At 42.4% G+C, this 268,034-nt stretch overlaps 10 protein-coding genes and 2 long non-coding RNA genes across 27 annotated transcripts; 4 read left to right on the top strand and 8 right to left on the bottom strand.

Annotated features, from left to right (window-relative positions):
* Positions 1–380: 380 nt before the first annotated feature.
* vps26c (VPS26 endosomal protein sorting factor C) lies at positions 381–10,246 on the top strand. The gene is made up of 8 exons (XM_064351217.1): positions 381–544; positions 3,588–3,731; positions 3,940–4,089; positions 6,016–6,096; positions 6,302–6,376; positions 7,674–7,824; positions 8,398–8,550; positions 9,674–10,246. Exons 1-8 carry the CDS (start codon positions 488–490, stop codon positions 9,754–9,756), a joined length of 894 nt encoding a protein of 297 aa, XP_064207287.1. The 5' UTR covers positions 381–487; the 3' UTR covers positions 9,757–10,246.
* A 215-nt stretch (positions 10,247–10,461) lies between these two features.
* On the bottom strand, positions 10,462–45,005 carry ttc3 (tetratricopeptide repeat domain 3). Of its 4 annotated transcripts, none has more exons than XM_064351215.1 (46): positions 44,846–45,005; positions 43,630–43,707; positions 43,269–43,308; positions 42,806–42,962; positions 42,331–42,412; positions 42,166–42,219; positions 41,554–41,698; positions 36,650–36,735; positions 35,702–35,796; positions 35,019–35,081; positions 34,437–34,491; positions 34,176–34,338; positions 32,092–32,140; positions 31,872–31,971; positions 31,694–31,730; positions 30,921–30,981; positions 29,422–29,509; positions 28,461–28,610; positions 26,048–26,128; positions 25,763–25,872; positions 25,540–25,666; positions 25,190–25,312; positions 24,774–24,875; positions 24,546–24,638; positions 24,394–24,458; positions 23,034–23,176; positions 22,202–22,507; positions 20,935–21,207; positions 20,738–20,784; positions 20,349–20,405; positions 19,226–19,302; positions 18,971–19,126; positions 18,161–18,866; positions 18,005–18,073; positions 17,738–17,887; positions 17,462–17,601; positions 17,048–17,116; positions 16,736–16,832; positions 16,246–16,349; positions 15,695–15,779; positions 15,195–15,296; positions 14,215–14,555; positions 13,758–13,884; positions 12,251–12,427; positions 11,827–11,919; positions 10,462–11,239 (listed from the first exon to the last, which is right to left on the bottom strand). In XM_064351215.1, exons 2-46 carry the CDS (start codon positions 43,696–43,698, stop codon positions 11,108–11,110), a joined length of 5,646 nt encoding a protein of 1,881 aa, XP_064207285.1. In that variant the 5' UTR covers positions 43,699–43,707; positions 44,846–45,005; the 3' UTR covers positions 10,462–11,107. The 4 variants fall into 4 exon arrangements, with proteins under 4 accessions (XP_064207285.1, XP_064207286.1, XP_064207283.1 ...); XM_064351216.1 differs by lacking the exon at positions 44,846–45,005 and adding an exon at positions 44,598–44,835; XM_064351213.1 differs by lacking the exon at positions 44,846–45,005 and adding an exon at positions 44,294–44,445.
* Positions 45,006–46,393: 1,388 nt separating this feature from the next.
* Positions 46,394–48,619, top strand: pigp (phosphatidylinositol glycan anchor biosynthesis, class P). Of its 3 annotated transcripts, none has more exons than XM_064351221.1 (5): positions 46,394–46,591; positions 46,712–46,806; positions 47,465–47,537; positions 47,631–47,749; positions 48,461–48,619. In XM_064351221.1, the coding sequence occupies exons 2-5, from the start codon at positions 46,725–46,727 to the stop codon at positions 48,580–48,582; spliced, it is 396 nt and encodes a 131-aa protein (XP_064207291.1). In that variant the 5' UTR covers positions 46,394–46,591; positions 46,712–46,724; the 3' UTR covers positions 48,583–48,619. The 3 variants fall into 3 exon arrangements, with proteins under 3 accessions (XP_064207291.1, XP_064207290.1, XP_064207289.1); XM_064351220.1 differs by having other exon boundaries at positions 46,394–46,595; positions 46,715–46,806; XM_064351219.1 differs by having other exon boundaries at positions 46,397–46,591; positions 46,715–46,806.
* Positions 48,620–53,244: 4,625 nt separating this feature from the next.
* ripply3 (ripply transcriptional repressor 3) lies at positions 53,245–55,494 on the bottom strand. Its single transcript, XM_064349433.1, has 4 exons — positions 55,309–55,494; positions 55,159–55,222; positions 54,713–54,786; positions 53,245–53,778 (listed from the first exon to the last, which is right to left on the bottom strand). The coding sequence occupies exons 1-4, from the start codon at positions 55,410–55,412 to the stop codon at positions 53,508–53,510; spliced, it is 513 nt and encodes a 170-aa protein (XP_064205503.1). The 5' UTR covers positions 55,413–55,494; the 3' UTR covers positions 53,245–53,507.
* A 378-nt stretch (positions 55,495–55,872) lies between these two features.
* hlcs (holocarboxylase synthetase (biotin-(proprionyl-CoA-carboxylase (ATP-hydrolysing)) ligase)) lies at positions 55,873–92,633 on the top strand. 2 transcript variants are annotated; one of them, XM_064351211.1, is made up of 11 exons: positions 55,873–56,238; positions 56,697–56,840; positions 60,063–60,225; positions 60,740–61,773; positions 64,684–64,866; positions 72,891–73,162; positions 86,470–86,537; positions 87,072–87,232; positions 87,648–87,762; positions 87,935–88,148; positions 88,495–92,633. In XM_064351211.1, the coding sequence occupies exons 1-11, from the start codon at positions 56,005–56,007 to the stop codon at positions 88,664–88,666; spliced, it is 2,760 nt and encodes a 919-aa protein (XP_064207281.1). In that variant the 5' UTR covers positions 55,873–56,004; the 3' UTR covers positions 88,667–92,633. The 2 variants fall into 2 exon arrangements, with proteins under 2 accessions (XP_064207281.1, XP_064207280.1); XM_064351210.1 differs by having other exon boundaries at positions 55,873–56,262.
* Positions 92,634–92,828: 195 nt separating this feature from the next.
* sim2 (SIM bHLH transcription factor 2) lies at positions 92,829–114,920 on the bottom strand. Its single transcript, XM_064351212.1, has 11 exons — positions 113,488–114,920; positions 106,869–106,951; positions 106,260–106,349; positions 101,782–101,890; positions 100,742–100,827; positions 99,494–99,693; positions 98,707–98,813; positions 97,639–97,786; positions 96,790–96,955; positions 95,936–96,320; positions 92,829–94,946 (listed from the first exon to the last, which is right to left on the bottom strand). The coding sequence occupies exons 1-11, from the start codon at positions 113,660–113,662 to the stop codon at positions 94,210–94,212; spliced, it is 2,286 nt and encodes a 761-aa protein (XP_064207282.1). The 5' UTR covers positions 113,663–114,920; the 3' UTR covers positions 92,829–94,209.
* Positions 114,921–138,797: 23,877 nt separating this feature from the next.
* On the top strand, positions 138,798–178,206 carry LOC135263319 (uncharacterized). 3 transcript variants are annotated; one of them, XM_064351202.1, is made up of 22 exons: positions 138,798–139,111; positions 139,997–140,087; positions 149,047–149,609; positions 157,137–160,461; positions 160,546–160,593; positions 162,134–162,252; positions 164,395–164,542; positions 164,907–165,031; positions 166,873–166,999; positions 167,424–167,459; positions 167,575–167,696; positions 168,643–168,769; positions 170,593–170,738; positions 171,123–171,249; positions 171,673–171,705; positions 171,907–172,016; positions 172,182–172,308; positions 172,506–172,633; positions 172,942–173,065; positions 175,433–175,591; positions 176,074–176,233; positions 176,870–178,206. In XM_064351202.1, exons 1-22 carry the CDS (start codon positions 138,990–138,992, stop codon positions 176,956–176,958), a joined length of 6,156 nt encoding a protein of 2,051 aa, XP_064207272.1. In that variant the 5' UTR covers positions 138,798–138,989; the 3' UTR covers positions 176,959–178,206. The 3 variants fall into 3 exon arrangements, with proteins under 3 accessions (XP_064207272.1, XP_064207273.1, XP_064207274.1); XM_064351203.1 differs by lacking the exon at positions 149,047–149,609 and having other exon boundaries at positions 138,801–139,111; XM_064351204.1 differs by lacking the exons at positions 138,798–139,111; positions 149,047–149,609 and adding an exon at positions 139,163–139,312.
* Positions 178,207–179,094: 888 nt separating this feature from the next.
* riox2 (ribosomal oxygenase 2) lies at positions 179,095–186,291 on the bottom strand. 2 transcript variants are annotated; one of them, XM_064351205.1, is made up of 10 exons: positions 186,134–186,291; positions 184,162–184,593; positions 183,906–184,025; positions 183,141–183,269; positions 182,065–182,168; positions 181,499–181,601; positions 180,118–180,286; positions 179,838–179,926; positions 179,601–179,708; positions 179,095–179,326 (listed from the first exon to the last, which is right to left on the bottom strand). In XM_064351205.1, the coding sequence occupies exons 2-10, from the start codon at positions 184,585–184,587 to the stop codon at positions 179,168–179,170; spliced, it is 1,407 nt and encodes a 468-aa protein (XP_064207275.1). In that variant the 5' UTR covers positions 184,588–184,593; positions 186,134–186,291; the 3' UTR covers positions 179,095–179,167. The 2 variants fall into 2 exon arrangements, with proteins under 2 accessions (XP_064207275.1, XP_064207276.1); XM_064351206.1 differs by having other exon boundaries at positions 186,125–186,255.
* Positions 186,292–187,127: 836 nt separating this feature from the next.
* tiprl (TIP41, TOR signaling pathway regulator-like (S. cerevisiae)) lies at positions 187,128–192,712 on the bottom strand. Of its 2 annotated transcripts, none has more exons than XM_064351207.1 (8): positions 192,556–192,712; positions 190,289–190,416; positions 189,836–190,015; positions 189,494–189,593; positions 189,234–189,365; positions 188,641–188,736; positions 188,354–188,416; positions 187,128–187,869 (listed from the first exon to the last, which is right to left on the bottom strand). In XM_064351207.1, the coding sequence occupies exons 2-8, from the start codon at positions 190,390–190,392 to the stop codon at positions 187,738–187,740; spliced, it is 807 nt and encodes a 268-aa protein (XP_064207277.1). In that variant the 5' UTR covers positions 190,393–190,416; positions 192,556–192,712; the 3' UTR covers positions 187,128–187,737. The 2 variants fall into 2 exon arrangements, with proteins under 2 accessions (XP_064207277.1, XP_064207278.1); XM_064351208.1 differs by lacking the exon at positions 192,556–192,712 and adding an exon at positions 190,499–190,612.
* A 6,271-nt stretch (positions 192,713–198,983) lies between these two features.
* LOC135263317 (uncharacterized) lies at positions 198,984–205,981 on the bottom strand. The gene is made up of 5 exons (XR_010332440.1): positions 205,362–205,981; positions 204,201–204,524; positions 202,521–202,787; positions 201,890–201,979; positions 198,984–199,924 (listed from the first exon to the last, which is right to left on the bottom strand). It is a non-coding gene; the product is annotated as an uncharacterized LOC135263317 (long non-coding RNA).
* Positions 205,982–207,702: 1,721 nt separating this feature from the next.
* On the bottom strand, positions 207,703–209,646 carry LOC135263318 (uncharacterized). The gene is made up of 2 exons (XR_010332441.1): positions 208,485–209,646; positions 207,703–208,305 (listed from the first exon to the last, which is right to left on the bottom strand). It is a non-coding gene; the product is annotated as an uncharacterized LOC135263318 (long non-coding RNA).
* Positions 209,647–213,321: 3,675 nt separating this feature from the next.
* LOC135263316 (HMG box transcription factor BBX) lies at positions 213,322–253,806 on the bottom strand. 6 transcript variants are annotated; one of them, XM_064351200.1, is made up of 18 exons: positions 253,751–253,806; positions 251,209–251,293; positions 238,943–239,111; positions 236,686–236,943; positions 232,755–232,956; positions 232,577–232,644; positions 230,374–230,451; positions 230,190–230,270; positions 227,693–227,767; positions 227,412–227,492; positions 226,727–226,804; positions 225,197–226,097; positions 222,729–222,870; positions 222,033–222,181; positions 221,776–221,865; positions 221,126–221,317; positions 219,450–219,654; positions 213,322–218,388 (listed from the first exon to the last, which is right to left on the bottom strand). In XM_064351200.1, the coding sequence occupies exons 3-18, from the start codon at positions 239,099–239,101 to the stop codon at positions 218,301–218,303; spliced, it is 2,847 nt and encodes a 948-aa protein (XP_064207270.1). In that variant the 5' UTR covers positions 239,102–239,111; positions 251,209–251,293; positions 253,751–253,806; the 3' UTR covers positions 213,322–218,300. The 6 variants fall into 6 exon arrangements, with proteins under 6 accessions (XP_064207270.1, XP_064207266.1, XP_064207269.1 ...); XM_064351196.1 differs by lacking the exon at positions 253,751–253,806 and adding an exon at positions 253,409–253,550; XM_064351199.1 differs by lacking the exon at positions 253,751–253,806 and adding an exon at positions 252,711–253,340 and having other exon boundaries at positions 251,209–251,311.
* Positions 253,807–268,034: the final 14,228 nt, after the last annotated feature.

Genomic DNA, 268,034 nt, shown 5'->3' with positions numbered 1-268,034 from the left:
ACTGTCTAGTTTACGGCATTCTAATGACTGAGACGTCGAAAGCGTCGACGCTTAGTATTTCTGAAAACTTGCCAAAATTACATAACACCTTAAATGATAAGCAGCAACTCCGGGACAATGCAACCGAATGCATGCTGTAGAAGTTAATTAGCTACATGCTAGGTCGTTAACAAACTGAAGCCGAACAAGTTAAATGATGCTTTAAATGTAATACATAGTTTATATATAATATACAATAGTGAGACCAAGTTATGTTTTAATGAACATAACATAACGTCACACAAGTAAGGCCCGCATCATGACTGCTAATCATGACTGCTATTGCGTTGAAGTTGTTCTCTCTTTTTTGCCGTGGTCGCTAACTTGGTGTCACATGAATGGAATCATAACGTCACATGACATGAAGCAGGAAGAAATACTGTTAGCAAGGAAGGTGTAGAAGTCAACACCGTCTTAGTATTCAGCACTTTAATCCAATTTTAAGAAAATGAGTGCCAGTTTGGACATAAGACTTAAGCGAGCCAATAAAGTATATCATGAGGGGGTAAGACGCCCATATGTCTATTTTATTTCGGCTTTGTAGGTAGAAGGCTAACTAACGTTAGCTAGCAAGCCCTTGTGCCGCGTTATGTTCATGCATTTTCATTAGGTTAACGTTAACGTTAGCTGATTATTTCACATGTGCCGTTCATCTCACTGATTCAAATTCATGAATATAGCTTTTGCTATTAGATATACAATTCGGTTCTTAACATTGCAATGTTACTGCTGCCTTACACTAACTCTACGCTATAGCCTGTTCACTGAACTGTCTGACAGAAACTGGTTATTTGCACAACAGTTGACTTGGTTTCATCAACAGTTTTTAATCACTGATTTCGTTAAATCTGTTGCACAAACCATTGAAACAACCTGTCATTTGTAACGTACTAGACTGAACGTTTATGGTTCTGTTACTCGGTCATATCTTTTCGTGTGTGTAAGAAAAAGTGGGCAATGCGGCCCGTTTTGCGGTAACTAACATATGTATGTCTTGACAACTCCCATAAGATAGACCCTAATTAAATTTGTAATCTACGCATTTATTTTTATGTAACGTTACTTCGGAGAATATACATAATGCAAGATTATGTAAACTAGCCTGTCTGTTGCAGTGTCCATGAAGAGTGTCCAACAGTCATCTCTTTGCATTTTTCAACCAAGATTTTTATTGAGAAGGAGCACACGCACACACAATCTCTCTTTTTCTCTTTCTGTCACAGGCACACACACTTGCAAAATGTTTAGTGAATGACTCCAGTGTCTGTGTTGGGACTGAGGTCCCTCAGTACAGGAGTTGTAGGGAGCTTCAGCTATGCATACTACTATCACGGCACACTCACTCGCCGGATGGTTTCTTCACACTGTTGGTAGGGATGGGCTAGGCGTAATTCAGTGTCTTTGAGGCCTGAAGCATATTTGGACCCCTCAATAATTTAATTGCTAATAATGGGTTTTAAAATGCATCTTATGTTAAAAGGGGGGCCTAAAATGTTGACAGTGTATCTGGATTAAAAACAGTCTATTCTCTGTAATCATGACACGGACAGTGGTGAATGTAACATAAATCCTTCACCTTGCATACATGTTTCATAAACAATAACAGCAAGGTAAAAACAAGATAAAAATCTAGTACTGCTACTAATGGATTTAGTTCCAAAGCAGTGTGTAAGATGTGTTTAAGTTAGCACAGAAATTTTAAAAACATTCAAAATGGTCTTTTGTTTCCAATGCTGCTGGAACAAGACCCCGTGCTACGTGTGTGTGTGTGTCTTTTTTCTGTATGTTTGATGGAGGCCATGCTTGTCTCAAATTTTTCCAAAGAGGCCAGTTTTGGTACTCTACTGGTATTGGTAATCATCTCACACTAAAAGCTACTGTAGAGTGGCAGAAAAGAGGCAGTGGCCATAGAAAGTGAACGTCAGCCTGGCAATGCAAGGCTCCTGATCTAACAAAGCCCCTTTCAGTTCACTTTGGGTGTTGGGTGTCCCAGAAGCTTCACTCTCTGCCACATTTGAAGGACACTGGACAGAGCCCACGAGAGAAGGAGGCTTGTCTGTACTTGTGCTGTAGGCTCTTCCAAGTGCATTTGCGCCTTCTTATAAACATAGTAACCTTGATGTTTGTTTTAATTGAAAATGCTCATAAAAAACAAACAGAATATTTTGTCTTGAAATTCCAGAATTATTGGGCCTAACCTAGTTACTCGTAGTTTATACTGCCAGTGTTCTAGGTTATTAGTGTACCCCCTAGTGGATTTGTGGTCTTGGGAACTTGAGACAGACCTGGAAAGTCTTGCAAATTGCAAATTATCAACCGAGTATGAAAATCAGGATTAAAATGCACCTGATATTTGCTGGGGTTACTTGACCTGGATTTGATTAAATTTAGTATGAAAAAGAAAATGGAAGTGGAGTGGGAGGGCTGCTGGGTGACTCATCCTGTTAAGGCACTCTCTAGTGGAAGGGAAGTGGTCTGGTTTTAATTCCAGACCGTGCCAGTGCCGACTGTGGCAGCCCCTCAGTGCAACACACAGCTGGTGCTAATGGCACACGGGGAAAGGAAGGTTTCAGTCAGCCAGGATAACAGCATTTCATAGCTCACTAGTGACCCCCGCTGATTGATTGGGCGGCTGCAATCCCCCTTTTGAGCTTTACATAAAGTCTTCCTCCAATCCATGTCAGCATGTGCCTGAATCTGATGTCATAAGAAGGAGCAGCTGACATCACATGCTTCAGAGGAGAGTACATGCTTGTATGCTCTCTCTCTCAGATTAATAGTGGAGATTGCGGTAATGAGTGCTGGTTATGAGTATATTTGGATGTTCTAAATTTGGACGAAAAGAGGGGAAAAACATCTTTAAAAATGGAAGTGGGATTGCTGGGTTGGCAGTTCAGTGGTTAAGGAATTGGGTTTGCAATGCAAGGACTGAAAGTTTGATGCCCTGTTAGAGCACTGGTGTTGTATTTTTGAGCAGACAGTCAGAATTGCTTCAGTGAAAAAACACAGACCCCTACATTTTTTTAGAAATATAAATTTGGTGCTCAGCGTGGGGCTGTGCATGTTCAATTCCCACCCTAATTTTGCATAGCCGACTGTAACCAAAGCCACATTCAAGCGCAAACCCCACTGCTGATTCAGGAGTGCGTAGAGAGCTGCAGTTCTCTGACAAAACATGTGGTGTTGCCGATCTGCTGCTTTTCACACCACAGAGTACAGCTAAGCTTGCACAGAGAGGAGTCGGGGGAGGACTTTTCATATGCTATTTTAACATGCAGTACATGGGTGCCCAATCAACCAGCAGGAGTTGCTAGATAGTGATGAAACATGGACCCCCTAACTGACTGGACCCTCCAGTGCCTTGACTCAATGAGCTACTATGTAGTCTTAACAGACCCCTCGATTGAAAGAAAAACATAAACTTCAAAATTACATTAGGTCTCTAACAACCTTAATCATTTTGGACCACCATAGACTATCTTAGCACTAGCTCCAACAGCAGGCTACAACTAACCACCTTGTCCTTATCGTGCACTTTTATTTCACAGGAAGTGCTCGCAGGTGTTGTGGTGATTATCAGTAAGGAGGCAGTCCAACATCAGGGCATTTCTCTCACAATGGAGGGGATTGTCAACCTCCAGCTCAGCTCTAAGAGTGTGGGCGTATTTGAAGCATTCTACAACTCTGTCAAGGTGAGCAAGACATGGTACACCATAGCATGGATGTCACTGCGCGGAAACTATTACTGGATCTAACTTTATCTCTATTTCATTTTTGGATAATGAGTCAAATTCCCATGCAAGTGGTAAAAGTGATGATGAAATGTTCAAGTGTGCAGGGCTTGGGAACTTTTGAGATCTTCCTTCCTTTTGTTTAAAAGCCTTCTTATCCCTCTTGTAGCCCATCCAGCTAATCACCAGCAACATCGAGGTGGTGAAACCAGGGAAGGTTCCTGGGGGAAAGACCGAAATCCCCTTTGAGTTTCCACTCAATGTCAAGGGCAACAAAGTGCTGTATGAAACCTACCACGGCGTCTTTGTCAACATTCAGGTACAGGCCCGGCTACAGAGCCCAGGCAATCAAGGTGGTCTGTGACCTAGATTTCCCCCTCAAAACAAACACAGCCCAGTCCGGCCAGAAACCACACCTCCCACAGCACAGCCGCTCTGAAAGCACTGCCTATTAATCTCTGCCACCACCCCCAACCTGCACTACACCTGTAAAGCACAAACACCACAGCTCCCCACGTTTGTCCAAGTCCCCACCTCCCAGAGACACACCACACTTGTGAAATACAGTTTTTTCTATGTAAGAGAGGCACACTCTGTCTGCCTCAACTGACTCAGTGTCAGGATATTGTTAAAGTGTTGTTAAAAGGGGCTGTCCAATGGCTCATTGGGTTAAGGCTCCGTGGTGCATGGATGAGCCTCATGGCCTCAGATCAAATCTGGACCATGCCAGTGCTGGCTGTCCACCGCAGGGAATGCTCAGGGAATCGCATGGGACAGTTTAGTCGCATAGGGTTCTGCCTCCATTGCTATCAAACGACCCCTGCTGGTCAATCAGGCACCCACAGATTGCAGTCAAAGCTGCATATAAAACGTCTTCCACCTATTAACTATAGTCTGCGATGTATACAGAAGCAGCTGGTGACACCACATGTTTCGGAAGAGGACCATGGATTTCTACACTCTCCCAAATCTGAAGTGGTGTTTGCAGCATGACATGGCTGCGGTTGCAGACGATTGGACATTCCAGATTGGGGTGGAAATTGATATTTGCAGCCCCATGTTGGGTGACAAATTTATATTTTTAAAAAGTGTAAGTAAAAATGTGCTTTTGTTTGGGTTGCCATCTGCCCGCGAGGAAAAAACCCAGATCACCACACTTTTTTATATTGGCTGCTGAATGTCAGGAATGAGGAATAATTATATTTGAAAAGCAGAAATTAATAGACGTTTGGTGTTGTCATTTTACATTAAAAAAAAACATTAACTGGTGTAGTATATTCCTTTATGTGTAATAATCGGTTCTACATTTAAGCATCTTCCAGACACAAATGTAATGGCCAACAGAAATTGTGTTGGTTGACAGAAATTACTTATTAAGCTTCTCCAATATGAACCTTGCGAAACTGGTCAAGTTCGGTGAGCATGTACTGAATAATATGCAACTGAAACCTCACTAGTCAGCACGCCTTATTCTTTTTGGCCAGTTTCATTAGATAGTACACTGCGTTCTCTGCTTTCTTCACTACAATAGGCCTTCCCTCTCTGTAGCCTTCCTTGTTGCTGTATCCAATCACAACTCACAAGTTGTTGTTTTTTTGGCCTCCCTGTTGAACTCTTCAGGCCTGGCTGCAGATGTGGCATCGTAGAGTTTTTCAGAAATGTTACAAAACAGATCTTGTGACAGGAGAACAAGCCATTGCCCCCCCCACACACTACACACACCACACTCACACACACACACACAAACACATCGCCCCACTCTTGACTCAAATGCAGCATCAGAGCCCCACCCCTCCCTCCTCTGCCCTCCTTTTTGGAGATCTCGCCCACGTGGGTGGTCAGGAAGGCAAGTTCCTGGAATGCTTTGTCAGTAATTACGGCTGAATCTGACTGTTTACCACACATAGACTCCTGCCACTGCCAAGCCAAGGGACTTGGGCAGGAGGAGGAACTGACCACATCTGAAGGAGGTGACAGGATGGAGTGGTGTTGGGGTGCAATGTGAAGGCTGTGAAATATAAGGTGTGGGTTTCAGTCGAGAACTAGTAGCTAACCAGAGTTGGGGTCTGAGGGCTGGTACAGGGTATCTGCCCATGTGACTGACAGCAAGTTAAGGATTTAAGTGTCGTGCTGTCTTCACTGTGTGAAATTGTGTTTCCCCCCCCCCCCCAAAACATTCTCAACACCTACTCCAAAAGCATGAATAATGTTGATCTACAATATGTCAATGTCTTTGCTGTCTTAGTACACCCTGCGGTGCGATATGAAACGTTCCTTGCTGGCCAAAGACCTGAGCAAGACCTGCGAGTTCATGGTCCACTGTCAGGTGAGTGGAGTAGCATCAGCTGCTCTGCTGAAGTACGTCACACCACAGTATCAGTAGTCTAACATAAAAATACATTTCTGTTCTTTTTATGTGCCCCCTTGCTTATTTCGATGCCGTTCATTCGGTTGCCATAAATCAGCTCTGTTCATGTTCATCCCTTGGGATTTGTGATTGGCCCTTACCTCTCTTGCGTGCTCTCTCTCAGCCTCAGAAGGGGAAGCTGCTACCCAGTCCAGTGGACTTCACCATCACCCCAGAGACTATGCAGAACGTCAAAGAGGTAGGGACATCGAGGTCCCAGGTTTTACCCGATGACCTGGCCACCGTTGGGCCAATTTTTCACCCCACCTGAGACACAGGCAGAGACCCCTTCCCCCTACCTCCTAGCCTGCAGCAGAGTCGCCCTTCACATCCATGTCTCCATGTCTTATTATTAGTTATTAAGTTATGAAACACTCTATAGCCAAAATTGAAAGACTATTAAAAAATAAGGCTTAAGTAATTCAAATTAAAATGCATCTAATTTGACCTCACTTTCAGTGTTAGTTCTGAACAATCCCCATTCCCAATGCGCTTGTACTGTTCTTCTGTAGTAGGAGTTAAGGAGAGGGGCTGCTACAGAGACACACACACTGGAGGGAGAGAGCTACTGCACTAGTATCTAAACTCCAAAGTCAGTACTGTTTTTCTGTCCATTTTTAAGTATCAGTAATTTTGTCTCAAACCAGCTGTATCAAGTACATCATTTGTGGGAGGGAACATGTGACGGTGACAAGTGTATGTAGTTAGATTTCTTGACTAGCTAGCCAACAGTGACCTGCTGCTAGCAAGGAACCCAGCATTGTTTTTTTTGACTGTTAGCAATTGACTCAGAAGATTAAATATTTGAAGCTGGTAAAGATTTGACTGAGCTGCCGACTCCCAGAGCACCTGCAGTGTCTGGTGTGGGCTAAAACTAGTGTTGCTCAGACACTGTTATAAAATGTTGTTATAATGGAGAATTGTTTAGAACATCTAGGTTCGTGGTGTTTGTAAAATACAGTTTTGAAAGGAAATGATCGGCTATTTTATTTCCTGATCAATGATTTGTCTGTATTAAACAACACTAACCTAGATGTTCTAAATGGATAATCATTGAGAACATCTAGGTTAGTTTGGTTTGTAAAATACAGCGTTAAAAAGAAATATTATTCTCTATTATTTTACTTCCTGATTAAGGATATGTCTGTTAAATTGTAAGTTTGGTACTTTGAGAGCATAACAGTTTTAATGCTAATGTACATTAGACTAGCTTCACATCGTTTACAACTTCCTGTCTAAGTCACACCTACTTCTGGTTTATCCAGATACAGATAGGTAACAGATACAGATTGTGCAGTGTGCATAGTTCTGTGCAAGATACAAACATTCCATCGTGAGACACACTCCTTCCTGAGCGGTCAGGAAATTAGAAAATGTTGAGCTTCAGCAGTGGCAGAGATCATTTTCAGCGTGAAGCACTGAATTTAAATGAACAGAGCACTGGGGTACAAGTTTGTTGTCTCTGGCTTCAGCACTTGTTGGTCTTCTCCTTTCAGAGAGGCTCTCTTCCTAAATTCATGATCCGGGGCCGTCTGAATGCTACCAACTGTGTGATCACACAGCCGCTGACAGGGGAACTGGTGGTGGAGAGCTCAGAGGTGCCCATTAAGAGCATCGAGCTGCAGCTGGTCCGGGTAGAAACCTGCGGTGAGCGCCAGCCTCCTGCCTTTGTTAGCCAGTACCCTGTACCCGCAAGCTTGCGTTGTGCACATGACAGGTCATGAAGACCACTTACCAATACTCCGCCCACTGTATCAGAGTAGCCAATCGCTACTGCTAAAGTCGTTGCTTGAGATAAAACTAAGTAGTTTGAAAAATGTACCATGATTGATCTGGAAAAAGTGATTTAGTCCATTTTTCCTGTACACTATATATATGTAAAAATTATTTCCTTGCAGAATACAGTTTGTAAATGGAATATTGTATTAGCTTGGATTTATGCTTCAAGATACATATACTCATTGATAGTGCTGGATAATAATAGAGTTAATTGTTCATGGTCTCAAATACCTTTTTATCAGGAAATGCAAGAAAACAGTAATAGTTGTTGTGGTATTAGTAATGCAGCAAGATACCAAGCCCTCATAGTGCTCAATTTGTATTTGAAAGAGATGATAAAGAAACACTTTATGACTGCTCACTCTGGGTGGGTGACCGGAACACAACCGGAAGTGAAGTGTGCGGTAACTGATGGGAAACTTAACGCCTTCTTGACCATAGGATGTGCCGAGGGCTACGCCAGAGACGCCACGGAGATCCAGAACATCCAGATCGCAGAAGGGGACATTTGTCACGGCCTGCCCATCCCCATCTACATGGTGTTCCCCAGACTCTTCACCTGCCCCACACTCGAAACCACCAACTTCAAAGTTGGTGAGTTAAAATGACGTGTGCCTTGGAGTAAGGCACTACACTGTGTTGCATGGATGAGCCCCACAATCTTGCGTCAAATCCAGACCGTGCTACTGCCGACTGGCCAGTAGCTCCATAGGATGACGTGTTAAATGCTGATTGCATCAGGGTAGGGGAGGGTTCAGTCCGTTAGGGCAGTGGTTCCCAAACTCGGTCCTGGGGTTCCCCTATGTATGCTGGTTTTCTTTCGGACGACAATCACAATCCTGTAATTTTAACATGCTGCTAATTTTTCTTAATTCCATGTTCAGAGAGATTATTTACCCTCTTAAGCCATATTATGTCAGAAATAACTGCATGCCTTGAAGAATAAAATACCCATGTTGATATTGTGCTGAAGTGTGCTTACTGTACTACAGTGCAAGCAATTACATAAAGAGGAAACAATGGGCAAATCAATAGGCTCCTAATTAGGTTTCTGAACACAAGTTTATTTCATAATATTTCCTTAAACTTAAAGGCAATGCAGGTTTGACTCATTCTCATTTGCTTTGTCTTTGAATTCATCTTCCAGCTGGTTAGTTTTAGTGGCTAGGTGTCCAGTTTCACCAATTAGGAGTGAATTGATTAACCTCAGTCTTTTAATTGGAAGTTTTATCTCTTATTATACAATTGATTGCAATACAACACAATAAGCACAGTATTAACATGGGAATTTTTCATCATGGCATGCATAGCTATTTCTGACATAATGCGGTTTAAGAGGGTAAATTATCCATCTAATTGTGAAAAGCAGCTAATTAAGAAAAACTAACAGCTTGTTAAAATTCTGGGATTGCCACTGGTCGTTACAAAAACCAGCATACACAGGGGGGCCCCAGGACCGAGTTTGGGAACCCCTGATTTATGGGTCTGCATCTCATTGCTCTCTAGCAACCCCCGCTGGTTGATTGGGCGCCTGTGGACTACCGATTCCACTCGTGACAAGAAGCAGACTGGCAACATCGCGCGTTTCAGAGAACCGTGGATGCCAGTTCTGTATTGCCGGTGGATCGCAGAATATATCTGAAATCTAGTCCTTTTTTTGTTGCGCGCTGTCACTGTATATAAATAACAATTTTTTCCTCTTTCCGCTTTCTTTCAGAATTTGAAGTGAACGTGGTGATGGTTCTGCACGATGACCACCTGATCACTGAGAATTTCCCCCTGAAGCTGTGCCGGGTGTGAGGCCCCTCGACCATGACCACGCTTTCAGCATACCAACGCTGGATGCGATGGATATCAATTCAGACTTTTGATCAAAGTGCCGCAGTAAAAAAAAAAAAATTTTTTTTACTGAAGTTTTGTTCCAGATAAGTTTTTTTTTTTTTTTTACATCACGTGACTCTCTGTATAAATTGAACACTTGTGAGTACTCTGTATTGAACGGGATTAAAGGCGACTCAAAAAAGGCTGACAAATGTTCAAACACATTTGACACTGCGTTTCTGATGGTTAAGACAGAACTCCCCGTCCTGGAAACAGAGTGCCTCTGGATGGAGTGTGAAAGTTTCCCCCTTGCTTAGCCGCAGGGGGCTGCTTTTAGACTGTGCATCACGAGGAGGGAATCGCAGGAGACAACGTGCAAATGAGGGCCAGGAGCGTTGCCCAGTTTGTTTTGCTTTCCAGGGATTTCTGCAACCCTGTGAATAAATCAGCCGAGCCCGAACATGTCAAAGTGTTGATTGAATTGCAATTCACACCCATTTCGTGTGATTCCCAGTGTTAAAAATATCATTTGTATAAAAAGCCATATTCATTAGGGGCAAAGTTGCAACAAGACAAAATTTATCCCTACTGCTTTTACCGATTTCAACTCCAGAAACATTTGGAGCTAGCATGACAGTAGCATCTTGTATTGCTCCCACTTTTACACAAAACCAAATCCAAGTCAACAGTTTAAAAGATAATTTAATTTAAAACACCATTGCATATTAACAGATTAAAAGAGTTCTGAAATCACCAACGATAGATGTTGGTCCATTCAATTAAATACTGGTGCTAACAAGACCACTTCAACACCTAAGCAAACTTTATTTACTTAAGACAATACAAGCCAAAATATTGAAAAGGTGGCTGAACCAGTCTTAACATGCAATAACAAACATAATTGGTTTAAACTAAATTTCGCAATGCAACTTGTATGTCTTGGTACACTAATCTACATTCAGTTTTGAACATTTCTACGCACATTAAGTACAGCATTCAAACAATACGCAGAGCAGTGATGTAAGGTCTATAAAATAACGCATAATAGTGCTCAAATACTATGAACAACTGCCCACTAGTTACAAGGAAATCAAAATTAAAAAACTTTCTAAAGTTCACTTTAGAATAAAACAATGGCATATAGTGATATTAAATAAAATAAATACTGGGCATGATCAAAATTAAACAGGTGAATAAAGGAGACTGGCTAATTACTGATGGCTATAATGAATGTAACTTTCTGGAGAAGCAGGGTTTGACTGCAGCAGCACCCCACGCCTCACCCCCTATTGGCACAGCCCGTTCCCCGTTCCCGTACTGGAGGCGGGGCTCAGGAGGAGGGCGGGGCGGGGGTGTGGCCTCTTCGGATGCGGCCTGGCAGCAGAGGGAAGTCCTCCGGCAGGAGAGCGTGCTCCCTGCAGGTGGGGCAGGTGCTCTGCTCCCTCAGCCAGGACCTGATACACTGCACAGAGACAGGCGTACGGGGAGGAGAGGACCGTGAGGAAACTGCCTTTATACACCACAGATCGGAAGAGTTTGAGTGGCGAACACAAATGCTCATTTAAAACACTTTAGCCCTTTTGACACCAGTACAATTCCTGCAGATTACTGAGAAATGTATTTTCACCAAAATGAGCCAGTTATATTGATCAAATTCTTTTGATTCAGGAATGTGCAGCAGTGTTACTTCTTTCTATAAATATTTAACTTATGAACCATCAGAGTGGCTTTAACCTGTCCAGGCTATACTAGAAGCTAGTTACTAGACTGAACACAAACCAGCTGTTGGTGTTATGCTAACCTGCTTAAGGTAAGAGCTGCAAAGGCTCAAACCGCTGTGCATTAGTGTCATTATGGCTGGTGGAGCCATAAGGTGCTACCAGCGATTTGAACAAACTGTGCGGTTCTCCTCAACAGACCAGTGTTTTTATGATGAGCTCCTCCAGTCTGGGTGACAGACAGCACACAGTAGCCCCACTCATGTCATTCACACGGTCACGCCTCCCGTCGCTACCTTACAGCAGAGAGCATCCCAACGGCTTCCCTCACCTCTGTGTGGAAACTGTGCCGACACTCCAGCACACACAGCTCATCCCGAGTCATCTCTTCATGGCAGATGATACAAGGATCTTCCAAATTCAACTGTGTAGGCAAACGAAAAACTTTACTTTTAAGTCTCATCTTAAGATGTTCTTATTCTTTATTTCAATTGTATCACAGCAAAACCTTGCTCTACATAAGCCACTATGGATTAAATGCATTACTGTTTACTCAGTAAACCACACAAGTGCTGGGGTTCAGGTGCACTCGTAGTGGTGTATACACAGCTTAGTTTACCCGAAGATACAATCGTTAAAACATCAAAATGAAACATTTAAGGATAAACAGGGTTTCAGAGGTGTGGACAGCTCTTAGAATGGAAACTGAATTCCGGTGAGGGGGAAATATGGAGTGCCTGTGCAGGGACCCCCACCGCTTTGGACGTTCCCCATTTGGAGTTGTGGGTCCCCACGCTCTTCCAGACGTGCGAGGGAGGCGGGGTGCCGGAGGCGCGGGTGGCTGCGGGGGAGTCCGACCGCGGGGGCGGGGTCTGGCACACCTGAGCCCCGAAGGCCCCGGGGTCAGCCCTGTGGGCGGAGCTCATGTGCTCCTGAAAAGACAGGGATCACTTCATCCAGTTTCACTGACCCTGGATTCAAAAGCATAATCTGACTCGAGTACAATATGCACCAATGTATGGAACACATGACCTGAAACAGAACTGCATCCAATAAGAGGCCTGGCATAACCACTTAGCCTCTGCGACTCAAGCCTTAAAGGATATTTAGATTTAGACTTATTTATTTGCACTCATCATATAAAAATGACAAAATAGAACAAATACACTTACTTAAAACAGTACAAAGAGGGCTATTGTAAAAAGTGAGATGCTAAAATGAGAAACAATTTGTAGAGTATTGAGTGCAAGGATTACCCATTAAGCCAGCAATAGCTGGCTCATTTTCAATGGGGTCCGAGACTGGACTATTAAAATAACTAAATATGCAACAAATATACAAATCTTGATCTCTACATTTAAAAATATCTACAGTACAAAGACACGCACGTGTACGCACGCGCACACACACAGAGAATCAACAACAACAGTCAACAAGGATCACTGGGCAAGGAGAAAGCACTTTTCACGATATTTAAATACATTCAGAGAACTAGCTGTTTTGATTGAATCAGGAAGAGCATTCCAATCTCGGATTCCAGTAAAATAAAATGTGGTTGATGCCATGCCTTTAATCTTGGGAACAGCATAATTGAATAGACTATGCCTCGTGAAGTAACTATGAACAGAAGATAATCTAACAAAATTATTGGAGAGAGAAGGAGCATCTGTGCCTCGAGTGATTTTGAAAACATGATTTTGACTTAGGAATCTGACACGATCTTTAACTGACAGGTAACCTAGACTGGAAAGCTCCTCCCTACCAACGTGTGGGTGTGGATACTGCGTATCGCAACATTATTGCAATCAGTGTGATATGAAATCTGATTTCTTTTTTTTTGTTGCCATTTTTCTCCCATTTTCTCCCCAATTTATTTGTTATACCAATTCCCCGTGTGGACCAGCCACAGTCCTGGTCGATGCGCTATCCTCTGTCGGTCTGTGTAGACTAGCACATGCCTCCTCTGATACATGTGGAGTCACCAGCCGCTTCTTTTCACCTGACAGCGAGGAGTTTCACTGGGAGAGCGTCTCCCCCAGATCCCCTCCCTGCTGAACAGGCGTCCTGACAAACCAGTAGGAGTCGCTAATGCAGCGATCAGGACTCATACCCTCACCGGCTTCCCAACACTGCCAATTGTGTTTGTAGGAATGTCTGACCAAGCCGGAAGTACAGCTGCCCGGGATTGAACCCGGGTCTCTGCGGTGGTAGGCCAGTGCTTATACCTCTACACTACCCAGACCCTGAAATCTGATTTCTTACTCGGGCGCTGTCCTGATGGTCCAAGATGACCTGAGCCACTCTGTTGATAACTTCTTCATAGGACAGAGAGTTCAGATATCCTCCATTGGCGCAGCGCACCTCTTGGATAAATTTTGTCAGAGTAGGTCTGAAACATTCAGGTTTAAACAAAAAACAATACATGACATATTTGCAGATGGTACCTTTTAAATTGAACTATGCTGTGCTTTAAAAAAAAAAAAAAAAAGTCTGGATGAACAAAAGAGTGCATGCAGGGCCTGAAATTCACATCCGCCTGCCAGATGCAGGCAGTAGCTCATTTAGGCAGACTAACTTGCCAATCAAACACAAGAGTTCCAAACCTTTTGTTGCCATTTTTAAACAAAGTAAGATGTAGGTCAAGTTGCCCTGTGGTATCATTATTCAAACTTGTGCATGTTGATTAAACGCAGGCCTGCAGGTGCGGTCCATGTCATACCTGCTGTAGTGAGGGAACATGCAGCTGAGTCGGTCGATGATCTTCTCGAACACGTTGCTGTGCGGCTGGGCGGCTCGGGGGCCTTTGAACGGCGGGGGGGGCGCGGCCGGTCTGACCGCCGCCGCCGCGCCGTGGGCCTGCGGTGCCGGGGGGGAGACCTGCGCCCCTCGGTCCGGCTGCTGGCCGGGCTTCCCCAGGGAGGCCTCTGGCAGGACGGGGGGCGCTGGCGAGGGCCCCCTCAGCTGGTGCCTCGCGGGTGGAAAGTGCTGGTGGGCGAGGCCCGCTGGGTAGACCACCTGCACCACGGAGGGGTCGCTGATGATCGGCGCCATCGGCATGGCCTAAACACAGTTACAGAAAAGAAACAATTGCTGGGGGGGCGGGGACAGGATCTAATGCTTCCGAAATCACCTGCATGGCCCTGAAAACTCCCCCATTTCTGACCGGACGCCTGCACTGGCTACCCCATCTCTATGCTGGGGCACACTGCTAGGCAAGGGGGGTCCCTGTGGGAGTGTCCTGCATGTCTATGTGCTCTGAAGAAGATGTAGAGGCGAACGGGGAGTACTGGGGGAGGGGGGCGAATAGCTGGCAGGGGGGAGGGCGAATAACGGGCAGGGGAACACGTGGCCAGCTGTCCTGGGTTCGAACGGAGGCCCAGCTTCACTGCTGAGCACATCAGAAGAAAGGGGGTTGTGAAAAAAAACACTCCGTCTGTGCAATAACACGGCCAAAACGATCCTCAGTCGCCTCAGGAATACTAACTGCTCGCGCTTCCGAGTCGCGGCCCATTTTGATCCATTAAAGAGACCAATTCAGCGCTCGTTAAAACCTCAAGGTGCAGCCAGAGATCCCGAGAGTGCTTTTAATGCAGGCAGACAGGAGCACTCAAAGCAAAGGGAACCATATCAACTTCCTGATAATGTTAGAGGAAATGGGTGATTCACTTGACGGGAATGGCCAACAATGTGAAAGCTTACCGGCAGGGCTGGAGGAGGGGAGGCACTGGGAACGGTCACCCGTGGAAGAGCACACAGCCTGGACCCCTTCTTCAGCAGCTCCATCTGCTCCTTGTACTGGGCCTTAATCACAAGACATTTTATTTTTTTGGGGGGTAGACTACAATGGAGTCACCAACATGATCCGCAAAATCTATCGCAAAAACTGGACACACAGGGTTTATTACACGAGTCCTAACTCTTTACTGGTGGCGACTGCCATAGGACCTGCCTGTCTCACTACAGCCCAAAACTTTTTCCCCATAATTAAGAATTACCGCACAGCAACTTAAGTGCGTGCTTTTTATGGCCCAATACAAGCCACAAATTACTATATGATGAAGCAACACGTGTTGCTACAACTGGTAGCATGTGAGCACTTGTGTACCGTTCGAAGCAGCTCACAGGCAGCAGAACCCCTCGCCCAATTAAAGCAACCCATACACCCGTCAAAGTCAGTCAGTGCCATCGGCGGCGCCCACCTCGGCCTGGAGGACTTTTTCTTTGGCGTCCCGGACAAAAGCCTGCCAGTTCTCAGCGGCAGACTGAAATCCAGACGAGGGGAAACTGTGGAAGGACACACGGCAAGGTAAGCATCACCCAGAAAAACCCAAACCAATCACAAACGACCACGGAGCGGCAAGCACGCTTCCCAACCACACAAAAAAGCGGAACGGCCGTGGGTGCTCCGCATCGCAGCGCAAACTGACCCTGAGGGATGATTGTCTTTGGCTAACATACCCATCAGCATAACTGATTTCCCCTGAAACTGATCCATTTGCGATTGAAAACCTGCATGTGTACTGTGACTTAAACTGCTCATGCGCATTTCACATCATGTTCCAATGACGTCCAAACTGCAAAGATATAAATATGGACTGGTTTTTAATGAATCAAACAGAATTGAAAATGGCAATGCCAGAGATTGGTCTGTACAAATCTTCCTTAGGACTGGCATGATGCTTTCTCTTCCTGATGTGGAATATAAGGAAATAAATTTGTTGCATTAGAAGTGCTGAAGTGCTGTACCTACCTGGCCACCATGTCCTGTATCTTTGCCAGGATGACCTCCCCGTCCGACACACATTTGTTCAGGCCTCGCAGTCCCCTCTGACGCCGGTTCTCCAGGATGGATATCTGAGAACATGGGATTGGCGAGTGAGCCAATGTGGGAAATGGAGAAGCGGAGTCTGTGTGTGTGTGTGTGTTAGATTGTGTGTGTGTGTGTGTGTGCGTGTGTGCGTGTGTGCGTGCGCATGTAAGTGTGTGCGTATAAGTGCGTGATTGTGTGTGCGCGCATGAGTATGTGAGTGAGTGTGTGTATGTGTGTCTGTGTGAGTGAGTGTGCATGCAAGTGTAAGTGTGTGCGTATAAGTGCGTGATTGTGTGTGTGTGTGTGTGCGCGCATGAGTATGTGCGTGAGTGTATGTGTGTGAGTGTGCAAGTGTGTCTGTGTGAGTGAGTGAGTGAGTGTGCATGTGTGTGTGTGTGTGTGTGTGTGTGTGTGTGTGTGTGCGCCTCACCTCAGCGGCCTGTGATCTCCGGACAGCCTCAGCACGCAGGTCCCTGTACCTCTTTATCTCGCTCTCCAGGCTCATCTTCTCATCAGCCCACTGGTTGCTGTGGAGTTCACACGAGATTGTCTTTCCTGTGGCCCTGAGAGTGGCCTTGGATTCTCAAAGCACAACTGCATCACCCATTGAGAGGGAATCGCACAGAGCTCGTAAACACACATTCCCACACACCACAGGTGCGGGAGAAAGAAAAATAAAAACATTCCCATATATAGCTGTACAGCTGTTGCAGCACATTGTTGCAAACATCCAGATACTTGCCTTCTCTCCAAGAAGTCACTGAGACGCTTCTCATACTCCTTTTTCTTCTCCCTGACACTCCTGGAAATGCTGGTGGGAAAAAGTATCATCAATGACACAGCTTCTGCAGTTACTGCAGGTACCCAAATCAAGCTGAGGATTCTGATCACATTTTGCTACAACAGTGCAGCAAGCTACACTACACCAGTTGCCATTTCCAGTCTGTTCTCAGAAGAACAAGAGATTAAAATGCCACTTGTGCATGGCAGTTTGAGCAGTTACGTGTCTTACAAGCAAGTTATTACAATAAGTAATATACAATAAGCAGCCAACATGCACCTACACCAGCCTGCCTCCAAGACCTGCACCGCCTCAAACTGCCACACAGTGAGTGTTCCATTCCTATCCCTATTATAACAGTAATAGAACACTCACGTCTCATGAGATTCAGACAACTCCTTCATTTCTGATTTCAAGGCCTTTAGAGTTTCTTGGTTTTCCTTTTTTTCCTGTTGATCTTTCTTCACCTCGTCCTCCAACTTCTGCTGGAACAGCTCCAGTTCTTTATTAGTGATCTGGATGGACACACACACACAAACAAACACACACACACAATCAGCACAGAGGCAGACAAGCTCCTAGCACAACCTCCTACACTGCCCACATTCCAAATTCCAAGGCTCCTTGAAACAGGGACTGCTTGTACACTACCTCTGTGTTGACACGAATTGACTCCAGCTCAGCTTCAAGGGCAGAAATCTCTTCTTTCCTTCTTTGCTCTTCTTCCTTATAATCTTCCATCATTTGTTGTATTTGTTTTTCAAACTCCACATTATCCTTTTCTTTTTTAATCATGTCCCCCTAGTGTACAAAAACAAGGAAACGTCTGGTGAGGCATTTCTTAATCAAGTTTTTCATTGACTACACAAAATTAATAAGTAGCCTACAGTACCAAAGGCTCTGGCATTCAATACTCACTTTATTTGTTTCGAATGGTTTATAAGGTTCGGTGTTAACAGCAACGTCATCTCTGTGATCAGGACGTGCCTACAGGAAGCAGAGGAAAAAGACATGGGGTTACAGAAGGCTTTTCTTCTCGAGACATTTAAAACCACCAACAACAAAAACCCATACCTGGGTATCAACCATCTTATCTGCAGTCACCCTGGCGTGCAGGCCAAACCCCGGCGGTGGCAGGGATTCAGTGACACTGCTAAACGGAGCAGCATCCTCCATTTCAATAGCGGACTCGGCCCCATCGTTTTCAGATGAGAAAATGTCCAAGTACTGCTCTGGGAAAACTGTTCCTTCACCACTGTATGGCTCACTCGAATCAGGAGCAAAGTCCACGATTGGAGCGCCAAATATTGAAGGGTCGAGACACGTGGAATACAAGTCCGGAAAACAGGCTGGAAACACAGGGTCGGGTGCAAGGCCGAAATGGTCTTGCTGGGTTTCGTCCATTGTCACATCCATACCGAGCGGTATTGTACATTCAAAAGCAGCGCTGGCGTCACCGTTACCCTGGACGGGATTCTGAGAGAGAGGCTGAAACTCTTTGGCAGAGGGGTTGAGGGAGGTTCTCCTGGTGGGGGAGGCATCCCCCGAGCAGATGAAGAGGTGGTCGAAGTGTTCCGTCACGTCCTGCAGTGAGACAGCGGGCTTCACGAGCCCGATCAGGCCTCCGGTCATCACGAAGCGCTCCAGGAGGAAGGGCTGCAGTCCCCCGGCCTCCTGGATCTTCAGCTGGGCCTCGGCGGGGAAGTTCTCCAGCTCTCCCACCAGCAGCTGGTCGTGGGCCTCCATGGGCCCATGCGCCTCCAGGATCTGCTCAAAGTAGCTGCGGGCGCACAGGGATGGGACAGTCAGGCCTCCACACAGACCAATCAAAAACCCAGCCCTGATAACCAGGTTACTGCCATCCAGAAATTAACACATGCTTACTCATATAAACTCTCTTTTATCGAATCTGGATTGTTGTCCAAAATTCTCCTGTGAAGGCTGCCAGGAACAATGTTGCTGTATCGCCCTTCGAATTCGGCGACCTGATTTCGAAGGCGTTCGGGAACAATAAAGGGACCACTGATGTCAAACAGGTTTCTGTCAAGGGAAACACAGCAAGTTCAGAACCGTTTCCGCCATCTTACAGCATTAAAATCACACAAACAACATGGGGAAAAAGGCTGATCGATGACTTACAGTGAATCTTCATCTGATAACACATCATCTTCCTCTCTTAAAGCCCCACCCCTCGTTCCCAGGACAATAACAGACTGCTAGGCAAAGTGGGGGAAAAAACAAATAAATAAAATAAAATAAAAACTTTAAAAAACTTAAAATAAAACATTACATTACATTACATTTTTCTGAGAGCCAATTTCCAAATTTTACTGTCAGAATATTTATTTTCTCTCACTTCGGAATGCCAATGGCATTCCCAGGCCTATCACAGCATCGCACAACATCAGTTCAGGCCTATCACAGCATCGCACAACATCAGTTCAGGCCTATCACAGCATCGCACACCATCGATTCAGGCCTATCACAGCATCGCACACCATCAGTTCAGGCCTATCACAGCATCGCACACCATCAGATTCAAGGACATAAACACAAATACACCATCACTTTCAGCCTTATAACATACATCGAGCAACATCCATTTCTGTCAGAATATCATTTTCATCTCACACCATGCATTCCAGGCCTATCACAGCATTGCACAACATCAGTTCAGGCCTATCACAGCATCGCACAACATCGGTTCAGGCCTATCACAGCATCGCACAACATCAGTTCAGGCCTATCACAGCATCGCACAACATCAGTTCAGGCCTATCACAGCATCGCACACCATCGATTCAGGCCTATCACAGCATCGCACACCATCAGTTCAGGCCTATCACAGCATCGCACACCATCAGTTCAGGCCTATCACAGCATCGCACAACATCAGTTCAGGCCTATCACAGCATCGCACAACATCAGTTCAGGTCAGCACAAACAAGCGCATGCTCTCCAGCTTTTCTACCCACTGAGCTGCGCAGTCATCGCATCTGTGGGGTTCACGTCATGCGCAGTTGGCTGAGACTGCAGGCATCCAGTTGAGCAGTCACCACCCTTGCACGATAGGACAGCGGTAACAGCCAACCGAGGCCCTCCCTGCCTGGGCAATGCCAATTATAACCTGCAGGGCTAGCAGCCACAGTGCATGACCAATCAGGAGACTAAGGCCCAGTGCTTCAGCAGAATGGAGCACGCTGGTAGCCTGACAGACATGTTACAGACATTATATAGGTTTACATGATCGTGTCTTTCTTACCTTTGGCTCTTTTTGTTTCTTTTTTCGACTTTTGTTTTTACTCCTAACAGCAGAATTCTGGAAAAAAAATTATTTAAAATAATTATATAAATAAACATTTTTCCTTTCTGGAATTTTCTATACCAATTTGTATTGTCACAGTGAAACTTCTAATAAGTAATGCTTTTCAGGGTTACATCTGTGATATGCAATGCCTTCCAGGTTTCAAACTTGTGATAAGTAATGGCTTTCAGGGTTCAGCTTGTGATAAGTACCACTTTTCAGGGTTAATGTTGTATGTCAAAAGTTAATAGAAGATTAAAACCCAAGGTTATTTTTTTCATGCTCAAGTAACAAGACTAAATCGATTCCAAAACCAGTACAGAAGTGGGCAATAAGTGGGTACTTACAATCTGATTTTCATGCTCAGTCTTCTTAATCACTAAACAAATACCATCTGGGGAGGGAAATAAAACACATTATTAAAGTATTTTTTAAAAATAATTTTAAAGGAAAGTGACTTTGGGTATGTGATTACGAGTGTAAGGAAGTCATTCTTAACTGGCCCAAATGACAAAAGGACAAAAAAACCAACACCACCACGTACCCATTATCTCAAAATACTCATTCAAAGCGTGCTGAAAAGATGGGTAAAGCTCTCGATGCTCCTCCAGGGTCCAGATGAAAAGGCGCATCTCGCGAGGAGGGGCCTGTTTTAAGTAATCCGTTACAGTGATGCCCTCGCTGAAGATCTCCGGCACGGTCCCAAACTTCTCGATGAAGGCGTCCTGCATGGGCCCGAAGGCCAGCAGCGGGGCCAGGTCCAGCTCTTCCAGGTGGTTAGCGTAGCGCTCGATAAACGTCTCGGCCGCTCGCAGACCTGCCAGGAACACATGGAAGCCCAAGAGCCCCAATTAGCTATGCTTTATAAATAATGCCTATTATTATTATTTCCTTTTTTTGTTTTTGTTTTAAAGGAGAACAGTATTTTCACAAGGGGGGGGGGGGGAAGCAGAAAGGGTTAGAGTTAGAAATTGGCTAATAGTACAAAGAAGCCCGTGTGAGGAATTTATGTATGAGTTGAGTTGGCTGCTCTACAAACTGCACCAGTAATCCCGTCCTAGAAATATTACAGTTGGCAGTACCCCTATGTAGGCATGCAAATTCCCAGAAAATACTTCAAATATTCATGTTCAAGTACTAACAGTACTGCTATACTCCTTTATATACAGTACAGTAATAATACACATACATATTGTACATATCCTGACTTTCATTTATGAATGTACACACATATAATCATTATTTTATTCCACTGCATTTTCTGTGTTCTTTCAGTGGTTTCATGGCATGGCTTACTCCCTCTCTCCGCCCCCCCCCCCCTTTCTGTTCCTCTTCAAAGTCCTCTGCATAACAACTGTTGTTTATACCTCTCCCTGTATTCTACCGAATTTGAGAGAGACAATGTAAAGTGCAAAGCTCGGGAGATAATGCTGCTGCGGGCCAACTAACGATATGAGGAACCTGGCACTGTTAGAATACTGCAATTATATGAATGAACCGATGATGTTGTGCATATCTTCCCAGTAATGATAGATCTAGAAAAATCTTAACCAACAATAATTTTGATTGTTGTTGCCCCTCACCAGTAACTGCTTAAATTTAAAATATTGAATGTATATTCAAGGTATGCAAGAGGCACCTCACTCAAAGTATGAAATGAACCTAAAGTAGTGAAGAATGAAACCTCATAATTCATCATTGACCTGATGGTTGTGAAGCAAAGCAAGGTTCCCCTTAGACCTCCCTCAGCGTTTATATCAATAGAAGAGTATGACGCAAGCGTGCCCCACGGATTAGAAACAAAAGCGCACCTGCACTGTCCTGTCTATGAGCCCAGCTGTGCAGTTTTGGGCTGATGTCCAGGGAGCTCAGATACTGTACGAAAATTCTTGCCCACACTCGGTTTTTCTGCTCCAGCAGCAAGTCCGCCAAGTCTCCCATACTTCCCGGCTCCTTCAGACACTGCACAGAATCTGCTTTTCCCTTCTGCCGTTCCCTCCAAGGATGGATGCATTTCATGAAATCAGAAATATCATGGGTATCCTCTTTAAGAAGTTCCTTGTTCTCAAATATTTGATGCAGAACTCGGTCCCCATAAATCAGCCAGGATTGGGAAGCTGAAAAGGTAAGGGGGAGGTAAATAAATGAATCCGAAATCAAATGTAAATATCAGATTTAAAAAAATACATTAAAAAAAACATTTTTTTTGTTTATGTTAAATGCTAGTGCTTGTCATCATTTTCAAAGCAACCACCAATTCATATGGTAGGTGCCACTGAATGAGCATCACAAATCAGAGGGAGAAAAAAAGAACAATCCTACCTTCATGTTTATGATCCTTTTACAACTATTTATCCACCATCTTTAAATCACCCTCCCCCACCCCTCCAGATTTAGAATGCCCAACCTTCAAGCTGTGAAATTAGTTACTACTGGCAAAATACCATAAGTGAAACCCTTCCCCTCCCCCTGGTCCGCACTAAAGCCAAGCAGCACTATGGGTCATCCAGCCAGGTGCCACTCACACAGAACCAGATCAAGACCAAGATGTATACTGCCACACTAAGAATGAGTGTCTCTTCTGGATATGCCACCCAAGAGAATTTCACATTCCCAAAAAAGAATTACTCAAAGCATTCCTACCATTTTCTTGAAGTTCTACTCCTGACGTGGAACTCTTTTCCAAGGCTACCAATTCAGATTTCTCTTGCCTTGTTTGAGATTTCATTTGCCTGTGTTGTTTTCTTCTTATCTTTCGATCTTCCTTAGATTTCAACTTCTTGAGACTAAAGTTGGAGGGGAAAAGAAAAAAAGAAAAAAGAAACTAACTTTGTGCACTTTACTCATCGGATCAACACGATCCACGCCATATTTCGTGAATTTGTGAAACTAAATTTTGTTGAAGGCAATTAGTTGGCATCACTGTAGAAGAAGAAACAAGACCAGGTCAAAACCTAGTAGGCTATATGGCTGGACCGGCCGACCAATGGTGTAACTTCATCACAGACACTCGCGTTAGCAGAGCTTGCCCCGCTGTTGCGGTCCAGGTAAGAAAAAAAGTTCAGCGCAAATACTTCCAATATAATAAATAGTCTACATAAATAAATTGATCAGCCGTCCAATCTATACACTCGAGTAAAGCAGATCGAGGAATTCTTGCCAACTTAATTCGTAAACTCGTATATTGTGGACTAACTTCGGGTTAACGTGCACAGCTAAATCATGACTAATACAAAGCAAACAGCGATGCTTGTAACTATTAGGTTAATGTCTGCTAAATTAAACTGGGCTAATCTCAACAGTAAATTAGACCTCTTGCCCTCTTAACGATAGCGTCAGACAACGAACTACACCACCTAGCCAACTAGTTAGATTGACACTTTAGAAAACACAAAATTCGAGTTCGAAATATTTCGCAAAAATTAAACGTTACTTTGGGACCTATACTAACGTTAAGTTTATGTAACCCTGGCTTCACACCCATCAGTAGCAGTCGGAGCAGAGTTTGTTAGCAAGCCACGAAAATGAATCAGTCACAAGGGGAAAACAGATAAATAAACGTTAGCGGGACAAAAAGTCTGTAAATTACCCACCCTTTTACCTGAAATCTAACGATGTGTGATCTCGATAAAGGCTAACGTTAGCGATAACATGTTTGTCGTTAAATTCGGTTTGCTGGCTAACTTGCCGTTTATTTCTCACAAAAAAAAGAAATGCTGTTTATGGGGGTAGTACCAAACGACTTACGTTGAGCTTCTTTCATGCGTTTCTCGATTCAATTTAAACTACTAGTTTATTCCTCCCGTCATAATCAGTTTAAATGGTAGCTAAAACGAAACCAGGTTAAAACCTAGTATATGGCTGGACCGAACCGGCCGACGTCACGTACATGCGCGGTGTGACTTAATCACTCAGTCAGTCAGTCAGTCACAGACATTCACGTTTGTAGGGCTGGCCCCCCTGTTGTGGTCCAACCAAAAATGCCGGAGGAAACATTTCTTACCTTGTACATATCTGTTTGACTCTGGGCTTCGCAGTTACTGTGTTTTTTTTAATAGAAGACTCAAACTGGATGGCAAAAAAGGGGAGAGAAGTTATTTTCAATCCTAAAGATGTGTGACAAACATATATGTGATTATAAAAAGTAAACCTCACCTCACACTTGATCAGTCCAGTTGAACCAAAGATTACTATATGGCAAATTTTACCACCGCAATCTGGAGTAAAACACATTTCTTGTAGAAAATCCTGAGCATTAACAAAGAAACAAAGGAAGATCCATTAGGATCAGATATCATCAAAAATAGCATCAAATATAAGTTTAAATATTTTCTGCCAAACATGATTTCCACTTCCAGCGTTGTGGGTCAGGAGAGTACCTACCTTATCATTCTTATCACTAAACACAGCTGCTTTCATTTTCTTCCAGCAGCTGATGTGAAACTCCACATTACATCTTTGACAACAAATCATTCTGATGAATCCCTGAAAAAGATCAGTGACAACACATCAGCTAACCCATTCACTTTAGTGATGGGAGTATGGGGTACTCATACTGCCCAGAAAATTTCCCCAATAAAAGGTTTGCATTTGGATTTTGAGCCATAACAGTGTCATAAGTTCAGAGTATTGGACACAGTAGAAATCTTACACAAGTGGAATAATACATTTGTGAAATGACACAGTTGTGCACAACTCTATGCATTAACTTTGTTATAAAGTACTGAATATTTTGTATTCACACATTTTGAATGGGTTCTCCGCAATTCAAGAAAAAACAAAGAATCATTCACAGATACCTTAAAATCTGGGTCTGTGAAGTAGATTTGAGTTTTTGAATGTCCCTGGCAATTTTCATGGTGGCAAACGGCATCTGGCTTGGGTGGAAACTTGCACATCTCTACAAATTTCTCCAGAAGATCCTTGAGGGAAAAAAATAAATAAAAATAACCATGAGAAAAATGAACCAGCATCCCCAGAATCAGGTTCAGGATACAACAATCTTCATAGGAGCGGATGGGGGAGTGCATTTTTAAATCAACCTCAGAGAAAGACACTTATTTTACTGTAAGTACAATGTACAGTGGAATGCAAAAAATGCAGTTTATAATAGAATCAAAGTTCCATGTCATTAATTCGTAGTTTATACCTTAAAATATTCAGTCCGAGTTTCTTCAACAATAACTGTTGTTGTGGGCCATGTCAATTTCCCTGGTGTGATTTGAAGGTTAATCATCTTAAGAGAATTAGCGAACTCTTCGAGGGCTGCTGAAAACCTGGTGAAGCAGAAATTAAAGCAATAAGAACCATGCCGTGAAATCCATTTAGTGTCAGTTCATAATTTTGTCTTCTAAAAACCAGGATGGCCATACCTGTTCTCCTTTAGGCACACCTTGCCAATTCCAAAGAAAACCAAACACTGAAAGCTCCTGTCAGCTATTTCCTGAATCTTGTCAAATTCCTCCTTAGCCTGAATCAGTTCCTGGGCAGGAATACAGTACAATGATGAATTCAGAAACGGGTCTTCAGTTTCAGACACTCAAATACTTTTACACAACCTTGTTCCACATATTGCACAGTTTAAAGATATGAATTATCATGCTCCTTCAAAATTACAAGTTTTTCAAGCTCTACTCCAAATACTAAAGTGAATTTACCTCAGGTTGCCCGGTTTCCAAAAGAGCAATGGCATGTCCATATTTCAGAACAACAACATCAAGTTCAGAGATGCCCAGCTCCTAAGAAATAGCAATAAAATCTTTTCAGCAAAGTAACAAATTGAATGAATGACAAGTACTTACAAGTCAAAAGTTATAAAGTCAGCTAATGTTGGAATAAAAACATGGGAAGTTCTTCCATGTTTTGTAACGATGTTTAACGTCATCAACCAATCTGCAAGTTGTTTCAAAAAAACGAGCTAGTCGTTATTGTGGCTTGTTCGAAGTGAAGTTAGGTTGCCGTTTCAGATCCATTCCGCAAAGCTTATTATTTTAATTATGTAATAACAAAATACTGTAGAATACTACCTCCGGTTTCTCGATTTTTGCTCGTTCTACAGTAAATTCGGTAAACTCATGTCGGTCTGCACCTGACGCTTTAGCTACGCCACAGCGGGTTGGTTAAACTAGGAACCGCGTTTTACGTAGTCCAAAAAAGAAAAAGAAAAGAAAAGGGAAATTGCGAGAAATGTGTGTATAGTCAACAGAAGACGCAAATCCTAAAAAAAGCAAGTATTAACTGCATATCTTAGTTTCACTCTTCATTTCGACGAGTCTACTTAACGCTTAGAACTCAAACTATCCTTACTAGAAAAGAAAAGAAATGAACAAAAAAGTAGTCAAACTTGTTCGCAGTGAAGTGGTACTAATTCTGTAATCTCTCTTGCTGTGTGTGTCCGTGCGCGTGTTCTTTATTAAAAAACTGAAAGCTACATGCCAGTATGCCAGAGATCTTAAGTGCAACATGTAACATGCCAACAAAACAGATCAAATTCAACAGCCTACAGCAGCCATGTTTCTGTGCAGAAACTTGTCATCGAGTGTTATACAGGAGTGTTGAAAGAACAGATCAATGAGAAAAGCACGTCAGCATGATAACAAGACCAGGTTAAAACCTAGTACATGGCTGGACCTAACATACGTGATCCGGCCGACCAATGGTGTAACTTCATCACTCAGTCAGTCAGTCAGTCAGTCAGTCACAGACATTTGCGTTTGTAGGGATGGCCCCGCTGTTGCGGTCCAGCCAAAAATCGCATAGAGAAGATGTCTATGATTGTCTATGATGCTGGCAGAAAATTCAATACAATTAAGTTGGAGGAGATGCATACATTTAACAAGCTTAACTATTCTTTAGATCTCTTAAGCACCCAATATGAAGGATATACAATTGAACAGAAAATAAGTTCCATGTCACCAGCATAAGTTAGTATCAATATGTGGAAGTATACTTCTCCTATATGCTTTTAATGTTCATATATCCTTTTAAATTTCTTCTTATTAAAGATTGTATTGATCAAGAATATAGTTAAATGTATGTGATTATGTGAAGGTTGATGAAGAATAGCAGGTGTTCTGCGTTGTGTCTAAGAATTTGTAAATAAGGAAAGACTGTGGCCACTTTGTGCACTGATGCATACGATCTAGAGAATGTTTGGACCCCAAATGCAGGAGAAAAAATTATAAACATTTACTTATTGGAATTCTGTAAATAACTTATGTTGGGGACCAGTCTCATGCAGAAGACCTTTGAGTTGCAAAAGAAGAGAAAGGACACACCGACACAGAAATAACTGTTTTGTTATATCTAGTTACTGTATAGATTATATTCTATCAAAAAGAATAAATGAAAATCAAATTAATGACAGCAACAGTAATCATATAGACATATTCTGTTGGTATGTTTATATATGAGTTAAATATTTTATTTGGATCACAGTATGTATTAAATGCATTTAAAGTGCATGTACTTTGAAACCGGAAGATTAATCAATTGTTAATCGTGAGAGCAAATACTTGTTATTCAAGTCATGCGCACACATACCTTTGAAAGTATGTGGTAGAATATCTGTCATTTAGTGAAATTAGAAATTATATACTAGTTATTGTTAAACTAGCTGATGAAACATAAGTGTAACCTAGGCTGGGATTGGTTGTTTTAGAGGGAAAATACGTCATGGTAGGAGGAGATCTGATCGTACAAAAAGGATGTAGAATGTAATTCGGGGAGCTCTCTGTGTGTCTTTATGATACTGGAAACCTCCCGTAGGCCTACGTACAATAAAAGTTTATTAAAAGAAATTATAGTTTCTAGTCTATCTTCTTACATTGCCGATTCACCCCCAAACCTAAGAGGTGATTTTCCTCCACAAATACCATATTGTACGTTAGAACAACTACAGTTGTTATTCTGGGGAGTTATTCTGGCAACAATTATAGGGCACTCAATTACCACTGGTTCTCTGCTCTCCAATTTCACCCCTGATTTACTGGTACCACAGTAGCAGAGGTCGAGTAAATGTGGGCTAAATTCATTCATAACAGTTACACAAGCAGAAAGAGGAAAATGTACCTTTGGCGTAGTGGAATCAAGCAGGCAAAGCGCTTGAGAGAAGGCCTGTTCAGCATTGCGACAGCGCTGGTCATACAGGGCGGTATGGGCATCCTCTACAGCACATTTCAGCTTGGTCTTCAGATCACCACCATCTGTGCTGACCACCATCTGAAATGCCATAAACCAATATTAAAAATAATAATACAGTCAATTAAATGAAGGTTAATGCATTCCAACAAAACCTTTCATTCTCATTTAATTTTTATTCTGAGGCTTGGTTTTCATTCTGAAAATCATTTAGTTTTTTTTCTGGCAAGTGTCAATCTATCCAATTTCTGGGTTCACATTCCAAATTTGCTGGCTTAAAAGATATACCTGTGCAAAATATGCAATGAGTTTTTTGGAAACTTAATTAGGGGAAAGAACATTTTGTAGTTTTTCAGAACTGTTATTATTATTCTAATGAATAAATAGAAGTAAAATAAGCCAACATACAGTAAATACAAGGAGAAAACATTATTTTACCATAAATAAACCATCATGTTCCATAAAATACAATTTTTCTGTAAGTATTTGCTAACAAAGCATACTGAAATGAAGAAAAATAGTAATAATAGTGTCTGAATGACTGCAAACTAGTGAGGAAGGAAAACATTTCCTTCCTCCTGAGTTACACAGAAATGAAACTGATGCTGTAGTTTTTGTTTTGTTTTCTGGGGAGAAAGGTAAACATTTACTGTAATTAGTCCGTATATGTACTTAAAAGCTCTCTAAGCATAACAGTGATCAATTAAGTGATACACTTAACAAATAAGGACATTTTTTCCAGTAGTTTTGAGAAAAAAGTGCAACATAAACAGCAAATGAAGTGAATACTTTCCAGATTATTCCCTACTTTTTAATAAGTTATTTGATTTGTTTCAAGCAGACAGGTTTTGCACTACGATACATTTTTAAAAAGTCAACAAAAAAGCCCAACCTTTGGCGGCGGTGGATGCTTAGCCGTCGGCCTAGATTTTTCAGGCGTGCTCGCCTCCGTTTTGCGGGTCTTCTTCACCGGCATTTCACTACAAGTGCAAAAACAAGCCCTTAAAACCTCTCTGTTCGGGTTTCAATACTCTTGTATAATAAAATGCAGGTCTAAAGGGAAGGCCTTGGAGAACACTTCCTTAACAGAATTATTTTGCACATTCTATTTTTAAATACAACCAATTGTTACAGTATTAATACTGGTCCAAACATTCTGCAAAACACTTGTTGAAACAAACAAAAAAAATCTTATCTAGTATCAAAACTGAACAAGATTCCCACAAAACCAAGCTGTTTTGATTCACGCAGAATGACCCTACACGTAATGCAGTGCCGAAGTATATGCAGTTTACTGGAACAGTAGAACACTTCAGTAAGTACTGACTCAGACTGGTTGGTGGTTACTGCCACAGCATGCATGTTTTCTATTAGTAAATATCTGGAGGCAGGTTGAAAACTGAATAAAATCAAAATGAAAAGCTCTATACTGATGTTATCAGCAATACATATAAATAACCACCAAGCTTGCTGCACCAGTTACTGTTTCTGCAATTATTTACAGACACTCAAAACACACACACACACACACACAGTGCCTCAGTTTGTTCATCATCATTTAAAATGGACAACTCACACAAAGGAGATGAAATCAAATCACAAGCCTGGAATCAAATCACAAGCCCTTTACCGTTTTCTCTTCCTCTTCTTAGATTCCGCTTGTTACTTACTCTTCCTTCCTGACGTCAAACCACAAAATATAAACTATCCTCTTTGATTTAGTTTTTCAAAATTGCGAAGAGTTAATAATTTCTCTGGAACAAAAATGAAATCGCCTATGTTTTAATTTTAAAAATATCCATAAATGAAAAACACCACAAGAGAAAAACAAATATAGCCGTCTCAAAAGATTAAGAAGTACACATTTGCAAACAACTGGCTAGACACTGGACATTCTCTGATTTCATGCTAACTTTTTTTAAACTTTCCAAAGAAAACTCATACAGCATATCATGAGTCACCTATTTAACTTGCAGCTAAAAAGTATGTAAGCCAGTATTCCTCTCTACCATAATTTGTTTGCTAAGTAGAAGCCATTACAAAATGAAAACAAACATTATTATATATATTACTCCAATTACTCCAGAGCACGGCAAGTTTGAAGATCACAGAAAATCAATGTCAGGAAACACTGCCCAACTTCAAGGTCCATGTAACATTAATGTAAAGAATACACAAGCTCCCTTTTTCATAGACACGGTAAGTTTCTTTTTCTTCTCTTGTGTAAAGATACTCAGGGGGTGTGTACAGCTGAGGAACTGCTAGTGTAATGACGTTCCATTCCACCTCGGTAACTTCCTGGGTGAGGTTTTAAATCAGGCAAAAAAAAAAACAAAAACAATCAGAAAACCTAAGGTCTAGAAGGATATGCATAATAAGAAAACAAGTTACCTGTTTATTTCTTTGACCTCTTCAGAATTTCCCTCTGTCTGTATTCCTCCTTCAACTGAGACTGTGTGATAGACAATAAATGTCAGCTTTAGAATAAACACAGAAAGAGCGTCTGGTTACGTACAGCGTGTGATGTCAAGATTTCCAAAGAGTACTCTTTGAGGCTTTAGAAAGCACCTCTGCTTTGCAGCATGTAAATACACCTGACATGTGATTCATTGTCAAATCACGTGCATAGCCACACCCTACCTACTAGTCAAATAGTCTGGGATCCTTTTGCAAGGTTGAAAAGCAGTGTGATGACATATAGACAGCTTGAGAACAAGTTCTGCCAGTAACAATCCTGGAAAATCACACTCGCGCACACCATAATACTGAACACCACTCAAGAGCAAAGCATCCACCTGCAATTTTATTTAAAAACCCTAGTAGGAATTATAATGTTCATTATGAAGCAATAGATATTTGATAATAACAATGACCTGTAATGGTCTCAAGAACAAAAAACATTTTTTAGCTACACAGCTTTTGTACAAAGCCGTTCACAGAAGCTGGGTTGATTTTATTGTCAGCAGCCACACACTTATCTTCTGTGTATTTATATTGTCAATCATTAGCTTTAAATAAATCTTGTTCTCCAACAAGCACATTGGATCAGTCTGGAACATGAAAACTCACCGTTCCCCTGCTTTAGCTGAAGTGTTCCAGTTCTACAGTTTCAGTTTCAATTATACATTTAACCGCAAAGCACAAACATGAAAAACAAACCTCACCTGGACAACTTCCAGAGCCACTCCTATCTTCTGGTTCCTGATTGGGGGGAAGGGAAACATTTGAATGGGCGTACTTAGCATCAGATAATATTTCTACATGAAAACAATTGCAGTGGTGCGGTAGAAGGAAATATGTACATGTACATACACAACACATATTCATGAAGTCCCATCTTACCTTCCTTTCTGGGGCAGAGCTGTCCCTAGAATGCACTGTCCTGCTAGTGGGGTCTGTAGTGAGTGGACTCTCCGCACCCGTTCTGGGAACAGAATCCACCCTAAAGAAAACATTGATGTGTCAATGACATATTCTTCTGTAGAATCTTACCTTACTTTCAGAAATAAACACTATTTCTTTATTTAAACAGACCCATGTTATAAGAGCAGAGTATCCATACCTTTTACTCAAGTCTTTCTTTGCACCACTTTTTTTCCGCCTTGCAGCACCTATGAAAAACACTTGATGAGACCAAACTTGTGAAAAAGCAAAAACCTTTTTTTAAACCACAAAACTGCACCATGAAGCGCTTTTCCACTGTAGGGCCGAACGGTTACCAGGGCCGCTCTGTGCCGTTCCACGCTGCTCAGGACTCGTGGGAACGGTTACCGTTTCTGTTTCCATCTGTCGGGCTGCTAAAACCAGGACAAGGAAGTATCTAAGAAAAACTAGTGACGACAGCAAGTGATGCTGTCGTCACTAGTTGGATCAGCGACGAGGTGGATCAGCGGCAGCGTCCCGTTGTGTATGTAATAAATATGCGCCAGTTGTTGCCGTCGCTCCCCATTCCGTTTTGTTTTTGTTATGTTATGTTTCGTTGACTGACGATATGGACGAGGATTCTGTGTATTTTGGTCTGTTTTTGGTTTTTCTTTTTAGCGTATCCTCTACTGACCATCACTGTTGCATGCATCACAAAAACTATTACACTACTAACTAACGCTTACATTACAGTGTGAAATATCCACATTATATAATACCACTAACCTATTTAAAGACACTCAATTGCAAAAATAACGTGTATAACCGAAATATTTTGAGCAGTAATACTTACATAGCAATGATGAAATTTTATTTGTGTTCAGTAGATGGAGACAGAGACAGTAAACCAACGATACAGTTCAATCCGCTTCTGTTTTGCTCCAGAAAACGATGTCAGATAGGTCTATCAGAAAATATATGGCTTAGCTATGCCCAGAAGTCCTCAATAATAATAGTATTTTCCAAGAAATTACGAAAAATCGTTAACATTTCGTTAGGTGCAGTGTCTTTTACTGCTACCACAGAGTGAATGCGTAAGTGAATGCGATAAGAAAATTTTCGCTGTTATGCTGACCTATAAAACGCTATTCCAAAATTAGACATGTTATACATTGTTAGAAAGCTTATACTCTCACCTACTGAATAAATGAATTGTCAAACAAGCCAGACTGTACTAAAAAGGGCGACAATGCTGTAAACAACACGTGTGGTATTACGCACAGATATTTTGGAAGGTACCCAGGCATCACAAATGTGCGTATATTTCACAAACGGATTGTCCAAGACAATATATGACCACTCAGTCACAAAAGGGACATCTCTACACGTAAAACCAATGGTAAGGTTATGTATTTATTCAATATTCAGTCCCAGATATTGACTGTAGAATGACATGCTATCATTTTTTAAAACTTTGTCTCGTTTATTTCGTTATTCAGTGAGCAGCATTTTCACTGCTGTATTGGAATATCTTAGGGCTATTGTCGGGTTTATCTTGTTGCTATGACAGAATACGACTATTGAGTGGCATTTTTATTTATATTAGCTTCTGTACCGACCTAGCTTACGGAAGCGGATGTGAAGAGACCGTATGCGGAGTCACAAAACTGAAACCAATCAGTGAATACCTACGCCATTAATCCCACTCAAACGGTTCTTCTGCACTGAGCACGGTTGTCTAACCGTGCCAAAAATATTGTGCTGGGCACAGTTTGTGAGCGTTCCGCGCCAAACTGTTTCCAGGTGGAAACACCATTGGAACCGTTCCTCTCAGTGCTCAGAACCGTTCGGCCCTACGGTGGAAAAGGGGCTATGGCCAGAAGGGAAAAATAAATCAGGCAGAATGATTAGATACTCCAGCCGCTGTGAAAGAATGCATTTATGTCCGCCATACTTTCGTATTCTTACACTTTATTCAGACGGGGGAAAGCACAGATTGTTGCGACAGAGACGGAATAAAAATACAGAAGTGTCACAGCCAGCCACACAGGAGGATCCATACATGGGTTTGAATACAGGACTTAGAAAAAAAATACTGGCAGTTTGTAACTAGATGTGGCAACACCTACTCCTCCCTTTATAATCATAAGGACATCATATGACGGCAGCTCATCTCTGTCCGCCATTTGGTATGCAGACAGACTGCTGGTGTCGCCAGTTTGTGATCTCATCAAAAGCCCGATGCAGGCGTTCCACGGAGGGGTAGGGCAGGGCACTGCATACCTCTGCTCTCTTCAATGTCCTTCAGGAACCGGTCCCTCTGCTGCTGCAGGACCCGGATGCCTTCCGAGTCACCGCAGCACAGCCCCTGGGCTCTCTCGTTGGCCTCCAGGGCCGGCCTGTGCTCGCCCAGAGCGAAGAGGGCATCGCAGAAGTGATAGTGACCCTGGAGGACAGGAGCGCAGTCACAAAGGCAATGCTGAACACCAAACCCCCCTTCCAGCCAGCAGTATTTGCTGAGCACACACAGGTGAAGATGTTTACCTTTGCCCAGTCCGGTTTTATTATTGTGGCACGTTTTCCATCACCGATGGCTTTCCTAAAAAAGTAAAGAGAGAAATCTTCTTTCAGATCTCATTCATACCACCAAATATCCAGGACTCACAGATTGTTGAAGAATAATTCAATCAAGGTTGAGAAGCTTTAATACATGATATCATGGAGTGAAATACAGCATCTGTGGTTCTGTGTAGTTCTCTGAAAATCGGCGTTTTACTCAGCAAGTTTCATACCTTCTTGACAGACAAAGAAGTTTTTGCAAAGAGATGAGGAACAAAAATGAATCTTTCTCTAAGGGAACTAATTAAAAATGGGAGGTTACGTATCTGGCAACGTGCCCGGACTATGTGTTGGGCTGCCCGGAAAATACGAAAAGGCACTAAACATAAAGATATACACTGATATAAACCATCTTTGTAATTTCCCACTAAAGAAAGGACAGTCTGTTAAATTAATCCACACAGATATAAAGAATGTTAATCATCAGAGAACAAAATATACAGATGCTTACGTGAGGCAATTTCAATAATTTAGATTTCTTTCTTTTTTTTTTTTTTAAGTACTTACTGGTATTTTTCACTGTTAATGAAGCAAAGAGCTCTATTTCCATAGAGAAGGTGGTTGTCTGGGCTGGGGGAAAGAACAACATGTAAAGTGCTCATGTAAAGCCAAATATAAAATTGAATACAACTTCAGACTAAACCAAACTTGCTATTTCTTCTAATGGAAGACGGTAAATGTAATGATTCAATTTAATAGAATATCACATGGTGCAGTAAAATATTGGAAAACATTTTAACCCCCTCCTAATTCAGTCAAATTCCCTTCTTTGATCAGTACCTCTACCCCGGCTGGACCAATATGGTAACCTTATCTACCTCCTAATCCAGTGAAATTCTCACCCTTTAGAAATGCAGTATGTGTGCAATGTGACATCCTCAACACTCTATCTCAGAGCAATTTCCTCTACAACTTGTTTCTTTAACCCCAGGTCTAACCCCCCCCCCCTGATCATTTGACCATTTGGTCCACTGTTTACTTCAAGGGACAGGGTAAAAGTATTAACATTCTCCCTCAGTTGTTGGTTTTTCTGTTGACGTGCACTTGGGGAACAGAACCACTAATTCATTTACTATATTAAATAACAGGTTTTACAACAAAGACATACCTGCATTTATTTTTCTACTTTAAAAAAGTATGGAGGAATAAACTGAGCTCTTTTACAGATTCCAGAATGATATATAACTCACTGGTATTGGATTGCTTTGGTGTAGTATTTTACAGCAGCGTTGAATTTTTTTCTCCGAAACAAATCATTTCCCTTAGTTTTCATTTCTTCACTTTTCTAAAAAAAAAAAAAAAAAAAAGAAGAAAAAAGAAAGAAAAAATATATAATACTGCCCTTCCAAATGAGAAATGCTCCATTTCGGGCAGTCCTTAGTGAGTGAGCAGATATTCAGCAATGCAAAATTGATTTCAGAGCAGAACTATAGGGTGAACATACTGTATCAACACATTTTTGTTAGTATGTGAGGACATATACAGTGCAACGGATGCATTTGTTACCTGAAAAACCCTGTAAAAACACCAGTTACAGGACACTCCAATATGTACCATTATAATTACACTATCCCAAGCAATGAAAGTGCACATTTTAGTGAGCACTACATCTTGTTACCAGTTACAAACAGGTTGACCTCAGGTGCTAGGCTAAATTGATCTCAGACTATCCAGCAACCAACATAGCAAGCTAGCTACTTCAACTGAGTCATGGACAGAGACTTCAGGAATACAAGAACTCTGTGGCCTCGTTACTGTTAGTTTCGGACTTGTTACAGTTAATTATTCAGCAGACAACAAACCATAAGAGTTAGAGAAATAGTTTCTTGCCTTAGACCACAGGCAGCAGGCAAAAGTAACATTAAAAAAAAGAGTAACATTCATTTTCTATCGGGGAAGGAAAATATAATCAATATGCTGCTTTTACAGTTTTCCCAAATTTTTAGCCAGGCTCCAGTTGTACCTTTAACCATTTCAGCAGTAATTTCAAGTAATTTAACAGCTTTTTTCACTTCTTTATAGGAAAGCACATTTTGAGAAATAACCAAAGAACATGACCTCAGCAGTCCAACAGTGTTATTTCAATGTGAGAAATGTCCATGTTAAGAGCACAGGTCAGACAGGAACAGAATCCTTACCTTTACACAACACTTGCAGTTTGCAGTGGTCAACCGGTTAATAGTGTCATCTTTATCGTATGCCATGGCATTTACATAATGGGCATCTGGGGGTTTAAAAATAACAGAAGAGCTGGATTCACATGTCCAACAGGCATGGCAGGGACATTTGCTGTGTCTAAATCAAGTATTAACTCCTTCCACAAAAACGTATGCAGATGCAAGAATGTTCACAGCTAAACTGCCAGTCCAGTCTATTAGATGATACACTTTTAAGTTTCACAGCTATTCTACGCAGCAGTCAGATATTCAGCCCTTGTCTTCATCAAGTCCTCTTTAACATATGATAAGAAACGACCAAAATCTAATAAGTTCATCCTTGAGTCCAAATGGAGATTTGTGCCACATTTGAAGAAATTCCCTCAAAGCGTTCCTGAGATATCGCGTTCACGAGAATCAGGACGGGACGGATGGACGGACGGACAGACAACCCGAAAATATAATGCTTCCGGCCACGGCTATGCCGTCGCAGAGGCATAAAAATAGGCTAATGGTTGTCTGCACCAACATTGAATTTAATTCTTTTATTTTTTATTATATTTCTGTTTAAATTAAGTATCGGTTTATGATATCATGATCATCTTTACATATCCTTCCTTAGTTCCTTCTGCTCCTCCCACTTTCAATTGCTTGTCTGAAGCAAAGTGTCATAAGACTTGGGAGTCTCCAACAGCAGAATTAATCTCCTTAGTCTCTAGCCTTCACATAAACAGAAAATATTACTCCTAATTAACCAAATAACCTGGATACAATCTACAAGATTTTTTCAGTATTCAAAAGGGACATACAAATGAACCCTTCCAAGGCTCCAGAGTGTGACCAAATGCGACCAAAAATCTGTCAAGTGCGACTAATCATTTTCATTGGTCGCACTGGTGTGCCTGACATTTAGCAGGTCTGTCTCTGTGTGTATGTGTGTGAAGTTATTTTTTTTCCCACCCGATGGATGAGAGTAGTCATACGTCACTTCCCTGTCGTCCAAATGACCACGCCTCCTTTTGGGTGAAAACGAGCGCTGTAAGTGCCAGTACTAGTGATGGGCAAAGCAGTTCTTTCCAGTGTACTGAATCATTAGAATCAGTTCATTAAAAAGATTCAATCAAAAGATTTGTTCAAAAGATTTGTTCGCTGAATCGTTCAGTGCCTGACCGGACCTCCGACTGCGTAGTCCCATTCACTGAACTGAAACACGGCCGAACGTTCAGTTCAGCTAGTGAACTGAGAACGATCGTTCGTGAAGGATAAACCAGTGAGCCAAGAATTTAGTTGGATAAAGATACCGTTTGCAAACTGAAAGCTGCTATAACAAAGTCCTAACCTATTATGTACAGCACGTACATTTTTGCTACACCTAATTATCAAATTAAATATTTGGTACTACTTCCTACTTCGAGACTTCAAGACATGTGGGAGAGCGAGTGGGGCGGGCTTGAGTGACTCAGCGACTGTCTATCACTTAGGGCTCACGTTCACTGTGTACGTTCTGTGAATGAATCACTGAACATGCACCGTTCAGTGTATCCCTGCGAACGAATCACGATCGCGCTCAACTGAACTGACTGAGAAATGAACAGATCATTTCAAAAAGTGATTCAGTTCAGTTCGTTCACCCAAAAGATACGTTCTTTTGAATTAATTGTTCGCGAATGACAACACTAGCCGGTGCCAAATTGGGAAAAAAACTAGTGGCACCATGCCTAAAAGCTGCTGCGTCGTATTTTGTACATCAAACAATAAAAAAAAACCCGTTTAAGATTTTCTTTACTTCCCCAAAGAGTGAAGGACAGTAAAAGAAGCGATCTGCGGCTTCAGGCCATCCGCACAGAGGATGAAAATGGTAAACTGTGGGCCCCGGCCATTAACGCATCAAAGTTAAATAAGCTGGCTAACAAATGTTAGCTAGCTGGTTAAGAGCGAATGGTCCCCATGGTTGGCTAATTTACAGTAAACTGGGTTAAACTATATTATGCATTCAGTGAATTAACGTTATCATTCGTTTGTTTGTTTTGTTACACGAATCGGTTAATTTCACTGATCATCAAAGAAGTCGCACGGAATTGATGTAGTGTAACATAGCTAACTATTAGTCAGGCAATCCAAATGTGAGCCAGTACAGGCTAACTACTGTGATTTGCTACCGTTAATGAATTTGATAGCTTGCTGTCTAGCTTGTAAAATCTGATTTATTCTTGTTATTTATAAGTAGGAACAAATCTAGCTCGCCAACTAGAAATATATGAACATACAGCAATGGAAGTGAATGAGTGTACGTCTGTGCCAAACACTTCATCACAGATTAGTTAATGATGTTAAAGTCAACAGTTATGTTAAAAGTCAAAGTAGTGAATGTTGATGCTGCATTGAAAGGGCAGTACATAGAACATACTGAAAAGCCAAGGAAATCCCAATTTAATGTCAGCCTGAAACAAAAGGGTTAAGTTAGCTAACAGCTAGCTCGCTGTTTCTTTAATTTTTTCTATATAATGACGCCGATCGTTGATCGGCAACGACATAACATAATTGTTTGCCTGATTGGCCATAGGATTTAAGCTCCTAATAGGTAAAAAGCAATACGGTATTCTTATTTTATGCTATTAAATTGGCAAAGACCTCGGAATTTCCATTTACCGCCAGTCAAATTAGAGGGGCCGCTTTCACGCAAAAAGGGGCGGGGGCACTGACGCAAGGGTAAAGTACCCAGATAGGCTGTCATCTCTCATCTATTCTGCGAAGACCCGCCCCTACTCTGCCTCTGATTGGCTCTGACCCTGATATTCTTCTTCGCTGAATGCGGGTGGGGGAAAAAAATAAGGCATGTGTGTATTAGTGATGCGCGGATCGCGGTTATATCCATGGCCACCGCGATTAATCCGCGGATCGGGCGGGCCGAGTTATAAAAATTAACATTCTGATTAATAGCGGATGGGTTGCGGGTGGGTGAAATAATACATCATTAATGAGGAAAATATTAATTACATTCTCTAAAATGTGAACATATTTTAAGCTTCATTTTTCGTCAGGCACGAATTAGCAGACTAGACTCTCATTGCGCCAACTGCGGCATCCAAGCAGCAATTGAGGCAAAAAAGATCCAAGAGAAAATTAAAAAAGGAGAATTTAAAAGAAAAAAGAAGGGCAGAAAAGTTCTGTGTGGGAGCGATTTAGTAACCATTTAGTAAATACTTAACCATGACGAGTCAAGTGCTGGGCATGTCATATGCAACAGCTGCGAAATAATGAGAAATAACGGTAATGTGTGATCGGGTGCGGGTCTCTAAATCGGAGAAAATAATTCGTTCGGGTGGGTGGCGGGTGGATGATTTATGTGTACATGTGGATTCGGATGACGTCAGAGCCGATCTGCACATCACTAGTGTGTACGTGTGAAACCGCGCCCTGTACTCCTCCGGGAGCAGCGCACACTTTTGTTTGAGTTATTTGAGTTTGATTTATTTATTTGAGTTTGTCAAGCACTTTAAACATCAGCACTTTTTAAGTTTATTTTTGAAACAATTGAGGTTATTGCGATTGCTTGTTTGTGCTGTGATTTAAATAAAGAAAAAACATTTATCTGCACCTTTATTCCTGTTTACAATCATTTACATAATGTGTTAAGAAATGACCAATGTGTATGGGAACTGACAAAACTGACAAAAAAGGTAACACTTAAAATGTATTATTGCGGCACCAAAAGGCGCGGTGAAAAGTTTTGGGTGCACCTAAATTATGTGCTGGTGCACCTAAATGAAAAAGTTAGGCGCACCAGTGCAACCAATGTAAACAGTTAGTCTGGAGCCCTGCCTTCCATTCATCTGCATATGCACCACTGTCGGACCAAAAAAGACTATAGAGGGTATGCACATGACGTCACAGTAAGTGGTAGTCACTGCGGTTACACCCACTGAGTGGCAGAAAGACTACTGAGTTGCAGCATTCGCGTTCAGCTTGACTGCCGCGAAAACACAAAAAACACATCTAAAATGGGAAAGAGCTGTTGTGCGATTGACTGTACAAATAGATTCAACAAAAAATCGGAGCTATCTTTTTACAGACTGCCGAAAGCTAAAGAAAAGAGAAGCAAATGGATCGCTGCAATTTGCAGAAACAACTGGAATCCAGGCACCGAAACGTGGATTTGTGGTTGTCATTTTGTGTCAGGTATGTTGAATTTTTGGGTAAAATCATACCTTAAGTTATGTACTGTATTGACTACTCATCAATTAAATATTTAGCATCTTTCATTTATATTCTGTGTAACTGTAAAGTTTTTGTCAGCATTTATTTAAAAAAACATCCATGATGATGAGCCTTGTGTTCTACAAACAAAGGGGGGATGGTTAGATAATTTATATGCTTGGCTAGCTAACACTAAGGTATGATTTTATCCAAAAATCCAACATACCTGACACAAAATAACAACCACAAATCCACGTTTCAGTGCCTGGATTCCAGTTGTTTCTGCGAATTGCAGCAATCCATTTGCTTCTCTTTTCTTTAGCTTTCGGTAGTCTGTAAAAAGATAGCTCCGATTTCTTGTTGAATGTCCATGGACCACTGGTCCTTTGGTAAGTTGTAAGGATCACTGTTGAGTCCAACTGCCTTTAATTTAAGCAGATAATCGTTTGTTTTACTCCCGGTTTTGCAGTTTCCTCTACTAAAGGCAGCCATGTCGCAGCATGTTTTGCCACTCAGTCCGACTGAGGGGGCGTATTCCAGTGGGAAAGTGACGTCAATGCATAGCCTCTATTGCGGATCCAAAAAGACTACCTAATTTGTCACTGGCATTAGTGTTGAAGAGTGGGAGAGGCACATCAGATAAGGAATAGGAGGAAACTAGTCTCTCATTATGACTTAACTGTACTCACATTCAGTGAACAAATATGAGAGGGTAAGAAAGCGCATCCGCGGGCTTCCCAGCCGCTGGACCTGCAGGAGGATCCCAGGCTCCCCTGTCCTTTCCAGCCAGTGTAAAGCTCTCTCCATACAGTCTGCCTGGTGACCAGATGGACCCTGGGAAAGCAGACAAAATGGATGATACACAACTAGACTCAATGGTCGCTTAAAAAACTGCCAGAATGTTACTGTTCAGGAAAACTCCCATCATCTGCAGCACTGAAATAACATTACAGATGAAATAATGGGCTCATCCATTTTTAAAGCCATTTAACAACCAAATGGGAAATAGGTTACATAAGCATCAAGACATCAGCTCAAACTTGAATCCAACTGATGAACTAAGAACCAGTATTTTCTTAAAAAAAAAAAAAAATGATGCAATATTATATCCCTTTCTTATTTCATGTCAAGAGCATTTTTCCATACTTCAAATTATAAATAACACAGTTTTGGAAAGAGGAACTTCACGTCTCTAAAAACAGGTTCATCCAGGCAACAGAATGACTGAAACTGGAGGTGGCACAGACAGTAGTGAAGTACACATTGAACATTTGGGACACTATGAAAATATAAAGGCTTACCATGTCAAACCGGGCACCCAGAGTAACCATACACTTTGTTAAGTCATCAGATAACTGTGGAGAAGAAATGAATCATTATGGAACGATCAGCATAAACAAAACCAGAAATCAGTGTCACCCATGCAAAACATTTTATAACCATAAATGGGGGTGAGGGGAACTTACACATCCTTTCTCCAAAGCTCTGAGAAGAGATTCCAAGATTTCTAGTTTAAAGAGTCTCTTCAAACTCAAGTCACTGGTCAAACTGGAGGAAAAAAATCAAGAGACAAAAAAAAAAAAAAAACTGAGGTGCACCAAAGCATCAGATTCATCACATCAAAGTGCATGATCCCACCATGGGTGATGTAGGTTTATGGTTTTCACTGCATTAACTCCTGCCAACGATATGCCACACACAATCAACTACGAAAGATGAGCTTCTTTTCTCATCATTGCAAGCAATCATGTAACACTGTATTCTCCACTGTGCAAAGCAATCACTAAAACATGGGCAAGTGCACTAAAGAAGTGCACTTCGTATAGCTGCAGCACTTCTTCTATGTGTACTACTGGCAGGACATTAACTCAAGAGACACAATATCCAAAGGAGTTCAACACAGTAGGGAATCCCTGTTCCCAATGCAAAAGAATAACTTACTGGGAATCCAGGAACCCCACTTGTATAGCCCAGTGTGTGACGCTGGTTTTCTCCTGTTGCCGAAGCAGAATGCTCCACCAGAACACACCCATGTGCATCAAATGGCCCGCTTTCTTTTTCAATGACACTGGGATCTGCATCCATCGCTCGAAAATGTCTTCAAATTCAGACACATACAAAAAATGAAAACAAAGGGTGAACTGTTTGCACATCACCTTGATGTCTTTAGACTTTCTTTACAGCACGCTGCAAGGTTTCAAATTATGGCAGCTATAGTATGCAATTTTTTTACCATGGTTTCAACCAATCATCAGCAGGACAACACACATACGATCTGACTTGTGAGTAATAATAATACCTTAATTTAGACCACTAAATTTTTCACTTTTACTTTTTACTGTAAAAAATGTATTGATATTTCAATTAGCTTAATTGCATTGTTTAATCATGAATTTCAACTTACCAAAAGAACTTACTGGAGCTGCTATTTGTTTTTCATAGGCCTGAGGGGAAAATGACCAGTAATTATTTTCCATTATTGCCGTTCTACAGTTGGGGATAAAACTCCAATGGTCTCAGTCTAATGGAATACCGACAGTGAAATGACTGAAATGAAGTGAATTTAAGATTACAAAAACACATGAATACAGCACTGAGGATTCTAATTTGACACATTACGCTTCCCTGCCATAACTCTTTAATGTAGGGGTGGACATAGGCCAACCTGTTAAAGAATTTCATGCAAGATTTCAACTTTTGCTTGTAGCGCAATTATTTGTTTTATCTTAAATTTTGATGTCAGGATAAACCACTCCAACACTCACCCTATTTGCCCTGTGTGGGGCCTCCTCCGGAACTTCATCGATGTCCGAGTCTCCGTCCGAATCTGACATTTTTAGAAGCTGATCAAAGTAAAAAAGGATTGAAATGTAGCGTCAATGTACGAGACGGCTACAACATATTTAAAGTCGCAAAAGAAGCAATGGTGGTGTGAAAACATTTGAGGCGTGTCCTGGATTCAAAACACACCTCCCCTTTCAAGCTTGCAATCAAACGTTACAGTACGGTTCAGTGATTCACTAGAGACCGCGCCTGAGGTCGGGACTACACCAAACCAACCAGATGTCACAAGCCACATGCTACAAGGGCGGATTTCATGATACCTGCCAAGTTACAACAATACCACATTTTGTACCTAAATTACTGAGACAATCGGAGACACTGAGATTGTCCACTCATCCATTATGTCCAACGATTATTGCGTGGTACGGTGGTTGAGTAAACCATAGTTGTAGCCAATTACTGACCGACTGTCAACGGTGAGAGACGTTTAAAAACTCCTACTAGTGGTATTTGGGACAACGCCATTCAAAAATGTCTCGTTTACTCGTGAATGTTGGCTTGTGACGACGCATGTGAAGAAAAGGCTAATAGCACAACTAAGTAAGGGCCGCAAAAATCAGTAGTAACATTAAATAACCATTTTACCATAGTAGCAAAACAGAACAACTTGTGCGCCAAAAAACGTCTAAGTGGTGACGGTAGCTAAACTAAATATTATAGCCTTGGGTCAAGCCAAAGTATCAAACTAGCTACCTAGCACACTGAACACAAAAAAGATCTCTTTTTCCAGTTTCATCATTTGCCATGCAAATTTACGTTGCAAATCCCACGTAGCTATAACGCTAGCAAACACGCTAGGCCAACACGCCAGATGATGAAACGGCTGTCAGCTAAGTAATTAGCTAAGTTTTTCAATTAACTAGTTAACTAGATGCAACAATGTACCTACCTTGTAATAACAGCTATCGTAGCTAGCTGAACAGCGAGCTACTGTTGACTAGCGATACCTTGATCTAACGTTACTGAATCGGACAGTAGGCTCGCAAATGCTATCTGGCTCAGTACCGTCGTCATTTGCAATGGCTTGCGGCCAAAGACTCCACCTATTTAAACAGCTAGTTCACTTCAAAATATGAAAAATTCAGGAACACTAAGTCATGTTCAGTCGTAGGTTTCTACATCTTATCCCGGTCTCACCTTTCAGGACTGGCTCGCTGGGTCAGGATGTCCTATCTGGCCAGCTTTGCATACTCAGTAGCTTGCCACTAGACAATAGCCACCCAGACTCGCTAGCAACAATAATGTATGCCACGTGACAAGAAACGAAAAATCTTATCCGGAAATCATAAATAGAACTGGCGGACAAAATAATAAACGTGCTAGTTTTGCCAAATCAGCGCTGTCGTCGAGATGTATTCCACTAGAGCTGCAAAATAAAGGAAGAGAAACGTTAGCTGTTTATGTAAAAGCTTAAAATATGGGTGATTTAATTTAGTTTATTCTGAAAACCACGAGAAGCAGCACTGGCTATGCTTTGCATTTATTCTTATTTAGCTCTGTCCACCGGGAACGTGGTAGTGCAGTAGTGACCAGTTACTGAAATGAACGTAGTGTAGACATGCATATGTACACGACAGGAAATCACGCCCTCAGTTAACCTAAGATAGACTGTAAAAAACAAATATGTTGTTAAAAATTAGGTTGTAAGCCTGTACTGCTATTTGTTCTGTCAGTGGAACACATTGGGGCTCTGCATTAAAATGAATAAGTCAAATAAGACTTTTGAAGGCAAAATACAACTTCCCCGATGGCTTGATTATCGATCATACGTTTAATATGAAAGCAGATTGTGAAAATGTGTTTTAGGCAAATATACACAATAAATAATTGCATATCTCTTCTGAAAGTAGGCTACAGTAAGGTCCATAAATATTTGGACATTGACAAAGTTATTGTTATTTTAGCTGTCTACCCCAGCATATTGGAGTTGAAATTAAATAATGAATATGACCTCAAAGTGCAGTCCTTCAGCTTTAATTTGAAGGTATTTACATGTGGACTTGCAAAAAAATATGCTTGTGACAGAAGAATTTTCAAAAGGTATATTTGATCAGGAACTATGGCTAAACTATAATGAATGGTCCTGAAAATTGTACAAATTTCTGGGTATTTGGATGGAAGGAATGTCATTTATCAGTTGTATTGACACCAAATGGCAGATGCACGAACATGCAACTGCAATGTCTGAGGGAGATCTTTTGCAGCATGTCCCATGGGAGGCAAACATGAGGGTATACCAAAAGACCACCAATGATTTGCTCACGGCAATACGAAGATGTCTTCTCTGTGATGGTTCATTGTGGGAATAAAGACAACGACCTAGTGAAAGCAAAGTCATGGTTAGCTGTCTGAACATGGTATAGGCTACAGGCCAGAGCTACAGATAGGTAGTTGGTTACTAGCCAGCTATTTAAAAAACAGTGCTATCATCAAGATGAGTGCCACGAGACCTACAAAATAAAGGACGGGAATTGCTAGTTTTTCTGTGTAAATGGGTGAATTCATTTAGTCAAAATATCTAAAAAATAAAAAAAAACCAACCAGAACCTGCATTTAGGAACCGAGTCAATATCACATGCCTGGAACCCCACTTACCGAAGGACCAAATATTATCGACTTCTCCACTTCCTATTAAATGAATGGACACTCCAACCCAATAGGTGGCGGTAAGCGCATTCGCATTGGGGTGCACCTACCATAGAACTGAAACGTTACCGAACGAGACAGTGAACTGCCCTGATGGTTGCTGTACGGTGGCACCTCTTTCAGTAGTTAGCTATTTCCACAAGTTCGTACGCATCTGAATACTCCCATAGAGCATCCACGGTACGATTTACCAATAATATAATTGTCCCCTCGGTGTTGGCACAGTTCAACGGATTGGTAGGTAAATTATCTATCGAAAAGTTGATCTAGTTATCCCATCTAGGGTGGACAAATTAACCGTGCATATTATCTTCGGATTGATAGAGACATCTCATTAAACGCTTTTTCTCTCTCGAGTAGATCAAGGATTATGATGGAAAACTCCCCTTCCCCGCTACCCGAGAGAGCCATTTACGGATTTGTCCTCTTCCTCGGTTCTCAGTTTGGTTTTTGTGAGTCAATTTATCTGTATATATTTCAGGTGATCATTTTGGGAAATGAGACAGGATTTTCATTAGGTAGTTAGCATAAAAGCGTTCGTTTATAGTTGTGTTCAGCTAGTCGAAAACTTGTAGTATTTGCCTACTTTGATACATAGTTTTCAACGTTTTCTTAACGTCGTTAGTAAGAACTTGCTTATTTATTTTACTCGTACAGGAAAATTTAAGTTGAATATTATGTAACATATTGATCCACATTGTAACCAGGGCAGTTTACCCTGCAAACAACATATCATAGGTGTCTCTCAAATTGGCTTTTAAAAACCATGCATGCGCAGATGCATAGTATTGGTTTCCAGAGTTTACACGAAGCGTACACACTCGACATAGTTCGCCTGGCGTGTGTTCAGGATAATCGTTTTAAAAGATTATTATATACTTCGATACCGGAAACTCGATATCAGACGAGCAAAGTTCATTTGCACACCTTCATGTATCGCTATAGATCAAGTTAAAGTAATATGAAGTCGATCATTATGATGTGTAAATAATGTGATGTGTAGTTGTATCACTGCCAGCAACAAACTTAGAACATGTTGCATTTGGCGTTCCAGTCGCCAAGTACATTTAGGTAAGAAATACCTGAATGTTTTCATTTTTGTGTTCTTAGTCTTGTATTTAGTGTGGGCATATGTTCCAGAATCTTGGCTGCATTCAATTGGGCTGACCTACTGGCCTCAAAAGTAAGTGCACGAGACCAGATTATTCTTAATTATGCTGTGTGAGTGCAATGAATGGTGGGGGTTTATTGGCTGATTTCATGTTATTTGTTTTAGGTACTGGGCACTTGCTGTGCCGATCTATCTCCTGGTAGCCATAACCATGTGCTTCATCCTTCTATTCGGTGTGAATATGATGAACACCGCTCCCCTCTGCTCTGTGGACACAGTTACAGGTGGGAGGCTCACTGTTGCTTAGAGAACCCCAGACAGACCACTTAGACATGGTCTGAATGACCAGTGTGTGCTGGTTTTGCCTGTCCTGCTCAGTGAACTCAAATGAAATATAGGCAATGAGGTTCTGTTAAGTACAGTAGGCTTGTCTCACTCTTATTTTTCAAGATTACTGTGGTAGGCAAGTGGCTGTCCACTAGTCTACTGATCTGCTCTGTGGGAAAGGTCTCTGAAGAAACCACTGGAGGTGTGTTGTGTGTGCACTTACTGTAACAGCACATGAAGTCTGGGCTAAACCTGTTCCATTACTCAGTCCATTGACTATTTTGTCACTGTAGGGAATTGAGCCACTGGCTGTGAATGGGTGATGAGCTGGCTGCCCTATTGACTGCCACACAGCATTTATTCATTTTTGGTTGCTATTGGTTTTCTTATTAATTTTATGGGTGCTTTCTCACCAAGTGAATTTGAAATGATTTGTGTCCTAGTACACATTTTTAATATGGCTTGTCCAATTCAATTTTCAATCTTGCTGTGTTTGCTTGTCATTCACCTGCTAATGTATGTTTTGTGGAATACAGGTATGATTAGATGACTCGGAAACACTGCAACTACATCACTGTCAGAGATCCAACAAACTAGGTTTAACCATACCCTAAGTTTTTATATTCAGACATCTTATGTCACTTAAGTGCTGTCTGGTGTTTTTGCAGATGGTTATGCCCGAAGCCAGCAGGCGGAAAACTCTCAAAAGGAGGCGATACCCAGGTTAAAAGACATCTCCATTAGTGAAGTGAACAGAATTTTTTATCTCTCACCTCAAGAATATCATTAAACAAAAAAGTTAATGCAGTGGACTTTTCTCAACCCAATATTGAATGCCAAATCATGATTGTCGGCCTCTGCTGCTGTCTTCTTTGCCAGTTAGGGCAGCTAGTGGATCTTCTGAAATGTGTGTAGCCAGTCAATCACTTCCTTTTGCTCTACAATCCATAACTTGCCAAGACTTACAAGCAAAACTTGTGCTGGTGGATCCTAGGCACCCATTTGACCAGAGGAGCTACTGTTGAGCGATTATCCTGGGAATTTCCTACCAACTGAGATTCTGGGTGACAATATGGCATTTATACAAGTAGCTGCACTGGCATGATGAGTGGAAAGAAAGAAAGGAAGGAAAGAAAGGAGAAACGGGGGGGGGGGATCCTTGATGGTTCTGATTTTAAAAAATGTTTCTACCCCATTTTCCTCATCAATGTGTGATGCCCACTCATATTTCAGCTCTTATAGCCACAACCTCTCCTGTTCTGTTGATTCAGGAGACCGCAGATAAGCATGTGCTTAAGTCAAGCTTGCACTCACATGAGTCAGAGGAAAACTCTTAATGTACAGCTGGGTACTCGATCAACAAGTGTTGCATGTTAGCGATGAGACTCTGTCATCTCAGCCAACTGAAACCCATCCATGCTTGGGTGACACTAGCCAGTCCAGACCATGGGGTCGACTGATGCCTTAGAACAGGATGCCACCCAGCAGTCCTGAATGCGCATATTCCATAAATATTGCTATGAAATATGAATATTAGTGAGAAACCAGAGAACAAGTTAACACCGGTGTTATGTTAAGAGTATGGTCCTGAACAAATGAAGAACTGAACCTAAAATGTTGGTGTTGTTTGATTAGTCATTATCGTAATATATTTTCAATTGTGATAAATGTGTAACCCAATAAATTGTGTCATGTAAAATGCTTATTGTTTGAATGAATTGATCTTATTTACAACAGTTTAATGTCGTAGAGTACAGCTGTATTTAAAATATTATAAAAATTTTAAACCATTGTCTCTTGCCTGAATGTTGGAAGAAACTTAGTATTAATCCTAATGGTATTTCACATTCTGGACATAATTCTTATTGAACCTTAGTCCCCCGTGCTCCTCTCCTGGTCTCCCTGCATTTTTATTCAAATAAAAATGAAAATGGAGTGCAGTATGTAAATAAGCCTTATGGTTGTCCACAGTCATACTAGTTCCACACCATGGTGCTCCCCATTATTATGTCATGTGATCTTGTTCGCACAGGTGAAACAAATTTACCCCATGTCTGGTCATTTATATGGTAAAATTTTGACTGGAAATTATTAGTTAAAAATGAAAGGATAACCTTGGATTTATTTCTAAAATCAATCATCGTTTTTCCTGGGAACTTATATTATCCATTGGAACTGTGGGTATATATATTTATGCCCTGAATAAAACTAAAATGTTAATTTACCAGTCTCATAGATGGCTTAGTGTACAGCCTGCTTAAAAATTGTTCCGTTTGGAAAATATTTCACCCAAATATTAAAAAATATATGGGCAGCCAAGAAGAACTATTTTCCAAAAGAGTTAATGATTAATAGAATGTCAACGGTCTTCTCTTACCTCATTTTTCTTCTCCACACTCACAATTTCTCGCTCTCCCCATTACACCGACGAACTTGGAACTTGGAAAATGGACCAAAAGTTAATTTCTAGCATTTACTTTGCATTCTGAGAATTCCTAAGCATCCATATTAATTTAGGTAATTTTGCTGTTTGCCTGGTTTGACATACGTTGATTCAGAAAAGCCTGTGCATTCAATATGTGTGGTGTGAGAGGTAGGGTGGGTGGAGTTGGTGACCTTGTGTTAGCTTGCAGCCATACCTGGCATCTCTCCACACTAAGGGAGTTTACTGAGGTTTTAGATGCAGCTTTTCCATCACTTACCTGTCACAGGACAAAGATTTGACTTGCAGATGAACTCCTTGCTCCAGCTCATCATAAACTCATCAGCTTCTGATGATTATCATTATTAATAGCTTTTGCTGTCCGTGGTTGGCTCTGTGTATGACAAGAATGATAGACGTAAATAGATATTTGCATCTCAACTCTTGACCCTGTTGTATATGACACTTTTCATTCCTGCTTACCACTTGGATAATTGGCTGAATGCTTAAACTATTAAATCAATACTCAAATTTGATTTCCATGGGGGAAAAAGTTTATTTGGTGCTCTAGCATTTAATATTAATTATTCTTCCAATAAAGTTTTATGTGATTCTCAATTGTATTTTACCAGCCATTACATGAAGCTGTAAATACAGTGGTCCATATTGAAGTTCCTTTGTCTGTATTTGTTGGTGAGGTGCCTTTGTGGAAAGGGTCAGAGCAGTTCATGACCTCTCGGACTGCTCAGACCATAAGTGAAATGCGCGATCCCTTATCTCTGAATCTGCCGGATTTTCACCAGGGCTCTTCAATCAGTCTGACTGTCGTCGCCAAAGCCCTGTCCAATTGCCACCCCAACCCCCAGCCTCTCCACTCCAACATGCTTAACCCAGCCCTCGCTCCAGACAGATCAGGGGTCGTCTCTGGCCACTGCAGGAGATAAGGCATCAAAACCAAACAGGGCTTGGCTCATGTGACCTGGCAGTGTTAACCCTTTGTGTGCCAATGTGTCCCCTGACCTGTGTGTAAACTGGGCCAGCTCCAATGATGAACCCCCCGCCATCTCCAGTGGGGGTTGACCTCACTGTAGGCTGTGAGCTAAACTTGCCCCAAGGCTCACCTCAAGTCTAGGCTTTGATCACTGACCTCTGTCATCACATAGATCAGTGACCAGTGTCCAATCCATCTTTGTATTATTTTCAACACCATCATGCATATTCTTTAAAAGCACAGCTGACAATATGACTACAGCATTGCGCCCAGTTTTACAGACCAGGTGCAATCAAACTCTTAATTTGTTATCTGTTACATTACATATAAAGATACATAGAAGAAAAGAAAATACTATAATATCAAGCCTGTGAAATTCAGCTGAGATTCTAAATGAGCTTATTGACCTGAGCAACAAAAAAAAACCTCTTTTATTGCCCAACAGCAGGATTGGGTATTGGTCATTTGGTCATATGTCATTTGGAGTTTGGCATGTATAATTAACATGTCATTTTACATTTAAACCAATTGGCAGTGCGACTATTTACTGGGCTGTCAGTCAGAAGTGAGCTTGTAGTGAGTATCTATTCATTAGGTGGCACACTTCCTGCTGTCCTATTTAGAAATTATATACACTCAGTGGCCACTTTAGTAGATACACCTGCATGTTAATGCAAATAGCCTGCTCCGCCAAACAGGGAACCATGTGCCTGCAACTCCATATATAAAGCACTTAGACATGATGAAGAGGTTTAGTTGTTGTCCAGCCAAACATTCAAATGGGTGATCTAAGTGTGATCCAAGCGACTTTGGAGAATGGGCAGGCTAGTTCACGCTAACAGAAAGTCCAGAAAATGTTCAAATAACAACTATTTATAGAAGGTCGTCTGAAGCATTGAACCTTGAAACAGATGAGCTACAGAGGCAGAAGACCATTTTCAAAAAGGGTTCCACTGCTAGAAATGTTCCTCTTTTAAAAAAATATGAAAAAGCATAAGCATCAGAATAGTGTCGCTTTCTGAAAGCTTTAAAATGCAAGAAAAAGGGCTATTTCAGTCTTGAAATGTGCCAAATGTGAACAAATACTCTTATTACTCTATTATAAATAGATGTTTTTATCTTTTTGGTAATCCTTTATCGAATCTTGTGGTTATAACAGAGCAGAAAAGATATCCACATCTACACTGCACATTTTCTTATGAAAGGCCATATTAATTGTATCCAACACTAATTTTAGACTTGGATTTTGAGAAATTATTTAATTTCAGGTCTCTCTTGAAGGTATCACATGCACTTGGGTCCCAACTTCATATGCAACTGAAGGTTATGGTGCCATGATACAGACTGTCTAACTTTATTTATGAATGGGTCATCCATCAATGGAGGTCAAAAGGTACTCTATTAGTGTCTAGGAAAATTGGGGTTTTCCTGAAACTGAAGGACAGGTAAGAAGAAACCTGGGAGAGGATGCAGCAATGCTTCTCAGTTTTCCTCTTTCCAATCCCATTTCCTGTTTCACGTAGACTGGAAATGGATCACTGAGTCTGGGTTTCTCCATAACCAAAGCCTGCATTGTTCAGAGCAGTGCTGGAACAGGCAGGGAAGGCTTTGACCCAGGAATCCTAAGTTCAGAGGGTCAGGCCCTCCTACCATCAGCTGTATGGGCACTGGCTGACCAGCAGTCTCTCCCAGCTCCCTATCTGCCAAAATTTACCATCTCAACTTACAGACCTTGGTGATTTATCACCTAATAGGAACTCTGTTAATATGTGTTTGAATTAGTTCTCCTGAGTTCAAACCACTTTTTGACCATCATAGTTTTTGTGGCCACAAAAAAAACAGAAGTATGGAAACCCCTGGAACAGAACCAAAAAAATCTAACAACAGATTTCTTATAGGGTAAAATATATAAATACAATACAGATGCATTTTATTGGGTGTGATATTTGACTAGTCAGCGTGTTTTCTATGTGCCACTCAACATTGTGTAAGGCAGTCCCTAGATGAAATTACAATAAAAGAAAAAATAAGTAAACATATATTGGAAAACACTTTATTCTTTAAAAATATGGAAAACACACCACTAAATCTAACAGCAAGTACACATTCACATTTCATATATGAGGAATGTATTTCAATGTGACGCATAGTCAGCATGTTTTGAAATGTCTAAATATCTACTATCTACTTAAAATATTAAATCTTAACCATTTAGAAAATAATAATCCCACTGTGCTTTTGGTGACACTGTACATAAAAATGCACTTGGATATATAAACATCTATTTTCCCAGGAAAAAATACTAAAATGAAAAGACTGAGCAGAGGTCACAGCTGTCTCTCAAGCGTTCAGCACTGCATGAACACACTTGAAAAGTTTTCTCCACATGGACCGCAGGAAGTCGTGTTTCCTCCATATCACATTCCTCTGCCTCTTTCTCCCCCTCCTCCTCCTCTTCAGAGCTAGAGTCATCGTTGTAGAAGTGGAGGGTAGCCTGAATAGGGAAACTGGCAAGAACCTTTTGTCCCAGATGAGACAGGTACTCCTGCGTCCTGGATTTTGGCATGCAGAGCCTAGAAGACATAAATGATGGCATTACTGCAGCATCAGAAGACATTGATTGGCAGTCTCACTCTAAGAAGTAGAAAAATCAGTGTGTTAAATGTAGAGATATCCCTAAAAAACAAAATGTATAAGTACATTGTCAAAATTATTATGTTTTATAACTCATTAAATAATACCCGATGAGAAAATACCACAAGAAACAACTCAAATACAGTATTTGGACACTGGCACAATTTTTGTGCTGACTCTGTACTCCAGCACATTGGATTGGAAATACAACAATGAATGTTAGGTTGTCCAGACTGTCAGCTTTAATTTGAAGATATTTACATCCATACTGTGTGATCCCTGCAGGAATTGCTATTTATGCCGTCTAAAAGATGGCACCTCCTGCAGCACAGTCTCCCAATCACTGCAGACCATTGGTTTTATTATTTCCTTAGAAATAATTATTTAGAGAGAATACTGCCTCCTACTGGCTCACAAAAAACTATTTTGACTATTTCCCCCCAATTGTTGTCAAAAGTATTACTAAGCCACATTTATGTCCATCAATTTCACAACTGAATGATAAATGTTATGACTACTTGCTTGAAACAAATGTCTTGTTAAACTCAAGTTTGTCTTGACAAGCTGCAGCCTTGTTAACTTTTAACCTGCAAGATCTCTCCTCTAATGATAGCCACGAGACCACATGTTTAGCTTCTTTAATAAGCGAATTGTGTATGTGAGAGCAATTGTACCCTCCCTGTCACTCACGCATGCATACACACACCCAGACACACACAATAAAAATTCAGAAATTAAATAAGTTTTTGTACTCCAAAACATGTTGTAATTATCGAAATAAGTGTGCATAATTTTCTTACCCTTCTGCTACACCATATCAATGACAAAGACTAAAGATGTTTCAATTCAATTGTAAAATAATTCATTACAAACCTGACAGGATGTTGAAATCCCAGGGCACCTTTAGGCATCTGTGTATTGAATGATTCCATCCCACCTGCTTCAGACTAGAAACAAGAAGAATACATGTGTAAATAACCGAATTCATGTAAGCTAACAAAGTTTTTAGCTGAGTTTATATATATATATATATATATATATATAACACCCACTCAGTCATTTATAAAGTCTCATATATGTGAACTTTTATTATATTATATTAATTTATATATAGACACATCTAATAACTAACAATACATTAAAGTTTAAAAGTTGAGAGACCGAAACATTTAGCCAGACAAGACGCCGCTAACACCACTTTCACTTTTGAGCTAATCGTGAAAAATTTGCAACCGTTATTAATGTCAGTTTTATATTTTATGATATGTTCAGCCATGAACTGCACTGGACATTTTTTCTTGAACAGTACTTAAATTTACTTTTTCTTGCCGTTTTCCAGCTTCTCTGTGCCTCAGAACCCATGGCCTCCACATGACAGGATATCTGAAACGTGGAAACGGACAGCAGGTAATCAGTCGTAGTAGCAGGCTATTATTTCTGCTATTTTAAATAATGAGATGTGACCCTACCTTTCTGTTTCGCCAAGGTTGACGGGGCTTCCTGTAGTTCGGAAACTTTGATTAGACTGAGCTTTGTGTGCTGCAGGTTTCATATCCACATTTAGTGGGAGCATCCCGACTCTTGGACCTGCTTTCGCAGAGCGAATTCCTGAAGTGAAGAGGTGACTAGCACTCAGGGAGGTACGGTGTGTCAAGGTGGGTGTATGGGGGTATTGTCGCGGGGGGGGGGGGGGGGGGGGGGGGGGGGTGCACTTTGTCTTTAGCACTCAAGAGTCTGTTTCTGAAAAGCAACTTCACTCTTCAGATTAGGGTTTGCTTTGATTATTTCGTATAAATATAGCCTAAATTGAAATCTAAAGTGTGAGTGTATTTAGACATGCCCATGAAATTGAGGAAAGCCTACATATGCCTCACTATATAATACGTTTCTTTTGTCCGCTTTTTGTAGTGTAGTGTTGTGCATTCAATATTATAAAACTACAGATTGCCATTGGGTGGAAATTTTCTGTGTGTCTCTGGTGGCAAATGAAGAAATTGCAAGGGCGGTAATTTCCCCTGAAAACCAAGCCCACTGGTAGGATGACTGTTCAGGCGATGGGCGGAGTAGGTCGGGCAACAGGGAAGCAACAGCGAGAACTACTCAGAATGTCTACCTGAGGTCTGAGGCCAGATGGGCTCCAGGACGGCTTTTCCGATGAGACAAAAATGCTCATTACGCTGTGCTACGTCTATCTGTGGGTGCGCTTTCAGAAGTGCTACACATTGGTTATCCGGAGTACCGTGCACAAGCTGTGCGGAACGAGAAGTAGTTTTACCTTTTGCGCTGTGCGATCAGCGACTACACAGAGCGGGCAAGACACCACCAGTGATCAAAGTTTCATTCAACAGCAGCGTTCTTCCTTGCCCGAAGATACCGTTTTTCTCAAGTTAGGCAACAAGGTCATTTACATTACCGAGCCGCAGGTGATTAGCTGACGTGCTAACTGGCTAGCTGTTGTATAGTTTGCTTCTATAGCTAGCCATGTCTTGTTCAGGCCTTGTCAGTCGGTGTGGGACAATATGAATGGTCAGGTTAGGCTGCATTGTTTCCCCCTATCGTTTCAGTTCTGGGTAATTGAATTAGATGTATGCGTGTAACTAGTTATGATGACTAACGTTACAGATCTGTGGCGATTGTGATTGACATAAAAAACGCTTGAGCATGTGGCTTTGGGGGGCATTTAAGGTAACACGAACACTAGTATGGGATGTTAAGTAGCTCGCTAAACTAATGAATAAACTGGTTATGCTAACGATTGCTGCCTGTTAGCTGTGCTGGGATATTTGCCTTGCAAAAGGGTAGTGACATTAATGTTCGCAAACTAAAACAAGTGCTAAGACTGTTTTGCTGTTTCTAGGCTTGCGATGACATTAGTAAGTGGACATTGCTGTTGGGATCATCTTTGGCTTATGGTCCAAGGACAGAAAACATTGCTTTCATCATAGAGGCAGCATCTGGACAAAGAATTGACATTGCTACACCTACCTCATCAAACAAGAAGGTATGGTTTGCTGATATTATTTTTCTGTCTTTTGTACCTCTCCTAGAGGTGGTAGGAAACCTGTGTTTGGTTGGATTGCTTAAAGTAATAATCTCGAAGATTTTCATTAAAATAAATGTCTGTTTAGTCACTATCTATCGCCGAATTAGGTAACACAATGGTGATTGAGACTATTATTATATTAATTTATATTATTATTAATATAATAATTTATGATTAAATTTATGATGGGGCGACATAGCTCAGGAGGTAAGACCAATTGTCTGGCAGTCGGAGGGTTGCCGGTTCAAGCCCGCCCTGGGCATGTCGAAGTGTCCTTGAGCAAGACACCTAACCCCTAACCCCTAACTGCTCTAGCGAATGAGAGGCATCAATTGTAAAGCGCTTTGGATAAAAGCGCTATATAAATGCAGTCCATTTACCATTTAGAACTGGGTGTCTGTGGCGACATTCCCGGGGAAAAAACAAGCGGCGCATAGTTAGTGACACGTTTTCCATCACCCATCAGTGGTTGGTCCGCCAGAGAGGGAAGACGGAGCTAACGCAACAGCCTCGCTCTTCAACTCACTTGCGCGTGAGCCGTGTACTGTTTCTTCCGGTGTCTGCTAGCGTTACAATAGGGAAGGGGGGCATTATGGAACCCTAAAAAGTTTTTGTGTAACATGAGAGGTCATATTATTTGTTGATGTAGATTTCGTATTACATTTGATGACAATGTAACATTACTAAATTACATAGCCTAGCTATTTGCACAGCTAACCCTAGCTACCGGACCATGTCAAGCGTTCTAACTGCACTTGGCGATTTGACAAGGTGGGTCTTTTGAGACCTCAGGCAACGGCTTCAGACGCTCTGCAACTAACCAGTTCACACCGCTGCAATTTTCTCTGCAACATCCTAAAACCGTTTCGTCTCGTTGCGAATCATTGATCTGAATTGGCCTTAATGTTACCGTTATTTACATTGCCATCAAGTTCATCAATATATTATAATGATCGGAATAAAGCCGTCTTTACACAGAGCATTATCCAGGGGTATGGAGCAGAGCCAGGTCTGATTTCAGTGTAAAGATGTCAAACCGGAGAAAACGAAATAAAAGAATACAGCAGTATGGATTAGCGTTATTATTTTATTACGCTTCCTCATATGATACTTCAGCCTTGCCCTTTTTTGATGAAATCTCCTTTGTTTTTGTTTTATTATTCTTGTTCTGATTGCTAATTTAACACCCAGCTCCGCTTTATTTTCGAACAGTTTGCTAGCAAAACCAGAAACACCAGCGGTAACATTTTGCAAGGCTGTTGTTTCAAAAATATCACACAACAATCATTCACGAGAAAGACTGTTTAGTGTGCACGAGATACATAATTATACGAGCCGCAGCGAATCCCGCAAATTCTTCTCTGCAGTGTAAAGATGTTCATACCGGGCAAAAGGTGGATAAAGAACGTCTGTGGAAATTGATCATCACTAATTCTACCCCAGGTCTGCTACAGCATTTTAACCCGGCTCGGCAGTGTAAAGGCAGCTTAAGTTAGTCTAATGTTAGACAATGAATGAGTGTGTGTATTTTTTTTACAGTCTCTGGTTGGATCTCTGGGAAGTGAGGTCCAAAAACACATCTGCAATTACTGCTTTTCGCCATTGGTACCGCCAAAGAGAACGAAACTGAAATCTTCGAGATTGTAAATTTAAGACTAAATTTAGAAACTTCACAATGTGTCAAATAATAGTTATACACTTATTTAATATTGCACATGTCATAAATTAGTATTATACATATATATATATATATATATATATCTCAATTTCAGTGTTCACAGAAATAGGTTTGGATCATTCCATGCCATCTGAACAAGGAATAGAATAATTCTCCAAGGTGTTTTCAGTTACTGCGATCTTAGAAATTCAATTTTGTATTTTTAAGAAAATACCCCTTTTGACTAGTGACATTGTCACTTTATAGTGAAAAAATGACTTTGTGCCCTGAGCTCAGATTAGATGCTACAGTCAGGTCTAGTACCTCTCTTGACTCTTAATAACTAGGCCTGTTGAGAAAAGAAACCCTGAAGGAACACCATAGCCTTCCGTGGGGGTGGGAATGGGGGGGTTTGTCTTTGGCTATGGAGAACTTATTCCCTTGAAGAGCTGTCACCTCAGGCAGAAAATCTTATGTCTTCCAGCTGTTTTCACTGAGTCACGCATGAAGAGGAAGCATGCGTTGTCCTGTAACCCTGAATGCTTTGAATGGCAGTGGTTGATCTCTGTATTCTGACAAACTCCTATGGTTTCAGTAGGACGTCATGTATGGTCTCATCTCTCCTCTCCCACCTACTGCCAGTTTTCACTGAGAACATGATGTCAGCCACAGAGTGGCTAGTGGCCATCATTACAACACTTGTATAGAAATGTAGTTCTTCCAGCCAGTGGTGTTGTTGATGCCCAGTGCGGTCGACCGTTGGGGGGGGGGGTGTTCTGGCAGATGTGGGCGCGTGTGGGTTCTACGAATTGCCTGTTATGAATTTAAACGACAAAGCGCTTCTCCTCACATAAATACCGCTAATTAAATCAACCGGCAGAAAACTGCATCGGAGAAATTAGCTGTTTCAACTCGTGGCTACACAGAACACTGCACAAAAAATTTATTGCCAGTCATTTCAGTGTCACCCCCCTCTGATGGTGTCACCCGGTGCGGTCCGCACCCCCCGCACCCCCCTGACGCCTCTGCTTCCAGCTTTACCTTGACATTGGATGTTTCTCATTAGATGATAATTAGATAAATCTCTGTTTTTATACAAATAAAGGCAGGTAAAATTGAAAGGCTTTAAAAACTGTTCTATAGAAATACCAAGTCTATAAAAACTGTAATGTAGTGAAATTAAACCAACTACAGCCTTGTCATTCTCTTCCTACTGGTAAGGTTCCACTGTGAACTCCACTTTAGAAATCTGCATTAGAAAAGCTGTTTCGATCATGTATTTGATCGCAGGAAAAATTAAGCAGCTCTCATTTCGATATAACTCTGAACTTTTTTGGTTGTATAGTTGTATAGTAATAAAGCAAACAACAGTGTTGACGTGGTAAATACACCTCCTCGTAGTAAGTGCCGATATTTGTTTTCCTTTTATTCCTTTTTCTAATTGTGATAGTATTACCCTTGGCAAGGACTGTATCTCTGGTAGTGTGAAGATCCATTAATCATTCCTTTGTTTTGTTGTCCAGGTGCTTAAGTGGTCAGACTACTGTTTACCTCTGGCCTGCAGCCCTGGTCAGCCGTATAAGGCGGTGGCAGAGGCCAGCGTGGAGAACTTCAGCCGGCTGGGCGTGGCCTTCATGGAAGACCGGCTGTGGATGGACCATGGCCTCATACCTGAAAAGATAGTTTGTGAGTCGAATGCCGGTCACATAAAGCCTGCCTGTGAGGCTTCATTCACTGCACCCCGTATTTGTGCCATTGTGATTCTGTGCAGGGACTGGCTGCTCGGGTGTAGATCGGCTCGTTGTGCAAACGCGGGCATTTGTGCGGAAGAGCGATGGCTGCAGTACAATAGGGGTTGCATGAGTGATTATCTTTCCTATTATCTCCATTGCAGATTTTTTGCCTCATGGCCTAACTGCTGACTGTTCATGATGTGTCACTGCAACACTGCAGATGAGGCATGTTTAGTGCAATGCAGGGCTCCGAATGATCCGTGGCCGATCCATAGAGAAATTATAGCTCATAGCTATTATAGTTCATAGCTACTGTAAAAATAATCCTGCCAGCTAGATCAATATTCTCACATTTCTGTGTGATGTGACTTCTGAAAAGAAGAATGGAACTCAAAGCCCGGTTTTGTCTGTAGCATTGTGAATGTTTTTGACTTTGACTATTTCTTCCCCTGTTTGTGTCTTGTTAGCTGTCCTCCTCAGGGACTCTGCACTTCAGGAACTCATTGAGAAGAAACGGCTGGAGATCCGTAACCACACGGAGCGCATCTCAGAACTGCCGGCAGAAATCGTGCTATCGGAACCTTCGCCGTGCGAGGAGGAGAAAGGCGGGGCGGGGGGAGGGGTCACGCCACAAGTGGCTCAGGAGAGAAGTCTGCGGCCCACGGAGGGCCAGCGGGGACTGGAGGAGAGACGCGTTTCGGAGGGCGGGCGTAGCGCGGGGACAGAGCAGGAGGAGGACGGGGACTGCGACTCCGCCAGGGGCAGCCACATGGAGGGCCACCCCCACCACCTCCACCTGTCCAGCTGCCACGAGTGCCAGGAGCTGGAGAACAGCACCATCCTGTCGGTGAAGTTCGCCTCGGCCGAGAACATCCCCGATCTGCCCGACGACTACGGCGGGGACGAGGGGGAGGGGAAGGGGGAGGGCGAGAGCGAGAGCGAGGGCGAAGGCTTCGCTGGCCAGGCCAGGAGGGTCAACCCCAGCGGCAAGCCGCCCAACGTGGTGGTGTACGCGGGCGGCTGCCAGGTGCGGTTCGAGCAGGTGCGCTCAGTGCTGGCCGAGTGCGTGGACACGGACAGCTACGCCATCTACCCCCTGCGGCCCCAGCAGGCCCTGAGCGAGCCCTGGCTTGACAGCGCCCTCCTGCTGGTGCTGGCGTCCGACGAGGCCCTCACCCCGCAGCTCCACGAGCGCTTCCTGGCCTACCTGGAGCGGGGTGGGAAGGTCCTGGGCCTCGGCTCCACGTTCTGCCCCGGCCCGCTGTCCGTGGTCCGCCGGGAGGGCCAGAGGAACCGGGTGCACCGGCTGAGCTTCACCAAGGCCGACTCCAGCGAGCTGGAGCTCAGCGTCGTGGCCAGCGGGAGGGCCTTTGAGCGGGAGGCAGCCCACGACTCCGCGGGACAGGTGGAGCTTTGGGGCGAGCTGCGCGGGGACGTCCGGGACATGGCCATCGTCAGGGTGACGCACGGAGAGGAGGGAGGGGAGGCCATACTCTGCCAGGTACCCGCTGGGGAGGCGTCCTGTCTGTCTACCCCCAAACCATCTGAGGGACTGTTCACACCACAGCACTAGGATGTCATTTTGAATAAGAGTCAACAGATTCACCAATTCATTATAACAAAAGATTATATATAACAATATTCTATGAATGTGAATAGTTTCTGTTCAGCCATTCTGACATTGCTGCAGAAGGGGCAATGTTCATTGGCCAGAATAGGTAAAGATTGCAAAAGAATTGCTGATACATTTTTGTATGCCCTGTTCTAAGCTTAGTAACAAATGGAAGAATGTTCCAGCCTTCCTAAAAATGGAAGGCTTGCACTGATGGATACTATTATAAGAAAAAGAAAAATATTGGCCTTATTTCATTTGTCATCTTTGCTCCAAAGCTGGGTAAACTGAAAAACACTGTTGTGTTTTTCAGTTTCTACTGTCCAGATTAGTGCATTGCCTTACTCACTGGCCTACCAAAACGCTTATATAACCCTCATTGTGCTCAGCAAAGTGGCAAAACTTGTTAAGCAAGAAAAAAAAAACAGATCACATATCCCACTGTGCAATGTATAATACAGTCCTCTGGATTAACTCTGCAATACCATTTACCTATTGTTTAAATCCACACAGCTCCTTTCTCTATTATACCTGTGACTTGTTAAACCTTTGTGCCATGGGTAGCAGTTCCCCTTTTTTTCTGATTGTAGTTAGCTCTGTTTCACCTTTGCACTGGCTCTCAGTGGGTGATAGGGCCTTTGTGTGTGTGTGTCTGTGTTGTGTGGGTGTCTGTGTATCGGTGCACTGGAACACCCACAGCTATTGTTGTTATATAGGTATTGCTATATAGAATTATGAAGGCCAAGCGGGGCTCCCACTAAGCAAAACATTTTTGTCTCGAAAATTAGGGGCTTTGGTGGTCTGATACTTCCCACCTATAACCATGAAAGCAATGTTATCTGTTTGGTGTATGTCTATCAACCTGAGGTTTAAACTCCATCTAAGCACACTTGAGTTGACCTGTAGACACAAGTGAAAGTCCTGCAGATACCTGCCAGTTTTTTCTTTTATTATTTGTCCAGTTTGGATTGTCCTATCATATTATCTTATTGCTGAAATCTCTGATATTGATTGTGGAGGGGGCAGACAGGCGTGCTCTCCTCTAACACTCCCGGGATCAGCTGTTGATTCTCATCCCAGTACATTTCCCACGTTGGGCTCCACACAGATACGAGTCTGAGATGCTTCAAGTTGGGGGTTGCTGGGGAGACTTTGTCATCCTTAGCTGCCCATCCCTGGGGATGCTAGCACCAAATGGGCACCACTCTGGATGGCCAGTGACCACTTGCACTAATTGAGTGACTGGCATTGGCTAATTCAGCTATAACAATGGCAGTTAATGGTCCTGTACAGTAAAACATGCATTTTCCCATACATTGATAGATACACATATTCATTAAAAGTGACAGAAGCAGGGTCATCAGAGGCTCATGCCACTGCTCCTCTTTCAGCATCCTCTCACTGGTGCCTTGCCTTTAATGGCTCTGCAGGTGCCTTCCATAGTTTATTCTGAACTTGTATTTCACTCCGTGGATCATTCTTGCAGAGTTCTTGGCCAGTAACTTTCAGTCTGTCTGTAATCAACACACGTACACTGTAAAAAAAAATGAAATAAAGAAAAAAATTTTGAAAAGAGAATGTTGCCAGTGAAAGACCATATAATGACGGGCAAAGACTGAAGAAATCAAAAAAACTTAAAGGGGAATTGCACTTTATAACACTTCTGCTTCTCATGACTGATATTGTCCTTCTAATGAATGTGTCGCCCTTCATTTTTTGATTAGTTATTTCATTTTAAATGTCTAACGTTAGAAATAAAGACCTATTTTTCTACATAGTGGACCGGTTTCCATTTTTTTCTTCTTCTTCGATTTCGTTTTGCGGCAAAATCGAGAAGAAGCGAAGCAAAACATTCCGTTAACTTCGCGTTGAAATCGAACAAACGTCTGCTAGCTTTTGTTTGATGCGATATCGGTGTAATAATGAGGTGCATTGTACCCGGTTGTTATAATGCCCCTGTTAAACTTGACTTGAAAGCACATTTTCATAGTTTTCCACGTGATGCAACTTTGTGCCAGACATGGCTGGATGTAATCAGACACCCCAACATAACAGCCGAAGAAGTTCGCAAACGAGGACTAAGGGTATGCAGCGACCACTTTGAAGGCACCAAATACCAAGGTGACCGTCTGAAGCTTAGAGCTGTACCCACCGTTTTCCCATCGTTGGTCGAACCGCTCGAGGTAGGTACTATTCGGGCTGGCTAATGCTATTGCATCTGTCTGTGATACATAGGATGTCTACCACCAGTTGCCTTTTGTCCTGGGAATAGCCTGTGGTTCCTCAATCTCGGCCCGCTCCTCACTCACTCTCGCTCTCGCACAATCAGCCTGTAAATTAGCCAGCTCTACTTCTGTGTATTCCAGCTCGAATCGATAGGGCACAACAATCCAATGATCAAAAACAAAATCTCCTTCGTCCTCAAACATTTTCGGTTTCGGTAGCTAGTAGTCATACAACACTATTTCTACGACCAACCTAATGTTATTGTCTGCAGGTACTCCCACATCAGAAGTCACGCAATGATATGCATCCTCGAGTTCGACACTAAACTGCCTGGGTCTACTTCCTGCATTTGTAAAGGAAAACAACAAAACAGCGTAAAATATTAACATAATGAAATAACTAATTGAAAAATGAAGGGCGACACATTCATTAGAAGGACAATATCAGTCATGAGAAGCAGAAGTGTTATAAAGTGCAATTCCCCTTTAAACCGAATAGAACTATGGTCTCTGTAATGTGATGCTAGTGTGCTCCCTGCCGCTGGATCCACCGACTCCCTTCTGTCTCTGACAGGTCCGACTGGAGATTACGCCTGACTCCCAGGAAGTGGAGACCCCACAGGATTTTGACGAGCTCAAAATGAGCAACGCCCGGCGCTACGAGGTTCTGACCGAAGTGCTGAGCTACCTGGGACTGAGCTGTGAGCTGAGCCAGGCCCCTCCTCCAAGCCCTGTCTACCTCCTCTCCACCTCTCAGGTAAAGCTCTGCCTCCTGAACTCTGACCCCATCCACCAGCTAATCATTTTAGACAAATAAGAATTTTGTTTTTTTCTGGAGATGAGTTCAGCACTCTTTGCAGCTTGTTACTCCAGTTTATTTAGCAGACTTTATGATCATCAATAAGTCAGTGTACATTCATAAAATGGATTACCAGTATAACTGTATTCGATGAGTGTCACAGCGATTGTTGACATATGTTTCTTAATATTACAAATTTTTTCATTCTGTTGTTTTATTTTTGATTGTCCCGGACATGTTTGTGTGCGATGAAGGATATTTTAGATACTTAAAGAAGTGACCTCACTCTGACCTGCCAGCTTTACCATGGCAGATATAGAGTATTTTAAGGTTTGTGGTGTAAAGCAAATATATACACTTCACTAATTGCAAAGCAGCTTTTACAGCAATGTTATGTTTCCGGAGGCTGCACATGTAAACAGATTGATTTTATAGAATTTTTTCACTATAACTATGAACACAAGTCTCAGTGTTTTTATTGTGCTGGTTCTTATTAACTTGAGTGCAGTAGTCTCAGGTTGCATGTGCCAGCAGAAATCGTTCCAACCAAAAAGATATTAAACTTACGTTCATGTGGAATAATTGTGTAGTACATGCAATGCCGTCCTCTACAGGCGTAATATTACTGTACAACTGCTTTGAAGGTATTTTCATTGTATTTTCTTTCTTTAGACCACAAACTCTGAACTGAATGCCTTTGTGAAGCCACCATTAAACTGAAAATATCTCATATGTACTTTTTTAACCACAAAACTGACCCAGTCAAAAACATACACAGGAACTGTCTGACCCCAAAAACATTCACAAAAGGGGCGACATAGCTCAGGAGGTAAACCGATTGTCTGGCAGTCGGAGGGTTGCCGGTTCAAACCCCGCCCTGGGCATGTCGAAGTGTCCTTGAGCAAGACACCTAACCCCTAACTGCTCTGGCGAATGAGAGGCATCAATTGTAAAGCGCTTTGGATAAAAGCGCTATATAAATGCAGTCCATTTACCATCCATTTACCATTTACCAAAAGCTGAAATTTTATAAAGAATGCCAGAAAGAGAACTGTACCTTTATAGCTCACTCTATAGGTTTGACTGGTCATAATAAAACACTGACAGTGGTTTGCAGGCTTATCAAGTTTAGGAATGCCTTGGATTGAAGTATCCAGACAACGTAGAGGCTTTGTCTCCTTTGGTTTATTCTTGACTCTGAAGGTGATTTTTCTCACAATCTGGTGTTGGAAAACAACCTTTGATTTTAGACATTCTCCAATTTTCCTCTTTTTTTCATGACGAGTTAAACAAACAAAAAAAGAATTGTACATTCTTAAGTTGGTTTTGTCTGCTGAAGCATTCTGAAGAATGGGAATCAAAACCATCTTCCACCGACGCTGTTTGTCTTTGCATCAAATTCTGGTCCGTTGTATGCCGATGGGCCCTCTGGACGTATAATCCCTGTAAGCTGTTGCATATTGGACATACATTTGCATACATTAAGAATCCAAAATGCTTTCCATATGTCCGACCTGTCTCGGCCAGTTCTCTGCTTTGGTTCCATAATAAACATTTACACGGGCAATTATGAGCCATGTGGTGGAAGATGGCAGTCAGCAAAGGGTTAAGGGAAGGGCTTGTGAAGCGGGCTTTATTGCAGCCAGACGTTTTTGGCCCAGAGATGTCAACCACTCCTCGAACCTCTGGGTTTTGATTCCCCCTCATTGTTTCTGTGAGGTCCTCTGGCCCATTGATATTCACATTGGCCTCTTCCACTGGTGACTAGGGCTGTCACTATCACCGTATAGCCATCATACTGTTGACTGATAGTAGTAAAGATGGTTTTAAATGTCTTGCCGTTAGAATGCCACGTAAAAATGGCTCCACAATGACAGGGTAGGAGTGTCACCTCCTGTTTCCATGTGTAATTGCATGGAAAGTGATTATAGGGAAGCTGTGGTTTGAATAGCCTGCTACAATAAATGCTTAGTAATCCCCCCTCCCCACAGTAATACCATTCACAGCGATGATATAACTTATCATCGGTGACAGCTCTACAGGTGAGATTCTACCTGGATAAGTGGACATGTGGACAATGTGCACCCTGCATTAATCAGTGTGGGAGATGCATCACCAGGAAGCTATCTGCTAAATTTCACTAGAATGTCAGTGGATCTCTACTGGGCTTCTGATATGTACAGATTTCTGAAAAAAGAAATGCTGGGCCACGTTACAATGAATTAAACCCAGATACCCATATTTCATTAGACTTGAATAAATGGTCATTAGATTGGAATAATTTTATATAAAATTATTTCAATGGACATTTGGCTGCAGTCATCAGAACTTAAGAGAGCCCTCAAAAATTAAGATACTTATGTCTTTAGGTGCAAAAATGGATATGTATTCTTGGACTCCCTTACTTTTGCCTGAAATAAGTTATTTATCAAGTACTACAAATATGTACTCTGCCTGCATTAAATCTAAATAGCCACTAGGTGGCAGCCAACTCCCACCGTATATTAAAATTGATTTTGCACTGTATTTTTAAGGGAAAGAATTAATCACCCATTTAAAGTTAGTAGATATAAGGACCATACTAGGTTCAACATTATACCTTTAAGAAATAAGTAATTTCTACAGATGTTTACACTTATGCTAATTTTTTTGGCTTGAGTTCTGATCTTACTTGATTACAAGCAACAGTGGGTGAAACACCCTGAAGTTGACTGCCTTTTTCTACTTTCACACAGTGCTGTTTCAGTCATCTAACTGAAGGGTGTACTACAGACCTTTCGTATCTGCACAAGGCACTTTTACCCATTTTTAGATCATTTCCCATGTGTCACTTGAACGGCTCTGACAACTTAAGTTACTCATTTGTACACCCACTTGGCCCTGCTGGCCTTTTGGGCAGGCACAATGCGCAGTGTTTCCGAAAACTAAAAACTGTAGTATAATTTTTATTTTTTTTTAATTCATGGGGTTTGTTTTGAGTTCAGTTTGACCTCTGACCCCTGCCCTCAGCCACTTTTGTTACAACAAACACGCGGATGATGAAAGCGGCTGCCTGTGGGATTGCTTCCAGATTGGGGGTGAAAATTGCAGGGGGAGGCAAATAGTGAGAGGTCTGTGCACCTTGCCGGCACTGGAAAGAGGAACGCCTGTCCCAGCGGAGGACCGTGGGTTTCCCCCTCTCTGGCCAATCGCACGCTCTCTCGCCCGGCACGTTGAAGCACCCAAATGCCATGTCCCCCCTCCCCCCACCCCCTCCACGAAGGCTTTCAGAGCTTACTTTTCCCTCCACGTTCTGTCGTTTAGACCAGTGGGCAGGGCACAAACTGATCCGCATACTCAGTCCCAGAGGAAATCCTGCTCCTTTTTTTATTTCTTAAAAACCGAACAAAGGAGGAGGCTGTATCAAGTGAGCTACGATGGCCTATTTTTGATTCGAGAATGGACCTCCTCAGTATGTGCAGACTGCTGTTAAAAAAGAATGTAAGAAGTAGAACTTGCATCTCGTGAGCGATGGCCTATTTCTGATTTCAGGGGACATTTTAAAATTGCCTTGACCTTTGTGGACTCCTACTAAAAAAGGAAAATGGGGGGAAAAGGAGGGAACTGTATGAAATGAGTGATGACCTGGTTTTAATGTTTGATACACTGAGGATATCCTCAGGGCAAAAGCACCCAAAAACTTGGCTAGCGGTTTCTGTGGTTTCTGCAGTATGCGTAGAGTACTTGGTGTGTCTCCTACAGTTCTGGTCACCCGCAAAAGGTCTAAAGTTCCACACACACTAAAATAATACTGTGGCAAACACGCCTGCCACAGGCCACCGAAGTGGCTTTCCTTGGGGCCCTCCAGCACAGAGACACAGGGAGAAGATGTTCAAAACAGTCCACATTTATTCCACGAGGGTTTGGCAAGATGTTACAGCCAAGTGAGCAGATCTCAAACACTGTCATGACAGAGAAGCTCCTGATGTGGGTGGGGATGGCAGATTTAACCTGTGCGCAGTGATTACCTCACTACGCACAGGTGCAGCCACTCCTGTTCCTGGGTCCAATTAGCCTGGCCAATTATCTAATTATTAACCAATTATCCAATTGGCCAGGTCTAATTAGCTTGACCCAGGGCAGGTGTGGCTGCTTAAACCAGCCATCCCCACACCACATACCCCCAACGCCAAACTGAGGCCAGGGAGAATCCCTGGCCGAAGCCTACTCCCCCCACCCCCACCCCCACACTCCCAACAAAGCCAAAGACAAACAAAAACAAAACACTCCAAACACGCTAAAAAATTAAAAAAAAAAAGTCAGGGTGGGTGGCCCCGGAACAGTCCAGTACATGCGGTGACCCTCCTTCGGACGACAAGGCAGCCCTTCTTCCTCCTCCCTCCTGGAGCACGGGAAGTCCTGGGCTGCTCTGCTGGCTGGTGGGGGCGTCACCGGCTTGGGCTGTTCCAGGGGCTGTGGTGGGGTGGCTGGGCTGGTGGGCTGGTGGACTGGCCTTGTGGTGCTGGGGACCAGGAACCCTCGTGGCTGTGGTGGCCGCCAGTCGGCTCTGCTGGCGGGCGGCTGCAGGCTTATCCCCTCATGGGCTCCGGGCAAACCAACCAGGCCAAAACAAAGAGCTAAAAACAACCAAACGGACGAGAAAGGAAGCAAAACGGCGCGGCCACCGCTCGTGCGCCGCCCGTGGCTGACCCGCCTTCCCGGCCAAGTCCAGCTCACGGCGCGACCACCTCTCGTGCACCGCCCGTCGCTGACCTGCCTCCTCGGCCAGGTGCAGCTCCTCAGCGTCCCAGCTGAGGATTGCCTCCTTCCCCTCCCTGGTCATCTTCCGCTCCCCATTTTTGGCCCGGAGGATCCGCCCGAAGCCCTATCGGGAACACCTCAGCCGCCCCTCGTCCAGTGTGCTTCCTGGCTGGCCCTCCTGTGCCTCTTTGCTGTGCCGGAGGAGCCCCACGTTGGGCGCCACTGTGGCAAACACGCCTGCCACAGGCCACCGAAGTGGCTTTCCTTGGGGCCCTCCAGCACAGAGACACAGGGAGAAGATGTTCAAAACAGTCCACATTTATTCCACGAGGGTTTGGCAAGATGTTACAGCCAAGTGAGCAGATCTCAAACACTGTCATGACAGAGAAGCTCCTGATGTGGGTGGGGATGGCAGATTTAACCTGTGCGCAGTGATTACCTCACTACGCACAGGTGCAGCCACTCCTGTTCCTGGGTCCAATTAGCCTGGCCAATTATCTAATTATTAACCAATTATCCAATTGGCCAGGTCTAATTAGCTTGACCCAGGGCAGGTGTGGCTGCTTAAACCAGCCATCCCCACACCACAAATACAAATGCCCAAAATAGTGTTTGGTTTGTTTGGATTGCTACTAAACAGCAAAAATAAAAAAGTGGAAACTATATCAACTGCGAAAAGGCCACATTTTGATTTTGCCAGTCTGGTAACCCTCAGAATTGTAAATATACTTTGAAAAGGGCTTGCTTGAAGATGTGCTTTGTGTGTTTAGCTAAGCTCTTTCTGCACCATTTTCAAGTGCCAACTCGCTGAAAATGTAAAAATGAGGCCTACTACTTCAAATACAACACTATCATAACTGTGACACTGGTTAAGTCTTTATGAGGGAAACTCCCAGATAACAGGCCCAAGATTCCTGGATGGACTACAAAATGTTTATTAAGTAATACCCAGTGGAGTTTTTAATCAATACCTTTGTAGGACTGAGTCTCAGATAGCGTTATTATTGTGCTGCAGTCGCAGTAGAAGAGCCCCAACATGCCCTTCAGAGCAGACGCGGAGCTGTGTGCTGCAGCCCATTGTCCTTGCCTTGAGAAGCCCATTCGGCCACCCCCCGCCCCCCCCTCGCAGATGAAAGGGACAGAGGGGGGACAGGGCGCTTGTTAACAGTGGCTGAATTAGTCTCCTGGGACCGCCCTCCCACCATCCTTTTGTAATTTGCACAAAGCAGATAATTGAAGCTTGCGGATAAGCGATTCTAATTGATTAACCATCACTGTATTCCCTAAATATGGATTTCACCTAATTAGGCTATCACCCCTGTCCTTTCACCACCACCCCCCCACCCACAGTGCTAATCACGCAGTTTGGGACACCAGATGGTGACTGAAAGGGTTCCCCACTCCCCCCCCCCCCCCTTACACCTCATTTGTTTGATGAAAGAATTGGACAGTCTGCCTCCCTTCCACGTGCCCCTCCCAAAACGAGGAAAATCATGTCCGAACGTCCTCTTTCAGAGGTACACCTTAACCAGGTCTGCAGCCACCAACACAAATGCGTTTCATTCTGGGTAGAGCACTCTGTATTTCCCTAATTTCCCATCATGTTTCACTGGCTTTTGCCGCCTCTTTTTCATTGAGTCTGTCACTCCATTTGTGCCTTCATTAAAACACATGGATTTTTTTTTTAAAGCTCTGCCTCATGCCTTCTTCAGTCCAGTGCTTTGGTTGTGTAGCCCGTTTGCTTTCCCTTACACGACTTGCCATGCATTTGAAAGAGAGCCCCCTCCCCCCCTCCTTTTCCCAGCTCAGGTAAAAGGGAGCTTTTCCTGGGGCGGAGGCTGTGATGGACTCTCTGTGGTCCTAATGACATTACTCATTTTAAAGGATCTCCCGTGGGCGATTTCTCCCCAGTGTTAAGGTTAAACAAAGTGCTGCTCTGCGGGTCTGATGAGCGTCTAGATTGGCGCATGCTGCTGGAGGGATACCGTGGGGCCAGCTAAACAAACACGCGTAACTCACTGTGTTTGCTCACTGCTCTGACTGTTTCAGAGGTTTTGAGGAAAGAAACCTGGGGACCGAGTACAAACTCTTGCAGAACCCCGAGAATCCAAACTGTGGACGCATGTTTACTCAAGCGTAGCATCATCCATACCTGTCTCTTCTCTTTTTGCAAATAAGTTCAGGTGATGTTTGTCACTGACACGGCCAAAATAGTAGTACTAGTATTTGAGATTACTGTGATGCGAGTCTGTGAGATTTACTTCAAATTTTGAGAAATTAATAAATGATGAATGCTATATATATATATATATATATATATACCCATTTTTATAGATTCATATATTTAAATTAAAATAGTTCACCTCTTCATTAAATAATTTCCTTTATTTCCTTAAAATTGTCTGTAGGATTGATAATCTGTTTAAAATTATATGTGTGTACTGTTTTGTGAAGAAAGGGTTTCATTCAATTTTAATTTTTTATTACCACATTACCACAATACCACATATTATTTGGTTCTGGTACTTTATAACTAAAAGTTATAAAGGATTTCTAAATGTAAAAAGGACTTGAGTCTCATAATTATTTTTAAATATTTGTAAGAATTGTCTTGTAAAGCCTGTCCACACACACACATAAATAAATCAACAAATAAATAAAGCAATCTTTATTGGTCTATTTTAAATAAAAACATTTGAAAAATAAGTTTTCCTTAATAACTGTTCATTCAAGCCTGAGTTGTTTAATTGTAGTGTGTCATAATGAAGTAATTTTCTAAATTTGACTTAAAACATTGAGTAATGTTTTTTTTTAACTGAAAAAAGTTTAAACTGTAATAAACCCGAAGAAAACAAAACTTTAATTTATGTCCTTTAATTTGATTGGCATAAAGCATACCATTAATTTTTTTCTGTTCTCATTATTACTGTTCTGTTCAGAAGTATTAAAATTCCCTTATTAAAGTGTGCATGCTTTAAATTGTCGCTTGTCTTATAATTGAACAATTGCTTGCACTTTATATCATTAACTGCTGTAAAGTAAATATTTGGCCAATGGAAATCGTGGATCAAGCTGCGCGGCTCTCCCAAATGACATCAGAGTTGTCAGATGTGTCACTTAAATTGTCATTATGCTTGGCTAAGAAAAGAAAATGGCTGGCGCTGAATGTGAAGTCTGAATGCTGTAATGACAGTGTGGTGGGGTGGGGTGGAGGACATAATGATGAAGCGTTATTTTCCCAGGAATGCCGGGGCCAGCTGCTGGACTGGCTGCAGAGGCAGGTGGATGGAGAGGGGCTGCTCAAGTCCCCCAAAGTGAAGCTGAAAGTGGTTTCGTGTGCGGAGCCCCAGCCGGTCCTACCGGAGGGGGTGCTTGCCCTGGTCACCGAGCCCCCAGAGGTCGTCTCCCAGCAGTTCAGCCTGGAGACGTACCGCCTCAACCTGCGCACTCGAACCCTGGGCCGGAGCCTGCTGTACGCCGAGGTCACCCCCACCACCATGGACCTGCTGGAGGGGTAATGTATAGCTGCAGGCCATGGGGGCAGGGCGGGGTGGGGGTTTGGGGTGGAGGGGTGTTCAAACGATGCCGGGTTGCGCTGTGTTTGCTGCTGTGAGAGATTGACAGGCAGTATTTTCGTGTAACAACTAAAGTTCCTGGGCTGCGATAGGCTTAACTGTTAGTCACTAAGTACAAAGTGATCAGTTTTATCACTACGTAATTGAAAAGACCATGCAGTCAGAGAGAGGGAGACTGAGCGTGTGTGTTTGAGAGTGAGAGAGATAGATAGAGAGTGTTTGTGAGAGAGAGAGAGAGAGAGAGCGCTCCACCATGCAGTTGGGGGGCAGGCTAGTGGGCTGGAACTAATTTAATGCCTGAATGACCTCACAGCAGTAGAAGCAGGCTGCACCTAATAGAGGTCTTTGTCTACATCTCCACATCTTACTGGGAACTTGCCAGTCAACAGACAGGATCCCAGGAACAGGTGGAAGCTATTAGACCTGTCATAAAGTTTGAAAAATGGATTCTAGACCTGTGCTGAAGTGATTGGAACTGACAGTGTTGTCATTAAGGTTGTAAGGTAACGAAAAGGGGGGGGGGGGGGGGGGGATATGGGGGCAGACGGAGGGGGAAAAAGGCAAAAAGTTTGATTTCACATCCCCTTGATTGTTGGTTTAATTTCCAGATGTCCCACTCTATGGTCTGATTAAATGTTATTATTCTTGACGTAAGTGTCTTTCATTTTTGAGCTTCATGTGTTTCCAAGATGACACATAAGGGTCATGTAATTTATTTTTTTATATATTTGTATATTTAATATTATATGGTGAAGGTTCTTCTTTGTTATCCTCCTCATATCAGTGAGTTCTCTCATGCTCTAATAAGCTTCACCTTCTGGGATGCTTTGTCCAGGGGATTGACAAGTACAAATGACTGGTCTTGGATTGCGGTTTGCTGCTAATGTTGCCAGTACCATCTGGTTGGCACTATTCTGAGTTCACTGAGGATGGTTTTTGGATCATGGCTGAGGTGGGGAGGTTGGGGCGGGGGGGGCACCTTCCCATCTTCCCTTTAACTCGATAATGGTAATCCGTGCTGTCATTGTGCAGGTGGTCACAGGAGAACCGTATCCGGTCGCGTAAGAGGGTCACGTATATGGTTTTACACTGTTTTCTTTGGGGTATTACCAGTAAACCCTTCCCCCTTCTGCTTCAGTGACCGTTTCCTTTATTATGAACTGTTTATTTAATACAAGAGGGAGTATTTCCAATGCATAAAGAGGGGAAGGGACTCTCTAGCCAAGCGTAAGTGTAGAAATAATAACACTTTCTAGCCTTAAGTGCAGTTATTTTTTCTTCACTAAACCTGAAACAGGAAGTGGAAATAGACTGCATAATTCATGGATATAATTGATCTGGCAATGAACAGCAATTAGTTGTACATTCCAATGTAAATCTTTTTTTTTTTTGTATGAGAAACTACAGTGATAACATGCTAAGGAATTCAAATTTTATATAGTTGGTTATAATATTCCATTAACAGAGTGAGCCTTTGTGTTAAAGTAGGAATTCTCAGAACAAAGAGACTAATGTGATTTAAGACATAGCTATACTGCACAGAATATGAAAGAGGAAAATATACATAGTTGTACTTTAAATAAAAAAAATTAGTCCATGGTTTTTCACTTTTTCACTGGCAACAGATGCAAAATGTGATACTATAAAATGTTTTGTTGTTACAAAATCGTAAATATTGAATTAGTGTTTTTTTTAAGCAACAGCGCTTCTCTATGGAGAAGTGAAAATAGGCTTTTCCTTGTCCCGATGTATACCAGGGTGAGAAATAAAAATGAAATGGGGGTTGGGGGGGGGGGGGGGGGGGGTCGAGGGACTGTCCCGTATCAATTGTTGTATTTAAGGGGGTGATTTTCATTGTTCTGCGTATCAGAACTCTTAAAGCTGACCATAATTACAATTCAGTAAATTTTGAAATCAAAATTTACTGGAGGAGGGGTAAACTGCTATATAAGCTATATGCTGGGGAGCTGATGAAGACTTGTAGGCTAATAGCCTACTGACAGCAGCGCTGGCCGGGTGGGAGCCGTCTGTTTGTCCAGAGTATTAGGCTTTTGTTTGGCCAGGAGCAGCTAATAATAGGGAGCCGAGACAGAAGGATCGTGTTCTCACAAGGTCACAACCGAGCTGGAATCTCAATGCCCCGGCAGTTCGCTCGGCTGGTCTGCCAGCCTGACCGCGGACCCTCGCTCCCAATTTTCCCAAATCAGCTGCAGTAATATAGACATTGAGATTCTGCGTCGAGGCAGCGGCGGCAGGTAGTCGTTTGACCTGCAAGACTGCACACTTATTTTAGCATTTCCACAGCATTTCTATTTCACAAAATTGTGCATTTTAATTAGATCTGTCACATTCAGCTGAAAGGAAGCTCCCCGTGCAGTCACTGGCATGTCCGACCCAACGTGATCATGGGTTATTTGCGTTAATTATCTGCTCCAGTGAATATTTACGCTGGCTCGTGCGAAGCATACCTATTCTGAACAACATCGGCGGGTTCGATCAGACAGTGGTTTTAAACGCTCTGTTTTGTTAAGGACAATTGGCTCCCAGAGTGGTGGCTAAGTGTGTGGAAGTGTTTATGTGTTAAGCACATGTGAGCAGGCAGGATAAGACCCACGGTGTTCCTACGCGATGCGGCTACGCCGGTAGCCGTTTTAATGATGCTTTTCCTGTTCAAGAAAATCCGATCCTTTGCGCCTGGAGCACTTTGCTTCTTTTTGTCAGTGTTCCTCCCTGTCTCTCGTGCAGTTGTCAAGTTAGTATACGTAGCGCCCCACGGGTCTACTTTCTGATTTTATTCGGTGGAGGGTGATGTAGAGTCTGAAAAGGGAACTTTTGCTGGACCTCCGTAAAAGCGGATTTATAACCAAACGACACCCAGTCTAAGACAGATGCTGCTTGTGTAAACCCTACATCTACATTTTATATTTATTTTAAAAGGAACATATTGCCAAGGGGTTGCAGCTGCCCAGTCCACCAAGTGTACATTTAGGCTACTGTAAGACTTCCCTATTAAAAACGCCGCATCGGCAGTTTTGTTATGTAACCCAGGAGAAATAGTTTTGCGGGCCAGAAACATACACAGGGCCTTATTTGAAAAAAGGGGAGCACAGCGCCCCGCTCTTGCGAGGGGGAAGGGGTGCTCCCGGTCAAAATGCAGTGGTTGTCTGGCGAAAGAGCTGGCAATCAGTGTTTGTTTTGACAGGGAATCCACAATCAAAACTGACACAGTATGGAATTAGGTCCTGTTTCCTGTGAAAAATACCGACCCTGTAAAAAGAAAAGCATTGCAATAACTGCTGCAGGTTTGTACACAAAATAAAATTGGGCCAATTGACCTTGCATGCTCCACCTGCAATTATGTCAAATTGTAAGCAGATGCTCAAAGTCTCATTTCATATTCTCCCCGACATCTGGCATGGCATGCTAAAGTTAAAAGTTAACCTCTCCAGTGAGTGCCTACGTACGAGCTGAAACCGGGCTGGTAGGAAAGTGGTGGCAAGATGGGGTGGGGGGAGCATATAATGTAAAATATTAAAGGGAATCCAAGGTGTTGCAGGAAGGCCGCCCTTTGTTCATTTTGCGGGCGATAACACAGACAGACATAAGAAGTGGGAGAAAAACAGTGTGCATTAAATGAGTCTACAAGCAGTATCTGTGGATGACTGCCGAGAAGTGGAAAGCAGAAACATGCGGTACATGCGTGGGTGGGGGTGGGGGGGCACTTCGCTGCACCAGGAGCTGTGATGTATGCCAGGCCTGCACTGCCACAAAGAGACGTCAGTAAGGCTGTCGCCGCTCGGGGGGAGGCGTGTTCCTGGTGACGGGCGTTTCTCGCGCTTCTTGGCTGAGGAAACGCGCCGGCCTCGGGTTCTGCAGCGCTGTGGAAAATGGGAATTACGCCCTCGCAGTGCAGGGTTGCAGGGGAACAGCTCTCATTGATCAGTGCAAGGAGTGCTATTTGAAATGGATAATTTGGCAGCGCTCTTCAGGAAACAGGATTAGCTCAATTAATCACATTTGCAGATTAGTTTTTTTTTACTTCTATTGATTATGACGTCTTTTTTATTTATTTATTTTTTTGCCCCTGGCCAATCGATACAAATATGCTTATGCTAATAACCACAAATCCTGTTTTTAAAATGAGCATTGATGTGAGGAATAATCTCTAAAAGCTCTTAATTTCTGATATATTTGTCTTTTATATTGGTGGGTGATTGCACTTGAGAGGTGGTGACTGCTGAAATCACAATATGTCAAATAATGCAAGTTGTGTGCTAAAATTAAAGCTTTGATTTTATGGCACGCAGTACTGGGTTCTTTTCATTTTAGCCTTAATAAATGGAATATCAGCTGTAAATGAAGAATTACAGAAATGGAACGACCAAAGGGTTAGGCCAAGCTGGCATTAATGTACTGCCAACACTGCCCTCAATATTGCCTGTAGCATTTAGAGCACCATACTTAGTGCTTACAAAAAGCAGACTGATTTTAGTTTCACCAACACCAGGCCAATTCCTCTGAGAAGTTTGCTGTTATAACATCTTTGTCTGGTGTGTTTGATATGAAATAACAGAGGAATCCTTTTGTGTGTTCGTATTTGTGTGTGCTTGTGCTTGTGTGTGTAAGTGCGGTTTGTGTGGTGTGAGTATTTTTTTTGTGTTTGTGTGTGTGCGCCTGTGTTTGTGTGGTGTGTGTGTTTTTTGTGTTTGTGTGTGTGTGTGTGCGCACGCGCTTGTGCTTGTGTGTGTGTATGTGGTTTGTGTGTGTGTGTGTGTGTGTGTGTGGGGGTGGGTATATTGGCACTGAAGCTAGAGACTGGGGTTCCTTTGGACACAAATCCTCTTTTTGTCAGCCGTACTCTGTGGAAGTCCCAAACAAGGTGCCCGGTGGACTAATCCAGAACTGAGAAATTTTCACAGTCTGGGCGTGTCTGTTACCACTTCTCTCCCACTTGTCGTATGGATGACTTGGGTGGTGATCATTTATCCCAATCCCTGACCCAAGGCCCTGGGTAAATGACCCTTGGGGGGTGGTTCAGCTGGTCCCCAACAAAAGCTTTTGAGAGCTGGCTGGCTCGCCAGAGGCAAACAAAGGGGGTGTCCTGACTTAAAAGCTTCGATTCTCCGCTGGGATGATGTGGCGACCCTCTCTCATCTCCAGACGTGCTACTTTGTACGTCTTTGTTCTCTACTTGTTCTAATTACCGGGGCGCGATGCTCCCTGGGCGCAGTTAGCGGTGATGGAGCAGTCGATGGGGTGACCGCAGCACCGTTTGCCCGTCTGTGCCCCCGAATGCGCGCGCGGGTGCTGCTCATTCGGCGGGGGGGGCGTGCGCTCCCCGCGCGTTTACGCGATCGCCTCTGAGGCGCATCACTGAGCCTCTCGCTTTTACTGTAGCGCCAAGTGTGGGCACAGCGCGGTTGATGTGTCTCCTCTCCGCCGAGACGTGTGGCGTAGTCTGTAGTGCGGCCTGCTCTCAAGCCATATACGAGTCCCTGCCCCCTCCCCCACCCACGTGGATGGGCTTCTATCCCTGGCTGTGGCACTCTCTGAGTTGTGCTCCCTTTTCTGTTTATTACCCTCTCTGCTTTTTACCTGCTGAATGAAGCAACACAAATAAATAAATAAAACAAAAGGAGGGCAGACTGTTTTAAAGAAATTTTTTTTATTAAAGACATTTCCTCCCTCACTACCATCACATCGTCAGTTACAGTATGAGATGCCTGTGAAGGGAGAGTAGCTGTGGAGGAGGTTTGTGAAGGCCATGTGTGCATTTTTTCTGTTCTGTTGAGGTACAGATGAAATTGGAGGGCCCACTTAGAAATGTGCAGATGGTGTGTATTGAGGTGCGGTATGTATTCTGGCCAGAGGGACTGCAAGCTGTGCTTATACACTTATCTACTCTTTACTGATCTTGTCTGGTGTATTGCAACCAATGAAATACTCTCAAAAAGTGCAAACCCCGCCTTCTGGTCATATTGGCAGGCTCAGTTACACCAGGAAAGATCAATAGAGCACAGAAAAGTATTTGAATCCAAAACAAATACGTATTTGACCCAGGTCTGAACCTGAGCGATGGAAAGTGGTGATGGTGATTGAAGAAAAGATTCATTTAATTGCAGGAGAGATCTCTAAGAGGGTTTTATTTTGAGCGGGAAGAAAAAATTTATATCTGATGTGCATTCAAAAAGACCAATTAGCAATCTATCCTAGTGCAGTTAGATGTAGTGACAGCGCACCAGCCAACCCCACTGCATGAGATCTTTATCCTCTGTCTCCATTATGGCAGTTATTCACATTTACTTATCACTAAATTTAATGTGCACAATGAGGCAAGCATGTTGGCAAATAGTACAAAAGATAACTTTTCTATGTGATGTGAATGTAAACAGAATTTTATTTATCAAGCTATCAATAACTTTCTTCACATATCAGATGCATGTCGGATCTTCATGAAAAATAGAGAAACGTTTATGGACAATAAGCAGATGAAAGTTTGTCATTGAATTGTCAGTGAATATTTGTGAACATCATCTTGTTCAGTGCATGTTCAAACAATGTATTGTACTGTAATTTGTAATCATCTCCTGTTTTTTGAAGGTCAACAACTATGTTATAATATTTTTTAGATTAAAAAAAAATTGGTTGTATTTGTAATGAACGCAATTTAAAAAATTTTTCCAAAGTGGAGCAGAGAAAGCTGAGAATAGCTGAGAGAAAGGATGACGACTAGGATCGAACCCACACCCACTTTGGGGGGACTTGCATACTGCTCAAGAGTCAGCTGGCCACATTTTGTCGAGCGCACAATTATTCATTAATTTATTTGCAGACACTCTTATCTGTAGTGACTTATGCAGTAATAGTTTTGACATGTTATCCATGTGACCAATAACCATTTGTACTTCAGAATACTTATTGAAGCATCTCAGTTTTGGTGCTTTGCTAAAGCGTACAATGACAGCCAGACCTGCAGTTTTCTGGTTTCTGGTTGCCAAGCTGCAGACCAATGCTTCACATTTATGTTTGTAAGGTCCTACAGACAGCACTAGTGAAGGGATTTGGCAGCATCTTCTTTATGTTTATTCTTTTTTCTTTTTTGGGTCCAGTTTTCATCCAGAGATTGTGAGGTGTATGACGGTTCATTTTGAGGTTGGAGTATCGCATCTGAGCTGCTGGGCTCGTCTCTGAGAGCAGCTGAAGGGATTAGCACACCTCTTTTTCTCCCCGCTGACTGAAGCCTTGCACTCCGCGCCCGGGGAGGGGGGTCGGCGGGCGGGTGGAACGGTCCTGTTTGATAAGTTGCACTTGCGGTGAAAGTAGCCATTGTTGGGATCTAATTGCTAATTGTGTGCCTTTTTTCTTCCCTCCTCTATTTCTTTTGTGGCCGTTATTGAGAATTTTTTTAATGGAGTTTTGGTTTCTCGGCCACAGCCGACCTCAATGCTTCTCAGTGGATGTGCTTTCAAAATGAGATTAACTTCTAGAGGAATGCATTAGCATCCAGCTTTGCTGCCCGCGCTGGCTGAGCTAGCTTATTATAGATTGCTCTTCACTTGAGCCCACCACCACCACCACCCCCCCCATCTCTCTCTTTTATTGACAGTCTCTCATTGAGCGTATAAGAGCATTACTGTGTTTAGGATTGAGATGTTTTGTATGATCCCAGGCTGATCTCATATTTGCGTTTCAGAAATTAATTTGACGCTGCTTTGCATGCTAATCTGCCAGGGATTGATTTCAGCGGGGACACAAGAGGCAGAAAGGGACTGCAAAAGAGATATTTTTCTGGGTAAAAAAATAACCTAGAATGGCTCTTTGTGGGCCCCAGACAATCCCCTTTTTTCACTCTGACCCTGGCTCCCACCACAGATTATTCCACCAGGAGCTGACATTTCCCTGTCTCACCCTGTCCAGAAACGCTGGTATTTCATATGCATCTATTACAGAACTTAAAACACATCTTTCAAATATGTTTAACTAAGCAGATATTCTTTTGGTGAATTTATTTTACCCTTTAAAAATATGTTAAACATAATTATAGGTTTGCCACGATATTAGGAATTCCCCCTAGATGGGAGAAACTAGTAACACTAGGCTATCTTGCTACCTAGTGTTACTAGTTTACAAATCTTTTATTTGGCTACCTTTCTGTCCAAACAATCTGTCCTTAGTTTGGCAAACAAATGAGGTCAAACTTTGCTCCCGAGAGGCAAAATTTAATTAATCTGTCATGGAAAACCTGTCGGATAGGACTTCACTTTTTGAAATGTTCTGTATCCCATCTGGTTACGACCACCCCGATGCTACCACGGTAGAGTCAAAGATGCTAAGAAATGTAGGGCCCCAATACCAGCAGCCTGAGACACACTCCAGAAAAAAAGTAATATGATGCAAATGTAGAAAACAGAGTCTGTCACAGGAGAAGGGTGTTGGACCCACAGGTTCACGTGAATGACTCCACATAGCGCTGCCCCAGATTCTGCAGAGAGCAGTTCACGAGTGGTAATGACAATACAATTTTGGTGGTGTTGACAAGAGTTTTGGCTGAACCATTTGAAGACCAGTAACCTTACCTAACCACTAACTCTCCCTCCCCTCCATTTTGTTTATGAATGGAAAATGATCTCTTGTGCTTTAATGTAGTAGGATTCTTTTGAGACTGATTTGGTTGTGAAATCTTGAAAGAAGCAGACTGGATTGACGTGTATGCTTTTTAATTTTAAAATGTGTGTTATTCCTGAAACCATCCTACTTTATCAGCCAATCAGAAATTAATATTTAATCTGATACCTGTATATACATTGACATCCGTGCAGAAGTATAGTTAAACCTTTATAAATGAGTACCCTTCAGCTTTATGTTTTGTATTTGAGTTGAGATTTTTATTTTATGTTAGAATACTTGCAGTAGTTTTTGAAGACCATTCCTGGGGCCTCTGCTCTTGTCACATCTTGGGGGAAAAAATCCAATTCATCAGTAGTTGGTGAATTTGCTTGTATTTCGTGGTATAGAATGTATCGTTATTACTTAATTTACACCTTGCTCAATTGCTGAATTACTTTCTAGCTATTTTTATTATTTGTGTAAAACCTCTCACATACACATGCATGCACTCTCCTTCTCTCTCTCTCTCTCACACACACACACACACACACACTCTCTCTCTCTCTCACACACACACACACACACAGCTGTATCATACGCTCCCTTAGGTGCGCCCAATTTAGTCGCTGCACAAGTACACTAGCGGTTTGACTAAGAGGTCATGACTGGCCTTCCTTGCCTTGTTAGGCGCTGATGTTCTTATTAAAAGTTCATTTATTTGGTTGGAGGACTCCAGAGAGCCAGCTGGGCCCCCTGTCTGCGCTCGTCAGGGCTTGATTTGCAACGGAGCTGCCATCGTCACGAACAAGTGCACAGGGTTCTCCGGTGGTCCTGCCAAACAGTGAAAGCTCTCAATTAGGCGGCGCGCTCAATCGGTCTGCTTAACCTGCCTCTGCGCCGGCGAGGTCATGTTCCTGCAGGCTCCACAGCCCGCCTGCCGACAGCCACGGGAGCCAGCCAGCGGCAGCCCTGCCGCCCTCACTGCGCCCATTGTTACAGCAGCCCACGAAAAGGAGGGGGACTGCGTGTGTGTGAGTGTGTGTGTGTCTGTGTGTCTGTGAGAGAGAGAGAGTGTGTGTGTGTGTGTGTGTGTCTGTGAGAGAGAGTGTGCGCGTGTGTGTGTGTCTGTGAGAGAGCGTGTGTGTGTGTGTGTGTGTGTGTGTGTGTGTGAGAGAGAGAGAGCATGTGTGGTTGTATGTGTGATTTTAAGAGCTTTGTACAAGCTTATGTACATAGATGCTCTTTTTCCCTCTCCATTTGTGTATTTTCTATAAGTGGATAAAGTGTACTTGGATCATTGACGTAAGGAAAAAAAAATAATAATTTGTGTATAATTTCATTAATATACAGTGTATGTACATGTGCATATGCATTATATATTGCATGTTGAATTGCAGCTCTTGATTTCTAACCACTAACCAGGCATTTTTTTTACAAATAAAACTGAAAAAATGGGCATACTTTATCTTAAGTGCCTTTTTTTGGATGCCAGGTTACAACAGATCTCATTGTAATTTCTTTGGGCTCTGTGAGGGAGAATGGTTTGAGACTGTTGCCAGAAATGAGCTGCGGTTTTGAGTTCCTGAAAGTTTTTGACGTTGTGACCTCCCAGGTTTTCTGTTTTTGTTGGTTTTTCCTCCCTTAGTCGGTGGTGGCAGCAGCTTGGCCACTGGACCTTTGTGTCCAACAGAATTATTACGTTTTTCTGTAAATCAGCATATATCCATTTTACTGCCCTCCTTCGCTTCCTTTTTCATTCTGACAGATTCCTTGTCATGTTTAGCTTGATAAAGGAATTTTCTGGTAATAATTGTGTTGTAAAATGATTTGAACGTTTCCAGTGGTTGCAACCTTTTATTGTACTACTTTGTGTTGAGTTACCTTGTTCAGACTCGAGAAGGCACAGTAAACTTTACCAGAGCGTGTGGATTTTTGGAAGAATGTATCACACTCAATTGGCATATTCTTATTTCCAGACGTCCAACTAGTCACGTTACTAGTTTTTTAAGCAACAAAACTCAGGTTTGAGCCTTGTCCCAGCATTGTAGAAAATGTAGTATACTAAAAAGGTAAAATAAGCAGAGCCATCGGGATGGTGAAGCTGGCTGTAGGTCCACAAACCGTGTCCGTTTCATTTTCACGGTCATCATATCTTGGTGACCACCTCATTGTCATGTAGAAAAGTACATCCTTTCCCGCCATCACAGTTTTAAAATTGAAGTTTCCTCAGAGGACAACCCCCGAGCTGTCTTTTAATAAGCAGGGTCACAAAACAGGCATTTGGAAACGGTTTTTGTGGCGGGTGAATTCGAAGGATTAATCATGAACTGTTTAATCTGCCTCCCTGACACAGTTCCTTTGCATTATAAAAGCGCGCATTCCCCTGTTTCTTTGAGCCGTGCCAGCTTTTGGAATCTTTGTTAACTTCCAACTAAATGGAGGTCTTGGCGCCTAATCTGTTGGGTAAATTCATCTCCTCTGTAAATGACAGATTGCTCAAAGATTTCGCCTCAGATTACCGTCAGTGTATCTCATCCGACGGTTGGGGAAGTTGGAAGAAGGGGGGAAAAAGGGAATACGTTCTGTTTGGCTGGGGAGCCATTCTTAAGGCTGTCATACATACTTGGGACTGAGCTGGCCCTTAACAGAAGAGATAAATGGAGCTGGAGAAAGTAATTATACTACCCTGTTTAAAGCACTCCCTCCCCCCCCCCCCCCATAGCAAAATGGTTATCTGTGTGCAAACTGAAACACATCCTGCTCTGTCAAGAGTAGACCTGTGAAAGAAAAATCCACATTTTATTTAATTAAGGTGTTTTCAGGATCGAGTATCTCTTCTTTCCCTTCATGGCTCAGTAATTTTGTTTTCTTTTTTTAGGTAATCTCTCTGAGATAATCTTGGTAACCTGCAGTTGAGAGGAAGCTGCATTACTTGTGATCTGTAGCCAGCTCCCTTGGCACCTGTTGGCACTCTGCCTCCACGCCTCACGAATATTCTGAAATGTTCTGGACATTTGCAGGAGAGCCCTACGCCCTGCCCCTCACCATTTTCAGATGAGGGTCGGGTGATTGTGAAGCTTTAATGTGATGACCTGATATTTATTGTAATTTTTAAAAGCAGTGAACTACAGTGAGTAAAGTGACTTGCCCATATGTTGTGTTTTTTCTTCGGTCTTCTGATCATAGTTTTTTTAATTACTATGTATCACTATGTGATACTGGCCCGTTTTCAGCAATGTTATTTTTGCATTTATAAAATTCTGAGAAATGCATCTGAATAGCTTATTTAAAAAAAGAAAAAGGATGGTCTTGCGAGTTGGTCTTGTTTGAATTGAGTGGTTTTTTTTGAGGAAAGTTAAGTTCTAGGGTTAAAATTTCAGTGGTAGTTAATGTTTAACTTGGTATTTGATGTATGTAGAGTGCCCAAAGGTCTGTGCTGAAGGAAATAGCCTGCAGCCTTAATTTAAACAAATATTAACTTGGAAAAATCTTAGGTGTGCACAACATAACATTTTTTAAAAGAAAACATTGTCAATGTTTTTGCGAATGATTGGTCAATCACTTTTACTTGAAGTACCTTATTACTTTTCTTCACTTATGTGAACACTACACCCCATATCCGTCTGCAGGAGAAAATGGCCATGTGATTTTCGAGGAACCCTGGGCGGTAACGAGATGAAAACAATCTTGGGCACTATTGGGTCACGCTCCTTTTAGATGTTTAAAGATGCCATTGGTTGGGAATTATGAAAGCTTCCTGAGTTTCCCCTGGCTACTGAATTGTTTGTCACTTCCTGTGAGCTTTGAGCATGACAGCCTTCTCCAGTCTTTAGATTCACATTATGGGCATGTAGCTGACTATACGTCTCTGTAAGTATAAGTGTCTATAAGTCTCCACAATCTGTGACATGGCAAGTTGGTACTAGAGTCCAAATATTACTGGGCAGATAGTTCCTGATATCCTTTCAATGGTTACTTCATGAAACGACCTAAACTTTACGCCCTGGGAAAAGTTCAGAAGTGAAAGGTAGCCGGCGTTCTCTTGGTTAGAGGGGGAAGTCCATTTTGGTTCAGGTCGTTTCTTCTTGGGCTAACTTCTTCATGTTGGTCTGTGATTGGCACGCCTGTGTCACCGTGATCTAGGGATCTCCCCAGCCTGGTGGCTACTCTCATGTGGTGAAGCAGGAGGTCAAGTGGACACTTGTTTTCTTAAGCTGGAATTTTATTTGACGGCTGCAGTGGGATGTGAACCCAGCGAGGGGAAGGTCACGGGTTCAATTACAGTCCGGGGGGCAGGGAATACTCCAGTGGCCTTAGCTGGGATCACGAAAGTGCATTACAGCTTTCCGCTGCTCTGCAAACCTGTTCCTGGGGTAATGGTTTCTCTATGAGGAGCTAATAACTGATAGAACTTCCACTTTCACACACCCACAGGCCAGATGACAAGTGTAATAGAGGAGGCAGATGTTCTATTTCAGTATTTATTGCACAGGAATCATCAATAGATTCCTCATTACTGTTTTTCATTTTTGAATTTTCCCTTACAATTGAATATAATTAGTCGTTGGAGCGAAGAGTGTTTTCCTTTTTTGACGGCGATTGCTATTCTGGCTTCTTTCTCCCCCTCCCCAACCTGCAGGTTGATGCTCCAGTTGCCACAGGAAGTGGGGTTAATAGCTGTGGCGGCCCGGCAGACTCGGGGCAAAGGTCAGTGCTTTTCCGTCACAGCCACCAATCGGCACCGCTTTTCCCCACCTCTCTCCGTTTGTTTAACATTCACCCTCTGGGCTGTGAAGACCGCGGGAGGCGGTCGCTGTCCGAGCGGGAGCCGTTATCCGAGAGACGCGTCCGGTCGTGGTTTCTTTTCACTGCGGTTCAGATGAGCTTTGCAGTGCTTGTGCAGTGACTGTAAGTGTGCCATTAATGACACTGTTGTGTAATTATACCTGAATGAACCTCTTCACTGTGGCACACATGCTGTTCAGAGCTAGTCTTTTACAATACAGTAGTCCGAACACAACATCACATTAAGAGAATCTTACTGAAGGCAGCACTGGCTCACTTCCAGCAATATTACAGTACGCTTAGCCTGCATTTCCATGCCAATTCTAATGTGGGTGTTTGATGTAGATACTGAGGTACCTTGCTCATTTTACCTTACTTCTACATAACACTCTGGTGTAAGCATGGTAGACACTGGAGGAGTGGGTTGATGAAGCTCTCTGATTGGCTGTGTCGCAGGTCGCGGGGGCAACGCCTGGCTCAGCCCGCTGGGGTGTGCCATGTTCACCCTGCACGTGCAGGTGCCGGTCAGCTCCCGCCTGGGCCAGCGAATCCCCTTCCTGCAGCACCTGGCTGCGCTGGCAGTGGTGGAGGCGGTGAGAACCCTGCCTGGATACGAGGTAACCCCCGATGGCTGTCCTCACCCCATCACTGGGCTGCTTGTCCTTAGTTACTGTTACTGCCCAATCAAACGGTACTGTGATGGGCTGATAGGGTGGCAACGTGTCAGCATCCAGCCAGGACACTGCCAGGTAGCACACGCTCAATGAAGCAGTAGTATTTGATGATACAACACTGAAGAGATTGATTTGTGATAATTACAGAGGAACTGTGCCCTTCAGGGATATGGGAGATTTATTCTTGAACTAAATAGATTTACACTATGTGTGGCAAATCAGACCAAATCAGTTGATGGGAGTATGCAGTAATATACAGCAAAACAGTACATTCTCAGTTACGGTTTTACATCAAAATACCAGTTGTACAAGATGTGAAATTAAGGTAATTATGTTTTTTGTCTGTTTTTTTTGACAGGACATTGATTTGAGACTAAAGTGGCCCAATGACATTTACTACTGTGACCTCATGAAACTGGGCGGAGTTTTGGTGAACTCAACACTTATGGGACCAACATTCCATTTGCTTATTGGTAAGGCCTCCATTCTGTCTGCGGTAATTGCTTTTTACTTTTATGGGGGTTGAGTTCTTGTGCAGTCAGTGGGAAGGTTGCAGAAAAATCCAAATCTTTAGCTTCTTAACTGGAAAATTTTGTGTGCGGATTCTTTATGAATGAAGGTACTGATTGGAACTTTTTCTCTCAGGTTGTGGATTTAATGTGAGCAACAGCAACCCCACCATCTGCATCAACGACCTGGTGGTGCAGCACAACCGTGAGCGGGGGACGGCCCTGGAGCCTCTGAGCACGGATCAGCTGATCGCTCGCACCGTCACCACCCTGGAGCAGCTCATCTCCGCCTTCCAGGAACAGGGCCCGCAGGCCGTCCTGCCCCTCTACTATAAGAGATGGGTGCACAGGTAACTCGCCTGTTCACTGTGCTGTAATGCACACCGGCCTGTTTCAAGTCAGACCTTGTGTTTGCGTGGGAATGACTGTGGCTTTGTGTATGATGGAGGGTTTGTTGTTTGTGAGATTGCTTATTTGAGGAATATTTGTCATTAATTTTGTCCTTAGTGTTTGCTTTACCCCTCCAATTTAGCTTGCCCAGCAGTCGCTGCAATGAGCTTACTGAACTGCGTTTGAGAAGCGATGCAGAGACGACGCTTGTGTTGACTGAGTTGAACACTGGCATTGATTGAATGGCGGCTGTCGTGTGGCTTTGCGTGTGGCGACCTCTGACCCGCGCGTTTCGTCCATTCTCAGCGGCACGCAGGTGCGCCTCTGGAGCGAGGACGGCCCGAGAGCCGCCGTGGTGGGGCTGGACGACAACGGCTTCCTGCAGGTGCGGTCTCCGGAGCAGGGCGTGGTCTCGGTGCAGCCTGATGGAAACTCCTTCGACATGTTGAGGAACCTGATCGTAAGCAAGCACAGCTAGGCCTCAGTGGAGCCTTGGAGCAACCACCTGTCCAGCCTCTAAAGTGTTAGCCTGGCACCAAACCATTGGCTTACACCACAAGACATTACTGACCAAGATTACTTTTTTTTCTTAATGGCAAAATGGCCAAAATTATTTTCTCTCATGTATGAAGATTTGAGATTGGAACCTGGGGGAACCAAAGGACAAGGAATAAATCATTTCAAATAAAGATATAGGATAATAGTTATATTATATCAAGGAATTGAGTGACTATTTTTATAGAAAAAAAAGGGAGGTGACTTGTGTGTATTGGGAAGTCACTAACAAAGGGTAAATTTATTCATCTTAATATTATAGTTTTTTATTTGTTGGAAGTTGTTAAAATTCCTATTTGAACAGCCGTACCATGGATTTGGGTTGAGTATATTTAATTGTTTGATGTAAAAAAGATCAATAGTCAGATTAATTTCAATATAAGCACTTAAAGAAGAATGTAGAATTAGCATATTTAATTGTTTGAGGCAAAACAAAATATTAATTTGTCAAATTAAGTATAAACGCTTACATAAAATTTATAATGTAATTTGTGTGTGAGTTCAGTGACTTGTTAAGAACTGTAAGTCTTCCTTTTTTGTACCAACAGTGTATTAAGTATTCCTGTACATGGGGCTGATTTTCATTTGCTTAAATCTTGATGCTTTAAATTCTAGACATCGCAACCCACAGCTGTATTTCTTTTTAACATGGATCGGGTAGGCCTCATCGATCTGGTATGTGATAGACATTGAACATTTCAACGTCTTCTGGTCTTCAGGTGTACAGAAGCGAATTGCTTAACAGTGCTCGGGTGGTGTTGACGTGATAGGTCACCCAGTTTAATGCAGAAGTATCATTTTAGATGCAAACACATTGTAATAGACTTCCAAAAAAGCTGGCTCCTATCCAGAAGGCAGGAACGTGCAAATAGATTTATGTTAAACATTTAGTTTCACGGCTCTGAATAACCAAAGGCCTGTACCCTGTTTTAAGTGTTGTGCACTTATATGATCCAAAATGATTTTGAAACACAAGAACCTTTTTCTGTTCTTAGGGGCTGTATGTTGGACTTTTTCTTATTGATGAGATTTAACTATCCGTTATAAATATTTTAAATGCGCATGCTGGACTTATACCTGGTCTTTCACTAATTGCGTTGTTTTAGCTATTGCAATTGGTAGTTATAATGGAACAATGATCAGACGACCTCTCGCGTTTGTATTTTGAAGTGATTGGCATATTTTGTTGTTAAGTGAAATTGCTCTTGAACATCACTTGACTAAACTCCTGTGTTGAATAACACAACAGAGAAATTGACTGTTTGATGTGATAATTTGTATGTGTTTTCATACTTACTATTAACTGGATTACCCTTGATTCTTCACCCGTTTCAATCAGTCCTTCATATATGCAGTTGCATAGAATAGAAGTGAATTTACGGAGAGCAGGTTGTGCTAACCATTGTGGTTGTGGTAACCATTACGGGGAAAAGATTTGGGTTTTCCTTAGGGTCTGAGTTTGTGTATCTGTAAAATGTATCATTGACAACAAGCTGATGAGTGTTTTAGCTTTAGTTAGTTTGTTTTAGTTAAGTAGTTTGCAATACAGTACTAAGTATGGACCCTCCACTATTAAAAGTCCCTGTTCAGTCTCTTTCTTTTTGCAGTTATAGTGTTTCTGAAGCCACAAGTTGAAGATGTATCTTTGGTTTTTTTTCTAAATTTCTAAGCAGGAGGATAATAAAATTGACTTTTGATGTAAAGTAAGTCATCTCTAAACTCAAGAGCTTGTGGTCTGACAACGGCATGTCCGTTCTGGCACCGCAAGTTCACTCCTGACTGGCAGCCCACAAAGAGGACACACTGCTAATTGATTAAAATATAAACCACTGTGCTCCTTATGTAAGCAGCATTGCTCTCCAAAAGACCAATTCCAAATCCTCCTGTTGTGGGAGGTAACTTAAATCTCAACTGAATGGAATAGGCTTAATATCACAGTACTTGTTTTCATTGGCTCTTTGTGTATGACTGGTCTTTTAAGAATAGGTCCGGGGTTCGGTTTTACACCAGAGAAGAGCAGGCCCCTCTCCCTTCCTCTCCGTGGTCTGTCCTTCTCTGCGGGCTGTAGGGGATATTGCCTGTGGGAGAATGGCTAACGAGAAACACGTTGTTGATGGGGCACGACCGCTCACCCGTGTGGATCGGGGAGGAAGCGGACCGCCGCGGCTCTGTTGCGCCAGTCCCCGCCCCCCCTCTTCCGGTCGCAGGTAATGAGGTGCCGGAGAAGCCCCGGCTGCAGGTGGACCCCAGACGAGTGTGGGGTGAGGCAGCGGGCCGCGGAAAGGCTGTGTTCCCGTGCGGCGAGTAGGGAGGCCAGGGGAGGAGTGCTGCGTTTGCCTCATCGCTGTTCTTTTAAAAGACACTTCATTTGTCTTCGGCACCTCAAGCCCATTGGCTCATCTCTGCTGGATGAAGTGAAAGTATGCAAGCTGGCCCTCATTTAAGATTAATACCCCAACTGGATCTTTAATTCAATTTCGTCTATGGTTCATTTCTCAAAACCTGCGACTGAGAATTTGTAATGGTTGCTGTCGATGATTAAGGAAGGAATAATTTACCCGTGGCTGGTTTTCTCATTGCGCCCGCGAATTGCGTAACCCAGACAGTAGGAGCTACTAGAGTCTTCACCTTCAGTTAGGCAGTGACATGTGAGTGAAGCTGTCTGTTCTGGCCACACCCCCGTCTGTCCTTCCCTCTGAGTACCAGCCTTCTCTGAAGTGGAAGTTAAATCCAAATCCTGTACCCTCGGGCCTGAAGCAGTTTTGAAAGTTCATTAAGCAAATAGCTCACCTTTGGATCCATAAAGGTGGCCATCTCAATATCCTATTAAACAATTTGGCTGGAAGGTGTCCAGGGTCAAAAGAAATCTATGCTCTTCAATATTGGCTGCATAATACCATATCTCAATCTGGCATCCCTAGAGACTGAAAAAGTGCAGGAGTGCAAAGTTAGAACCCTTTGGCTCACCTTCAGGATAATATCTTTCCATTTTTAAAACTCCCTGTGCGGTTCACTTTCTTTTTAGTTCAGCGTACTTTATTGTAGCTTCAGCATGCGACGTATATTTACACAGAACCCTGAGAAATTAAACAAGTGCTGGGAAAAGAAGTAATTTTGCCAAGAAAATAAAAAATCATAATAAATGAATGACAGATTCTTGAAGACAGAGGCACGAACACTGAATGGCACCCCATTGTACGATATAGACATTCTTTTTATGTTTTACACTTTGCTGCTTTGTGCATAAGCAATTCATAACACATTGCAGACACTGAAACATTCATAAACGTTTATGCCAGCAGACATAGGCTGTCATTGTGTATGCTTGTGCACATCAGCTTGAATATCATAAGTGACACCATGACATTTTTATTTGGCATGTAATAGTACTACAAATTAAAATATTGGTGGCGGTGGAGTTCACTGGTTTTATATGTTATGGCTTTAAATATGCTATGTAGTGATTATGAAGACTTTATGTAGGCCTTGCTGTCTATCTGTTCATAGAATTTGGCTCAGGCCCAATCGCCCTCTGTTGATGTGCTGGTTCTGTTCAACTGACGCCTACAGTGCTGTACCTGTGTCTATGCTGATTATCGGAGTGCCTCACTGAAGGCCCCTGATGGTCGTTTGTCTGTTTTTAAACCCTTGGCTGACTGTCTTGGCTGACTGGGGCTGTGTTCATCAGTACACCATGCACTTGCATTGATTTCCATTGTGGGAGAACCAAGTGGAGTGTTAGTACTGTCCCTGTGGAAATGCCCCAAAACTGAAATTGGGGTTGTCCATGTGAACTGGCTGATAGAGTCCAGGATACTTCTTGTGATCTATGTGAGCTAATGAAAGACAGGGGCCAGTTTTGCATTGCACAACATGAACCCATAAACCTGCATGAGTGTGTGTGCATCTGTGTGTTTTTGTGTTTGTGTGTCACAGGCCTGAAACCAAGACTGTGATGCAATCCTGGCTAGTTCACATACATAAACCAGAATGCAATATTTTTCAGAGAAAAGTGGTCAGTGGTATTGAGAAGGACATATAGTATGTGTAGTCTAAATAAAGAAAATCTGCAATAATGAAAGGGCTTAAATGAAATTTTGCACTTTAATTGAGACTGAAAGCAAACTACCATTTTCCATTGTTATTCTTTTTCAATGTGGTTTTCCTTTATGCACATTATGACCCTTGTCATAAATAAGCCAAGCTGCTATGTATTGTACAATAATAAATACATACATTACTTGTTTTTCATCGTTACCATAGGGCAAATTCAAACAAATGATAGTCATTTATTATCACTATCAAAAAAGTGTTGGGTATTTTAATAGAAAGGCAGTAGAATCGCGACAGAATGATATTCCTTCACATGAACACGCATCTCAGTTTTCCATTTTATGCTTATTACATTTGAACAAAAAATTTATCAAAGGAATATGAGCATGTTTTGGCAGTAACATACCATGTACTGCCAAGTGTTAAGATTGCTTTCAAGGAAAATTGAAAATTCAGTGATATTGAAAAAACAATTAAATTTGATGTGATCTTTCTCCAGACACTGAAAATGTGGTCCACAGGTTTATTCGCCCTGTGTTTGAACTGTACAGCACTTACAGCACAATAACTTCAGTAAATAAAGGTGAAGCTGTGGGTTGGACTTGTGCAAAAGCTTTAAAAAAATCTGCTGTTTCACAAAATAAAAATCATGAATAGTGGTCCAAACACAATGTTGAGCATTTATTTATCTGCAATTTTTAGGTTTTATGTGTTTTTGTTGCAAGCAACTGACAAGTATAAAATCAGTGGGGTCAAACTTGATTCCACGCATGTATGCCAGCTGAAAAAGATAATCAGCTGTATACATTTACACCTGTGCATTTTCTATAGAACACGGGTATTTATGAGTTATGAGTTACAGCCTTTAATTTACCAAAAATGGTGAAGGATTGAGCTGATGAAGAAATAAGCAACATAAGGACAACACTAGCATACACATAGCACCCTGGGAAAAATGTTCAATTTTTTCTGTCAACATTTTCAGGCCAGATTGAAGATACATTGATCTCTCATTAGAATGTTTTTTCATAAGTATTGACATTCTAAGAAAAATAACTGTTAGAACTAGTGTTTGGCAATACATTAAATATGCTAATTGTTAAAAGAGCCTGCAAAAAATATGTATAAAATTCTCAGGCAATAAACCTGAAGTTACTGTTTATTCCCTTTTTGAGGAGTCTTGATGTTTGGTGAACCAAATACATTGTGTATAAAAGATCAACCAACAACTAGTGTTGACAGGTGTATGTGTGTGTGTGTGAGGGCTGGTCTTATAAAATGTCTCATGTTACATACATCTTTAGTAGTAATGGCTTCTGGCATTGTACTTATTTCACAATGATAAAGTCCCAGGGCACGGTGGAGGGGCGGAGCCAGGCAAGTTCTGCTCACCCTCTCAGGACCTGTACTGTGTCACCTCTCATTGGTTATGATGACGGACGTGCCAATGTAGTGCGGGATTTCTCTGTGCATCTCTGGCGAGGAACTGGAGGCGGGGCTTTGGTTCTTGTAGAGGTAAGAGTTCACCTCCCCCCCTCTGTAGCTGTAGCTGTCTGTCAGGTGTCCCGCCAGTGTGTAGGGTGGGGCCTGGAAGGACCCGTGCTTGGCCAGGACGTGGTGAAAGTTCAGGGACACGTAGGGCGCCTGTCCCATTAACACCCTCTGCTCTTCCTCGCCGCCATGCTCCAGGGTCCGGAGCCCGCCTCCAGCCCCGCCCCCACGCTCCCCGTTACTGTCTGCCTGCTCCAGGCCGGGGTGCTCCGCCAGGTGGTGCGTGTACGAGGACTCCATCATGCAGAGCCTCCGCCTCTGCTCCAGCACCACCTGCATGGGCAGGTGCTGGCCGAGGCCGTGGAGGGGTCGTGGGTGGTCACAGCTAGCTTTGCTCAGGGCGGGGCTTCCCAGGGACCCTAGCAGGGGCTTTTCCCTGCAGCCCAGGGAGTCTTTGGGGTCTCGGATGAACTGCATCTTGCTGTCTTCCTTAGCGGCCTGTTGAGGAGCCTGCAGGCCGCCCTCTGTCTTGGTCTGGCCCACTGTGTTATGTTCGTAAGGCTCTTCCTTCAACCTGCTGTTAGGTCTGGGGGTTGAGCAGCTGGAAAATCCGTCATGCGCCAAATCGCCACTTGCGTACCTTCTGCTCGCTGCGGGTCCTGCAATCGGAAATGAAACGCTACGTTAAAAAGGGGCAAGCGTTCGGCTGGTGACGTCAGGTGGGGAAAAAATGGACTGAGCGATTCAGCAGATACCCCTCTTTTCCCCTCACAAGCAACTCGTGTACATAACCATAGAGAAAATGCACCTTTCACCAAGGGACTGTTGATGGAATTGAATAGAATAGCTATCCAACAATAAGGATAATTTCTTACCCATACCTACAGTATAAGCCTTTTCTCTTCTTCAGCCCATCACTTGTCATCACCCATCCCTCATTCTAAACCCACTGTCATTCTCTAAAGGCAGTGTGCTGGTATACACTAGGCTTTAACATCACATGTTATGTTTTGATGTACACTTTTTTTAGGCCCTCATTCAGTTGAATTTATTTGTAGGCCATATGTAAGGAAACAATGTTGAACACTGGCCTAAAAGAGTTTCACAGCATTTTTAGACTCACCCTGAGCAGTGACTCATAGCACAATTCTAAGAGATACTTAATACAAGCTTAATAAGCATGACTAACTGTTGACCTTATCTGCACAGGATAAGCATGATACACTTAACTCCTTGACTGTCTGGCTTGACATGGACACACGGTAGTGGTGAGAACAGCACACCAAGGCCATACAGAGTTATGTGTCATTGTTCACTGGGTAGTCATATGGCATACTATAGCATGTTTGAGCTTAGAGCTTTAGTTATTTTTAAAAACATTGGGTTAGGTAAAAGACTACACACCGGAAGAGTGCTGGGCACAACTTAACATATCAATGTTAAGATCAAATTTCACATTTCATTTTTTTCCCCACAAGTCAACTTGCCTCCTCTAAGACAGAGAGGGGGACACAGTTTCTGTCATAGAAAGTAATGGCATTTCAAACACACCCATGATTTCAAAAGGAACGACAATGTATGCTCCAAATTTTTATGTTCACCCCGGACGAGCCCCACCCAGTAGGGCGCAGGCGCTGCAGCGTGGTACCTGAGAACGTGGCGGTGCAGGGCAGAGGGGAGGTGCTCTGGGCGTGGCCGTGCAGGGCCTTGGCGGGGCGGGCGGAGCAGGGGCTGGCGCAGCTCCAGCGGCCTTCGCCCCGGGCCTGCAGGGAGCTGAGCAGCTGGCGCGCGGCCTGGCACGGCGAGCCCTGGGGCGGCCGGAGCTTCCTGCCCGCCAGCGTGGGGGGGTCGGCGGGGAAGTGCCCGTATGGGAAGGGGAAGGACAGCCCGTAAGGAACCTCGCACAGGACCTCGCCCCCCTCGGGCACACCGCTTGCCTCCTGGCAGGGAGTCAGACCGAACGGTGGGCTCTCTTTCCAGGTCCCTGCCTGCGAGGCGCAGTCCATTTTGTCTGGATTAAAGGTGCTGTTTGGCTGGAGGAACAGTGGAACAGAGAGGGGAGAACAGAACAGGTAATTATTTACGCGGACTAGCATATTGTTAAGGTAAGCAGTGGTTTAATCAGGGGCCTTAAACTCCAGACCTGGAGGACCACAATCTGCTGGTTTTTGTGATTTCCTTTCAATTTCCAGCCAATTAAGGCCTTGGAAACAAGGTGTGCAGACTCTTTGGCCAATCAATGACTTAAAATAAACACTGCAGCAACACAAAAATGAGCAGACACAGTAGCTCCAGGATTTCAGTGTGAGATCCTTGGGTAAAATAGTCCCAAAATCATCACACAAAACACAAAACAAGAATTATTTTTGTATCTTGCACTGGTGTCTCCAACAATGAAAACATGCCCAGCATGCTACATTTTGTCAGGGGAACTGACAGTGTAACATTTTGTTTAGAGTTTGTTTTCCTGATTACAGTCTGTGCCTGAATATGAGGTCTTACCTGGGGGTAAGGGGCCATTTTGGGTTTGGTTTTGATCTTGACTGCTTTGGGTTTGAGTTGTTTGCGGGAGTCCTGAGAGGAAGTGAGTGTGGTCTTGAAGGCGAGGCCAGGCTTGGCAGTTCTGGTCTGGTCTTGAGAGAGCTGCAGGTCTTTGTACTCAATCTCCCTGTGGGAACACAGAACAGCTTGTTTTAGCATCACAGCCAGGGTCCTCTGACAGTACCGGGACGCCCAATGGCTGGCAGCACACAGCGCAGCTTGTTTTAGCATTACACACTACAGAAAGCATGTGAGAGCTAGAGCAGTCACTGCACACAGCCCAGATTGTTGCATTACATACCATAGAAAGCACAAGAGACCTTGAGCTCCTACAAGCAGTAAGTATACTGCAAAGTTGAGTAGAGTGACCATGACACCACAACATGGGTGATTATCAGTATTGCACACCATAAAACTTGTAGACCTTGTAATTGCAACAAGCCCACAGCATGGCCTGAAACATCACAGAAAACATGCAAGACAACAAGATTCTGGTTTCAGTGGAACAAAAACACAGCTTGTATCAGAGCTGCTAGTTGCACTGAACCCACAGCATAACTTGTACCAGCATTGCACACCATACAATCAGTGAGACCTAGATTTGCACATTTGTAGTTAGTATGCGGCACAACGTATATCAGCATTCCAGCATTCTCTGCACTGAGAATGGCGCATTACCCACCATAGAAATTATGAGAGCAGTGCAGATGCGGCCAGCAGATTGATTGTGGCAGGGGAAGAGGCTTTGAACAGGATTTGGGGGTGCACGCATGCATGCTAGGGATCACATCAGAGGGGGCTGGCACTCACGTCAGGACATAGTTGACGCTGACGATGCAGTGGGGGCGCGAGGAGCGGCTGTTGTGCACGATGGTGGCGTAGCTCTGCACCCACACCCAGCCCCCGTGCTTGGACAGCAGCCGGTAGTACTTTGTGGTGACCTGGCCTTTCACAAGCACTGCAAGAACAGAGCAGGAGAGAACCTGTTCACACCCGTCTCCAACAGCGCATAGCCGTCCCTACAACCTCACCTCAGAAAGCTGAGCTAAAGAATAAGAATGCTGTTCTGCCACTTAAAAAAAATATATTGTTACTGATATTAAGAAGAGACAGTCCATCCTGATTTTGTATTATTCAGACAGGTAGAAAGCTGAGATGGACAGATAGAGTGAAGGGATGACAGCAGAGAAGGCGCCATAGCAGGGATCAAACCCCCACCCACGCAGGGGAACATGGCTGCCATACAGACTGCGCCTTGTGCTTTGTTGGTGTAACCTTTTAAAATGGTGTTCATTTCTGTGTCACAAAGGAAATAGTCAGTGTCCAGGTTTACTGAGGTAGCTTGTCATTTAAGTACCAGAGAATTTTTTTTTTCAATAAATCAACAGAACTTCACTGACACTAAATTCAATAAAGGCTTTTGGTGCAACCAAAGTATATTTGTAATTCAAATAACCAAGCTTATTGAGAACTGCCGTGCCTACAGGCACCACAGTGCATGTTATCTTGGGAATATATTAAATAATAAAAAGGAGTGCTTTGAATTGACTGATTAGTATGGAACCCTTTGCTTTCATTTTAAGCATGACCCCAGTCCTGACCCACAGCATCTCAGAAACTGAGGGTGTTTAGCATAAATCTCATACTGTGATTGCAACTCATAATTTATGGAGCCATCCCAGGCTTTCTGCAGACAAAAACAAGGGACAGTGCACATTTAACTGGTCATCTCTATAAGCGTTAAACATCAATGCTTGCATTTTACAACAACAATAAAGGAAACTTCTTCAAACTTCATTTTGGTTTCCATAGTAGAGAAACATTGGTCATTGTAGTGAACTGATTCTGGTGACCCCTGGGGATTCTGGGAAGACTCACACAGGTGATGGGCATATCTTAGGTGGAACACATCACAGCCGTGGACATGATGATACAGGGTCTTCTCTATTAGATCCTGTGGCTCGTAACCTGTCAGCTCAGCCACCCTGTGACACACAAGGGGAGGAGAGTAGGAAGAACTGGGGCATGGCATGTGAAAACACATCTTACGCAACATTATCAATCCACCCAGTCCCAAAGTGACACATATATATTTAATATTATATATATTATAATTAATATTATAATTACTGTCTGTAAAGGTTAAATAAGTATTTTGCACTAATTACCCTAGTAATGAAGCATTCCATATCATTGATAAACATCTGGATGGGTGTCCCTTTTACTTACAAATAAAATGATTTGCAATTTTTTTCTCCTTACTTTGAATACCTAATTGCAGGCCTATCCCTTCACTTCAATGTATTCCATCAACCAAAGGAGATGTATGTAAGCATTTTCCCAATAAGACAGGGAATGCCCATTCTGATTCTCACCCTCCCTCTCTGGGCGACATTATTGGGGGGGGGGGAAGCATGCACCCAGTCCATATTATTTTGTTCCTTTTCTTGATCTTGCTGTCACAACAATATATGGCAAACAGTCTGCTAATGAGGACATACTTCCTGAAGCTAAGCTGGGTCTGAGGCCATCCCCCAAGACTACATTTGGGTCCACGCCTAATCTGTGCAGTTCACAGCATATGGAGCTAGTACACACTCACAATGGACAAATTTAGTAGACCCAAGCTTTGGAGGGGGTAATGTCACAATATGGGTGAGCTTACCGAGAGTCAAGGAAGATGAGCTTAAGGTCTAGGCTGGCGCGGAACATGAACATGTTGCTGTGCAGCTTGATCTCGGTGATGCCACTAGGGGGCAGTGAATGGCCCACTGCCACCAGCCCTACGATCTGGTAGCAGGAGTCATACAAAGCCATGTCCATGACGTACTGCCGGATCTTCAGGTACCCGCTGCAGTGGATAACCTGAGGACCAATACGAAGTTGGTTAAAGGTTGGACATATGTCATTTTAGATAGGGTGGCATAACTGGACCATCAATAGCTGCTGACAGACTAGTGTTAACCAACAGTGTGTCTAAGATCACCCACCACATTCACCAATAATCAACACTGGACCAACAGTTTGACATTTATATGGTACTACTTGGGTTGTCTTATCGTGGTCTTGTAGATGCATTCAGAGATGTACGTAAGCCTGTGAACATCTGGGACAGAAGGTGACCTCATGCTATAAAACTTCAGTAAGAGTGTGATTAATTCCCTTGGTTTGAGACCTCTGGTCTCTGGCCCACAGATTTAATTGTGTAGCTAGTTGGACACTGTGACCAGTAAGGGCTGTGATTTGAAATCATCAGTGGGCCTCTCCCTATTACTCATTGTTGGTACAGTTGCACACTGCTATACATAGTTTAGGCCAACTGCATTTTGCATATTGGGTCATTGGGTATCTTTCACATCAGTGTTGACCCAGCATACCTATCACGTGCAGCCCAGGACAGAGTGGACTCCGCCTTCTCTGTCCTTTGAGCCCAAGACTGATGTGTGTTTCAGCGTTAATGGGAACCTGTCTCGCGGTATTTATCTTTCTCACTTCCTGTTTACTTGGCATTCAGTAACACTGCTGAGCAAGGAATGATTTATCCTCTACTTAGCATAATGGGTTGCTTATTGCTTATGCCTGGAAAGAGTGTGAGGTTTTCACACGGCCTTACAATGGTTACTCCTTGTGCTTCCATTGTCTAACAACCAAAAGGTGAACACATTTGATAAAGGTGGCCTTCTTTTCCATTTCAGACATTTTAGTGCCTCTGTTTTTTATTCCATTACTCTCCTTACGTATACATACAGTATTGCATAGCATGAACAAATATAGTGTTACAAACAGATTTTAAAAAACACATTTAAAATGGCACAGTGAATAAATTAATTTAGTTACGGATCCAAGGCCTCTTCACCCGATTGGATACGGCGCGTGTGACCAAACTCCTCCCCCCCACCCCGCTCCCTCTCACCTTGTAGCCCCCGCATGTGAGTCCGGCGTTCCGCTTGGCCAGCACGCACTTCATCCTCAGGAAGAAGGACCGCTCCATCTCGTACTCTGCGGCGGCCCAGAGGCACGTGCGGGAACGCGGGAAAGCAGCGGTAATAACGTTAGAAATGTGAGCGTCAACAAAGCGTAAGCCGCGGCGCCCTCGCGGCACTGAGATGACACCGGGCCGCGTTAATGCGGTTTGCTCAGGGGCATCGGCGTTTCCATGGAGCAGCCCGGCCCGAGCGCTCAGCGTGTAGATTTCAGAGTAATCCAGTCGGGGTGCTGTGTCTTATTAAATTCCACAGGAGGATAGCACTTGAGCTCGTGAGAGCTGTTGACAGGTAATGCCACACACTGTGCCTTCAAAAACAATAATGACAATGCGCCTACCTTTGGATATGAAGAAAAGAAACTTCGCTTTTTTTCCTCATGCTCCTGTGCTACATTATTCTATTTCATGTATTGAGCAGAATGAATTTTTGAACAAAGGACATCTTTTGTGTGCCTAACACCGCCCATTTCCTCTCCTCCCGTCCCTCCCCATCATTTCCTGATATGTTCAGCTGCACTCACCTAAATTCCTTTTTTCCAACAAAGAGAACCAAAATATCTTCAGCTCTGAGGTACTGCATTGGTTTTGTGCATAATTACAATGGGTCAGCAGTGTGGCACATCATACCTATTAAATCTACTGGTCACGCTTAACTGTTGGACCAGCCGCTAAGCCCAAACTGCTTCAGCAGGGCTCCAGTCATTAAAATGGGTAATGTGTGAAATTTGAGCTATTTAACTAACCCAGAAATAAAATACTTCAATAGAAAATTCAAAGCAGAAAAGGGCAACAAGCCACCTGCTGATAGGCCAGAAGAAGAGGGTGAGTAATGAGAAAACGTAGTTAAAATCTATTTTAAAGATACACATTTATTAATACTCCTAATTAGAAAATGGCTCCTTGATTGTACTCAGGGATTAAGCATATGTGATTTAAAATGGGCAGTGCTGATTGGCTGCTGGCTGTACCTTGCAGGAAGTGGGGATGGAGGGGCTGATGGGCCGTCAGCACTGCTGTCATCTCGTCATGGTCTGATGGGTGGATATACTCAAAGATGCTGTTCCCAGTCAGTTCCACCTGACACAAGTACAGATACGGGCATTGAAGTGCAAGTTGTACAAATGTAATAAGTCTGATATAGTATGAAGTCTAGAAGGGAATATCTTTTTTCATTAAATGTGTGATGAAGTATGATCAAGAGACATATGCAGAGAAGAGATCCAGGACCAGTTGAATGTAGTTCCATTTTAATCATTCAGATGCCATGTTTTGTTCCATAGTTTCTTTTTTCATTCACCAAACCAGGTGGCCTGAGCTCTAGAACTGAGAAGATTAGTGTGAGAGGAGCTTAAACAAAAACATTCTTATATTCTGATGGTCATTTAAGCCCTGCATTGTCAGGAAAAGGCAGACTTTTTGTGACTTTTTGTGATATTGTGTAATTTCTTAGGTTGACATCACTTTGGAGAAAGTCTATTGTGCAGGGACGATGCATGTGTGTGTGCGCGTGTGAGTGTGCGCGCAAGCCTGCCTGTGTATGAGTATGTGCACGTTCATGCCTATGTGTGGGAACAAATCTCCCACCGACTGCTGAAATCGATCTCTGCAGCTCATTCAACAGGGAAGTTGCGTTTTTACAGCAGATGCAAAGGAGCCTGGTGTCGGGGAACAGAGAGGTTACATTTTTGTATTTTTTTTTTAAGGGGGAGGAATTTGCATGTGAAAACAAAACAATGCTTCTCCCTCTGGCCGGTTACACTTTGATCTATTTTTCCTTCCAAATTTGTGAGTCGGATCAGACACCAATGTGGGTCGCTGCTCCTCACTTCAAGTACAAATTGGTTTCTTCACAGCGTCAGTCCTGTGGATTAATCCCAGCTTTGTAGTTAAAGGGCATTGTGGTGACGGGAACTGCTGCGCTTTGGGGGTATGTAAAGTGCCTCAGAATCACTGCTGGGTAATGCACTGGGGAGAATAGCATGCGTGCGATCTGCTTGATGGCTATAGTCACATGAGCAGCGGCTAAAAGCAATGCAGACCATCCCTAACAGATGTACTCTTACTTTCACCTGTGAGGTCACTCTATTTTGTTAACCTCCCTCCCAACGAACTTTGTGTGTTGTGACAGGAAATCTTCCAAAAGTGAGGAATGCTCACTTTGTCGAAAAATTGAAAGGTATTTTGTAAAACATGCCATGAGTTTGAGATGCTGTTCACACCCATGTCTTTTCTCACATGTAAAATGGTACTGAGCTGAGCAGGGCCTAAGCACACAGTAAACCACAGAGTTGCATTTGAATGTCTCGGCTGACACAGGTGTTCCTGTCACGAGTGCATTGCCAAGGCTGGGGTATTTGCATACGGTTACACGTGCACCGTCCCGGTGGCAGATGCTGTTTTGAGGACGTGCCTCTCACGGGGGAAAATGAGAGGCAATCCCTCTTGCTGCCTGACGACACCTTTAAGCACCTCATTGAGAGCCGTCTGTGAGCCACACCTGTCAGTTTGAGTCTACCGGAGTTTGCTCAGGTGACACATTAAAGGGGTCTGGAGCTCCACTCATCAAGGCCACTGTTCCCCTTTTCTCTCTGAATACATCATCTTTACGTCCACATGTCTGGCTCGCTTTCTTTGTGGCGTGAGAAAATAGGACTAATGCCAGCCAGTCTGTAATCGGTTTGTGCACCTTTGTGCGCCAGTATTCTCAATTCATTTGCAAACTGCCAAATGTGCTGTGGTGGGTAAGCATGGACATAAATAACATTTGTTTGAATTTGATGCTCAAAGTCACCTGGTAAACAGAGGCGTTGATATATGATAAAGCATGCGTCAAAGAATACAGTCAAACAGCTCAGGGAAGTGTCCTTCCTCTGGCTGTTTGCTCTTCACCTTCTCTCATGTTCCCTGCTGTTCACGGCCATCTTTGAATGATTATTTGTTTATGTGATCGCATCAGGTGGAAACAGTGCTACACTGACAGAGCCTGCACATGGCTCTTCAGCCCTATAGCTCTTTTTGGCAGGCTGAACGCTGCGGCTGCTCTAGTGAAGGTTTGTGTTAGCCAATCAGCAGATGTGCTCGGAGCTGGATCTGTCCATTCCTTTCATCAGGTTACAGACAACACAGGAGGTCATATCAATCACCACCACTGCGCCAGGCTGGGTAAAGGCACTAGGGCATCCAGCAGAGAAATGGGAATTTGAAAGACAGCAAGTTCATAGAGGAAAATGAACATGTCCATGTCTCTCAGGGTTGCCATACCAGTATTACATCTATGTGCACATTCCCCTTTGGTATCCCTTGTAACATTATCAAAGGCTTCTCCCATATGATATATGAAGGTTTCAGAATTATATGGGTTACCATTGTCAGAAATATTTTTCTGCAGCATATGATTAGTCATATATGCAGTAATCAGAATTTGGGACCTGGAATTTTCTAACAAGGTAATAAAATTAAAATTAATGCTCTAAACAGAAAGATCTTAAATCTTATTAAAAAAACATTCAGGTTATTTATTTTTTAACAGTAAAAATATATTATTAATTACCACTAACTAATAAAATTCCTTTGCACAGGGGGTCATCCATCCACTTCCAACTATCCTTATACATCAAGAAAAATGGATATAAGACAATGGCCGAGGAGCCCAAGGCATTCGCCTGAGGTACAAAATTGAACCAAAAGAAATATTTCATAAGATACAAAACTGGTTATGTTGCCTTAAGTAGCCCATAAATACAGTATATTCCCCCATTGAAAACTCTGGATTCAAATTAAATCAATTAAATCAAGACAGAGCTAGTGGACTGACAAGCTCCTTAAATGCTTTTTTGTGAACAGATGCTCCTGAAAATCATCAAAAAATGTCATCAATTATTAGGATCACAATGATCTCTTTCTGAAAGCAAAAGAACAAGCAGGGGTGCCACAAAAGATTTTGGGTCCCATAAAAAGATCTCACATTGCACCCCACCACCCCAGACAACCGCATTCCTGCACAATTACAGCACCATTTTGAGGGCCCCTGTCACTCAGGGCCCTTGGAACCATCCCAACTCAACAGACACCCTCCACCCCCATACAGCGCCACTGGGAGCAAGCATTTGTGAATTTGGAGACATTCCAATAGACTTTCCCAGAGAGATTCTCCTTTCTGTTCACGTTTGCAAACAAAATGTGGTCAATGACCCCAAAGAGAAATGTTACAATTGAACGAAGATACAGTACACCTCCCTCCAGAGGACAGACAGTTAATCTCTTAACCCCGCTGTTCTCCGACGGTGCCTGCACACACCTCCATTCTAACCACTGACAATACAGAAACAACAAAGAGAGTTATTTTCTGTATGAGTCTCTTTCTTTCAGGAACAGGGCAGAATTCATGCAACTGATACCTCTGGCTTAGCTAAATCCCCAGTCAGTGTAGGTGGCACCCTGCCAGTAAGAGGTGGCACCTGGGGCTGGCACTAACACAAGTAAGACAGCTTTCAGTCTGTTGCCTTCTGTACCAATACACTGGTGGAGCAATCCCTTCTACCTGTAGCACAAGACCATGGCCAGGGAATATGCAATATCCACCTGCTTGAGTACATTTTTACGTCATAGATCATAACTTTCTGAAATGAAAACGTGTGAGCTTTTTGGGGTGCCAGCAAATTGGTGAAGTGCGCTGTGCCAGCCATTGAAAGTTGCAAGCCACCTTCATTGAAACGCATGAGATTTTTGGAGCTGGGTGTGCAAGTGTGAGATTGCTCGTCAACACTTGTCTCAAGCCACGTCCTCTGGCAGCTGCTCTGGGCAGCATTGTACATGTTGTCTATCGTGATGTCAGTTCACAGCGTGAGACAGTAGGGGTTTCCGATTTTTGCAAACAGCAGAAGCTTCCGGCAGGAACACAAAAGGTAGCCGATAACGTCAAAGCTGTGAAATCGGTTCCATTGCCAACACCTTTCTCTTGCCCCCAGCTTATCTGTGTCAGTAAACCTCTGGACAACCTTTACTTTGCATTGTCTACTCTGTTTTACATGTTGAATAAATGTTTAAATTTGGATAGCTGGTCCAGGTGTTCCTAACATGACCTTGGTTTGAGCGAGGACTCCAAATACTACAGAAGCACATACAGGAGAACAAAGACCCCCCAAGACACACAAATCCTACCGGACTGTTCCTCCGAGTCTACAGACTAGCGACCCCAGGCTTTATTTACATCTGTTAGGCCTTCATAAATGTACATGTTTTGACTGTGGTATATTTTATTTTATGACTGCACTGTTTACTATGGGATTGTACATTGTTTAGAAAACAACTGTTTCTGTTTATTTAGACTTTAGTACATATCTTTCAGTACATATGGTAGTTGATGTAAGCCGGTTATGATAAGGGCATTTGCTAAACAAAATTAAAAATAAAATAAATTTAACAGGCAAAATTTCGGCACACTCACCTGTGATAACCCCAGGTGAACGGAGGCTGTCTCTGAGATGTACATGATTTTTCCATCCGAGGCAACAACAAACACAAAGCCGTCCAGAGTCTTAAACACGCACAAACACACACATGCACGCACACACACACACACACACACACCATGATTATTAAAGAACCTGGATGCAGCCCATTTCTCCAAAACAAACAGTGAATGGAAAATGAACTGTAAGTTCAGAGACACAGGGCTATTTGCTGCTGCTCTACGTTTTGCTCATAATGTGTTTTTATATTCACTTAGCATTACAAGTCATTGCATTGTTTATCTGCAACACACAGTGTGCTATCAACTGAAAGAATAATAAAATTAAAATAAATCTGTTCATACATATAACCTCTTGTACAAAACCGAAAACTGAAATAATCCCAGAAAGTGAACTATCTTTTATTATGAGGAAAAATGTTGGTTGAATCCAAGCTGTTAGGCTGGAAGAGGTAAAATGTACATAAAACAGTCCTGTACTTATATTTAAATAATGTTTATATTATGTCACACCCTTGGATGTGTTTAAATATCTATGCACTGGAATGAATGTCCTGATCTGCAGTGACCAGGTTGTGTGCTCACCTGAAGCAGGTGGGATCCTAGTTCCTTGGCCATGTTGTCCAGCGGGCTGATTCGTGAGGGATGCCCCCATGCCTCTCCCAGCCCTGTGAACAGTACAAAGAGGAAGACCTTGAGCCCTTTCTCCACGCCCATGGGGGACAAGAAGTGAAGACTGAAGTCTGATGCAGGCCTCGCCAAACCCCTGAGGTGCTCCTATTGAGTCACTATGTTCAGTCACATACATCTGGTCTGATCAGCTACACAGTCTTCCTGATTTCTTATCCATGCTATTGAGAATTCTGGACAGCCACTGCCACAGCGGGCCCTGCCACTGGTCCTGATTTTACTGGCTACACTCACCTTGAAAGCCCATTTCTACTGGATTGGTCTTTGTGGGGGGAAATTAAGAAAATGTAGAGAACATTTGGAAATAATTGCCTGCTCACAATTCATTTGCATAGCAGATGTCGAACTTCCCTGCTCAGTTATTTTTCTGAGAAAAATTTTGTTTTTTTTCCACTCCCCACCTGGCTTCCTCTTCTGTGACTGGCCCTGCCCTGCGCAGAATACACCTAATTCATTGATGGGATTTCACGCCTTGCCAACAAAATCATTTCAGCATCTTTGGCACTGGCACAGTTCATCTGTAAAGGCACACACAGCACTGTTGACACAATGCCTTCAGCTCCATTTTATCCAGTGGCTTGGAGCCAGCTTCAACAGCTGAAGTGAGTGCTTTAATGGTACCCATGTTGTTTTAGGGGTAGTCACTCAGGCTTTTTGGAGCTAGCTTCTTTGGCCAACACAGAGAGCCAGCCATGTATGTTCACATACACACAGGACATCCCTAACTTATTCCTGTCCCAAAGTGAACTGAAGTGAAGTGAAGTGAAATATAAAATAAAAATGTTTGTTCGTACATGTATGTGTATATGCATGTGTGTTTGTGTGTGCATGCATATGTGTGTGTGTGTGTGTGTGTGTGTGTATGAGCATGCTGCATTTGTGTTGTGACAGTTATCATTATCTGATCTAGACTGGTAAGTTTAAGTGAGTCTGGAAGGTATATTATACAGGTACATATTCTGAAATTCAGATGGCTATGAAACAGTAATGAAAATGTATTTTAGCCAAATTTTGGCAGAAAATGACTGGGATTAAAGCACAATTATGTGTTTAATTATGATAAAAATGTGCACAAAAATGTTTCATATGGAGGTATAATGAAGGCTTTCATTACTGCTCACCAAAATCTGGTATTAGGGCCAATAAATTATTCCACAACAGCAATTGTTATTTAATTAAATACATTTTCTTACTTTTTTATCATCATTATTTGCTCGTTTTAATAAGTCCTAAATTCTTAATGTTGTGTGACTAATGGGTAAAATTAACACTAGCCTGGGTCTGGGCCATAGACATCAGAAATTGAAGACCGAGAGAATGTTTTATATAGTATTTTCCTTTCAGTCTTGTAGCACAGACTTAAAATGATCAATCTGTTCCTGCTTCATGACTTATAAGAAAAGCATTCCTCCAATTAATCAGGCATGCTTTCACTGGTTCTCATCAACCTCCAACCTGAGTCATTTACTTCTCTCTGCACCCTCTGAAAATGCCCCCTGTTGCAGTGAACAACAGATAAGTAGGTGTACAGGGTCCCCCTTTTCAGGCGGTTAGCACTGGACCAGGGATGATCATCTCCAGCCTTTGGGGACTTGTTTCCTGAAGGTTTAATAATATAGGAGCCACTGCACTAGCAGATGGCCACAACATGGTAGAGTTACACTTCCTGTTGTGCAACAGGATTGTTCCTACAGGCAACTCCATATATGACTTAAACTGAAGTGAACGACTTCATTTCTACACTTTTCTTGAATGTGGGGTCCCAGTACAGGAGAAAAGAAATATATAATTTTTAAGATTACTCTACAGCCATTTTGTGCACAAGACAAATAATGACAATGTTGTCAAAGTAAAATGAAGAGGCTATTTTCAAAGATAAATCACAAACAAATGAAAAAGTCCAAGAAGGAATAAAACCATGTTTTGCTCATGAAAAATGTAAAAATTGTTTTTAAAACTACAGGCAAAGACACTTTCAGTCAGTCTGTACACCTCTTAATACACAATATTGTTGTGAAAGGAGCAAACCAATTTCAGCTCCTCAAACTTATCACTTTACACTTTGATTGAAGCACCCCCTTCATGGTCACAACTGTCACAGACCGTTTCTCTCTACAATCATGAAGTGGCCTTTAAATTATTTTTCATTGGAGTGATTTGTCTCATCAATGTAGAATTTAATGCGAGGCTCCCTCTATGTCTGCTGTTTCTTAGACTCAGACGCCACGTGGGTATACATTTGCTAAGCCAGAAAATAGTCAGATATTTGGCATGATGTTCAGGTCTGTATAAATCACTGTGATTACACTATTCACTGTCATAATAGCGGAAAAATCTGTTCTTCACTTATTTAATACCCAACGCGTGCCGCCAGATTTCGAGAACGTATCGTCCTGTATAATACTGCCTTAAATTACGAAGCAGCTACAGATGGCAAATGAAAACAAAAACAAAACCGTTCGTTTTAAGTAATCCTTACCTCTTATAAGCAATATGAAAACGCCTTAGTTTTCAACAATCTGTTGAGTTATAGCCAAGTATTCTTTGTGATTTTTAATATAGCATATTTTGGTATTTTATCCTTGCTTTCATTTAGGCTAAGCACACTCAATGCCTATCGTCTAGGATTAGGGTACGCACTTGAAAAATATTATTAATTTGTTAAGATTTTTGAAATTTAAATATTGAGGAGGAGTAATACGGTGGCAATGCTTTCAAGTAAAAATATTTTTAAAAATAATCGAGATATTGTAAGTATGTCTCATAACGTAAATTGTTTAGGCCTGCATCACACTTGGCCAGCATGATCGTGTTACAAACCATATAAGACCACTAATATTTCAGTTTTCTGCTATATCTCTTCAGCTTGTTGTTGGATGCTGTAAGCTATATGGAGCTATATGGTGCAGTGATTGATGCTTGATTATTCAAGGTTATATATATTTTTATCTGTAGTCTATTTCGCTATTGTTGTATATATCAGCAAAACAAATAGGCTAAATAAATAATGATAATTTGAAAAAAATTAATGAATAATAATAATAATAATAACAACAACAACAACAACAACAACAACAATAATAATAATAATAATAATAATAATAATAATAATAATGATAATAATAATAATAATAATACAATTCCCCGAAAAATAAAACGTCAGAAAATCAACTTGCTAACCGCATAGATGTGGACCTGTTTCATGCCCAGTAAAATGACCGGTGTTAATTCAACTCTGACGGTGCTAATTCAACTCTACCTGTTAAGAGTTGAATTAACATTGTTAGATTTGAATTAGCACAGGACATTTAAATGTGTAAATACCGCATGGATAAATGCCCCTGGGATCAAGCCTGCCATACGGATTTAATTATCGTAATTTAAAAAGTGTCATAACCTGCATCCTAATACGTGGAGCCTATAATTTATCATATAGACGGGTCAATGACAAGTTTTGTCAATGGGACCGACTCAGAAGTAGCACAAATAGGCCGAAAGCGTCTCTGTCCCATCTTCAGTTTACAAAACTTCAGTAGACTTACAAGTTAATGTTTTATCATGACGTTACTTTGTGGGGGAAGTACTACCCGATGTAGGCTATGCCTTATGGGCATGCTCTAAACAAGTGCGAGGACGACGGGACACGTTTTGCGCATTTAATACAGGCCTATTCATTAAACCATCACATTTTACGCCCTGATGGACAGACGAATTTCCGGAACACGAGGAATTTAACATAGGCTATTTATGTATGAAATGCAAAGGCTCATTTTACCATATTTGCCGTAGTAGATGGTGTGCAGTGGACTTAATTTAAGTCGACACGTAGGCCTGTTGAAATCGGACTACCTGTAAATATATTGCATTGGTCTGTAGCCTATTATTTTAAAAATAACGGATATTCAAAATATCACGCCAGTGTGTTGGAAGCAGACGAAAAGCTACAAGCAATGGTTTTTAAACGGAAATTTGTAGGCTAATCATACTATAATAGACTACCACACCATTCCATGCCCTTCGATGGAATGGTGTGGTAGATTTATTCGGATAATAGATACTGATCATCCTGACGCTCTCCGTATGAAATAGCCTATGCCTCGGCTAGTTTATTATGCCAAAATAGTTACACCTATCCGTCCATAAACAAAAGAGGAATCTGAAACTTTTTGACAAATGACAAATTTGTTGTAATGTTGGTAGCTTAATTATTTGTCTTCAGAGCAATTAATTATTCTGAATTAGGCTAGTGCAGGTTTGGTGTTTGTGATAAGCCGGTTGAGCAAGGAGAAAACATTGCGATTATAAATTAGACATTTTGAGGAGACGCTGAAATCGCGTCTTTCTCCACCATAAAACAGCGCAGATACAGATTTAGCGGACAGCATGTTCCTCATCAAGTAAGGTATTTCCAATTGCGTAGCCTCCATGATGTAAAGGCAGCGCCATGCTTTCATGATAACTGTTTGTGACATTCAAACAACTTTCACTTGCAGGCACTTGATCGAACGATGGGCAATCAAACATTTTTTGTAACAGAATATTAATGGAAGAACAGGAAAAGGTCACAGAAATGAAGTGTGATGTGCATTATTCGTGCGATTTGTAATGTATGAGGCAATAGACTGAACATGCTCCGCAGAATATACAGCTTTGGGAAATGGCTGTCTGCTGTAACAGGTTACAGGCTACTTTTACCACTCCAGACTGCACTACTGGTTGTCTGTTCTACTCCTTCTTGTTGTTCTTCTTCTTATTATTATTATTAATTTGTCAAAACGGGAACGATTTTGTCTAGATAGTTGTGTATTGTTTGTGTTTGTTAATGAAGTCAACAATAGGCCTATATCATGGGCAGTTGCACAAAATGGCCTTCGACATAGGAAATTAAACTTCACGACAACTCTTCAGCTACAACTAATATTGTATTGAAGCATAGTGGCTTACGTGGGTAGACCCTATGCCTGACCTCCGCTTCCACAAAGTGTCAGTTCAAATTAGCCTAATAGCCACGATTTGATTTTAAAAATCACATTGATTGCTGAAGAATTTGGGGATCAAAATTGAATTTAATTATATAATAGTCTGGATATTTCACTTCTTAATGTGAATCCCATTTGACACTGATGATCATTGTTCAAACATTTGTGGATATGTAGGTGCTGTACTTCTAAAAGGAAACGGAAGGCTATGTAGCCTAAGGAGCTAGATGATAACACGTCTTAGAGAACTGCCAGCATAACAGAAATATCCTTTCAATGCTGGTCTAGCCTTGAGCTGTTCCTATCTTTATGAACTGAATCTAATTTTACATCCAGCATGATAGCTATTACTTTTATTGCCTTTAAATGTTGCACGTTTATTTCATTTGTACTAGCTAATTATAATTTGTCTTTTAGTTAAAATACCTAATGCCTGAAAACTTAAATAAAAAGTTATTTGTGGGAGTCCTCTTACACATTATAAATGTAAAATTCAAATGGCACTTAATTATTTTGATTCATAGCCTAATGTTAGTTTACCCGATAAAATATTAGTAGCCTGGATACTATGTATGATTGTTTACTTCTTAAAATACACGGTGATATACAATAATAAGAATAAAAACATCGCCGAACACACGTTTTTCTCATGTGAATTCATCAATACAATAAAAATATGCAATTAATACATTTACTAAATCTCGCCCTTAATGTACTATAATTGAGTTTATTTCTAAAGTAGACAACACTTTTGACTATATATTGAGATAAATTAGAGAACCTGATAATTTTTCGGTCTCTATTTTGTCACTCTTGTGTCTACATTCTAAAGTCAACTAAACTAACTGAACATATTTTTATTTTATTTAGAGAAAGTAAAAAGTGTTTCGTTTTAAAAAAAAATATTATTTACAAAAATTAAGTCTTCAGTAGGGTGTATACCGTTCAGAATCAAAGGTAACGCAGGAAAAAGTGGAAGTGTAGGCTAGCCTACATGACATTATGAATAATGACAATTTTGGAAGAGGAAGGGAAATGTTTTCTTGGAACTTCATATAGTCAAATGTTCGATTTACTGTGGATAACTGATTTATAACAATGAATAACTGCAGTTGTATAATAAATAATAATTTTACATAATAATGTTCATTTCAATGTTCACATAAATGATTAAAAATGAGAGGGAAGCGCCTAGCTCGTGAAGGTGCAAAATTAGTAACTGTATTCGAGGAAAATAAATGCCTCAGAGAAACATATTCTTAAAAATGTTAAAAATATGCATGTAATATTGTACTCAGTAATTTTTGTGATCGCCCACAAATGTTCCATATGTATATAGTGAGGACATGTCTACTTCCAGTGACATAATTATAAAATTTTCATTATATTTATTTTTCCCCTCGGGCGGTGGAGTTTCTGTAAGTTAGCGACAATTGAACTTTTAAGAAGAAATTATAAGAACAACAACTCTCTAATGAAAATGCATGACAGCCTGTTCATAATTGTTGCATTCCATGCAATTGTAAATTACTCACCCTCGGGAAACACGGCCCTCATCTTCAGGTAACTGGTTGTTAGACGAATGATTGAAGCCTTGTCCAGCTGCGAGGTGATGGCTGAGGGCAATGGCAATAATTTCGCCAGTTCATAAAATTCTCCATTTTCCTTTTCCCGTCTCGTCTTCGCCGCATTCTTTGACTTTTCCTTCATCTCTGACTGATGCGAAATAATACCACTTGCATAACAAAGCGCCTTCTTTCTCGGCTCCAGAAACACCGATTTTTATATCACCTTATCTTTGAATTAGAAGACTAGAATATTCATCTGAGCGGGACATAGGTAATATTTTGTATATGTCAGTTGTAATTTTTGTACTCATTGAATGCTCACGGTCGTATGTGATTATTCGCATTACTGATCCTCTGAGTAGCCTACCCGATCCTTTGCCGCTGGGAACATATACGCCACTTCTAGGACATTGTAAGACCATTGTATTTTATTAAAAACCAGCGGGTCTTTAAGGGCAGAACCTGTTTAGCATAAAGTGATTATTTTGCAAACACGGGAATTTACTCTTCGAAAGTTAACTTTTCTTTTCTGCTATTATGTTCCACTCAACCATTCGAGAAAGACAATCGGAATTTACAGCGCGTGCGGGTTTCCATGTTGCATTGAAGTCAATTCATTATGATAGCGACCAGCTTTGGTCACCGCAGCCGATGGAGTATCTGTCAAGTCACCACAACAATGCTCGCCCAGTGTTTTATTTCGAACACGGAATTAGATCAAACAGTCTTAACAAAGGGTATACCCTATCTCCCTTATCTCGACTTCGGCATGTAGCCCATTCCAACAGTATTAAAAATGAAAGTGCATTTTTAAAATTCCGTCATTTAGGCTACCCTACAGGAAAACTGGATCGTATAAACTCAAGATGCAGGTTCCAGTGCATTAAGATTCTTGGTGCTCATACCCACTGAAGTATCCAATGCAAATATTGTCCTTTTGGCGTTAGCACATACACATTCCTCCGTGTATTGAAACTGTTGCGACTTTCGAAAGCGCCCATGATGTAGAAAATTCTGCTCTGATTTTCCAGATTTTTATGATTTCATAAATCTGCCAAGTTTCGCTAAATACCTTTATTCAACGCTGAAATAAAAAAAAAAATCCCCGATGATATAGCCTTAATAGATGAATAGTGAATATGTGCCCTTCAAGTACAAAAAAGCTCCTTGGTTTCACACACCCAACAGAAATTCATTCCAGAGTCTTGATCTCCTCACTTAAGCAGCATATTCACATGGCCATACATCTCTGGCCTGTTGTTATAGCCTTGAAGGCATGGAGTTCCTCCACTGTCAGTAACTGCACTCTCTTCGTTCAGCAACAGACCTTCAAGCCTGCATTGTTCGAGTCTGTAATCCTAAAAAATGGAATGATATTCTACACACCACCCGCTAATTCCTTTCGCAGAAGCGAAGGCGTACTGAGAGAAGGGAGGCGGCGCACTAGCGAGAAGGCTTGCTTCCAAACAGTTACGTCACAGTGTCGCTGCCGCTGTGGGTGAAGTAAGGTATGGCAGAGCAATCCATCTCCAAGGGTTTATCAATTTTACGCCTTTCAAGAATAGCTTGCATTTGCCTATCTGCTATTGCGCTTGTGTCAATGTAAAAAAATGCAAATGCAAATGCATGATATATATATATATATATATATATATATATATATATATATATATATATATATATGATAAACATTTGCCTATGTACTGCAGCGTTGAAAATATTTGTCTCTGAACAGTTTTGAACTGATGTGGATATGTGCAGCCTGATGAAAACTTCGGATAGTCTGGCATAGTCTATATTTTCCTTTCACATTACACGTTTTAATTCTGCTCAAGTATCACAAATCTCAAGTGTCACACATTTGCATTCATCTCTAATGTATCTTTCTCATATTTCCTACACACACATAACAGCAGTCAGGAAGCTGCAGTGGGCTATCTATTCTTAACAATTTTAGCATAATAATTGAACTAAAATTAACTAATCAGGAGAGATAAACGGGACACGTGCTTTGGTTGACGCTCCTCTTGTTTTGGTCTTACATAGCCTAATTAATCTGAATGGTCAATATTCACATTGATATTATGTAGCCCAAAATGCTCTTTACTTCTTTAATTGACAGTCATGTATACAATGTATCTGTATAGAGAGCCTGATCGAAATGTTTAAAATTGTATCGATGTCATACATCATTGGCCGTTTAGATGCAGTTCTAACTTTACTCTCATACATTAATCTACATCAGGAAATTAAGATATTGCTAGACATCACAGGATTGTACACGCATATGAATTCCGTGATTAATCTTTTGTTAATTCCTATAATTATGGTGATCACAGGAAATGTTTTCCGATGACTACATGGCCATATTACAGGGCAATAAAAACTGTCTCCAAATGAATAAAGACATCTTATATTTTCTTTCTTAATAAATATCTTCACTGCAAGTCAACCCGCGATGGGGTGTCATTTCAATTTATAAATGGAAATATGTATGAAGACATTGAACCTAATGATGACAGAACCTAATCATCAATCTAATCGATCTCATCGACGGATTACCAGGACATCTTTAAAAAACTAAAATGACGTTTAATTTCTACGCATAAATAATACATTAAATATATATATGTTATTTATTAATTCCAGCGGATGTATATGTGTGCATGCGAGTGCCTGTGTTAATATTAATATATAAGCTACATCAGTTAAATGCCAAAACCTCCTTAAGTATATATACAATAGATTATTTGTGTGTATTTAAACATTTACATCTCGACTTCCTTTTTTACGGCCATAAGTGGTATCCTATATTGCAATTTCTGAATAAATATTGTACAAAATTGCATTTAATTTTAATGGGTGAAATGTGTGTGCCATCATTTTTCGGGAAGAGCTATCAGAGACGAGCGGTACTCACTCCCTGGACTAGCTATTGGGCGCAGCATATAGCAATTTCTTTTCAGTTCAATCTGATTGAAATATGAAAAAACACGTTACAAGAAAAAATAAAAATAGGCTAAAATAAAAAATGTTATCAATAATAGGCCTACATTTAAATCCTAAATTACAATCATTTTGGCGAACGGTGAAAAGCTTTGTAACAGCCTAAATGTAATCACATTAACGAGATTAAATTAATTAAGAATAGAACGGACGCATTGTGCCCACAATGCCTTAATGGAAACCATAGGCACAGCAGTGCTTTAGCTGGGATTCTCTGTTAATCCGTATGGGCAACATGTAGGTCTATTAATAGCGTTGGTTAACGTTTGTGTGGTGAACAACATCTAAGGCTCTTTGAATTAGATATCAATACTGAATTAATTAATAATTGTTCTTTTATCAGGGAAGAGATATAAATAAAAATGTAATTCAAATGTTGTGAAAAATGATCTTGGCCTGTTCTCTTTAACCTTTTTTGTACCTTTAGAAACTTTATATATTATTATTTCTAAATTGCAAAATAGTAAGACATTTCACTCGTTAGAAGAACAGAAATAAATGATTGATGTCGATTCTTCTCATTTCTAATTTTCACAGTGCAGTAAACGCATATTATCTTCACATATTTAATATTAAGCTGCAAATAAGCGAAATTTTATGATTTTTATTGTAATCTACAGCGCATAGGCCACGGTCAACACAATTCGTTTTAATTGGTTGTTCTACGTTTTAATTAACAATGTCCCGGTGAACATAGTGACTTTTAAGTAAAAATGATAAAGTCACTCGGTTACATCTCTGGGCTCTATTGTAGTTTTAAAAAATAAATCATTCTTATAAAGATCCTCTGTGAAACACCTTTTTACAAATGCCCGGAAAATTAGTTTGCAAAGCGGTAGGTACTGAGACTTTCATATTTAAATTTAAAATCACGTGTATGGTTGTATCTGTTAAAAACATCATTTGTCCAATAGAAACCCTGTGTGAATCACCTATTTACAAAAGTCCAGAAAATGGCTCCTTGGCATTGATACGGAAAGGACAGTGCTGTCAGCAAGCACTAAGGCCATGGCTTCTCCTCACGCAATTATCTGAGGTCTTGGGAGGGAGATGGAGAATAGAGATAGCACAAAGTGAGCAGTAGGCCTACTCAGTCTCGCAGAGAGAATAGATGGGCACATACAGACGAACAAACGGAGAGAGAGAGAGAGAGAGAGAGAGAGAGAGAGAGAGAGATTAATTACTCTCGAAGCAGAGAGGTGTGACATGGATGCGGTTTAGCTTCTTGGCTTCTTACAATGATGAAAAATAGCCTACTCAGCATATCTAGGTCAATACTTCGACACGTACACAGTAAAAAGTTCATAGCTAAATCAACGGAGAGTAGTCTACATGTCATCCCTAGGCTACCGGACTGAAAATATCTGAATTTACTTAACATTGTATCCTACTTATAATATTGCAGAAAACCCAGTCCACTTATTAAAGTTGGAGGATGAAAAATACTTGAATGTTAGAAATACTTTAAAATTATTTATTAGATTTATTAGAGTTTTTGTCGTTCGTAGCTTGTCATACACCAATGGCAATAGTGTAGATAAAGCTTTGTTTATGTAGCCTACGATAAATCAGAATAGCAAAATTAGCTTTAGCCTACAGTGGGAGTATCCAAACACTGTAACATAACTGAAACTTTGGTTCAATTTAGCATCTTATATTCAACATGTGGCACGTAAAAATACCTGAGAGGGATCGTTGCTTTGGAGAAAATTCTTAGCGTCTGTTGCGAGGTGAAGGGCAGCCTTTTAAAGACCGTAATCAGTTCATTTATTTATGTTTTAACGCTGGCTGTGATATTCAAGATATCGCTTTCGATGAAGCTGTCACCGTTGATGGATTAACACAGTGAAACCCCGATATGGAAAAATCCTGCGACTGACTCCTGCTCTTCCCTCGCCAAAGCCTGTGGTTTCCAAACACTCGGCCTACATTTCCCCACCCATTTCATTCAACCCTAATAAATTACTTGTTTTTTTTCTGGGACTGCATTGATTTCTTCCAATGGGTAATGCAAACTGGAACTATATCTGAGAATGCCAGCGTTAATCTTGACATTAACAACTGTAGCGCTCTTCTGGCCTATAAACACCAGAGCATAGAATTAACATCATAAGGACGGATCTGCTGTTTGGAAAACTGATAAAGAGGCTTGGAAATGTTTAAGGAATAGCTACAATGTGTTGTTTTCTTTTCTGTTAAATGTGAATACAGTTTCCTTTAAGGCCGCAAACAAAACTCGTATTTCACGAAATACTCAAATATATCTTGTAAATTGAACCAGTGTAGTCTATGACTACTATGCGGTTAGTTAGGAGTAACATTTGCTTTAGTTTAGACAGTCTCGTGTAGGCTACTCACCTTGAAAGCTTAATTCTTGTCTTATCGTTAACGATAATGTTATGGACTGAGGACATGTTCCTGTTTAATGACAACTGTGCTTTTCCGCTGGCTTGTGTGTGTGTGTGTGTGTGTGTGTGTGTGAGAGAGAGAGAGAGAGAGAGAGAGAGAGAGCAGACTTTGCGAATGGGTTAACCCCTTATTAACCTCTGTTAGCGGAATTTACACACTAATTAAACTTTCACACTTCCAGGTGTTCGTCTCACCAGGGTCACTGCCCCAGTGTTGCTGTCCCTCAGGGTCCCAGTGCAGGAGAGATAACGCCGACATCACATAGTGCTTAATTGTGCTAATACCTTACTGTAAAACCATAAAAATCTGGGTCCACAAACGTAACAGCTGCAATACATTTGACGAACAAACCCACATGCATTCAAATCCATACATGCTGTAAGCTATACTTATTTTTTGCTCTTTTGTTTCATATCATAAAATTTGTAACCAGGCAAAATTTTGAGGGAAAAGGGATATTCTTAATTAAAGGCTTCCATGTGGAAATATTCATTTGATTTATTTTCTTCTGGAGATGGAATGTTTTTGTGTTTGGCATAAGCTGGTTTGGGAGAGAATGGCAGGAAAATAGCTGGTCACAGGAAATGAAAATAAACTACAAAAGTTCTTAGGAAAGAGAACAGAAACTGGTTTTGAATTAGATGTTTAATAGCTTTGAGTTACATTTCAATGGCTTTGACTTTATACATTTTAATGCTGTATTTGTTTGGTACTAATTAGTACTTAGATTGTACTGATGTAGATACTTCCATTCACAACACCTGAAGAGCCAACTCAGATAAGACACAAATAACATTTATAAAATGTATACATACTATAAAAGTACATTAACAGATTGTGCACACAGACTGTGTTAAATGGTAAACAATCATATTTTAATATGAACTATAAAAAGATAAATATGTGTATAAACTCTACTGTACACTTGGTCCCAGTCTAAGTTAAACTATGTTAGTGCCAACACAGATAATTTTGCTATGTACCTGTAATACTATTAATATAAGTTGATATCAAGCGCAGTCACTTTTCACTAGCCACACATAAATCAGCAACCACTCAGCAACAAGTAGAAAACAAAGGAGGCAAACATGTGCATGCCCAGTTGAATCAGTACCTCTCCAAAGTCACAGCACAATTTGTTTGAAAAACGAAAATATACAAGATGTCGGAGGGAGAGATGATTAATGATTCTTGACTGGGTTTAATGCCCAAATTAACATCTGGATATCAGTCCCCTCCCATCATCATTTCCTTTCCTGTTATGCCTATCTTGCAATAACTTTGCATTTGCACTCGGTCCATGTGACCCATGTGATATAATTACATTCCACATCGTATTGTGGTTCCTGAAGTGAATTGTTTTCAAATTGGCTGAGCTATGATCTGGGGACTCCAGACATACTTACGGCAATTCACAGCTCTTTGCTTAACTGTCAAGCCACATATGGAGTATAGTCCTACTGAATGGTACATTATCTCTGGTGATTTATTATTAAATTGCTGTACGTCTGACATGTTACACTTTCCTCTCTATGAAAATAAGACAAAATTTCCCAGAGCAATGGAAACTATGCTTTTCTTCTTTTAAACTGAAATCATATGTCTGACACTCAACAGGGATATTTTTTGTGTGAGAGATATCTAGTTTTATCCAGCAGGAAGATCTGCATCTATAGTAACTCTATATAGTAACCTTCATAATCTGCAATACAGAGGTGGAAACATTGCATTTGGCCTTGGCGAAGATCTGCTCAACATTCTACAATGAAGCAAAACTAAAAGCCAAATAGACACATTTGTGAGACAGTTGCCGTTGCAGACCATACAGATTCTCAGGATACTTGAATAATCCTTTGTTACAAAAATCTGAAAGACAAACTGACAGAGCAATTATCCTCCATGTTGGTCTTGAAAGTTGCTATTCAAAATCATTCATGCTGTAATGGAGCAGTAGATGTCTGAAGGCCAACCTGTTCAGTGACAGGAGAAACAGGGAGTTCTGCTTACATTCTGTTCTGTGTGCTCTGCTACAGTGGGTTTTACTCCTGGCCAAGCAGTCATACATGCCAGTCAACCAAGTTGACCTATCTTTTTCCCCATCGCCCCTTGGAGGGTTAGAAAAGACCAAGAGGGTGCAGAGCATTTTTGGGTCGCTTTGCCAACCAAAATAATAAAGTACTGCCTCTCAGTTATGGATATTCTTCTAATTCTAAAAGCAGATGTGTCCATATCCATTTCCCCCTGCTGTTCTTGCATGTGATCTGGTGAACAGTCCTTCATAGGCATTAATAATATACTCTTTGTTTTAATGCTCCTGAATTTTGCCATTACAAACATATTAAGCTCTAGCTGCCTGATGAAGTCAGATTTCCTGGATAAATACATACACTACATGTTGATTAATTCCAAGAAAGTCACACAACCTGAAATCGAGAGTGGACTTGGCTCTCCATTACTTGTGTTTTTAAATGATTGCATTTACAAGCTCAGCTAAAACATTGTGGAGATTCCAGGACTCTTTTAACACTCTCACCATTTTTTGGACTCTGATTCAGTTAATGTTACAGTTGACAGAAAACAATCAATTCTAAATTGGTTTTTTTAAATAAAGGTGTTTTTTTTTTACATGGTAGATGACCATAATTTTCAAACATATTTATTTTCCACATTTATGCTGTTACATCACAGATGATTAGTCATTAGTTCCTGTTTACTTCTTTCAGCTGTAATCAACAGCTGTAAAAGATACGGATCATGGATGAGAGATGCTAATTCTCTTGTTCTACAGGATTTAGAAACCAGTTGAGGAATATAACTTTATTTTGGATCAAGCTGAAATGTCAGCCCTGTTTTTGCCTCATTCAACATGACAACAAGTATTTTCCCGGAGTGGATATGTGCATTAATATGAAGGTAAAATATGGAGTAACTGCTTTCAACCTTTAAGCTTTAAAAAATTTGCATACTGATGTGATAATAAAATATGGACTACTACTGCATTACAAGTGGAAGGAACTTCACTAATGTCTCAGTAAAGAGGACCAGCCATCAAGCTAACCTGGAGGGAACAGGAAAATACCCAGTGACTAAGTTCGACTTTTGGAAGGAAAACGTAATATTCACCCACAGATGACGCCACTCCCCGCTACATGCATATCAACAAATTCACAGACATCCGCTGTAGGTAGTTTCACTCTTATTCAAGGTTTTCCTGCTCTTTTAACAAGGGCACAACCTCTATATAGCTCTTTTTTGACAGGGATTCTTTTTAAGAGTATTAATGTCATTTTTTTTCTTTTAGGTTGATCCCCTCTCGTATGGACCATTCATCAGTAGCACGTTATGACCAGGAGGTCTGGGGGTTGTTATCAGCATGTGCCAAATTTCCCAGCAGAAGCAGAGCTGCGCAGTCTGAATATCTGCGGGGCCAAACTCAGCGGCCTAAGCCTCAGGTTCCTCTCCCACTGCCTGCAGGAGCAGTCCCAATTACACAGCACCGGAGAGGGAGAAAAGGGAGAATCGCTCAACCACGTACCTTCCAGGGAGGATGAAGAAATTATTAGTAGACATTATTACTTTCAAGAGCAACGCAACACCTTCAGTAAATCTGAAAGGATTTACCTTTTAAAGGAGCCATTTCCTTGGTTTGGGTACCAGCTGGAACCCACCAAGTCTGCAGTGAATGGCAATGCTGTAACACTCTGCATGTAGTTTTCCCATTGTCACGTGCACTACTGTCTTTGAGCAGGTAATTTAGATTGTGTTTGAGGAGTGAAGCTCTGGAATAACAGAGGGGCTGTTCCCTTCCACTGTGTTTCCTCTAGGCACCGGTACAGCTTTTACAATCACTCCATATGGGATGGTACCGCTGCGTTAACAGGATCATTTAGAAACCTCCCCTGGGTCTAGTGAAAGGCAGAGAAATGTGTGGTCCCCACAAACACACACACACACACAGTCTATCCTAGACCTAGACTGTGTCCCTCTGTGTGTGTGTGTGTGTGTGTGTGTTTGCATGCGTGTGTGCGTATATATTTGCTGGGGGAGCAACTAAGCCATAACTTTTAATAATTTAATGAAGCCTGCCTTACATTCACACTGTCCCTGAACCTTCTTAAGGTGAAATCACAACACTCGTGCTTGCTTGGATACTACAGGAAATCATAAATTCCCATTGGACCACAGGCTTCTGGGAATTTTAGTCATCACATGGTATACAGCAGGCCATAAAAACATGTAAAATAAGCTCTTTGTACACATACATACATGGTATATTTTAGACAACAATAAAATATCTAGTCGCCTAACACTGTTGGAAAAAATCTTTTTTCCATATCTCTGAATTTAATATCAAAATACCAAAAATATAAGAATTTATACATTTTTTCATTTGACTTCAAAATAATTAAGTTGGAAGCTCCTTTCAACAAATTTAATGCTGGTCTTATTGTGTAGGCATCCAATCATTCTGAAATAACTTTGAAAAAATCCTTCTAATGGACAATAATGCAGTGATAAAATGGTCATTTAGTTGCTCTTCATGCATCTTGAATTATTAACTTGCATAAATGTGGAGAATTCAGACTAAATTCCCTTCCCAAATTATACAGGCAAAACTGGTTAATTTCCTGTCAACACATCGTTTTAAAATACATTTCCTTAAAACACACTCATACTGAGTATAGTATTTGTATTTTAACACACACACACACACACCCCCACACACACACACACACATACACACACACACACACCATTAATGCCTTTGGAAAAGAGCTAAATCCTACTGATGGGGCAGCTGTAGCCCAAGCTTTGGAGAGAGGTTCTTGTATGAAAGAGCTTGCAGCTTATATAAAAGAACACAGCAGCTAATCTGTCCTGTAAACACAGTTATTGGAGAACTATAATCACTTTTCTGTCAGTGAATGGATCAATTTACCACAGCACTGCAAAGATATTTTTTCACCATTGTTGTTTGGCTTACAAATGGACTTTTGTCTCATTTTCTGGATATTAGTTTAAAGCCTTGGGAAGCTGATGCACCCCTGACTTTAAATATTTTCCCATATGGATTCATCCAGGCATGATCTCTTAATGAATTCACATTTGCTTTCCACGTACAAGTGCTGGAATGCATTCATTTTAGCCAACTTGGGGGTCAGGTATTTCAGTGTGGCTTGGAGATTGTGTTAGTCCTTGCGTTTTTATCTAATCAACAGACAGTGCTTTTGCACACCTGTATAGACACACTGTGTTTGGCACCCGGTTCACAGAGAGGGCAACTCACCATGGCATTGTTATATCACTTCCCTGTTCCCACTGGGTCTGCTCTTAACTAAGAGCAGATTATACATAATCACAAACTTAACGGCAATTCTCCAATGCAACAAAATCAACATTAAAGTTAAAATTTATAAGCCTTAACACAAATATTTTTGTGCAGTCATAACCATTACATAATCATGCTTGAAGGGCCAGCAGACACTACCTTTATAGCCTTGTCATCTCAGACATCTGGTGTTAAGCAGGGTTGGGTTTGGTTTGTATCTAGATAGGGATCTAGAAAAACTTTGCTGCTGTTGGAAGGGGTGTGGGTGGACCAGTGGGAGACACTCTTCCCTCTGGATTTAATTTTAAAAATCTAATGCAACGGCACAGTCAAGGGAGGGACTGTTGTAGAGAGCTGTCATCCTTCGGATGAGTCATTAAACCGAGGTCCTGGCTCACTGTGGTCATTACAGGCATACTATGCAGGATTTTCACCTTGAAAATATTCTAAAACAACCATGCTCAGTCATTACTATGATGCACCAGCCATCTGCGTCTGTGTGTAGTTCTGCCCATTCCTTGCTTGTCTGGCTGTATTTGCTATTCTAAAAAGTATTTGAGGTGTTTCTGGGCATCACATGGACCTTTTTTCTATGATGCCTGCATCTGAACAGAATTTGTCAAGAAGAAGAAGAAGAAGAAGAGGAAACATGTATGGGTTGGCTACAGTGAGTGGTGCATTTTCAGCTCGGTTAGTGCTACAGGGTCACCTACAGTGGGCTCTAGAATTATTGGCACCCTTAATAAACATGAAGAAAAAAGGCTGCATATAATAAATGACACAGATAATAATCTATATGTTATGTTCAAACATATGGGAAAACTATATACCTTTATTTCAATACATTTAGTCTCATGCTTCAATGTTTTTTATTAAGTAATCACATTTTTTCTGAAAACCATAGGTGCCATAATTATTGGCACCCCTAACAATTATTGGAAGTAAAATCAAACAAAATGAAATTGGCAATACAATTTTACTTAATTTAGTTCATCTCAGTCTAAAGGAACTATATTGTGTCATTCCATCACTTCCAGTTTCACTAGAGAATAAAAAAGAGGTAACAAGCATACAAAATCCCTTTGTCATCCATCAGCACGGGAAAATCCAAATAACTGTTAATTCAGAAGAGACCGATGGTAATTTACCATCACAAGTCTGGTAATGGGTACAAAAAAAGACAAAAACGGTTAAACATACCACTTAGCACTGTAAGGGCTATAATAAAAAGGTGTAAAACATATGGAATGGTTGCAGATTTGCCAGGAAGAGGAAGCAAGTGCATGTTGTCCCCACGGATGGTGAGGAAGATGGTGAGGGAGGCCATTAATAACCCAAGGATCACTGTTTAAGAATTGCAGAGATAGGTTTGTTTCTTGCTGTCAACAAGTCTAAAAAACATAAAATGGCAACTCCATACCAACTAACTCTTTGGAAGGGTGGCATGAAGACAGCCCTTACTGAGCACAATAAACAAAACCAAGAATCTGGAGCTTACCAAACCTCATTGGAATTATGACTGGAAGAGAGTGCTATTGTCAGGTGAGACCAAAATTGAACGTTTTGGCCATACACACCATCGACATGTTTGGCGGCAAAAGAGGAATGCATACAGGAGAAGCACCTCATACCTACTGTCAAATATGGAGATGGGTTATTGATATTTTGGAGATGTTTTGCTGGCAGTGGTCCTGGGCCACTATTTTAGATCAATGGCATGAATTCAACAAAGTACCAGGAAATTCTGGCAGAAAATTTGGTTGTCTCTGCTAAGAAGCTAGGACTTGGTCATAGGTAGATTGTCCAGCAGGACAATGACTTCAAGCATACATCAAAATCTAAACAGAAATGCTTAAGTGAAATCAACATCCATGTTTTCCAATGGCCATCTCAGTCTCCAGACTTAAATTCTATCAAAAACCTGCAGTCTGAACTGAAGAAGGGGGGTCCATAAGCACAAACCCAAAGATATCAATGATTCTAAAAAGTTCTGCATGGAGCAATGGTCAGAAATCCCTCCAAATGTGTTCTCTGACCTTATCACAAATTAGAGGAAAAGACTCATGGCTGTCATTTTTGCCAGGGGTGTTTTCACAAAGTATAAAACCAGCGGTGCCAATAATTGTGGAACCTGCTTTTTGGGGGAATTTTTTTATTTATTTAAAACATTTAAGAATTTGGTTGATTCCAGTGAATCCTTATTCAAGCACACTAGTTTACACATGTTGGAAAATAAAGCTTATGTCAATAATTATTATTTTTTACTTTAGCATTTTTTTGTGCATATTTATCAAAGGTGCCAATAATTCTGGAGCCCACTGTAGGTGGCTAACCTAACACTGCCCAAGTGGCTGTTCAGCATGCAGGTTAGGTAGCTGCCATTCTTAGCTAACTAAATTTGGTTATATTTTCCAATGTTAGCTGGCTGGCCACGATGGCCCGAAATATTTTCAGTGGGACCAACATCAAGTAAGTAAAGTAACAACTTCAGGCTGAAGAATAACATTCTAATCTTCTTTTCTTGCCTCCTATGCCCTAACTAGCTATTGTTAGGTAGGTAATAGGGTAGTCCAGAAGTCAGAGAATCCTACTATCCTGTGTAAGTTATGTATTGTTTTCCAGATCTGGCTGCAGTTCAAATACTACGGACTAGTATCCTAGGTTGGAGAGATACATTGCATTTTTCCCTAAATTCATATTTTAGTGGGGTTGGCTGGTAGGCTGCAGTCTGGAGCCTTCCAGGCTCTTTGAGGCAACTTCCCCGATCTGCTGAAGGAGGAAGGCAGCCTCCCATCGAGCTACAAGGTGGGAGAGGCATACAACTTTGCTCCAATAGACACACAAAGATAGACTATTTAAAAATGCAAAAATAATGCAAAAATCAACAATAACAAATAAAAGCGACAATGAATTCATGCATTTGTGAATATGCATGCTTATGTTACTGAATTTTGTCATGCTTCCAGGCAGACTAGAGCAGACTGAAACCTTCTGGTGCTGTGCAGTGGCTAGCATAGGGCTGTTCCATCACCACTAAGCTACCCTGTTTAGGCACAGTATAGAAAATAGAACCAGCATACAACAAGGAAAGACTCAAAACGATTTTGAGATAAACTAATCAAGAGAAAAAAACACTGTCCAGGGTGTCACAGTCAAGTGCAGGTGCCTCAAATGAGAAGATTAATAATTTGTGCAGTTGTATTAGATCATTTTTTATACATAATATCTGCCCATCAAAAGTGCAAAGATCTGTCTTTGACTTGCTTACGTAGAAGTATTTACTAACGGATGTGGGCTGGGCTTTAGGCGGAATCAAACAAAACTTTTCACCTTTGGGTGGCAGTGCATGGCATTTTATTTGTTTTGCATACAATGCGATGCCACTTCTTAGATCTTTTTCCTTTATTAAGGGCTTTAGGAATATTAGCCCCCGAGTGGGCAAAAGATCCATCAATACAAACTATCTGCATCTGTCCGTGTGCCAATATCACTTTACCATTTTGATAGGTATGCCCACAGGTTGAAGACTGATTTCAAAAATTCAGTTTCCCGGATATTTCGCTCATTTGTCCTTCGCCAGCGCCCGAATTCTGCTACGGTGGCTTTGATTTTACTGAACTTACTGAATCAATGTTTTATCTCAGACCTCGCCAGAACTTCAGCTAAATACTAAATAAAAAGAAATAAGCCTTCGAACAGTACTTTAAAATATAGAATAATAGGCTCTTGAATATGTTGGCAGAAATAGCCTGTGCAGTGCAGTAAGTAACATGATACATGGAGTATTCATGCTGAAGAAAACGTTCAGTCTATTAGGCTACATTACGAGAAATTTAAGCAAGAGGTTGTCAGAGTACAAGAAAATGTAAACGGCCGACTTCAAGGATGTAGGGCCTACGCGTGGTTGCACGACGCCAATAATAATTAATTACTCATAATCCTTACCTCAGCCCCTGTGTGTCACGTACAAACACGTACAAACTAGGCCTATTAGTAATTTGTGCTTTTACAATTGTGTAACAATATAATACTACTACTACTACTACTACTACTACTACTACTACATAATTAATAATAATAATAATAATAATAATTGTTATTATTACTATTTTTAATTTTTAAACACAGTATAATGGATTAAACTATTTCAGTTTAATTGATCACAAATAGCATATGTAATGTCATAAAGGCACCTATTAAGGAACTGTACTATATGCACATGTTTTACATGTCATATTTGTTGATTGTATTGACTAATTGTTTTAATCTTTTAAAACAGTTGTCTTATTCGGATTTGTTCAATTTATTCCATTGGAACATAAGTTCCCTTTATTGCGTTTGTGTTTAGCAGGCATCTAATGGCATTTAATAAAATAGGCTGAGTGATGCATTAAGACATCATATATATTTATCGAAAAGTAGAATTAAATTGTTACTTATGAACTATTCTATTCTATGCCATTCTATATACTTAATTTAAAGGTTTCTCGTAGCAACTACTGTTGTGATGATACGGATGCTTCCTATAATAATAATAATAATAATAATAATAATAATAATAATAATAATATTAGTTGGTTCTTTAGTTTGGCTAGATCAACGCATCCATGCACTGTACACTCTGGGTAAATCTCTTTTCCCATTTTAATAGCCATGAAAATTAATTATAAACAAATAAATAAATATAAGCGCGAGTGGGTGATGAAAGCTTCGTATACCGAAGCTTTCATCATATACGAGATACCGACCGAAAACCTTCATAATTGTGGCTTAATTCTACACCTTCTGCGACTATACAAAAATACTAATGTCATTGATAATTGATTAACACTCTGACAACTGGTATTTGATACACAGGTTATTATCGACGTAATCAAAATCTTATTATAATCAGTATAATTTGTCTAATGCATAGCAAGTTATTTTAATTCGTAACAGACTTAAATTAAGTGCCGTAAGAAAATGGCTAATTTTGATGACAATACAGTAATCCTTTTGCGAGCATCTATGGGAATGGACAGTGCCTTCTCGCTGCAGTTTACGATACGATTTTGTTCTGAAGTTGCAACTCGATGCACTTAATACCCTTCGATCTAGTGCCCTCTTGTGGCTGTAAAATAACAGTTACTGTACCTTTTCAGTTTTGACATTTTGTATCGTGGTATCTACAGGCGAAGTAATAGTTTGACAGATTGCAATATGATTTCCTTACATCTCAAGTTGATTATATTGTCTGCATTTTCAGGTTCTGGCTGAAAAGTCCAGCTGCTATGTCTTATTGCATTAGGTGCTGCTTTACTCTTGGCAGGGCTGCGCAGTCCTAATGGTTTTGTCGTTCTGGCAGCCACCATGTTGCTTTTTCAATCCCCAAGATTCCACGGCACATGGCCGCGCCATGTAAAGTAGGCAAAACATTGCTCAGCAAAGTGGTTAATCACCTGCAAATGTATTGCCTCGTCTGTGACGTATTTATCCATCTATTAATTCTAATGACTCACTAATGGACCCCGTCATTTATTCCGCAATGGAAGAGTGGTAGGACTCCCACTAGCTGTTTATGCAGTCGTATAAGTGTTCTCAGTTTGTTTTAAAACAGCGCCAATTTGGTAGTTTAGGGTCATTTGGTGAGCCCTAAGTGCTTCACTTAAATGTTGCAAAGTGAACAATCGTAACTGATAGCAGCATGTTTAGAGGGTTTTAAATGGTTCCTAAAATTGCACCTGCGAGTTAAGCTATTTGCCTTTTGGAGAAGGGGCAAAAATACAGATGACTCATTTAATTATATGGCAAGTTAGGCATTTTAAGGCACCTGCAGAGCCTTAATTCGACACTTGCTGTAGAGTAAATGTGTTGGGTTACGTGCGCGTAGGCTCCTGCGTCCGGGCCTTTGCTTTCAGGTGCAGCGTCCTTTGCATGCATCCCACGTTTCCTCAACAGGGGTAGGCAGGAGGAATAGTAGACACATCACCAGCACATATCTGGTGCATCATTCTGCATTCTCTGGGCTGCATCACACCTAAGGAAGTCTCCGGCCTTCTGGTCGGGAGCCTGCTCTGGCACTGCTTAAAGTGGCAGCTCTTGCGGGAGACCCAATCACACTCGCATGTGGAACATATTTACAGCTGGGGTCCCATGGAAATTGTGTGCCTGTGACCCAGACCCAGCATAAACCAGAGCTCTCCATTTAATTAGCCTTACTTAACCCTACAGAGTGGTGCTGTGCTTTCACAAACGAGCGTGTGTGAAAGGTGTAGGACCAGGTAGAAAACAGGAGCCTGATGGACTCAGGTCTGCAGGAGAGAAGGAAACTGCAACAGGGCCTGAATAAATCTCAGTATTTTGTCTTATTTTTCTTGTACTTGAATTAGTAACAGAAGGGGGGAGGTAAGCAGGAAAAGGGAAAAATCCAGAACTTCGGAAATTTAAGAATGTTTTCATTAGCTGTGCCACACACACAGTCTGATTACTCAGGAGAAACAATATCTCATTGTCAGTGGAATAATATTTTACAAGTGCTCCACTCTCCCCAGAAAGTAGAAGTTTTACTTCTGATGAGATGCAGGCCTGAGGATCAATACTACCCAGGATGGAAGATTTGCTCTGGAAAATGTAGTTCTGCATCTATAATATTCCACCCTTCCTTTCATCCTACAGCCTGGAACCCCCAGGGACTAATAGTTCTTAGTCGGTTAGGTGGCCCCAAGACCCCCGCTCTCAGCCTGATGGCAGACATATGGCTTCCGGCTCCGTGTGCGTTGTACAATACATGTCACTACTGGGCAACGGCCCGTTTGTTATCCTTTCTACAAACACAAGCACACAAGGCATGTACACATACCCACAGGTGCAAGTTTGTACATACATTGTACACAATACTAAAACATGCTAGTGTGGATACACAGATGCCCGTATCTCTCTGTAAAAAACAACCGACTGTTTCTGCCTTGTTTGCACAGCCTTCAGTAGGAGGACAGAAACCCAGGCGGTGTGCACAGGGAGATGGGTTACAGTGTGAGGCCTCTTTCTGCTGTTCTGCCGATCCCCGTTTCCCTCTTTCCCTCCCACGCGTCATTATGACCCAACTGTTAGACTAATTACCGCTGTTATTTTTCCCTGGAGGGGTAGGACGCGCAATTAATGAGAGGTCTGTATGTGACAGGGCTGTTTTTGTAGTGCCCTGCAGTAAATGGATAGACAGAGTGATCCCAACTGCTCCCTCTGTCTGGCAGGCTCTGGGCCTCATCTGCAACTGAAAGATGCTCTGAGCTGCAGTGCTGCAGAGGCTGCTACAGCTGTTAAAATTTTAAAAGCTCGTTACAAGATCTACAGTCACCAAATTATTAGTTCTCTCTGAAACAGCACTCAGGAATTCAGCCTATACTGAATCCAGATTGCTCATTTTTAAATTATTGTGATACTTCCATAGTGTTTTAAAAAAAAAAGATTTTCATTGCATTACAAACTAGGTTCAATTTCTCTCAATGTTCTTTGAGTGCTGAAGCAGAAATTACATTTCAAAGAAAAGCCAACAAACTCAAAAATGGTGGTTTAGTTTGTTATGCTACTTCCATAGTGTTCATTTGTGGACTTTGTGTGCTCTTTAACTAAAACAAGGATACCATGCTTATTGTAATTAATACATTTTGTTTCTGAATAAAAAATAATAGACCTCTTTGTTTTTTTACTAATCCTGAACAGGATTGGGGGATTCAATTAAAAAGTAAAACAACTTTGTGAAAATATCACTCTATGAACACTAACCCCTTTTCCCCCCACCCCAAATTACACCTGCCATTCTGACATTCATGGTCTGTTCCCTCAGAGTTGTTTCTTGTCAAGTGAGTGCAATTCTACTCCCTCCAGAGATGGCCTGTGCCTTTTCATGAGGTGAGGAATGGGAGATGAGACATGCGCTCTGCTCTAACATTCAATCTGCTGTTTGCACGGGACCCCAAACGCAAAGACCAGATGGACAATTTGCATTAAAACAGACAGACCCCCAACAGGTAAGAATAACAATAACAAGTCAGCTGCTGGTCCGCCAGTCTTATTGGCTGGGGAGGCCCTATCTAACTGAACTCTGTGGGACACTTACAATAAACACACTGTGCAGACCATTCCTTACAGCCGTGCACAAGCCTTGCTATTAAGATTTATTATGGTTAAAATAAACAGGTAATTAAATGACAAGAATTCTGTTTCCTATCGTCTTATGAGAAGGGATGTAGCTGTCAGGCCCTTTTTCTGGTTCATATTAATAAATGTGGATCCAATTAAATCCTTATAAGTTCCAAGATTGCATTCGTTTTTTGGTTCGGATCTACACCCGTGTTTTATCTCACAAAATGTCAGCAAAATTACCCAGTTATTATCTGCACTTAATCTCAGCAGCACTTATTATATTGCACTAAATCCAGTTAGTTTACCTTTCAAAGCATGTATGGTAGAAAATTTAAAGAGGAACAGCCTTCCAAATTAAATTTCTTCAGAATAATCAGCGTGACCAAACAGGTTCAAAGATATATATAACCACACATGCATGCACATATGCACGCATGCACACACACATACACACACACGTATGCATGCACACACACACAAACAAACATTCAATGCTAATATTTTCTAGAGGAAAAGGGGAAGTTTGGTGAACATGCTTTGGGTCTCATATCTCTGAGATTCTTGCATACAAACAATGGAGCTTAGATGGCCTCTCTATGTAGCACAAAAAGTGTCCTAAAGGTTTGTGGTTTCATTTCAGTCAGAATGGTTAGCCTATCCTCACATTGCCAAATGCTTAGCCTTAAAGATATGATTAATTAACATGCCCCTTGGTGTTAGTGCACAGTGGCTTTAATGACTGGGCCCTTGACAGCTCAAGAAAGAATGAGTCAAACACGCCCTCTCGTGGCTAAATATGCAACAGTCATCCTCAGGTCAGTACTCAATTCCAGTCCATATAGACTTAAAAAAAGGGAAAAAAAGCAGACTAGGTAATACTTCTTGCAGATTAGGAGACCCTTTATAATGATCTATGTACAAAACAAGGCTCACTGCATATGACTACAGAGCAAAGAACATAATTTAAAAGGAAAAGCCATGCTGACTTTGATTTTTTCATACTATGGGCTATTTGAAATGTGTCATGCTGATGTCAAGTATTATCAGTCATGGTCAATGTGTTGATAATTGAACTGAATAATGAAAATTTTACACAAAGTTTAAAGTTTAAACATTTGTCTGATATAGGCCCTATGTAAATAATTCTACAATTGCCCCAGGTTTGCAGACCATATGTATTTTCAACTGATAGTACTGTATAACTTGTTAAAGAATAGATATATATCTATATATGGTTTGTCAACATTTTTATAGGAGCACTACATTTTCACTCAGAAAGACAATTTAAAGTTTTGTGTACGGTGGAGTACTTTGGAGTGACATTACCATGGGTCTTCCTATTTCATTGTCTCTGGTACTTCAGTTAAACTCTGTCACACATTTTACACCGGTATTTTACTGAGAGCCTCCACTTATGCAAAATTTACAGCAGAGCCATTGATATGTATAGTACATGGCTTGACTGATTTGGTGAGTGCGGTGGATAGATAATCCCTCCACATGACATCAAACTTCACCTCTGTGCATTTTAACTGGACCAAGGCCTCCACCATTCTAACCTATTTAATGATATTGGGTAATTTGAGAGTGCAATTTGAATCCCTGAGGAAATGTCAGTGTTAAAACAAAATTTCCCAGATGGACAACAGGTGGCGCTGCTCCCCAACATATTCAATAAGAAAACTAAGGAAATACTTTTTTTTAGTCACTTAATTTTCTGGCATAAACTATTTTAAAAGCCTGCATTGAAAATGGGACCTCTCTAGCTTAACACTACTTACAGTAATAGTATTTAAAAACAAAAATGCTATTACAGGGGTAACAGGAAGTTTACAATATTGAGTCTAAAAAACATTAAATGCTCCTATCTTTCACTACACTACAAACTATGCACTACAGACAACGGCTGAGCAACAGGAATGCTGTCTCTCATGGCATTCAGTTTTTTATAACTGAGTGCTGGAATTCTGAGTGTCAGAATTCCAGCAGTCCTGGAATGCCACAGTTTCTTCTGGTTTTCAGTGTGTTTCAGCAGCAGTGACTCAATTAAATAGTTTATTGGTTAAATAATACTCATACTTTGTTCCCGATGCCTTAATTTGCTGCCAAAAATATCTGCAGACACAGTGGCCCTCCAGGACTGTGTGTGTTTGACACAGCTGTTTTCATAGAAAGTAAAAAAAAAAACATGGTAAACGTGAGAATGTGAGCAGGTGCAATGAAATGGAGCAGGTCCCACAGGCAGATCTGGGGCATTACTTTAAAGCAAAGTACAGGGCTGGTGTGTTTTGCACTGCAGGTCTCAAAATCCTGGCAGCTCAATTTGTACAAGCATATGGTAGCGTAAAATCCACCATAGAATAGCCCAATCTGGAAGTGATAAAAGGAGACGCAGGCCTTTCGGCATCTGGCAAGAATCACAGCAGTCGTATTCATCCAATGCAGAACTTACAACTCTGCAATTTTCTTAAAATACATGTTCATACTTCAAATTATCAAATTTTACTGCTGACCCTTACATGGTTTGGGGATGTGATCATACACCAGATCCGGTCTGTTCCTCTGGATGCGCGCGCTGAGATCATTTTAGAAGTAGGGCGTCCAAAGAAAAAAGAAAAATAGAGAAAAATAGACGCTTGTAAAAAAATACTGTTTCGTACTGCCACAATATGTACTGGATATGTCTAGATATGGATATGTAAGTATCTCTACTACTCCAACGTACTAAGTAGAGCAGAACTTTAGATACTAATATAAACTATTTCAATGTTTCACAAGAGATGGAGACCTGTTCTACCTGCTTTACATCAGTGCTGTACTGGGAGAAAGTGTGGGGTGAAATGTCAAGGGGCTATTTTGCTCGTTCCAAAAACACCAAAAGCAACACCCATTTTCCCATTGATACACACCTGTCTTAGATGACCTTAGCTGTGTCTTAGTTTTCATACTCCGCTTCTCGTCCCTTTGCAGCACAAAGAACATTATTATAGACCACAGGTCTCTGGCTGAAGTGCTAGAGGGAACAAACTGTTTTTATATGACCACAGCAAGGCCAGTTTCATTATAGTGATACTCTGAAATCAGGCAGAAATGCATTCTGCTCCTCTGCCATTGAGAGATGTGATAATTCAAGATTCACTTTCTAAACAAATAAGGTGCTCAGCCTCGGCTCTCTCACACTTGTTTCCAGTGCCTACTTTGTGCAGGGCCCTGCTAAACACAGCTTGTTTCTGTCTAACAATTTCTCTAATTGCCGTCTTCCTCTGTTCAAACAAAGCTGGCACTGTGGACACTGTGAGCTCCTGTCTTTATCTAATGCTGCCCTTTTCATTATTTTCCCCTCCACTTTATTTCTGTGGATGCTACTGATGTCTTTGATTCAACAGGTAACATTTCCCTCGTTGATATAATTTCTTCCTGGCTTGTCTTTATCTCCAACTTCCCTAAGGCGACGGGGAGTCCATTTTCTTCCCGTTAAAAAAGTCTTAAGATAAACAACACTGCACTCACACTTGAATGTAATGTAAGCAACATCTATGTGTACAACAGAAACATTAGTGTTGATTCACTAGTGTCAAATCAAGATTTCTTGATTTCATGATTTCCTTTTTGATTATATTGGTTACAATATATAGATTATTTGAAGCCGGTTTCATGTATGTTGTTATTTATTTGTTTATCAGGTGTATGGTGAGGTAATATTTGCTTAGTAATGTTTCACATAGAGTGCAGTCCATGTATTTAGACCAAGTATTTGACCAAATATTTGGACAGTAACACAAGTTTTGTTGTTTTTGGCTATGCTCCTGTACATTAGATTTGAAATGAAACAATGAATATGAGGCTAAAGTGCGGACTGTCAGCTTCAATTTGAAAAATCGTGTAGTATTATGTTTGTAATACTTGCCCCTGTTCACTTTTTTAAAAAATCCACTACATGGTCAGAACTAAATCAGTTTGTAAATCATACCCAAAAACATTTCCAGACACTGGGTATCTTACTCTGCCAGGCCTGTACTGCAGCCATCTTCAGTTCCTGTTTGTTTCAGGGGCTTCCTGCCTTCAGTGTTTCACTTGCCTTCAAAAATGAAACGCAAGTTCAGTTTGATTCAGGTTAGATGACTGACTTGGCCAGTCAAGAACATTCAACTTGTTTAGCCCTGAAAATCTCCTTGGTTGCTTTAGCAGTATGTTTCAGGTCACTGTCCTGCTGTAAGTGCTGTCCAATCAGTTATGAGACATTTGGTTAGATCTGAGCAGATGTTACCATACACTTCAGAATTTTGGCTATTTCAGCCACTCCCGTTGCTAACAAGTGCATATAATCAAGCATACAGTCATGCAATCTCCATTGACAAACATTGGCAATAGAATGGGTCGTACTGAAAAGCTCGGTGACTTTCAATGTGGCACTGTCATAGCACTTTCCTGTTTCAGCATGACAATGCACAAAGCAAGATCTATAAAGAAATGGTTTGCTGTGTTTGTTGAGGAAGAACTTGACTGGCTTGCACATGGCCCTGACCTCTATCCCATCAAACACCTTTGGGATCAAGTGGAACATCGCCCAACATCAGTGCCCAACCTCACTGACGCTTGTTGCTAAATGGACATAAATCCCTGCAGCCATGACCCAAAATTTGCTGGAAAGCCTTCCCAGAAGAGTAGAGTCTATTACAGTAGCAAAGGGGGGTCCAACTCCATTTTAATGCCCATGGTTTCGGAATGAGATGTTCAACAAGTACATATGGGTGTGATTACCAGGTGTCCACATACTCTTGGAAATGTAGTGTATACTGCAAAGCTATGGAACTATATAGTGGCCTACAGTGGCTTCCTGCTACCCAAGGAGATATAAAGAGGGAGCACACCTCTGAGTTATATACACACATTTCAAATATTGTGCACAGTCACCATCATGGTGAAAGCATAGACATGCATATTTAAGTAGACAGGCAGGCATGCCTTCAGCTAACCTCAGCCTGTGAAGTCCCAAAAAAGCAGTCCAGACTGACTAACAGACTAACCAAAAATATAAAGGAACTAGAACAATTCTGCATGGAGAAATGGTTGAGGATCCCTCCGAGAAGTTCCATAACCTCATATGACACTACAAAAGGCAACTGCTTAGTGTTATAATGGCCAAGGGAGGAACCACAAAGCACTGATAACAGGGGTGTGCGTGTTTGAGTCTTCATTTTTCTCAGTATTCAGTATTTGTAAACTTTATTTTATAAAGTTTTTTGTTTATCTTTATCAAGGGTGTGAATAAAAAGGAGCCAACTATATACAGTATTCCTGTTTATAAATATTCACAATGTGAAGTAGGGACATTTAAATTGGTTTGCCTGTGTATGCAACTAATCTAATCACTAATCTAATCTGTGTGCAAGTGGCAACATTGTATTGGTACTGAAATTTAATTTATTTACCATCCTGCACCCTTCATGCTTAAAATGCTTTAGCAATGCAAATTTCAGGCTTGTCATGCCAATAAAGTTATCTGAATTACTTTGAGTAATTTATTTAGCCTACCTGTGACCACAGTAGGCTCCAATATTTAACTATAATGTGCTCTACTTCCACTGTTACACAATACTCAGTTACAGAACACCACAAGCTCATTTGGATACAAGACTTAATGCGATGCCATTGTTCTTTCCATGAGGACATACATTGGTATAAGCAGCATTTGAGTGCTATTAAAACTTCAGTTTGACCCGTCGGCTGCGGAGGAAACGGACAATGCCAATGCTAATTATCACCCACTCCGCAGCAGTTAATCGCAGATTTAGCTCTGAATTATTTAGTCTGCGTCGTGGCAGATACTAACAGGACGTGCCCTCGCTTGTTTTTCATTTCAGTTGCACGCTATCTGGCATAGATATATGATCCATCGGTACGAGTGTATTAAAAAACGTATGCAATCGCTGGCCACTCCCGCTTCTCTTTCCGTGCCTTCAATGGGACGAACACCCCCCACTGCCCACCCGTGCAACCCTGTGCTGCCTCTGGGTAGGCAGGGTGACTTATAATAACGTCATAGGGAATAATGTGTCATTTGTACTACCTTGGAAATATTAGTCTGAGTCCAGAATACAGTACCTCCCCCTCATTCAGTGTATAGCCAAATCTCATCTTATTTCTAGTAGCCTTTTGTTTGTGTCTATTGCTGAACTAGGACAAGAACAACTAGCTGCTACAAAATATGGAAATAGGGTACTATGGCTATATATAGCCTTACTGCTATCGCCTTGTGCTGTCAGCTCGCACAAATAGTTTTTTTTCCCTTCTTGACATTCTAAGCAACATGTATGCTTTAGCTACAAATGTTAAATTCAGAGGCAATGGAAAACAGAAAATGAGTTTTCTTAAATCAGCCTTGTTACTCATGGTAACATCAGCCATTCAGCAAGTTTACTGACTCCGCCTCTCCTTCCTTCAACTGGCCCAGGCGTTGTAATGAAGGGGAAGTGCTAGAGTGGAGGCATTTTCCTGGTCTGTAAATACGAAAAATGAAGTAAGTGACAGCACTTTAAGGAAATTATCTTTAATCGACACTGAGCCATTGGATTACAGATGTTAACTTTACTCTAGTGTCGACATGTCCAGTACTAAAAGACAAAGTTCATGGCAGGAAGACATCGCTAGAAACTTTTCGAGACTGTTTTTAAGAAGCAAATCCCAGGAGCCTCAGAAAACCGGGAACGATGGAAGCGATATCAGGTAGGAAGCGTGACACATGCGTGCAACAAACAACGCGGCAGTTTTGCCCGTTCTGCGTTCTAGTGTCGCTTACAATGTTCACCGCGAGGTTACGAAAAATCGATTCGACCCGTTACTAATTAAGTGTATCTGTGAAGGTTTCCTACTTTTCCACGACGGAGTTGTGTAAAGAGAATGTAAAGTTCCATTAGCATTTGATTGGTAGGTGTTTCTGTCATAGCTTACTTTTTGGAAAAAGAAAGTCCATAGCCTGTGTGTTGCGGTCTTGTCAGGCTTGAGTCGGCTTGTTACGGTGCATCCGACTCCATCTGCTGAATTCGATTGATGGCATTGTTCAGGTTTTGAAATCTTCAAACTTTGTATTGTTCCCTAAAGACAGGATTGTACAGCGTAACCGAATTTATAGACTAGCCTACATAGCATGACCCCTAATGATAAGCTGATCCAGAAAGATGAATAGCTTGTTCCAAATAATGTCGTAGTTGGGGTAGCCTCATCATCGTTTGGTTCCAGTGATGCTTATAATTATGAGTTTACTTTAGAAGGCCCTAGGAACTGTGTGGTTACACCCATGTCTTTTCCCGTAGCCTGGAGTATGTTCATGTATGTCTAACAGTGGAACAACAATGCGTCACTCACAATAGTCGGGCGGGTCATTATGTTAATAGGCTACTATCCATGTTGTGGGTACAGGTAAGTCTTCTGACTGTACGAAGCCACCCTTAGCGCCCCCCCCCCCCCTTTTTTTTTGGCGACGCGAATGAACTTGACACCATAGAAACCGTTTTGAGAGACCGATACTTAAGCTGTGCAGGTGTACTGTTTCCTAATCTTGGTTTTGCTGGGCCATTCATTTGTTTGTATTTGCGATGCATTTGTTTTCAGCTCAAATGTCGAAGACGAGGAGTCCAGCAGCCCAAGTAGTGAACTTCGAGAGCAGGACCCTCAGGAGAAAGTTGTCCTGGAGTTATCAAAGGTATGGTGGACTCTAGGACTAAAGAGTATTACTCTGAAAACAAGGACTGCCAATGTCCATTAAAGAAAAAAAGAAATGGAAGGTACACACTCACACAGACAAACCTAGAATTCCACTCCAAATGCATGATGACTTGAGGAACAAAATTTCCTGTATTGAAACCTGGCTTATGATGAAAATTTTCAGCCACAGCATGTGTGCTCAGATTTGTATGAATCGTGCATTACTGTACATGGTGCCTGTGGCTGAAATCTGTGGCCATGTTTGTGGCTTTGCCTCTAGTCTTGTATGAGTTACATTAATGCTGGATGAACTCTAAACATCAGCATGGCCATTTTAAGAGATGCTCATTTGTTTATTTTATTCTCTGTGAACTTCTGACCAATGCAATATTGAACGTGGAAAATTTCATTTTCATATTTAAAAATCTTGCTATCAAGACTGAGAAAAAACTTAATTTGATTACACAATCCCATACCCCTTGACATTGGTAATGTTTTCAAGCAAACCATTTCAAGAAAGATCTTGAGAATGCAAACCTGTTTACACATTTTTAATTTAGGAAAAACACACCCGAGTACCATTATGGATTAGATATGACTGTAGGCAGATAACATCAAATCTATTAGCCATAATTCGGTCTCCGGGTCTGTTATCTCATTTGAATGCACAAATAAATCTTTATTTAAAAAAAAGAAAAAATCTGATTGATGTTCATGGAATCAAAGGGGTCCCCTTATGATGTCAAGCTGTCTTATGCAGATGTTCAGTGTGTGATTTTAAATACTGACCATTGGCCAAATCTTTTTTTCCAGTCCAAACAAACAGTCCAGAAACAGTGCAAATAGTTCTCAGTTAAACTCAGCCATGCTTACTGCCTGCATACCTCACTACTAATATTCACATGACTTTTTTTTTTTTTTTACAGTTAATCCTAACATACCAAAACATATCAAAATCTTGTGTGATCACATTATCCCCAGCGGTGTGAGCTTCTGCCCACAGAGATATGTAAAGCATAAGATGGTCTTTGCCAGTTCCCATTTTCCAGATGCTGGGCCAGTTGCAGTGATGATGCCATTCTGATTTTAACCGTCATGCTTTTTGTGTTCTTGCTCAGTTTATGATTCCCTTGTGTGGGAGGGACTCCATACAGTAGGTCCTGCCTTCACCCATTCAATGCCTGTCTGCCACTGTGCTCCTAACATGTGTGTGTGTGTGTGTGTGTGTCTGCACGCGTGTGCATGTGCAAGGATACATGTTTGTATGTGTGTATGCGTTTGTGGTAATGCATACTTACATGTTTAAGTGTGTACGTGCCAGCACCTCTTGTTTTTGTTGGCATGAGGCTGAGACTAGGTGAAGCAGAGCTATATCAGGAGCACTTAAAATCCCCAAGTGCACTGATCACCCTCGGTTAGTGCTACCACTCTGTTAAGAACTGTAGCAGTGGAGAGGCTGCAGTGAGAATAGTGCTCTCCGCTGCTGTGTGCGGAATGGAAAGGCCAGATTTAGGGTGGTGTTGCAGTGCTTTGGCCCTGCACTGGCTTCCTTCCTCCTGAGCTGAATCGCTGGGCTTTTAGCAGTCATTACAGTGCTGCTGGGAAAGCACTCCGGAGCAGACCGGTAAATGTGGTAGGAAATATGGTGTCCTCCACTTCCCCTTACGACTTACACCATGATCGAGCTGTTAAGGCATGTCGTGTGAAATGTGTTTTACCAAGCGACTGTAAGAGGAGTTTGGGTGTTGCGGCTTTTTTGATGGAAAGGACAGTGAAGTGGTTTTTGCTAGTATTTCAGGTTGAACACTTTCTTTCAATGTGTAAAAGTATAGCATATGATATGATATTGCTAATTAGGCTTGGGCTGGTTTTCTGGTTTCATAGTGTACAGCAGTTTTGAAAATGCATTTTTTTGAGACCATTGAAATTTCCCTTTTGATGGTATTGTGTGCGTGCACATACACGTGTGTGCGTACATGCAGTATATACAAACGTACGTACAAAACTCGGTACAAGGTTTTGGTGACATAGTTTCAGTTTGGTTCTGTATGTTTTTGATAAAGCAGGGAAAAAAGTACCATTGCCAATGCTGTATATTTTTCAATTATTATCAAAATGTATCAAATCACTATCAAAATCTTGAGAACAAGCAGGTTTCACAGGTTTTCTTTCCAAAAGAAAAGTACTGCTTTGTTATTTTTAAATAGAAAATACTGGGCTTACCCACAACATAAAATTTATCTTAAACTCAATCTGCATTAGACTATGTAAACAAGACAAAAAATAGTACATTGGAAAAAAGAAATTTCCACTTCAAGCTTAAATGCACTGTTTTACTTGAATGAACCGACAGTTGCAACTGAAATTTTTCTCTCAACGGGTAAAGCACCCCTTTTTAATTTTATCCTTGTGCTTGTGTGCTTGTAATGGACACATCAGGTTGATGTTGACATAAAGAGACCATCATGGTTGATGTGTTCTCAGTAGCATACAGCACTCTTGCAAAGCAGTGGTTTCACACAGACGTTTCACCAACCACCTTTTTCCTCACCAACCATTGGTAAAACAAAAAATTCATAATGCTACCAAACAGCACACATAAACAATATCAGAGGATCCTCTGTTTTTCTTGTGCACTTGCACCCACCCCCCAGTTTTCATGATCTGAATAACCCCCTGGCCTCACCGTCTCAATCACTCCCTCCCCCTCCCCCTAGGCTGCAATCTAATATCCCTCGATCCGCAATCGCATTCTCAACCCCAGAACCCCCCCCCCCACCCCCTGTCCAATCTAAGTATGTATATATGTGTGTATGCATTTTACTTAAAGGACTACTCACGAAGCTGTACCTATAATTTACTTGTAAAAGGGCATATTTAGCATAGACACGACTTGGCATTCCTATACTGTATGTCTCTGCCCCATATTTATAATAACGAAAAAATGTTAGACTTTTTTGACCTGCAGTAATTTCACTATAACACTTTTTAAAGCAGCACAATACTATGATGATTTTAGTGATCAAAATATTATATCTGTCGACCAATCAGTCGTTATGTGTAAACCCACACTGTGTAGTCAAGTTTAAGGGGAGATGTGGCTCCCCAAATCAGTGGTATGGATCTCACCATCTGGAGACATATTGGCACATGGTGATCTGTGAACATCATAAGCACAAAGCCAGAAGTTAGAAGTTTAAAACTTTTGAAACCAAATTTAACTGAAAATTACTGGCACCTGACAGTTTAGTCTGTTCATTTTGTAATTATCAATGTTTGTAATAGAAGTTTACAACATTTCAGGCCCTTTTTACCAACAGGGCATGAAAAATATCAAGTGTTACTGTGAATTGATAATAATTATCAAAATTAAATTAAGTGAAGCAGTAGGTTTCAGTGCACTGGCATGAAATTTGGTGAAACTTTCAAGGTGAAATTGAAATTGGTTGTCTTTTCATTTCTTAGACCTATGCAAGTCATCTGTCCTTGAATAAATTTCCTCATTCTAGCCATTTTCTTCAGTGCAAATGACTTCAGTAATTCAGTGCAAATGACTTTAATGGAAGTGTTCAAAGAACAAACCAGTGAAAGTTTTCTGCATAAAAACACTCCAGAAGTAGATGCCATGCAGTGGTTTTTGAAAAACCCCTATCTGCTGCAAAATCTAGTAAGCAAATTGTAAAAATGTTCCCTGTGATTTGAGAATCATTTTGTCAGGTTTCAGGACGTCACAGTGTTGAATATTATTATATTTTGAAAGAAATCCAACACACACAAAAAAAACTGCATGATTCAGTAGGCAGCTATAATATTCAGTTTTTTGGTAAAGAAATTGACTGTGAGCAAGTCCCGTAGCCCTCACAGTCCTTCCAGGTGGTGCATATGAACAAACTGGAAGAACAATGAAGACTTTACTGATAAGCCTGGAGAAAGCCAATAGGATGCCTATTGAAATTTGGAAATGGGAAATTCCTTTCATGAACACTTACACAGTTGGTGACTCAAGTCTGTTTCATTAACTATGAAGTGAAACCAAACTGAAATCAGTTGCATCCGTATTTGGGGAAATAAATAGCAAGCACTGAGTTTATGTTGGCTGCATCTTAGTCATTCATTGTCTTATCTTTATACATTTATTTTCTGAAAACACAAATTTCTGTTCTTCTGGACTTGTGAAGTAATCTCCTTGATAGCTTTTGAAAATAAGATGAAGTGGCAATAAATCTATCATGAGGCGTTGTTTGTGTGCGCCCAGACTTGCATACACTGTTTTTGCTGTGGGCATTCTGTCAGCTTGTTGGGTCATGTGATCACAGTATCACCGAGAGGAACTTTCAGTAGATGTACTGACATTTTCCACTGTGTCTTATGAAATAAGGGTAATGGGTATCTTTCAGGTCCAGAGTATGATTATCAGTCTGCTGGCTTGGCAAAGTGGCTTAAACTAATGTACTAAGTAAATGGTCCAGTAAACATGAAATCAAATAGAGGAAGTATTTTACTCGAGTGCATTATCTCTACACATACATGAACATCTGGCAGAAAAAAACCCTTTCTTGCATTTTGAACCATGGCTTTTAAAAACATGCTTATATTTAGGGCCATCAGTTTGTCTCCCCCATGTGACCTGCAGGGATTTTAACTTGTATTTCAATGTTTATCCTCCAGGAGACCCCATAGGCACTCAAACAGCACAGTCCAGCCACTATTTGTACAACTGAGTTTCTAATTGGGACATTTATAAGGACAATTAGTTGATCTAATATGTGGAGAGTAAGGACGGAAAGTGGGTGAAAGTTTAAATGCTAAAAAATGTCAGCCAGTCCTCACTCCTGGGCCCTGTTTCATGTGAGTGACTAACTCGGTTAATCCGATTGTTTTGTTGACATTTTGGGATAAACTCAGGATCTTCAGTTTCACGAAGCCAGTTCGCAATTTAGCCAGAGTTGTTACCGGGGCAACAGAGTCGTAGACCGCAGGTTTAAGCCAGTTAGATGGATAACATAAACGTAGCCTATAAGCCACTCTGAAATCACAGCAGAAATGAACGCACCATTTGTAAGAGGTTCATTATTATAAGAAGAGCATTTAAAGGGAACGTGTTTTTAGACACCAGCAAGAGGCTTAAGATTTTCAAGGCACTTGGACAATTATCGTTATGAGCACTGCTGATTTAGTTGTGAGGGAATTATTTACCTCCAGCAATTAATAGGAGTGCCAACTTGGAAGGAAGCGTGCCCTGACAATGATACAGATGATCACACGTGCACATTTTTAGATGCTGCTGGCGATGCTGAAATTGTAATAAACTTTATTAGTTCATTTGTTTCATACATAAAATGCAACACAAGGTGCTTCACATGTGAGGACACGGCGTGGATAACACAACAGGATAACCTGGCAATCCTGTTTTTGTTGCTGACTTGGTGGTTTGCATCTTGCTGTGTAGCCTCTGTAGCTCTGTTTGTGAAGTCTTCTGTGGACAGTAGCCACTGACACATCCACGCCTGCCTCCTGAAGAGTGCTTCTGATCTGTTGGGACAGGTGTTTAGGGGGTTTTCTTCATTATGGTGAGAATTCTTCAACTGGCCTACTAGGCCCTTTGTGGTTCCTGAGCTCACCAGTGCTCTCTTCTTCTTAACCATGTCCCAAACAGTTTCTTTTGGTAATGTTTGGCCTGTCTCTGACTGTTTTTCTCTTAATTCTCAACCTCATAAAGGCTTCCTTAACTTTTATTAGCACCACTCCCTGGTCCTCATCTTGACACACATTAATAACAAACTCCAAAGGCAATTGGAAGCCTAGAATCAAAACTAGATACTGAAGGCTTTCTCATGCCTGCACAATTGAACTCCTGACTAATTAAAAATGAAGCCATTTGTCCCAAATCTAAAATTTGTGGAGTACAGAGCCAAGTCGAGAAAAAATCTGACTTTGTCCAAAACAACTGTACATGTGGAAAAAACCTATGGATACCTCAGTTTTTTTAGATTGGACACATCACTAAATATTGGATTTGTTTTCATATGGGACTTGTACATCAGTTGGAAATGATTTGTAAATGAATAGATGTTGTCTGGTTTATTGTGTCTCTAGTAAATAGCAGATTTGACTGAAAAATGACCGGTAGTCTGCAGTGAAGCTATGCTAAAGGCTCTTATATTATTGATATGACAATATTCTAGTTTTTCATTTTCGAAATGTAGTTTTTTTTTTTGTGCCATTTTCCCCCATTTTATCCCAAATTTAGTCGTTATACAAATTCCCAGTGTGAATCACGATCCTGGTCGATGCGCTATCCTCTGTTGGTCTGGGGAGGGTGTAGACTAGCACATGCCTCCTCCGATACATGTGGAGTCGCCAGCCGCTTCTTTTCACCTGACAGCGAGGAGTTTCACTGGGAGAGCGTAACGCATGCAGAGGTTCACGCTATCTCCCCCAGATCCCCTCCCTGCTGAACAGGCGCCCCGACCAACCAGTAGGAGTCGCTAATGCAGCGATCAGGACTCATACCCTCACCAGCTTGTCTTCGTAGGAACGTCTGACCAAGCCGGAAGTACCGCTGCCGGGGATTGAACCCGGGTCTCTGCGGTGGTAGGGGGAGTGCTTATACCTCTACACTACCCAGACGGCCCAAAATGTAGTTTTTATTTATTTATTAATTTGCAAGTGAGTGGAATACATTGTGCTATTGCACTGTTTTGCTGCTTTGTCCTTTCTGTCTATTGGTGTGTGTGCACTGGGAATTTTACCCAGTTTGTTAAAATAAAAAAATTAGAACACACACACTTACATACAAATACTTCAGGAGACTGGAACAGGGGCAGTTACAGTACATGCATGCTGATTTTAGGGGGGTGGAGTAAAAACTGAATTAAGGGGTCTGCTTCAGATTATGTCGGTGGGCCTCCACTAAACTGGGCCCATTGTGTCTGGAGAACAGCCCTCTAATAGGTGCCCTAATTCTGGTCAGACAGTAATCTTTAAATCGTGTCTGATCTCAAAATGGCATGTGTCTGCCTTTGTGGGTATTGTATACGACCAGTAGTTAAAACAATTACACACTTCCCACTGCTTCTGGAATTCTTTTAAATTCTTGCAACGTAATGAAGCTCTCAAAGTGTTTTTCAAAATTATTTTTTTAAGAAGGTGCTTCTAGGATCAAGTTCTTCTAGGACCAAGAGTACTAGAAACTATGGCAGCCTCCTCAGTGAACTGGGCCATTTTAGCAGCTTTCTTACCTAAGTCAGTTCTTACCCTGGAATGAAAGCAAGGTTTGAGAGCACACATTATTATTACCAGGACTTTAAGATTTAGTGGAAAAAGGCTTGATGATAGAGTACTAAATACAGATTTGTATATAGTTTTTGTGTCTATGTGTGCGTGTGTATGTATGTATGTATGTATGTATGTACACTACATGGCCAAAAGTATGTGGACATCCCTTTGAATTAGTTAGTTCGGCTACTTTGACCACACCCATTGCTAACAGGTGCATAAAATCAAGCATACAGCCACCCAATCTCCATAGGCAAACATTGCCAGTGGAATGGGTCGACTGAGCTCCGTGACTTTCAACGTGGCACTGTCATGGGATGCCACCTTTCCAACAAGTCAGTTTGTCAATCTTAAGGCTACAGCATACACTGACATTCTAGAGAATTGTCTGCTTCCAATTTTGTGGCAACAGTTTGGGGAAGGACCTTTCCTGTATTAGTATGACCGTGCCCCCGTGCACAACGTGAGGTGCATAAAGAAATGGTTTGCCGAGTGTGGTGTGGAAGAACTTGACTGACCTGAACAAAGCCCTGACCTCAACCCCATTGAACACCTTTGGGATGAATTGGAATGCCGACTGCCAGGCCTTATGCCCAACATCAGTGCTGGACCTCATTAATGCTCTTGTGGCTGAATGGAAACGAATCCCTACAGCCATGTTCCATATTCTAGTGGATAGCCTCCCTAGAAGAGTTGAGGCTGTTATAGCAGCAAAGAGGGACCAACTCCATATTAATGCCCATGGATTTGGAATGGGATGTTCAACAAGCACATATGGGTGTGATTTTCGGGTGTCCACATACTTTTGGCCAATTAGTGTATATATATATATATATGTATATGTAATTATTCAAAATATAAAGTTGAACATTGCACAGAAGGCTTTTCTCTCTACCTGAGATCATGCTAAGATCCCTTGACCCAAATCAGAGCCAGCATTTAATATTAATGAATGGACTGTTTTAAAGCGCGATGCAGCAACAAAAAAAATGAAGCTGTTGAAATTGGGTTTATTAGGAGAGTAGTGTGTTTTCCTCTCTCGGTGAGCTGTGTGACTCCTGTGAGAGTGGGTAATCTGTGCATTTTAAGCTGCCTGCGACTGGTTTGTCCTCAGAAGTAGGTGAGCAGGGGACTGAGGCCCCCTCCACCAGCCTTGTCGTGTGTGTGAGACGGCCCGGAGGGGAGGCCGCCCATCTGCATGGGAGTGAAACGGTTAACAAAAGAAAGGGGCGGGCTTAGGAAGGGGGGGGGGGGGGGGGTGTGGAGTGAAGGGGGAGGGGGAACGGGTGCTCTCAGCTTCTCAGCCACATTTGCATCAGATAGCTGCCACTTCTGTAAGGCAAGCCGGCTGGTGAGAGAGAGCAAGTTTAGCAACCCTTCCCACCTCATTCCTTTATTTCCCTCCGTCTGCTTCTTTTCTTCCTCCGCGGTGGCAGCTCAAGAGGTTGAGAAAGTTGACACGCTCTCCTCTGTCCCCCTCTTCCTTCTGTCTGTTGCACCCTCTTTCCCTTACTCTGTTTCTCTTTCTCCCTCTGTCTGTTTCTCTCTCTCCCTCTGTCTGTTTCACTCTCTCCCTCTGCCTCTGTTTCTTGTTCTCCCTCCGTCTCTGTTTCTCTCTCCCCCTCTGTCTCTGTTTCTCTCTCTCCCTCTGTCTCTGTTTCTCTCTCTCCCTCTCTCAGGCAGTGTTCCACGGCTCTGAAGGAGAGAGACAAGAGGGAGCGGAAGTGGGAGAGGAGGAGAAAAAAGAGGAGGAGGGGGGAGAGGGCAGCGGCGTGCTGGACGATGCGGGAGGGTCTCCTTCGCGGCTGGCCCCCGCCTCGCCCCCCCGCTCCCCGGCCGCCTCGGGGCCCAGCACGCCCACGGCCCCTTTAGATGCCTTCTTCAGGAAGCTGGGGAGCCTGTTCCACTTGTCCTCCAGGACGGAGGCGGGGACAGCCGTAGAGGAGGAGGCGCCGGCGGACGCGGACGCCCCGGGAATGGCACGGGCTCCGGGGGGGAGTGGGGACGCCGCCGAGCCTTCTGGGAGCCCGGCGGGAGGGTCCGACACCGACACGGACCGCCCGCTTCAGGAGGGGTGGGAGACGGGCAGGGGGAGGGGCGGCGGGGAGGGGGAGTCTGGAGAGCAGAACCGCACACCGCCGCCGCTCTCCTCGGCCGATCCAGAGTCGCCGGCGCTCACAGGGACACCGGAGCAGCCCCCCGAGGAGTGCGCACAGACAGACCTCCCAGCACCGCAGCACCTGTGAGTTCCCTGCTCTTCCCCTTACCTGTGCCCAGTGTGTGTGTGTGTGCGTGCGTGTGTGGGTGTGCGTGTGAGTGTGTGTGCGTGTGTTCGTGTTTGTGTCCTGAGAGGGGCATACATGCGGTCATAAATATGTTTCTGATATATCTGACATTATCTCTCACACCTAATCCTACAAGCTGAACGTCAGAGCATCATGTCTGCTGGCAGTAATTCTGGGTCTTGCTTTTCCACTTATATGTTCTGCAGTCTTTTTTGTTTTTGAAATTATGGCTCTTCACCACATATTTTTCATTATCAAGTCTGTTGTGATGTCAGTTGGCTTTTGTGCTTATGACAGTGTGAAACAAGCATAATGGGTAATGGGCAGGAAATAAAAATGCATGAAACTATGTCAGTGTTTTAGTCTTAACTCGGGGCATAAACTTCAAAGGGAACACGGGGGACCGGCTGCTAATTGGCATCTTGTGAGGAGACTAGCACAAATGCAGCTGAAGTGAGTTGAAGTACCCCTGGGGGTTGGCAAGGGATAGGGTGTGGGGTGGATAGACTGTTCCTCTGCAGAATTCCACTGTGGGACAGTTTAGCCCCCACAGGCTAAATCCTGTGACGCAAGTTCCCTGGATGAGATTTGACCACTTAAAAAGAAAAGCTCTCTGTCAGAAATCAATGGTCCTTTTTTTGACGATGACGATGCTTTCCTAATTCTGGTAAATATTGTTGAGTGGGATATCAGTGCTGGGCTTGTCCAAAACCGGAGGAAAAAAAACGAGGCCGTTCCCATGGTTCTGGATTCACCCTGGAGGATGTGGGTGAGGCATTGGAATGTAGGATGAAATGAAACGGATTGGATTACCAAGACCGCATTACATAAACAAAAATGCAGTTTAAACATACAAACAGGAACCCATAGAGACTCCTGTCACCTGACCTGACCCAGCAGATGAGCAACCCTTTGTTTACTTTTACTTCCTTTGATGCCCCTCCCAACCGTATTATCATTATCCAAGTCATCGGAGTCACAGGAGCCAAAGGTATGTAAGGTTGGCATTTTGTTCTATTCACTTTAGCCTTTGGTGTCATGAGTTCTGGCAGAGAACACAGATAAGAAACATTTCCCCATCGTTTTAAAACGTTTTATCACAGCGTTTCTATCCGAGGCCCAAGGAGCACAGAGAATCAGTGATGAAATTTCCTCGCTGTCGTCCCGCTGTTCCGTCATCTACCACCCCTGGCCTCATTAGTGCTCTTCACATCAGCTAATGTCAGCGGCTTAAACTCAATCATACAGGACTGGTGGTCGGCTTGTCTTAGTATTACTACCACATCTGCTAATAAGAGTGCGAGGGCAATCGCTATTGAGAGCAACCGCTATGAAACAACAGCTGTAATTGTATCATTATTTTGCCAGTTTGGGAACGTCAAACTCGGAACATCCGATAGTTATGCGAAGCAGAATCACTTTGCCTGTGAAAGAATATATAGTTCATAAGAGGAAGATTATGTGGTTTATTGAAATGACAATCGGTTGCCGGCTTTTGCATGAGTAGAACTGATTATCTTTTTAGGAGAAAACAAAGGATAAACAGAGATGATAATGTTAGTGGGTAATTTCATCCCCGGGGTCCTGGTGAGAAATTCTGAGGTATAGTCCATTAGGAACAGGCCTATAAGACTAGGCTATATAAATAGAAGCAAGCACATGGTTGGTTAAGTAATTTCAGCCAGCCTGTAAAATTTGAGTGATTGGTTGTGATTCTTCATGATCTAGAGCTGTGTCCCCTGGTTGTACTGGTAGTATCTTAAGCAGCTGTTGGAACATGACCCCTAACAAAATAAACAGAGAGGTGTTGGACAGTGAAGCTTGGCCATTTGTATTTCCATGTGATGTAAACATTGTTTTAGAAACACTGGTTTCAGAATTTGCTCTTCAGAAATTAAAGAAATGTAGAGCTGGTCTAAAAATCAGCTGAAGAACCTTTGCATTTCCAGGACTTATACAAATATGCCCAAATACAAGCAGGAACCTGCAGTCAAGCTTGTATTTTAAAGGATATGTTTGGATGGACCTCTGTTTTAGCTAGAAAAAAGTGTGTTACATCTGTTGTAGTGTTACATTTGTTGCTGTCCACAGGATGTGAACACATTTTGTGTTGTGTTGATTTTTGTCCTCCTCATGTGACCTCCCCCCCCTCCCCTTTTCCATGGTTTCACTTCCTGTCCTGCCTGGGGCTGTTTGATTGGTGTGTGCTGCCAGCCAGCAGCTGCCAATCTCAGCGGACAGGAGATGGTGCAGGAATGATCGGATCAGAATAGAAACGGTGTGTTCACAGTTACTGCGGTGGGTGAAAATCACTGAAAAATGCGGTCTTGATAGAGGGCAAACCCACAAAAGCAACACCAGGCAAAACTTTGGGGCCATTTCATGTTCCTAGAGAGCTTGGAACTGCTATCATTGGGTTGTCTTCTGCTTCAGTCCTCTGGGGCTTTCCTGAGCTCCTGCATCCTTTAGAACATGGTGATGTGGGGGTGTTAAAGCAATAATCACCATACTAGTGTGACATGCCTGTGTCACAGTGGCCTTCCCGTTGTAGACATTAGGCCAGTCCTCCTTGATCCATGTCACGAGCCCAGCGTGAGACCAAGATATTTGTGCCCCTTGTGTGAGCACTACTTATCTGGGCGAGTCTGAGGCCCTGCTGGTGATAGCTCTTGTCACTTCATCTCTCATCTCTGCTGGAGTCCAGCCCATGTTGAGGCAAGTCTGTGGGGGAGGAAAAGTTGGGACAAGATTGCTGGGTAACTTAGGTTTCACACGTGGAACACAAAATGTTGCCATATCAACTTTTCCACCAATGCTAGTGACTTCTCTTGTTCACACAACCAATTACTATCCATTATTTTAACGGGTTGATGTCCCAGTCCCAGCAAGGTTTGGTTTTGTTTATTTTGGCGTACTAGCTGGAGACGCTTGCTAACGAAGAAAAAAAAAGTGAATCCCAGTGGCTAAAAAGTTAAACCCAGTAGCTTCTGCTACATTTTAATATACAGTATTGACAGGGATGTGGGGTGGTGACAGCATGCACTGTGTAGCCAATGGGCAGTAGCAAAACAACATAGCTGGATGGGTATCTTGATCCAATAGTATTATGGTTTTGTTTTCACTAACATTGAATCACAACATTTTTTTCATGTTACAAGATCTTGAGCTTATAAGTTGCCATTGCAATTTTTGCAGAATGGAATCCTAATTTACATGTGAAACCTTTGTAACAAGGGGTAAGGCATACCTCTGTGAAAAGGGGTTGAGACAGCATCTTTAAGGCCTGTCATGTGTGCGTAACAAATTTAAGGCTATTGGTTTCTTAATGCATCACTTAGGTGTGAAAATAATTAGTTTGCCCATTGGTCAAATTCTGTCTAATTTCACTAAGCCAGATACACAGCGCAGAATCATGTTATTCTGGGCAGCTGTTTATTAAAAAAAAAAATCAGGACAGCCAAAATCCAAAATATTGAGGAACTGTAGCCGAATACTCTTTTTCTGTATATGTGAGTTTGTACAATGCTACTGGGTCATTTTAAAACTTCCTGCAGCCTGCACTTAGTATAGGGAACTGGAACAAGTTGGTTCAGTAGTGTTCCATTTCAAAGGCCCTAGTTTCTTTTTTTAATTGCTGGGGGAAAATAATGTTTTAACAGTATCACATTGGTATTCAGGTGGAACTGCATTTAGAAGCTCTAGTTCTTTTTTCCAAATCATTTATTTGAGTATCTCAAGTGTAACTCATTACCTATCATGAGGAATGTGCTGTACAGAACTGTACTGTCCAGAATTTGTGCAATTCATTTGTCCGTCCATCTCTCTGAGAGAAGGCCAGACTTGCACTGCAGTGGATTCGCTCATGTTTCACACTGTATCCCTACTCATAATAAATAGAAGCAGATATAAACCCTGATCATTTTTAAGCCTTCTTTGTCTTTTGTCTCTGCAAGTTTTGGTTGAACTAGAAACAGAACAATAAAACGAAGGTCTGAGATTCACTGAATCTTAGCTTTGTCCTTGAGAAGAACCATTTGCCTGATATTTCCTCAGTCATGTTAACTGGCTTGAGGGAGAACTGAATAGCTGCAGTCTGAATTCAGCTGAATTTGTCATCAATTATTGAATGGAGGTGTAGTGAATAGACTAACGAAAATAGACCTCAAACGATGTGAATTTGTGACGAGAAGGTTAGAGGCTTGTGCCGAGCAGCACTGACAGAGGAGCGCGCTGCCGTAGTCCCACAGGAGCCGCCTTTCCTGTGATGTGGAATGGCAGGGTACGGCACAGCCGCCTGACAGGTGAGAAAGCGAAGGATCTGTCAGCAAAGGTGAAACCACTTTTCACGCTGGGAGAAATGGGCCAAAATAACGATTCTATTCATAGTGCAGCAATTAACTACAGGAGAGTGGAGTGGCTGCTTGGAGATTGACAAATGGGAAAGGGGGGGGGGGTGCTGAGACCCAAATTAATTGAACTTGGATGGAAGTTGGATGCAGGACAGATGAGATGGCGGGGAGGAGACGGGGTGGGAGGGAGGGGGGTGGCGGTGTGTTTGACTGTGACAGCGTCTTATGCTGAATAAAATCTGATCTGAAAACAAGACAGGCGTGATGAGGGGCTGGCCTCTGCTTCATGTTACCGTGGGCCTCGCTGCTGTTAAAAATACCGAAACACCGGTGGGTACTGACAACGCACCATGAGCTAGAAATAGAATGAGAGTCAGAAGGGGGAGAGAGAGAAGAGAGAGAGAGAGTTTTCACCTACTCTGTGGAAACAGCTTGTTGGGTCTGTATTGCAGTTCTCTAGGCAGGTATGTATATCATTAGTGGCTCAAAGTATCAGTGTCTAACTTGGAGTGTTACATTTGGGTAAGTTGTCTGTAGTGGAATGAGCAATTAAATATTGGGGTGGTTAGGGAATCCTGTTTGTATTGTATGTGTATTGAATAGAACAAGTTGGGCCAAAGAAGCTTTACAGATATTTTAGCTGATAAACCTTTGGATGTCTCATCTTAAAAATAGGAAAGTGCTCAAACCAAGTACTGCTGGTTTCAGAAAACTAAAAAATAAATGGACATACTGTACAGTAGATTGTCCACTTGCTTTTTAAGCCACTCTGGCTGCGTGTCTGCTAAATGAACGTAATGGAATAGGCATGCCTACAGGTGAGGCACAGAGCTGTGAACTCTGCGTGCACTGCATTCTGTAGCCGGGCAGATGAGTGCACACAGGAAGTGTGCGACGGGGATAATTGTACTGTGTGGGAGGGGTCTGGTTCCCTGACAGCAGGCCTCTCTGTCAGCCAGCCAGACTGGCGGTTGTGTAATTGTGGGTGGGGACGGAGCGGAGCGAGATTTGGAGGCAGGCTGAGGAGCACGCGCCGCCGGGGCGCGGCCAGGCGCCCCTGCGCCACAATCCGCCCATTCACGGCCCCTCTCTCCAGCCGGCCCAGGAAGCTGTGACTCACTCGGACGGACCGCGGCCGAGACGGGGGAAGTGTGCGCGGCGAGTCCTCTCCTCCTGCGCTGGCAGGAACAGCGCTGCTGCTGCTGCTGCTCTGAGTGATTTCAGCAGCGTGCGAGAGCCGGGCCAGGCGTTGAGCGCTGTCTGCAGACTGCAGACCCAAAACACATTTAAAACGCAGTGCGAAGATGGCTTAAGGTACGGGAATGAGTCTGAAAGGGCCAGTTAGCCATTAGCTCCATGTACACACAAACAGCATTGTTTCATAACATTAGCACTGTGGCCCTCTAATCAGGACCAGGCCTGTTGTCTTTACTGTCCCCAGGGGGTCTCCCTGTAAATGGGCCTCTGTGCAACGGCAGACTCTGCTCTATTGTCTGTGAGCATTGTGTTACATGCTTGGTTTCCCGCAGCTAGCTGTGCGTTAAAACTTTCCCGTCTTCTGTTACAAGCACCGGGCCTGTCTATGTAGTTATGGAGGTTATCGTTATACCCCCACATACACCTACAACAGGCACCATAAAATGCACGCAGACATCAGGGAGCTGTCACAAGGCAACACTGGGGAGCCAAGGATTCTTACAGACTGACAGTCATCCTTTTTGATGCCACCTACTCAGCCTGAATTAACTTCCCGCTTGTTATTCAGGTTTATTTTTAGTGCCGCCTTGATATGTATTCATCCATGGTCCTCCCACCCCGAATCAAAGTCGATTGACTTTACCTTTATCATTGCGTTTTTTATTTTTATCAGCCCGCTGTTTGGTTCAGGAAAGCATCAGTGCTGTATTTGCTCTTTTTTTATTTTAGCGACGTGCAGGACGTTTCAATTATTTAAATGTTATCGGAAGTGTGCTATTGCTGGAAAATGCTACAGCTTGCTTGTTGTACTGTGAGTAATGTTATGGGCTTTGTGAGTATTCATTACATAAAAATTTAAAGCCACTCCAGAGGTAGATGAATACATGCAAGTAAAACTCCATTCATCTAATCTTTATTTCCTTTTGTCGCGGGCAATGTCACTCAAAACTGCCCATTGTAGAATTGTTTTGTGTACTTATGGATTAAATTATTGAGCTTTTGCTGTTATTTGGACCATTTACAGAAGGATTGTCTAAATTATCTGTTGAACCATATAACAATTAGTCATATAAAATCAAACCCTCTGTGTGTTACTTCCAGGTAACCAGATGCTGTCCATCCATACATGACCTTGAATTTTGACACAACCTACTGATCTGGTCTTTGCATTTCTGCAATTCTTTTAAAGGATTATTGCATTCCAGGAGAAAAAGAAAAACCTGCCCTGTGTTGTCATGCTTTCAGAATCAGTTTTTCGCACATATTTGACTGGAAGCTGGCAGCCTGCTGCCACTGGTTAAAGCAAAGGACTTTGCACCAGCTAAAAAAAAGAGTTCAAGCTCTAAATCTGCAGGGGTGCGTCTGGCGTATGGGTAATTAAATTGGATGTAATTACTCCTCAGTCAATGCGCACTGCCAGGAATGGAGCACTGAGGTCTGTTTGAAAGAACCCTAAGCACTGTCGTGCTCAGTAGGTAGTACTGGACCTAATTGCTGTATTTTCAGAAAATGGGCTTGTTTTTCTGAAGCTTTGTATGAGCTGTACTTTCCAGAAGGTAATGCCTGCTTGGATCTCTGCATACCACAAGACTTTTCATTTTAGTAGAGGATTAGAACTTACAGAGGGTAGAGGGGACTGGTGGGGACAAAGTTGTTTTTAAAATGATCTTTTCCTCCTTCAGTGAGATGTAATGGGCCCATACAGGATGTTTGCTAGGTCTGTATGGTCCACAGGAGCAGGGGATTCTTTGTTTAGCAGTTGTTAATAAATATTTGATGAATATGATCCTGAACAATATGCACTGTACAAGAAGCTGCTGCTCACACACCGCTTGTTTGGCATTCTCGAGAACATCCTTTAAAGGGTCTCTCAGGGGATGGTGAGTGTTTTGTGGACCATCTGTGGTTAATTCTGTTTTTTTGTGTGTCCTTGGACAGAGTCCTGTACGACAAGGCTGGTGAGGACCACAATGTAGCCGATCAGGAACACGGGGCGGATACAGATCTGACCCTGGAGGAAGCTGCGGATGAACAGCGGCGCCGCCTGGCCCTGTCCCGTCCCCCAATCGTCACCTATGGGACATACCGAGGCTCCAGGGAGATCAGAAGGATGAGGAGGAGGAACGAGGTGCAGGTGGGCTCTCCCATTTCGGAGGGGGAGGAGCTTCAGCACAGCTTCGACAGCGCCGCTAGGCTCTCGCCCCCGGGAGAAGACGCTCGGGGAGCAGCCGTTTTGGAATGCGCTGGCTCTGAAGGAGAACAGCCTGGGACCTTGGCGGGGGATGCTGTCGCCGTGACTCCTGCCAGACCGGGGCCTGGCGGCGTTCCAGTAATGATGCCGTCGGAGGACGACGAGAGCCAAAGTGCCTTACTCCCAGAGCGGGAGACAGACCTGGCTCGCGCACCAGCCCAGGCCACAGATTCTTGTCCTGGGGGTGTTTCGGGAGTGCTCTCCATGTCTGCTGCTGAGAGGGACTCCTCTGATAAGCGAACCAGTCCTGCAGAGGAGGGCGGTAAAGCGGAGCGCTTGGAGGAGCAAGCGTCACTGGAGACAGCTGAAGCCATCGCCAGGGAGATGAAACTGGCGACTGAGCGGGCAGAAACCCTATCTACGCGAGAGGGCTCGACGGGGTCACCTTCAAAGGCCAGTGATTCTGCCGCTCCGTCTCATACCCATGGCAGCCAGTGCAACCTGAATCTTATTTCACCGTCAGATACACAGGAGGATGAGGGCAGTGAAGTCCCTGTGCCAGCAGACCAGGGGTTGGATGCTCCAGAATCTTCCCTAACTGCTGGTAAAAGCAGGCTTTTTGCTCCCGAGACTGGTTTGATTGAGGAAGGGGAACCGGATGAGATGGCCTTGTGGTACGAGTCCAGGCAGATGGTCGATAACATTCTGAGAAATGCCCTCACGGCTCTCCAGAACATCGAAAGATGGGAACAGGAAAACAGGGACAAGGAGGCAGTTAGCCCCATTCCACTGGATGAACAAGACGAGGGCTCGCCTAAAACAGGGAAGCAACAGGAGGGAAGTTTGAGTGAACCTGCAGATGTCGGCCACTTGCCTGTCTTAGTGGAGCGGAATATGAATCCAAATGAAGCCCCGCTGGACAAGAGCAGGTCCACCCTGTCCTCGGGATCTGTCTCAGTCATTGGTTTAGACATGGACATCAGAAATAACTCCAGGCCTAACTCAGACTTGGGTTCTATGGGTGTTTCAAACAGCATTTCAGACCAGAGGCATGGAGAACATCGCCCTATAGATGGATTACAGGCCTCGCGTCCACCAGACCTCTGTGAATTTCATTCAGGTGACCACAATGGCTGTCACAGTGAGGCAGCTGATACACAGTCAAATTATAACGTCAAGCCCGTCTTAATTATGAGGGAAGGTGACAAGGACATTAACGACCACAATAGCAATATCTCCCTAAATGAAAATAGTAAATCAGTTAGTTTGTGTGGAGGAAATCTGGAGGCAAATAATAAAGAGTTAGTTCAGGCATCAATCTATGTGTCAAAAATGCAAGAGTCTGTTTCAGGAAACACTAAGAGTGATAATTTACCGACAGCCAAAGCGTCAGTTGACAACAGTTTTATAGAGGCAATATCTACAGAAACCAGTGGAGAAGCAATAAATAAAGCTCTCCATTTAGCCAAAGACAGAACTGAAAGCAATAGCAGCATTCACAATTTAACCAGTAGTTATGAGGAAATTGTGCCAACTCAAAAACAGGTGAAAGTATGTGGTGACCTTGACATGTTAAATGTTAACCTTGAGAAATCTGTTCAACTCAACGGTGCAAAAGATGAAAGCTGTCTCTCCATGCAGCTTGCAAGAAATACAGAGGACATCATGACCTTTCAAAAGGAAGGACAAAGTGAAGACTCTGTTCAATCTTGTGAACTGGCTACACAGAAATTTAAGAACATCGATGAGCTTCATATCCCGTCAACTGGATTGAAACCTTCTCAAAGCACGAAGGAAGCACCAATCAGAAACCCACCCGCAAAGGGTGAGAAATTAACTGATCTTACAAACAAAAGCAGCGTCCTGCAGAACGAGATCCGCCAGATGGACCATAATGGAACAAAGTATTTGCAGGAATCGCGTGACGAGGAGGACCAAAACTTTGCTCTGGTGGAGAGTTATTTAGTCACTGTCGTCGAGGACAGGTCAGAACTGGGTGACGAAGAGGACACCTCGAATGTCGATCCGGCAAGCGACGGCGCTGATGGTAAACAGGAAGCCCCAGAGGACCCTGCGAGGCGAGAGAGCCCCTCGAACCGTGCTGCGTGTGCGGATGACGAGGACCTACAGCAGTGGACTGCGGCGAAAGCCTATCGATGCCACGTCATTTCAGATGACGGCCAAGGCTCTGATGTGCAGGGAGAACTTGCAGGGTCGAGCATTTGTGATGTGAGCGGTAGGGCGTCCGGCTTGTTCGCCACAGGCAGGAAGGCGCATCTGGAACTTCCGTTCAACGCTAACTGGGGCGAGCTGTCGGGCCCCCACCTCCACAGGTTCCACGAGCTGGACTTCCACGAGTGTGAGGGTGGGTTCGCCATCATTAACGAGGAGGAGGAGGGCGATGCTGTGTTCGTGAACGACACTGGGGCGATGCTCAGCCCCTCGACGAGGCGGGGCAAGATCTACCCTTTCTCCCTTTCCCCTATTTTCGAGGAGGAGAGCGGCAGGGAGGACACGTGCTCGGAGGACCTCCCGGATCTGCCGGTGACGCAGGAGGACCTGAGGAGCGTGGAGCAGCAGGCCTCCTCTATCCTCTCCCTCCTGCAGTCCGTCAGTGAGCGCCTACAGTCAAGCGTCTTCAATGACCCTTACCCGGACTCCTCCGACGAGCTTTCTCCCACACTCCGCCCACCCCCATGGGGGTGCCTCTCGGACCACGTGGATGAGGACGTGTGTTCAACCAACAACGCCCTAAACGCACTGTCTCACACAGGACCTGACAAGTGGGAGGGGTCCCCGGACCGCCAGTACGTTAACAACGACGCGGGGTCCTCCAGCCAGGTGGATCGGCACTCTGGGGAAGTGCAGGTGGCTGTTCCAGCACCTCCCCAGAGAGAAAGCCTGATATCTGCTCCGCCGTATGATTCCACAGCTGTCTCGAAGTCTCCGTTCTATGAGTATTTGAAGAATGCAAGGTGTCAGGTGACGAAACCTGACGTTGACAATAATCAGCCTCATTCTAAAAACAAACTGTGCCAAGGTGACAGAGTCTCATCAGCTCCAGTGAACCCGGTAAGACATAGTATAGCTGTGGAATTACTTACAGAACAGTTTGACTGAATACTGCAGTTCTGACACATTACCATTTTTTTGCAGATATTTATTGATAGAAGCTTTAAAAAAGTCATCTCAAGGCCTACAAAGGTAAGATTGTGTTTAATGGTATTTTCTTTGTAACTATTGTTGCACATATTGATACAACATTAGTTCCAGATTTATCATCAATATTATTGTCATTTACAAGTTGAGTATGTCACCAGATAGGATTGTGTTCCTGAACTGGACATGCAGTCTCTTCTTTTTGTAATGATACCTTGGGCTCATAAAATCTAGGGCAACTCTTCTCAGAGTTTAATCTCTGCAAAAGCCTTCCGTAGATGTAAATTAGATTTTCATTGCATGAAGGCCTTGTAATCATGACGGTGTCCTGTCTCCTTTAGAGGATTGCGGTTTCTGAATTGGTACATGTCAGGACACATTAATTCTCCATTTCTCAGATGAAATGAAAAGTTTGGACCACTGTTGTTTCCCTGTCCCTGAAACTGAGGGTCAAATAAGGACCCGGGAACACGCAACACACTTGCTTTAACATTCCAATCGTAAATTCGCAGCACTGCAAAGCAAATGTGAGTGCAAACAAATGACTCCTATTTTGCATAAATAACTAGGCTTGGTTCTATGTACAATGCATTAAAGGAACAAACATAAAACCTATGCATGTTCAAAACAATCTAGGCTGGTCAATGAACAAAGAGCTGGCTTCTTGCGCTTTGCATGTATTCTGTTTCTCCACAATACCGCAAATGTCCTCCACATGAAACAACACTGCCTTTGCGATAGCAAACGGAAACCACCCTCCAGTCCCTCTGCCCCTGGACATACTCGCAAAGTATCCGGTTTCGACCTCCAACAAAAACAAGCGCAAAACTAGTTTGAAGAGGACCTTGTTTTGTTGAGGATTTGCGGGGAAAATGGCCCAGTTTAATAAGAGAAGAAACAGGGCTTAGTAATGACAGTTTGGGGGCTACTCTGTGGCTGGAACTGTGATTTTGAGCTCCGCTCCCCAGTCCCTCTTTTTCTCTGCTCACAGGTAAAGACTGGAGTGGAGACGACGGTGGGTTGCAGATCACTGTTGGTTCTGCCCACGTCTTGTGCCATGTTGAAGCCTTGCCTTGCAGCTTTCCTGCGCTTTCATCCCGCCATCTCCCTCCCTCCCTCCCTCCCTTCTTCCCTGCCCCAACAACACCCTGTTCCTGCGCTCATCACTCGTTGTCCTTATAAGCTCTATAAATGTACCGCAGCTGGAAAGCGGCCCTTTCTTGTTCTTTATTCCCCTCATTTTAACCCTGTACTGTATCTGGATTCCCTTTCCCTCTCCTGATATTTTATGGACCATAGTGGAACCAGTGATAGTTTACAGGATGTGGGGAGGGCGGCGGTCTTGCGGCTAAGCTGTTTAGCCTCGTGACTGCACATGTTTTCTTCCCTCTTTAATGGCTTGAAACCTCATTGTCTATTCACACAGGTCATAATGCCAATGCTAATTTATGCTGTAAATGCTGTAGCTCTTTAGCAAGCGCACAGAACGGCACAATGCATTTTTAATGGCACTTATTAATGACATTTTAGTGTCACTTCGATGTGTCTTCTAATTGGTACCTAATCTGTGTCACCCCCTTACAAGATGCATATCTACGAAGGTGTGACCTTCTCTGGGGAAAAGCGGGAGATCAACACGGACGTGGAAGATGCGACCGGGTTGGCCTTCCCTCACGGGGCATCCATCCGAGTGCTGAGAGGATGGTGAGAGTCACACGCTTTTCTGTACTGCACTTCCAACAAGTGCTTTCAGCCCAGCCCTCCATCACCCAGCACTGTCACACTCAAAACAAAGAAATCCGAAGCATTCCCTGTCAGTTATTGGGTTAGCGGTCCATCTGGGAAAAGCACACCGTTTTCCGGTGTAGCGTCATCGGTTTTCTTAAATGCCATTTTGAGCTGGACACCGCGCCAGAGGTAATCCGAGAAGCTGTCTGATGGCACTTCCTGGCCAGCCAGCCCCTCTCCGCATCAGCATTACCAAAGGTTTCCCTTCAGTGATCTTCCTCCCGGTCGGTAAGTCGGTGCAAACCTCCCCAGATAGCAATGATGGCGATCGAGCAGCTCCTCCCCCTGCACTTAAAATGGTTTTCCTAGCTTCTCGGAAGGTTAGTCTCTCTGCTATTACCGTTAATGTGCCACGTTTTCCCCCCAAAGCCTGGTCTCTTTTGTGGGCACGTCCCATCTCTGAAATGTCCTTGTTCGATCGAGGAGAGCACGGGAGCCTTGCGTGCATGTCCCCAAAGCACTTCCCAGTTTGTAAGAAAACTGGCCAGCTTTCTGACATTCTTATGGGGAGTGACTGGACACGGCAGCTCTAAAGACTTTACCTTCTGCACGGTGTGCAGGTACACAGCACATGCTGGCAGAAAGTTATTAGTGTCTTGGTTGCAGCGTTGAGAGCATCAGCGCTAACTCTCCGCTGTGCAGCGTTTACTTAGATTTCTGTGAAATGTTACCTTTTACCTTCTGTAGAACGCGTAGTGCTCGCGGCACTTTCTTCCTCTTTTTGCCCGGCGGCTCACACAAAGGTTTCGAGTCGCTCCATTTAGCGTCTCGTATTGCGCGGTGTGTTTTTGGTCTTACGCAAGGCTTCATGCCTAATGGATGCCTGCCTTCCATTTGTGCCTTCAGGCTTGGGCCCCAGAGCCCCGCTCCGGCTGCATTATTTACAGCGGGCTTCCTTTTAGGCCCGGGCCTCTCCCTGCATTAAAAACTGCTCAAAGAGCAAACGAGGCCCCCTGGACCCGTACGAGCGGGATTGGGGATCGGAGATCGCGACGCGGAAAAGTCGCGTTGCCTCTTTGCTTTTCGTCGCTGCCGCCCGTCTGCAGTGTTCCCGGGACGGGATAGTCTGACGGTTCATTTCGTCGTTGAGTTCTGGTGCAGCGCCTCCACAGACCCCCTTCGGCCCCGCCGTCACGCTGTTGTCCTGAATGAAATGAATTGCTGTCATTATTTTTGGAATGCTTTCTCGTCAGTTACGTAACCAGTAAACCCAGACCGCTTGATGCGGTGGTCTTTCTGATGTGTTATTTCCGGGCAGGTCCTAATATTAGATCGATCCCGTCGCAATCAGGGCTGAAGTAAGGCGGGTGCGAGAGCAGATAGGGAGCCTTTTAAAAGGCGGCTCGCAGCCGGAGCCGGCAGACAGCCTCCTGCCGCTTCAGAGGAGCGCTCCGCGGGAGCCCATCGATCCTCTTTCAGAAGGAGACTAATGATGGACACGGCGAGAGTCCCTGAAAAACGGCTGCTTTTAGGAGCGAGGGCCACGCCCGCCGGCAGCCCAGAAGAGTGTTTGCGCAGCGTCTCTGTTGCAGGTGTACACAGAGCAGGCGTCCGGTAATGTTGATGCTTGCTCATGCTTGGCAACCTTCTCCCCCTCAGATGAAGGGGGGCTTCGTTCCTGAGCCGCTGGCATATTAAACCCCTCGGAGAACAGAGCGCTCTCTTATTTGAGTGTGTTTAGCTCGCCCCCTCCTGTCCTCAGTGTTTATTTGCTGCTCGTAAATGGTTACGAGTTAAGTGGTTTCATATTTTAACCGGAAATGTGAGCAGGAGAGGGACGATGCCATTGATGTCCATTTATTTCATCACCGTTACCTGGAGGTTTCTTTCGGTAACCGTGGCCATTGATTTGACGACTGCCGGCCCTCTTTGTTCCCCGCTGCCCGCAGCCTGTGTTGTGGGCAGGGTGGGGATGTGGGTGGGAGAGGGCGTGGCCTGGTCTCCATGGCATTTGTGCTGGTCTTTTTGTTTGTGTGCCGTTGAAGGACAGTGTCTGCCAGTGGCCGTGGGAGCTATGCAGCGTAACGAGGATGTGGGGACTCTGCTTGTGTCTCGCAGCTGGCTCCTGTACCGGGACCCGGGGTTCAGGGGACCGTGCGTGGTCCTGGAGGAGGGGGAGAAGGTCCTTTCCCCGGACGGAGGCGTTTCCTGGCTGGGAGGGAGCCCCAGTGCTGTCACAATTGGATCGATCAAAAGAGCAGTGAAGGTATGTATCCAGTCTCCACGGGTAATGGTTGATTTCCTCAAATCTGAATCACACAAAGCTAATTACATTATAGAATCTCCCCTGTTAATTATGGGTCATGCTGGGTTAATGCTCAAGTCCTTTTTATGCTTATAAACGGTGTCTTAGTCGGTATTCTTGTATTGTTGGTGAAACATGGCTTCTGTGGGCAAGTACTGAAATGCTGTCAGGTGGGATGAGTGGTCTGCCATGATTGGACGTGCAGCAGAAACATAGCCATAGCTGAGACGGTCGCCGCCTTTATGTCAGGGGTGTGTATGGGCAGGCGCATGCCAAGCCACTGAAGTCTTTCCAAAGCCCTGAAGGAAGTGTTTTTCTCCTTCAGGATGACAGCACTCCGGAGATCCTGGTCCGAACGTGGGAAACTGGGGAGAGCCTCAGCACTGCGGTGGACGACCTGGGAACGCGTGGATCCGTCCGCCTCTCTTCCCTCTCTGTCAAGTCTGGATGGTAAGAGAATCAGGAGACACTGCCAGAGAGCCTGTGTATGACAGATAGACAGGCAGATAGAATTTTCATTTGTATTTTAACATACTCACACACGCGCGCGCGCACACACACACACACACACACACAGACAAAGCATCTCAATAATGAGACCAAGGGCTTATTTTGTTTAGCAGATTTGCAGCCTGACCTCGTATTACATGACTGATGTGGGTAGGGGTGGGAAAATAAAATAAACCAAAGCAGAACGAATGGCCTTGGCTCCTGCTCGGGTGACATTTATGGTAATCACTCCCCTTCCCCCCTCACACATATATCAAGGTCACCTGGGAAGAAGTTCATTATTTTACTAATTTTTCACTTGAAAACAACCGATGCACATTTATTCTGAGTCACTGTTCCTGGTCCTGGTGTGCCCCGGCCGGAGCTGCCGTTTGCTGCCTGGCTGCTAACGTGCGTTGGCATGGCGCAAGCGCCTAGTGCAGGAATGCTGGTGGGAGGAGCCTAGCGAGGCAGTCCTGCGTCACTCCCTGCCCACTCCCTTGCCCTTGGTACAAAAGCATTGTATTGTGCTTCCCTGCTGACTCACTGAGTAAAGAAGCCACCTCGGCAGTAGGCTCCAAATATAGAGCCTGTCCTGCCCCTCTGACTGATCATAAGCTTTTTATAGAAGTGGTTAAAACTGACTTCCAGGCCACTGAGGAGCTGCAGGTCTAGAATATGCACGGAAGTGTGTATTTGTTTTGCAGTATTTGCATGAAGAAAAATGAAGCTGTATTTGTCTGAGGAAAAATAAATGCATCAGTGCCACTTGATTTGGTGTCATAAATCACTTTCATATTTTGCAATGGATTTTCTCCAGGGTGAATAGAATATGCTTTTAAAATCTGCAGCCAAGTGTTTAAAAACTAGTTGTACATGGAACCGACTGTCTGAGGTGGAAGCTGCAAACGGAGCTTTAAGATCTTTTTCTGAATTTGAATGCTGGTGTGTTGCCTCTCAACCCGGATTGGCACCTTTGCGTGAAATTCCACACCCTACGGACTTGCTTACAAAACATGTCCATCCTTCAGATAGACCGTGAAAAAGCCTCTATGTTGCTTGCTCTATGCTTTCATAATAGAATCTTTTTTTTATTTTTTACTAGTTTTACTAGTTTCCAGAATTTAGTTGCATCTATTCTTATTCAGTCGTTTTATCAAGGCTAGGAAGGTTAGGTTTTCATTTTGGTGGTTTCATTGTATGAAATCATCAAAAAAATGATAACAACATTTATTCAAAACCCTTTCTTCTCTCCTCTCATGTTATCAGTATAATTGTGGTTCATGGCAACCACTGTGGTTGTCTTTCCTGTTTTTGTCTTGGTTGGTTTTGGAAACTGACTTAATGTAAAACATATTCATATAACTACTTGTAATGACCCATCATTTTACTTTTTGGGTTCCAGTGGCTTACAAGGTTTGATTCAAATTAAGTTTAAATTTGATACTGGAGACATACCTCATCATTTTGTTTTAGCCGATAGGAGTTAGTCTTGATTTTGGTCCAATTTAAGTGCTTATTTTAGATTGATGCTTTAAAAAAATCAGTCATCACATTCCAAATGATTTGGTCACAGATGCCTCAGGTTTTGAACGGTGGTTTTATATTTTGCAAACCTGGACCTTGAACTTCAGAAAATAACGCAAATGAGTATGCATCAGTTTGTCCAGCTGTGGTTCTGCATGAGAAATTGATGAATTTGTTAATGAATTTAAGAAATATTTGAATGGCATTGACTGTTGTTTGTTTGCGCATGCTGCCTACTCGCAGCCTGCTGACGTGCAGTATGTCTTATCCCACAGCTGGGTGGCGTACGAATGCACTGGCTTCAGTGGGAACCACACCGTGCTGGAAGCAGGAGGCTCCATCTCGCCCGGTCCGCACGGACAGCCGCTCACCTGCGTGAGGTCACTGCGCCCCCTGAGGATGGTGAGCGAGCGCCCTGTCCGCACGCGGTAGCACACACACACACACACACACACACGCACACACAGAGGGCTAGCATTGCTACGGGGGGTCAAGGTGCAGTACGCACAGGGCTTCCCCCAACACTGTGACCATAAATGCAGCTACTGTGACAGAGCAGTTCTCAGTCCAGGCTCTTTTTCCCTTTAGAAATACGTGAGGGTGAATGTGCTATAATCATTCATTATAAATCAGTTGACATTATGTGATCATTTCTCTGGGTGTGGATTGATGTGTGTTCTGGCGGTGGGTTGATGTGTGGTGGGGGGTTTAGGACCTTGGTCTTTGGCAGATTTACAGTGGCCGATGTGAATTGTGTGGGGGCTGTGGTTTGTGGTCTCAGCAGCTGAAACAGGCCTGATCTGATTTGTATTTCCCCCCCCCCCAGGGTGGGCTGAAAGTACGGAGGCCGTTGGACCCCAAGGTAAGCACACGCCACCTGCGGTCGATAGCACGGCGGTTTCTCAAACGGCTGGAATCACTGGCGGGAGAGCTGTGATGGATGGGCGGAGTTTAATGAGATCTGCCCCCCCCTCCAGATGGTGGTGTATGAGCAGCCGTGCTTTGGCGGGCAGAGCAGAGAGATCCTGGGCAACACGCCGCGCCTGGGGGCCGATCCGGGCCCGCCAGGGGCCTCCTCGCTGAGGGTCGTGGGCGGAGTGTGAGTCTGCCCGCCTTCCTCCTCTTGCACCGCAGCCGGGGGTGACCGGCGTGCACCCACTCAGTTCAATTTCCCTTTTCACTCGAGGCTCTGCCCTCGCTGTTAAACTGGGGGACTCGTTGTCGGTTTCGTCGACACCGCGACTGTGTGTGTAAACGGGCCCTCGAGGTGCACTGCGTGCGGAATTCTTATAGGCGTGTCTGTGTTTTTAGGTGCAGCCGCACACAAATCCGTTTCACCGTGTCACGGCCGTGTCATTGCTCTGGAATGTTGCTCTAGCCTGTGACACTCCGAAAAATATAACAAATAAATGAAAACAATAAAAGCAATAAAACAAATCACCTCCCTCTGCAAACAAGAGCCAAGTGTGACAGGAACTGTTTTTGTGTGTGCATGCGTGCATGTGCGTGTGCCAGCCAGGGAGTTTTACTGTGCCACTGTTGCCCTAGGCATTCCCTTGGTGGGTTCAGCCCCAGATCTCTGTAAAGCTGCTTTGTGACAATGCCCTTTGTAAAAAGGGCGATGCTAATAAAAATTGAATTGAAGTGGTGCAAGTTGTCAAGCAAGAGGCCACTCAGTTCACAGAGGGCCACATGCATGCTGGGTATTGCTCTAATCTCTGCCTGTAATTGCTTAACAGCCCCAATAACTCCACACAATGTAAATATGAATGCCAACAATAACTCTAAGCTGAGGATTATTTGTGTCATATTCACGAGAAATAGGTTATGAATGTTTACTTTGGGTAATACTTTTTTCATAAGTTTTGATAACCCAATTTGATTATGACACCAAATCCTGAATGAAACGACTCAAGTTATTGAACTTCCATGTCTTTGGGTGCCTCCTCCGCAGCCGAGCTGCTGTCATTGGTGGAAGCGTTATCGGTAGCAGTGAATCAGCGGTATGTGTTCGCGTGTGACCTGTGGCCCGTTGTGTTTGACAGTTGGGTGGGCTACTCCGGCGAAAGCTACCGAGGGCGGCAGTATTTGCTGGAGGAGGGCGAACACCCGGAATGTCTGGAGCCGGGCGGGTCGGATCAGGCGCTCCTCTCCTTCCGTTTCCTCCAGGCGGTGAGTACCCTGGCGTGGGCGCGCTCGGCCGTCAAAGGCAGCCTTGTGCTCCAGTCGCTGTCAGGACGTGCGCCGCCTGCGCCTGCCGAGCCAGCAGCGGAGGGCCTGAGGGGGAAAAGTGTGGATGACGGAGCGCGTGCGCTTGAATGGGTGAAGGAAACGAATGCGACTTGGCCAGAGAAGCCTGTGTAAGATAGGGGCACACAGTGTTTATGTATCAGTTACGGATGATACGTATTGTCAGGGGTGGACAAATGAGAAACGTGGTCCTCTGGGCCGCCAAATGGCAAAACCTGGTGGTCCAGCCCTCGTTTTGATGGTGTAGGGGTGAGCCCCACGGTCTTGGATCCGATCTGGTACCGACTGTGGCTGGTAGCTCCATAGGGTGATGTACAATTGGCAGTTGCATCGCTCAGGGTATTAGCGGGTGCAGTGGGTTGGGTGTCAGCTTTTCATTGCTATCTAGCAACACGTGCTGGTCAATTGGCTGCCAGTAGACTGCATGTTAAAGGTCTTCCTCCGACTCCATTCTATGTACGCGTAGCTGTAGTCTGGTGTGAAAAGATACAGCTAGTGACACCACATGTATCAGAGGCTAACTATGGTAGTCTAGACTCTCCCGACAGTGAGGTTTGCATGAGAATGCGACATGCTCAGCCCTAAATTGGGTGACAAATTTATATTTTTAAATGAATCTTGAAAAGGTATTAGACAGCCATTCACATTGTCAAGAAAACATCGTCACAGTCGTCTGTCTCTGCTCTGTTCTCCATACGTAATTGGGCTAATGAGAAGTCCGATGGCCTAAACATTCCTTAGCAAGTATTGGTATCATCTTAAGTTAATGTGTGTGGTGAGGCTACTGGAAGCTGCTTGACAAGTTTGATAGATGTTATCAAGAAAAGTAAGGGCTTTGAGAATGACCTTAGTAACATTTAATTTGGTTTCTAAAAATGTGAGTGTGCATGTGAATGCAGGTGTGTGTGTGTGCGCGCGCGCGTGTGCGTGTGTATTTGTGTTTGTGTGCATGCTGCTGCACATGTTGGTGTGTGCATGCATGCGTGCCTATTTGTACATTATGTGTCTGTGTGTTTTTTGGGACTGAAGCGAGCCAGCCAGGCTTTCATCAGCCAGTGCTGTGACCCAGTTTGCTAACAGCAGGCGCGCTCAAATGAGCTGCATTTTGATAAACCCTGAATATGATGAGCCAAGCCTCCCGTAGCTTCCGGGAGGTCCAGAAGGAAGCGCAGTAGGAGGAGTCGCTTGTTGAATGAAGGAGCTGCTGGCTGCAGCATTGGCTCTCACTCCGGAAGCTAAGACCTCCGGTCTTATTGTCTTATAATGGGATTAATTGGACAGCGATAATTGTGTTATTCCCATCTGGCTTCCTACAATACCTTATTATTGCGTTCCTCTCCCTGGCAGCCTACCGCAGTTGGCTGTGTTTATCCAGCCTGGTCAGAAGTGGCGCCAGTAGCCATTCCATTCTGACAATTCAGTCTGATCTAAGTTATCAGTTTGAATCCACAGGGAAAGATAATACCGTGACTAGTTTAGACATTCAGAATCCGAGATGATAGGAAAATATATGGGTTAAGGGTAAAAGACTGAAGCAGGAGATTTTGTGAGATTTAGGCTATCCCTATTTTTGTAACAGACAAAAAAATCTTCATGCTAAATAAAAGGGAGACTGTCCTTGGTTAATGACATTGTACTGTGCACTAATGCAACAATTAGTGCAAATTTAGATGCTAAAAATGCTGCTGGAAGCTGTTCCTATGGAGAGTGTTTTACAGCCAGTTCTGTCCTGTGCTTGCGTACAGGATTTCATAGAGCCCTCGATCTCCCTGCGCAGTGGCCTGGACTCGCTGCTGGCCACACAGACGGATATAGTAGATCTGGACGTCCCGGATCTGGAGCAGGCTGGATCAGCGGGGAGAACAGACTGCATCTGTGTGAACAGCGGAGTGTGAGTGTGGCGTCGGAGGCTGATAGCGTGCGGTTCGCTTGCTACTCCTTTGGGCTGCCCTCACCCTCTGCCTTCAGAGAGCGCAGCTTTTCACACTTCCATCTGTTTCTGAACGTAACTATCTTTCTCAAAGCTTGAGATTCTTACGAGCAAAAGCGACTGGCAGTTTGCTAGCAGCCATGTTTCCGTGTTTGCTAGCATTTCAGCAGAGCAGGTAAACTGACGTGGGAAAAAAACCTTTGTGCCGTCCAAACCCTGCATTCTAAGGTTCTGATGTCTTTAAGAGCAGTGGGGAGCATCATACGGGCTTTTGAGAGGGGCCGTTTCTCATTTAGCAGGGCAGTGCGCAGCTAAACGAGTGTGTCTGGGCCTCCCGTCCTGCAGGTGGGTGGCATACAGCGAGCGGTCCTTCTGTGGAAAGCAGTGTGTCCTGGAAAAAGGCGTATACGAGGGCGATCTGGACTGGGGCGGCACTACCGGCAGCCCGGCATCCATCAGGGCCGTCCGTATGGTGAGTTTTGGCAGAGGCAGTGACTGCAGTTGATGATGTAATGTTTTTTTTTATGTTTTAACCTGTGCATAATAAATAAATGCATAAATAAATAAGTAAATAGCTGCTGGGTAGTGACATGGAACGGACTCAGCTCAGCCAATGGCATGCAAAGGAAGTGACGTGTGGGAGGAGTCTAGGTCAGGAAAAAGGCTGTAACCAGGGAAGGACTGTGACAAGAGCTGGATTGATATCAGTGTCAGCCTTTTGTATTTATTTATATTAGCCTGTTCATGGCTGCCTTTCAGAATAAATATTTATACAAGCGGCCACATTTCTTTGTTCCCACAGCTCTGCATTTGCAGTAGCTTGGGTCAGTTTATCACAAGAAATTTCTTCTTACTTTAATGTGACATTTCATTGTTTTTTGTTGTGTCACTGCAGGAACGTTCTGGTGGGGAAGAGCCTAAATATTTGGTACGTAATACTTTTTTTTTGTGGGGTTTCAAGAATGAGAAAACCAAACTGCTGAATTTGTAATGTCAGGGCATTTTTCAACTGGTTAGCTCTTAGAGTTGCATTAAGCTATTGGACACGTCAAAGTATAGACCAATGTGCTGCACAACCAAGCTTTGCTTGCACTGTTCCTTGGCATGAAAGCTGCTTCTCTACGTGCAGCTCCGGGCCTACAGCCAACCCCACTACCAGGGAGAAAGCCAGGAGTATGACGGAGAGGCACCCAACTGCACCTCCAGCCTTCCCATGTCCTTCAGGGTGATCTGGGGAAAGTAGGTCCTCCACATTATTCAGGGACTCATGTGTTTGTATTAACAGGCAGTGTCGACTTGGCAATTTCTTGTAAAAAAAAAGCCTGGGTTGCTCTCTGCTTCTGTCTGGCTTGGTGTAGGTTTCTGGAAAGTTCCTGACTGTGACTGTTTTGTATGTTTGTCCAGCTGGCTGCTGTTCGATGAGGAGGGCTGCACTGGAAATCAGTTTGTGCTGGGAGAGGGCCTTTACCCTGACCTCATTTCCTGTGGCTGTGTGGCAACATCCGTCAAGTCTCTGAAGCCCATTCCATATGTAAGCCGAGCTTCCAGCTGAACAAGCTGCTTTTCAACTGCACGTCCTGAGAAACAATAACGCACAACCACTCTAAAGAGGAAAAGGAAACCTGCTTTTTGTTTTAAGCTAAACAACCTTACCACACTTCACTACAGCTTCATTTTAATTCATTTTGATCCTTCCACCAAGTTGACCCACCCAACCTGTTCCTGCAGAGTTTCTCAGATCCATCGATCAGCCTCTATTCCTTGGATTCATTTGAAGGCCTGGAGACCGTTGTCTTGACACCTAGCGACTCCATGAACAACTTCTTCACTCAGTCGCTCAGAGTCTACAGTGGGCTGTGAGTCATTGGTGATCCCTAATCTGTTTGTCTGGTTGACACCTTAATCCAAATCAACACGTATATGAATTTATTTCAATTCAGTTATTTAATTTTTTCTCACCACTGGGTGGAGTTTTCTTTTCTAGTGATTCTTTTTTTTGTAGAGGGGGGTTCAGGTGTGGTCTTTCCTAATTGTCCTATTATCCTTTTTTCCTGTACGGTGTCTTTGTGACAGTGTCTCTGAAAAGTGCTGTATAAATAAAACCGTTGAATTTAACGGAATTACACTGGCTTTAAAAATAACTCGCACCCCTGTGGCCCTCCAGGTGGGTTGCGTACGAGTACAGCCACTTTAAGGGACGTCAGATGCTCTTACAGCCTGGAGATTTCCCTGCCTGGGGTGATCACAGTGGCTGGGACACCATTGGCTCCTTGTATCCCCTGAAACAGGTAAGGCTTGGACTCAGAGTACAGCTGCCGCTCTGCAGTCAGAGCAGAGTATAGCCTCAAGTTTTAGATTTGTACTCAAACAATTCACATGTGGTTAAAGGGCACACTCTCAACTTTTATTTAAGGGTATTTTATACACTTTGGTTTCTCTGTATACATATACATATAATACATTTCTAAAAGTATGTGGACACCTGAACATCACACCCATGTGTGCTTCTCATTCCAAAGCCATGGGCATTAATACAGAGTTGGACCCTCCTTTGCTGCTATAACTCCACTCTTCTTTCCACTAGATTTTGGAACATGGCTGCAGGGTTTTGCTTCCATTCAGCCACAAGCGCATTAGTGAGGTGCGGCACTGATGTTGGGCATAAGGCCTGGCTCGCAATCGACATTCCAGTTCATCCCAAAGGTGTTTGATGGGGTAGAGCTCAGGGTTCTGTGCAGGCCAGTTCTCCAAATTCAGCAAACCCTTTCTTTATGGACCTCGCTTTGTGCACAAGGACACTGTCATTCTGAAACAGGAAAGGGCCTTCCCCAAACTGTTGCCACAAAGTTGGAGGTGTACAATTCTCCAGAATGTGATTGTAGGCTGTTACATTAGGATTTCCCTGTAACTAAGGGGCCTAGCCCAAACCATGAAAAACAGCCCCAAACCATTATTCCTCCTCCACTAAACTTTAGTTGGCACTATTTGGGCCAGTTGTCACTTTACATTCCACCAAACACAGATTCATCCGTCAGACTGTCAGATAGTGAAGTGTGATTCATCACTCCAGAGAACACGTTTCCACTGCTCTAGAGTCCAATGGTGGTGTGCTTTACACCACTTCAGCTGATGCTTGCCATTGCACATAGTGATCTTATGCTTGTGTGTGGCTGCTTGGCCATGGAAACCCATTTAATGGAGCTCTTGAGGAACAGTTCTTATGCCAATGTGGTTTCCAGAGGTAGTTTGGAACTCAGCAGTGAGTGTTGCAACAGAGGACAGATGATTTTTATGTGCTACATGCTTCAGCACTAAGCGGTCCTGTTCTGTGAGCTTATGTGGCCTACCGCTTCGTGGCTGAGCAGTTGTTGCTCCTTTACGTTTCCACTTCACGCACTTACAGGTGACTGGGGCAGCTCTAGCAGGACAGAAATATGATTAACTTACTTGCTGGAATGGTGGCATCCTATGACAGTGCCACGTTGGAAGTCACTGAGCTCTTCAGTCGACCCATTCCACTGGCAATGTTTGTCTATGGAGATTGCATGGCCGTGTGCTTGATTTTGTGCACCTATTAGCAATAGGTGTGGCTGAAATAGCCGAAAACCACTAATTAGGAGGGGTGTATTACATGGCCAAAAGTATGTGGACAACCATTGTAATTAGTGGGTTTGGCTATTTCAGCCACACCCATTGCTAACAAAATCTGAAAACTGTTACATTCCCCTATTTTAACTCAAATATTTACCATTATGATTTACCACACTACTTTTATTAGCTTTTTCATTTTCCCATAGTACATAGTGCAGTACACACAATAAACAGGACATTACACCCGGCGTTCCTTGTTGAACTTGTCCCCAGAATGTCTTCACGCAGCTGTGTGAACGAAGAGTCTGAGCCGAGCCCGTTAAGCGCCTCCGTAGCCGGCTAGCGTTATCGTTTCACAGGCTTCTCAGTCCGCCGCCTGTGCTAGAAACAGCCTCACCTGGGGAGATTAGCGGAAACAAGCCGGGCACTCAATTACCGTTAGCTCTTTATTCTCCGCTCCGTGTTGACTTGGCTGCCGTCGTTAGCCGAAAAGAGCAGGCTTTATTTCGCGCGCGCGTGTGGGTCTTTCAATCCAGAGCAGAAATCATCGCCGCCTTATCTGTCTCTCCCAGGCCTGGACGCCGACCGCGAGGCAGAGACGGTGTTTGTTATTTCGGCTTGTATCTCGCGGAGCGAGGCGTGCCTGCGACTTTGAGCAGGGGACTGGATGAACCTGATAAAACCAGAGTTCCTAGAAAGATATTTATACTCGTTGGAAGACAAAATAAATTTGGGCTAGCAGCGACTCGCATTTTTTGGAGCCAGTTCAGATTTTTTCTTTCTTCAGTCAAATACAGTTGCTGCCCAAACAAGGTCACGGTGATTTACATTCGCTTTGAATTTAAGATTTTCCACTGCATGTAGTGTTTTAAACGTGGCCTGCTTAACTCATAAACATGCCAAATCCAGTTCTGATGATTTTGTATTCATGTTAATTCATGTGTAATTTGAGTATATATGTAGGGAAAGAGGAATATATAATTATGCATGTGTACACCTACAGCATGCACATGTAAAATGTATGAACATCATCAGTGCAGTAAATATGCTTTGTGTCTCCTCAGCCCAAGGTGTACATCCAGGTGAGAAACCGGGCTCTGGGCTCCTTGCTGACGGCTGAGATTTTAAAGGACGACGTACCGCCTGCCAAGGTGTCTCTGAGCCCCGCCCGTGGCCTGGACAGCCAGTGTTGGGTCTTCTGTGGGGGCCTCCTGAAATGCAAGGTGAGGCTCCTTGTACTGGATTTGAGAAGGTTGGGGTGTGGTGGCATCTGTCTGTGTGAATGAACCCACAGACACCAGTACATATCTGCAAAAACTCAACCCATCCAAATTAGTTTTGTGTATTATTTTAAGCTGACATCTGTACTCAGACATGTATAACTGCAAAGACTGCTTTGTCTCGTCCCTAAAATAGAGCAGCATGATTTGCTTCTGTCTGAAGTGCACAACAGAAAATTCAAAGCTGTGTTGTTTCTTAGCTGTGTGTGCGTCTGTGTGCCTGGAACCTGAATTTAACTTCAAAATACAAATGTGTAATACGGGAATGTATGCAGGTAGAATATTGCTTTGTTGATAACACACTTCAGTACAGCTAAAGTGCTTCAAGAATACTGTTAGTGTGACAGACTCGATTTCAAACAGAAATCCTTATAAAGATGTAAGCACAGGGGTGTGTGAGCTGTGATTGTGCTCTGCTCCTGCAGGCCAGCAAGGCGTGTCTGTCGTTAATCGGAGGGAAGGCCGTGTCGGGGGCCTGTGTGGCCCTGTGGGCCGAGCACGGGCGCACCCACCAGAAATGGAGCCTGAACGAGAACGGGACAATCTCCTCTCACCTCAACCACACACTCGTGCTGGACATCAAAGGTGAGCCCTCCACTGTTCTCACCAGCCCTCATCGCACGAAAGCAGCTGGCTTAGCACACAGGTGCATGCCATTGTAGTACTACAGTACTTAGCAACGTGCCAGACTGAAATCAGGTCAGTTTTATAGAGTTAATGTAGTGCTATCGATAATGCTTATCAAATTAAATAAAAATGCATCAATGGAGTTTGAAATATAAAGTTCCTCAGACATGTTCTGGTTATGGTCATTTCACACAAACTGTAGGGGCCCTTTACTGTTGGTATATTACATTGCTACTGACACACTAACCAATGATTTCTCCATGAAATAATGTGAAAGGCATTACATTTATTTGGCAGATGCTTTTATCCTAAGCGACGTACAATAAGTGCATACTGAAGGGTATTGGAAAAACTACAACATACAGGTCCGATAAGGTACAATACTCACTATGAAACAGTTATCCATAGCCATGAACATCAAGTCAGGTTCACACAGTAAGACATTGAGACATTTCCGACTTTTGACATTGGTAATAGTATTAAACCAGGACCTGGAATTGAACCAGGATTGTCCTTCTTTGAAGGAGTGAAAACTGCATATTGGCGTATGCCTTAAACGGGGCGGGGACTTGTGTGTTGTGTTTGTGTTCTTAGGTGGGACTGGCTTCGACAAGGAGCGCTTGGTTGCCAATGAATTTACAGGGGATCTGGGCACACAGTACTGGGACATTGAGATGGTTTAGAGCCCTGCACCAAGGAGCTGAGGTGGCACAAACAAGCAGGAGGGACCAACCTGAGGAGGCAGATGGGGGGCCTCAGCGGACAGCCGGGTCCCCAAGGGCCCACAGCGACTGGGCCGCGTAGCGCCACGGGGATCTGCAAAACTGCCGGGGCGGCAGAAGTGTTCGCCCGCGCTCACGGTTCGAGAGGAAGCTGTGGCTTTGTCGTTAAATTGCTTATCTCTCCTCTGTTTATAATCTCAGGTTCCGGAAACCTTATGGACACATAAGATAAAAGAGATAAAAAGTAAATGGTTCCAAATTCAAAACAAAACAAAAACGTATATTCTACCGAGTTAATGAGGTCACTGTGCCACCCATATCTGATCCTGACATAGAGACAGAGAAAGTGGAGAGCCAAAGCAAATCTGAGTGCCAGCACACTCAACTGCAGGATATATATAATGGTAATCTCACATATTTATCACCAGTACCTTTAAAAATAATGCCATCTCATCCTCTCACCTTTCCAATTGAGGTAAATAACAGTTTTAAGCATTGCTTATTTTCATTCTTTCCGTTATATTTACAGAAGCAAATTTGCACTACCAGGAACCGCAATGTTCACTTGAAAGGGTGGCTGCCATAGTAAGTCTGCAGTATCTATCTGACCGTGTCTAGATTCAGCTGTCCACTGCAGTGGCGATTCTGAATAAATACCGCAGTATTCTATAGCTCTCAAGCATACGCAGGATGTTGCTTCAATTAGCGGTGGCTATCTTCAGAAGCACCTAATAGACCATGTCAAATTACTCAAGTTATTTCTCCCTGGGTAATGGTGTGTACAATAGTGTGAGTTTTTCAAGGGAAAAAGGTCATTTCACTGGATACGAAACGCTAATGTTCAGGAATATAGATGTATGGGGAATATTTTGGAACAACGGATGTCTGTAGATTTTAAATGGTTAATGTACAGTAAGCAGAAACTGTGGATATGTAATTAAGAGCACTGTTTTTAAGATTATTATATTAAAGAGTAAATATTGTTTTGGAAATAAGTGTGATTGACAACACTATGACTCAGTGCTTTGGAGGACACCACTATGACTGTCAGTGTTAACAATGCTATTATGTAGATAGCCAAACGAAACACTGTATGTGTGTACACTGAATGCAGGCATACATCAAAATGAGACATACTTGCATAACAACATGCGTGTTTTCAGATATAAATATGTGAGATAAATAAAGTTAGTTAATACCATAATGAAATCTTTATGAAATTCCTTGCGCTGGTCATCCATAGCCTTACTGAAAACCTGGTACTGGTCCACCTCTGCTCGCATCACTCTGTGCACCCCCCTGCCCCAACACACCCCCCAAATACAACTGAGCATCAAAAAAAAAATTTAACATACACCTGGTCAGGCAAAAAGACAAACTATGACGCACTGAATTTTCACTGCACTGATTGAAAAGATCAAAAATACGTGCATTCAGAGCAGAGGGATCCATAAAAGTAAAGCTTGTATCTGTCACAGACCCAGACATGCATGGGTGTAAGCTGCAGCGTTGCCTTGTGTGAGAGCGACACAAGCTGCACATCTGTGATTTCTGCTTAGCCGTGGGCTCCAGATTCTGTGTCTTGTGTGTGAGTCTGTCTCGGAGCCGGGAAAGGCACGCGGCCGTTCGCCGGTCTCTCGAGCCCCGGACGCCGTACGCATCAGCCCGCATCGTCGCTCACGTTTACTGCGGCCAGCCCGGGATGTAACTGCCACATTCCAACCCGGCTATAAAGCTAATGTTTTATGGTGGCATGAGGGAGTGTGGTCTGTCTTGCTGGAAAGTGGTCTTATGAAAAGCCCACGAGAAGGACAGCGGGATAGGCTCCAGATATTCAACAATGTATCATTGTTTCATTCGACAAGGTTGCCACCAATCACCACGTGGAGTTTTGCTTGACCATCTAGACTGACCATCACCACACCTGGACCCTCCTATTGATTGATCTCCCATTATTGTTATGCATGTTAACATCATGGTTGTGGATGTCTCCAAAAACTCTTTCTACATATCAGGTTTTACTATTCTATTAAAAATATGCTCTATGCATTAAACACACACGCAACTACTAACTCATGAAACATGACACAGAAAACATTTGTAGAACCTTGATGTGTTTTTAATAATTTACGAATGAGAGCCAATGGTTCGCTATGAGTCTCCTGTCCTGCTAACAGACCGTCAGCAGCCCCTCACTCCAGAGAGAGAGGGCCAGGTTGAGCTTGTCAGCGTCCTGCTCCAGCTGTAGATCGGCCACGAGGTGGCGCTCTCCACTCAGCAGCTGCTTGAGGGCAGGGAGGTGCGAGAGAGCAAAGCGCAGGCCCTGACTCTGAGAAAAACAAAAACAGAATGAACTCGGATCCACACACATCTCATAAAAAATCATTACATATCATAGAAAATACACTAAATATGTCATGATACTTTCCTGTGATCATTCCTAGCTTGTACCTACCACAAGTGGACGCTCAGGTAATCAATCTTTTATTACAAAGAATAAGAACACCTTATAATGCGTGTGTCCTGGTAAGCAAATCAAACATTCTTTGCATGGTTAATACACTTTCTCCACACCATGAGGCCCAAGACTGAGAGTCACATACCCCCTGTTTCTCTTCCTCTTCCTCTTCACCCTCATTTCCCATCATGTGCGTCTCCCTGCTATTGCTCAGGGAGTGCAAGAGGAAAACCACCAGCTCTACGGCCTCGTCCTAACGCGCATACACACACACACACACACACACACACACAAAGATCTGTCAGAGCTGCTGCAGGAAAAAAAGGTATTTGTAAGAAGATTGCGTGACAGAATTGTGCTCTCACCATTAATACACACTTACGGTTCTCTCCTCGCTGGGCTCCACCGTCACCAGGATGTGGTCTGTAAACCTCACACACACAAGGTCTCCAAGCGCAGGCATCTTTCCAGCTGGGAGGCACATATAGGCGCACACACGCACACGCACACGCACACGCACACGCACACGCACACGCACAAGCACAAGCACAAGCACAAGCACAAGCACAAGCACAGAGAGAAAAACGAGTCATTCATCCCACTGTGGTGAACGGGCAGAACACTACACAGGCCCAGACGCGTGACCGCAGGCGTTCCCTGACCTGGCGTGGCGGCCGAGTCGTCCTGCAGGAACGGGGGCAGCCTGCTGGAAACAAAGTCCCGCTTCATGCCCGCGGAGCGCGGCTCCAGCTGCCCCTGCTCCATCTTGTCCGCCAGGTCTCTCATGAAGGAGCACAGCTGCTTGGTAGTGCCAGGGGGCGGGCTGGCAAACTGGCATGGTGAAACCCCACAAGACAGAGATCAGAAACATATATATACACTCACCGGCCAGTTCATTAGGTCCACCTGTTCAACTGCAAACTGCACCCGTTAACGCAAATATCTAATCAGCCAATCACGTGGCAGCAACTAAACGCATTTAGGCATGTAGACATGGTCAAGACGATCTGCTGACGTTCAAACCAAGCATCAGAATGGGGGAAAAAAGGTGATTTAAGTGACTTTGAACGTGGCATGGTTGTTGGTGCCAGACCGGCTGGTTTGAGTATTTCAGAAACTGCTGATCTACTGGAATTTTCACGCACAACCATCTCTCGGGTTTACTGAGAATGGTCCGAAAAAGAGAAAATATCCCGTGAGCGGCAGTTCTCTGGGCGAAAATGGCTTGTTGATGGCAGAGGTCAGAGGAGAATGGCCAGACTGGTTCGAGCTGATAGAAAGGCAACAGTAACTCAAATAACCACTTGTTACAACCGAGGTATGCAGAAGAGCATCTCTGAACGCACACCACATCAAACCTTGAAGCAGATGGGCTACAGCAGCAGAAGACCACACCGGGTGCCACTCTTGTCACCTTATGAAGTGGCTGGTGAGTGTATATTTATCATATGAAAGCATTTGTGGAGGCATGAGATATTTCAGTAACAGCAGAGATACATATCAAAGCCTAACTGCTTTGAATATAAAATAATAAATCATGGCCATTCTCACACTAGGGTGTAAGAACAATAACTTGGCTTGATAACTCTTTTAACGATAAAAGCATTCAAGAGAGGAACACTGAGATTGTATTATAATAACCAACTCGTTTTTGTCCTGTGATGATCTTCAAAAGCAAATAATTAATGTGTGGGTTATAATATAAAGCCTGCCTGGACATGTTTCAGAATGACTGTTCTGCAAAAAAACAAAAAAAAAAGGCAAGAAAATCAGTGTGTTCTATAAAAACAAACACATAAAAAGAGGAGAGACTTCAGGTATTAAATGTCTACATACCAATGGATGTACTAGGATATATAAATGTTGGATGATATTATGAACAATAAAAAGATTTATATGCTTAAATTTACACATATAGTCGCTGAGCATTGCTTTTGTAATGTCATATTCAAGCACAGTGTTGGTGGGTTGGTTTGCTGTGTTACTGCAGAGAGAACAGCAATAACAGCACGTAGGTGGCAGGGCTGGAGAGAGCCGACTGACCGTTAGGAGCTTCCTGGGCAGGCCCGCTCTCATGGTGATGTCACTCTTCATCGAATCAAACAGGAAGCTGGGAAATACGTCCAGCAGGAAGTCCCCCCATGACCTGGGACACAATGAGAAAGAAGAAAACACAACATGTAGCCTAATTAATGAAGTAAGGTTTCCTTCCAGTGTGAATTCTATAGAGCACTATTTCAATACTGCACCACTTTCAGGGGGTCCAGGTCTTATGCGCTAAAACTGCAACACAACTAGATACAGCTATGTGTTTCACATAACACAAACAAAGGTGTGTGAAAGAAAGTACTGTGTTGTTCTGACAACCACGAAAAACAACAGGTAGTGGACACATCAAAAAAAAATTTCAGGCAGACAAGAGAAATAAAATGCATTAAATCTGCTTCTCAAATTTGTGACCGCATTCACTTCAGATCAAACAATTTATAACCGGATCAACTGTTGATGTATGCAACAAAAAAACAACAAAAATGAATTCTGGTAGCGAACTGAATTTTATATTGTTAGTTTAGTATGGTTGCAGGGTTACACCCACGGGTCCCACGTACGTCTTCTGGTAGGTGCTGATGGTAAGATGGGTGGAGTGATCCACCCCCACTGGCGTGTCAGCCTGGTGGATCGTTCCTCTGGGAAAATAAAGCAGATCTCCTGCCTGTGGGGGGAAATAATGAAATGGAACACCATTCACTTCTCAGGACCAACTAGATTTACAGCATCGCTCCACTGAGTAGTCTGAGTATGCATTGGATGAATACATTGCCATGCAAAAAGACTGCAGTCAGTGGCCTATATTTGGGACCAGGGAGATGCTGTCTCTGTGTCTGTGAGACTCTGGAGCATTTGAAGCAAAACTTCTGGTTTATTTCACTCAGTGTATCAGGGTTCTTCAACACATCATTCATGAGGACTAGCAAAGGTTTAAAGATCCTACTGTATGTTTCCTAGTTATAGAATCATATAAGCAAAAACAGTATGTGTATGTGATGAAAGATATAGACATATCTCCCCTGATCCCATATATTTCATAGCAATGCACAGTGAAAAGTTGACGCAACATGGCAGCACACTCTGCATGGGAATTTCAAAAGCCTCAGGCATGTTTTTTGTGGTCAGCTTATATTACAAGATGCAAAGTGACATAACGGTTCCTGCCTACTTTAACAAACACTGTACAGTACAGTGTGCTGATAGCTGCAACTTGTTTTTAAGTCTCTGAATGACGGATATGTGTTGCACTGTGGGTGACAATGTGAATTCCCCCAATAGGGATCAATAAAGTATGACAAACAATCAAAAAAAAATCTTAAACTATGCATTGTCCAGTTATATTGTTTTGACAATGAAGAATCATCATTGCCTTTTTAATGTAAATTTGTTCACAAATTTGTTTACAAAACAATGCTTAAATAAACCAAAACAGAAAAAACTAATTTCATGTCAAAAATTAGTATTTAGGAATCTACAGGACAGTAGAAACTGCCCGGCATAAGATTAAGTGCTTTAAAAACAGTTACGGGCCAACCGTTCACTGCAACAGGTGGCATTTGTTAATGTGACTAGCTGAGCAGTTGTGTAGTAGGCGTGTGAAAGGGTTTGTACTCAGACTTGACCCTCAGCACTGCACCTTAAGTGTGATGTCATGAGTGGGACTGCCAATCCGCTCCTCTGGCTCCAGGCTGTATTCACGGGCCAGGGGAACTGTGGGCTGATAGAGACGCCAGTGTTTCTCCCCCTCCAGCTGCAGGACGAAGACCTGTGGCAGGCAGGGCACACAATGTGTCAAAGACGAGAGACAAAGGTGCTGGGAGAATTAAAGCATCAAGGGGACCTCCATTCAAAAAAAGAACTAGAATGGGATAGAATGGTAAATTTAGAGTATTTCTCTTTTGGTTCCTGTTTGAAAACTGCATCATTTTTTCTGTCACTTGAATTTAAAAAGGCAGAGCCCTTAATATAGATACATCTGAGCAATACACTATGGGCTTACTGGTTCTGTGGCTGCAAGGCCTCTCTTTTTTAAGGGGCAGAGAACCGTTTTTGTATCCAGGGCTTATAGCAGTCACCAAACTGATTTGAAACCAAGGCATTCAGCTGAATTCAAATACATTAATACAAAACAATAACCTTGAAAAACCACACCCCTGGATCCTAAGAACAGTCAGTGCACCATCAAAGAGGGAGAGTTTGAAGCCAGACAGCCAGCAATCACAGCTCAGTTGTGTTTATAAACTCAGGCCATTGTCTTTTTAAAAAGCAAATATTAAAAAGCAAGGACTTCTGAAACAGGGACCAAACAAAAGATGCCATTCTTTTCCCATTCTCTAAGATCATATTTTTATCCCAGTGGAAGATGTTCCATTTAAGACTCTCTTGTCCCTCGACACCACACCTCAACATCGTCGTAATGAGGCGGAAGCCCCTGGGACCCCTGCGGTGTGATGTATACGTTTGACCCAACCAGGGCGCCGAAGAAACACTCAAGCTTCTCCTGGATCTGCCACAGCTCGTCCTGAACACAAAGTAAATGAAAATCCTTGAAGCCCACAAAATTAGAAAACTAGAGTTTCCACAAAGGTAAAGTGATTAAAGCCATCTGCCTGCTTAAAAACTAAGGATAAGTGTATAAACACTCTTCTAATTCTCACCTGGAACCTCTGTGGCTGGTGGAACTGTATAGTAACTTTCTTCTGGTCAAAATCTTTCTTCAGGTGGCTGTGGTTTACACGGCCCTGCTTGCTTATCACCTTCTTCTTGCCGTTGACACATCGGCACAGGATGACGTCCCTGTCATACTCAATACCCTGTGCGCACAGTGCCTTCAGGTCAGAGAGTTGGAAGAGTGACCGGTAGTAGGTGGCCAGTCCAGGGTCTGACCTCTGGAGGTGCAGGGGCTTCTTTTCCCAGTACTCCTGGAAGAACTCCTGCAGGCCCAGGGGTGCGATCAGGCTCTCAAACAGGCTGGTGGGGCTGGTGAAACTGAGGGGAGGAGGCACGCCGTTGGGGTCAGTTTTCCTCTGCTTTGAGGGGACCTCCTCCCCCTCCGCTGCAGCTGGGTTCCCTTTCTTAGGCATCAGTGGCTGAAAGACATGATTTTGTTGTGTACTTTGTTTGACCCCAATACACTTGATTTCCACCTGTCAATAAATGGCTAACAAAAAAATGTCTAATTAATTGTAAATTAGATCGGGCTAGTGACTGTTGGATGTCACTGGTACTAACTACCTAAAGAGCAAAACAAACTCTTATTTGTCAAGATTTATGCTGCACAGCCCAGATTTGTCCTCTGTTCTATATGTAGATTAAAAAAACAATCAATTAATCATTAAATCACACAAGATTTTAAAAACTGTATCTTAATTGTTTCTGTATTTGACAAATCACAACAATCACATTTCATTAGTATTAAAAAAGTCAAAAAGGACCAAGGTTGCATTCCATTTGTAGCTATGGAAAATTGTCTGAGAAATGCACTTCAGAGAACCCAGAGTGGTCAAAAGAGAAGCCGATTTTTGTGCCTTCTATGCATTGCATCAGTGTGATGTGGATGTCAGTAAACAGGAAGACAGGCTCATGTGCAAATATCACACAATTAAACAAGCTTTAAATGGCCTATCTAGTATGACCTGAATAAACTTCCTGCATACGCTGCAAACATTAATTAGGGAAACAACACACAAAATTGAAACTCTCTCGAAAGGATGCAGTTGCCGTGAACTTTAGGGTTCATATTGTGCACAATGCAACAAGGTAAGCTGTTGGGAACTTTGGCATTGATGTTAAATCTAATTTCCCAGGTACATGGCCATTTAAGCATTCCAGCAAACAGAACACTGGATTGATTTCTGTAACTTTGTTGCGGTGGATGAGCATAATCTACAGTGGTGTCATCACAAGATTACTATTTTTACTCCAATCTATGACAGAGGTGTAAAGTTAATTCTGGAGTTCACTAGAGTGAACTGGATTTCAGTTGAGGATTATATCATAAGAAAATGTTTCAACATTGAAGGAGTGTCAATAGTGATCAGTATCCAAACAGAACTCCAGAGTTGCATGAACGGATACTCAAATGTAGTCCTCAAGGCCAGCAGTAATCATAGTTTACATCCATCCCATCTAATCAGGAATGATTTAAACCTGGCTGATTTCAATTTCTGGCCAATCAGTGGCGTTAATCGATTAATTAACGACCGGGCAGAAAAAATAGACCAGCAGGACTAAGTACTGGCCTCGAGGGCCATATTTGAGTATCCCTTTCTTTTCTTTTTTTTTTTTTTAGCTTTTAATAATGCCTACTTTACAGCCAAGAATTGGTAAAACTATGGAAAGGGCTATCCCTAAAAAACTGATTAAACTAGTACAGTAAGTCAACACGGAAATAGCCAGTATTTCAACCCGATAATGGCTAGAAATCTATAGCCAGTAAATTATTTTAGGTACATCCAGAAGATTAACATTTTATAGCTCTATTAAACTTGAGTGGCTTTCAAAAACAGAATACAAATAATCGCTAGGTCTTGCATATCACAATAATATAATTCAAGTACGCATTAAAGTCCATTGATGCGAATACATTACAAGAGAAGCTGAAAATGCCAGCTAACTCACTGTACTCACAGTACTTCTAGGTTCTTCGCAGTACACATGCGACTTGTTCTACCGCTACCATAATAATGTCAGACTGGAAACAAATCTGTTTTAGAAGGTTCCGGGTTCTTCGCACCATGGCTTGCAATACGTCGAAGTTATATTATCTGTTAAAATAGTATTTTTATAAAGAAAATACTCAACATTGCATTAAACTGACTGATTGCACTTTCAATTCTTATGGGATTATTTGTGACAACGCTTTACTTGGCTGTCCTATTATTCTCACATCACTGACCAAAACCCGAAGTTACGTGCCTACTTTTAAACCAATGTGAAACACGATTGAAATATTCTATCGTTTAATATTAACAATATTAATCAAATATTTATCTTAACGCAGCTATTTTTGTTTATTTCAATAATTATGTTCTATGTGTATGCATTCTAATCTCCGAATAATGCTGATGAAAAAGACCACTTCCGCTTTGCCTTTGGTGAAATAGTTCTTAAATGCAGCTTAAAAAACTATTTCACTATCACGCTAACTAGGTGGCTGGAAAAAAATGCTTGCTACTAACATATTTATTAAGACGTTTGGCAAGAACTGATGATAGTTTATACTGGGGAAAAAATATCAACCGGAAAAATCTTTCCAATACAAGCCATTCAATAGTCACAATGACGTTTTCTGCAGACGTAGGGGCGTTTACATCTTGTTTTCCAAGTGTTAAGTTCAGGTAATTAGAAAACAGTACAATTAGAAACATGTTAAAGTTTAATACTACTTACTGTGACTGCAATGTCCTCTCAAAAGTTAAATTACAATAGCTACAAAGTGCATTTAAAAAACAAGCAAATTATCAACACAACATAATTAGTTTATTGATTAAAAAATATGGTTGGATGTGAGAGTAATTATTTATACATGAATAATACACCAATTTATTCAACAAAGATGGGCAGGCAATAAACCCACAGTCCCCACTATGGCCAACTTCAAAAATACAACAGTATTCTCCTGTTTTATTTTAATTGAGTGATAGATGGTTGATAGCAATTTAAAATGCATTTTGCAGTGGCCCTGTGCACATAAGACCAAAATAGCACCGAATGGGAATTCACGTAATTCTACGTATGCACTTATGTACCTTGTTGTGTTGTATCAAGATCAAGAAGTGTAAATTAAAACTGTTCTACTTCAAAATGCCAAGCTATATCTTGTGATTTACAGTAATCGTTTCCCCCAATTTAATGGTTCTCCATAGTAAAACATAGTTCAGTATCTCTCATTTTCATTTTCAAACATTTACAGGTGATTAAGTAACAAATGACAAGGACATTGTTACAAGTGCTCATGAAAGAAGTAATATTAAATTATGAAATAAAAGATCCCTTCACTATACTAATGAGAAGTTCCATCTAAGACAAGCAGGAAAGTTTCACGAGTGAGTCTGAGGGAGGAAAAAAAGTCTATAGGTTCCTCTCCGTCTGAAATGCTGATGTCACATGGAAGCAGGGCGGCTGTGCCTGCCTGGGTGTCACCACACCCACGGTGAGGAGTCTAGATGAAGCCACTGAGCTTCAGACATCAGGCTTCCTCCTCCTCCACTATGCAGATCTGCGGCGGTCTGTCACTGCGCCGCGTCTGTACACCCAGAATGGGAGCTCATCTCTGGGAACTCCAGCTTCTCACACTCCGTCAGCTTCAGAGGCAATAGCTGGCAAATCTCGTTGGGGTCCGTGAATAGAGCAGGGGAAACATGCTGCAAGAAAAGTGTGGTCAACACAAAAGGTTGGGGGGGGGGGGGGAACTTCAATTCACCTGACAGTGATAAATTCTCCTTAAAGCTAGGGTAATGAATATTAATGAATAAACTATGGCAATGCGTAAAACTGTGGGAGCCTGATCTATAGGTCACTTCTGATTTCGCGTATGAGGTATGGGTTGTATTAGAATGGTTTTTGGTCTGATTATACTAACTTTTCATTGAATTATATGTACAGATATTCAAGCGATGGTAATCAAGAAAATCCATATGAGACATAATATCTGTGCCTTCGGTCCTTATAACAGTTAGGTATGAGTATATAACCAAAGCTTCCTCAGTGCGCAGAGTGCTGGTCCGAGCTTCACACATTTACTGCCGTGAGCAGCACTGTCATTATACAAATTATAGCCCAGTTAACAGTCAAACGGACCATTTAGCACACTCTGCCGTAACAAGGTGCAGAGATGCAAAATCTTACCTGTAGTGCTGAAACTTTGCTTTCTCGAGTCGTGAACTCTCTCAGCATATAATCCTTACCAGCCTGCAAGCAAAATTAACTGTTCTACGTTAACCTGTATGCCGGTATCCATTAATTAATTAAACTGAATATGAACACAATCACACAATGCGTAGTACTGCACAAAGTTTCAATTGTTCAATAAACCAGTTTGTGGAGTAGTTAGATTTTAGATACGTCACATTAACAACATTTTTTTTGTCATTTTTTAACTAGTGGCTATGGCTGGTTCCATAGGGACTACTTGCCTCATGATAAAGCCGAGTGTCGTTGATTCGGATTAACACCCCATCGACCCGCAAGAAGAACCGCAGCAGCACAAAGAAACCGGTGGGCATCACTCTCTTTAAAGGAAGAAAAGGGAACACAGTCGATGTCAACCAAAAGTAGTTCCCGACCTTTAAATTTATGATCTGCCCAACCTTAAATACTGCACATATAAAATTGGGAAAGGGGTTAGGACTAAAGACCATACAGTTCTCTGTGTAATGCCTACATTAATTCATGGTTTGAATGAATGAAGTTCACATATTTTCTCTGACAATCTCAACCTCCCTCATCATGTATTTTTTGCTGTATTCAGACAGGTATAAAGCAAAGACGCAAGCAATCAATTCATAGGAAAATATTGGGGATGACATGTCTCCCTCTCTCCCTTTAAACCTATGTGTGTGGTTGGCACCCATTTGTTCTTATTTCTAAATTGTCGTGAACCTATTAACCACATATTGAAATTAAAAATAAATAAAAATGAGTCATTAAATTTGACTATGAGACATTGCGGCGGGGGGGGTTTGGGGGAGACCAAATGGACCACGCCACTCGCCAGGTTGTTACTCACGATCTTAACACTGATCATGGAGACGCCGTGGTCATGGAGCTCGTCCTCAAAAAGCAAAACGTCCTCAAAGAACATGATCTGCTCTCGTGCTTTTAGCCGCTCCATATCGATGCGCTCCGTTGTGGGCACCACCTGAATGTGAAGAGGGGAAAAACTGATTTACTACACCAAAATAATGCACAAATGGTGATGTAACTGCTATTTTTGGTGCCCATTTGAAGGTTTTTACGCAGTTAAGAGGAAAATACTGTATGTATTACCTTCATCTTCACTGCGTCCCCTAGTAAGGTTCCTTTGTAGTCTGTGGTATATGTCCAGTCATAGCGTTTCACCACCTCTTTGGAGTGCTCTGAATCAGCTCTTTATGTATTCCAAAGAGAAGAGACGTGCCGATGTGTAACAGATTTTTAAAATGAAGTTTGACAGTAACAGTCTCACTGTCTGAAGTAATTCTAACCCCATGAAGTTTGACAGTAACAGTCTCACTGTCTGAAGTAATTCTAACCCCATGAAGTTTGACAGTAACAGTCTCACTGTCTGAAGTAATTCTAACCCCATGAAGTTTAACAGTGACAGTCTCACTGTCTGAAGCAGGAGCTTACCTGCTCTCCTGCCATTCCTGAGCACAGGCCACTTTTACAGATTCCTGCAGGTTGTTGACGCATTTCAGGGCGTCGATGGCGTTGAACTCGATCCCAAAGTTGTCCGTATGCTGAATGCGCAGCACATTGTCCCCGAAAAGCATCTCGGGCAGGGCAGGCATGTGCATTTCTTCAGCTAGACTGAGGCCGTGCAGCGAGAACAAAAATTACATATCGTTCTGACAGCCCAAAAGTGGCCTGGAGTTATGATCTGTCAGCTCATGCAATTCATTCTCATGCCAGTTCTTAAGGCGAACACATCAGAAATGTACAAGCAAAATGTTAACCAAGTCAGTTCACAAAGGAAGACGAATGTGTGGGGAAACATAACAGTGAAATGTATTTATGTTATTAATGAACTGCTACTTTCTCAATGGTTTCCTTACAGCAGCATGCTTAGGGGGAGACACTTACCGCTCAATGTCTTTAGATTTCATGATGTGGGTTTTTTCTGCCGTAACCTTCCATGGTCCAAATGTAAAGTCTTGCTTACTACTTTTAAATCCATGGGACATCATGGCTGACAAACGGGCCAGCAGACTCTGAAAGCACATACAATTAAATTCAATAAAAATCTTCTGTTTGTGATAACAAATTACGGTAGGTAGCCACAAGGGAACTTACAATTAGTGAGATTGCTTTCCTGCAATCTTGTTGGTTTTAGAAAATTTCTTTCCAGTATTGTGTCAGTTCAATGGCTGACTTGGTTGAACTGCTACCTCCCAAATTAATCCCCACCTATACAAAATTATAACTTCTCAGAAGTAGTGTCTGACTATTGGTTTATTAACAAAACACGTCCTTTGTATGTGGATCACATCAGTGTGTCAACCTGGTTAGTCTTATAGTACAACCTCACTGAAGTGGTAGCACCCGCCTCACTTTTCTCTGTACAAGGGAAAAGTGAAGGGATATGCATTTATCATAGGTTCATTGTCTGTCTATCATAGCTTAACAGTCAGATTTACAAATGTCCCAGTCATCATTCATTTTCTTACAGCAGAGAACTAAGTAGGCGTTAGCAAACATGGCTTGGCGTCTATTGAAGCTACCGTAAATGCTGCAATCTATCTCTAAATCTCATAAACTGAAAACTTATAGCTTCACATGTTTAAAAGTCATTGCATCACCTGCAGTACTAGAGACTTAAATTGCCAACAGTGGGTTGAAAGACTTCAAAAGACATACTGAGACACTGCAATCTAGCAAAGCCAAAGCCTAGTTTATCATCACTACCTGGGAAACATCCTGGCTATATAGTAGCTTGCCTGTGCATGTGAATTGGATTTAATTTTTTCTATGATTGTTATTTTAGCAATAGTTTGCCAGCTTCCTATAAGCCTACAAAGATTGTGGCCAGACTCACCTGCATCTGTGGTGCATTTGAAAAGTGAGTAAGAGAAGTGATTTTTTAATATGATTTAATCTTTTCAATAAAATCAATTAAAAAGCAATGAGGGGAAGGGGGCAGGGTGTTGCAATGCAGCTGCCTTAAGTATGAAAAATGCCATATATAAAATTTTAATGAATCCAACTTGATAAGCATCAACAAAGAATTATATGGATATGGCAGCAGAAAGCAGAGGATATTGTATGCTATGCTGCATTTATGAAGAGACTGTCAGTCGAAACATATTAAATTGAAAGTAATTAACATTTGGCACAAAGCCATATTTATTTTTTCCCTGGATTTCCCTCTGTACTGTATTCTTGGTCATCAACTGCAGGAGACTTCCTCGCCTACCAGGCCATTTGAGATTACTGAGCTCACTAGGCATCTCATAATGATGTTTCAAACGGATGGTTTTGGTAAGCCTACGGTTCGGCCTATGTCTCTGACTCCCCCCCCCCCCCCCCCCCCCTCACCCTCATCCTCATTATTGCTTTCTTGACTTTAACTGGCACAACTCCGTTCCTTAAGCTGACCAACGCCAACAGCACACTCAAAATGAAATCAAAAGCCTAGAAACAAGACTAGATACTGAAAGCTCCCTTATACTAGATCTGGTTCCAGAAAAGAAGCAATTCAACACACCTGACTAATCAGAAACACCCGTGAAGCCATTAAATACAGTATTTGGCACAGAGGTACAAACAAATAACGCATCGTACTATTCCGTTTGGGTCGTTTAAAATAAAGGCTATTTTCATAATAGTTAAGCCAGCAAGGACAGGGAGGGACGTTGAAGTATGTACCAATCTTTACTAAGACGGAGAGTACATGTGTTTCTGGGAAGAGAAAGGATGGAATGGGGCAGGTAATGTCTCCACGAAACCCCCTTGAAATGCCGAGAGATCAAATTCGTTTTGAAAAATCAGACTGTTTGAAAGTTACAACGATACATATACAATACATGTAGCTCGCTGAGTTTGAGGAGGCAGAATGTGCAGTTGCGGACTACGCTTTCAGACATGCACTCCAGTTTTAACATGACATCAGCAAGGCAGACACCTTGCAGAACACAGTAATTCCTCTCATTCGACTACCAAGTGGTTACTAAACACTGTCTAACATTGTTCAAGCTAGTAGTTGCAACTGCTTGTTAAAATTACCTACAGCTAGCTAAAACATTCTCTTTAAAATCCCGTATAACTAAAAAGACAAGTTCACTTAAAACAGCAAAGTGTTCATTAGAAACATTTTATTTCACCCAAAACAGCGATCAAAGGGTGCAACCTACCTCGTCTTCTGTTTATATTCGCACATAAGCTGTTTAATAAAAACTGATTATGTAGCGCTAAGTAGGCTATCTCTTCACAGAGCTTCAGAAAATGGCCTCCGATGCAACCACAATTTTCAGTTGGTGGTTCCGTCTCTCCATTAGGTGATTGTTTTTTCAGTAAACGTCATTTATTCTATGTATTTCATTTATATAATTTAAAATAACGCAATATTCCATGGCATGTGAATGATAACATAAAGTTTAAAGTGTATCAATAGGAATTAAACTTTCAATTAAAAACTGAGTACAATTTTACATCAGTCCATCTTTGAAATGCGTTCGGAAGGGAAACGGAGGTGAAAAAAATGTTTCTGAAGGGTAATTTTCGGGGGGTTTCGGATATTATCCAATTATTTATACTGTATATTTTCGATTGGTTTGGGCAGTTTTGTGTTCAAAGAAGGATATTGCATGTACTTACAGGGGATTTTGACGTATACTGTACTATGGCTGCTAATGGAACCGGCTTTTGGAGTCAAGAAAATGCACTTGAAGCAGCAGCGATTTTGTTTCATTGCATTACATTTATTTGGCAGACGCGTTTGTCCAAAGCAACGTACTTCATACCAGCTTTTCCGAAGGATGTGCACATGAACATAATTTCATAGCGTTTATTAACAGTCATAAACATAGACGTCAGGTTTGTGCGGGTACCCTACTTCTAATGGGCAGAAATCAGCTCCAGCAGAAATTGAAAGCAATAGCGAATTCAATTTCAAACCATTGCGATTTCGAATAGCGAAATACAAATTCACGTTATGGAATTCATATTAATTTTTAATATAATAATTCAGTTTACGCATTGCAAAATAAAAATTGAAAAAACTCAAATTATAGTCTACTGGTCAAATTTCTGCTGGCACTCATTTCTGCCAGTCATTTTTCAGGAACTAGCCTAGTTCCCACCGAAAATGGGACCTATATAAATTTCAAAGAACGATTGGGTAATAAGCCGCTGGGGTCTTAACTTTGCTTTACAAGCTGCTGCTTACTCTAACCCTTTGTAGAGTATGCTTTTTTGGAATGTTATTTATTTATTTAATTCTAAGTCAGTGTTCTAGAACGCCATTACTTTCAGTTTCCTGCAGTGATTGTTACATCGGCATTAGAATGTTCAGTTAAGAATGTCTGCATGTAGTCAATTTTTGAATTTCTTTTCATTTTTGGATTTTCATAGCACAATCGTGTGGATGGATTGGCTGGAAATTGCAAGAGAAAAAAATATAATGATGGCTGACATTATTCATGTTTGTTTGTGTCACAGCAGCTGCTAGGATGATAGTGGAAAATGTAGAATATGTTGGTGAAAATTTTGATGCAGAGATTTTCACATTTTGTTCTACCAGATAAATTACACCCATTAATATCTCAACTGTGAATTTAGAAGCCGTCATGTGCTTTAAAAAAGTAAGTTGCTAACAAGTGGCTATGTTATGCTATGTCCAACACAATGTCCTGGTATATTGTCAGAGAAAAACTACACTTTGAGTTGTATTTTATGAATGTGCTCTATGATACTTAGTTCTGTTTTCATGAATGCTCAGTTGATGTGAAAGGGATAGTCACAGTCCAAAGTGCCTTGTGGCTATTGGCATTCTGGTCATTATGGACTGGAACTATGAAGGACTTGCTGTGACAGTTGCTCTGTGATGTTGTTTATGGGAGTGCAATTATTATTGTCAATATTTTGATTAGTATTCACAAATGCAAGCATGTACATATACACGTGCATTGTGCTGCCAAGGATAGCCAACATTAATGTTAGTGAGCTGTGGCATACTGTCACAAACAGAATGGATGATTAACAGATAGAGATGGGATCAAAGCACAGAAAGCGCCACGGCAGGGGTTTAAATCCCCAACCGCAAGGGTGTCTGTTTACGGCTTCAGAGTCAATAGCCCTATGGTCTGCACCACAGATCTCACTGTGGAGTTTAATTGTAACGTGATCTGGCATTTTCCACACAGACAGCAGTGCAGCTGAGTAAATGTGCACTGTGCGGTCTTATGGTACACTAGCCAACGACCCAGCTTCTATTTCTGGCAGTACAAGCCGCACAGCATATTAGAGGAAAGCTAGTGAGTAGCTCAGGGCTGCTTATGAAGCAGTTACTTGACATCACCCAATATAGCTGCAGCTGATTACTCAGGTAATGACATAGCCTAGACTCTGATACAGGGCTCAGCTTTCTCACATGAACTACTTGGGATCCAAGTATGAGATTCACAAAAAAAAAGAAAAAAAAAGAACGACTTCCTGGTGGATGAGTGATTCTCACATGGTTTTCAGTGGGCATGAGACACAGCCTATACATAATGTGCAGGCAGGCCAATTCTTTGGAAACCCAGTTCATTTACACCATAGCCTCTGGGTCAGGGGTTCTCATAGGAGAGTTGCTATGTAATCAAAGACCAAACCTCAGGAAGCAGAGGGCAGATTATGGATCACGTATATGCTGAGCCATTTTCAGCTTCACAGATCCACGTGAGAGGACTGAAATTGTTTTTGTCAGCTGTCCTAAAATATTTTTATTATTTAAATATTTCTTCTGAAGGTAACCCTATGTGTATCTGCCTTAGCTTATCTTTGAGTCAGTCAAAAATGGGTTTGTAGACACAATTGGTGATTTTTTATAACACAGTGCAAAAAGTATGGTTTTCCTTGTAGTTTTATCACATACTGTGCATAGGTATATAGGTGGAGGGTGGGTTGCAGTGGATGATACAATGCAAATGTGAGGGTAAAGCAGCCATACCACCATGTACCATGCTCCTACCCAATGGCTGAAGCTAAGCAAGTGTGGGCATGGTTAGTATTTGCATCAGAAACCTCTAGGGAAAACCAAGTTGCTGCTGGAAGTTCAGCTGTTGGGCCAGTAGAGGGTGATCTTCCCTCTGTTCAAATAACCCCCAGTGCCCCAGTACAGTTTAAAATAAGAAAATGATGCCACTAATTAAATCCAGAATTGGCCTATTGGCTTAAATCATATTCTGAATGAATGTGCACAACATTATGAACAAGATAAAATGAGAATGGTGTCAATACCTGAAAAAACAAAACTGTTAAGAGGAATTCAGCCTTTATATCCATTGTTCGATGTTGAAAATACTATTTAAGAAACGTTTTCTCATTAAACGCAGTTGATATTGACACGATCCTTGGTATGGATCAAGTATGACCTAGGTTTACCCTCATTTTAAAAGAAAAAGTTGCTTTGTGAAAAAAAGATGGCTGCCACAAGAGAATGAATAGGGAGCTGAGGCACATGACATAAACTTTATTCCAGATACCTTAAGCTTGGAAGGCAATTAGTTTTACTCTCATCTTCATTCATGTCTATTATAATAGGCTTGCTCTTGTGACAATATTTTAAAAAGTGGTTCCATCCTTGACCCACAGCAATGTGAAAGTAACTTTGAAGAACACATTTCTGTTACATTTAATAAAAAAATGTGTAGCACTTATATACTTTATTTAGCACTTATCCAAGCAAAAGTTACAAAGTGCTTCACAGAGGAAACATTTAAAATAAAAATGCATGTTCTCCCCGTGTTCGCGTGGGTATACTTTGGGTACTCCGGTTTCCTCCCACACTCAAAGACATGCGTGTTAGGTGCGCTCCTGCGGTTGCCCTTGACTAAGGCACTGGCCTCAGAACTGGAGTTGGTCCCCGGGCGCTGCACTATGGCTGCCCACTGCTCCTAAGTAACTAGGATGGGTCAAATGCAGAGGACAAATTACCCCATGGGGTTCAATAAAAGTATATCTTATAAATCCAGAAATCTGATTTGACAGATTTATTATGTTTCCTCTTTGCAACATAAAAGAACTCACAGAAAATTAGCAAAACCATGTTGCTTATAATCTACAGGCAACTCTTTGTTTCTGAAAGACTCTCATTATAGTGATTCACATCTCATTTAGTCAAATTCCACATACAAGTGGATTTAGCAGTGTGGGGATAATCAGGAGTTGTAAAGACAGAGACATCCTTTAAGGGGACTGTGCCTGTGCATCTAGTCGCTGGGTGATAACCTCAAAGAGAATGTTGACGCAGTAGGTCAGAAATGACACAACGTGTGGCAAGCATGTGTTCAGGGCTTTCCCTCTGGCTTCCTTGAAGCCCTCATGCAAACATTCAGTAACAAACACACATTGTTTGGTAGGACAATAGAATCAGAACCACATGGGTGCCAGGAAAACAAACTAAAATAAAACAATACAGATTTTCCCTGGTAGATTTGACGCAAGAGACCTTAACAACAGACCAGTTATCACAGTACGGTTTCTTTATAATACGACTGCACAGTGGGAATTGGGATGTTAGTCCAACAAGCCCTCCAACCAGTAAAATAGGGAGAAGCCAGATGAGAACAAGGTGCTTGGACAAATTGTTGGTAGTCATTATACTCTGGTACCTGAGTGGCATGCAGATTGAGACATATCTGTCAAATGCCATCACTGCCAATATGCCACATTCAATAGCTGCAAAAGATTGTATACAAAATATCTGAAGCTGACACCAAGAGCGCTTGACAAAGTGCACTTGCTGAAAAAAGTACCTGGGGGTAGATGGCCAAACTTCTATACAAGCCATTGATGAACAGGTTGCAAAGAAGGATAAATATGGGCTTGTGAAGGATCCTGATCAGACAAATGAAAACAATGAGAAACACGTTCACATAAAGAGTTATAATGAAGGCAACAAGCACAATGAAGAAATACAAGAACTTCAAATTCCCCATCTCCTCACTGCCTGTTAGAAGCAATAGTGTGGTGTTGTTGGTCTTCCATATTCACCTGCTTCATTCATACAAAGAGAACCTGCAAGGACAGTTACATTTGACTTTATGTTACTTTGTTGTTTGATTTACAGACATTTGATTTGCATTACAATACTGCACACCCTCAACAGCACACAGCAAGGCAAATACCAACATTGTTGCAGTTGTTCATGTAAATGTAAATCTGCGTAGATCTTCTGTAGGATGTAAAAGAGTCAGAGTCTGTTTTGCCAAGCAAAATCGAACTGTCGTTAAGGAAACTTCAATGGAAATTTCATTGCAAAAAGGCCTGTGAATCACCCTAAGGTTAGCCATTGTAATGCTGCAGCCAAGGAATGTACTATAACAGGAAACGTAGCTTTTCTAAATTTTAATATTGTACTTTAATAGTGTACTTTTCATGTAGTGTACATGCTATAGTCTGCATTTGACTAAATATTTATGTATGATTTAATTCAAACAATCAAAAAATGCATTTTCATTGTCTATTTAATTTGAATTCTGTACAATATAATAATCCCTAATAATCATAAATACGATTTATGATTTAATGAATAGTGTATCTCTCTCTGAAAGGCTCGAATTTCATAGCAAATCATTCAGTATATTACTACTGACTTTTCAGGGGCTGAAAAGGAGTGTTGATTTTAAAATGTACATTTAAGGTGTGCACATATTAACCAACCCTAACCCTAACCCTAACCTAAACCTAACCCTAACCTTAACCCTGCTCTGTTACCATACATGATATTTGTTTTAAATTGTACATTTAAAAAATCATTGCTGGATTCATGAAATTTGTCTTTGCTAGCATGATGGGATTTGACACCTCTTTCCTGTAGACGTATGAACGGCAGTGCTGCACAGAGCTCCTGATGAACTGCAAGTTTTGTAGTCCGGTTGAGAATGCTGGTGCGCTGTCATTTTGAAGTAGAAATGTCCAGGGAACGCTCCAGCTCCGAGGCTATCCTTTCAACATCAGGGGTTTGATTATTTAAGATTATGATGTGAATACAGCACTACAGGTAATTTGTTGGCAATTAAAGGATAGCTACAACACTTGCATCATTTGCCAAGTCAAAATTAAGGACGAATGTTGACTGCAGTGCCCTTCATAATATTTAGTACAAATACATATAAATTTTTTGATTTGGCTTGGTACTCCATAATTCTAGATTTGTAATCTAAAAATTATGTGTGGTTAAATTGCAGATACTCAGCTTTTATTCAAAAGTATTTGATTAGTCAAGGGGGTTCAATTGATTCAAGTGCAGGTAGTGGGGTGGCAGAGTAGTATAATGGGCAAGGAATTGGTCTTGTAACCTAAAGATCACAGGTTCGATTCCCTGGTAGGACAGCATTGTACCCTTGAGCAAGGTACTTGCAGTGTATATCCAGCTGTACTATAATTGGATTCAATGTAAATGCTATGTAAAAAGTTGCTCTGGATAAGAGTGTCTGCTAAATTCCTGTAATGTAATTTAATTTTTTATGAGGCAAGTTATAAAAATATTTTTGGAAAAGGTGACTTTTGATGTAGACACACAACTTTTCAGGGTTTCCCTGGAAATAACAGAAAAATCATCAGAAGATTATTCAAATGAAATTTTTTTGAAGTCCTTTATTAAAATATTCTATTTAAATAAACAATCATATAACCATAACAGCAAAGTGTATGGCATATATTAAGTCTAATCTAAATAATTGCATTGCTCACATTGCAAAAGGTCCTCATTCTATGTGGTCATTAAAAAAAAAATTAAAACCTGTTTCACACAAGTGAAATGGATCATTTCACATACACAATTGCAACATGTAAAACACACCAAACAAAATAGAAGATGCACAGAGATGCAATGCATGTTACTACTGTATGTTCACAACACACTTTAGAATTACTGTGTGTACAGTAATTCTGTGACCATGCTATAAGGAAGATATACAAGTTTCAGGAAAGAGAAGGGTAACTAAATGTGTTCCTGGTGTGAATGTTAATGTTACAAAAGATGAGTGTTACAATAGAGGATCTTTTCAGGCTTAGTGAAAGGAGAAAGGTGACTGAAGTTTTTAAATTCATAAAAAGTTATCAACAGTTATTAAGGCTCAGACTGGGTTCTGAACATGGGGCATTGGTGTAAAAGGTAAGTTCTGCAAGGATATCAGGATTTTTTTTTTGGTTTTGTTTGTTCGTCACATGGAGTAAATAGCTTTCCAGGTCATCTAGTAGAGGCAGAGATCCTCTGGGTCCAGGCTTGGCACATTGCTAGATAATCACCAGCTGTAGGCAAATGGTGAGCGTAGATTGGCTGAAAGGCCAGCTCTCTGCATCATAATTTACTGTATAAGTGAAATTCACTCCGAGGAGCATACGGAAGCTGTTATACAGGGAGTGCACAGATTTGTTGTTAGTTCTCATAAACACATTGCTCCTGCTGTGTTGAGACATTCCTCTGCGTCTGTTGGCCTGTGGTGCTGAAACTGAAATTCTCATAGACCTTGTTGGTGTACACTATGGATGCATCATTTGAATGAGCTTTCTTACCTGTAAAATTAAAAAAATGTGTCTTACTACAAACCTCACAGTACAAGAGCACACAAGATCACATTTTAAACAATGTAATATATTTTATCTTTAATTGAGCCTCTTGTATTACAGATAGGCAAGTCAGTGTCTAGGCTGTGACAGGTAGATCATTTTCAAATGTCTGAGACAACTGTACCCTCTGAGGAAACCAGCGGGTTTCTATTAATTATATCTTTGAGGCCTTTGAATAAAATGGATACTTTAAAGAATGAAGCATATTTTCTGCTGGGAAGGAATGGTGAGAGACACATTCACAGCCCAGTTTCACAGCACACCACCCAGAACATGACCACTTATTTTCTGTTACATCTCTCCTGCATCTGCATGAAGACAGTAATACAAAGGCTGTTGATATATTTGCCAAGAGTTTCCAGGTGTAATGTTCAATCTTTCACCACAAAACTTGTTCGAGCAAGACCCCAAAACTGGAAGCTTCTAATAGGCCTTTACTGGCCTCTAGTGGATATGGGGCAGCATTGCACATATTATGAGTCAACTCGAAAAATTGATGGAAAGAGAAACTGAACTTCACATGCACTCTCAATATGATTCACACGATGGAAGTTCTGCAGGACGAAAACGTATATTGAAAATAAGTTACAATTTAAAACTAAGTCTATCATTGAATCACCTGATGATGATGATAGCTGTTGACAACTGATTTCTGCTCAGTGAGACTCGACCTGCACGCATGCAGAATCGACCATTTTGAATTTCTTTATTCTCATTTTGGCTACCCACTGGTGGCTAGTTGTAATTGTTAGCCTATCTCATCCCTGCAGCATCTTCTCTCAGTTTTGTTGGGCACACAATAGTACGCGCTTCTCCTGAAAAGCTTGCAGTCTGCAGTCTGCAGTCTGTTTTTAAAAAAAACATGTTATAACTATGCTATAATGGCAATAAAACAACAATAAATAATATGTGTGTTCTCATGAATTAAGTTATTAATAATTGTAAAAACACAGCTATGTTATGGCTACTATGACCATTCAGATAAGGCATTTTCCTGTTCATCTGTAAAGGAGCAGTGAAAGATAGTGGTACAATTTTTTTGTTTGTTTTGTTTAGGCTAAACAGACATAGTTGCATGTTTGTCATTATATTAAAATAATTAATCAGATGGGGTAATCTAAAGCAAGTGTGCTTGTATAAATGGATGTTTATTTGCAATTAAACCAACAGTAAGTCCACAGCAAGATTGTTTGAGGGCTTACTGGGAAGCCAGACACAACCTCCCCGAATGTCATGGTGTAGAGAGCACACTGACCTTATAGCTTTCTTCAAAATGTTAGTCTTTTATCAATTTAAATATAACAGAATAGAACTTACTTTATATGAACACTTATCTATTATTGTGTACACCTTTTTTACTTTGGTCAAGTTCATTTCACTAAAAACAAAAAAAACAACAAAAAAAAGATTTTTAAAAAACTAATTCAGTTGGGAGTTCTTCTACAAGGAAACAATTAAAAAGTAAAAGGCTATTTTGACTGGCGTTGACCAGAGTCCTCACCCCAATCTGGAAGAACCACTGCTGCTGTTAACAGTCAGTATAAACAGTAACCAAACTGGTACCAAAATGACTAAGACTGACAATATCTGTTGCCATATGTTGAGTACAAGTTATTACTACCTGTTGCCAACTGGTTTATCTGGTTAATGTTTTTTTTTGTTTTTTTTGTTTTTTAAAAAAGAACAGAGGCAGAGTTGTTGAGGGATAGAGAGTTTGGTCACAGGTTTCTCTTCCTCGTCTTTACATAGTCACTTGACGGATGGATTGCAGAAGCTTTGTTGTTTTGACTAGTGACGCAAAGCCACACAGACACAAAATGGAGGAAAGTTCAAATTCAGGAGCCAACATCAGAAAACTAGTGAATTAAATAAACCAGGATGTTGTAGGATGGAGAATGTAATGGAACTCACATTTATAAATACAGATGACCAGGCAGATGAGGACCAGGGTTCCAGTCAATGCACCCCCACAGATTATAATCAGAGAGTATTTGGAGACATCTGGAACAAAACAAAAAAGGTCATTAGTGGGTGTCAATGAGGCACAGAGCATTAATCAATCAATTAACAATGTACACTCCACTCATACAGCTGAATACTTACAGTACTGAATCAATGCAGACGAAGAACCTTACCAAGGGTACAACAGCAGCGCTCCACTCGGGAATTGAATTTGAGACCCCAGTTAATCTAGCCGAGTTCCCTAACCATTATGCCACACTGTGCAGAAGATCTAGGTTCTGGGACAACACAGAGGTGAGCTGCAGGGTGGCGATGATGAGAAGTGGCTGATGTAAAATATCAGGCGGTATCGGCACTGGCATACCAACTTCCTGCACAACTTTAACACCTCCTTCTTCTCTTATCAGAGGCTACTAAAGGTGTGGTGTCATATATTTTTATCTCTCATCGCAATCGTTTTTAGATTTCTCTGCATAGCAAACATGAGAGGAGGTAGGTATGCAACACAGAAGACTAGATATTTGGTATTGTGTATATGGACGAATACTCATGTGTAATATTAATATTTCCAATCACCTACCCTCTCTTGTGTGATTCTGTGTGATGGTTATGCTGGCACTGAGGTCTGTGTAACTGGAAAACTGGCTAGCGTTGCAGGTGAACGTGTCTCCCTCACTCCAGTCATGGTTGCACACGTGTAGGGAACTGGTTGTTTCAGATATGCTTTGTCCATTTCTGCTCCAGGTGATGTTCACCTGTGCTGAGTCCAGGCCATCCAGCTCACACAGTAGCCAAAGGCAGTCTGATGTGTTGCTTGTCTGGGATTGTATGATGACACGCGGTGGACCTGGAGGGGGCACAGGAGGAGGGTATCAGCCTACTTGTTCTGATGACTGGGCAATCAATCTGCTTTTATAATGCAAAAAAATGCTACCTTTGAACATTTGGATATCTAGATAATTAAAATATTCATAATTGGTCTGCGATTGTCACAGGCATGTTAGAAAACATTTGGCCCCATGATAAGATTCTGGCAATAATCACAATCTCAGAATACCTAAAAACACCAAAGACATTGTGGTGCTCATATTCCCATATTGTGCAGCCATCAATGTTGAATAATGTATATATTAATAATAAAAATTATGTTTTCGATTATATCTTGCATTTGCTGAAAGATGCTGAAAGATTTGCCTCAAAAGAAATGAAAATGAAATTGATCAGCCCTAACACTAACATATTCACAGGTTTAGAGGCACAGTATGTTTGAGAGAGATATTTCTCACACCTATGGTGCGAGAGAACATTTGAATCTGTCCAGAGGTGAGCACATGTTGTTTGAAGTACAGTAGACATATACAAGGCTGTAGCAGTTGCCAAAGATCTGTGTTGGTACACCTTGATGAGTTGGCTGATGTTAGCTGATCATTTTCAATTCCTGTCTTTGGAGACTTTCAGCAAATGCAAAACATTTCATCGTTTTTGTAAGTAAGTTTCTTATTTTTAGCACCAGGAGGGTTAATTAATACTTGGTATTATTATGAATGTAACCTTCACTAGAAAGTATTACCATATGAAATTCGAAACATAATCCTAAAAAGTATTAGTTTATATGGTAGTGTATCAAATGTTTAGATCATATTTTCTATTATACTATACCACATGCATACATTGAGTGCAGCACCATAGGTGTTAGAGAAATATCTCTTCCAAACATACTGAGTATCTAAGCGTGCATTCAGTCCATTATAAATAATTGAATTGTGGGGTTTTTTTTTCAGTCGTGTAAATATATGAGTGAGCTGGCTGGTAATTGCACTTGACTCAATTCTCAATGCAGAAATACATGACCAGAATTTATGTATGGTATCAGCACAAAAATAAAAAAACTGTTACATTATTCCTTTGTGAATTGAAATTCCTTATATTCATGACAGAAAGGACTTTCTGGTCAATATTGATTCAATATTGTCAAACCAGTCAGTCGGAGCCAACTAAAATTTCAACAGTACAGCAAGAAGTCTGAGGGAACTTCATAAAAAGACATGCAGAATTATACACATAGATTCTTAATACTAAAACAGGTCTAAACATGCAGAATTTTTCGTTTTATGAATCCATTTTCACATAAGATGGTTTGATCACAGTGTGTATTGGATAGGAAAGCATTCTGGTATATAAAATACACAACATTTTTAATGTTCTGAGACCCCACTCTTAATTTAGCCAGATATCTTGTGCTATAGCATAGATATTGTACCTTCAACATGAAGTTCCACCTTGTAGAAGCGATCCACCGTTGGTGGGGGTATGGCTCTAGTCACTGAACAGTTATAATGACCAGCGTCTCTGGTTTTTACTCCACTTATACAGAGCGTTGGAGGTTGTGTTGTTCTATTGATACGGTCGTCACATGATTTTGATATTGTATCTGCAGCTGTGCCGTTTAGCACACGGTATTGGCACAGAATCCCAGGGCGTCCATTTTTTCTCCATGTAACTGTAACTGTGCTATTACTGTACAGGTCTGAGGCGCAGGGGAGACAGACAGAGCTTCCACGTGCTGCTATGATGTTCGCTGCATCTGTGGTGTGAAATGAACGGCACAGCACTAGGCACTTAATATCCAGTAGTAACATAATCTTTACACAATAACAAGATATGCAATGAGAGCCCAACAAGGAACAACATATGATACGATGGAAGGCTTACTGTGTTATATGCACAATCATGTGTAATGAAGCCAAATGTGACAGTTTGTGGTGTGAAATAAAACTGACATCAATGCGACACACAGGCAGTATACGGACACAGTGTGGTCTAGGACGCAGTAGCACAATAGACTGCATTACCAGGTGGGTCTAATATACACAGTAAAAGTTCAATGATGTGAGCTATGATTATTTCTGAACCCAACAAACCTATTTCTGAGCAGTGTTGGGGAAACTGCTCTGAAAGTATAGTTGTACAAACTACCTATTACCTCACACTGAAATTAGCTGAATTACAGCTAGCCTAAATAGAAATGTAGCTTGCAGAACTACAATTACTCAAAGTAGTTCAAATTACAGTACCAACACAAATTATGAATGAAGAAGTTTAGTATTCTTAAAACTTTTGTGTCTTTTGTTGTTGTTTCTTGAAGCCATTTTAAGTTGAACTACCAGCAAACTGCTTTAATATACCACTGCAGTGATCAAAGTAAAAAACCACTGCAACCACCACTTTTTTAAAGTGCTACTGGAAACAACTGATTTACAGGCATGAAGTGAATACGTTTCTGATATTCTTAAGATTAAACACCTGTAACACCATTCTCGGCTGTTTCAACACACACACTCAGTTTATATCAATGGTTTATGTAAAATGCATAGAATTCTTAACCACAGCATCAAAAACAAAAAAGAAAACGACATCTTACCTGTACATGTAATACTAAGTGCGAGAATGAGATAAAAATTGCACAAATTGTAAAGGGACACCATCCTGTCTACATGCACCAGCTGTCAAGAGACTGAGAGGTCTCTATATCACACGCATGCTCCACTCACGGACAAACACTCTTACTCAGCTTCCTCTCCACAAGCGTTCAAACGGTGCACTCAAAACCAAAACGCTCGCACCGGCGTAGCAGAAACTTCAATTCTTCCTTCCTCCACAGTCGACTTGAACTTGAATTCGGATTTGCACGTTACTGAAAAGTATTTGAGAGCAGCAAAATGTTGTCATCCTTTGCAATGGTAGTGTTAAAAGGACTGCCCAAAGTCCCTGCCCAGGGTCTTCCTGCAGCCCTTCTGGTGTGTTGTTTCAAAACATACTCTGCCACGCTAATGAATATCCATTACAAAATAACTGAAACACACTGTTACCTTTTAATTTATATGCTTGCTTTTGGTGGATGGTAGGTACTCCTTGTAAGTTTTGTTTTTGCGTGTTCTTGTATTCTTGAGAAAGGAACTACTTATTCACAGGAAGTGCAAACCATTATGTTGTGCAACACTCATGACAGCAACAAATCATCACATAGAGCAATGATCTCAAATGCAAATCCTGGAGGGTTGCTGGGTCTACTGGTTTCTTATGTGTTCCTGCACTGAGGTGCTTAATTTAAGTCACTGATTGGCTAAGTTTCTAAGGCCTAAATTGGTTGCTGATTGAAAGGAAATCACAGATACAAGCAGAGACATCGAGGAATCAGGAGTCAATAACCTCCAGGACATGCAGTAAGGATTTCATACTTATTAGTCATTTGGTTTTGAAGATAAGCAAAGCAGAAGTAACACTTTATCTGCAATTAAAGGAACTTTGTTTATTGAATAGGTCCAAGGGATACCAATGTCAATAACAATATCAAATAAAGCCATTTTTCTCAACTGATGCATCTGAAAATCTGCCACTAATGTGTGTATAGTAGTACTGAGCCAACATAAGGAAGGGTATTCTAAAGTCATTGATGCAAGTTAATTTGCAGAAGAAAACAGGATGGAGTCAGTGGAAATCTTTATTCAAGTCCATTCCAGGTAGAACTTATTTATAAAGCAAGAAAAATGAATGATGGAAATAAGAAATACAAAACACAGCTGCCTACTGTGACAGGAACAGGACAAGCACAACTGCACCACTTGTAAAGGTTCTGCACATACAGTATTACAATGCAGTAATGGTGCAATATCCCTACATACAATGGTGTAATGAAAGAATTATACAGATACGATTTTAACATAGTAGCGCAGTATTCTAGGAGGAAGCAATTTAGTCAGAAAAACAGCAAGCATTGTTGGGCCGAATGGCCTGTTCTCGTCATTATGTTATGTTATGTTATGTTATTTTATGTTATGTTATGTTATGTTGTTCTTCTGTTATGTTATGTTATGTTATTCTTATGTTATATTATGTTGTTCTTATGTTATGTTATATTATGTTATGTTATGTTGTATTATGTTATGTTGTGTTATGCTATGTTATGTTATGTCATATTATGTTATGTTATGTTGTATTATGTTGTTCTTATGTTATGTTATGTTATGTTGTGTTATGCTATGTTATGTTATGTTATATTATGTTGTTCTTATGTTATGTTATGTTATATTATGTTGTTCTTATGTGTGTTGTGTTGTGTTGTGTTGTTCTTATGTTATGTTATATTATGTTATGTTATGTTTTATTATGTTATGTTATGTTATATTATGTTATGTTATGTTGTATTATGTTGTTCTTATGTTATGTTATGTTGTGTTATGCTATGTTATGTTATGTTATGTTATATTATGTTGTTCTTATGTTATGTTATGTTATATTATGTTGTTCTTATGTTATGTTATGTTATGTTATGTTATGTTATGTTATGTTATGTTATGTTGTGTTATGCTATGTTATGTTATGTTATGTTATGCTATTTTGTGTTATGGTATGTTGTATTATGTTATGTTGTGTTATGTTATGTTATATTATGTTGTTCTTATGTTATGTTATGTTATGTTATGTTATGTTATGTTATGTTATATTATGTTGTTAGTTATGTTATGTTGTATGTTGTTTATGTATGTGTTATGTTATGTTGTATTATGTTATGTTTGTTATGTTATGTTATGTTTGTTATTTATGTTATTTTGTTTATTATGTTATGTTATGTTATGTTATGTTAATGTGTATTATATGTTATGTTGTATTATGTTATGTTGTGTTATGTTATGTTATATTATGTTGTTCTTATGTTATGTTATGTTATGTTATGTTGTGTTATGTTATGTTATATTATGTTGTTCTTATGTTATGTTATGTTATGTTATGTTATGTTATGTTATGTTATGCTATGCTATGCTATGCTATGCTATGCTATGTTATGTGCCAAAAGAAATGAAAGAAAGAGGGCTGTTTAAGCTCACAGCAAAGGACTTTCTGATGTTCGACTCATTTTATAAGTGCATTCAGTAAACAAGCCAGTATCCACTGGGTTTTCTCTCGAGGCTTTTGCATTTTGGATACCTGTAAAGGAAGGAAAATCACAGATCAGTCAAACAATTTCAATTTCACATCCTGTATGTAGAAACTGAGCACAAACCTCCAAAAAAGCAGGTAGAGGAAAGGTTTCTGCTGTTAGTCCAGTATCAGAGGCCCTGACTCCCTGTAGTCATTAAAAATACTATAGAACTTAGCTAAATCAAAGCGATTCCCTGGTGTCTGGCCACATTCCAAAAAATATCTGTCCTCATCTGGCAGTCTACACATCACCCAGTTGATCTGGCCTCATTTACTGTAATCTCTACCTCTGCTCAACTGGTGCAGGAGTGTGCTGTCGGCCATTTTTATTCTGTTCTCCCATACTATTTGTTAGCTGGTCCTGTCTGTACACATGCTAATGCTTTCTATTTAATATTGCCACATCCCATGATTAAAAGCGATAACAAGACTATTTTTCTCCCTCATTCTAATCTATATTTAGGATGCCGTTTGGATGCCTGATTAAAAGTTTCTGTGGGAGGTGACGTATTTCCTTGATAATATCTGATGTGTAAATGTTTGCACCCAGAGAAAAGCTGCACACAAATGTTAAATTCAAAAGGTGTTATCGCACTATGCTTCTCTCATGAACCTTGCCATTTATTAGCTTCATGAGTGGTCTGTGGTCATTCAGTCATCACCTATGTGTTGGTGTTACAGGATGACATGCTGCAGAGTTGTTTTCAAATCCTATTAATTTCACGAGACACCATAAGGTTTCTATACTGAGAGGTCCTGGTATTTAAGAGGCAATACAAAAAAAGCAGAAGTTCAGATGGGGAACTGATGACTGTGTGGGCAGAGACAGTGGGCTTTAGGCAGTACAGAACCAGCTGAGAAGCTGTGAATGCAGTCCAGTCCAGACCTAATGGCTGCATGATAGTTGATATTTCCTGCCTTCCCCCCAACTAAGCAAAAGGAAATTACATGCACATGAATGAAATTAAATGAGCGGGAGCCCACACTGGACATTGTAATTTAAATATAACAACAATTCACCATCAAGCCAATAGCAAATCACATGTTGATGTACTATAAATAATAAGCAATAAATATTAGGATGGCTATTTTGGACTGGTCCCACTGCTTCACAGGAGTCAGGTTTCTATGCTTATCAAGGTTTCACGTCATTTGTTCAAGCCCCCAGTATTTTCCATTAGCCTAAAATTCTCAGCCCCAGACGGTGTAGAGGTTCAGACAGTGCAATATCAAAGGCTGGAGTGGGTGCAGACAGGAAAGGGAGTGGTTAAAGCCAGAGGTGGGCTGTGTACACCTTTTACATAACATATCCTGTTAAAGGGAATTGTAGTTTTTATTGTGGATATTTTAAAATTTGATTTCGTTTTTATTATTTACTCTTTCTATTTTACTGTATGTATTAACAGCTCTTCATTTCTTTCTTTGCTGCTGTGTTGTGTTTCCTATCATTATTAGTAATTCTTTGTCTGAACAGCACTATAACACGTACTGAAATCCAGCTGGTTACAGTGAAAGGGCACTGTGTCCTTTTTAAATGAACCTCATGCATTTTTTCCCATACCACTTTCCAGAGAGCTACTACACTATTAACATTGTTTTAAATCAACAAGAGTAATACTGACATGTACAGTATGTACAATAATACAAACTTTCTGTTATACAAGGATTCATATTTTCCGCTTTTGCGTCAGGGTGGTAGACCATTTCTGGGAGTTAAGACGGCAAGTTCTTACATTTAAATAAACAGAAGAGTGCACAGATGAGGGTCAGGGTCCCCGCCAACGTGCCCACGGAGATCAAAACCAGAGGAGCAGGGTAAGAGTTGTTACCTGTGGGTGTCAGACAGTGAGGAATGGCAGTATAGTATAATGGGGAAGGAGTCGGTCTTGCAACCTAAAGGTCGCAGGTTTGATTCCCCGGTAGGACTCTGCCGTTGTACTTAAGCTGCATTGCTTCAGTATAAGTTCAGCTGTATAATTGGATACAATGTAAACGCTATGAATAAAGTTGTGTAAGTCGTTCTGGATAAGAGCGACTGCTAAATGTCTGTAATGTAATGTAAATGAATGCTAGTCAATCAATCAGACTATCAGCTCCCTGCCTGTTTGAGGCTATGGGTTGCAGGGAAGTGCTGAAAATATGGTTACAGAAGTGAGCAGTTGGACTGGTGATTGGTAAGCATTAGCATTGGGCTTCCTGTGTGAACTGTCTTCCTAAAACATATCAACTTCATTCTAAATGTAAACTTTTTTTATCTGCATGGTCCATAAAGTGACTGTGATGCAATCGATTGAAGTAGAATGATATCCAAATTATGCACACATTCCATTCACCATTTGGAGGGAAGACAAAGTTGCAAAGTTTGAATACATGCCCCCAATGTCCATCAACCCATTGAAAATCAGTCTTTCATGTTTGATTGGACATTGACAGCATTATTTACATTACGAGACATTGGAAATATTCGGTAAAATATGTGTATGTGCCTTTTTTATTGTCCCTGACATAACTTGCAATCAAGTGTGCAGTAGGACATGCCTGAAATATGTGAATCATATAGTACAAACAACTGGTGCGTTCATATAGCATAGCCCTTTCAAGCAAGGCAAATATACCTGTTTACATTTCTCTTAAAATTGTTTTAGCTTCTTCATCTCAGATTAGGCACATGCTCCAGACACTGACTGCAGACGCGTGCATATTTCTGGCCACGGCACATAGCACCATTTCCCCAGCTATGCCTAGCAACCCCACACATGCCTGGTATGTTAAACCAGGTAGTAGTTTTCTGATGTGTTAAATGTAAAATATGTTCTAAACAAGGCCCTTGCCTACAGTTTACCCATATTCACTCATTTAAACAATTTAAGTATTTTTTCTGTAGCACTGGCTGATATCTGCTGCCATCTTAAGTTAAAATGCTAGTGGATGCTGGTTGAACCCTTTGCCATATCATACACGACAGCTTTAATTCCAAACAGTTGAATTGTAAATTACCTATTCTCGCAGGCAAATCATTGTATGTGTGAGCTCGTGTAATATTAATATTCCCAATCACCTACCCACTCCTGAGTGTGTCTGTGTGATGGTTATGCTGGCACTGAGGTCTGTGTAATTGGAGAACTGGCTAGTGTTGCAGGTGAACGTGTCTCCCTCACTCCAGTCGCACACGTGTAGGGAACTGGTTGTTTCAGATATGCTTTGTCCATTTCTGCTCCAGGTGATGTTCACCTGTGCTGAGTCCAGGCCATCCAGCTCACACAGTAGCAAAAGGCAGTCTGATGTGTTGTTTGTCTGGGATTCTATGATGATACGCGGTGGACCTGGAGGGGACACAGGAGGAGGGTAACAGGCCACTTATTCTGGCAATCAATCTGCTTTTATAATGCAAAAGAGGAAAGTGTGACCTTTGGACAATGGGATATCTAGGCGCTTAAAATACCATCATTTTTTCTTGCTGAAACAGGTCTGAACATGTACCATGTTTCATCTTATGAATCCATTTCCACCTATGATGGTTTGGCCTCAGCCTGTATTGGATTTTTGCCTCTCTTGGCTGTATCTTCAATGAGTTAAAATTCACTCTCTCCAGGCTGGCTCACAAAGAGGTAGCTAGTGAACTCTGTGGCTGCTTTTCTTTAGACACCACACTAAATTTGGCACATCTTATTAAAAATATACATGTTCTTTTCCATGGACTAGCATGGTAACCGGTGTTTCTTTCACCTTGCTGCTACTGATAATATTGACAATCTTTACATTTATATTACAAATAATGCAAAACCACTTTAAGGACGTGCTATAGCATAGATATTGTACCTTCAACATGAAGTTCCACCTTGTAGAAGATCTGCACCGTTGGTGGGGGTACGGCTCTAGACACTGAACAGTTATAATAACCAGCATCTCTGGTTTTTACTCCACTTATACAGAGTGTTGGAGGTTGTGTTGTTCTATTGATACGGTCATCACATGATTTTGATATTGTATCTGTAGCTGTGCCGTTTAGCACACGGTATTGGCATAGAATCCCAGGGCGTCCATTTTTTCTCCATGCAACTGTAACTGTGCTAGTACTGTACAGGTCTGAGGCGCAGGGGAGACAGACTGAGCTTCCACGTGCTGCTATGATGTCCGCTGCATCTGTGGTGTGAAATATAATGGCAAAAGTATCAGAAAACGTAATATTTATTTTAACTTCGTAAACACATTCAAGCATGGGCTGGTTCTACTAACGTAAAGCAGACCTGTGCATGTGTGCACTAATATATTTGCCAAGGACAAGCAGATTTTTTTTTTTTTTTTTCAGGGATTTATTGTGTATTGAAATGTTCAGTTAACAATACAGTCACAATAAGTACTGGATAAAAAAAGTTATAAATATATTATAAAAAATGAATAAAGAACAAAAATGGAAACTTACGAATAATTGTGGACAGAACGGTGAGAACTATGGAAATCTTCAGAGGTAAAGCCATTGCAGTTGGACTCATGGTTGCTCATCAGCACTCACATTAGCGTTGTTTTGAGAGCCTTCCGCTTTATAGACAAATTTAACCGCAAGCAACATCCTGTAGAGTAAGTTGCCTGCAACACAGGCAGGAAAACTTGACAAACTCACTAAAAGCCATCATACTTAATTTTCAATGCTTGGTAATTGCTTATACTGTTCATAGATTTGTATGTTGCAGAGACAACAGAGTAGTAAATTATTTCATGCAAACTTTTATTTAGTACTACTACACCAAGTGCTGTTCTTAATCATCCTAATAATCCACTCGATCTTATGCTTCAGAAGAGTTCCTAAAATAATGACAACTGAAATTCCTTTGGGAAAAATAAAAGTTCTCTCGACATACTGAATGACCGCTGAGCCTTGTGCTTGTACACATGTACATTTTACTACAGTCTAACCAGTACTGTTTTCTATACCAATTCATCCAAGGCAATCAGTTCAAACAAAAATAGTCTTTTCGGCCTTTGGCCAGCCAACCAACATATTGATGATTGAACCCAACTTCCTGACTCTACAGTCAGTCTTAAGTGCTCATCATTCGCACTAGGCATGTGAAATTTAAATGGTTTAATTTAAATTTTATGGAGGCTGTAACCCTTGCCTTCAACATTACAAGAGGGGGGTGTGCAATGAAGGTGTCTACTTTAAACATGAATAATAAAAAAATTCTTGATTTAAAATGTTTTTTTTTCTTCTGTTTTTATACATAAAACTTTCTCTTTGGCTCCGTCAGGTTTTGACTGTAGATTCACAGTTAACTCGGGCACTGAACGTGAATCTACATTCCTCTCCCTCGTGTTCAATGCAAAAAAACAACGGAAATCCAGAAATAAACCTGGAAGACAAAGCTTCTGGACTTAAGGAAGAGACGCAGCAGAGCAGCGGGTTTAATATAGGTATTTTAATAGGTGTTGAGGGAGTACTAGTTGCGCCAGCAGACAGTGTAATGACAGTGAAAAGAGCTGAGGGCAATGGCTAAGGAATCCCTTTCTAAGCAGGGTGTCCAGTAAGGCAAGGCTGCATTAACAACTGGGCTGTAACAATCAAGTCCATACATGTCATGGTACAGTACTATCGACATAAATTAGATCAAGCACACATGGTACAAACTTTCAAGAGGAAACATATTTCAATCTGGAGAAAGCCCTCAACAAGACCGTTTTAAACTGCGCAAGCAGTCACAAACACAACATTCTTGTATGGAGCAGATAAGGTATATCTTTCTGGGTGCATATTCAGGTTTTTTTAAGACTATCTGGATAAACAAACAATAAAAAAAGAATAAAATAAATAAGCTATAATTACAGAGGGTTTGGCAATTGTTCTTTGTAATTGCAAGTGTCCCTGGTTTCACCCTTTACTGGAGATAAGGGTGGTCCTTGATTCCTGCATTTCATGATACAAATCAGGGTGGTTATACTCTTGCTCTCTGAAATTAAACTCTCTGTGAAATCCATCTAGCGGACACAGACCGGCCAAGCCACCTCACAGAACTTCACAGAGTTCTCACAACAGTGGCTCTCCACGGTAATGACTGTGGGTTGTTACAAACTATTCACGTGTGTAAACGGTCAAAAACTCCTCCGTATAAATCCATCAAGTACAGAAAGTTGAGATTGAATAGCAAATAGAAAAATACAGGTACAAAAATCCATTACATTCAAGAGACAGTACTAGCACAAAAGGGTATTATCATTGATAATAGTCATTTAATTCATATAGGAACTCTAGTTTTTAAATAGGCATCTTAAATATAGAAAAGGTGGACAATGAGACGGGCAGGGGATTAAAATGTGTTGATATAGTTTTTGTCAATTTCATGCCAGAATGCTCAAATTAGCCTAAAATACTTCATTCATATTTACATACATTAGCAATGAAATAAATGTTTATTTTTTAAGTCCCCTTCCTACCACATGGAAAGGGACTGAAATTTTGAGAAAAATAAAATAATAAAAGAAGAAAGCAATGGAAGTGTGTTGGGGGGAGGAGGAGGGGGACAGAAATTAACGTGATATTATTTTGGTTTGGGTTCTAAGGTGCAAATATTGTCTTTTAAAAGAGGCATTTAAAAGGTGCCAACACTGTACACCACGTCCACAAAACTGTTTTAAGTCAGAGAAACCCCATCAGAAATATAGCATTAATTGTGCTGATAAAGAACATCTGTTACCTGAAGATCATATGCACCAACAAAATCCAGTGCAACTGCTAATCTAGCCTTATTCTTACCATGTATTTGATTTAAAGACACTGTTCCCTTTTCTTTGGCAAATGTCTGCAAAACCACATTTAGTTACGTACATGCTTTCCCACTGGCTAGTGCCTTGTTTAAAATGGTTTTCAAGGAAGTACATGTGCTTCAACCAGTAAAGGATTTTTTTGGGAAGACACTTTTGTTTCCTTTTTTAATTATAACTGATTGAAGGAAAACAATTGGGACAGTGTCATCTTTAAGTGGCGCTAAATTACTTTGAAAGCTCATTAGAATGTCCAGATATGGACAAGGTGCACCAACAGCACCGATTTAAGTATACACAAGGAAGTCTTATGTAAGTTCTTTAATGCTTAGTCATTCCAAAAAGTCACACTGATCCCAGAATTATTTCCTCAAATCTGTACAAAAGATATCATTTCAATGCATCTAGGATTATTTTATTAGCAAGCAGAAAAAATCTGAAATCTCACTTGCAACTTTAAAAGCTGAAGCTCTGAGTTCAATCGCCAGCTTCTAAGCACAAATACATTTTTGGGAAACTTTCAAACTGACCGAAGACATCCGTCACAGTAGGAGCACTACAAAAGCAATGTCAGTCTAAATTGTAAAGTACACCTAAAACCGGCATTTAGAGTTTCACGCAAAACAAATGCGTGTGTGTGCAGCGGTCTGGGCCCTTGAGTCACTGTAAGGATGCCACACATCCTGGCCACACGGTAACACCATGGAAAACTATGAGCCGGCTCTTTACAAAGTACTTGTGCCCCAATGCACAGATAATGCAGTTGCTATAAGATTATATACTCTCAGAGAAGCAGAGAAACAGGAGCTACTGTTCTACAAGCAGTGCAGTACAATTCAGTGCTCATCTGCTTAACAAGTAAGCATAGAAACATTTTCTATATATGTATTTCATACTGTGTGTGTTTATTTATATATATATATATATATATATATATATATATATATATATATATGGATTTTTTAATATATATATATAAGCTTTTTGTTTTCTTACAACAGTCTTAAATCCAGTAAACTGGGACCCAGGAGAGAGATCTGAGGTTTGGAACAGCTATATATAAAAAATAAAAATAAAAAGACAGGAGAAAAAAAAACAACCAGATAAAAACTAACAGAACAGTGAGACATACAATGTATTTGAGAGACAATAGTTTTTTACCACTTCTTTAACAGTTTTCATAGAGGATGCGGCAGATGATGAGAAGTATGTGTGAATAACTGATCCAAACAAAGAAGAAAAACAGCCGACAATTTGACAACTGTGCAAAAAAAAGATTTCAACATTGATGATAAAAAAACAATTAATTGTACGGGTTATCAACTGCAGCTTCAAAAAGCACTAGTATGCTCTAACAGAAGGAGTCCTGAGGGAGAGGGTCAAAAGGTCGTCATACACAAATGGAATCATTGTATGAATCCTAAATTTATAGTTTGCGAGCTACACGATTACACAATTTGCGGGCAGGATTCGAAACCCCTGATATAGGAAGATCTGTCATTCACGTCAAGTGTGAAGACGGGGTTTGGCGGTTCGACTGCCCAAACTAAGGCAGCTGAACGAATGAGCAGGTGGTCAGCTGACAGGCTGAGAGAATGACCTGCTGCCAATCAAGAGAGAAGCCCACCATCTTACCTGCCGTGGAAGCTTTCAGAAACAGGAAATATTAGCCCGCCGTGGAAGCTTTCAGAAACAGGAAATATTAGCCCGCCGTGCTGTACACAGGCACCGTACAGGCTGGGCCTCTTTCAAGTTTACCCCGCAGATTTTCGTGGAATGAAAGCCTGGCCATTTCACTTAAAAGAGAATGTGCAAATAAAACAAAAAAATTTAAAAATGAAGTGTACAGTGAAGAAAAGTCAAACTTCAGTTTGACGGGACAGTTCATTTTCAGTGACATGATTTAAAGGAGAGGACAGAGACATGGACAGAAAATCCAAGACTAGAAAAAAAAAAACAACCAGTGAAGGAGGACTCTCAATACAAACCTTAATGAATAAAACGGAATAATTAAAAACAAAACTACGCCTCTTCTACTGTAGCTAAAAATTAGTGCAGTGTCTGTGTTATTAATCTATCTTAGGAAACTAGTAGCACACATTTGGATTAGCTATTCAGATGCTACACAGACTGCTGAAAGGTCAAGCATTGACATAAAATGCATCTCTTTTCATTCAAGTACTTCCAGTGTGTGTGTGTGTGTGTGTGTGTGTGTGTGTGTTTGAGAGAGAGAGAAAGAGCGAGTGAGAGGAAAAAATATGCTAATGGAAAAGAGAAAAAAAAATGTACCAGTGAGTGAGTCTACCCATGAGTTAATCTCAGCTGATGTCAGACATTGTTGATGTCAGACAGAGTGGGTGCTGGGTAATAAGAGTTTGTAGCTTCAGTTGCGCAAAAAAAAAAATTCCCATCAGGTCAGAATGTCGAGCAGCACACTGACCGGCTGCCTGAAGACCCACTCCCTTCATACAGTAAAACCGAGTCTTGCGCTAGAACCCTGATCTACTCGGCTGCCTGTCACAAATTACAGACGGGCCTTGATCTGCTTTTTCTGACAGTTTGAGCCTCCCCCCAAGCAAACCCCCCTTGCCTCTACCGTAGAAATACCCAGCAATGGCATGCGTTCCGAGATTTCCAAACAAGACCAGGTGAAAACCTAGTATATGGCTGGACCGGCCGACGAATGGTGTAACTTCATAACTCGGCTGACCAATGGTGTAACTTCATCACTCGGCTGACCAATGGTGTAACTTCATCACTCAGTCACTCAGAGATTCGCGTTCAAAGGGCTGGCACCGCTATTGCGGTCCAGCCAAAAAATGGGTTTGATGTGAACTCAGTCAGAACCACAGAGGTTACGCAATATTATCAGTGTAACGAGGCTGGAATTACAGCTGCAACATGGGTGGAGTGCATCATGAAGTATGACTCAAGAGGAAACACAGGTCCTCTCGAGCTGTGCAAAGCCGGGGAACAGGCATGTGAGACTCTAATCTTCAGCTAGTGTAATAAATGAAGCCCTTGGGCAGGAAGTATGTTCAGTGTTTGCTGAAGCTCTCAATGTGTTAACCGCTAGGTTTCACACGCTTCCACAAACAGGAAGTACTGAGTACTAGCACGAAAAAAGATGCGAATAAACTAAACCCTGCACATCAAAACCACATGGGTGAAGACTGTGAGAAAGCTTTTGTGTGTGTGTGTATGTGTGTGTGTGTGTGTGTGTGTGTGTGTGTGTTTAAATGCACTTTTTGTTTGCAAAACTTGACCTTTAAAGACGGCAGCCGTCTGGTGTGTAGCGGTGTCCGCTAACCCGTCGCAGCCGCCCGATGGAAAAACCACGCTCTGGTACCGGCTCGGCTCCGCCGGGGGCTGGGGGTCAGCTTTGCCGGGAGCTGTAGAATCAAGGTGGGTGAGGGGGAGGCACCCTCCCCCCCCACTGGGCACAAGCGTTCGGCAGGCCCTGCTCCTCGAGTCCACAGCCGAGCCCAGTTCACACCGAGCGCTCTCCGTCGCTGCCTTCCTTTCCCCAGGGAAAGGTTAGGAGGTTAGGGCAGAGAAGCATGGCGTGACTGTGTTGTCTGGGGAAGGGGGGGGGGGTGCGGGGGAGGAGGAGAGCGGGGAGCCTTCACTGATCCGCGCAGGAGATGAGCACAGGGGCCTGGGCCATTTCTGTCGACTGTGTATCCGCTGCTATGGTGACTGTGCGTTGGCCTCTGAAACCACAGAGAAAGACCATTAGAAAAACAGGAAGTGGGCAGTGCCGAAGGCCTCACCGCTTATCAAAGACGGAAGCTTTCCAGCACTTCATGCCAGCTTGACAACTCCATTTGGCTGCTGCGAGGCGACTTGCACTTGCTCCCACCCAGGTTAATGGTTCCTATGTGTCCCGACTACAGAGCTTCTCCACCCTCACACCCCAGCGGTGGAACAAACTCCCCATTCCTCTATGGACCAGTCGGCCACTGCCCATTTTCCACCGCGGTCTGAAAACGCATCTCTTCAGCCTGTACCTTGACTAACTCCAACACTACTACCCGCAGGGTTACTCCCACTAACAGATTACTGTCTTGTATCCTTGTATCTTGATCTTCTAGCACTTTAATTACACGTGTATCTTCATCTAGCACTGTTGTGTTGAACTGGTACTATCATCTCGATTTTCTAGCTCTTTATCATATCTCTTATAATCATCCCTTCTAGTTTGCCTTTCCATAACTTTACTGACTTAGCCTATGCTTACTGCGTGAACTAGACTTGATGTTCATGGCTATGAATAACTGAATTGTACTTTATTGGACCCGTGTTCTGTAGTTGTTCCAATGACCATCGGTATGCACTTATTGTGCATGGCTTTGGATAAACGTGTCCGCCAAATAAAATGTAATTTAATGTAATGTAAAGCTCACGGGTGACAGGCGAGGGCATGCTTATATGACCAGATGGAACCCAGAGACATGGGTAAAATTCCGTGTGTATAACACCATTTTTCTCCTGATGTTCCGGAACGCTGAATTCAATCGTCCACTGGAAACACTAAAGCCAATTAGGCACTGCAGGACAAAGTCAGCACTGGAAGAGTGGCGACTGAATAAAAAAATAAAAAAAATTTCTGGAAAACACACTTTTCCAAAGTCCACATACTTACAGTATATCGCAATATATTTCATTTCTGGATGATTAACGGGATGAGCCGCCCAGCAGCCCCGCTGCAGAGCCCCGCCCGCTAAACACTAAACTGATTCCAGTGTTGTGTAAGGGATGATTGGCAGCTGACCTGTGCGCATTCTCCATGGCAGCCACTTCGGCCAGAGCGGCCAGGCTGAAGAAGGCAGGGAGGCCGGAAACACTGGGCGTGTCGGCGCCGGCGTCGCTCGCTTCCTGTGGCCTGGGGTCAGCGTAGCACGCTTCTTCATTGCATAAAGTCTCTTGGGTTAATGGCTTTTCATCCTGATCCTGGATCAGCTCCTTGGCTTTGTCCTCTGTGGGCAGTGAAGACCATTAAAAAAAATTTCAAACAATACCGTCAAAGATTTCACATGACTTCGCATACATGAGCTGGAAAAACACAAAATGGGGAACCATTTGGAAATTATTTTCATTGTTGAAATAAAAACGGGGACAGCCCCAGGTTTCTTTAGAAACTTTTTGAAATAAGGAACTGCCTGGAAATCATTGTTTTGTGGTTTGAAAGAGAAACACACAAAGTATGACTGAGTGCACACACACACACACACACACACACGGTTTGGTTTGGTTTGGTTTGGTTTGGTTTCAATTGCTCCAAAATTGTACTGTTTTGTCTGGCTATGTTCTCAAAACTTTTTGTATTTGTCACGCAACGGTTACATTGGCCATTTCTATTTGATGTCATGCAGTAAATAAAATAAGGAATGCAAACATCAGTTAACTCCGTTGCCTTCATCTGAATAAATCCATCCATCCATTTTCTAAACCGCCAACTCCTGGCCAGGGTCACGGAGGGTCTGGACTCTATATCACCATATATTAGGTGAAAGGCGGGAATACACCATGGACAGGTCACAAATCCATTCCAGCGACCACTCACCATTCACTCACACATTCATACCCAAAGGACCATTTAGACTCCCCAATTAACCTAACCTGCATGTCTTTGGACTGCGGGAGGTAAGCGGAGTATCCGAGGGGAACCTGCACAGACACGGGGAGAACATCCATCTCCACACAGAAAGGCACACGCCCGCGCGCACACGCACGCACACGCACGCACATGCACTCACGTACACACACACGCCCGCGCGCACACGCACGCACATGCACTCACGTACACACACACGCCCGCGCGCACACGCACGCACATGCACTCACGTACACGCACACGCACGCACATGCACTCACGTACATGCACACGCCCGCGCGCACACGCACGCACATGCACTCACGTACACACACACGCCCGCGCGCACACGCACGCACATGCACTCACTTACATGCACATGCCCGCGCACTCACACGCACGCACATGCACTCACGTACACGCACACGCGCACACGCACGCACATGCACTCACGTACACGCTCGCGCACACACGCACGCACGTGCACTCACGTACACGCACACGCCGGCGCACCCACGCACTCACGACACGCACAGCCTCACGCACGTCACACGCACGCACGTGCACTCACGTACACGCACACGCCCGCGCGCTCACACGCACGCACATGCACTCACGTACACGCACACGCCTGCGCACTCACACGCACTCACGTACACGCACACGCCCGCGCACTCACACGCACGCACATGCACTCACGTACACGCACACGCCTGCGCACTCACACGCACTCACGTACACGCACACGCCCGCGCGCTCACACGCACGCACATGCACTCACGTACACGCACACGCCCGCGCTCACACGCGAGCACGTGGGGGTCCTCATCTCTGCGCAGAGCCGTGCCACTCACCCTCAGCCGGGGACACCCTGCCGTCCGCCGTGCGCACCAGGTGGGTGATCTTATTCTTCCGGGCCTTCCTCTTCTGGCTGCCCACCAGCATCTCAGCTGCCCCAAGCGCCTCCAGGGACATCGGGCCACAGGGGGGCGCCGGCTTCCCCTTCTGCCCTCCGTCCAGCACGGGGGGGTCTTGCATCACTATGGCTGCATATTTGGGGGGGGGGGGGTGTCAGGGAATCACAGGTCAGGTCGTCCAGCATGGACATACAGCCAGGAAACACAATGCACTTCTCCTTGGTGTGCTAGGCTGTTATTTTCTTGTTAGCGGGTGCCCCCACAAGATTGCACCAGACACGAAGAAGCTCAGCATTGGAACCTTCTAGATGAGCCATACGCGCGGCCCCATTGAAACCACCAGGCTCTCAAAATGACCTAAATACTGCTGGCAGTTTCCTTTTGGTTGAGGAAGGATGCTTTTAATACATGCCGGAAAGCCACAAAAGGCAACAATCAAGTGGAAACAAACCCTCTGAAGCCTGCCCTTCGAAAACAAACAAACACACACACACACGCACAGTCAAGAATGTGGTGGGCAGTTTTTAAGCAAGGTGGAAAAAAAAGAGTTTGAAACATCACAATGAGAGATGAATGTGCCTATTCACCTTTATCCACGGTACTGGGTTTCTCCTTTTTGTGCTTGTACTTGCTAACAATCTTGTGGAATAAATTCTTTTTCTGAGATGGAGATGAACCTAAGATTTAAAAAAAAGGACAAAACAAAAAGAATATAATATGCTATGTTAAATGATATTAATGCCACTCCTGAGTGAAATGAGCAGTACCTGGTTTAAAACAGAGACTTAAGGTAAAAAATGGGAAGTTTCATTCCTGGGGATATCCCACAATGCCCTCTGCTCACCCTTGCAGGGCTTGGGCGCCTCAGGCGCGCCGTTGCCGCTCGGTTTCTTCTTCTTGGCGACCGAGGTGCTCTTCTTGTCGAACGTCAGGGGGCTGTACTGCGGGAGACTGTTGAACTTCTTCTCAAACTCCTCCTCCAGTTTCCCCAAGCTGCACGCGACACGGAGCACAGCGTGAGGCACGGAGCGCAGCGTGAGGCACGGAGCGCAGCGTGAGGCACGGAGCGCAGCGTGAGGCACGGAGCGCAGCGTGAGCCACGGAGCGCAGCGTGAGCCACGGAGCGCAGCGTGAGCCACGGAGCGCAGCGTGAGCCACGGAGCACAGCATGAGCCACGGAGCACAGCGTGAGCCACACACCCCAGGACAGCTCTGCGCAGGCACGCAGTTCAACATGCCTGCCGGTCGCCAGCATGGGGGGTGGGGGGGTGTTGGTCACCTTTCAGACCTTTATTAGAGACGCCAGGTCTGTGCCGACGGGGCCTACGCTTCCTCATGCTGATGCATTAAACATCCACTGTGTTCACGACTATAACGGGTGCTGAATAAAAGTGTAATATCACGACACAAATATATCTGACAAATAAATTTTGCTTTAACTGTTTTTAAAGAAGACTTAACATGAATTAGAAAATCTTTAAAGAACTACACGCGTCATTTGGTAACGGCTGACACCCGAAACCGTGAAAACCGTGCTCACCCAGGAACGGGCTCGTCTCTGGACTTGGACTTCTTCAGCTTCTTGGGGTTGCTGGCGCCCGTCTGCGCGAAGGCCCAGGCCTCCTCGGTCCAGCCGGCCTCGTGGTCGGACACGCTGCCCCGGCCACCAGAGCCTCTTTTACCTGCGCGACACACAGCGGAGCGTCCAGTCACACTTCACCTGCGTCCGACCGCACAGGCACAGCACCGGCAACGATGCACTGCCTGCCCGCTTCCTAAGTGTGGCACAGGACCATTTAGTCAAAATATTATCTGAAAAATTATCACAAGAGCACAGCAAAGTTTGCCGCCCCTTCACTAAAATTCGCTCTATCGATATTGGAAAACACTGAGATCTACACTATTTTGCACATTAGCAAAACAGCAACATTATAGCAAGAATTTTTGATGTTAAGAAACAACCACTTTAATGCTTTACACAAGAGGGTAGGTGAGAAAGTGTAGAGAATGAATGCTCTACACTAAAGCGTATATACATATATAATTCTAACAAGCAGTGAGATGATGACTTATTTTCAAATACTTTATCTGCTGAAATAAAAAAGTATTCATGACGTTGATCAGCCAATCAGCATCAGATAGTCACTGTCTTTGTGCTCAAAAACCTGTGGTATAAGGGAACTAAGACCTGTCAGTCATACATTACATTAACGTTTTTTCTTCATCTGGACAAGCTAACTGAAATGAGTAAGTATTTACTGGACAACGGCCTGGAAGGTTGATTTTATGGTCAGACTAGCGCTATTCCGTCCTGTTCATTTCTGGGTCACATGTTCGCACTCATCTGCTGCCCTCTAGTGACAGCTATAATGTACTGAAAAGATGAATGGTATGAATACACCATGGGACCACTAGTGTTAAACAAGACCAGGTTAAAACCTAGTATATGGCTGGACCTACACGTGATCCGGCCGACCAATGGTGTAACTTCATCACTCACTCAGTCACTCACTCAGTCACAGACATTAGAGTTTGTAGGGCTGGCCAAGCCAAGAACCATATTACTTCCGTTACCCCAGCCAAACACAAACGATACTGTCTGATCACATTTATTTTTCTTGTCCGCACTCTGTACCTCAAACCACATGAAGCACCTCTGGGGTCTGCCTTCCTCCTAATAATGGAAATAGAGTCTGTCCCTAGTTGTTTAACCACTTCCACTGTAAAAGCAGCGTTACTGTGTTAGAGTTCCCACTGTCAGCACCGGCCCTAACTGGGTCACACAAGAATATTGTAGCTTATTACACTGTATAGTACACAGTAACAGATAATTATTAACATTATTATGGTGAGAGAGGTGATATTGTTTGTCCCCTTTCAAGGTAATGGTGGTGCTATTGAGTAAACATATGATTTAGTCCCTCTGTATGCATTGGCCCACAAATCTGCGCAAAAATAATATGGTAGTTTATAGAACTGATTATGGTCACTAACAGGGTTCCCACACCTTCTTTAACATCTAATTCAAGGGACTTTTCAGGGACTTCTTTTGCAACATCAAGGGTAAAAAGAGCTGGTGTTGGGGGAAAAAAACAAAACAAACGCGCTAAGCGTTAATGTTGTGGGGAGAACTTCACTCCTGGTCTTGCGAGCAAATGTGTCAATGTCAGACATGACCCACCCCACCCCACCCCACCCCAGAAAAAAGCAAGTAGCCTATGGCAGTCTGTGGCAGCTGAGCTGAAAACTGATGGGGTAGAAACCGCTCCTGAAGCTGATTATTGGTCTTGACCAGTTTTTTGAGCCAAATAAGGTATTAAGCATTAACTCACTTAACACTCAATGCCATCAGATATAGCTAGTTCTCCAAGAGACACCTTACTTCAGCAGCTGTTTAGTAATTAGACATTTCACATTATTCAGATCGATGAAAAAAAATACTATATAACCTCAGCCAATTATGAGTGGTTGTGCAGAGAATGAATAAACAAGTGAAAACCTAAAACTTAACTAAACAAAGGCCCAAAGAAATAAGACTGTCCTGTTGTATGTTTTTCCACATGGGACCAAGAATGCATTTGATACCTTGGGTGCCCACATATCCAGAACAAGTTATACAACTGAACCACAAGGCAATAACTTACTATTTCTGCACAAAATATTCAACTATGCAATCAAGCACTTTCCAATTTTTTTTAGACCATCAAGGAAGTGTTCTTCTCAAATTCACAAACTTTTATGGATTTTCAAGGACCGAAGGAGCTGTGAATCGAAGATCCCGGGGCACTTTTTGAAAGAGTAGGGGCGGTAACGCTGGTGTCCTGGCCAAATTCCCACAAAACCTGGTTCTCTACAGCTAGCCAGTACGCCTGTGTTCACCACTGCTGCACTCATGTTCACCAATACCGGACAAAAACTTCCAGACAAAGTGCTGTTGGAAATATGCTAAGTTTGTCCCTGCTTATTGTAACAGCAGTGATGCTGCAGTATGAAGGACTGATACTGTACCTCTGTCCACATTGGCCCTCAGTGAGGCCAGCATTCCTTCAGAGACCAGAGTCTTGTACAGGGCACCCTTGCAGGTCCTCTCCGACTTCCTGGAGCCACAGCTCTCGGGCTTGGCCTCCGTCTCCGCCTCCTTCTCCTCCGTTTTGAGGAGGAGCGGCGGGGGGCTGGGTGGCGGGGGCTGCTCCACAGGGGCTGGGGCCTCAGCTTTAATGGCAGGCTCCTCTACCACCTCCTCCTCCTCCTCCTCCTCCTGCTCCTCCTCCTCCTCCACCTTGGGGCTGGGCGGGGGCGGGGGCGAGGGTGGGTCCAGCTCCAGGGGCGCGCAGTCTGCCGCTGGCTTCTCTTCCGCTTTAGGCTTCCTGGCTTTGGGCTTAACCTTCTTGGGTGAGACGGGCTCCCCGGGGCCCTCCGGCAAACGGGCCTTCTTCCTGGGCACTTCCTCCGGCCCCCACGCCCCTTTGGCCACCGCCTCGATGGTGTAGATCATGCTCTCCAGGTCCGAGTCGGACGACTGGCGCTTCTTGCAGGGCTTCTTGGGCGACCCCGGGCCTTCGCAGTCAGGCCTGGGGGCCTCACTCCTCTCTTCCGCCTCCTCTTCCTTCTTCTTCTTCTTCTTCTTCTTTTTCTTCACATTTGTGGGTTGGCTGAGAGCTGGGGGACTGGCGTCGGTGGGGGTGGAGGACGTGGAGGATGTGGAAGAAGAAGAGGAAGATGATGATGACGAAGGTGAGGAGGAGGATGTGGAAGTGGAAGAGGAGGAAGAAGAGGACAGAGGAAGATCGGGGGCTTCCGGCCTGTCGCTGGACACTGCGGCAGGGTGTGAGGGAGGGGCCGTGGTGGATTCGCCCACGGGCAGCGGAGCCAAAGCTTCCATCTTCCCCGCTTCAGAGGCCAAGCACATCTACGTTCATACAGAGAGAGAGAGAAAGACGGAGAGAGAGAGAGAGAGGGAGGGAGAGGGATACATAATTGTAAGAACAGATAGAAGGTGGAATTCAACCGATGCCACAGACACTGGTATGGCTTGAATAATACTTGACAAGTGTCAAATAACATTTGTACAGAACTATCAAGACATTCACTTTTAGTATGGGTCTGTATGAACAGGAATGCACAACCGGACATACCTGTACCTTTGCTTTGGTGATATATGACGCTGCTATACCAAGTCTAATGTACCAAAAAACCTTGTTTATTATCTAGTCTAGTGAAAAGCAGCAGATATTTATTTGAATTAGAATAAATGTGATCAATTAATATATCATATCATACAAATATTGTATTGCCAGAAGGGGGCACGATTTTCATTTTTACACACAGGGCTCTAACACAACAATTCAGCTAAATCAGTACAGTAAGTTCATTCACAAAGAAGCCATGTTGATTCCGCCCAAGTGAATCAACTGAGGTGTAAAATCACGATAATTAATTTAAATCAACACTGAATCTCCGGTCCGGCCCTGCATGTTTGAGTCACGTGAGGATCCAGGCCTGCACCCCGAGCTTTCAGCGCCTGTGAAAACAACCTACCTCAGCAAGCTGGAAGAGAGCAGACTGTCCACACGGCTTCCCCTCTGGCCCGGTGGCATGAGAGGTGCTGGAGGAGATCTGCACAACAGAGACCAGAGAGGGTTCCTTATTCACAGAGCGGGGAATGATACAGGCTTCCAGAAACTTCCATCTGCAGCTTCTAAATGCAGCCTGCTGCTCTGAGTGCAGCAGAGGCCAGCGGTCACACCGCGGAGCTGCACGAGTGTGGACACACAGCACACCGACCCTCACATGGCAAAACATAAAACCCTGTTCCCAAACTGAGGTCAGGAGGAGCATTTTGAACCCCTTTAAAACAAGATTTTTGTCCATATTTAAATTTCATAAATAACACATTTAAGAAAGATGTCTGTTTTACTCATCTGGTTTAAACAACAATGTTGTGATCATTGTAATGAATAAGCACGCACACATAAGTATGTAAAGCCGGACCGACCGCAGTCGCTGTCACACAAAGTCGCCACCTGAGACCTATCTTGTGCCTGCAAAAACCCGCATGCCTCCATGTACTATCGTTCTAAAGGGCCACTGCATTGCCGCCTGTGGTGGACGCCAAGCTTTAAGCATTTTATGGAAGGTGCGCAGCCGAGGCGTAGCCTGAGTGCGGTTTGGCAGCCCCTTAAACCGTAGCCTCTTAGCGCAGGACCGGGGGGGGGAAGCGCACCTCCGCCAGCTGGAACAAGGGAGAGTTCACACAGGCCTTCGGCGGGCCCGGCAGTCCTGGCCGCGGCGTCCCAGAGGAGACCTGCGGGCGGAAGATCCACAACAACGCTTCAGTTAGCCGCGGCGCGGAGGGGGGAACTGGCGCAGGGAAACAGGCTTCACAGAACGCTGCAGGTTCAAATGCCCAGGAGGGACGCTGCCTTTTCGACGCCCGGCGCGAGGTTTCCGGTGAACCTCCGGCTCGCCGGCCGCAAGGGCCGCAAGTCCCTCCGGCTGCCTCACCTCTGCCAGGCCGGGAGACGCCCTTCCCTCAGCGGCTGTGGCTTCTGCTGCAGGCCTGAGAGTGCTTGAGGAAATCTGCAAAGAGACCAAACAGAAGGTCAAAACCGTAAGGAAGGCAATGAACAGAGAAAAATATCCACATCATAGTCTCATGAACTTAACCAGTCTGTATTCACAGGTAACTGCGTACCAAAAACAGACAAAACCAATTCAAGTGGAACAATCCACTCAGTCCCTTCTGTCTAGCATCTGATTGGACACGCAACACCTACGCTATCTACGCTTTACTCATTCATGGCATAACACGTTTTTCATCTGTACTTTAAATGCCCTATGACTTTTTTGATTCTGACTGTGAACTCTGCATAAATATCTGTATTTTATTGAATGAAATCATGCATTTTTTAATCCCTTATTTTCCCAGGGCCCACAGAAATAGCTTTTCCAAGAAAAACTAGACTTTTTAATTGCAATAATTATTTACTGCCAGAAAGTGACTCACCAAGTCACCTGAAACAATTTGTATGTTCAAACACATGCCTGCCAAACACATAAGGTAAAGGGCTATGCAGTCAGCCAGTGTGTTCTAAAGACCCAGACCCTCATCCTAAGAACATCTGGCTATCCACAGATTTGGCTCGATATTTTATTTACACTCCCTTGGAGTGCAGTGGTCAAAACACATGGTGATAGGGTCTCATCCCAGTCTGTCCGGACACTTTTCTTACTTCACGCACTTCCGAGAAAACCCAGCATTCATAATATGACTGTCAGAGCGCATAAAAAACAGGATTAAGCACCTGTGCTCAGCCAATGAACATGAATGCTGGCCTGAGCCCAAATCCACTGCGCACCATATCTTTACTAAATCTGACTGATGCTAGAAAGTGCTCTGAAGCCCCAAAGAGGCTTTATTCCCCCAATCCCCTTATGGTATTTGAGTCCCCGTGACCTTTGTGTGATCCCTGGACCTGTCAGAAGTGTGCGATTCATCTTTCATGGAGGATTTTTTTTTTTTTTAATGCTTGGAGGACCTGTATCTGAAATACACACTTCTTGTACTCTACAGAGGCATATTATTGGTTATGTGCGAAAGGCACTTGGGGGGAGTGTCTGAAGGTGTGAAGAGGTTCCGGGTGATGTCCTCACCTGAATGGTGACGGTGACCACCACAACAATGACCGTACACACACACACGCTACACACACACACGCTACAGACACACACGCTACACACACACAGACACACTCAAGTTTCTTACACACTCAGGTGCTCATGCAAAATTCGCACTCTCTCGCTCTCTCTCTCACACTTTCACGCGTGCACACACACACCCACGCGCACACACAAACACGCTCACATAAAATTTTCACTTCTCTTTCTCTGCCTCACACGCATATCCCACACCGTCTCTCACTCTCACCCATGATTCTGAGTAAATAGCATATTCACGGAGCCTATGATTACAGCATACAGTACCTAGACGAGTGCTTAATATTCACCATCAGTCACATTCAGCCTTTTCACAGAACAGGCTTCGCACCATGTATTCTTTCTTTGAGTCCTACTTCAACACAAACAACCCGACTTTTCAATTTACAGATTCAAATAACCTGCCATGACCCCACTGGTCTCCCAACCCACCCATAAAAAAAGGTTCCGCATTTCATATGATTTCCATGGCGCCCAAACACTAAAAACACCATTATCCAGATTGTTAAGCATGAAGATCTATAGGACTGCATCACAGGCACAGAGAACTGTAAACCCTTGGTGCACTTGCCTCACATTTACAGCGACCTTCCAAATTTAGAAATAAAAGGTCTTCATTATTTTGTAGTGCAGCTTGTAATAATACGTTTCACTTCAAATGCCCCAAATTTTCGAATCCTGCTGTAATTTGGCACGCGATAAAGGCGCGGGCTTCTACATATCCACTGGAATAAACACAGGAATAAATGTCAAGCACAAAACCCACAGAAACCACCCATTCACAGGGAAACCGCAAAAAGAGGACGTGTCTGTCCGTTTCTTCTCTGCAGCATCAGCCTACCGCCCTACAACCAGCCAAAAGACAGCGACCATTAGCATCCCCCCTCCCCCCCCCCCCCATTTCATGGCTTTTGTGGCACATTCCACGAGTTGCTTAATTAGATATCTGAATAAACGACCTGTCTGTTTGGAAGAGGACCAAGACGCCGGACGGGGGTGGAATTTTAAGTACGTGCACGAAACCAGGATGAATGTGCTCGTCCTAGCCTAAAGCTGCTCAACGCTCTCTTGTAGAAAAAACAAAAATATTGGTCCTCTGACCATGAAATAACAGACAGTGAATTTGTAATCATTTCAGCAGGTATCAGTGTTGGGTGCGGGGCTTCCTCCATTTTAAGCGTGCTGACGTCTAGCATTTTAATTTAGCACATTCAAATGCCTATGAACTAGCTACTTCCAGCATGAACACATGCACTTCTGACCTTTGAACCCCAGGGGGTCTTACCTCAGCTAGCTGGAAGAGTGCAGGTTTCCCAGGGTGCTTAGCAACATCTGCGGCCCCTGACTGGGAAGTGCTGGAGGAAATCTGCCCAGACAGATCGGGAACTTTAGAACAGGGGCCGCCACCGCATCAAAACAACGGTAAAAAAAGACATTCAATATAATCAATATTCCGCTCGACGCTGTACCTCAGAGAGATTGAATACGGTAGACTTTTCGGCCTGCTTGCCCGAGTCCACGGAGGTCGGAGAGGTGCTGGAGGAGATCTGCGGTAGAGAGAGGACGTCTAAGTTACACATCACAAATCTAAACAGTCCAAAATGCGCCTAAGCATTGGAGGACTTTCAAACATGGCAGCAACGCATGTGACAATTCTTGAATTTGGTATCTTAAGAAACAGGTCACAGCTAAACCGGGCTGGGTGGAACATCTTACTTTCCCTGCTTAAACTGGACCTGACTGGTTCTGTACGAGGGGGGGTGGGGGGGGTTTGTATGAGGAGGGGCGTTTGCGGCGGTCTGCACTGTCTGGCTGAGCGTGTCTCGGCAGGGCCTGGTCTCATATCTCATATCGCTGAGAGAGGTAGGCAGTGTGCGATTCCCCAGGCCAGGCTTCCCTGAATCCCACCCTTTACTGCCTCCCTCCTCTCCGGCCAGGAGCCAGCCATCTTCGCCGATGATGTAATGCGGCGATGCGGTGCCGCCGCGCGGCTCCCGAGCCGCCAGGCCGTTTTATATCGACCCCCCCACCCCCCCACCCCCCCACCCTCCCCCCTCGCCCCCTCCCCCCCCGCGGCACTCCCTCTCGGCACGAGAGCCGTGCGTCTGGGTAATTAGGATCAATTTGCAGCGGCTAAATGGAATTTGCAGAGGATTAGCGGGATACGCGGCCGCGGAGACTTGAGCGCGGTCAGCGCCAGCCCCCCAGCCTCCCCAGTCCCCCCAGCCCTCCCCAGCCCCCAGCCCTCCCGGCCCCCCAGCCCTCCTCCCGGCCCTCCCGGCCCTCCCCAGCCCTCCCAGCCCTCCCCAGCCCCCCCCGGCCTCCCCGGCCCCCCCCGGCCCTCCCCGGCCCCCCGGCCCCCCCAGCCCCCCAGCCCCCCCAGCCCTCCCCCGCCCTCCCCGGCCCTCCCCGGCCCTCCCCGGCCCTCCCCGGCCCTCCCCCCGGCCCCCCCAGCCCTCCTCCCAGCCCTCCTCCCCGGCCCCCCAGCCCCCCCCTCCTCCCTGCGCGGTAATGAAGTGCTCGCAGTGGCTTCGGCTGCCTATTAATTGCTCGGCCCTAGAGCCCTCCCCCTGCTCTCCAGAAGAGTGGAGTGCACGTCCCAGTCATATGCGCCAGCCGAGGGAGACACAGCTGGGCCTGCGGGGCGGGGCTGGGCCGGGCTCGGCTAGGGATGGGCTGGACCACGTTGATTCACTAGATTCTACCCTGATCCTGAAGGCTGTGTTCCCTGCAGGTCTGCCTCACTTACAGACACAGACACGTACGCACTCACATGCATACATACACAGAAACAGACACACGGGTAGGCTGGCACGCACGCAGATATGCACACATACAGACACACACACAGGAATGCCCAGACACAGGTGGACATGTAGACATGTGCAGTAGACACACACATGGATGCAACAGCATACACACAGACACACACCCATAGGAGTGGACGCCCAGGCATAAATGTGCACACAAGGACTCATACAGACATGCACACAGACACACAGACTCATACAGACATGCACACAGACACACAGACTCATACAGACATACACACAGACACACATGCACACAGACACACACAGACCCTGCCAGGGCTTGGACCGATCCTGTGTAGTGCATTCAGCAGCGCTCACTGTCACTGTTGCATCTGCTGCATCCTGGGAGACCCGACTGTCAGATCCTATTCACCTCAGCCACAAACAGCTACTCATTATATTCACTACCTGAGCGGGGGTGCGGAGAGATACATATCGCAGTTAATCATCCAATAAATCTCTCGCGGACGTGAGCCTTCAGATGTTCAAGGGAATGACGGGCTAGCCTCCGATTAGCCCCCGATCAGTACGCTGAACAGGGCCGTCTTCCACTTTAACAAGATCATAATGATGCAAACCCCCTACTGCACGCTGCTCAACAGCTCCCTGCGACTGAAACAGCGTGTGTAACAAAATAGGAACATTCGGGAATCCTGCAGGGATCCGTGGGACGTGGGGAAGGGGCACGCATAAGGGGAGCACATTTGAAAGGCCTCGTTTAAGGCTGATGGCAGTAGAAGGAGCCTCGGACAGAAAAGGGCTCATAATTTGGCGGAAGAGAGCTGGGAGACTGAAGAGCCGAGGGCCCGGACGGGGCCCAGAGGCGGGGCCCAGGGGCGGAGCCGGGCCAGGGGCCTACCTCTCTGGCGGTCAGCGCGTGCTCCCCGGCCAGCAGCAGCAAGCTCAGACCCCCCATCTTGGTGGGATCTGCGGGGGAGACGGAGAAAGGGGCGGGTGAGGCGGGCCGGGCGAGGCGGGGGCGGGGGGCGGGGGCGGGGGCGCGGTGTGCACCCCGGTCCGGCGCTCGCCACACGCACCTGCCATGGCGAAATTGAGCTGAGGCGCGCTGTCGGGCTTGGGCACTTTTTTGGCGATGGCGCAGTCCTTGGGCGGGGTGGAAGAAAGGGACCAGACCTTTTTGCGGGGGGTGCTGATGGCTTGGGTGGGGCTGGTCACTGGCTTATTGGTCGTGGGGCACCACTTGTACCCTGGGTTTGCCTTCATGAAAGCATCTTTATACTGAGAGACAAGAAAGGAAGCACAACAGAGGCTTAGTACATGAAAACAAAAAAAGCATTTTAATTATATTGAGATTAGCCTCACACTTTTTAATAATTTATTTTGTCATCAAAATTGTCTAAATTTCCAGGGGTCCTCAAATTTGGTCCTGGGGCACTCCTGTGTATGCTTGTTTTTGTTCTGACCACAATTGCAATTCCAGAATTTAAATTTTTTATTTTTTAATCTTTAATTTCATTAGTTTTAACTGATGAAATTAAAGACTGAGGTGAATCAGTAGGCTCCTCAAGGGTGAAAGTACAGACACGTGACCACTATGACAAACCATTCGGAATGAATTTATAGACAAAGAAAATGATAATGAGCCAAACCTGCATTTTGTTACTACTTTAAAGGTAAAAAATGCACTTAAGCACATATTCAACAACCCAATTATGAGCCTATTCATGTCTAATTTGATTAGTTAAAAAATGTTACCTCTTTTAAGTAATTGTGGGATTTTTTATTCGGATGCATACCTACTTCTGACATAATGTGGCTTAAAGAGGGTAAATAATCGGTCAAAACATGAAAAGCACCTAAGAGAAACTAAGCTCGTTAAAATTCTGGAATTGCAATTGTTGTTGGAACAAAAACAAGCATACACAGGGAAGCCTCCGAACCGAGTTTGAGAATCACTGGTCTAAACAAACTGATCATCGTTTGCAGTGTTTTCGTCTACGTCTGTACTCTGGCAATAAATAGATATAGCTTATACCCACTAAAAAAGGAAAGATGTTTGTGTTTCAAAACTAAAGTGTGTGATGCTGAATCTACACAGTAATTTCTTGATGTGTGGCTCTGCTCCAGACGACAAGCAGACGGCGCTGGCTTCAACTGAGCAGCGGAGGCTTCCGGAACACCGCGGAAATAAAAGGCGCATCTGGCGGTGTCTGTGTGAGAGCCGCTGCTCTTTTCAGGCTGGCCTTGATGCGCCGGGCGCCAGCGCGTTCCCCGTGAGCGGAGACCGCGCGTGGGGTCGGAGCCGCCGTGTCGCCGGAGAGACGGCGCTCTGTCAGAGCGACCTTCGCCGGCCGGTTTCAGATCCGCGGCTGGAGCTCGCGCCAGGCCTGACAAACGGGCGTCTGTCTGGGCTCCCGCGGCGCTGGCGGGAGAGCCGCGTGCGCTAACCGGGCCCGGGGCTCACTGCACAGACGATCCGTCTTCACCGCTCGCTCCCCAGGGACGCATAATGGGGAGATAAACTGGGCCAAATCGCTAATGGTGAAACAAACTGAGGCTAACTGAGGCTACACACAGCAGGCCTGCATGTGAATCAGGATGGAGAGTATACAGGGAAAATTTATAATGGGGAGAAAACAAACAGGCTATTTTATGGGGAGTAATGGGGAGGTCAAACTGCTAGTCGTGAAAAACACTGCCAGTGGGGAAACACGGTGAGTCAAATCACTAATGGGGAGACAGACTGGACCGAATTGTTAATGGTGAGACAACCTGGACCAAATCATAAATGGGGAGACCGACTGGACCAAATCGTTAGTGGGGAGACAAATCGGACCAAATCTTAAACGGGGAGAGAGACTGGACCAAATTGTGAATGGAGAGACAGACTGGACCAAATTGTTAATGGGGAGGCAGACTGGACCAAATTGTTAGTGGGGAGACAGACTGGGCCAAATTGTTAGTGGGGAGACAGACTGGGCCAAATTGTTAATGAGTAGGCAGACCGAACCAGATCATTAATGGAGAAACGGACTAGACCAAAGCATTAATGGGGAGACAGGCTGGGTAGCTCAGCTCTTAGCTGCCCATGTCCCAGCCAATGAGGGCTGAGCACTGGCACTGAGAGCAGAAACGTAGACAGAACGGAGGTTCACAACATGCGCCCATTCATGAAACGGGTGCGGTGCTGAAGGGTCGAGGATTTGAATCGGCTTCATTGTGCAGCATCCCCACCCACAACCCAACCCATTCAGTCACCGTCTCTCTCCCCATCACCCCTAAATTACCATCTATGGGTTATCTCCACAAGCACCTCTACACATTAATTATACGATCAAGAAAAAAAAGGTTTCTAAATTGCCTAATTAATTCACTGACACATGTACATATTACAAGGCACTCCAAATAACATAAAATATGCCCGCCATTTAATTAAAAGGCAGGGCGTTCACTTTTAAGAGTCATTTATGTCATAAAAAGAACTCTCGAAAATGAAATAGTGGTACTGCTCAACCACCCTACATCAGAAACATAAGGGTGCAATTCAGTGTGCTATTATAAAGCCTTTCAGAAGAATTAGGTTCGGTTTATATAATCCTATAAAGTAAAAGGCTGTACAGGGAACCACCTCTGACACACTCGTACACATATCTCAGTTCAAGGACAAGATAATCGATTCACAGCTATGACAGAAAAGAGAGGGACTCTTCATTATTTTTTGGGTGGATTGCACCCTGAAGACTTCTCTGGGCACATATAGGTCAGTTCCTTTCCAGTTGCTATGTTCAGAAAGGAACTTCATTTTTCTCTCTCAATCATCAAAGTGTTTAGTTAAGATGAGGCTAAAAGATTCTGGTATATTGCCATAAGATCTGAAGTCTATGCACCTCCAGCCCAAAGGGTTGAAATAAGAGCACAGTCCACTTAAATTTAAAGTCTATTTAGAAACCACTTCCTGTTACAGACCAATGTTTGGAATTAGGTTAGTGTTAAAGAGAAGTTTATTGTTGGCGTGCTTCTTCAGGTAAGGAGTAAGCTGTTTGGTGTTAATCTACATTAATATAAGGATCATTTTTTATTAGCCAGTCTAATATTCCAACTGTAGCTGTTTTTAAGCAACTGCTTTAGCAATTTTATGCTTTGTGTTACTCCATTATATCATTATGCAGTTGTTCAACATGTAGCTGCAGTAGTGTTTGATTTGATCCAATTAGTGTAATTTTGGATTGAATTGTTTGCTAATTAGCTGGCAGTGTTTGCATAGCTGTGATATTTTAGTTACCATGGCAGTGCCGCGTATTAATCAGCTGAGTGAGCAGCAGAGCAGAAGAATGCCTTGACATCTGCGCTGTTCAGTTAGCTGCTAGCAGCGCTATACAAGCAAGCTTTTTTGCAGGAGTCTAAGAGTCTGTCGACACTGAAACGAGTGAGGCCGCCTGTGCCATTCTAAGACGAACTAAGGCAAGGGAGTCCATCTCAGGTTTTCCATCAAGGAAGGACCTATGGGGTATGTACCGCCATCTGAATGGTACATCATTACATATTTAGTTATTAAGTTGCTTCACTCATATCATGTATTATGGCTCTAGGCTGACACGTGTCTTCTTCCATTTAGTGCTTAATTGATGGGGCACTTGTTTTTTTGCCAGGTCTAGCGCTGTTGTCACATAACTCAGGTGGATGCACTTTACATTCTCTTTCATTGGAAGTGCCCCTAGATAAGAGCATCTGCTAAATTACAGTAATGTAATGTACTGACAGCATCACTGTACACTTAGAATACATGCAAATTGTGACGATCTTACAAATAGCATAGATCAGATGAGCGATAAAAATACAACAATTCCCACAGAAAAATTAGAAGGTATAAAAGCAATAAAATCTAAAATCAGTAGACCATAAATCTCAGGTCAAAATCCAGGGCCAGTAGATCATGAATCCAGGGTCGAAAGCCAGGATCAGGAAATCTAGGGCGTGAGGAGGAATTTTAGCGCAGGGCAGCCGTACCTCCTTGGCCATGTCGGTGTACTTCTGCTTCTCCTTGGGCTCCAGGACGGCCCACCAGTCGGCCAGGATCTTCGTGGCCCCGCGGTTGTCCAGCCGGGGGTGCTCCTGCCGCACCAGGGAGCGGTGCCGCTTGCAGAAGAGCAGGAAGGCGTTCATGGGGCGGCGGGCGCGCTGTTCCGACACCTCCTCCTCCCCCTCCTCCTCAGTGGCCCCGCACTCCGCCTCCTGGGCCCCGCTCTCCCTGCACACCAGAGGCTCCTGGAGGGCCAAAGAGCATCAGTTATCTCCCACAATGCATCGGATACGCCGCAAACCGTGCCCTGGTCTAAGGTGGCCATCACAGCTTACTGAGGATTCTTGTTTATAATACTACTGCTACTACCTCTAATAACATCTTTAATTGTAGAGCACTTTTCAGACAACAGGTTTAAAGTGCTTCAAAATAACACATACAAACTAACAGACAAAATAAAGGCTCATGCATACACTATATATACTGAAAGTATATACACACATACATACATATATGCATACATACTGTACATACATACATACATACACAGGGCTGAAAATTCAGCGTGGGACTGTGTGAATTGCACAAATATTTTATGAATCCCGTATATGCCTGATATAAAGCAGGACAATCTCACGGACACATTTAAGATTAAAACTGGTTTTCATTAATAGCACAATTGTGCAATTGAAAATTATTGTGAGCGCTGTTCTTTAGGCTGCAGAGGCCATTTCCAAGTATATGAGTGTCTGCAAGTGTGTCGGCTGCTTTTGTAAAATGAGAGGAAAAATGACGAGTTATTTATACAAACACTGAAGCCACCTGCCACCGTAGACTACATACTTCAGGAAGAAAGGGCCAAAATGGAGCTTTAGAATGTAGACAGCAGAGAGCACTTGAGCTCAACAAAACATTTCTCACAGAAATATTAGTATGTAGATGGTTTTAACTTCCCTGCAGTGTAGACCGAACTTACACGAAGCAAGTGATAGTGCGTCAGCCTTTGATCGAATTCTATGAGACTGTATGATGGAGCTAGCGCAAGCCAACAGCACTAACCCATTAAATTGATTCTTCACGTTACTCGTTCAATCAAACGTTCAAAGTGAAACTGTTCGATATTTGTATTTATGTTTTCTCTTTTTTAAAACAAAATATGTTCAGTTATCCTGCACAGTTTTCCCAAACAGTTTTAAGTTCTTTTGATAGTTTTAAGGCAGCTCATGAAGAAAGGGAAAGGGTTAGGCTATTTTGACTTTCACACTTCTACATGAAGTAAAATGGGAATAAGAGAAAAAATATATATAATATATTTCATAATTTAATCTGTCATGTCTTTTACACCATCCATTCTTCCACCACCCATCCCTCACTCAAATACCCCCCAAATGTTGCTCATAAGGGGGATAAATCCCCTCAAGCCAAAAATGAATTTTAAGCCATGATATACACTCACCGGCCACTTTATTAGGTACACCTGTTCAACTGCTCGTTAACGCAAATATTTAATCAGCCAATCACGTGGCAGCAACTCAATGCATTTAGGCATGTAGACATGGTCAAGATGATCTGCTGAAGTTCAAACCAAGCATCAGAATGGAGAAGAAAGGAGAATTAAGTGACTTTGAACATGGCATGGTTGTTGGTGCCAGACAGGCTGGTTTGAGTATTTCAGAAACTGCTGATCTGCTGGGATTTTCATGCACAACCATCTCTAGGTTTTACAGAGAATGGTCCGAAAAAGAGAAAATATCCAGTGAGCGGCAGTTCTCTGGGCGAAAATGGCTTGTTGATGGCAGAGGTCAGAGGAGAATGGCCAGACTGGTTTGAGCTGATAGAAAGGCAACAATAACGCAAAAAACCACATGTTACAATGAGGTATGCAGGAGAGCATCTCTGAATGCACATGTCAAACCTTGAAGCAGTTCTGAAGGCAAAAGGGGGTCCAACCCGGTACTAAGGTGTACCTAATAAAGTGGCCGGTGAGCGTATATACATGTACAGAGCAGCACCTACTGATGTGTTCTTAGATAAGGCACCATACCTGAACTGCATGAGAAATTTTCCCAGCTCTGCATTTTGTCAAGAGCTGCTCTAAAACCACAACACCACATGGCTAATAATAAAACAAACGATGCGCCAGACAAAAGCATTTTAACAGAGAGGTCAAACCCCTGAAGCCACAAAAGAGCTTTAGAGGAGGGCTTCTTTCCAGGCCAGTCAAGGCGGGGCCAGTACGCTCACCTTCTCCAGCTCCTCCTCGTCTTCCTCCTCCTCTTCCTCGGAAAAGTCCAGGGCCTTCTTGGACAGCAGGGGGTGCCACTGGAGGCACTTGCGTTTGGGTCGCTTTCCGCTGACCTCCCCCTCCACGGGCGCATCCTTGCCCCGCCCCCCGGCCTTCATGGTGCGGACCCTGCAGGGAGAGAACAGGTCAGGCAATCCCACGCCTGAGGGGAGATTCTGCTCTTCACTGGAGCTCTCCACAGGGGGCAGCGCAAACGGGGAGCTAACCGTACACACCGAGTCTCTCTAGGAGTCCCTGAGGCACTTTCCATAAGGCCTTGGATCACACAGGAAGAAATGACTGATTTGCACATGCCCTTTAAACATCTGATCTTACAGTAGACTTCCACTGCCCGATCACAGTCCTGTATTTTAAGGAATCCTTAAAACCTTACCCAAATATCCCCTACTTTAAGCATTTCCTTTTTTTAAATTGAAATTTTTCTCATTCAATGTTTTAAAAAGACTGACTGAAACATAACATGTCGTGATTACTTCCTTCCTTGCTAAATTCACTTTCGCATTCACATTCACATTATGAGGTCTGACAAAAAAAAGCTCAGAAGTCACACAAAAGTCACACGGCCTCACAAGGAAATCCCCCTCCAGAGAGGGCAGACGAGGAGGAGGCTGCGAATACGGAACGCGCACTCCTGCCCGTCACCGCAGCCTGGATCTTCACAGCACAGCTGTGGCGGCGGCTGGGGTCTGTCGGTTACACGGCCTCTCCTGCTCGCTGCGTTCAGCACTTGACCTCGTGTACAGACTTTCAGATGACTCGCTCAGCCACGCACTTGACAAACCGTGGTCTTTAAAAGTCTAACTGGCACTTATCACAAAGTGTAGTGGGCAGAAATTCACAAAACTGGCTGTCAGCCTGGTCACCTAATCGTCCCTTAAGTTTAACTGGCTCAATAATTCCCCCTCTCCGCCTTAAAGTGTAGTGAATTCAAGCACAAAATGGCTGCCGTGCATCACCCAGGTTGGCGCTACACATTGGTGCCTGCTGATGTTGATGACATCCCTCCATTCTGCTGTTGCTATTTGTTGTTGTTTGTTGCTGTTGTGAATTCCTAAATCCCCCTCTTTTTACTTTACTGGCCCACAAGATTACATGGACAATGATAATAAAGTAAAGCACTGCTGGTTTCCGTCTTCCAGCAGTGACTTATATGATTAACACCTCAGCGTCGCGGCCCTACTCGCCCTGTGGAGTTCACCTGTAAGTGACAGGCCAGTGTGAGGCAGCGGGACAGAGAGCACAGGACAGGGCGGCCCTCGCTGTTCCCCCGGCCTGCCAAGAGCACGGGGGCGAGAGGTAACGGGGGGCGGGGGGGGGGGGGGGCACGCGATCCCGCCCCACGATTACGGCCACAGTGCCCTGTATGACCCGCGAAACAAGGGGCGGGACCCACACCCTCACGACAAAAAGCAAAGCGCTGTCATTAGCGTCAACGTGCTAATTAATATGACCATGCTACAAAGATTAACGGCCAGTAATAGGCCCGAGTCACTAAAAGCAGAGATAGTTCAGCAATCCCCCAAATGGGCAAAGAAATTTACGACATCGTAATTCAGCTCTTAAAAAATAAAAAATAAAAAAAGCAACAGGGATGCACTGGTCAAACAATAATTTAACAGAAAAGACTATCATAATGTACCACACATGCATAGGTTTATGTGCAGCACCGCATATGAGAAAGCAAAGAAAGCTCCACGGAAATATACAACACGGAATACATAAACCCTGTAATTAAGGCTATAAAAAAAACAATGAATGTGCAGGCTGACATTTCCACTTGGTCATGCTGAATGGCCTGGACGGATCCTCGGAGCGCCTCTTGGAGGACGAGCGCAGTTTCGCGGGGCGTTATGGGAGCCCTGTGCATCCCACTGTTACATAATTACCTGCCACAATGGCAGGCAGCGCGCCGTTTATTCCAGTTAAATAAGCCGGAGTGAAGCAGAGCCTGCTGCTCTCACGCACAGCACTAGCCCAGGACAAATTCACATCTCATTACCTCGTAGAAAAAGAAAAGAAAAAAAAAAAACGCAGAGCTTCCTGCTTCCCGCTTCCCACTTCCCGCTTCCCTGGCCTGTTAATTCCATTTCCCAGTGCGGTGTCAGGGTGCGGGACATGGATTCAAAATTTTATTGCAAATTGGGGTATTTGTATACCTTAAGACCGTATCTCTCTCCATACACACACACACACACACACACATTTTGTGCAATTTCTTTAAATTTTGCTGACACATCATAAAACTTCATAGATAAAGTGTTGCTTTATAGAGAAATCGCCCCATATAGAGAAATTCATTTGATTTCAATTTCCACACCTTAAAACTGAAGCATTTACAGGATCAATCTTTCATGTGCGTTTCACCACATCAGCCTTTTCAGGAAGAGCAATGGTTAAAATAGAGGAGCAGCAGCAGGCCAGTTCAGCACAGTGTGAGGGGCGAAGGGGAATCGCACACAAACTGGAAACTTCATGCCAACACATTAAATGCCTCCTCCAAGCGGATCTCAGAGCCCTTAAAACCCAAATAGGCCTTAATATTAAACGTGAAAAATATTAAATCTACGAAAAATGAAAAATTGTGTTTCCAGTGGGGTCTGACAATACACAGATTCTGCATTCTCATCGAAAGCTATCGCTTGAAATGAAGACCACACCAAATATCAATTCACTCAATCTAATTCACTCAAAAGGAAATGCACATCACTAAAAGGAAGTGGGACCTAGTCCATCTTCAACATTACAGGTTCAAAGCCTAAATATTATCTTATGCTACAGTCATTAGAAATAATAACACTCAAAAATAAAAAACCCCAGAATTCCTAAGTAAACCACAGTCCCTTGAGCACTCAGTAACACATGATACATAATGTATTTTTCATGCTTAAGAGCCCTTGGGACATTACCTTCTTCACCCCCCAAAATCACTTGAAAGAGGCGCGATCGTGTCTCTTGATCACAGCCACTCAGGCACAGTTCCACCCACAGGAAGACGTCGTGCCAGTTCCCTGCCTCCGCATTGTTTCTGCATCAGCACAGAGGACGCCATGTGAAACTGGTGACCTTCAGGTTAACCCTCAGTCGCCTCCCCTACTCAGTGGCCAACAAACACAATACACTTGCGTACCAAGCAAGCATTTTTCACTTATGTCTTTGGGGGATTCACCTGAGCGTGCAGCCATGATCATATTAAGCTGTTTTATGTGGTTTCCTGGTCCCCACATAATGGTCTTCAGGAATCAAACCCACCCCATACATAGACCTCCTCCCAAATACCTCCAGGAACAGTCACCGGGTTTCTCCCACACCCAGCGAACATTAAGCTCTTTAACACTGTTTTCCATTACTGCAGTGAGTGCTGTAGAAGAAATGCATCTATAGAAGATCTATTCCTATGCTGAGAGGAAAAACCAGACTTTTTAAAAACACCAGCTATATAGGAGTACCACACTCACCTCTCTCATGTATAACTCTCTGCTGCCCTCTAGCTGCTAGCCCAAATCTGTGCAGTGCACATGCACACAATTCCAGCAGTCCATGGTCCCAAGTGTTAAATACGTTTTTAAAAAGACAGCCCTGGACTTCATTATCAGAAAGGGATTTCTTAAAATGGAATACTGCTCTCTTTAAACAAAAGAGGAGGTTGAAACCAACAAAGGGTAATGCCAATGTCCAGCCATGCACATAAAAATAATCGTTTTGGAACGGCATTCAAAGACCAAACATTCAGTTTCCAATCCAACAAAGCATTGTCAGTGTAAAGTTTTTTGAAGAAAAAAAAATGATCTACTGATTTTTCTTTTTTACCCATTTCACAACTGCAGATTTTGCCTGTCTATTCACCACTGAGCTATCTGCACCCACCTACTAAGTACTCCTAATGACTATTTCTCAACTTAAAGGCCACACTAAAATAAGAGAGATAGAGCTCTCATACAAACACGTTTTGCTACAGTATTATCAGGAGATATTAAAGAAGAGTGAACCTTATGAGCACAAGCTGATCCTCTGTAGGATGAGACCTACAGTGTCTTGCGGTTGTGGATTCCACAGTAATCGCTGGCTTATGACACAGCTGAGGCCAAGCCTCGAACAGAAGACTGCAGGGCCAAGCTTCAACCAATCGACTGCAGGGTTAAGCTTCAACCAATTAACTGCAGGGCCAAGCTTCCACCGATCGACTGCAGGGTTAAGCTTCAACCAATTAACTGCAGGGCCAAGCTTCAACCAATCGACTGCAGGGTTAAGCTTCAACCAATCGACTGCAGGGCCAAGCTTCAACCAGTCAACTACAGGGCCAAGCCTTAAACAGAGACCTACAGGGCCAAGCCTTGAAGAAAAAGTAGACTGCGGGGCCAAGCTTCGACAAATGGACTACAGGGCCAAGCTTTGAACGTTCAACTACAGGGCTAAGCCTCAAACAAATTATATACCACAGGGCCAAGCTTCAACCAGTCGACTACAGGGCCAAGCTCTGAACATTCATCTACAGAGCTAAGCCTCAAACAGGGCCAAGCATTCAAACAGTCGACTACAGAGCCAAGCGTCAAACAGTTGACTACAGAGCCAAGCATTCAAACAGTCGACTACAGAGCCAAGCGTCAAACAGTTGACTAAAGGGTCGAGCTTCGAACAGTCAACTACAGGGCCAAGCCTCAAACAGTCGATTACAAGGCCAAGTTTAAATCAGTCGACCACAGGGCTAAGCATTGAACAGTTATCTGCATGGAGTACTTTCTCCACTCAAAAGACTCAAAGAAGAGCTATTTTAACTAAATATACACAATCCCAATACTTCTTCCCAGAACCAGTATCATATACAAATATAGAACATGCAAACATACCAGAGGAAAAGAATATACCAGGTCTGTGCACATATTAAAAGTTTATCATCATTATATAGGTTATTATTCAGATAATCGATTTTCAAAGATAAAATTCAGTTCTAAGGCAAATGGGCACAAAGGACACATTTCCAGGATATTCAAATCACACCAGTGCTCAATTTTCATGGGCTGTAAAATACTAAAAAGTGATTCTGACTTTCCAATTTTGTTTTTACACTGAGGGAAAATTCCAGAATGGAAACAATGCAAAATGGGGGAATGTAATGACAATGTTTATTGTCCATGAGATAGAAACTACAGCAATTCTTTGTTTGCTAAATTCTCAGAGCCACAATACTCTTAAGCCATATCAATTATTCAATACGAAGCATTTTCATCTAAATACAGTTCTTGAGAGGACTCACTTGTGGAATAAGAGATAAAGACTTTCACAATTCCACAATTTGATCTCTGCCTTATTTAACATAAGACTGGAAAGATGTTTTTTAAAACCAAAATATCCAAGATATGTTAAGCACCCTGTAACATATCTAACCTAATGTAATGTTGAATGTAATTTCTGGAGTCAATACTCAATGCCTGGGATAGCATTTTGTTAGTTGAACCAGGCCCAAATTAACAACTTAGCAATGTAATATATTGCATACAGTATATACAGACGAGTGACAAATTAAAGGAAAAACCAACATAAAGTGTCTTGGTTCACCATGAGCCGCCAGAACAGCTTCAGTGCGCCATGGCATAGATTCTACAAGTCTCGGGATGAATGGAACATCATTCTTCCAAAAGATATTCTCTCATTTGGTGTTCTGATGATAGTGGTGGAGAGTGCTGTCTAACACATCAGTCCAAAATCTCCCAAAGGTGTTCATTTAGGTTGAGATTTGGTGACTGCAAAGGCCACAGCAGACGAATCACATCATTTTCATACTCATCAAACCATTCAATGAGCCCTCCTGCCCTATGGATGGGGACATTGTCATCCACTCCCATCAGGATAGAAATGTTTTATCCTAGGATAAATGCGATCACATAAAGTAACTTGGTATTGTTTTGCAGTGACCCTTCCCTCAAAGGGGACGAGTGGACCCAAACCATGCCAGGAAAATGCCCCCCACAGCATAAGAGTCACCGGACCACCTCAATGTAGGGGTCAAGAATTCAGGCCAGTACTATTCTCTTGGTGTACGCCACACATGCACTTGCCCACTTGTCGAGAATATGGTAACCCTCTTTCAAAGTCACTTATATCTTTTCCTCTTGCCATCTTGATCCAAAATCGAGGTCAACTGCGCCTGCTCAGCATTCTTATACATGCCACAGAGCATGATAGGATGTTAATTGCGTGAGTGTATCATCCAGTACACCTGTATGGATGCATCTGCGTCCTTTATGTTCCCCACTCATTTATTCACGTTTTTCCTTTAATTTGTCACCCACCTTTATCTTACTATGATGTATTTCACGGCAGTATTTAATACCTTTATATTTCCATATCTGAAAGTGGCAAGAATTAGTATATTTTCTGTATGTAAGTGTAATGGAACAGAAATGTATTTTGACTGAATTAAAAGTGAATTGTATCACAATAAATTTTAAGCATTTTCCACTGCTGTAATGGAAGCAAAGCAGAGGATTAGCTAAAAGTAAATAAAAATAATCTCATACATTTTTAAGCATATGATGTGTAAATCTTGTGGATTTCTCTCGTCTGTATTGGTATTTGAAAGTTACATCTTCTGCTTCCACAAAACTGAGTGTGCTTAAGATGGATCTTGCCTCGTTTGCTCAGTATCTGGGATGCAACAAAATGCTTTAAGGCCGTCTGTTCACTTTTGTAGACTCAGTTCACTCACTGTGTCCACCCCCAACTTTAATTTTCAACTGTGGGACACTTTCAGTCTTCCATGGCAACAGCGATGGTGACTGACAGACAGTGCAGGACCTGGCGTGCCCCAGTGTTTACGTCTAGGGTAAATGCCTCAACATGAATTCTAATTATTCCAGAGAAACTATTAGTGCCTGTCAACGTGATTTTAAGAATCAAACAAAACACCAAATTGACCAGTCAAAACCTGAAACCAATGCGGAAATCTAAATTGCCTCAACTTCTGCATGGACTCCTGACACAAGTGGGAGGCCACATGCATAAATACATACAACACACCATGCAAACATCAAATGTCTAAATTCACAGACACCACAGCCATTCACGTTCCCAATACAAATGTCAACTGTGCCTTTTATGCTGATAAAACTCATCATTTTAAAAGGCATTTTGCTCACCTTTTAAACACTGTCGGCTCCTCACAAGGATCATAACATCAGAGAATTGTCCCTTTAAGACGGACAATTATTCTTTATCTTTAAGACTGAACCCCAGGCACATCCATACTACATGCTGTCAGTGCGAGAATGGCTCTACAAGACCCGCCCCTATGGTTGCCAGTGTGGATAATGTTTCCACCGCGTATCGTGATCACACAGTAAAGGCCTGTTCCGCGTTTATCCGGGTGTTTAGGGAGGCTGTGGCACAGTCTGCAGGGCAGCCTCCTCTCAAGCCCATACATGATTCCCCCAGTGTGGTCAGGGGTTTGGTTTCCAGCTGTGACACTTCCTGTACTGTGATCTCATCTCCATCTGTACCCCTCTCCTCTTTACCTTCATCTTTTAAGGTAAAGAATATTTTTTACAAATATTTTTAAATAATTTTAAAAAATTATAATAAATGATATGGGTGTTCATTAAAGAGCTGGAGCTGCTGGATATCAAGGAATAACAAAATGCTGGGTGTTTACATTAGTTCAAGCTGTACTTCTTCCCCAATACAAAATGACTGAGAGCACTTCTGATTAACAGGCTATGATCCTTTCCAATGCACGCTGACTGAGTATACTTGTACGTCTTACTATATTACTCATTTACAAAGCACACGCACTCATTCAGAGTGACTTAAAACCCGTACATTCATGAACCGATTTTTGAAGCTGAATGTTTTCTGCAGCAATTGAGCAACTGAGATAAAAGGGCTCAATTACTTTTCCAAATTTCATCGCATTGAGCGCAAAGAGATCACTTCAGGGCCATGTGGTTAGCTGTAATATTAAATGCTATGGGTTGTGCTGATCTCTCAATGTCTTCAGCCAGCAAATCTATGCTATTGGCTATTTTGCATATGATAGTAATGGAACGGTGGATAAGCAGACAGTGTTCCAGGCTTTAAAATGATGGCCTAGTTGTTCACATTCTCCAGGAACAATGCCGTATTGATTACCTGAAAAAAGGTTCTATTCCAGCATATTTCACATATTAACAAAACTCATAAAAAACCTTGTTACACAAGTTGATTACCTACAAATTGACAATGTTTGTTTAAAAAAAAACTTTTCTGAATCTATAGACAATATAATAATATTCAAATTTTGAAACTGTGAGCTTACTGTAAAATATTGTTCTTCAGCTTGTGTGCCCAATCATTTTTGGGGGGTGAAAAATAAAATAGTAGTTTACACCTACAAAGCTTAAAGCACCATTGCATTAGCAGACACAACTATAGAAAATTATCCCGCAAAATGCTACTTTTCCTGTCCGAGCACCCTGAGGCAAGGTATTTCATTGGGTAGTGCAAAACCTACATCATCTACACTACAGTAATAATCCTATTGCCAGAAAGTTACACAATTCATTGTTTACACAAAATCCCCCGAATACTGCAAAGTATCAGTATAGAGTATAGATTTGGATGGGAGGCTTTATTGTAGATTGTGATGTAATGTTTGGTCAGCAATGTGACATGCTTTCTTAAAATCATGTGTGTACAGGTGTGCCATAGTTGTGGCCTATTGTTATGAGGTTTAGAATGATCATAAATATAATGGACAGGTATCTTGTTCACAGAAATACATTCATGGGAGAATTTCACCCTTACACACTGCAGTTTGTTCTTAATGTTATTGCAGTTTTTAAAACAGACAAGTGTTTTTCCAACTTCTCCCTTATTGAGACACTTTGTGTTAATAACAGCAACTTGTTGCTTGAAGAAAAAAAAAATAGCACTGCAAGAAGGGATGAATACAAGCCTATACCTAATATGGGTATATCACATCTGCTAAAGATTATCAAATATCCCATTTAAAATTTGGCACATCAAAAATAAACTGGCACGCTAAATCAACAGGTGTGCAAAAACATTCACTTCAGAGTAACATGTTAGCACCTGCCAATTCAACGTTCAGGAAATATTCCATGATATGCACATAACATTAATAAAATTGGGGGAAAAATGGAATCTGCTGAAGAGCTATGTCAGCAATTTTGGCAATGTATAAAATGCTGGTATCTTGCAATGGAAGAACCTCAGGTTGAAGATTTAAAAAGAGAATCACAGTCTAACTGTGATGATACCCCTATTCTTTTCTAAGGTAAGCAAAACAAAAACTGATCAGATCTTCACCGCTTTCAGAGTCTCTTATGAGCATAACATTTATGGGACTGGCTTCAGTTACCACACCACAAACCACTAGCAGTCATTGTTCAGGGCAGCTATTGGCCCAAATAAGGAGTCCACCTAATGAGCACCCAAAGAGGGAATAGAACTATGGAAAGAAACACCAAAGTAATATGACAGCCTTTGCAGCTTCAATGACCAGTTTTATGAAGTTATTTAAACAGCTACTCTCTACTTTCTCTTTTTCCCACCCCAGCCATCCCAACACACATATAAACACAAGTCACCTCCTCTGTGCATCCCTCCAATTATGCAAATATCCAAAATGTATCAAAAGTTACTGCAGTAAAGAAGGACACGTATTGAACACATCACACTCAAAGAGAAAGTAAGAAACATTACCAGAACATGTATCTTGCAGAGAAAAGACCATTTTAAAGTGCCAAATTTGCCAGTCTTCTGAAAGTCTACATAAATTACACAATTGTACATGAATATGCATGCATTAAATTTTCCACCGTGCATTTAAGCACAATGAATGATTAAACTGATGCATCAAACCCACATAAACTAACCTCTGTTATTAGGCCCCACTGAGGCAAAAAAATTACACACTGTCCAATTTCCTTTCACCAGCTATAAGAAAAGTCTGAACTGCAGCTACTCAGCTATTTGTCTCAGCTAACAGGTGCCATCAACGGTGGAGCCCATTGAAGGACTTATCATCACCATTATAATGACTGTACTGACTCCATTCCAAACTGGCCCAAAACTCTAGTTGCAGACTAAATCTAATATTCAAGAAAGGAGCCCCAATTTAAGGAGGCAGAACAGCGCAGAGCAAACTCTGTTTGACACATATTCCTTTGACAGTAATCATTTTGATATAATGACACATGATGCAAAGCCCAAACTGATTCAACACATTATCCCTAGTAACAACTTTATAAAACTTCCAAAGGGTGTGACTCACCCCAGATCAGAATACCATACAGATCTCAGCGATAACCAAACAGCATAACGTTTGAGAGGATCAGACCATAATTTATGATTGCAGAATGCTCATAAAATACAAGTTTTTTTTAAAGATAACTTTAAAATTATTACTTTGATGACAGTCATTCTTCTGTTCTAAGACCTGCATGTAGTCCCTTGTAAAACAGTGAAAAAAAACAATTGGGGATTAAATCATTCAATTAGCGGATGCTCTCATGCACAACTAATAAAGAATTTTAAGACAGAAGTACTGTAGGTAAACAAACACTGCATCTGAAAGATGACAAACAGAGATGGGATAGTATTGGATTTTTTGGCAGCTCATGTTTGAAGTTCACTGATTTCCATAGTTTGAAGCAGTCACAGGTGTACAGGTATGCCACCCAAATAGATAACCTCACATTTCATCACAGAGCCAGTCTTCTATTCTGTTCTTCCTGGGGTGAAACTGCAATGGTTCAGAGATATCCCTAAAAAGCCCACCAAACCTGTGTCATTGATCTCAACCCTGGTGCATTCAAAGAATGATCAGTCACTAATGGAAAAATAATCACCAAAAGTGCAAACACATATAGCATAACATCTCCTGGATGAACCCCCTTAAGAGTGTAGGTCAACTGTAACATACACATACTGAAATACAGTGGGACATTGATTTGTATGCAAAACTAATTAAAACAGTCACATTTGATGTTAAACCTGCCTGTACAGTAAAAACTATGAAAAGAGACCCACTTTTAAATACAATTTAAATGCTAAGCTTTTCCTAAAGTGTCATACAACATGGGACTCACAAGTAGCAGAGAAATGGTTTCAATTAGTGATTATGCATTAGATGCAGACTACAATTCCGTATTGGTTGTGATGCCACTTCGGAATAGGCCTACATCCCAAGCCAAAACTGGCCTATGCTAGTTTGTTTTTGACCTATGCTAGTCAGAGAGCACTAATGCCACCTACCAACAAAAACTATTTTAGATGGAGCTCTTGCAAACATTAGACATTAACTCCAAAATCGTATTGCCTGTATTAGAGGCTGATGATGTTTCCAAATTGTCTGGCCATTGCATCACTCAGCAAGTGCCTACTGGTACAAATCTTACCCCAGCAAAGACTTGGAACTTGGAAAGTAATCACTATTCATCTATATTATCTGGTATTAAACAATCACCATTTCATTTTGTGCATTGAAACGGCAGAACAATAAAATAATGAATAGAAACAGTGGAAATATTTTCAGATTTCCATCAAAAAAAAAAAAAAAACATTAAGCAGCTAAAATTCAGACTTTACAATATAACAACCACTGACTGGATATCTTAATGCCATTCCAAACGTGCCATTTTCCAATGCAATTTAACATTTATACATGGAGATGTGCTAGTACAGTATATAGTCCATTCCATGCATGTTGTATTCCAACAAAAAATTATGGCTATATATTAATTCCGTAGTTCAAGTGAAAAGTTGTCAATCTGAAATATGAATAAGCCCAGAAACACTGACGTCTGATATTACAAGACAGCTATAGCAATGAGGAATCATCCCAGATCAGTACATCCACATTAATTGCACAAGACATTCCAGTGACAACAGCATAATTTCTTTTACATACAATTCTAACGTCATTGATGCACGAACAATCACAAGTTATCCACTGTAGCATGTGATTTTTGAAATCTTAAACTGAAATGAATTCCAAACCGAAGGGGTTCGCTTATTTAGCGTTCATGGGTTAATACGTGTTTTAACACCACACACCTAAGTAATCAATAAGTGGTATTTCTGCGCAGTTATTTACTGCCGAGTACAGTGGCATTTATCATAGTAATATTTTTGTATGTGATCAGATTAAAAACGGATGAATAGAAACAAAATAAAACACAAATGTTAAATGAACTGCAAGCGTACTTACTTAGGCACAGAAAATGGAAAGACTGTATCTGAAAGATGAAGATGAATCTGTCAGTCCGGCTTTGTCATGCGATGAAGATGATGACCTATAAAATACAAAAACACTGTGTCCTTAGTCAAGAGACACATCTTCTATTCTCAGTCACTGCACCAAACTACCATCGGTGTTAGCATTCGACCATTTTATAAATCCGCTACATATCGGGCTCACAACAGACCGTTTACAATGTCGCCTTAACTTTGTAACATGTGTGAGGCAAACGTGCGGTAGTCGACCAACAAACTATGGTGGCACATTATTTTTCGTAGTTCAGGCGTAAAGTTGTGCATTCAAAATCCAAACAATCCATCGACATTCTTCGAAAGCTACCTGATCTTTTGCTGAGTATAAATCCTTACGATGCATTTATGTTAGGCAAAAAAACAATTCCAGGTACAGTTCAATCGGTTGGATGTAGAGTAATTGCAACGTTGAAGCAGTTTTCAGGTAAGACCGTACTAGTGCTGCCTGCAAACCGGAGGTGCTCTTTTTCACGATGTAGAGAAGTGGAAAATGAAACAATATCTTACAAATGTCCTGCCCCGAAACAAATGTTCCTCCCCAACGAATGATTATTGACTTAATCTGTCCTAATAATCTCAGTCGGATCCAGTTCAAATTCGCATCTCAGTGCAAAATGTCGATCTAGGGTCTGACAAGACAGACAAGCGAACGAGAGTCCATCTTGCTTTGAGGAAACTGAAGTATAAATCTCACTCCTGTCAAACTCAGCAAATGCAATCGTTCTAAAATATTTCTCCTAATGACAAATTGTCCTCTTTCGTTAATTAAACTTGGGGTTATCGGTCCAGATATGTGCAAAAATCCGTTCATTTGGCCTGATCTCCGTTTCCGATCTGTTAGACGGTATAAAAGTAGCTAGCCAGCTAGCTAGCCAGCCTCCTGATGCGAGTTGCTGTAGCTCACTGAACGTGTCATTAGCAGAACATGCAATGGTTTCAAAAGCCCCTGGGCCACTTTGTAACAGACATCACCTCACTTTTGTAACAGAACTTTTACTAATGTGACCATTTTTAGCTGATCAGAGTGTGTTTCTATTTGTTCCGATTGAAAATAGTCGTGCATTCGATGGGGGAAGTGCCCATACCAATCCTGAGAGAGGAAAACGAACAGCTTCTGACTGGGCTATGTCGTAGCTACATATTGTCTCCAGGTTTTGCATCGTCAGTTACAAAACACTAACTAAAGATGTTTGCCATGGTTTGATGAAGGGAATGTATTTACTAATGACGATGTATATTAGTTCAATGTGATTATATGCGATAAATAATTTACGAAAAACGAAAAGCTGCACTCTGTCGCTGTCAGCACGGTGCAACAAACTGGCACAATTTTCGCAATAGATGACTGAGTGGTCTCGATAAAACGGCACTCGGATCTTACTGAAGCATAAAATACCTGCAAGTTTTCTGTCATGACGGCTCATAAACACGAAAACTTACCTCCGAACCCCGGCTCAAATGCCAGGGCCTTTGCATTCCAGCCTCAGTCCACCTTTAAACTTATTGACACCTCATAACAGTTCTGCACTGGTGTGCTAGTACAATAACACAAATACAAGCGACGGACTCCGAACACTTATTTTGCCAGACAAATGCAACCTTCTGCGTTGAGCGCAACGCCGCTGCCAGAACTCGCCAAACTAACTATAAAATGTGATGTTTAACTGTCGAAATAACAGACTTGTTCAATTGAAAATTGATGACTGTACTTTCGTTTTCCTCGAACAATTTTCTCGGCTTGTTTTTTCCTTGCCCTCCCCCCGTTCGCTCAAGTGTTTTTTCTCTCTCTCCCTCTAGCTCTCTCTCTCTCTCGTCTTCTGTAGCAGAATTCTCAATGTGGATGTTCACTGCTTAGTATTTACTGGCCTACTCGTGGAACATCATTCTGATTCTGGCCTTACAAGACACGCATCTTTGCTAACTTTTGCGATGATTTTTTGGGGGGTGGGGGGAAGTCACTCTTGAAGTGTCACCGGGAAAGAGGGAGAGAGACTGATGATTACGTTTGCCCAAGTGAGCCTCTATCTCTGTTTGTCGTGTGTGACTACTTAATATAGCTTCCTGGGTGTTGTGTTAGTAAAGGATTGGAGAAGTGCTTGGAAAATGAAGTGTAACAGTATCAGTATGCAAGCACTTACCCGCGACAGGCCACCCAGTGAAATTATTTGGAAAGTAAAGCGTGGTAGCCTACTCCAAGGAGCCGTTGTCCACCTCTCTCACCCTCGCCCAGTATTTCTCTCAGTTTTTGCAACATACAGTACTGTTCGTGCACGGAGCGAAAATATATATTTTTTCATTCAAGGCTGATAGCGATTGGATGCTTGCATGAGGGACAGCCAGCTCCAGCCACACAGCGAGCTTATAACAACTGAGCACCGCTAAAAGACATAGAGATTAATATAACATTTTCATAATGTTCTGGACATGAAGCTTACACTTACACTGCACAACAGACCAGGTAGGGGAAGTAAAATGCTCACCCAACTAATTACGAAGAGGACAATGTAATGGAGGCAACATCGGTCAAAGCCACTGCGTCTCCGCGACACTGCAACAACCTACGGTCACGAGAGAAAGAAACAGCGGCAACGGATATCATAAAAGCCGATATTTACAGTAACAGTTCAGGTTAAGTCATATCAAGTAGCCCAAGTCATTAGTGGCGTTATAGAAAACAAATACATTTCATATACGTTACGTTTGGGGAGGTGGGAGCGTTCGTCTCACGCAAATCTCTGTGGACTGAACAATTTTGATGGACTTTTTCTCCCTCCCACCGTTTCACGTCCTGTAACGTTGTGTTGCACAGAATACTGTTTTTCCTCTTCCAAATGACCGCCATCCCCAGAAAAAAATGTTCAAAGTTAACTGCTGCCTAGCTGCCATTACAATAATTTGAGTTGTTAAACTGTCACCATGTGTGGCTGTTATTCGATTTTAACGTTTAAAGCTTCATTGCAAAAAGTAGTCTGGCATACGTACATGGCTGCATCGATGCTTTCGTAGCCTATATTGCATACTACCGAACACATGGGCCCTGTTTAGAAACATGCACAGTAATAGGTTACCCTCATTATTTTAATGTATGTTTCCTGTCTACAAGGCCAAATACAGGACAGGATAGCTGCGTAGAATCGAGTAGTGGATAAAATCATGCTTAATTCATGCTTATTATATAGAGCAAGTAAATAAATATACTTACGGTAGTAATACATGTGTACGTCACTTAGTCTTTTTTAAAGACCCAGTTACATCGGATCTTAAAAAAGACAGTGTATTTACAATATTCACAATGCAATGCCATAAATTATGTATAAATTGCTTCCTTCTAGGGCTTAATCCTTCGAAGAGTGGGTTTTTTGGAATGCTTTTTTTTTCTTCTTCAAAATTTGAAGTTTTCAGTTACCAGTTGTGATTGTTACATCAGCATTAGAATATTCAGTTATGAACATTCTAATCACATACTTGTGATCTTACACCTTAACGGGTTAAAGAGTGGTACAACGTCCTGCAACAGTCAAACATAATATTGGGACCTCATCCACAGCTGCATATGGGAAGTCAACCAGGTTGGTGGAATCAAGTCTTTGCTCAAAAATGTCACCATGCAATAAGTGTTTGAGGGAAGACGTTGAGTAAACATTATGCATCAGGTATGTTTGCGTAGAATAATTTTAGTGTAAGCTCGGAATACAGTGAATACTGGAAATTAGAGTTTTAAAAAAAGGTTATTGGCTGATTCAAAACCTGGTGTTAACCTAGACGTCTCCCTAAAGGTTGCATTTCAATATTTGAGTAAAGAGGAGATACAGCAGGTACACTGTCAGATAGAATTTTTTCCACATGGTTCTACTCAATGTGACTGACACGTTTTTGCACAGGAACCTCTGAAGTTGTTACCAGACTTACCACTTGCAATGGCTGATTCAAGGTCTAAGTACCACTTTCATGTGTTTTGCTGATGATGGATATTATTGTGTCGAACAATATAAATGGAAAAAAAATTCTAGAAAGATGGAAAAGTCCCACACTTGATTGGACATTGACAACTGTTGTTGAATGGGGGTCGGTTTGGGAACATACCTTGGTGACATACCTCACAGTCCAGAATCAAATTTGGATTTGCCAGTCCTGCCTTTTTTGCCACACAAGGTGGCATGCACAATAAGTGGCTGTACCATCACTAGGGAGGGAGAGGTTCAGTTTAACTTTACCTCATTGCTCATTAGCAATTCTCATCTGGCCAATCAGGCACCTGCAAACTGCCTGCATCAGTTGTGCAGTCCAACAGTGTGAAAACAGCACTGCTCGGCATGTGGACTACCGCACACATTTTGGAGGGTGCATGGTTAGTGTGTACTCTTCTAAGGTGATGGGAGATGCTGCAGTGTTGGGCATTCCAAATTGGGGAGAGAACAATTGGAAAACTGTTCAAACAATTATCAGTCTCTTGTCTATTTAAAAAATGAATGGAAGTAGCCATGAAATAATTATTTTTGAAAATAATTATTACTGTTGCAGAGTGTGAATTTTGTTCCTCTTAAACTGACTCAGTGGATGGACCTGTCGGGATCATGTGGGTAATGGAATAAACCCATTCCGAAAGTTACTCAGTTACCTGACTGCTGAATTCCGAAGAGTTCCCTGGTTAATAGAGGTCTAAGCATAGGTGCTTACTTGGCATCAACATTGGTGGGGCAAATGTAAAGAACTTTGTTTTACATTTGGAACAACAATTAAAAAAAAAAAAAAATTACTTGCTTCACTATAATGACACAGAACAGTGATGGCATTATTTGATCATGCAATGGGTGCACAGAATGTAACTTCTGCAAAAGTGGGGATCCCTCTTTAAATAGCTGAATGAACAGTGATATGAGAGAGAACTGTTTCTGCTACTGGCAGCAGACACACAGGGTTACTAGGGAATTGCCATAAACAAAGCAGTTTATCCACACTCACCAACTAGCTGACTTTAAATGCAACTTACCAACATGGACATTGTTTGAAAACAAATGTAAAATGAAAGGAGTCAGAGTTTCTCAATCAGCTGCATGATAAATACAGTTACCAGTTAACATTAGCACTCAATAAAACAACACATGCGACATGGCTTTAAATTGCTAACGACCACGTTGTAAGTAGCTAGCTAGCAGCAACAACTCTAAAGTTTTTAAAAAGTGCTTGTCTATCTTAAAAATGGGCGACTGTTTTCTTAGTTCACTTTATTATTACTGAGTGTGCGTGTGTGTGTTTACCTGTGTGTGTGTGTGTGTGTGTGTCTGTCTGTCTGTCCAGTGGAGGATGACCTTAAACCACGTGTCCTGCCGGCACTTTGAAATGATTTAGCACACTGTAACATTATATTGACATAAATAAGTACATACAGGGAAGTCCATAATGTTTGGGACAAAGAGCTAAATCAAGAAAACATATGTTTTCATTATGGAGCTCACTGTATGTCCCTGAATGCCACCCATTGTATCGATTGAATGGTCATCCTATCATTTGGCCCCTATTTACTTAGAATAATCTGAAATTATTCTTCAAAGAGGTGAAAGTGGGAAGCATCCTCTCACCGATACAGTAGATCAAGGGATGCCGCATCGATGCTCCAAATCGTGCTCGCCACTACTTGTTTACTTCTTGTTTAACCATCCCTGCAACTCTGAATTTGGGAGGGTGCAGACTCTGCTCTGTTCTGCCAGACCTCAGTTCTCCTCATCCTGCCAACTCACACCTTCCCTCCTCAGGTGATGTTACAGCCAACGTTGGAGGTCATCACTGCCCCAAGGACCAGTGCTTTAGTAGAGTTCTCCACTTCACAGTCCCTGTAATGTCTGCTTCTGTTTGAGTATTAAGCCCTCTGCAAACAAAGCTCATCACCCCTGACTAGCAAGTAAAGGTTATTGTTGTTGATCATTTCAGACCCTTTACAGCACAAAATAAGTCAGGGCACGCTAGATCAATAGCAGCTCTTCCCTGAACTCACTATGAACCAGTTAAAATGAGCATTCCAGAAGGCAATGAGGCAGCTTTAATTCAGGTTTAGGTCATAATAAACGGTTTAATTCAAAATATTCAGAGCAAACTTTGTTGATGCTTCACACTACAAATAATATGTGGCTATTATAGGGAAGGCAATGAATATTAAATATGTCAAGTAATGCATTAAATCATGTAAACTTATAAAGTTCAGCTTTTAAAATGAAGGTATTATTAATATATTATCCTGGTTAGTCTGCTTTCCATTTTTAGGCTTGAAGTATAAGTCCTTGAAGTTTACTGCAATTATTTTTAAAAACATTTTCTCCTTAGCTTCTGTTCAATTTTAAATAACGAATGGTGGAAGTGCTGCATATATTATTTATGCCATTATGTGTTTACATCACACAAAAACTCACAACAGCAGGCCAAGATTCTACATGTATTTCTACATGTACTACCTCTGCCCTATGTCCATTCATGATCATTTGGCATGCCTTGTGGGTTTTTTGAGATGAATATCTAGTTAACTATAGTTAGGGACACACGGTTGTCTATATAACATGATCCACAGGGATTTGTATTTCATTTGTTATCCTCCCAGCATCCCAGTAGGCCCTCAACGGGACAGTCAAGTGACTAATTATACAACTAAGTTGCTAATTGTGATGATGATAAAAACGGTTAGTTGACCTGATGCAGAGAGAGCGAAAGGAAGGAAAGTGAACATGGATGAAAGATCAAATGCGTGCACAAGGAAAAGCATATATTTGAACAAATGCAACATAATCTTCATGGTAGACAGCACATAGACGGATTAAATGTATTTTACACAACCTGCAATTTAGCAACAAATTACACAAATAAGATAACAACAGACTGACAATTAAAAAACTATCTAAAACTGTTATCAGTTTAGGTCTTAAATCAACACCAAGGGGGAATCACTCACAGCCTCAAATTGAATCTGGATCATGCCAGTGTTGTCCCTGGCTGGTACGTAGCTCCATATGTCAATGCGCAATTGACGACTATGTCCCTCAGGAGATGGGAGAGTTCAGTCAGTTAGAGATCTGTGTTCATTGCTATCTAGTGACTCCCTGCTGATCAATCGGGTGTCCATCCATCTGCATGCAAAAAGCCATATATGAATGGTCTTCCTCTGACTCAGCTCTGTGCATGCTTTGCTAGCGTCTGCAGTGTGGAACAAAGCAGCTGTTGAAACCACATTTCAGAGTATAACGTGGATGTCTACTCTCTCCTGAATTGACAAAATCATGTCACAATTATTGTCACCCCTAGAAATTCTTATAGTCAAAATCTAATAGAAATATATTACCAGCGATATTTTACTTCATGAAGTTAATCTGAGCCTTTTGGATGTGGTCATCCATGTCTTCTGGTTTTACTGACATATAAATATGAGGTGACACACATGCCAAACTCCCTTAATCATTCATTGATATGTGGAAGGTGGGATAACAGAAATAAAATTAGACAAGAAGTTGTTGACCTTCATAAATCAGGCAACAGCTACAAAAAATATCAAAATTCCTGAAATGCCCAGCTCTACTATTACGGAAATAACTAAAAAGTTTAAAACAACTGAAGCTGTAATGATCATGCCTGGGAGAGGATGCATGTGTATTTTTCCTACACCAAGAGGTGGATGATTTGAGAGCCAAAATCTTCTCCAAGAATTACAGTTGAAAAATTTCTGAAGTTAGGTGCATGTTGGAAGTGAATGAATGATTACAACCCCCAGCATCATATGGAACTCTGCAGCCCTGCCTGTGGAATCCTAGGGCCCAACTGTGTACACTGGATTTCTATCCAGCTGAGCTCTTAATTAGTTGAGTTTCATTAAACTGTTAATGGAATGCTGATCTGGCGTGGCATAATGAACAGGTACCTGCCACCAGTCCCTTAATGAAAGACATGCATGATTGGAATGGTTTTTGTTTTGCAGATTTGTATTATGAATTTGTAATACAATTGAGTGCTAAACAAAGACAATTTCATTCATTCAACTGATTTAGGGCCTGTTACAGTTAATTTAACAGATAATTGCGCTCCATTGTAGCAGCTGCCCCAAATTTTAGGGATGCATAAATTAACAAGATTTTTTAAATTGCCATAAATTACAGTGCAGTTATAAATCATTGCTTAGCTGCTGGTTAGCAGTTAAAAGGTGTCAGAGAAAGGCCAGAATTAAATGAACTGCTGAATCACACTTAATTAAAAACAGGTGGACAAAGATCAATAAACAGCGTGCAGTGTGGGGATTAGAGTTAGTTTGTTATGGTTGTTTATGGAAAGATAGTTACATGTTTTGCAATTATTTTTAAATGAATGCCATTCAGGATATACACAGCAAAAACCAAAAAAAAGTTAATCTTAACACGTATTTTGGTTTTATATTTAAACTTAAAATCTTATTTCTATGACCTAATTTGCTAAACAAGACAAAAAGATGAAATGAGGTGTGACCGTGTGACTCCTAAATTGGTCAACTGAATAAGACAATTTCGCTTGACAAGCAAAAAGTACGTTTTTGAGTATGTGAGAATGATATATTTGAGAATGTATTATGAAGTAGCCCACATCTGTTTTATTGGCAGGGTAGTGACCTTTGAGCTTGAATTCATTAATAAGTCCATATTCTTTTCAGCTCAAGAATTATTATGTCAGGGGATGTAAAGAGGAGAGGATTACCTCTAAACAAATACAACCCACACTGCTTGCGCATACAATGTGCAATTTTTGAATTTCAAAACTGGAAGCATTACACAAACACTAAAGAATGAAAGGATCTCCCCTAAACTTTTGAAAATGGGTAAGTAATGTTATAGGTGTCTGTTCTTTATTAATCTGAAGCCATCATCCCTCTGAAAGTGACACTTAGTGATCTCAAGGTATCTTCATGTGGCATTGGAGCCAAAAAGTGGTTGACTAATACTATACGAGCAGAGCTACGTATTTGTGATGCTCTTGCCTCAGCACAGGAAAGGGGTCCAGACAAACGTTCAAACAAAACTTCTGTCAGTCCCCTTAATAATCAAAGACAGTGGAATACAAAGCATGAGGCTAAGGGAACATGATGAAATCAAGACTTCGACCCAGTCATTAATCACAGCTTCATGGTACAGCTGATACCTTTGATCAGATCCTATCTGATGGTTCACAGGTTTTATCTACCAGCATTTGTCATTACTGAAAACCACTTAAAGCAAATTAGCTCTCCTTAATAATGCAGTGAGACAAGAGACCAGATTCAATCGAACTACTATTACCCCTCGTTCATTAAATTTGAGTATCATCAAAGTGAAGGCAGGTAGATTGGTTTAAAGTGCAATGTGTGTTGTCCTTTATTTTTATGACTAATTTCAGGTAGTTTGTGCATTTTTCCCAACCATTCGGTGGACACAACATTGTGAATTCCACCATTAGAATTCAAATGACAAGGAAGGAAATATATTGGATAAAAAATTAAAATAAACTACCTTGTTAAATGTGTTACTGTTATGCTCAGTACATTCAGCCTAGACCCCATGACAAACAACCTGGTGATGAAAACCAGCAACAGTGGAAGGTGAAGATGTTAAATCAATCCCACCAATGCTGTAATTTCCTTAGCTTGCATATACAGCAGGGCGTGAGAACCATTTGAAAGCATCGGGACTCTTTCAGTCTAGAGTCCAGGGTAAGGGAAGGAATGTTACTGACAGGAGCCTTTTGGGAGAAACAGCCGAACATGGAGCCCAAAAAAAAACAGATTGTTAGTTTGGCCTTCGGCAACAGTTATGTCCAAAGGGATTTGTAAATGTGAATAAACTATTTTTGTGTGGTGACCATGCTTTGATTTTGTCCATGGTATTGGGAGTTGACAAACTGCAAAACATTCAAAAAAGCATCATATGGAAGGTGATTTGCTCCAATCAACTAAAATAACTGTATAAAATAAATTTTAAACCAAAAGAACAGGACAATAAAAGCTATTGGAGTTTAATCCAACTTGAGTAAGAAAAATGATCCATGACACATTTAAGGGACGGGCAAAATGTCAGATCATTTGACCAACAGACCATATGGAAATCAAACTCCAATAATGAACCATCAACAAAGGAACCATCTGCAAATTCTACTTCTTACCTGTAATCCACATGTGACTCAGATACAATGTCCTGAGTTGTTACATTTCAGATGAATGTCCTTCTAAATATGTCATTGTGGGCTGTCCTCCCTATTCTTCGGGGGGGGGGGGGCACTTGGGAAGCTGGACACTAACTTACCATGGGCGATATCTGACTTGTTAAATAGCAGGTCTTTGGTCTAACACAGGAAGTACAAACAGGTATCCAGTGATGTGACTCTGGCATGAATGGTTAGAGAGTAGAACAGCGGACCTGCCCTCTGCCCTCAAGAGATGTGGGACCCGGTCCGTCGACTGCGCTGCATAATGAGCTGGCCGTAGACTTTCAAAGAAACAGGATGCCATACATATCTCCAGGATCACATGAATTTCCAGCTCTGTTACCATCTCCTGAAGCTGTTTTAGGAAATCCAAGCAGATAACTGGTGTGACCTCAGGAGTGGCACCTGAAGAATGGAAGATGGCGCCTTTTGCTCTGTAGAGAAAGACTGCACGTTGGAAAAACAATGCATGTGTATGACATTCAAGATCCCCTTGTGGAAATGGAATACACTGCAGTATATTGTATTACGTAATATGTGTACTGTTTTTGAAAATATAATTATAAATATATTTCACAGCAGTGTTGTACAATATCTGAAAGTGGCAATAATTTGTCCATATAGTGTGATGTGATATTAAATTAAAATACACCATCATGACTATCACCTGGACCAGTCCTGAGGATGAATTAGAATTAGTAGTTTTTCCACCTACTGTTGTATCCATGTTGCATCAGATATAACATCCTCATTAGTATCCATTTATTTGCTGACTTATCCAAAAAATACCTGGGATGGAATATTACTAGCAAATATGAAGAAACAGTTGTAGTAAATCTCTTTTCACCTGCAAACATATTCACACACAACAGCAAGCAGAACGATGAGCAAAACAGCTTGCTTTGCATAATTACAGGCAGAACTTCTGAATTTATGTACTGGAAGATCTTGTGTTGGTTAACTGATTTAACCTTTCAGCTTTATTGCCTCGGTTATATTTTTTGCCTGTGCCCACTTATTACATCACAGTTCAATCACCAAATAATTCTACTATTAATGAGAGATATTTCTATATTACTACAGATGTGGGCTCAACAAATTACTGTTCCCTGTATTTTAAACCATTTTTCTCTGTATACATTTTTCACCGTATACACATATACGGCAACTATTAAGCATATCAGTTTGTCAATGTTAAAATAGTGTTATACCAGCTAATTGGTATTGTGAATAAGCTGTTCTTGGCTGTGAACAGTTGCTTGTGATTTTGAGGTCATTACCACCCTCTAGTGATCATTTTTGTACACAACCGTTTACTCTACACTGCCCCCCATAGCATATTTCCTGCAACTATAGAGGTGCAAGATTGTTGTTGCTTTGTGGCTTAAGCAATACAAATGCCTTTTCTAAATATGTGTCAGACTGGCCAGTGTGTCCTGAGCAGTTGCACATTTGTTTTCTTAGGATAGGAACTGGCATCTCAACATTATGTCCATCCCGAGCATATACCGAAAGTAGGCTCATTCAGATCATTTCAGTGCTCACTTCTAGAAAACAATTAGGCCTACTATGTTCTCTTAGGAGCAAATTTAAGAGTCAACACAAGAGCTGTTTTCCTATGGTAAAGATATTTCTATCAGTCATAATACTGAAAGTGATAACATTATATTGGAAGACTACACTAATATGCTGGTATATATAAAATACACAAAATATTGGGTATTTGTTGATGAATACTTGTAATGTTTTCATATGGAGTTTTTTTCCCCTGGCCTTAACAATTCCTCTGTGGTTGATTTATGTTTCACAGATATTTATGCTTAATTTATTTCCTATAAATAAATGCAATGTATTTTATCACAATTTAAATGAACTTACATTAAGATCATTAGAACATTAATGTAAATTTAAATGAATCATCAATAATATGCATTATCCTTAAAAAAAATTTTTTTTTAGACTGGCTGTGTTACTATTGCCTTAGCAGCAATAGATCACTCACTCAGCCATTCATTACTCACACATTCACTCATTAGTCACTCACACAGGTATTTATTCATATATTCACATATAACTCACTCTTGCCCTTAGATCTTCATCACCCAATCACTTACCAATCAATCACTCTCTCACTCTTCTGTCACTCTAGCTCACTCACTTATCAGTCAGTCAGTCATGTTCTCACCACGCGATCGCCAGTCAGTCATTCGCTGACTCATAGCTCCCTCACTCACATGCCAGGTTGCATTGTGAATTGCTCACTCAGATATTCCTTTTTTCAGTCACTTGCAGTGATATGCTCTGTAGGCAGAGCCAGCCATAGTGTTCTGGTGGCCCTGAACACAAATGCTGTTGTGGCCCCAAAGTGCTCCACACCCACTACTTAAACTTTAATTGTGTGGCCCAGGGATGGTTGTGGCCCTGAACGGCTGCATAAAGCGTTTATGCCTGCACCTGGCTCTGTCTGTAAGTCATGCATACAGAATAGCAACATACCTATTCAGCTGCAGCTGCATACAAAAGTTTTAATTCCATGAAAATAAAAGTGTTGGAATCATATTCACTTAATAAATACTTTATTTTATATATTAATTGTTGGGCAGTATTGCGTGAATTGTTAACAATTACTAATAAACTTACAAATAAATAGTCTGACTAACAGGGTGTCTGTGTAACATAATCGTTAGGGGGATTGAGGTTACAATTCTCAGGCTGTAGGTTAATTTCCTAGTTGCTGCACAGAACCATTGATCAGGAAATCCAGTTGTATTAATGCATTGCATGTAAAACAATGTAAGTTCTTCAAGTCTTTCTGGATGAGAGTGTCTGCTAAATGTCTGTCATGTACTACCACTGGTATTCTGTAACTTTGAGAATAGCCAGTTCTCAGAAGCCAAGTGCAAGCATGTTGTGATGTATCCTATTTCATATTGCTGCTCATTAATTCAGATATTTAGCAGATATAAGTGTGTAGCAAATGTTGAGGCTTTATGTCCACCTCCTGTGTGAGAGGGTGACCTGAAATGCACACAGAGTGGTTTGTGGGACCTTACCTGTCTGCCTCTCTTTTTGCAATGCTGAATTGAAGGACTGGTGAATCTTCATTTACTCTGTTAGAACCTGGTTGAGGACAGAACCCTCACGCTACTCAAAATGAATGTACAATTATTAGCCCTTACTGTTAGTGTGAATAAGATCTGGGAAATTTCTATTTCTATAGACTTTCATGATGTACTATCTGCTGTTGCCATACACTACCATTTTAGTACTTGTATTTGCTATTGAGGACATTACCCAGTGATGTATTTAAGGGTCATAATATCATACTTTTTCGAAGTCGCTCTTTGATTTTTTCAATGAGCTGCCATCTGCAGATTATATGTGATTAATGAGTCATTTGTAGGCAGTCAAAGCAGGCAGACAGACTTGACATGTAGATGAGTGATACCATATCATTAGCTTCCATTTTAAATGAACATGAATGATCCCTGGGATCTGTCCAATGATTCTAATCATATTTCCTAGATTATTCAAAACTGATTGCGTGCATGTGCTTCCCCATTGTCTAGTTCCTTATTGGCTTCCAGGCCTCCTGCTGGCCAGTTACCAGCAAACTTATTCAAACACCGGGGCACTACCCCTCAGTTTATTCCCTCTGAGCTGTCCGTGTGGATAATTTATCATCACAGATTTTAGGCCCTCTGTGCTGCCCTGCAGGAATTCAGAGGGAGACCTTGCTCTGTGGGCAGCATGTGCCTCTCATACATTTTTTCCAGCTCTTTAATGACCCTACCGTCCCTATTTTGCATGCTAGCGACAGGGCAGGGCTGAAGGTTCCCTCTGATTCATTGTGATCTAGAGCACTGCTGGTTTTTCTTCATCTCTATTTCTGTCCCTCATGTGATGTACTATGACATGCATGTTTTGTTTCATTTAATTTTAAATCCTTCAAAGACCTGGCAATTCATTTTTGTCCCCTGTAGGGGATTTGGGTCTCTGTAGGGAATGTGGTTTTCTGGTCTTAACCATATATTTTAACTTGTTAAAACTACAAGGGACATTTAAAAATAAAAATAATATTTTTATTATATTATAAAGTGGAGTATTTCCACTGCAACTTGTTTTTGTCATCAGAGACACTTGCATTGTGTCAAAAAATGTAAGTGCTCCAACTTATTTCTGCCAAGTCTCAGGAAGATACAATCAGTAACCATGAAAGCAGTGCTGTTTGAGTAGTTAGTTGTAGTTTAAAATACTTTACATGTTCTTGCCTGTAAGGTGAATGCACGTTTGACTTGGTGCTCTTTCTCAATGGGTATCTCCTTACACAACCTGAGAGCATCAGTCAGTCAGTCAGTCAGTCTGTCAGTCAGTTATAACTGACCTGTTTGTGGAGATCCTGCTCATACTGTGTTTCTATAAAGTTGCAGGAAAGTACCCCTCCAGAATGCTTAAGATGCTGCTTCACATTACAATTTATGAGATATTCACCACCGTTTTCCAAAGTTTCATTTATTTATGATGTTGCTTACTTTAGCTATATACAACTTTATTAATCATGATCATGCATATAACTACTAGTTCATGATACTGCATAATACTTCCCTGTCACTAATTATGACACTTACTGTAAGTGGTATCATGCTTATATTATCCTTCATAGTTGTTCTTGATGTCACCTAAATTATATTTTAAGCAAATGTGACATCATTCATTTAATGTGTTCTTGTTCCATGTGTTATCCAGTCCATTATGACATCATTCATTACTTCTAAAGAAGCCTTGTTGTGGGTGTCTCTCGAGAAAGACTGGCAAAGGAACAACTCTCTGTTTTTCGATGGTACAGTCTTTTCCGACATTGCAGTTTGGAACACCAAATAACAGTCATTTTGATCTGTTTTGCATGGACCCGTTCATGCTCTCTAACTCACAGGTGTCTTTTTAAGAAATGATTTCTCCGCCCCCTCTTCAAACTCGGTTTCTCCCTCGTGGAGTGGATTGTGATTTTGAGCTGATAAGATTCCTCTTTTATCTCTTTGTGTGCAGTGAAATCAGAAATGTTGAATTTGTATTGCTGTGTTCTGCATTACGACTGTACAGCCCCTGCCTTTGAGAACTGCAATCCATTTTTTAATAATAAGCTGTTTTGGACAATTTTTTAAGACCAATTTTGTGAAGTTAAAAATTGTTCTCATTTAGTTTATTAGTTTCTCAGGGATAAGCACAATTAAATATGGATGCAAGGCTGATCATTGCGAGAGCTCAGTCCCAACAACAGTCCCTTACTAGGCATTGAGAGCTTATCTAAAAATATTTAGTCATTTATACGCATCAGGAATGAAGACAAAGCATTGCTTCATAAGAATAAAGATATTGCTGATGTCTTAAATAGTAATTTTGTTGGGAGTGTTAATATAGAAAAGGCTACTAATAGACCGCAAGGTGTATTCAGTACTTAGCAGATATTGAGATCGACAATAAAAAAAGTTCTGGACAAATTACATAAATTAAAGACAAATAAGGCAGCAAGCCCTGATGGCATATATCCAAGGTACTCAAAGAGTTAGATGAAATCATCTTTAAACCATTGGAAGCTAATAGTTTGGAATCTACTAAAGTAATCCAAGAAGATTTTTATAAAATCCAGAAGTGGGCAGAAACCTGGCAAATGAAATTCAATGTAGCCAAATGTAGTTCAGCATGGGGGAAATAAATAACAATAAAAACATTGGGCAGGATTACTTTATGGAAGGAACAATATTGGAATGAACTCAATTTGAAAAAGACTTGGGAACAATGGTTGATCAAGACCTTTTAGGTTTAGGCACTGTGCTGTATCTGTAAAAAAGGCCAACTGGATGCTGCAATATATAGGCAAAATTATTGAGTATATATCCAAGGAAGTTGTACTTATCTTATACAATACATTTGTTACACCACACTTGGAGTATTGTGTACAGTTCTCGGGACCATACTACAATAAAGATATAGAGGTTCTGGAAAAGGTTCACAGAAGGGCAACCAAACTGATTCCTGGTATGAAAGATAAAAGCAATGAGGAAAGGCTTCCGATGCTTAATCTCTTCAAGCTCAGTAAAAGTAGACTTAGGGGTGATTTGATTGAGGCTTTTAAATTCATAAAGGGAATTAAGAAAGTGAGCTACAAGAGGTTCTTCAGGTTGAGTACTGTTGGTAGAACGAGGGGACATAAATGTAAATTAGAAAAAGGTGAATTCCATACAGACATTAGGAAAACTTCATGTTAAACATGAATGGTGACATATTTTTTAAATAAAAAATAATAATGTGTGTGTGACATTAACATATCATCATAGACCTGTCAAACTTTAGTCCTTTCCCCTTACTGAAACATCCACTTTCTATTCAGGAAGGCATGCATTGGCATGAACCTCCTATGCTAACACATGAAGTCACCAGATGCTTTAGTTGACTCCCAGCCCCAGCTGGCATGGTTAAGGACTAAATGTTCTGTGATGTTATACACATCCCAGTGGACTGTTAAATGCAGAGTGAACGTTACAGCCTGCAGTATCAGTGATGGAGACACATTGTTCTAGCGCACAT

This window comes from Anguilla rostrata, chromosome 9, assembly GCF_018555375.3.
Source record: "Anguilla rostrata isolate EN2019 chromosome 9, ASM1855537v3, whole genome shotgun sequence".
NCBI classification, from domain to species: Eukaryota; Metazoa; Chordata; class Actinopteri; order Anguilliformes; family Anguillidae; genus Anguilla; species Anguilla rostrata.
Note: the sequence above shows the minus strand (reverse complement) of the source record. Positions and strands in the feature narration are given on the sequence as shown.

Bases quoted from the DNA above. Each gene is read 5' to 3' on its own strand.
- tiprl (XM_064351207.1), bottom strand. From the start codon at position 190,392: ATGATGTCCCATGGATTTAAAAGTAGTAAGCAAGACTTTACATTTGGA. The intron at 189,366-189,493 runs GTAATACATACA...CTTCACATTCAG, and splicing joins GGGACGCAGTGAAGATGAAG to GTGGTGCCCACAACGGAGCG. The intron at 188,737-189,233 runs GTGAGTAACAAC...CTTCCTTTAAAG, and splicing joins CCATGATCAGTGTTAAGATC to AGAGTGATGCCCACCGGTTT.
- ripply3 (XM_064349433.1), bottom strand. From the start codon at position 55,412: ATGCTCCCACTAAATGTGGATATGAAACCTGCAGCACACAAAGCTCAG. The intron at 54,787-55,158 runs GTAAATTTAAGT...TCTTGTTTCTAG, and splicing joins CTGGAAAACGGCAAGAAAAA to TCTGAAGCAGGTGGGATGGA. The intron at 53,779-54,712 runs GTTTGTAATGAA...TATGTCTTCTAG, and splicing joins GGATTTCAACATCCTGTCAG to GCTCTGCATGCCAAAATCCA.
- ttc3 (XM_064351213.1), bottom strand. The intron at 24,876-25,189 runs GTATCTGTGAAT...GATCTTTTTCAG, and splicing joins TCACAGACCCAGATTTTAAG to GGATTCATCAGAATGATTTG. The intron at 16,350-16,735 runs GTGAGGCGCACA...CCATGTTCTCAG, and splicing joins GGAGATCACAGGCCGCTGAG to ATATCCATCCTGGAGAACCG.
- vps26c (XM_064351217.1), top strand. From the start codon at position 488: ATGAGTGCCAGTTTGGACATAAGACTTAAGCGAGCCAATAAAGTATAT. The intron at 545-3,587 runs GTAAGACGCCCA...TTTATTTCACAG, and splicing joins ATAAAGTATATCATGAGGGG to GAAGTGCTCGCAGGTGTTGT. The intron at 3,732-3,939 runs GTGAGCAAGACA...TCCCTCTTGTAG, and splicing joins CATTCTACAACTCTGTCAAG to CCCATCCAGCTAATCACCAG.
- LOC135263316 (XM_064351200.1), bottom strand. From the start codon at position 239,101: ATGAAGGCCGGGGGGCGGGGCAAGGATGCGCCCGTGGAGGGGGAGGTC. The intron at 232,645-232,754 runs GTGCGTGTGGCG...TCTCCCCCGCAG, and splicing joins GCTCAATTTCGCCATGGCAG to ATCCCACCAAGATGGGGGGT. The intron at 230,271-230,373 runs GTACAGCGTCGA...CTGTCTGGGCAG, and splicing joins CCGTATTCAATCTCTCTGAG to ATTTCCTCCAGCACTTCCCA.
- pigp (XM_064351221.1), top strand. From the start codon at position 46,725: ATGATGGAAAACTCCCCTTCCCCGCTACCCGAGAGAGCCATTTACGGA. The intron at 46,807-47,464 runs GTGAGTCAATTT...TTGTGTTCTTAG, and splicing joins CGGTTCTCAGTTTGGTTTTT to TCTTGTATTTAGTGTGGGCA. The intron at 47,750-48,460 runs GTGGGAGGCTCA...GTGTTTTTGCAG, and splicing joins CTCTGTGGACACAGTTACAG to ATGGTTATGCCCGAAGCCAG.
- hlcs (XM_064351210.1), top strand. From the start codon at position 56,005: ATGCTCATTACGCTGTGCTACGTCTATCTGTGGGTGCGCTTTCAGAAG. The intron at 64,867-72,890 runs GTAAAGCTCTGC...TTATTTTCCCAG, and splicing joins ACCTCCTCTCCACCTCTCAG to GAATGCCGGGGCCAGCTGCT. The intron at 88,149-88,494 runs GTAACTCGCCTG...GTCCATTCTCAG, and splicing joins TATAAGAGATGGGTGCACAG to CGGCACGCAGGTGCGCCTCT.
- sim2 (XM_064351212.1), bottom strand. From the start codon at position 113,662: ATGAAGGAAAAGTCAAAGAATGCGGCGAAGACGAGACGGGAAAAGGAA. The intron at 101,891-106,259 runs GTGAGTGTGCCG...TACTTGTGTCAG, and splicing joins TTCACCTGGGGTTATCACAG to GTGGAACTGACTGGGAACAG. The intron at 96,321-96,789 runs GTAAGACCTCAT...CTGTTCCTCCAG, and splicing joins AAATGGCCCCTTACCCCCAG to CCAAACAGCACCTTTAATCC.
- LOC135263319 (XM_064351202.1), top strand. From the start codon at position 138,990: ATGTCCAGTACTAAAAGACAAAGTTCATGGCAGGAAGACATCGCTAGA. The intron at 149,610-157,136 runs GTGAGTTCCCTG...GTCCTTGGACAG, and splicing joins CTCCCAGCACCGCAGCACCT to AGTCCTGTACGACAAGGCTG. The intron at 162,253-164,394 runs GTGAGAGTCACA...TGTGTCTCGCAG, and splicing joins ATCCGAGTGCTGAGAGGATG to CTGGCTCCTGTACCGGGACC.
- riox2 (XM_064351205.1), bottom strand. From the start codon at position 184,587: ATGCCTAAGAAAGGGAACCCAGCTGCAGCGGAGGGGGAGGAGGTCCCC. The intron at 183,270-183,905 runs GTGTGGTGTCGA...TGCCTGCCACAG, and splicing joins CTCATTACGACGATGTTGAG to GTCTTCGTCCTGCAGCTGGA. The intron at 179,709-179,837 runs GTAAGTGTGTAT...TATGCGCGTTAG, and splicing joins AGCCCAGCGAGGAGAGAACC to GACGAGGCCGTAGAGCTGGT.